Source organism: Excalfactoria chinensis, chromosome 10 (genome assembly GCF_039878825.1).
Source record: "Excalfactoria chinensis isolate bCotChi1 chromosome 10, bCotChi1.hap2, whole genome shotgun sequence".
In the NCBI taxonomy this organism is placed as follows: Eukaryota; Metazoa; Chordata; class Aves; order Galliformes; family Phasianidae; genus Excalfactoria; species Excalfactoria chinensis.
Genome location: NC_092834.1, coordinates 6,679,301 through 6,963,285, shown reverse-complemented (window position 1 = coordinate 6,963,285; position 283,985 = coordinate 6,679,301). Strand labels below are relative to the sequence as shown.

The 283,985-nt window shown below is 48.0% G+C and overlaps 5 protein-coding genes and 1 long non-coding RNA gene across 16 annotated transcripts; 4 read left to right on the top strand and 2 right to left on the bottom strand.

The window, feature by feature from the left end:
- Positions 1-12,705: 12,705 nt before the first annotated feature.
- AEN (apoptosis enhancing nuclease) lies at positions 12,706-15,255 on the bottom strand. Its single transcript, XM_072345659.1, has 4 exons — positions 15,193-15,255; positions 14,298-14,905; positions 13,714-13,914; positions 12,706-13,413 (listed from the first exon to the last, which is right to left on the bottom strand). Exons 2-4 carry the CDS (start codon positions 14,901-14,903, stop codon positions 13,213-13,215), a joined length of 1,008 nt encoding a protein of 335 aa, XP_072201760.1. The 5' UTR covers positions 14,904-14,905; positions 15,193-15,255; the 3' UTR covers positions 12,706-13,212.
- Positions 15,256-30,015: 14,760 nt separating this feature from the next.
- On the top strand, positions 30,016-43,271 carry DET1 (DET1 partner of COP1 E3 ubiquitin ligase). 5 transcript variants are annotated; one of them, XM_072345655.1, is made up of 5 exons: positions 30,016-30,094; positions 30,673-31,825; positions 34,730-34,920; positions 36,556-36,747; positions 40,499-43,271. In XM_072345655.1, the coding sequence occupies exons 2-5, from the start codon at positions 30,743-30,745 to the stop codon at positions 40,686-40,688; spliced, it is 1,656 nt and encodes a 551-aa protein (XP_072201756.1). In that variant the 5' UTR covers positions 30,016-30,094; positions 30,673-30,742; the 3' UTR covers positions 40,689-43,271. The 5 variants fall into 5 exon arrangements, with proteins under 5 accessions (XP_072201756.1, XP_072201755.1, XP_072201758.1 ...); XM_072345654.1 differs by having other exon boundaries at positions 30,031-30,094; positions 30,606-31,825; XM_072345657.1 differs by adding an exon at positions 39,394-39,522 and having other exon boundaries at positions 30,037-31,825; positions 40,499-40,598.
- Positions 43,272-50,619: 7,348 nt separating this feature from the next.
- Positions 50,620-54,151, bottom strand: MRPS11 (mitochondrial ribosomal protein S11). 2 transcript variants are annotated; one of them, XM_072345808.1, is made up of 6 exons: positions 54,026-54,151; positions 53,806-53,910; positions 53,605-53,694; positions 52,932-53,061; positions 51,446-51,511; positions 50,622-50,980 (listed from the first exon to the last, which is right to left on the bottom strand). In XM_072345808.1, the coding sequence occupies exons 1-6, from the start codon at positions 54,076-54,078 to the stop codon at positions 50,873-50,875; spliced, it is 552 nt and encodes a 183-aa protein (XP_072201909.1). In that variant the 5' UTR covers positions 54,079-54,151; the 3' UTR covers positions 50,622-50,872. The 2 variants fall into 2 exon arrangements, with proteins under 2 accessions (XP_072201910.1, XP_072201909.1); XM_072345809.1 differs by lacking the exon at positions 51,446-51,511 and having other exon boundaries at positions 50,620-50,980.
- A 1-nt stretch (position 54,152) lies between these two features.
- On the top strand, positions 54,153-56,656 carry MRPL46 (mitochondrial ribosomal protein L46). Its single transcript, XM_072345807.1, has 4 exons — positions 54,153-54,377; positions 54,629-54,827; positions 55,371-55,544; positions 56,186-56,656. The coding sequence occupies exons 1-4, from the start codon at positions 54,153-54,155 to the stop codon at positions 56,434-56,436; spliced, it is 849 nt and encodes a 282-aa protein (XP_072201908.1). The 3' UTR covers positions 56,437-56,656.
- A 6,254-nt stretch (positions 56,657-62,910) lies between these two features.
- LOC140256919 (uncharacterized) lies at positions 62,911-78,061 on the top strand. The gene is made up of 6 exons (XR_011904880.1): positions 62,911-63,033; positions 64,242-64,405; positions 71,837-71,981; positions 72,170-72,331; positions 72,636-72,827; positions 74,181-78,061. It is a non-coding gene; the product is annotated as an uncharacterized lncRNA (long non-coding RNA).
- Positions 78,062-103,429: 25,368 nt separating this feature from the next.
- On the top strand, positions 103,430-283,173 carry NTRK3 (neurotrophic receptor tyrosine kinase 3). Of its 6 annotated transcripts, none has more exons than XM_072345689.1 (18): positions 103,430-104,270; positions 127,398-127,472; positions 128,353-128,424; positions 144,142-144,210; positions 150,911-151,068; positions 153,087-153,229; positions 153,937-154,078; positions 156,178-156,474; positions 160,193-160,216; positions 160,847-160,917; positions 162,665-162,767; positions 197,473-197,661; positions 244,120-244,250; positions 247,436-247,608; positions 251,901-252,144; positions 262,298-262,372; positions 276,059-276,217; positions 278,903-283,173. In XM_072345689.1, exons 1-18 carry the CDS (start codon positions 104,023-104,025, stop codon positions 279,086-279,088), a joined length of 2,559 nt encoding a protein of 852 aa, XP_072201790.1. In that variant the 5' UTR covers positions 103,430-104,022; the 3' UTR covers positions 279,089-283,173. The 6 variants fall into 6 exon arrangements, 5 of the variants coding, with proteins under 5 accessions (XP_072201790.1, XP_072201791.1, XP_072201794.1 ...); XM_072345692.1 differs by lacking the exon at positions 103,430-104,270 and adding an exon at positions 108,013-108,127; XM_072345691.1 differs by lacking the exon at positions 103,430-104,270 and adding an exon at positions 111,671-111,747.
- The last annotated feature ends 812 nt before the right edge of the window (positions 283,174-283,985 follow it).

The window sequence follows — 283,985 nt, the reverse complement described above, 5'->3', positions numbered from 1 at the left end:
GGTCTTTTAGACAGAAGCAACACCATATCTTGGAGCCATAAACCTCAGTAACCCTTTGGGAGGCTTTCAACTGCCACAGGAGGAGCTCACTGTGGGCAGGGCTGGGGTTGTCACAGCTTAATGCTTCGCCATCTCATCTTGGGGCATTTTGTATTCTAGAGCAGTACTTAGGAGCAAGGGCTGCATAATCTCTTGAATGCCAGGATGCACAAGATGAGAATGGTGTGAATCATCATATGGAAAGCCACATCTGAACAACAGTCAAATTCCTGAGCGTTAATATCTTTGGAGCCTTCAGCAGCACCCGTGCCAGAAGGAGGAAGTGCAGTTCAAAACGATTCGGTTTGAAATCTGTCTTCTAAGGTACTAAGAACCGTTTTACAGCTTCACTCATCCTCACATGCGGCAGTTACTGCCTCGGTAAACAAACCAGTGCTGAAGCATAAACTCCTCCAACGCCAAGGCAATACCCCAAACACTAACAAATGGATGAGCTGCGGTGACTGCTGGCGGAATAAATCCCAGGCTCCTGCGGGCTCTGATGATTCAGGCTTTGCATTCTCATGGTTTATGATTCCACCAGATTTCCTTGATGCAATTATTTTCTTGCGACTCTGCAGTCTACAAATCCTAAATATAACATTGCACATTAAAATAATACCTTCATTCCTGAAACAGTCGCTTGCCCAAAGCCCTGCCAAACAGACGCTTTTTATATTACATTAGTCATGAGCTGTGGCTGACAACAAGTTCCTCTTTGGAGACTCCTCCCAGAAATCTTGTGGAAAAGTCCTTTCTTTTTATATTTCAATCATTCCAGGCTCGCTGAGCATATCAGGCAGGAAAACGTTAACATTTTCCAGAAGTGGCTGATGGCTCATGCACCCTTTAACAGTTGGTCCTTTAAGAGACGTGTGGGAGGGATGTAAGTGACTGAGAGCGAGGAAGTGGTGTCATTGCTCAACACCAATAAAGAAACACAAGGCCAAGCTTTGAAAATAGCTTTTATAATGTAGAAAAGATGTGAGTGAACTGAGAGACCCTCTGTGCTGGATAGTGCTGAATGTGATGTTCGGGCTCCCACCTCCTTGTCCCTTATGACTTCACAGCTTTGGTGAAGGCCATAAATGCTGTCAACATCAAATAGTCCTTCTGAGCTCCTCCAGCAAGGGGTGGATGGAGCCTGCAGTGAGTGGTGGGACAGCGCTGCGTCAGAGCTGGGAATGTCCATGTAGGCTGGGGCCAGAGCTGTGAATATCTATGCAGGTTGGGGCCAGCTTCATCTTCATCCCCTGGCTACTCCTATTCCTGGTCACTGGAGCAAGGTGGGAGCCTGAAATGCAGGTATCACAGAATTGAATCAGAAATTGAATCAGAGAATCACAGGATTGTGGAATAGCTTAGTTTGGAAAGGACCTTAAAGATCACCCAGCTCCAACCCCCTGCCATGGGCTGGTTGCCACCCACCAGACCAGGCTGCCCAGAGCCCCATCCAGCCTGGCCTTGGGCACCCCCAGGGATGGGGAACCCACAGCTGCTCTGGGCAACTTGTATTCCCAAATCAGGCAAAGGAAGCTGCCTTTAGCAGTGTCCTCCCTACAAGCCTTTTCCCCGTCTCCATTCCCAGACAGGGAAAATAGCAATGGCCCTTAGAACAGTGTCCCTTGGTAGTTTACACACCATGAACACCAGGTGCTCTCTGCATGCCTGCTGCTGAGCACAGATGCAATGTCTCCCAACCATCACAGGGTGAAGAAATGGGACTGGACCAATAGGGCATTTGCTGTAAGGCAGGCTGGGATCAATCTTTTTTTCAAGTTCTTTTCAAAGGGGAAGAATGGAGAGGAGGTGCAGGGTGTGGAGCTGCACCGAAGTTTTCCTAGTGGCCAAGCCAGTTGGAGTTCAGGTCTTGCCAGCGTGCAGCTCCTCGTTCCTCTCTGCTGTGAGGCATCAGGCCACTCTGCACAACTGTGCCAGCTCAGGCTAACTGGGTCAGAGTTTTAAAAGAGCCCTCAAAAATAAAGTTTTCTTATGAACCTTGAGCACTTCGCTGACCATACCTGTTTGCCTCCAAGCCATTCATTCCAGCTGTCTCTGCTTCACGAACCCCTTGTTGTTCTTGGGAAGGGTTTCTCAGAACCCACCACCTGAACCAGTGGTTCGTAGCTAAGCTGAGCATTTCCCACACACTCCATCTCCCAGATGAAAATCTTTCAAGAACAGCTTGTTCCTTTTTGGCCTCAATATTAGGATTATTAAATGAAACTTGGATCTAACTCTTGAAGCTTTCTCCCAAGGTGCCATTTAATTAAAGCCGTGGAAAGAAAAGACCAGCCTAAATGTTGTAACATTTTTAATTAGTGAAACCTTTATTTTATTTGCTAAAAAACAAGATTACCTCTAAGTCCATTAAAATGAGTCCTACGCTGAAAAGCTTTGCAATGTATGTGAAAGGGTGATTTAATGGATGTTAATGAGGGCTTAACTATGCCAAAATTATTGAAGAATGATATTTTTGATGGAAGAACTTAAATAAACTCTCAATCCCATCACACTGAGAGTGTGAGTTTCTGTGCTTATGCCTTTGAAATTGAATATATACCTGAACAGGCACACTTGCCTTTATCCAGACCCACTTGTCCATCCACCCCCACTGCCTTGGGGAACCAAAGTCCTTCTGCACTAATTCCTGAATGATGAGATGTCTCTGAAACACTTAATATGTGCTCAGTTCAGCTGCGAGACATCCTATTTACAGTCCCATGAGTCATTTATTGCAATGGAGGACTTTGTTCTATGAACATTACTTAACATTTCCAGAATGGGTTACTCTCACTTTATAGCTCTCGCTCACAGATATGAAGGTATCCAGGTCAATTCCTAAAAGTCAAAGATGGTACAGGAGTTGTTTCTTCTCAGACAGACCACTAAGGGATGATTGCTAACAGGGCTCACCGGTTCTAACTTAGCACATATGCTTCCATCATTGGGAGTCCTCCTTGTGCTTAATTGGTGTCTCTAGGCTCTTCTTCATAACCGTCTGGCAGAGGACCCTATTCAGAAGAGGCAGTATTTGTGTCTCTAGGATCTGTACACCTAGGAGCTACCATAGCTCTACTGTTGTGAACAGACATATAGACATTAACTGGCCACACAAGAGCAGACTACTCAGTTCTTTTGTCCATGATGATCTGATCTATTTTTGTTTTTCCTTTTCCATGTGATCTTATATGGGCTCTTGTTATTGCAAATGGAAGATCCTTGAAGAGACCTATGTGTTGGCCGTACTTTACTGATAAGCTACTTTAATGCCTCAGGCAGCCGGAGCAGCTTTTCATGGTAGAAAGGTCCAATGACCAAATGAAGAGATTGATGTATGAAGTCCTGAAACTTTTGCCACTGTGGAAACATGCCTGTCCTTGATCATAGATGATTTGATTTTAGGATTCTTGACCACACAGCTCTATTCCCCACCTTTTCTCAAAGACCACATCCACAGGCATCTTCCCTTGGAGATTCTTTTAGCTTCAGACCATACTTGAGCCAAAGCATCCTCCTGCTTTCCAAGGCCAGTAGCATAAACAGAACCAAGTCAGGGTTAATCCATCCAACCAAGAGCCTGGGTACAGGGAGTTGCAGCGCACCCTTCCAAAGTCCCTGGTGCACACCTCCACATACTACAGCCCTTTCCCCACAGTCCTCAAGCCAACAGAAAAAACTCTTCCCCCTACCCTTCAAAAGACCTATTCCTTATGACAGTAAAGAGTACTGATTACTATTAAAAACCTAAACCCTGCAGGAAAGCAGGGAGGGGGAGTTTATGGCCATTGACCTTTTAACTCAGGTTGGTTTATAAAGAGCTGTCTTTCTGTTGCACCACTGGGATTGTACAAGTTTCTTGGCCATGAATGGGAGCTTTGTAGGATTCTACTGTGTGGTCATTCACAGGCAATCTGTTGGTCTTTTTTTCTTTTTTTTTTTTTCTTTAATAAAAAAGAAAACCTAACTGAAATACAGGAGGAGGGTGGTGAGCTGAGTATCAGCGAGTGGCCCAATCAATGAGTGAATGTGTTCGGGTCTCCTCCCGGAAGAGAAAGCTTGTTTTAGGAATTTAGCCTGGCACTCGCAGGGCTCTGTTTGTGTAGCTCTTTCATTTAAAAAAAAAATACATGCAGTCAATTAAGAAGGGATGGCTTGGAGCAGGCACGGGGAGAAGAGACAGGGTGGGAGGGAAAAAGGGAACCGGGAGAAAAAGAACAACTGTTAGAACTGAGAAGACCACTAAGATCCTCTAGTCAAACCATCAACCCACCATGCTCACTATCCACATCCCTCGGTGCCACATCTCCATGGTTTTTGAACACCCCCAGGGATGACAGCGGCACAGCAATTTGAAAACAGCACAGACTGAACATCCAGGCCCCACAAAACTCTGCAAACCAGCATGCTTCATTAGGAAGGGCACAATTTGGAACATAGAATCACTGACCAGGATGGACAAGGCCAGGTTGGATGAGGAGTACATCGACTTTGCCATGCTAGCCAGCCTCCAGTAAACCTGCTTCCCAGCAGCTTCACTCGAACACGGCACTTTCCCTTTCAAGTTGTTGCTATGAAACATTAAATCAGCCACCCCCATTCATCCGTGGCGTCATACAGCTTGATAAACCCCGCTGAGTTTCTTGTGTGACGAAGGCAATGCAAGTGCCAGGCACAGCCATTAACTGAGCTCATTTTCTCCCTGTGTTTGTATACATATTTTTATACATGTATAACATGCATATATAAATCCTTACATAATTCATCAAAATGTTGGTCTGTGTAATTTCCACCTTGCAACGCGTGGCTTGTTAAATTCTCTGCAGCCCCCTGTAGTGATCAAAAGGGATCTGAGCTGTTCCCTCCTCTCTACCGATAGCCCTTGCTATCTATAATCTAACATGGCCTTTATTCCAGAAGAAAATTAGGGACTTAATCTGTGAATAGTTACTAAGAACATTTAAGGATAAAATAAGTACGTAGCCTGGGGATAAGAAACGTTCACTGTTCTTCGCTGAGGCTTTCAAAGAGCTTAAAGAAAATACCTCCCACCAGCTGGTCTGCAAAATGTGTGACTTGTACATTTGTAAACTTGAAAAGTCAACAACCATATATGTTGTTAGGATTTGCCAGCCAAAACCCGCAAGTCATATACAGAGACCTTTGCTCTGTCCTTGCTAAGTTGAGGACTGGATTTTAGTGGAGGGAAAAAAAAAATTGCCTAGTGGAGGAAAACTTTCCATTAGCATAAAGCCAGAATCCAACTGGCTGGAGGTGTCTTCACTGCAGGGCACAGCAGGGGCAGGAGGGAGAGGGCACAGGGTGTCCCAAGCCATGTGTCCCTAAATTAGACCTATCCTTGGCCAACGAGCACTGCCATGGAGGACCTGAGCTGGAGATAAGTAGCTACGAGATCTGTGTGCCCACAGCTTGGAGAATGGGATGTCAGCTTCAGGAACATCACTGCTCTATGTCTATTGGGTGGAGGCCATGGAAAGCTAAGCAGGAGCAGGCAGAAGAATTAGAGCAGTCCTGTTATAGATCTTAAGAATGTACCAGAAGAGCGGCGTTGCTCAGTTCCCAGTCCTGTGTGCTGCTCTGTGCAGAGGTCGAGTTGACCTTCGGGATGGAAAGCGTAGGGGGGGCTCACGCTGCATGGAGACACATGGCTGCCTCGGGTATGGACTATGGCTTGTCCCAGGGTGCAGCCAGCCCTCAGTAAGCCAGAAAGAGCCCAGGGATGACAGAAGGAGCTCTCTCTCCCCATCTGACTACGGCTTTTGTGAGTCAGGTCATGTTTGCGTAAACTGGACCTGGTTGCTAGCGGCAGGTTTTCCTGCCCATAACCACCATGCCTTTTAAGGCTTCTCACTGTGCCATAATGAGGATTATTATTGGCAGCTCTGCCTCTGCCTTACTGTGGGCACATCCTGGATGGAGCAGCCAGTATGTGATAACACCAGGGAATAGGATTATTTGGGCAATTTTTCTCCTTTTGACAGCACTTGAACGAGAAGAGATTCCAGTAAGAGAAATTACTGGCAGAATGGACACGGAAAGAGTGATTTTTAAGCAAATATTGGAGAGCGAGAGATTCAGCCAGAAATCTGACTCGTGTCCCATCCGAGAAAACAGTGCTACTCCGACACCACAGACATCCTCCAGTCCCACACCTTGGGAGCAGAGGAGTTCAAGTAAGTCATTTCAAATAAACACACTTCACAGAAGGCTCTGTTTTCTTTTCAACCAGTGGACAGGGAGAAGAGGCAAAAGTCTTCAGCAACCTCTTGGCCGAGAGGTTTCTCCGTGTCCCTACTGAGTGAAGGGAAGATGTCCTCCAACATACCTCATATCCAGATGTGCCAGGCTCAGCTCTGAAGTTCTGCCCCTATTTATTGACTGAATTTACCCCAAGAGCTCACTGAGTTTGGAAAAAGCCCTCTCTGCAGTGCCCATGGCAGACCCTTTGGGTGAGCCCACAGCATGGAGCTTGTGGAAGATGGTTGACCTCATTGGGCTGGTCTTAGCCAAAGCAGCACACTCCAGCTCGAAAGATCAGGGATTACTTCCAATTTTGAAATGCCTATTGCTCTTGTTATGGTGCTCAGATTCACCTTCTTGGGGTAAAGAAGGTGAATGGCCAGAGCCAGGCAGCACAGCTGACATCTCACTGCTTACAGTAGGGAAGTGTGGCTGCCAGGGAATTAGTGCTGGGAAAGGTGGGGCCTTGGAGGAAGGCAGAATGCTGGGCATCTGTCTGCTGGAAAAGCAGCGTCAGAGCAACAAAAGAAAATCCAGATGTTGCACTTGCATGGCAACAGGTCGGCAAACTGGAGGCAGCTCCACCCTAGCAGCTTAGCATTTCCCTTGCTGTTTGCCTGTAAGCCAGTAAGTTCTGCAGCTGGCTGCTCTGGAGGAAGATTCAGCCCCTCTGATATGCAACTACCTGCAGCTGACAAATCACTGCTGCAGAGCTGTGAATGCTGCTGTGCTCTGAGTGCCATAGCAGTGCTGCTTGTGCTGCTGCTGCCTCTGGGGCTGTTGCACCTGGGAAAGCCCCATTGAGCTGCAGCTGATACAAACTTACTCCTACTACTGCACTCCATATATCAGCCCAGCTGGGCTGTGTTGCTTCGGAAAACTCAAGGCAAGGAAGTTTGTGGGACAAATCCACTGTGAGGCAGATTGCAGCATCCCCAGCAGAAGCAAGCCAAATGAATTTCAGCTATTCCTGGAATTTCTGCTATTCTGATGAGCAGCTGTGTCCCGCAGCAGGCACTCAGTGCACAGGGCTGGAGGGAGGCAGGCTGAGAGCCCAGTGTGGAAACAGAGAAGGAACAGCAGGGAGGAGAGACCAAGCCTGGCCCCATCCTACAGCATCTTGCACACCTAACGGTCACCTTGTTGCCCTGTCAGGGCTTAGAATCACAGAACCACATTTGAGATGGAAGGGACCATTATAGGCAACCTATTCCAAGCCCTCTGCAACAGTTAACCGTTGACCAGGTGCTCAGAGCCTGGTGCAGGGCTTCTGCAAGGTCCCTCTAAAACACATAGCAAGAGCACCCCTTCCCACTGCAAAGCTGTACTCTGGGGACTGCTGGAGCTGTCTTGGTGCCGCAGCAGTGTGTGCATGGCAGCAGTGTGTGCGTGGCCACAGGCACGTAAGCTTGGTGGCTCAACAGAAGAGACAGTGCTCTGCAAGGGGTGGAACAGGCAAAGAACCGATCAGTCCCCTTCCAGGTTTGCAGCGGTGTAATAAAAGTCCTTGTGTCCTGCATGCCAGGGAGGTCCAGGGGAGGGGGAAGAGGGCGAAAGTGAATTAAATGGCCCTTTCAGGAGCAGAGAGAGCACTTGGTCCTCTCTCATCCATTTAGTGCAGATGCTGTTGAAGTGTTCCCCATCTTAACAGCCAGCAGAGCTTGGCTCGCATTGTCCTTTGCAGACACCGTGCAGCCCCAGAGGAAAGCTGGCAGAGAGGAGCGGGGCAGGAGGGGAAGGGTTGTGCTGTGGGTTCATAGCAGTTCACAGCAGACACGCAGGATGAATCCCGGAGCACAGCATGTCCTGCACACAGGGACAAGCGAGCACCTCGCCCTGGGATGGCACGCGGTGTTCAGAACAGCACTGTGTGCTTCTGTATGTATTCCAGAACATCTGTGAATAGGGTCAGCTCCCCTGAGCACCCTGCCATGCCCCAGGTGCACCTCTGAGTGCCTACAGCTCTCCATGCCAGCACTGTACCCATACCATCAACACCGCCATAACACAGCTCACAGCCATGCCCAAATATCTCAAGAACGTGAGCATCCCTTAGCAAACACATTCCCAGCTCAAGCTTCCACCTGTCTCCGAGAAGGAAAAATCCCTTTTGTTTAAGGATTTGGGTAATAGGGGAGGGAAGAGAAGTAGTTCTTATTAGGCTGCAGGTATACGAGCGATACCTGTAAAGTCAGGGAAAATCACCCTGAAGTGCTGCAGAGGTGAGGAGTGCTGGAAACACCTTTAAAGAGAAAAAAAAAACACCTCCTCTGATGATGAAGACTTAAAAGAAATCTATTCCTTAAACAGTTGGCAGCAGCAGCCCACGGTCAGCAATGCCTCTACCTGGGGCCACGTGAACTAAGAACGTTAATTGAGCCTCCTGGGTATGTAAGCCTCTTATCTACTTACACACAGCGCTTTTTCTGAGCTGGGAAAAAAAAAATGAGATTATTAGTTATTTTTAATGAACAGCAGCAGGACGTGAGTGCTCACCTGCTCCTCGCTGTGCGGTGCTTCCTCTGTGTCTCTCTTTAAAGCAGTGGGGATAGGAGCCACAATTTGAAAGGGATGTGTTTGTCTGGAAAGGGACAGCTGTTGTTCATCCTGTAGGGGCTGAGGGTGCTTTGAAAGCTGTGGTTCAGAGCCTTAATCCCACAGGTGCTTTCGGTGCCTCAGATCTGCCACCTCAAAGCTGTCATGAAGGGCTCTCCCTGCATCAGATGGGAAGTTGCATGGGCCTCAGCTCCTGGAAGGGACCCATAAAAGCCATCTGGTCCAACTCCCCTGCACTGAACAGGGATACCTACAGGTGATCAGGTGCTCAGTGCTTCCTTCTTGCTGGGAAAGGCTTCTGCCTTGCCTAGAAACACTGGGAGTGTCGGTGAGAGGCAAAGAAAAGCAGCAGTGAGGAGGCTTCCTTCCAAACTTACATATGATTACAGAATCCCCACTGATCCCTTCATATGATCACGTTCCTTTGACTGATGTATTCCTGAATTCATGCCTTGTTAAACATCTCTTGCACTGGGGAAATCTGTCCAAGCACATCAAATCCAGGTGGGTTTTGATATTCTGTAGCCCATCAGTGAGAACTCACCAGCAGAAGCAGGCAGGTAAAGAGGTTTGTTTTTCTGCTCTGAGTTTTCTCTCCTGAGCTCCAGCCCAACACGGAGAGCACATTCATGCCAAAGGCAGCACACGCTGCAAACACAACCCTTTATCATCCTTTACAAGAGGATGCTGTGAGATGACACAAAGATAGATGACAGGACGGTTGGTTCTCCCCGACACTGTGCTTATGGGATAACCAGGCTCTTTTATTTGCTGGGCTGTAGTCAGGGAGTGTTGGTGCCCCTGAGGGTGAGGCAGTGGGAAAGGATGCGTCCTGTACCAGATGTATGACAAGCTCCTGTGCTTCCGAGGCCGGGTATCAATTAACCACGAACAACATCCCCGATGGAGGGACCTGGGCTTTTTAAGGTTGGGAGTTTTGAAGCTCGTGACCTTCCCCAGACCCATCCTCGCGGTGCTGCCCCACGCGTGGACCGGCTGGGACATCGTCAGCCCGAGGGCACCACCTAGTGAACGCCGGCACTGCGCGCACCAGCGACGGGCAGGAGTGGAGAAAAGCCGGGGGTGTCCTCGGGGGGCTCAATTCAGAGCACATTTCTGCTTTCTTTGCTCTCCAATCTGGTTATTTTCCAGCTCACCCCGTGGCGATGAGGCCATGGTTGAACTGGGTGATCTCAGCTGTTTTTTTCTAACCTTAATGATTCTGTTTTTATGATGCCCAGCCCCATCATACACCTATAGGAACCTTTGCTGCGCTCCATCCATCACACAGCACACTGCTGTTAACCCGTGCTCAGAACAGGGTCTTGCTGCCCTCCAAGCACTAACACTTGCTGCTCTGCCCTGTGCTGGATGGCCTTGGAAAGACAACAACATTTTGCTGTTATCTAGTTTGGAGAAAGAAACAAATGTATGGTGGCTCATGTATGAGTTGTTTTGCGAGGGGATCCCAGACAGGAGTGCTCCTGGTGCTCTCTGCACTTCCCATAAGGATGGCCATGACCTCCAGGCAGCTCCAACCCCCACTTTTGACTCAGAGAATTGAGCACTCTAACATCTGCACACAAGGTGAGTGGGGATGGGGAACTGCAGGCTGAAACACCACAAGGATGGTGCAGAGCTTAAAGCTCTCGTCATCTACTACCAACAGAGAAATCACTGCACCTCATTCAGAGCTACCCTTATTGCCAATGGGGCCTCGCTGGGAGCCCACTGCACTACTGGGAAGGTTTCTTCCTAGCACTATGTGTGCTGTACCCACAGCAAACCCACCCCGTGCATCCCACAGCTCCACTGTGTGGGATCAGGGTTGCAGGATCGGGGCGCTGGCTGCCCGTTGAGATGGGGCACAGGGAGCAATGCCGTCTCCTTTCCTCTGCAGCGAGTCGCTGAGCTGAAGTGGCTTGTTTTTCATCAGGGAACAGCTGTTGCTAGGCCACACTTGTCCCTGCATTGGCAGGGAAGGGATTTTGCAGCCAATCGGCACCGGCGCACCCCTCCCGCAGCTCAGTGCTAAGCGACCCGCAGATGTGCCTATTCATTGCTGGATCGCACCTATTTGCCTCTTCCGGCCAGGTAGGTTAATAGGGCTCTGGAGATGTTAATTTAGAACAGGCAGCAAGCTTTCTGCCCTCTAATTCCCACTGTGCGTGGAGAGGAGGGTGATGCTGTTGCTTGGGGTGCAGGCAGAATGGTTCCCCTTTTTTGCAAAGCAGCTTAGTTTCCACTGAATGGCTGCAAATGGGGCAGATCGTCTGTGTGTCCCCACGGCAAAGCAGCCCCAGCACAAACAGCCCTTGGACAGGGGTTGTTCTTTGGTACCTGCATCGCTCCATGCACGACCACACTTGGGGACCATGACCACACACTGGGGACTATGACTTGCTGTATGGACGGTGATAGGAACCCCTGGAGGTCTCCTGCTCATAGTGCTGTTGTGTACCAAACAACCACCCTATGAGCATCCCACAGCCATGCAGAAGGAGTGGAACCCAAGGTCCAGCCTCCAGCATCTCCAGCCACACAGCCAACACAAGGCAGAGGTGCCCCAACTTCGAGGGCTGCAAAGCCCCCAACTGAAACCACCACAACCATGCAAGAAATGGGGCAACCCACCCTAGATTCAGTTTTGGAGGGTCCCTCATGACGAGCACCATTCAGCCGGATGGCGGGGAAGGGAGGGCTCGATAGCAGCTCCAATTGCTGTCTGCTGCTCGGGGAGAAGCTGTTGCTAGACAGAAGAAAAAGCCGTCGCCATCAGCTCCCATTGGCTCAGCCCCACTCCAATGACAAGCTTATCAGTTACCTGCTCCTGCAGCTGCCTGAAAGAACTCATTTGACAATGTTTTTCTTCTGATAAAGAAACCCTGAGTTCCCATTGCTGGATTCGTGGGCTCATGTTAATCATTATTCAGGGTCGTGGAGACAACAGACAGCATTTCTGCCCAGTCTCGACTTGTCACGAAACGTAACATCAACGAGGAGCTGCCTGGAGTTGGCTCCTGCTCTGCTCTGCCTTCCCAAGGAGGCTCAGCACCACCAGCCGTGGCACAGCACACAGCACAGCACAGCACAGCACAGCACCCACCAGCAGCTCCCTGACATCGAGGTGAATATTCACAAACATCTGTGAAAATCCTGATTAAGTCCTGATCGGTTCACTGGGCGGAAAACAAAAAGGGAATATTGCCGTTCATGTTACTCCGAGCAAACCCCATGTCAGCAGCTCCATCCTATCATCCACCCCAGGGTTTGCTTTCTCATCTGGATCTCCCTCCTGGAGCTTTCCCAAAGGACCTGCAGGGATTCCCCCCCCACCACATCACTGCAGTTGTGCCTTGGGTACTCACAGGCTTCCCAGCACAACGTGATGTTTTCAGCCCTTCTAAGCCAATGTAAATCCATCCCAGCCCCCCAGTTTGCGTCCCACGGTCTCTTTGGAATCGCAGCACAAAAGCAATGCTTGCACAGGGGCTGCACTGCTGCATCCAGATATTGGTTGAGACTTTAGAAATGTTCTTCTGATCATGTTTGGGTTTTAATTGCTCCTGTCTCTTCCCTGTGCCTGACTGCCGTGCAGGATGAGTCACAGCTGATAAACACCCAGCCTGCCACCCTGGTGCCACCAGACAGGACCTAGGGACTGCAATGGGATCAACCAGCACACCCAGCTATGTCCTGAGATGTATTGGAGCAGAGGGGAACCATCCCCATGGAACCATGCAGCACCAGGACTTGCTTATCCCAGCCACCATCAGGCCACCAAAGAGCCAGTCAGGTGAGTTGGAAGTGCTGGAACACAGCACTCGATCACACCAACACACACAGAAAGCTTTTGCAATAATCATTTTTAATCCAGAATCGGGCAGATATGACAAAGTGCATCCTAAGCTGTTTGTCCATGGGATGTAGAAACTGATTAGACCTGGTCTTCCTTTACAGGCTTCACTGTGCAAAGAATACAGGGAGAAAAATGGTGGTGTAACATCAGCCCCAGATGCTCTGCAGCAATCGGGCAGCAGCACAACAGCTCTGAACTGCTGCCACAGGGCCACAGTGTGCAGCATGGACCACAGAACCTTCAGAAGAAACACTCGCCTCAGCTCTCCCACCAGCAGCAGCGAGATGACACCAGGGAGGGCATCCCTTTGGAGGGCATCCCTTTGGAGGGCATCCCTTTGGAGGGCATCCCTTTGGAGGGCATCAGAGGTGCCCTAAGAGCCCCACTCCACTGCTGTGCTCCTCCAGGGTGGCACCAGGACCCCACGTGTCCCTCCACACCTCAGAGGTGAAGGCACAGGGATGTCCCCAACACCACGGACAGAGAGCAGTCCCTGGTCACAGGGTGCCCACCATCAGGTCCTGGGGCCAATACTGGTCATCCATGTACTGGTGGCTGTCGGCGATGGGGTCCGTGGGGCTGGGGGGTCGGGGGGGTTGGCTGAGAGCCAGTTCTGCCTCCCATGGCACCTCCACCAGTCTGTACAGCTCCATGGCTGTCTGCGCATCCTCCACTGATGAATGCCCCTTGCAGCCCACCTGAATGAAGGGGAGAAGCACCGTTAGGGAAAGGGGCTGGCAAAAATAACCCATAACATCATCACAGAATATCCCACGTTGGAAGGGATCATAAGGACCATCGAGTCTAACTGTTGGCTTAAGAACAAGAATTGAGGGTTTGGATGCAACACTGAACAGATCTAGCAGGTGAGTGTATCTCTTCACCAAGGGATGCATGCAACTGTCTCTGGCTCCCCACACCAACCCAGGATCAGGCTGGCCCCATAAACTTGTACAAACTGGGATTTCCCACCTCCCTGCAAGGTCTGTGGGGCTCACCTGGATCTTCTTCTGCAGCAGGTGTCTGGCCAAGCTCTTAAGAGAGGCATTGGCCCCAGGGGGCAGCCCGGCCTTCTGGTTGAGTAGTGGGATACGGCTGGTGTCCCGTGTCCTCTCCTTTGGGTGGAAGTACTTCAGGGCCTGGAAGTCGTTATGGATGGCGTGCCCAACCACAATCTTGTCCTTCAGGATCTTCAAGATCTGGAAGCATCAAACAGGTTAGATGAAGCACTTTATAGAATAAACCACTTTTCATTCAGGTTTACTTTTTCAGTTTCCAAGGAGCGAGAAGCAACAAGTGAGCCCCATGACTGAGCCCACGTTCTTCTCAGGAAGAGCAGTGATGCATTGGAACAACTGCCCAGGGAGGTGGTGGAGTCACCATCCCTGGAGGTGTTTGAGACACATGGAGCTGTGGCACTGAGGGATGTGATTAGTGGGCATGGGGGGAGGTGGTTTGGGGTCGGACTGGGTGATCTTAAGGAACGTTTCCAACCTTAATGTAATCACACACCAGACTCACTGTGCAAGGCTGTCACAAACACAAATATCAGCCTTTAACTCTCGCAGAGCCAGGATCTCACCTCCTCCTGGGCAGCACAAAAGGGGATGGCACTCTCCATGTGCCGCTTGGTGATGCCACTCCAGCGGGTGCGAAAGTCCACGATGGGCAGCAGGGGCAGGACGTATTTGTCATAGATGACGTCCCCATCATAGCTGACAATGGAGCAGCGTGCCAGCTCGCTCTGCCTGCCCCGGGGTCCCGTGCCCACCATCTCACAGTCCATGGCCACGTACTTCTTGGGACGTGGGAGGCACGGCTGGACCGCTGTGCTGCTGTTACCCATAGCCGGCCCGGAGCAGCAGCCCACAGTGCTGTCTGGGGAGGCGGATGGTGACACAGAGAGCCCCGGCCTGGAGACCTTCCAGCCACGTGGTGTCACACTGCTGAGCCCACCCGGGGGTCCCTGAGTGCCCATCCGACGGCGGGGTCTCAGCAGCCCCCTCCGCTCCAGCAGTGCCTGCCGCTCCATGAAGCGCTGGTGTTTACGGCTCCTCTTCTTGCTGCCAGGACCCTGCGGTGTCATTTTGGGACCGGGAGGCCCGGCAGGACCGTGGGTGCGCTTTGGGATGGGCACAGAAGCTTTGTGGGGTAACAGTGCGGCCATCTGGCCTTTTCCTGCAGACATACCTGCGGGGAGCACAGAGCAGTGAGTGCCCCGAACCCCCGGCGCGGGGCCTCCTCCCTAAATACACTCTCCGACCGCTTATCCCGTTTCCAGCCACACTGTCCCTCCCACCCCCCTGTCACAGCACACCCCCCAAGGCCTTGTCTGCCTATTGCCGGGCCCCTACCCTCCTCGTTACCCAACCCCAAGCCCCTATCCGCTCCTTTACCCGATCCCAGCCCGCTGTCAGCCCCATTTCCCAACCCCATACCCATATCCCCACCCTATTCCCGGCCCAGACCCCCCTCACCCTCCGCGGCCCGGCACAGCTCCCACGTGTCCGTCCCGGAAGCAGCCGCCTTCACATGCCCGGGCAAGTTCTGACGTGACCACGCCCCCTCTGCTTTCCCATTGGATGTGCATGAGGGATGATTTGCATACGGGCGGCCGGGTTGGTGCGTCACCGCGAAGGGGCGGGGCTAAGGCCTGCCCGCTGACATGGCGGCGCGGTGCGGCGTGGGTGCGTTGGCTGTAGGTTGCCTCGGGTCCCTATAGGGCGCCGCAGCTATAAGGTGCTTTGGTGATGGGGTGCTCTGGCTGTCGTATGTGCCAGCTGTAGGATGATCCGGCTTAAATAGAAGTCCTTCATTCTGAGGGTAACGCGGATGCTGGAGCAGGTTTCTGTGTAGGAGTTGGGGGTGCCCCATTCTGGATGTGCACAGGGCTGTGCTGTATACCCTATATGTTATATGTATACCCTATATGGTGCCATATATGTACCCTGACCTGTAGTGCAGGGAGCTGCTGGTGGGGACGGTATCGGAGCTGTGATGTGGGGCACACATCCCTGGGGGCAGTTCCCAGCGGTGGGGCAGCTCCAGCTGCAGCCGCAGTGGTGTTTCAGACCGACCTCTCGTTGCTTTGCTCTGGGTTTGCACCAAAGCAACGTCCGAGGTGATCAGAAGTAGAGAAGGATCCAGGAGCAGCCCAACCACCGTGTCCTCATCCTCACCGTGGGGCTGGGGAGGCTCTTGCAACGCCGGAGAGACCGCGCGCCCTAAGGCAGACTGTGACTTGTTGTGGTGGGATGAGCCATACAACAACAAAATCACTAGTCTTCCACAGGGCACCGCGGCCATCCTCATCCCTAAAGCACCGTGCAGATGTCGGCCACCGCTGTGGGGATGCAGGGTGAGTGTCCTCACCTTCTGCCCTGCCTCCTTTCTTCTCTCTTCTGCCTGGTTGGAAAGGTAAGATTGTAATCACTGTTTAATTGTATCTTGTACTTTCATGGCTTTCCTTCCAGCTGGTAAACCTCTTCCTCAAACCCATCCCTTCATGTTTTGCCTCCCTTTCTTCTGTCCCATTTGTTCAGCTAATTAATTCCCCCTAATGAGTGCAGCTGGAGTGTCCCAGCACGACTTATTAGGGAGCCCGGGCAAGTGTTTTTGTAGAGCTACTCAGCTCAGTTAGTTTTGGTGGAGGTGCAGTGCAGCCCTTGGGGTTGGCTCCTTGGTGCTTTGGGGCTTTCTCAGCTCTGTGTTCACCCCATAGTACTGTATGCACAAGCTGCAGCCCTGGGGGCTCTGCTGCTGTATCCCTTGTTGAGGCTGCAGCACTGGGATGTCCCAATCCCACTGACTGTGGCTTAGCAGAGAACTGCGCTCACCCCACAGCACAGAGGGAGGAAGAGTAGCAGAGAGGCAAAAAGGACTGTCTGATACAAGGGAGAATATGGAAAGCCAGGTGGGATGGAGATGCCAAGTGGAGCTCCCTTGGAGAAGCGTGGTGTGGGGCACAGTGCTGCTGGCACTGCTCTGGGTGTCGCAGTGCTGCGGTGTGTGCAGAACACGCCGGAGCCCAGGGACGTTTCTGCAGCATTTGTGCTATTGGAAATAATAACAAAATCAGTAAAACTCGGGGCGGATCACGGAGTGAATAACAGGGCGAATGTGCAGGATGAATAATTTACGAGGCTGGCCCTGCTCCAAGCCTGGGCTCAGACTGAGTGCCGGGTAGCTGTGCCCCCTCCTGCCCTTGCAAGAAGAGCCTTTGGGTCATTCTTTGGGCATGGTGTCTGCCCCTGGCTGTCCCTGCCCATACCTGCAGGGCTTTCTACAAAGGTATAGATCCCTCTGGGAGGACTTCAGTGATCTATGTCTAACGTGGGGCTCTGCAGAGAGTGCTCATGGGTGGCTGCGGGCTGACAGATGCGTTTGTCCTCTGTCCTCCCCGGTCCCCAGTCGTGTCCCTGCCCATGTGTGGTGGCTGTAGGCATAGGGATGGGATGTTTGGGATGGGAGCTGAGCGCACGCCAAGTCCCTGCACTGGGAGGCGGCAGCGGTGGCCAATTAATGTGATCATGTTTATGAATGCGGATCAGCAATTCCAGGTGAAGTCCCTGAGCGTCGTGCTGAGATGAACAAAGCTGCTCACCCGGCCAGGACCCTGCCAGCACCAGTACATCCCTGCTGTGACTCCAAAATGTCTCATTTCCCAATCCCAACTGCAACGCATCTCCATTTCTCCTATTAACCACCTGCGTGCTGCTGGCTGTCCCCATTCCCTGCCCTCTCCCTGGGGTTGGGGACATCTTATGACCACGGGGACAGCGGGTGGGGAGCTCGGGGTGATGCTGCTATGGGGCCATGGGGCAGCAGGGAATCAAACCCAACCCACCCCGCTTTGCTGGCTCACCCCCAGGAGAGCAGTAAGCAATTAGGGGCTGCACGGTGGCTTCATTATAGCTCTGTCATGGCCTCGTTTGATGAGACGTTTTATTGCCAAACTTATTAAAAGTGAAACGTGCAGTTTCTGCGCAGCAATTTCCTGTCTGTGGCGATAAGCTGGGCTGTGCCTGCTGTGTAATAAACTGTTATTTTTATGTATGGCCCCGGCTGGGGTGGTGGGGAGGAGAGAAGGCCTGTCTAGTGTTAATTGCGATGGTTAATGAGATCTATTTTGGGACTTAGGCACAAGGTGGTGCTGCCCTCCCCTGCCATCGCTCTGTGGCTGCGGTGCCTCCAGTGACTGTGCTCTGGGTGTGGGGATAGGGTCAGCTTCCCCCTTTCTCACCTTCTCTTCCTCTTCCTCCTTCCTCCCCAAAAATGCTGGGCCTGACCATCTAGGCACAGCCAGCCCCAAACCCTTAACTGGAAGTTAGAGAATAACAGAACGGCTTAGGGCTGCCCAGAGCCCCATCCAACCTGGCATTGACACCCATAGCTCTGATCAAGTCACCCATCTGCTGTGAACCCTCCCCCTATGTTCTCTTGCATTGAGTTGTCCTATGTAGAACCAGGAGTTGGACTCGATGATCCCTGTAGTTCCCTTCCAACCTGGGTTATTCTATGATTCCATCCCATGCTTTTTGCATGGATGAGCAAGGAGATGCTCCTAGAGGGGACATGGCTCAAAATCCCAATGTCCCCTGTACTGCAGCACTGGTCCTACCTGTGCACCCCAGCATCCCCCATCACATCTCCCATCCCTCTCCTGTGGGACTGCCGTTCCTAAAATGCAACACCTGACAAATGTCATCTCGCTGTGTCAGAAACAAAATGTCCTCTCCAGGTGCATCTGTTTAATTACATCTTTTTAATACGTTCAGAATGGGGACTTCTCTTTAAAATGGAACGTATCAAATTAAGCTTACAAAAATCCTGACTATTATTAGTACTTTTTTCATAGCTGGCCAAAGATACCCATTGAATTCAATCTGGGGCCGCTCTACTTCTCCTGATAAACAGTTTGTCAGGAAAAATTCCTCTTGGTTCAGGGAGCCATGCGAGTTACTTGTCAGTGGCCAAAGCCCTGTTGGGTGTTTCCCATCTGACTTCTCTTCTTAGCAGCAGCTTTATTGGTCTGGGAATTAACGATGGAAAATGCGATAGTTGCTATTCATTGCAGCCATCCAAAATGTCACTCATCTCATCAGGCTGCAGAAGCGAAGTAAAGCACTCTCAAGGCTCCCACATCCCTGTGTACAACCACCGTGCAACGGTGTCACCCCAATTTGCTCCCTGAGGTTGGGAGACCACACCAGGTTCCCTGTCCCCATCCCTGTCCCCGATCCCTTCCCAGCCCCTCACTGGGTGAACTCCCTCCATCACCAGCCCCGGCCCTCGTTAATTTGTATTGCAGCGTGTGTTGCGGGTTGACGTGTAATTAGAGCTCCTGAAGCCTGTCTCATGCTGTAATTGCCATGACAGGGGCCACAGCATATCCGCTTGTTAATTAGTAAACCACAATATCCCGGGGGCTCATTGAGAGCTGCCTTAATTGTATTTCAGCTGGAACAGAGGGATAATTACCCTTCGCTAGCACTGCCACTTTTTAATACTTTAGAAATAAATAAATAAATAAATAGGAAGAAAAACCCAAACTGAGTTCTTCTTCCTCACCCTCTGGAGCACCCTGACCTGGTTTTGCTGCATCCTTCAAAGCGACCTGACCTGAGTTTCCTTTACCTGAGTTGGGCTGTACGGTGGGCTGGATGTCACCAACCAACATTGTTTTCAGTGCAGAAACTTGAGGAGGATCCAGGCAGTGGGATTCCTCAAATCATAGAAGCATTCCCTCTGTCTGCGTGTGCCCTGTGCTGCTCAGGGTGCTGCTGTGTGTCTGGATAGCAGGACACTGATGAACCCAGTGTGCTTGGAGCACCATCCTTGCGGAGGACTTCGGTGCATTTGACTGCAGAGCCCCAGTGTTGGGGGATCCTGGAGGTGGATCACCTGCCCCCCTGCCCCTTTGTGGCAAACCTCATCTCTTTGCTCAGCTGATGGCCTTTTGAGACCTGGCTGAAAGCTTCTCCATCCTTCAATGTGAAGGGTATCCCGTAGGGTGCGGAGGTGCTGAGGCTCAGCACTACAATCAGCTCTTGGTTGGTCCAGGGTTTGGGGAAGGTGAATCTGGGGAGCGATGCTACCACGCAGCATCCATCCTTTTCCTTCTGTTTCTCCTCCAGCCAACACAAAGAGCTCGGCACCAGCAGCCTGGCAAATTCATGCTGTTAAAAAAGTCATATAATGGACAACCAACCTCTGGGAGACGGTGTGTGAATTGGTTGAAATAACAGGCCTGGCTCTCTCCTGGGAAAGCTACATGGAGGTCAGCCTTGAAGAAAAGAGCGGTACAGCAGCTCCGAGCATTAGCAAGAAGAAATAACTGAAGCAGAGAGACTTGAACGTAATTACAGGCTAAGAGCTGTGATGGGAACTCGGCGACCTGAGCCCATCTTCTGGACTTCAGTGCAATCAACAGATTGACACCACCAGCTCGTGAAGGCTGGTTTCTGGAAGCCGTGCGATGGTGCTGAATGCCAGAGCAGGTGGAGAAGCAGCACAGGTGGCTGTTCCATAGGCTGGAGCTGGGAAAGGGTCTCAAATGCCACGGAAGAAGCAGATGGAGGCAACCACTGGAACGCTCCGTGCTTAATTGAGGGCACCTTCAAGGGTGAGCACAAGGTGGCTGCCCACCACCAGGATGCTCTGCCGCTGCCATGTGAGTCGCTGTCATTAGAACCAGGAATGGAGTTTATAGCTGAGTAACCACAACAACTTTGCACAAATTAAACAGCATACTGCAGGTTAATTAGATTTCTTACTGCTGCCTCAATTAACTTAGCCCTGTCATCTGCCGTCAGAAGTGGATGGAGACCCTTTGAAATTCATTGGCTCTATCGCTGGGAGATGGGAACGGCCAAACCTCTCCCTGGGCAACCACACCTGTGAGTGGTGTGTGTTTGCATGGATGGGCGATGCCATCTTCTGTGCTTGGAAACCCCTTTGTGTGACAGGGGAGAACAACACGAGATGCACTTGTCCTCCACCAGCATAGTTACCAAGGAGGATTTCCCCTCTGGTGTTGTCAAACTCCCCTTGTCATAAGGCAATCTTTAAAAAGAAAAAGCAACAAAAAAAAAACCCCATATCTGGAGGAGAAGTCTTCCTTCTTTTTTAAAAATCATTCCACACAACGCTGTGTGAATGCAGATAAATAAAAGGGCCCCCTATGAAAACATCTGAGAGCTGCTGGTTTGTATTTTTAAACCAATTTCCTTCGACTGTGTCAGAGGCTGTTTTGTGTTTGCTCGACAATTATGTGGCTAATGAGGACAGCCACAGCTACATTAGGCAGGATTAGGAAGAATAAGGCTACAAATGCTTCAGTGCTTAAGACAACCACTGACTAATGGGGGGTAGGAGGGCATGCCCCTGGGGTGGGCAGCTCCTCACAGGGTTTCTTGTGCTGCTTGGTTGGGCAGGAGGGATGGGGAAGAGCAGGAGTGACAAGGGGGGCTTCTTGTCCCATCTGCTGAGGGGTGGCCATGCCTGTGCGACAGGAGGAAGCTCAATGCCCTCCTCATAGGGAGAGCTTCATTGCATGGCCAGGACAGAGGTGTAAGGCTGGAAGAGACTGTACTGAACGCTCATAAGCCAACCCCAAAAATGAGCAGCTGTGGTTGTACCGAGAGCCCTGCTTCTCTGACAGCATCGTGGGCTGGATGTGTTCATCACAAGAGGAGGTAACTGGAGGCACCTCTCCCTGCTAGCAGTACTGGAGAGCTCAGCTCTGCAGAAGGGTTGAGGCGGCACGGCCCCTGCTCTCCCTCCCTCTATTTCTGTTGCTGTTGTGATGCCTATTGCTGATTCTCCAGCTGCTTCTTTGGTTCCGATGCTTGGTCTCATCGCCATGATCCCGCAGTCTGTAGGGTTGCACTAGTCCTCCAGCTGAGAAGTACCTGCAGCTCATGGAGACCCCACAGAGACCCCAATCCCTGGGCACAGGGCTGTTTTCACCATCTGCAGACCTTGATGCCCTGAGGGCCATGCTTGCCCCTACCTTGTCCCCAATGTGGCCACAGTGCCTGTGCCTGTGAACTGAGATCCTGAAGAAGATGGCACGTGTGCTGAAGAGCCTCCCCTGAGTACAGCAACTGAGTCGCACTCCGGCAGACTAATTTACGCCCTAATTGGTGTGGAAACGAATGCCAGAAAGCACTGGAATATCGAGAAGTGAAGCTCTCCATCTTGGCTTCCTTCAGGGAAATGGTCTTAATTAAGAGCCTGTCTTGCAAAGAGAGATAATTTCCAGCTCTGTGTTGCGATAGGAGCCAGGATGAAGGTTGCTGCTGATATCATCTTCTCCTCTCTGGATCCACTTGGCTGTTGCACAGTGAGGGCAAAGCTGGGTGCAGGTTCCTCAAACAGCTTCATCTTCTGCCCAGCACCCTGTGCATCCCATGGGCTTGGGCTCCTTCCTCACCCACTGCTCTACAGGACATCCCTATGACCCTTATAGCTGCATTAGGGCTCCCAAAGAACCTGTTTGTCCTCTGCATATCAGGTCCCATCACCAGCAGCTCCCATCACAAGAGGCTGCACCGGCTGCACAACACCACTGTAGCAGCCCAAGCCACACCAGCTATGGCGCTGACTTCGTGCCTACAATCTTCACCAATATTTGCACTGAGGTTGTGCAAACTTCATGCCATTCATTGACAGCCCTCGGGCTGCAGCGGGGCTTTTCCTTGGTGTATTTGCTCTAGTTCCCTGCTGTATTTGCTCTGGGTAAGCAGTGGTTTCCCTCTCTCCATGGCGCCTAGCCGCCTTCCAGCCTCAGCACCACTGGTCCCATCACCGCTGCCTGCAGAGCACGGCTGGCACAGAGACACCCCAGCCCCTTCCCCATGGCCCCGCTGTGCACAGCTGTTCCCTTAGAAATAGCTGTTGCCATGGTTTTTCCAAAGAAAACACATCTCCCCCCACACCCCCTCCCCGTTCCCCACCGCCACCGCTCCCCACCGCCTTAACCTTGTGACAGCAGCAATGACGCCGCTCCCGCAGAAAGGCCACTTGGTGTAGCCATGGTAACAATTAGCTTTCTCTTGCTTTTCCCTCGGGTGATGGGTGCAAGGCAGACCCGTGGCTGTTTTCCTGCAGTGGGAGCTGCCCCCAGCCCCACATTGGAGCATCCTAGCTGTGTCCCTCGCTTGGACACATGGACATCCATCCGTCTTGGATGCTATGGGCATGCCCTATGCAAGTTCTAAACGTCTCCATGGGGTTCCACCAACCACTGGAAGAGCTGAATGCTAGGAGATGGGCAAAAACACACCCCGAGCATGGGAGAAGGAAGGAGGGAGAAGGATGGGAGGGGGCTCAAAGGGAAGGAGCATAGCAAGGGAAGGCTGGGAGCTGGCCAGGGTTTTGGTCATCCATTTGGCCCAGGGTAGGATGCATGCTCCAATTCGGTGCCTCCCAGCAGCAGTTGGGTAAACACGGTACAGGGCTGCTCCCCGTGTGTAGCAGAGTCACAGCTGCTGACTGCAGCAACTAAAATAAGCGTTTCCCTGCTTTTTATTCCTCTGAGCCCGGCAGAGCCCACTCAGCCCCAGGAGCAGAGCTGGAGTCTATTCTTAGCCCTGCAGAGCCTCGCAGAGCTGGGAGGGGGAGGGAGTCTCTGCATGGAGCGGGGACCACCGTTTTAATACCATCCTATCCCCAGAGCCTGGCCTGATCCCAGGGAGGCGCTGAGGTCCATAGGATGCTGCTGTTTGGCCAAGGAGGATTTGGGAAGAAAGCAAAAGCGAGGATACCCCAGCACAACTCTCAGCATTGCTGCAGGATTCGGCATCTCCAAGGAGTGGCTGCAGTGCAGGAGGTTTTCAGGGGGTGCTTGTGCAAAGCTGCTTTTCTTCTCACTGAAATGGGCACGGAGGGAATCAGCGGAGCTCAGCTCACAGCTGACTTTGCCCTCAGGAAGGGAGATTTAAGGGGAGTTTTGCACAGCCCTCACTGAGAGTCACCCCTCTGCCCGGGCGCAGCCATGAGATGTTTTTGTCCATCCTGACCCTCCCCAGTGATTTCAATGTGTGCTGCAACCCATGGCACTTGGGGACCACTGCCAGCATCGTGTCATCCCCCAGCATCACACGTACATCACCCCAGGCATCATACTCTGAAATGTGGGGTGATGTGGGATGACTCTGTGCACACAGTGCACACAGCTGGTCAAAGACACTCCAACCATCATCCATGGGTACAACCCTGAGGACTGGAACAAGGATGGAGACAAGGCAGGGATGGGGACAAGGCAGGGATGCAGGCAGTGCTGGAGGAGAAGCAGCCCCAGCTCCATAGCAACAGGTACTCGCCGCGTAATGGAGTCCTTTCCGCTCGGCCTCCGCAGCCGCCAGCCTTATTCGCATGGCCATAAATAATTCAATTTTCTCATTCACACACATGAATGCTGCGGGCCGGGGCTCCGGGTGCACTCAGCCTCCATCTGTCCAGGGGAGAAGGGGGAGGCAGGGCTCGATAATAGACTCCGGCGTTTGTTTAACATGGATGAGTGTGGGCAGATGGCCTGGGGATGGGGAGGAGGTGGGGGATGCTCCATGGCATCCCTAAAGTCCCCAGGTTTAGCCCAGTCCCTTGTAATAGGTGAGGAGGAGAGGAGAGCAGGGACAAGATCTGGTGCATCCAAATCAGCATCTCTATTAGAAATAGGCATGTTTTGGCTGGGAGGGGGCTAGGTGCATTTGGATTGCCTTTGGAGCATCCCACTGGGGAAATGTCCTAAGGGTCTGAAATGAAGGGTCTTACATCAGGGTCAGCCCTATCCCTGGTGGTTTGGGTGCAGGAGCTGCTCACAACATGAGATATTGTGTCTGGAGATGGCGTTGGCCATGCAATGAGAGATGATCTGTGCCACAGAACCTGCTGTTCTGCACCATGTCCTGCTCTTTGAGCGGGCAGCCCCAACCCCTGCCTTGGGTACAGAGTAACAGCCCTAGAGAAGGAGAGTAGCCCAGCAATGAGTGAGCTCCATACCACCCTCTCCCAGGGAGCATGGGGAGGCCTGACGAGAGGAAACAATATAATTAGTGGGGTTAATAGGCTGTGGGGGGCTGAGATGCGAGGGACAGTCATTGCCATCACCATCTGCAGGTTTAGCATCACCTGGCCCAGTGCGTGCCACAAAAACGTGGGTTAAGAGATGAGACCATGCAACGACATCACTATTGGCCACCCACACTCTGGGGTCCCTCTGCAGGAGTGGTGTCTGCAGGAGGAGGTGGTGGGATGGAACTGGCTGACGCGCGGATGTGCCGAGTGCTGCCACGTATTTGGGTACAGCACGTGTGTACGGATGTGTGTTTGGGTGTGCTCACACACAGGCACAGATTCTCTTTGGGTTGCACTTGGAATGGGCTCTTGCAGATATCAGCAATTCTGGCCAGCCTGCCCTCCACCACTTTCCCTGCCTGTTGTGTTTCCCCTACTTGCTCCATGTATCCATCTAGGCAGACCACGGTTCTTTTCAGCTCAACTCTGCACAGTAAAGATTATGTCCACACAGAACATGCCCCATGCATGATCCCAAGTCTCCCTCAGGCATCCCAGCATCATAGGGTGATCAACCAGGCAGGTCAGTGCCCCCTCCGTGCTGCTTGGTACTCTGGGAGGGCAGGCATGGGCTGCTCCATCATGCTACCCCCTTCCTCTTATGCATGGGGGTTCCTCAGGGGTTTCGTTCTTCCCTGCACGGTGCAGCCGTGAGCTCCACTGTGGGATGGCCAGATGTGCAAACACCGTGGTGCCATGCCTTGGGGTTGCCACTCAGTTTCTATCTACCCAACAATTGGTATCGTCTCTTCTGCTCCAAACCCAGGCCCAGCCCAAGCTCTCACCATCTTCTACCATCTCTTCTCTGCATCCCAGAATGCAGGGAGCCGGCTTCTCTCTGTGGGGCTCATCCTTGGATTTGATCCCATTTCTCAAGACTGGACTGCAGAATCACATGGCCCCATTCCTACCCCACATAGTTCCCGTCCCTTCCTGCCTGGATGTCTGCTGAAGGCTGCAGAGGCAGCCTTGTATAGGGCTGCTCACCGAATTTGTCCCATTGGCTCGCTCCCACTATGAGGCTGCTGGCTCTTTGGTGGTGGGGTCCAACACAGCCCCCATGGACTTAGGATATGGGGACCTGCAGAAGCTGTTGATGGGAGCTGCTGAAGAACAAGACAATCTGCATGGTCTCCACTGGCTTATATCCTATGGGAAGGGATGAACCCTTCCTCTCCCTGATAGTAGACATGCCGATCTCCATGCACGCATCTCCATTCTGAGCTGCTCCCAAACCCTTTTCCTACACCATTCTCTGCCTGTACATCCAAATGATGCTGAAATCTGCAGCCAGAATGATGGCACTTACCTGCTGCTCACCCTGTTGGGGCTGGGGGGACCGTAGGACAGACACTGGGGACTGGTCCTTGTCCCTCAGCTGATGGGCAGCCCCTCTCTCCCTGCTCCTTTGCCACTCACCGTGGCTCCTGCAGCACCCACCACCACCCAGCAGCACTCTGTCTGGGTACATGGCGTCAAATGGGATGTACTGGGGATGAGGAGATGCCATGCTGGAGACCCCCAGTTCCCACATGAAGGTGGCATACAAGGAGGATGGTTGCCTAGACGAGGGGGTGGGAGATGAATTCAATGGTGCTCTGGCAAAGCTGGAGTGAAGGTGATGGGATCCTGTTCAGCCCACTGCTGCCCAAAGCAGAAGCATCCCAGTGCTTGATGCCAGCAGGGCTCTGCCCCCACAGAGGGAACCCGTTGTCCCAGGGGTTGCCTCATCTTCTGGAATCATCCCCATGCCCTCCCCAGAGGCAGCAGGAGCATCCTCAGGGCTGGATTGCAGCAGGTGCCCGGCGCTGGGTGTCCCCACCACCTCCCTATGGTGGCACAGAGCGATCCCTTTGTCAGAGCCGGGGCTGCAGGGAGTGGATGCAGCGAGGCAGGAGGGACTGTGGGGCCACGGAGCGCAGCCTTACCTTGGGGGTTCCACTGCGGTGGTGGGAGGTCGGCACTGGTATGGGCACGGAGCGGCTCGGAAAGCCCCGGCACCGCGGGAGCCGTACGGGATATGGGAACAGGTGGGATGTAGAGGGATGGGACGGGTGGATGGATGGGGTGGATGGGATGCGGTAGGATGGGATCGATGGATGGGTGGATGGAGGGATGGGTGGGTGAGACGATGGATGGATAGATGGATGGGTGGATGGGTGGTCGGGGGGCTGCAGGTTCCCCCACTCGCAGGTGTGCAGACAATAGCCAGGGCTCCTGTTGCAGCTGCCGACTGTCTCTTTAAACCCCTCACCAGCCCACAGGTGGCCCTGTCACCACCGTGGTCATCCATGACGTCATCGGGAGGGAGGGATGGAGAGGAGGAGGAAGGGGGGGAGAAGCGCGATCCCCCTCCACAGCAAAAGTCCCCGAGCGCCCATGGCAACAGATTGCAAATGTCACTGCGCATCAGCGGGAGGGGCCGTCACCCACGGGTGGCACAGCGGGGACGGGGCTGTCACCCACGGGTGGCACAGGGCGCTCCTCTCCCGGGGTCCTGCATGGGCTCTGCGCTGTGTAAAGGTCGGGAGAGTTTGGGAAGGTGATGGGGGTGATGATCGGGCGCTGGCAGCAGGTTGGGGGGACTGATGGGAGCTGATGCCAGGTGGTGGTCCCAGCAGAGTCCTGCTAGCCTGGCCCTGTGTGGATCTGGAATGGGTCGAAACAGGAGCCGAGGAGCTCTGATGGGGACCTTTCTGAACCATTATATTAAAACGGGTGCCTGAATGCCCATGTGAATCTGTAAACATGAATGAATTCTCTCCCCAGGCCCCGGGGCAGAAATAAATATTGAGTTAGATCTTATTTTTTTTTTTCCTTGGAAAAATGAGAGAAATTGCAGACAGGGTTTATATCTCAGGGCTGTCCCCTTGGCTGCATCCTCACCCCAACCGTATCCCCACCTGAAGCTTGCTGCTCCTTGGGGTACATGGGATGCTTTGCCCAAGGGAAAGCCCCACAGAAGCTGCTCCTTTCTGAGGGCAAGAAAAATACCACTGGAGATTTCACCTGGAAACCCCCCCCCCCCCATATCAAATAGACAGAGAAACACCTCCAGAAGGGATTTCCCTGTGGTTCCCAAAGCACCCAGCACCTCTTCTACCGCACGTGGGTGCCTGCAGCCGTGCACGTTTGGAAAGAGCACTGTATGAGAGGGCACAGCCTCAAGCAGAGCTACCTGCACCAACTTTGTTCTCTGCAAAGCCTAGGGAAGGTTTGTTTTTCTCTCCTCCATCAGCACAGCGTGGATGGGGCCATGACGGGGGGGGCATGAGAGGGGAAAGCGATGTGCAGATCTGGAAAGGGTCTTCGTTCCCTGAGAGCATCCAGGTGAGGAGATGGCTGGGGCTGCATGAGGCAGGGTGTGAGCAGTGCATCCCTCCTTTCCTTCTTCAGTCTCAGCCCCGCTCATCCCGCAGCACTTGGTACGCAGCAACAGAAAGGTCCTTGCTTCAGTAAGCCACTCAAAACATCCCAAATGAGCTCTGCTTATTGTTTTTTTAAGCCCCCATGCTAGCTATGGGGATGGATGGGAAATATCTGTGCAGCACTGGGGCTCATCCCAAGGGATCTGTGACGGGAACAGAGACACATCTGAGGTTTTGGGGTGGAACAGGATGGTTTGTATAGGGGAGCTGATGCTGTCAGCCATCAGAAAGGACAGATGATGTGCAGCTGGGAGCAGAACTTCAGTTTGTGCCTGAGATCCATTGGGCTGTGCTGGGAATGGCACTATCACCTTTCCCAGCAGCAAATGGGATGGCTCAGAGCAAAGCTTCGTGCAGGCTTCTGTCTGCAGCACTCATCTGCTTTCTCTGGGTGCTTTCCACCAAAATCTCCCCTCAGTTCACCTTGGAGCCACCTGCAGCTGTAGGATGGACAAAACTCTCCCTAAAAGCAGAGCAACCAGCCCAGTTCCAGCCAATTGCATCCCATCCGAACCCACTGAGCATCCCACCGAGCTCCCTACTCCCAGCCCTCCAGCCTCGCTGAGTTTTCTTGAATCCTATCAGCAAACCTCCGCAGACAAATGAAAACAAAACTGTTCCCACAAAGGTCTGCTGCCCTGAGCCACAACGCGGGCTGGCCACGGCAATGGAGTTATTAGCTCAGGAGCGCTGATTGCTGCTGTGTTAATGGCTCTTTTGTCCGTTGAACTGCCTGTCTGTGTGTGTGCTGGGCGGTTATTTTCCTGCCAGCTGCCATGTGGTTGGATGCTCTTTGGTATTTAGTTTTATCCTATTAAGGTGGATCCCAATTAATTACACAGGGGGGGAGGGAAACAAAGAGAAGCGCCGAAGCCATTCATTTTCAGCTTGTCATCGTGTCTCCCGCTGTGGAAAACCACAGGGAAATGGGCACGGACCCCCAGGCCCATAGAGTGTGTCCTTTCCTCATAATCCCATAGGGGATGCTGCTCCTCTGCTTCGCAGGGTGCCTCCTTCCCACACACATGTATGGGGGCACGAGGTGAGTGCTGGGGTTGTATAGGGGTCCCCGGGGCTATAAAGGTCCCCACTGACCTGGCACCTAACTGCCACCCCCCATTGGGGTGATGCCCCCAGAGCTTTGTGGGGATAACCGTGTCACTCAGTGCTTTATGGGACTGAGGCCCTTCACCCAGGGCTGGCTGCAGCACAGTGACCAGTGTGGGTGAGCATGTCCCCAGCTCCGTGGCACTAATGCCACCGCCTGGCCACTGCTGTCCCCATCCCTGGGCTGTCAGAGGGACTTATGGAGGGGCAGGAATGATCCTGTGTGTCCCACAAAGCCGGGCAGTATCTGAGACAGATACAGGGTCATAGAGATGCGTGTTTATGGGGTGAAGAGCTATAGCATTTGTGCAGGTTTTTAAGGGTGAGGGGCTACAGGGCTATAGGAGTGCAGGGTTATGGGGCGCAGGATGGATGCACATTTATGGGGGGTGAGGGTTTATAGAAATGCATGCTTTGCGAGCTGCAAGATTATAAGGATTTAGGATGGGTGAGGGGCTATAGGGGTGCGGATTTATATGTGTGAAGGGCTATAGGGGTGCGGATTTACATGGGTTCAGGGTTTTGCCGTTGCAGGGCTATAGGGGCGCAGGGCACGTTTCAGGCGGTTCCCGCTGTGCGCGGACGCGCCCCGCAGCGCTCCTCCTTCCGCCAGGGGGCGCTCGCTCGCTCTGCGGACACTCTGGTACGCTCCGCCTCGCTGCTCCGCCGACCGGAAGCGGAAGCGGGCATTAAAGGTGACGCCTTCTCGCCGCCGTCGCGGTGCGTCGTTGTGTGGTGGCGGAAAGATGGCAGCGGCCATAGAGTAAGCGGCGGCGGCGGGTCCAGCGCCGGGCTCCGGTGGTGAGCGCGGCCTGCGCCCTTCGTGGGTTCCGCCACAACGTGGCCTCCACGCCCGGAGGGCTCCGAGCTCCTCTGTGCCCCGAGGGCACGGACCTGAGCCCCAGTGTCCTGCGGGGCGGAGAGAGAGCGGCCCCCGGCCCCCAGCCCTCAGTCAGGCTTCTCCTTGAGCCCGCTGTCCTCCCGGTGGCCCACAGGCTGCCCCGGTTCCCCCCCCGGGCTCCCTCTGTCCCGGCCGTCCCCGGCTGTTCTCACCCCCTTCCCGGTGCTTGACAGCTCGCTCTTCACGTCCCTTCATTCCGGTGACCCCCTCGTTTGTGTGCTGCCTTCCTCGGCTCGATCCTTCCCTGTGCCCTGATCTGCAGCAGGCCGCTCTGCTGATCCCATCGCCCTGCTGGGTTCCCTCTGGGTACCTCCCGCTGTCCCTGTTGTGTCCCATTGAACCCTCTCTCCCAGTCTCTCTCCTTCTCCCAAAGGCTTTTTCAGCTGCCCCCCACCCTCAGGGGGTTGTGAGTTTGCTTACAACTCCATCTCCGTTATCAGCCTTGGTGAGGTCCCACAGTGAGTGTGTGCGCCATCTGCAGCGGGGCGAAGATGAAGTAGTGCTCTGACCATGGACCATGATGCCCCCACAATCAAGCCCCGCCGCATCCAGAACCAGAATGTCATCCACCGCCTGGAGCGTCGTCGGATCAGCTCTGGCAAGGCTGGCACCCACTGGCACCAGGTCCGTGTCTTCCACCAGAACGTCTTCCCCAACTTCACCGTGGTCAATGTGGAGAAGCCACCCTGCTTCCTGCGCAAGTTCTCCCCTGATGGGCGCTACTTCATCGCCTTCTCCTCCGACCAGACCTCCCTGGAGATCTATGAGTATCAGGGCTGCCAGGCGGCAGAGGACCTCCTGCAAGGCTATGAGGGGGAGATCCTGGCTAACGGCAATGACCAAAGATCTGTCAACATCCGAGGGCGGCTCTTTGAGCGCTTCTTCGTCCTGCTCCATATCACCAATGTGGCCTCTAACGGGGAGCACCTGAACCGCGAGTGCAGCTTGTTCACTGACGACTGTCGGTACGTCATCGTTGGCTCTGCTGCTTACCTGCCTGAGGAGCCTCACCCTCCTTTCTTTGAGGTTTATCGCAACAGTGAGTCGGTGACCCCCAACCCTCGCTCCCCTCTGGAAGATTATTCCTTGCATATCATTGACCTCCACACGGGCAGACTCTGTGACACGAGGACTTTCAAGTGCGACAAAGTCATCCTGTCTCATAACCAGGGGCTGTACCTGTATAAGAACATCTTGGCCATTCTCTCCGTGCAGCAGCAGACTATTCACGTCTTTCAGGTGACACCCGAGGGGACTTTCATCGATGTGCGGACAATCGGCCGCTTCTGCTATGAGGATGATCTCCTGACACTGTCTGCGGTGTATCCCGAGGTGCAGCGGGACACTCAGACAGGGATGGCAAACCCCTACAAAGAGCCCTTCATAAACTCTTTGAAGCACAGGTTGCTGGTGTACCTGTGGAGAAGGGCAGAGCAGGACGGCAGCGCAATAGCAAAGAGGAGGTTCTTCCAGTACTTCGATCAACTGAGGCAGCTCCGCATGTGGAAGATGCAGCTTTTGGATGAGAACCATCTGTTTATCAAATACACTAGTGAAGATGTAGTCACGCTGCGGGTAACAGATCCTTCCCAGGTACTTCCTGCCACCTTGGGCTCCCTGTTGCTTGGGGGCAAATGCTCTCAAGCAGGTTCAGTGCTGTGAGCAGCATTTCCTAGCTGAGCCTGTGAATGTTCACTGGATGTGCTGTTTAGGATCCCATTACTTCATTCTTGCGCGAACATTTGACACCCTCGGTATTGAATAACTTCAGTGTCTTTTGCTCTCACAATTTCACCACATTCTTCACAACTGAAAATGAGACAGAGAAGATCTTAGGTGTTATCGAGTCCCCTTTCTCCAGGGATCGTTCCCTGTGCTCAGAAGTGCTTCACGGTGCCCTTTCCCTCCTAAATCCCCAGCTGATTTTTTTAGCTGCTATTTCATGTAATACACTCGCATTGTAGAGTTAGTCTCTCCCTTTTCTTCTGCATCTTCAAGCATGTTTTTCAAATATAATATCTCCATTTTTCACCAGTAGAATTACCTTTTCTATGCTGCCTACGTACTTACTCTTTCAAGCTTCTGTCAGAGCTAGTATTTATGATCTCTCCAAATTGAAGTAGCAGCTCTTAAATCTAGCTAATGTGCCAATTGCTTTTCCTTTCTGTTTAGTACTAAAGAAGTCAAATTAGAGTAAATGTAGCTCAGATGGTGCTGGGTCCCTCCAGGCTTTTCACCATCCCACGTGTTGATCATCTCTTTTCACCACTGTTACTGTTACTTGGTCTTTGAGCTGTGTGAAGCTGAGCAAGGTATTTTTCACATTAACCTACTTTAGTCCTTTGCTCTGTGCCGTTTGGTTGTTTGTTTTGGAAGTATTTGGCAAAAGCAATTAATAAATCTCTACTGCTGAAGTTTGTCAGGTTGTTCCCTAGGTGCTTGTTTATCCTTCCCATCCCATCCTTCCCATCTTACTGGTTCCAGTACTTAGACCCTAAAGGAAATAGACAGTAATTCTTGGTGACCGTGATTTCCCTTTTATGTTTGTTTTGGGGTAACTATTTTAGGAAGGAATAGATGAGGCTAAAACTGTTTTACCCACTGGTGTAAAATGGAGTGGCTGTCTCAGGAGCATGAAAGCTTTGCAGTGTGTTGCTTGTATCCAGAGTGGTGTTCCTGAGCCAAGCCTCAGGCTACCCCAGTGTGAATGTTTGTGGGAGTGTCAGCTCTGCTCCCTGCTGGGGTTACCAAGGTTTTGTGCCTGCTTTGCTCCAACCTCTTCTTGATTTGCTTCACCTGAAGATTACTTTTAGATTCAAACTGTGGCTTGTTTGCGCCGTTCCTCAGGTGATGTATTTTCTGCTGGTGGGAAGCATCTTATTTCTTCTTTCTTTCAGAGGATAATTCCAGATGTGGAGCAGCCTGACCTGCCCGAGTTTAGTCTTGGCGTTAGGGCTTCGTGAAGAACACTTTGGTCACAGAATACCTAAAGCTCCCATTTTGTTCTTTTATCTGTCAGGGCAGGACATGAGTCTGATTTCAGGATCCTCTGTTCCTTTAGGCTGCTCTGCTAAGGAGGCTGAGGAAGTTGCTGTTTACACTTGCAGGTTGCCTGTATGTTGCTGTGTATATGTAGCGTAGGGGTTGTTGTTCCTGGCTTGTGTTTCAGCTTAGCCAGCTTTGCTGTGTGCTTTTTGTAACTGCTGTCTGTACCGTGCTTGTGCTTTGCCTGTGTCACAGGTGCTGCTAAAACACAGGGAGAAACATTTCTCTGGTTGAGGGCATCTCTGTGTTGAGGGCAAAGGACCTTCTTTATTTAGGGCTGGAGGAGATTCCCTGCAGTTTTATAAGATGTAAATAGTTTCTACTTCTGCTGTCGCCTCTTATTTTCTCTCTGCTCCAAAGCTGTATTTCAGAAGGGCTTTCCTTTCCTCAGGCAGTTGTTCAGTGAGTAACCTCATCCAGCGTGCTTCATTTTAACATGTGGGGGTCGGGTTGTACCATCACAGTTTATTTTGGGTCTGTAAAACAAGTAAACCTTGTGATATTTACAGATGGATGAGGTGGGCAGAGTGCCTGCCGTCATTGCTGAGCATTGATTGGGAGCGGGATGCGAAGCATTCAGAAATAGTGTTTATGAGCAGAAGACTTACCGAGATATGTGTATATGCCCAGTGAATTAGTTACATTTGAAGGAGGGACAGGCTTTGTGTACTGGAAGTCCAGCCCTGTCCTGTTTAATAAAAGCTACCTTTGGTGACCAAGAATTAAATATACCCCTCCCTGGTAAGATGGGAATGTCCTTTCCCTTTGTTGTAGCTGTGCTGGTACACACACAGTGTTTTTCTCCACCTCTGGCTTGTTGATGCTGTGAAGCACTGACATTGCCGATGTTTGGTACAGCGCCTGGGCTTTCTTGCACGAGAATGATGACATTAAAAGAAGTTGTTAATGTCTTTCAGATTTTCATTTCTACGTCAGCAGGGTATCAGAAGGGCGCAGATTTTTGTAGGCACTGGTGTAGTGCACAACGCTCTGGAAAGGCTCATCCCTGTGTGGTGGAAATAGTAAGAAGGGAGAGCAAATAATTTCTCTGCATAAAGGAGAGGCTGATTTGTTGCCAGCTAGCACTGGGTTTAAAATCATTTTGTCAGCAGGAATGAAAATTAAATTTGGCACTTGAGATTTGGTGGAGGGCAGAGAAGGAAACAGAAATATTGACATCCAGTTTGAGAAGAAAAATTGGAAGCCCATTCAGTTGTGGGGTTTTTCCCCCCCCCCCCCCCCCCCATAAATAATGACATCACGGTAAACAGGTGGATAATTTGGTGCCTGTTGGGGCATTTGTGTAGCAGAATGGATTAGCGTGAAGATGTGGGATTCTCCTGCACTGCAAAGACATGCGGGTAGGGTGTGAGGTCTTGCGTGGGGAGGAGGAAGGGCCACCTTCCCTGTGTGTGCTCTCTGGCTAACCCTCTCCTCTGCCTCTCTCCCCAGCCTTCATTCTTCGTCGTGTACAACATGGTGAGCACGGAGGTTATCGCTGTGTTTGAGAATACGTCTGATGAGCTGCTGGAGCTGTTTGAGAACTTCTGTGACCTCTTCAGGAACGCCACTTTGCACAGCGAGGCGGTCCAGTTCCCCTGCTCGGCTTCCAGCAACAACTTTGCCAGGCAGATCCAGCGCCGGTGAGCCATTGGGAGCATGCTTTGTACCATATAGACACGCTCACCCCCGTCAGCTGAAGGCTAGTATCAGATAACCGCCCTGAGAAAAACAGCTCCTGTAGTCTCTGAGTGATGCGAGGGTCTGACTGGGACCTGCTTCATCTTGCAGCCTCGTTCACCTGGTCTTGTATTCCACATTATCTGTCTTTGTGCGGGAAGGAAGAAGGCAATTGTGCCATTCGGTGCTTAGCAGGGAAAGGAAATTTAAGGGCAAGATGTTGCTGGCTCTCTTTGAGCAGTACCTCCTCTGGAGATCATTAAAACAGTACTGCCTAGTAGCTTTGGGCCCCGTAGATAAGATTTATCAAGATGCTACATCATCTAATTGGATGTATTTTGCCAAGTGGCCTTCTTTAAATTTAGTGTGCGACAAGCTGTGTTCTGTAACAGCAGTAAACAGCTTGTGGTTCTCATTGAACTCTGCTTGGGGAAAGGAAATGGATCTGCCTAGACTTGTTGTGAAAACTGAGCAAAATATCAAAATAACCAGGGTTTCCAGAATGTTCTTTAACAGTCAAACGTGGATTTAATGAGGCAGAGTGTGTTATTTCTCTTGGAATGTATTTTATTGTGACTCAGGGTGTTTTGTTCTTCTAGTGACTTGTTTGACATCATCCAAAGTACTTGGCAGTCGCTTATGGGAGTGAAGCTTTGGCTGATTTTAGTTGCACATCCCATAAGTAAGAGGAAGTTGACTGTAGCATCTTGGAGTTCCCTGTCACAAAATCCCTCTCGCTTAGGGGGAAGACAGAAAGAGGGAGCTCACGGCTGGCACCTAAAGAACAGTTTCTGCCTTGTGCTGAAACGTGGAGGAGAATCTGTTCATCCACTCGACTGTGAGAACCTGTAACAGGAATCTTTAACTTAAGTAGCGAAGTGTAATAATGCTGTACACACAGCAAGCTTGCTTTTGGCTGTGTTTCTGTTCAAAGGGAAACAGTTTACTGTCTGTGGTGTATGACGTTCATGCGGCCGATCTGTCCTTGCTTGAGGAAAGCTCAGATTTTATTTGGAAAGAGAAATCCAACCTGCATTAGTCTCTTCACCTGGAAGAGCTTTGAGCTCACTGTGGTTTTAAAGAGCGTTCTGCTTCTCTTCAAGGTTCTTCCACGTCTCAGGTTTCTCCCTCTGCGTGTTTAAAACACGATGGCTAGAGAGGGGGGGATTCTAGAGTCAACCTTAAGGGCTCAACCGTTGCTGTGAAACACACTGGCTTTTGCTTATGCTGTTTACAGGCTTTGTGGCAAAACTTGGATTGACTGATAAGCTGCTAATCCACCTCTCCCTGTTTCTGATCCTGTTCATTTCCTGTACTGTGGAGCAGCTGAGGCCAGACCTTGTGGATAGGCAGCCTTGTCCTTCTATCAGTTTGGACTTTCAGAGCAGAAACAGTAATGATGAGGAGGATAAAAAGGTCACCAGAGCTGGTTGATGGTTGAATCACTATGATACATCTTTGGAAGTGAGCTGTTCTACTTCTTACACTGCTGCTGTTTTTCTTTCTCTATCAGTTTTCCTCCATTTTTTTTTCTTCTTAAAGCTGTACCATTCCCCTGTGGCCTTTGTGAGTAAAACCTGCTTCTTGGTTTGCTTCAGGTTCAAAGACACTATTGTGAATGCCAAGTACGGAGGACACACAGAGGCTGTGCGGAGGCTGCTGGGCCAGCTCCCAATCAGCGCCCAGTCGTACAGTGGCAGCCCGTACCTCGACCTCTCCCTTTTCAGCTATGATGACAAGTGGGTGTCTGTCATGGAGCGGCCCAAGACCTGCGGTGATCACCCTATAAGGTATGAAACAGGCTGAGAAGCTGTATGTGAGGAGAGAGCATGAGGGTAATTAAATCACCTCTGCCACGTGGTGTGAAATTTGCAGAAAGAACAGACATTGGTGCCTTTCTCTCTCGACATCCTTTGGCCAGAGGGTTTATGTCAGTAGTTGCACAAAGCTTGGCTGATCTCCTGGTGATAAATCTCACCATATATGTATGGGAGAGCCCTTCAGGTTTTGTCACTGAGCGTCCTTATGGCAGATTTGGGTTGCAAAGAGCGAACCATTTCCATATGAATGCTCTCATTCCCCCTTCTAGTACAGTTCAGCCTTCCTGTGTGGGCAGCAGATATGTTTCTGGGTGCTTGCTTTCCTGTGCTGGAAGGATTCTTTCTGAACACGTAGGGTTAGCTGGTGAGGATCACCTGGTTTGTCCTGTGAATAAAATGTTGTCTGGATTAGGTGTTATTCATAAAGCTACTGGCATTGATTTTGCTATTTTCAGACTTCCCTTTTTTCCCCCTGTTTACGTTTCTCACCCTGGGAGCTGTACTCCTCTTCGTGTCCCTCTTCTACCTATGATCTATAGGAAATTTGTTTCTGTAGTAGAAGTTTAGCCAGGTGTAAAAGCCGTTCTGTGCCTCTTATGTCTGAATCTTCAATGCTGGCAGGAGGAAGAGCTCCAAGCCTGAGAATAAGGAGGTTTGCAGTGCTTCTTTCAGAAACACTGTGACTATTTATTTCTTTTTGTTGGCTGCAGCTATGGCGGCGAGCAGTAGTGGTTAAAAATTCAGCATCTCCTGCCTGAAAGGCTCAAATCAAAGGGGCTGAGTTCTCCTGGCAGAATAGTCTTTCCACTTATAGTTTCGCGAAAGGGAAATGAACCTATGCTTGAAAAACAAAGAGAGCCTTCAATGTCTAAGTGCTTTGTTTAGCAACTGGATGCATGTTGGGGGCTCTGACAGCCCCAGGGGTCTATTCTGGATGGTTTCCCAAATTTATTTTCATCAGTGCATTCTCAAAACCTGATTTCGTGTCTCCCCTGGCCCTGACTCAGGTGCCGGGGATCTTCTGATTATTCCTGTGCACTCAATTCCCAAATTATGTATATTTAATTGTTGGGTTGGTGGTTTTTTTTATTCCCCCTGCCCGTATGATTCGGTTTAATCTCCAGCTCCCATGCTATCTGCGGAGAAAAGCCTGCCCTTTCCCCCTTGTCATGCTTGACGTTGGGAAAACTTGCAGGGCAGCGGTTGTCTGCCAGCGCCAACCTGCTCAGGGCTCCTGCAGACAAAAGGGAGCAAAACCTCAGTCATTTGCTGTGGTTACCGTCTTTGTAGTAAACAAAGCCAAGTGCCACCTTTCCTCCCTCCCTTGAGCAAAGCGGCATTTCAGAGCCAGAGCTTTTAAAGCTCAAAGCTGTGCAGTCAATTAGAGCTTGAATAGGGCCTGGGAGCAGTGGGGCTCCTGGTTTTTGGGAAGTAAGCAGAAGACCAGGCGCTAACCTTAACCATTCAGTAGCTGAAGTAGCACCGCTGTGTTTCTCACGTGCGAAACAAAGGGATTAATAAAATGAAACCGCTGCCCGTTGTGGTTGGAGAGCTTGGAAACGGGGGGCGACAGGGTTTGTAATTTAAGTCCTCTGACTGGCTGAAGTGCAGAGACCTTCAGCGGCTACGGGTGTTACGGACTGCACTTCCTGACATGACATCTGTGAGATGAAGGCCTCTGTCTGTTTGACTCACCAGTTTCAGCACTTCTGTGCCTGGTGCTCTTTTGACCCGTACTGCCTTTCTGTGTTCTGTAGGTTCAGCCCTCGTTTCTGGCTACTTGAGAGGCCAGTGGTGGTTTGCTGTCAGGCAGGAAGGACTTCAGGTTCCCCATCACTGCCATTTTCCAATATCTTTTCAGGAGGCTTGAAGAGAAATTCAGTGGGTGAAATGATGGGACTTGTGAGGAAGAGGCTCTAACACAGCTTTACCTATAGCAGGGGGTCTCTAAAATCCATCTAGATGGCTAATAAGGAGCCATTTAACCAAAAAATTGGTCTGCAGATATATCTTCCATTTTCATATGGTTTGAAAAGGCTGGTCTTGCTGTTTCTGTTGACATACAATTTTATATTGCAGTGCCTAATTTATCCCCAGAGTGAGAGCCCATGGAAATGGCCTCTGATTGCAGAGCACTTTTAAAAATAGATTTAAAAATACCAAACCGAACACATCTTTGAGATTACAGGGAGCTTCATCTTGAGTAGTAAATTATTGTGAATTGGGGAGAGAGAGGAGCAGACCAGGGACTATGCTTTATTTAAAGAATGACCCTCCACATACCCAGCCTTGTGTAGGAGGGAGAGGGCTTTTAAAAAGCCAAATACCAAGATTGTGACTCTCTTGCTGAGTTCTTGTGTGCAATTTTCAGGCAGAGCTGGCTGGCACTTTGATTCAGAGGAAGAGAGAGGAGAGTGGCCCTCCAGGAAGAACATGAGGATCTCAATAGGCTGTGCTGTTAAAATGTGGAGTATGTCTGCTCCTGAAACAGCATTGCCTGTATCTGTCATCACCTGTTCTTTCCAGGCTGAGAGCTGAGTGCATTGTATTGCTTGCCAGGAGAAGTGGGGGGAAATGTGCTCTAGTATTAAAAGCATTTCTCTGTGTTAAAACCAGAGGAAAAATGCAAAATGTCCACATCCGCAAAGCGATGGTGGGAAAGGAAACAGCTGGAAGACAAAATGGCAATTCTGTTCCTGGAACTGAAATGGCAGAGAAAATGCTCTGAGGAGATCAGTTCTTCAGGTGAGAACTTGAGTCCTGTCAGCTAGAGCTCCTCTGCCTTGTGAAGGTACCAAATCCCCACTGTATTTTTGGGAAGAGTGGGGTCATCGCAGAGAGTCCCCTGTTCCCACAGCAGCACAGAATAATGTGTAAGGTGGGCTTATGTCTGCTACAGAAAGCCAGCCTGTCCTTTAGTATGCAGAGAAGGTTCAAGAAACAAATGGCTTTCTAGACCTTGGCTTTTCAGTGCATTGCCTCATCCTCTTGGCAGCGCTCACTTCTTGCTGAAGCTGTGCTCCAGAGCTCACCTATTTGGAGGCGCAAATGTGCTTCCTCAGACCGACAGCCAGATTTATGGGCAACAGCAGAAAAACACATCCATTTGCCTTTACCTCTGCCCTTGCTGTGACTGTCTGTTGAATGCTGTCCACCAGGCACTTCCTGCTCAAGCTGTCTTCTTGGTGATATTTGTTGTTGTGTTTGGAAATCTAACAGGATCCAGCTGTCCACCTTCCTCTGCTGAACGGGGATTTAACTAAGCACAAACACGGCAGCATACCTCCACGGCAGGAGGAGAGGGAAAGGTTGGCCTTATAGCCGGAATGAAGGCCATTGCTAAGGGATGCAAGCTCCATTCTGTACAGTATATCTGCGGTAGGCATCAAGGGGAGCAGCTTGCATTAAGAGAGTATAGAGAGTCAGCACGTGTGGGGTCTGAACCGAACTTACTCTGCTATTGTAACGTCAGCTAAATCCACCAAAATGAAGACAGAGTTTTCTGACTGATAGGAAAAGAAGTCTTTTTCTAGACAGTGACAAACTAGCTGCCCCAGGTGGGACTCTCCTGTGTCGCCGAGAGCCAGACACCCAGCTGAGGATCTCCTGCCACTGAGGGAGTACCAGAAACTGAACAAGGCACTTGTCTCTGTTTTCAAAGAGTCCAGATGGCAAAGTCAATAGTCAGGAACAGCCATAATTGACTTTCTCTTCCTTTCAGATTTTACGCTCGTGATTCTGGCCTCCTGAAGTTTGAAATCCAGGCGGGACTCCTGGGGCGACCCATCAATCACACAGTGCGACGCCTGGTTGCGTTCACCTTCCACCCCTTTGAGCCCTTTGCCATCTCAGTGCAGCGTACGAACGCGGAGTATGTGGTGAACTTCCACATGAGGCACAGCTGCACGTAAGGCAACGCATGGGCAGGGCAGCTCTTCTCCTCGGGTCTGGGCCTCTGCCATAGACAGACCAAAGCCAGGCACTCGTGCCTTCTAGGAAACCAAACCATCGCTCGTGTCAAGAGATCTGACCTGGGAGCTCCCACCTGCCGGCGCCTCTCAGTGCCCTTAGCTGTGAAAAGGTGATCTGTTGAAATCAGACCTGCAAATATTTCTTCTCACTCTTTTCGTGCCGCAGCGGTTCTCACTGCATTAAGCGTTGCTGTTGTTCCCTATTCCTGTTGATGAACAAAGTGTAGCTGAGATTTGTTTCTCCATTTCCCAGAGGCACGTCTGTTTTCTCTCCTGTTGTGTGTCTTAGGATGGCAACCATGGAGCTTTGCAACACATTTGTGGAGTGCTCCCTTCTGCACTGATGCTTTCCTACTTTGTCAAGACAAACAGCCTGTCCTAGAGGGAATGGATAGAAGCCACAGGGAGGGCTTAGGAATACAGCTACCTGTATTTGTATTGCCAGTATTACTAGGGAAATGAAATCCTGTTCTCATCCGCACCATCTACTCACACGGTTTTAATATGCAAGAGGTTAGGAAAAATCTGTGAGAAATCACTGGAACTGAGAGAGGTGAGGTGTTATTCCTGACTCATATGCAAGTAATTTAATCTTTGTGCCTTAGTATCCATAAAGCCCCTAAGTGGAAGGTGGTAAGTACCAGAAAGCCTGTGCAGCTGATTGTGTCTCTGGGGTATGAAAAAGTGGGTAAGAAGGAAGGTGGGTAGCTGGGAGGGATGTGGGGAACAACAGCAGCTCCTTGCTCCTGTTGAAGGATTTCTTTCTGCAGTGTGGATGAATCCTTATGTCCGTCTGCTGTGCAGAAGGGAGTCTCCACAGCTGGCACCCTCCTGTGTGCTGGAGAATGACCGTGGAGAGCTAATAGCATTTGGGTTTCCCCAGGAATGAGAGAGGAGACCTGAATTACTGTGCATCACTGCAGGTTCGCAGCTAAGAGATGAGTTTGTTGACTTGAGTTGCTTACCTATCCCTGTTTGATACGCTGTTCTCTGTGAGAACCCTTTTGGGTATTCCCAGGCTTCAAAGCACAACTGGCTGGTGTGTCGTGTTCAACTTGGTGCTGACCGGACCACTGCAGTGTCTATGCTGTCTAGAAATTAAGCTCCTAGGGGTAATACTGCTTGTCCTGTTAGCTGGTGTGGCCTGCCCTCCTCTATTTAATGAATGGAATTTTTGGTTGTAGAGCAACGTTTGTGTTTTGCTGCACACAGAATTATGACTGTGTGCGATCAAGCATTGCAGACGTCCCGTGTTGGGTACAGAGGGGACATCAGAAAACTGGTGCTTGTACATGGGAGACACCTACTTTAAATGACCCCTTTGGTGTCATCTTTGGACCAAAATGGGCTGTGGGTGCTGTGTTGTGGCCACGTGGCTGTGAAGAACAATACTGAAGTCATACATTCATTTTGCATAGTAAAGCATAAGAAAAGAACTTGGTGTGTTGGTGGTGCCTGCATACAGCGTGAATGTGGGACTTTATAAGGGAAGGTGGCTGAGGGTCCTCAAGTCAGCCTTTACTCTCTGTTCTATGGTCTTTACTTTCCTGGCCTTGCTAAACTTAATTCTAGGATAAGACACTGTATTTCACTGCTCTTTTTCTGCTTTATGCACTGTGGGTTTCTCAGGTCTGTCAGGAATGACTTCAGGTTGGAAGACTGCTAATAGAGGGAGCATCAAGCCATGTGTGCTTTAGGTCTGGGTTCCTCTCCATCTAATAACACTATTTGTCAAGGTTTTAGGTTTTTATCCTGTGATCTGTTCCTCAAATATTCAATTAAAGCTCCAAGCGGAGAATCATTTGCACACTGTAGATCATGGAATTACCTTCATCCTGCGCCACTCTCACATTTATTCTCACTTTCAGTATGAGACTATTTTTTGTGTTCTTTTCTCCAAAGCTCTCAACAGCTCCATCCAAGACTGGCTTTATGCCTTGATGTCAGCCTGGGAGGTCAGTGCTTATTAAAATAGCTGCCAGATCTCCATTTAAATGTTGTTTGGGGGTTTCTTTTTTGGGTGGCAAAAATATGAACCATTTTAGCATTTCTGCAGTAGGGGCTTTTGCCAGATTCAGGCTGTCCTTGTGAAAGCAGAGAGCACGGCGTGGGTTATTGGACTCGGGGCTGAGAGACCAGAGGTCTGCTCTTATTCTGCTATTAAATTGTTTTGTCACTAAGGGCAAATCTATTCCTGTTCCATCCGGTGTTTTCTTCTCTGTAAATGAGGCCAAAAACATATTTTCAGCTTTTGTAAAACACTTTGAGATTCATGGATAAAAAGTGCTGGGTAAGTGCTAAGTATTTTCTTATTATGTTTGCAGACTAACTGATTGATTCATTCTGGGTACTAATTGCCTTTGAGTAGCATTGCAGATCCTCTGGTCGTGGCTGCTGCATTTTATATCTACAACAGAGTTAATTTTATTACAGAGATGTATTGGAAGAAGAAAAAAGTCTCTCGTGCTTGAAATTTTGATGCTTTATTTAAAAAGAATTAAAGAAAAAACAAACAAACAAAAAGTCTTGTTGTGGGGAGGGTGGGAGGAAAGGGCAACTATTTTCTACCTGATATTTTTCCTAGGCTGGGATGAAGGTTTGTTAACAGCGCAAGAGAAAAATAAATGGAATAAACAGAATTTGCTTTTAAGAGCCCGATTTGTTGCTTTGTGTTCTCTCCAAACCTTAGCGGTGCAGCCAGGAGTCCCTTGGTTAGGAAGAGATGGAAGGGGTGTGAGTTGGGCTATGCAGGCGTATTACGTGCTAGTTTGTTGCCTCTTCCTGACATCTGGAGTAGCAGCGTGCTTCCTACCAGGGGCATTTCTGTAGCTGCTGCAGGTTTCTCATTCTTCTCTCCAGAAGAATGCTGGGGAGCAATACTTGGCCTTCAGTTATGTTTTCCTCTTTTAATTTTATTGCTAGTCCGTCTCGTACTCAGACTCTTCCTTTAGTCTGTTTTATAGCACTTGCCTAACCTTGTGGCCATTTTCTGCTCATGCTCCGTGATCAAGAGATAAAGGTTGAGCAGTACAGCTTGCTTGGCAGAAGTCATCACCTACCTATTGCTTTTTAGGGCACTTGCATTTTCCAGCTGTGTGCTGCTTCGGACATGAAATACCTTTTGCACAACGTTGTGGCTGAAAATTTGCAAAGAGTTCTGGGCTGGGACCCCCTTGTAACCCACTGCCGCATTGTGACCACCCTGCATTGCACCTGTATGAGTCGGTTCCTGTATGCATCTGCAATCTTGGCCCTGAGAGCTTCTTTGGACCTTCCTCTATTTTGGTGTGTACAGTTCTCTGTTGCTTTCCTTCGGAGACCTTGAGCATGTCAGAAAGCTCTTGAGCCTGCAGCTCTTCAGAAAAGGTACTAAGTAACAAGGAGATGCTGAGATGCTTGACTTCAATACCATGTTTGTTAGGTAGTGGAATCCCATCTTTATTACTTCTGTGCTGCCTTTGCTTTCAAAAAAAAAGCCTATGTAGTGTTTCTTATATAAACTGCATTAGTCAGCAGGCCACAGAAATCCCAATAGAATCAAATCTATGTATCCATTAATGGCATGTTCCTACTCAAACACTCGGTTAACCCTCCAGCCCTGGGCGGCTGTCCCTGATGCAGCTCCCTGATTGTTCCTCTGTGTACTTACCTTTTGCTCATGTGCTGATGTCTGTTGTGCTTCCTTTGTTCTCTTTTGACCCAGCTAGAAAGAGAACCAGATTTCTGAAGCTTTATTTCAGATTTCTGTTACATTTGTGTGTTTTCTATTGTTTCTCACATTTCTGTCCTCTGATTGCTTTTCTACCAGCTCTTCCTGCAGGATCTCTCAGGACTTTGGACATGGAGATGATGTCTGGAAGGTAATGGGACGTGTGGCCCTTCCAACAACTTTCCTCCTAATGCAGACCTTTATTAGAAAAGTCAGTCCTGTGGGCAAGCAATGGGACAGGATTTTGTGGGTTTGCTTTTGTGTTGCTTTCATAGTTGTTAATGTGCCTGAATGCTTGTACTTTCCTGTCTTGTTAGTGTGGTTGTAAAAGCTTTTCTGGCCAAATACTTCCTTACGAGGAGGGAATGGTGAAAGGGCTTTTATATACTTTCCTTTTTTTTTTTCATAGCCCCTGGGCTGCGGGGGCTGAGCTGTGCAGTCAGTCATTGTAGCAGTAACAGCCTGGCACTGCCTGCCAACTAGGCTGACTGCTCATCAGGCAGCAGCAGCCCCTGCTAGAGCTGTGTTCTGGCTAAGGTCTGATTAGCCTGTGTTTCTTTCAGGGTAGCAACCAGGGAAGAGCTGTACTTATTGTGTAAGGAAATGAATTCTTAGAAAAATACTGATGTGGAAAAACCCTGAATTGCACATTCTTTTCCTGATGTTATGACATAAAAATACCGCATCGGCTTGAGGCTAGCGTTCTGGAAATGAGTAACTTGTGGGTGTCTACTGCGTTCCTATGGGAGAGAACTGAAAAGGGGCACAGTGTCCCTGGTCCCATTTAGGGCTGGGTTGCAGCATCATCTGGGTAGTGTTTTGAGAAGATACCATGTGCACTTGTGTGTTTGGGGGCAGTTTGAGAGGAGATGGGATTGCTTTAGAGCAGAATGGCAGGGAGATGCTTGCTAGATTCCTCCATGAGGAATGAGCCCTTTCTCATCTGTTGTGGCCTCCATCCATCCCAGCATGTTGCAGCTTGAGGAGGGATGCAGAGCACTATGAGGACACTTTGGATGCCCCAGGAAGGACCCTGCCTCCATTGTTTCTTGTATATGGGTCTGGTGAGGATGCACTGGTGCTACGGCTGTGTCAGCGACTATGGGGCGTGAAGGGAGAGCACTCCATGGGAAGCCACATCGGAGGCACTGTGATGTGACTGAGGGTGTTAAGAAGAGCAGCGGGCCCATGTGTCCACCCAGCACCTTCCTGCTGGCCATTTGATAGCTCCTCATAGGCTCAGAATGGCGTGGGGCCGGATTAGATGTACCCTCCACCTGCACTGGGAGATATGGCGCTCGCCCTCCGCCTCCGGCCCTCTGGCACCAGCGCCGTCGTCATGGCAACAGGGAGAAGCAGCCATCCGCATGGAAACGGCCTTGCTGCACCATGCAGCGAGTCGGGGGGAAAATGGTTCAAGTGGGAAGTTTGGAGGGGAGAGGGGCCCTGCTGTGTGATCCCAGCCCAAATCGCAGTGCTGTGCGGCAATGGAGATCTCTCCTTAAGCTCTGGAACTGCCCTTGCCGTAAAGATGACTTTTGTTGCTTCTGCCCTATTTTATTTTATTTCTCCCCTAGTCCTGAGGTCAGGGTGAGGCCCAGATGAGCTGTGCTGATAACCACGGGCCATGTAGTTAAGTCACTGTTTCAGCCCTGGCTGAGAGTCCTTAATGCCAGCAAAATCCCTCTCTGTAAGCAGAGGGGGAAGCTGGCAGCCAAACAAGGTCTCCTGTAACATAGGGCAGTGCAATGCCACAGCCCGGCTGGCTCTGGGCAGCAAGGTCAGAGCTAATCTCTCCCTTCCTCCCTCTCACCCCTTATCCCCCAACAGTGGCCCTGCCCACGCCAGCTCCATCCCAGGAGAGCTCTGATAAGGGCTGGGAGAGCAGCTCTGCTGCGGGGCTGTTTGCACCCACCTGGCTTCGTCCCAGTTTCACACCGGCTCCTGGCTGCGAGCCCACCCTCTTGCAGGGATTTCCACCAAAGGAGCAGCTTTGTCCAACATGTCCGTCTATGGGCAGATTGTCTCACAGCATCTCCTGGTGCTGAAGCAGGCTGCTTTCCTGCTGTGTTCTTCACAAGGAGCCCAGGGGGCTGCCCGGCTCTCCCTGTTTTCTTGTGGTGTTTGGTAGTGGTTGGTTCTGACAGCTCAGGAAATTGGAAAATGTACTTGTGCCGTGGATGCGGCAGGAGCAAAATGAAAGGCAGCAGCCAGGTATCTGCAAGGGGCAGCGTGGGGGCCATTGCTGGCTATTAGGAGCGCGAGTTGTTTGCCTGTGGGCTGCTGGATGGAGAGATGAGAGCCATATTTCACCACTTCAGCTTGGGGGCTGCTGCTGAGAGACTGGGGGTGAACGTAAGTCTTTCTCCTGCCTGACCCTGCGTTTTGTTACCTATGTGTAGTGGGAAGCCCGGTCTGCTCCTGCACACAGAAGCAAGCAGAGGGAACGGGCTGAATGCTGGAACAGGTAGCGATGTAGTTATGAGGCACAGTGGATGTTAGCTTGACTTTTTGCAAAATGAGCCACGAAGTGGTGTGGCACAGGGGATAGATTTTGCAGTGCCCGTCTTCTTATCTTCCTCCAAGCTCCTCATCTTTGCTGCTTCCTGAGCTGGGAGATCTTGGGGAAGTTTTTCATGTTTTATTTTCTCTTTCTGCATTTTTGTCTCCCCGTTCCTTCTTTCCTTCCCCACCTTTTCACTGCCCACAGACCCTTGTTTAGCTCTCAACCCCTTGCACCCAACGCTTTTTCCTCCTTTCAGTTTCTCTAGCAAACTATGAACTGCTCCCCAAGCAGTGGCTTTTGGGGCTCCCCTCCAGGTCCCAGACCCGTGCACATTCCTGCTCCTAGCTGTGGGGCGTAGCTGTGAGCTCCAAGGGAACAAAAGGACCCTGCAAAGTGGCAGTTGCAGAAGGGGAGAGCAAGGCAGAGAAGGCGTGAGTGGTTTCAAGAAAAGGAAATACAGTGAGGCTGCATCTTCCAAAGAGGACCCTGCAGCCCTGCTCCATCGTGAGCCCAGGGACTTGGATGCTATTAGGCAGTTCATTAGTAAAACCTCTGAGCCGTTCCGGCTGCTGTTGAGTACCTATTAATGCCTCTTGAGGGGAGAGGAGAACAACGCGAAAGCAGAAAAACAATCTGAGGGCCCTTGATCTCTTTTTGGGCTGAGAGGTCGGGGCTGGGACTGAGGGGCAGCTGTGGGGAGGAGAGGCTGTGCAGGGACACAGGTTGGGAAGGCAGCAGCTTTGCACATCCCTGATTATCTTGAAAGTCTGAGTGCAAAACATAACCCGACTTGAACTGCAACTTCTCAAAGGCTCCTGAGGGGCACGTTGGGGTTATAAACACCTAGTCAGAGCCCTGCTTCGTGCTGAGTTCGAGCCAGGTATTCCTGCACCATAGGGAAAGCAGGCAAAACCTGCACAGATGTCCCTGACAGCTGCAGCTGGGCTGCAGTAAGCCACCCCTGCTGCGACAGTTTATTAGCACCGCGGGGTCTGTCCCCTTCTCCTTGCTTGTGTATACAGTCAGCTGTTAAAGGACACTGACATCACTTAATTAATGGTTTAATTGAATCTCACAAAGGGATCGAAATTGGCTGCCTGACTCCTGCCACTGAGATGCTCGCATAGGAAATAGTAAATCACCAATTCAGCAAATAAAGCTGCACTCTAGGTAGAAAGTCCCCGTTGTAGGGGCGAGGGAAATAATTCCTCTTTGCACAGTAATATGCTATTAGAGATAAGTCTGGGGCTATTTTTTTCAAGCCACCAGGTGTCAGCCCTGGCCAAGGGAAGAGTAACTGGGTTAGGCTGTCTCCCCAAGGCACTCATTAATGGGGAAACAGACCTGAGGTAGTGTTCTAAGTCAGAAGACTGTTTTGTGTTTCACCCCCTGTGTGATGGAGGAAGGTACACGTGGTATTTTAAAATGGAGGGCAATACCCAGGAAAGGCCGCGATAGCTTTTTCTGAGAGTAGGGAATCAAAGATGAGCAGGAAGAGGAGGGAGTAGAGAGAAAAAAGTGTCCCAAGGCAACGGGAAAGCCCAAAGGGGAAGGATGTGACCCTAATGATGGTGCTAATGCTGTGGTCATACTACTCAAGTAATTGCTGCTCAGGAGGAATGCGATCCAGTAGAAAATGGTATTCTACCCAGGCACCAAGAAAAGCAATTAAGACTGGTAAATACCAGTGGTTGACTAAAACTAGGCCTTCAATTAATAGTTTCATCTGAAGGGTAAGGAAATCATTAAGTGCTATTGGTGTCTATTAATTCCCTGCTAGAGGAACCACAATAGAGGGCTTTAAGAGTTCTTTCACAGTACAGTGTGTGCGACTGAGCCCTTGCACGAGGAGGGAGGGCTTGCTTTGTGTAGTTGTGCTCTCCCATATCACTGACAGCTGCCTGGGATTTGCTGTGAAATAAACAGCTCAGCCCAAGCATTTAGTAGGGCACAGCTTAGGGGGTGCTCCGTGAGATTTACTGTAGTTGCTATTTGACTCTCAAGTCATCCGCCTGCTCTTCCTTGCGTTTCAGAAAGACCACGGATCTTTCTGTAATTTCGCTTTTCAACCCATTTGTATTTATCTAACGTGGGCATTTCTGCTGCATTGATGCAACAAGCAGCCGGTGGTACAGAATGGTAGCGTTTGGTTTTCTCCGTGTGTGCTATGCAGTGTATCACTGACAAGCCTGCCAGCACTGACTGGTGCTCCTCCTTTGTCAGGGCTAGTCACGGTGCTCTGCAGAAAGCAGTGCTGCAAGGCACACCACTGCTCATGGCTGCCTTTGCCAGCTAGCTGCCCAGGGTTCATCTTTGTGGTTCATTGTATCTTCTCCTTAAAAAGAGTAATATGGAGTCACTAGAAGCTCAGCCATGTTTCTGGAGCAATGGGGAAGCTCTTCTAGTCTGTCAGACATCTGTGAAGAACCTCTCTTCCTTGCTGTCAAATCTGAGACAGCTCAAGGAACTTCCCTTCGAGATAACTTCTCCTCTATTCAAATTCAGACAGTTGGAGTAAGGGAAGGGATTCATCTGGATCTTATTTTATTCTCTTCTGTCAAATGCAACTCAACAGGCTCTTCTGAGCAGACTGATTTCTTTCAAAACCTGCTGTATGCCATTCAGCCCCATGAAGGAGGTTCGCTGCCTTGTTGCCATGGTACCCTTTCTCCAAAGAGGAAGAGAATAGTTAATTATGCAATTTAAGAAACGAAGGAGGAACGACAAAGAGAAATAATAGAAAGGAAGATTCTGGGTTTGTGATAAGACTGCTGGCTGCACCAAAATACACTGTTTACAAGTGAAATGTTTGCCCAGCCTATGCTGTATATAGCAAAGGAACGATTCTCTGGCAGTATGGATTTCAAGGAGCTGCCCTATGCTAAGCAATGTGTTTTTGCCATCCAGGAGATCAAGCCTATAGTCAGTTACTGCTGTTACTTTCCTCGGTTAACGTTCCAAAGAGTCTCAGACGTATTTGTTTGGCTGCAATTCTCTCTGGATGGAGGTAGGGCAGCAATAATACATCACAAATCCATGACAAGCCCGTGCTGCCTGTGGATATACAGAAGCACAGTTCAAGATGTAAATGCTTTAAATCTTCTTGGCAGCATTCTGTTGTTCTCAGGCCTACTAACCCCCTGCTCGCCTACCCCAGGAGCTCCAGCAAATCCAGTTTGTGGTACACGAGGCAGAACCAAAGGGACTGCAAGCAGCAAAACTGGCACCATCCCAGCTCCTTCGAAGGACTGGCATTTTCCATTTGCCAGCAGCGCTGACAGGCTGGCTACAGCGTGAGTGCAGCAAAGCACCACAGCAGACCTTTGACAGTAATGGAATCTGACTGTGGTGCTCCATGCTGTGCGAACGGTGAGAGTCGCTTCACGCACACCACAATAAGCTCTGCAAGCCAGGTGGAAAAGTGTTACCCCATGTCTAGTTTCCAAATGTGTGCAGTGAGAGAAAGACAGGAGGAAGATGAAGTGACCCCATGCAGTTGTTTACTACAGAAGACTGGAAGATCTGATTCAGTACATACCTAATGCTCCCCCTTCTACCTAACAAGAACAGTAATAGCACTGAGGGCTAGACAAGAGCCACATACTGTGGAAAGAGGAAGAGAGCAGCTGAGAGGCAATAATAACCCAAAATACTTCTAGAAACACAGCAGGAATGACTGTCAAAAAGACCAACATTTTAATCAACAAACTTTACACACAAGAGGCTTCCCAATAAGGGATTACATGTATTCCTGCTTTTACCACCAGTTTCTTCTACTGCTGGGGCTTCTAAGGCCCAGGATGGTCTTCTTAAACCTTCTCTCCTCAAAACATTCCAGGGAGGATGTGACACAACCCGGTCCCTGTTATATGAGCTAATATTGAATGCAGCGTCTCTTCCATTCCCTTCTCACATCCTCCTGGCTTTCCGTGGGCGGCAACCGTTGTGTGGAACCGGGGTGTTGTCGGTGATGGAGATGACCTCCAAACCTCCCATAGTCAGCCCCTTGATGGCAGCCTGGAACAGAGCAAGACAGCAGATGATATACTGTTATCAATACATTGCAGAGCAGAAAAGGGAGAAAGCTGAGGGGTGAACAGATTGGTCCCCTGTCTGAAGATCAACGTAGTTCAATCGTTCTGCTTTGGAATTATCTTGAAGTATTAATATCAGAAGGACCATTTTAAACCTCTCTCTCCATTCCTTTCATCAGAATTCCCATCAGCTTTGGTGCTTAAACGGCAAGAAAACAAATACAGCTTTTGTTCTGTCTCCAAAGGGAATTATTCTGAAATTTGTATTATTCTACGTTTTCTTTGCTCGCCATTTCAGTGATGAATTTCTTCGTATCACCTTCAGAAACATAAATCAAGTTAATCCGTACCGTCATGAGACCAGCCTCAATTTAAAAGAACACCAGCACCACAATGTAGATTATGTCTGAGAAAGGAAAAAAAAACATGAATGGAAATGGACACCTACTTTGCGTCCTGGCCCCAGTCCTTTCACCATGACTCGTACGTGCAGCACACCCTTCCCACGTGCTTTCTGAGAAAGGAAGAACTGGTTAATATTCTCTTTGACCAATCTGCTGCTGTTCTGCCTCCCCTTCAATCCCTCCTGACCTTCTTTCATAGTATTCTTTAAGGAAAAATAAAAAGTAGGTGGTAATGGATACGGAGGAGAAAGCTGGTGATTAGTGCACAGAACCAAGTGGCAGCAGAAAAGGAGCCCTGGATAAACAGTGGCAGTTTGAAGGAAACTTGTGCTAAGCTGTCAACTCTGCATACAGAGAAAGTGTTTGAGATCAAACTATCCATGACCTAAAGACAGGACAGAAAACGACGTATCCGTGGATACCTGACTAACAAGGAGTAACTCAAAGCTGTTTTTGACTTTTATCTTGTGATCAGTGGATCCCTTCTAGAGGGTAAATGAGAAGAGCAGTCAAGCTTTATATTCACTGTGCAGGAGTCCTCAGCGACAGTGTAAAAATTCTAGGGGGTGCAAATTGAAGATGGAAAACACCTGCTGTAAAGTAGAGCAGTGCTGCCACCAAGTGGAGCTCTCAGTTTCTCAACTGGGTCTCAGTTTCTGTGTTGGGGTGTGATTCATCTACTACAAACTTTAACAGGAATAGGAATCTGGCCAATCACAGTTATGCAGCTTTTTATGAGGCTTCAATGAGCAAAGATTAATAGTGAAAGCGTTCTTATATTCCCCCAAATCAACCATAATAAGCTGCTGGCCATCAGTAGCACAGAACACCTCTGACATGAAAAGTTCCACATAGTTTAGGATGAGGATTTTCAGTTTAACCTTGCCTTATTTTGCTGTGATGAGAACCGTAACACAGTCAGCCTCATTTTTTCCTGTCACCTGGACATCTACATAGGCTTTTTTTACATTAAACTGCATGCATCTGGAAATTACATCTGCATGAACATCACCTTCTCTGACTGAAACTGCTGGCAGCAGCTCATTTCTCCTCTGGCAGAGAACAGATATAAAACATTCAGCCAGTAATTGTGGTCACTTCTCAGTCCCTTACAGCACAAAATTAAACTGTTGCTGATTCAGGGGCTTATATTTCCACAATGGCTGAGGTATGTTCCCTTTCAGTGAAAGAGCTATGAAACTGGAGCTAGGAAATGATTGATAGGCTACAAGTCACAGTCACAGCTTGCACAGAGAATCTCACTTTCTGAGCATTTTTAACTGATGTTTCAAACACACTTTGCCAGTGTGAAGATGCTTGCTGTCAGCAAATGGTAGCGTGCTGCTTGAGTGTTAATGAGCAGAGGTCTGCAGTGCTGCTCATGAACAAGGGACAGCAACACGAACAAGAAGCAAAATGTCTTTGCTCTGCTCTATTCTCCTGAAGATCAATGAAGCTTCTGCACTTGTCCCCAATGGACCCAGGTAGCAAGGGGGGATGAAGGAGTGACAGTAGCCAGTGTAGACTCACCACTGCTGCCGCTATGCCAGCTGTCTGTGCCGCAATGGCAGTTCCCTTCTTGGCATTCTGGAAGCCTTCAGTGCCACAGGATGTGCGGGCAAACGGCCTGTTGTCAAAGCTGACCACTTGGATGTGGGTACTACAGCAAGAGAGGGGCAAAAGAAAGAAGCTTGAAGAGGATTTTCCTCTCATAATGCATGGCTCTGCCACATAACTTCTCAAAGCCTCTTTCAGGGCACGTCAGTTCGACTCACATGGACCACCCAGCAGTGAACTTTGGGGATATGGTGGGAGTATCCGAGATGGTAGAGCTTTTAGGGACAACCCGTTCCTACTCGCTGTCCCAAAGATACCAGCTAACCCTTTCACACACCTTCTCACTGTGGGCATTTTAACCACTCCTATTCACAGAATCACAGAATCACAGAATGGTTTGGGTTGGAAAGGATCTAAAAGCCCACCCAGCCCCATTCCTCTGCTGTGGCTGGGTGCCTCCATCAGCTCAGGCTACCCAGGGCCCATCCAACCTGGTCCTGAGCCCCTCCAAGGATGGGGCACCCACAGCTCTGTGGGCAGCTCAGGTTTACAATCTGTGTCACGAACTTCCCAAGGGTTTTTCATTTGAAATGCAAAGCTTATAGTGCACTGTGAGCCCGCAGAATGGGAGAAGCTGTCTGCTCACTTGTTGTATGTGGCTTTGATGTGAGCTATCGGGATCTCTTCATAGGTCTTTCCATCCCACCTCATGGAGTTCCTCTGCAGGATTAAGGGGCTGAGAAGCAAGACAACAGTTATCAGACACCGCTTCTTTCCATCTGGGTTAGGAAAGAAGGGACCCGACGATGCCAGGAGCCCCGTCTGAGGCCGAGGCCGGCCCGCTCACCTCAAGTCGGTGCCGCTCAAGCTCTCCGCCCCCTTCTCGGCCCCTTTCTCCGCCAACTCCTGCAGCCTCCACACGCCTGCGTGCAGGCCGCGGCCTAGGCCAGCGCTGCGGGAAGAACGGGAAGCGTGGGGAAGTGAAGGCGTGAGCAGCGCTCGGAGCGCACCCCGAGCCCACCGGGCACCGCGGAGCCCCGGATACCGACATTCTCCCCTCCGCTCACCCGCAGGCCGCGCCGCGCAGCCGTTGCCAAGCGACCGTAAGCACGGCCTGCATGGCGGCCCCGTCCCGCGACCGGCGTCCCGCGGAGCCGCTCTCCGCGCAAGGCACGACGGGATCTCGGAGGAAAGATGGCGGCGCCCAGCTCGGGGCTCTGTATCTTCGGCCGGAGCGCGATGGCGGCGCGCCTGTGGTGGGTTGTGGGGTGCGGACGGAGGCTGAGCACCGCTCCTCCTGCTCCTGCTGCTGCTCCACGGCCGTGGAAGCTCTTCGGGGCCCTGTGCCTGCTGAGGCTGCCCCGCATCACGCAGCCCCTCCGGAAGGAGGAAGAGGAGATGGCGGCCCTCATGGAGCAGGTAACGGGGTGCTGCCCGGGGGAAAATGGCCGCCTCGGAGCTGGGGGTTGTGGGGGGATCCGTTGGAGGCACCTCGAGTCTTGCGTTCAATTTGGGGTCTCTCGTTGCAAGCAGACACCAGCTCTGGGGGCGTTCAATGACATCAATGAGATGCGGCACTGTGGTCTGGGTGATCTTCAGGTCTTTAACAACCGTCATGACTTTCTGATGGCGCCGGTGCCTGAGTGGTCTTTATGATGATGCCCTTACAGATAGAGCTGGAGAAAAGCCACTACTCCGACCACGAGATCCGCAAGCTGGAGGAGGAGGAGCGGCTCAGAAGGAGGAAGGAAAGCTTGCACGATGATGATGATGACGAAGGGCTGGGCAGAACGGTCGTTATGGCTCAGGACTTGGAGGAGAAGTGGGAACAGAAACTGCTGCAGTTCAGCCCGGCCCCGCGGGTTACAGGTACCTATAGAAGCGTTGTTCACTCTTCACCCTGATGGGGAAACACTGCAGTCCTGTGCCAGGCACAGTTGAGGGCTGTTTGATGGAGGAAGGCGTTTCTTGAGTAGTTGCTGTTGTTTATTGTTTAATCTTGATGCTGTGGCAGCGTGGTCAGCTCATGAGAAATGAGTCGTCTGACAGTGTTGTGAAGATAGGTGTGTTCACACAACTTTATGAGAGCAAAGTGGGTAAAATGGTGAATGTTTCCACATAAGAGAAACCTTGGTTCCCATGCTTGCCTATTGCTCTTACTGATTTCCTTCAAGCTGGAGATCCAAGCTTCTTGCCACAAATTCCCTTGAAAATGGACTAGGTAGAGTGTGCTCAGGCTGTAGTATTTTTCTGAATCCTTTATTGGCATTCAGGGTGTCTGAGAGCAATTCTGGCTAGATTCTTGAATATCAGATATCTGTGTTGTTGGAAGGATGAAAGATAAGTGATGAGCTGTAGTGATTCCACTGTGGCTTAGAGACTTTATTTCCAGTGTGTGTTGTTTTTTGGCAGATGCTGATAAAAAAAACGATCGAACATCATTGAATAGAAAGCTGGACAGTAACCTGATGTTGCTGGTGAAACAGAAAATTGGTAACCAGGAGCTGTGGCTCCTGCCTCAAGCGGAATGGCAGCCTGGAGAGACTCTGAGAAGCACAGTTGAGCGAGTCATGGCTACGTTTTTAGGTATGTAGTCTGCTGTGTGCTGTCTCTTGCTCCTCTTTGTCCTAGTTGTCTTTTTTTATCCCTTGCCCTACCTGAGGGATATTCACCATCTGTAGCAAAATCGCCTCCCATCTGTTGGGAAGATGTGTTTCACGGCATAGAGATATACTTAGTGTGATGGGGTTTCTGGCAAGAGCTGTGATCCTGTGCTCAGCTGCACTGCAGTGTGAGGGGCTGACGAGGCCAGCAGGTTGGGGGCTGGGATTTTTGGCTGCCAGCAGCTGCAGTGCCAAGCTCTTACAGTCTGATGTTTGAGTATCACTGGATGTTCCCTGAATGGTTGCTCCAAGTGTACAGCTTCTCTTTTGCTCTTGTTGCCCTGTATCAGCTCTTGTGGCAGATGGGTGTTAGCAAACCTGCATTTCCTTGCTTTTTGGTGCGTGTTGGCAGAGTGTGATGCTCTCTCCCTTGTTTTGCAAGGACTTGCTGAGTTTCAGACAATGAGAGAAGACTTAAAATTGGCAGTATTTCTGCTAAGAAAACAGAACAGTCTGAACCAGATATAAAGTCATATGTTGTGTGTCTGTTACTATGAAAGTGCAGTTACTATTGCTCTGTGTTCTTATGTTTTGCTTTCTGTTTTCTTTGCTGGGGTCTTGCAGGCGATCACATTCAAGCCAAAATCCTGGGGAATGCACCATATGGGATTTACAAGTATAAATTCCCCAGGGCCATCAGGACTGAGGATAACGTGGGAGCCAAAGTGTTCTTCTACAAAGCCTTCCTCCAAAGCAGTGATTTGTCTCAGGCAGAGCTGAAGAAAGATTATCTGTGGGTTACAAAGGATGAGCTGGGAGATTACTTGAAGTCGGAATACCTGAAAAAAGTCAATCGATTCCTTCTGGACTTATAAGTGATAGGCTGTGCTCAGGCAGATGGGGAAGATGTGGAATGTGACTCTGGGGAGGAGCACAGCTGCTGCTTTGCATGGTCTGTGTGAATGGGATGTTAAGCAGGACTCTGGAGGATAAACTGCCTTATTTCCCAGTTCCCTTCACCAGGCCTGTATTAAATAAATATTAAACCTTTGTACTCCCAAGTGAAGCTCTCCTCAGGGAGTTCTTTGCTCTTGTTGAATCCTTCTCCACCTTTTCTGGAAACGTGTGTTAATGATCAGTTCCTCTCCCAAGCATGTGGTTCCATTGGGGCTGTGGTATCCAGGCTCATGTCATGGTCTGGAGCTCAAATGGTTTCTCCTAAGCAATGACTAATGCTTGTCTCTGACAACCACTCATTACTAAGAGCAGTGCTGGATAGTTATATTTGTTTCCAGCTGGAAGATGATGTTCTTAGGTGTAAGAGGGGGATTAGCCAGCTAGATAATGGGAGATCTGACAGGGGAGTGATTTTCTTTGGCATCATTCCAGCCTCTGAAACTGTAGTTTTCCTTAGGGTTGTCACGTTGTTCTCTGCAGCAGAGCAGCAGTCAGTTGCTTATCCAAGGATTAGCTTTGCAGGCTTGAGGTAGCTCCACCAGTGTTTCCAGCAACACTTTGATCTTTCTGGACACGGTGGCCAGGCTGCTTGTGAGATGCTGTGGAACTCTTTAACTTCTCCAGAGGTAAGCAGTTCATTGTCCCTGCTTGCAAAGATTTCCTTACAGTGTCACCCATGGGTGTAAGTTCCCATAAAGGGAAGGCAGCTCTACTGTTCCTACTTCCTGTGAGCAGCCTCAAAGGTAGCTTTGATTCCTAGCATACTAGGCCAGCACTGCTAACCTAGCCCAGCTGAGTCTGTCTCAGGTAGCCTGAACCTATTCCTTCAATTTCTTTATTAGAAGGACTATCCTGTGCTTATATGGCTCAGTCTCATCTCTCTGGGGCTGGTTCTGTTTCTTGAAGTGTTTTTTTCTGGTTGTGCTACTGTTAATGTAGCAGAAATGCTTACTCACAGCTTGAAACAGTGATTGAGCACGTGGTGGGAAGGGGCAACCCAGGGAAGTTCAGGTGCATGCAATGCAATGCAACACAAAACATCTGAGTAACCAGAAGGGGTGGAGCCAGGATCTACCCCTTCCCAGACCTCATTTAAGGGTTGGTAGTGGAAGCAAAGGTATCTTGCTGGAGATCCCTGTGTACCTGAGGCCTTCCAAAGGTGAGCAGATTGTTTTTTCCCTTTGTTCTTGCATTTATGGCTGCTGTGTTTGAGGGTATGGCATGCTACAGAGCTAGCAATAGCTTGAAATGGGGTCAGCAGAACCCAAGGCTACCTGCATCCATTGCCCCAGGGGTGCAGCCTGAAGGGGAGGACTCACCTCACCCCTCCACAGGGGCTTTAAGTCTCAGAGAAGGTAGAAGTCTCTCCTTTGACAGTGCTGACCTCCAGCCAGTGGCCAAAAAGTCTGCAGTTTTGCAGGCGTGTTTTCTGCTTCTCATTTACCTTCTCTTTGTAAATGCTCTCCACTGCAAACAGCCTCCTTTGTCAGTTCTGTAAGGCTGTTTCAAGAAACCAAGTTATTTTTATAGCTTATGACAAGTCTGCAGCTCTCAGCTGCCCAGCATTAGTGAACAAGGCTACTGAGCTACTCCCAGCTCCAATGGCTTGTGGGGTGATTAAGAACAGCTTTAATTTGAGGTCTGCAGCTCCTAAAGGATTGATGAAATATATATATAACAATTGCCAGCTCCACCTCTGGAAGCCAAACATTTTCCAGATGATTAATGATACCCATTTCCTTCCTCTCCCTGCCACCAAAGAAGGCAGATTCCCTGTGAAGTCTAACCAGTGCCAGGCTCACATTATAACTAAGTGTAATGCTGTAACATGAAGGGAAATACAGCAATGGTAGTGGAATAGCAAAGTTCTAGGCTGCAGGAAGTAAGTTCTCTCTACTCCCGAAGGTCCTGTATCAGATCACAGCAGCAGTTACTTTCAGAGATCCATGGCTACAAGTTATCATAGAATCACAAGGTTGGAAAGGACTTAAAAGATCATTTAGTCCAACCGTTCTCCTGTTGCCATTGCTGGAGTTAGCTTTTCACTCTGTCCAAACTTACACTCGTACTCCTTGTGGAGCTACAGAAGTTTGGTCAGGTAGCTGATTTATTTTAACTGTTATTGAAAGGCCAGTTATGAGCAAAAAACCATGAAGCTCACCCTGCAAACATGGCAGAGAACTGTGCAAGTATTTGCCTGTTAGTTTGGACCCAGAGCCTCAAAGGTTTTTCTCACTTTGGCTTTGCCTACTCACCAGCTCTCTCCATCAGAATGTGAAGCAGCAGCAGTGGATGGCAGGAAAGGCGCCAGGCTTGCTGTAACTCTCTAGTGCAAGGCACTGTCAGATCAATTGAGGAGCTCTCCTGTGAAGTGTGTCAGAGAGCCGTGTATCGGAAAGGGCCTCCTGTGACTCCTCACTTTGAGAGCAGCAGCGTGGAGCTCAGCTGAGAAGTCCGGTGTGAGATTGGTACTGCAGCAGCCAAGGCCGTTGTTTGAGTGTTATCTTTCCTACCTTGCACAACCCGGGGGAGAAAGCTGCAGAGTGCTGACGGACTGCAGAGACTTTCTGCTCTTCAAAGCTATTTTCTGCACAGGGCACTGCTGTTTGCGAGGGCAGTACCTGAAAGTCACATCGTTCTGCCCTCAAAGAAGAAAGATGCATATCTATCTGGAGGACCTTTCCCTGGTGCAGTGCAGCGTAGCGGCCATTGCAAAAACCTCCAGAAGCAGAAATAAATGTAAGTATCAATTGCAGCCTAAAATTCCCACGTCAAACTTATTGCTTCAGTCGCCGTGTTAGAAGAGAGAGGCGAAGGTTTTCTTTGTGACAAATTGGATGCTGGCTGTCCCCTCCAGCAATGGAGAGATAACAAGTCCTAATAAAACCACTTCTCGACTTCACAGGAACAAATTTCTGCCGCTTCCCCTACAAAAGACTTTCCTTAGCTGATATCCTGCCCTGTCAGCAAGAGTTTTGGGAATTGGTGGCCTCTAAGCAGAACCACCTTTGCATGTCTTGTGATACAGTAACACCAAACTGTTCAGAACTGCATGCTTTCTCGTGTAATAGGAAACTCACTTTTTTTTTCTCCTCCTGTCTGGCTCCAAGCAACCAAAATACTTCAATATTTGGAAGATAAATGCATTCAGAGCCAGCAGAGGCCACTGGAGCCACAGGCTATACTGCTTCCTGCTCTCTGAAGACGTGAATGAGGAGAGATGCTATTGCTCCCAAATACAACGTAGAGCTTGTTAGAACAGGGAAAGCTGCTCTGTGTGGCCCTTCCTGCAGGGACAAGGGGTAATAAAAGCAAACCTGGGCATCTGTGAGGTAAGCACAAAATGCTGACAGCAGGAAGCCCCTCAGGTTGTTCTGGATGCAGCTTCGCTGTTGAGGCTACATTTCCATAACAGATTGTGGGGGTTATGCAGTCAGTCCCTTTTTAGGACTTCATAGGCAATGCTTGGAGACACAAGGGCATTTCTTGATCGAAATATGAAGGGACTTTCAGCAACATCAACATGAAGCTTCTTCAAAACCCAGGCAAGGCAATAAAGCCTTTTTGCAATGGATACTGGGATCATGGCCTCATCAAAGCCCCCTCCAGAAGCAAGAAGTGTGTTAGAAAGAGCTGGCCACTTATACGGCTTCTGTGGCCATTCCATCTCATAATTAAATGAGACAAAGCTTGCAAGATTTCAACAGGTAAAAGTTTGCAGCCAGGGTCAAGCTGCTGCCTCCTCATGCTGCATGCCATCTCTCTGCTCTCTCTCATCTATCAAAGTAATTATGCCCATTGCATTTTTCCTTTCAGGTTTTACCCTCCCAAATGTTATTCCTCTGTATTAAACCTGTGGGGGAAGTGAATTATTGGGGGAAGTAACCAGGTTTAATCCAGGTTTAATAGGCATACAGAAAAAGCATGCTGGGCTGAGAGGGTGGTCCAGTCAGCATCCTGCTTCTGCAGGCAAATAGAAATCTGTCTTGATGTGTGTATATATCCAGCTTTGTGATCGGTGAGCTCTTAATAATTGGTTTGGTGACCTGCCACCAGTGTTCTCTCTCTGTAGAGCTTTCTCCAGTCCCTGGTTAATACAACGGGTCACAAATCCCATTTGCTTTTGAATTCTGAGTAATCCTTTCGTTAATGCTGCCTAGTGCTTTTTTGGAAGCATTGAAGGAAATTGGAGCCCTGTGCTAATCAGTAACTCTGGCTCTGTATGTTTGCGAGCTGCTGCCCAGGCTGGCTTTTCCAAATGACCGCTGCAGCCTGTTTATGTCAAACACCAATGTGTGCCTCTACAAAGCAGCAATTGCCTCTGAGCCGTGGTATTACCCAGGGCACAGGCTGGGAATGTTGGCTGAGCTTTAGGAGAGCAGTGAGGTGTAATGGGGGTGATTGCTGGTGCCATGTTCCTGCTGTTGTGGGTTGTCTGTGGATTGAACCGGTTGGGGAACTTTAATGGTGTCTTCAGCAGCTTCAGCATCTGAGTAATGGTTGGTGCCTCTTGGCTCTGCTTTAAATTTTTGTTTCCTGTTGTTTTTTTTTTCCCTGTAGTTTGTCAATCTCCACGTTGCTGACAAGCGTCACTGCTCTCTTCCCTCGCCCTCTTCCCTCACACTCCCTGTTCCTGGCCTGTCTGTGGCATTCCTCACACAATGCATGCGTGCCCCATTCTGTTTGGAGCTGCTGACAACAGCTTTATGACCTTGAGGATAGCAGCACATTGCAAAGCAGCATGTTTTGCATTTAGTTAACTTGCTGTAGCTGGGCACTGTGCTTACAAGCTGCTACTGAGGCCCCCTGTGCCCCAGGCTTGTCCTCAGTGCTGGGTGCTCTAGGGCAGCACTGTGCTGTCACTGCCCCTTGATTTGGGCCTTTTTCCTTATAAAGCCCTCCAGGATTTGGGCTGTTTGATTTCCAAACCCTTTCCTTGGTGCAGAGGGAGAAGCAGGGTGAGGATCTCCTTGCACTGGGAGCACGGTGTGCAAATCGTGGCTCCAGTGTAAGAGGCGTTCCTCCAAGGTTGGGGTTGCATTCTGCTTGCTGTCTGTGGAACATCTCCGTGCTGGGCACTAGATGGCAGACAGTGACCGGGAAATCCCATTGTAGAGCTTCCCATCCCTACCCCCTTTAAATCACCTGCTTCAGAATAGGGAACCTAAACCTCGAGTAACAAATCCCTAGTTCTTAACCTGGTGGCTTGAACTCCAAAGGGTCTCAGTGACCAGCAGAGGGTCGTGCTTTTGTTCTACGGAGGCTCAGCGGAATCTCTAGGATAGGGAAATGAGGCAAGGATCAGGCAGCTGGGTTTGATGATGGAGGATGCTTTGGGCTGCTGGGCTCCCACGTGTCACAAGGGGGCAGGAATGGCAAAAATCCCTCCTCGCCCTTCCTTATCGCCTGGGGTTTTGGCTTTGCCAACTGCTGCCCCTACGGAGCTAAGGGTGAGACAGTCCCTGCAGTGCCATGCAGCTGCTTGTCCCCCCGGCCATGGAGCTGTGCAGCCACAGCCCCGCGCTGGGTGTTGTAGGTTCCCCTAAGCACCTTCCAACAAAAAGGGGATTATCTATAGCTTGTTAGAGTCCTTGCAGGGAGGGAAAATAAGGCTCTTTGCTCTGAAATGTTCTCTTCCCTGGGATTACAAGATAATGCATGTGAAATGACATTAGCTCAGCCAGGTTTATGGATTATTTGAAAATCAAATTCTTTTAATCTCATCCACCATCTGGCACCAGCGGAGCAGCCAGCTTGCTGCCACTTCCACCCTGCCTGTGTCAGAGCAAGGGGACGTGGCATCCATGCACCCTTTGCACCGGTGCCAGCCTTGTCCTCATTTTTCTGACACCATAGAGGTGACAAGTCCGACGAGCTGTGTATAGGGAGGGGGTGAGGCTGGGTGACAGCTCTGCCTTCTCACAGGGCACAGTCAGCTCCTGCTGCTGTTTGGTTGTTTCTTGGTTGGTTTTCTTTTCTTTTTGTGGAGGGGACGTGAAGCCAGGCACACTGCAGCACTGCTCAGCTCTCGTATTGGTGTCATGAGTTGCTTTGCCCTCTTTGCTGAGCTTCAGTAGGACCATCCATCTTCCCTGTCTGCTCCAGAACACTGCTGCACCTACTACCAAGGAGCGTTATAATCTCAGTGCCCATTTAACATGAATAAAAAGCCTTCTGGGACAATAGGTCACGGTTATACAATTTAGCTCAAATAGAGAAAAGGCCTTTATAGCTATGAATATATGAATACTTAAAATATATACGTAACATTGGTTAACACTGGGACTTATAAGCATAATATATATACAGCGCTGGGCTAACAGTTTGCTCCTTGGCTCCCTTTTCAGAAGGCTGTGGCTGTTCTGCCTGTCAGCTCCATCCCAGCAGCAATTCGTGGCTGGAGTCACAACTCTGTGCTGGTACAGGGAGTGTTCATCGTGGGCAGAGGGATGCTGAGCAACTCAATGCTGCAGATTGGGATGCAAGCAGTGTGGATGCAACGCCTCTGCCTGCAGGTAAGGGATGGCATGTGGAGCCAGCAGCTTGCATGCAGCAAATTGCCGCTGTGGTTTATGCGCCCTGAGGATGGTCACATGCAATAAAAAGGGGAAAAACAAACAGCAAGAAGAAAAACCAGTGGTTTCAGAGACAGAGAAGCATCGTTTCTGTAGGTGATTGCTAATTACACACTTACAGCGTTGTCTGTATCATTAGGATTATTTGTATTTTTAGTACGTTGTTGTTTTAATTAAACAAATCCTTAGATTGTTTTTACCTTCCTTTGTAATGGAAATCCTCTTCTTTTTTTTTTATTAGTGCCAAAGAATAAATTAATTGTGTAATTAGTGACTATTACTTTGTCACTTCTGGAAGGGTTCTTTCCAGGTTGTACGCATGTGGTGGCTACAAAAGGGTTGTAAACGGCTGTTTGGTACTGGGACTCCTTGGAAATAGCTGTCTGTGGCTGGGCTTCCTGCTGGAGGTGCGGATTTGGCAGCACAGCCAGTGAGAGGAATGTGGAAAACCCCTGTCAGGGCTGGCAGGAGGAGGCTGTCAAACCTTGATGGTGTCCCCTTGCTTAATGCCTGCAAATAAATGTGTTTGATGCGGAAATGCCCTCCAAGGTATCCTCGGGCTCTCCATAAACAAGAGCTGGTGAACCTGTGACTGCATCCACACCTTCCTGTTGGTGGTGCAAGTGAAGCTGTAGGGTAAGATTTCAGCATTCACCATTCATTGCTACTGCTGGGGCTGAGGGCTGCTGGTGGCACGTTACTCCATGCCCTGCCATGCATAGGATACATAGCATATTCCAGGCAAGAAAAAAAAGAATTTAGCATGCAAGGATTGATAGGGTCTTAATGGATCTGCACTTATTATTTGGAGGAAAAAAAAAGGAATCAGGATTACAGGCTTATGAGGGATTAGCAAGCATGAATGCCTATTTCTGCTTATACTGCTCCTTTGTAAATCCATTGTGCCACTACACTGATATAGAGTTATACTATTATAAGCATGTTATCAGTGTATCTGATAGCCTTCATTAGGAGATCCAGCAGCTGATCTAAGAAAAACAGCCCTGCAGGGCTTTCCCACTGGTGTACTGATTTTTATCCTGCTTAGGGCCATAAAAATGAGGGATGGAACACCTCCCCTCCAAGGACAACCATTGCTGTACAGGTCAGTGTCCCAGGAGTGACCCCAGCACTGTCCCTCTCCACAGAGTCTTATCAGCACTGCTGCTCTCGTGACTCCAGCAAGGAAACATCCACCAGACTTGAGTGCTTTGGGATTCTATTTATCCTGTGTGTTGTGCCAGGCTCCTGCCACTTCCAGTGCTTAGATCAGTGTTGAATGTAAGATTCCAACATCACTTAGAGTGCCTGGGTAAGTGGTGTCCTATTTTCCTCCCCCTAGGACTGTATGTCTGTGGGCTGGTTTGTTCTTTGTTTTTTTTTCCTTAACCATGCTTAAAATTTCTTTTGGCCATAGTCTCTCTTTGTGATGTAAGTGTTCTGACAAATCTGACCCTATGTTGCACAGCAGTTCTGCATGAATGAACCAGGTAGGTCAAGCAATCTTCCTCTCTGCTTCCTTCCCTGAAGTTGAAAAAAAAAAACCCAACACAAAATAATGACCCCACAACAACAAACCCGGTGTGCAGGACCCAGTGCGTGCTGGGGACCCTACAATAATAAACCTGTGTGCACAGCCCAATGCTGATGAGCACTGACATAGCTTCAAACGTAGCGATGTTCCCGCTGATGTGTCCCTTCTGAGGACATCAGCATCAGCAATCCTTTTAGCTGTGAAGCAGGCAGGATGACTCATGAACCGTCCCGATGCAAACAGTGTCAGTACCTTGATGGTCCGTCGGGTTTCCAACCTGCGTCAGCAAAACCGGAGGTGAAGAGGGAAACGAGAGCGACAACACATCCTGAGTTTGAGGGGAGGAAGGCAAGTGCTATGGAAAACAAAATTCCTACTGAATCTTTTTCCCCATCTCCTCACCAGCCCCATCCTGCAGGGAGAGCCAGCTCTCAGACCTTCAGGCACAGAATGTTCCTGTCATTTGTAGACATTACGAATGTTGACTCTTGACATATTCTCCAATGGGCTCCAAATTCTTTCTCTGCCAACAGCCTGAAAGCATCTTTCCTGTCTCTCGGCAGAGGTTTTCCAGGGCTGGTTCTCTGGGCACCGTGGGACGTGTGTCCTCCTGAGTTGGACTGGGGGTTTCCTGGTGACCATGGGCCAGCTGGCTCTGCAAATCCCTCTCTAGAATCCCATTCAGCCTCCAGCGCTGGCTCTTTTTCCCTGTGGTTCCTCCTTAGAGACGTGTTACGATGATCGTGCCCTGGCTGGTGTGGTAAGGTTCTTTTTGGCAAGAGCACAGGTGCCTGGAGATCGGTTTGCAGCGAATCATGGGCTGCTGGTGCAAGAAACCCTCCTTTCATCAAGGCCACAAGCAGACCAGAAGTGGTAAATGTTAGAAAGCTGTTAAGAGCAAACTTCAGATGATGTGAATGCACTTGCAATAATTAATGGCTCTATTTATCTGAAGGTACTTAAAAACTGCCATAATTTGGAACCATGCGAGTGAGATCTTTGGGATAAAAAAGTGTTTCTTCTTTTAATGATGTTTCAACCAATGCAAGCATTTAATGTATCCCTGTGCATCTCTCCCTGCTTGAAACCCTTAAGAGAAGATAAACTGGTGGGAGAGAGAGCTTGGTTTGGATCCAGAGGCACCTGGGCTGGAGCATGACCTGTGATTCAGATGTCACCTTTGCTGAGTGCAGAATAGGGTGAGGATCCCCCTGTTCTTGCTGCAGGGAGCTTTCTACACCTGCATCCTTCCATCCTTCGTTATTGCCCCAGTCTTGTGGGTTACCCTTCCCCCAGGTGCTACACCAGAAGCAAACGTGATGGAGCTATAGGCAGGACAGGTGAGTATCGAACTGAAGCTGGGCTTCAGTTAAATCTGGCTTTCGATGCCCCAGTTGGATCTTAAAAAGGGTTTCACTGTTCCTGAAGCAGAAATGTAAACAGATGCAGAGCATTCTCTTACAATGTAGAAGGGTCAAAAATGGCTCTTTCCCCCCCCAGGGTCCCTGCAGCTTCTCTAGCAGAATTAAAAGGCACACGCAGAGCTGTAGCAGCAGGGTGAGGAGGAGAGCAGAGCAGAGGGAACAGAGGCACCAAGCCTTCGTTTCATCCCACCTGCGCTGCGGTGCTGACTTGCCCCGAAGAGTCGCAGGAAAATCCTGTGTAAATGGAACATAAATGTTTTATGAATTCAGCCCTGGTGGAGTAAATTAAAGGGTCATTAATGGCCTCATTAAAGAGCTTTGCACTTTGTTCTGAATTATGAAAGCTATCATGCAATGTTAAACCAAATGGAGTTTTCGTTGAGATTTCGAAACTCTTTGACTAGTTCTCTCTTTCCCCCCCTCCCCACCCTCTTTATTTCTTTTCTTCCCCTTCTTCTTTTTTGTTGTTGATGAGAAATGTCTTTTGAGGGAGCCGCCTGTAGTGCTACAAACTAGATTTCAATTATAAATCTTCTTATGCTCCACTAATTGCCCAGAATTTTTCTCGAGAGCTGCCTGAGGTTAATGCTGATGAAGAAAGAGCTCTTTTGTCTTTTCTTGAACTGGGGCCTCCCTCACCGCCTCTGGCGAGACGTCAAGCTGGGAATTACCTCCAGTGACACCCAGATGGGACGTGGAAGGAACAACAGATGAGTTGGTCACGGCTTCTTCTTGGCTCGCTGTGGGTTGGGGGAAAGCCTTCACAATCTCCAGGGCTGCCAGCTGACCCTGACACAGGGAAATGTTGGAGTCCATCTCCTCCATTTTGCTCTTCCACTCTGAAAGCGCGGTGCTGCAGTGGCACAGCTGCACAGGGAGGTGGTGGAGTCACCATCCCCAGAGGTGTTCAAGAACCGTGGGGATGTGGCACTGAGAGACGTGGTCAGTGGGCATGGCAGGGGTGGGTCAACAGTTGGACTAGATGATCTTGGAGATCTCTTCCAACAAGCCCTCCCTGCCCCACTCATGCTCATTTCTTTGACTTGTTGACTTGCCCTCTGTAAATTCTTTGCACAGCGACGTGACAAATTAAACCCCTTATTAACTAATTAAGCTATTTCTCCAACCAGGCAGGAAGGCAAGAGGAGGTTGTTATTCTTCCTATTTTTAAATACCTGCGAGAGGCACACGTGTCTGAGATGCACGGTGGATGGCTCCAGCTGAGCTGTACCATTGCAGCCCGACACCTTTATAACAAAACCCACTGGGGCAGGAACTTGCTTGTTTTTCTGTTTGGTTTGCAAATCTGGGGGCAGTTTTGGCATCCAGAAGGGCCTCCCATCCCTCCAGGTGTTCAAGAACCGTGGCGATGTGGCACTGAGGAACATGTGGTTAGTAGGCATGGTGGGGATGGGTCAGCTGTTGGGCTGGATGACCTTAGAGGTCTTTTTCAACCCTTAATGATTGCTTGATTCTGTGATTCTTTAATGGGCTTTATAGCTCGGGGCAGGCACAGAGCACAGTGCTGCAGCCTGCAAGGCCCATGTTTGCTTTGAAGTTGGTGATATTTGTTGGCATTTCAGCAAAATCAGAGCTGAGCAGCGTGTCCTACACCAGCGATGTCCTCTTCTGGTCTCCTTGCAGCCCCATCATCCGTCTTGCTTCTAAGCATGGCCCCCTGCACAGACCCAAATGCAGGCAGGTGTTGCCCTCCCTGGGTGTGTGGGCTGGAGGGGGCTTGGGGCGGTGATGGTCTGCACTTGCAGAGGGTTTGGGTTGAGTGCTGTGGTGGGAGTGCCTGCAGAGTGTGCTGTGGCTTCAGGGATGCTGTGAGGCCAGGAGCTGGGATGGAGGGGTTTGTGGTTTCTTCCTAGCTGTATGGTGAAAGGGTTCTTGGGAGAGCACAGCACAGCTGATGCGGCCCTGGGTGTAGAGAGTGTCATGCATTGATCCTGGTCTGCATAGATAGGAGATGAGCACGCAAAGCGAGCCTGAAAGCTCCTTGGGCAGAGAGGTGGCTACAGGCACACCTGGAGAACCTCAGAAATGTATTTGCTGTGCTGTTTCCAGTGAAGTGACTGATGGGGATTGAGGGAGGAGGATGGATATGGGTGGGGAGCGGATTTAGGAAATGATTTCATCATTGATTAAATTTTCTACGCTCTGAGACTTTGCGGAGGTTGGGGAAAGAGGAGTGAGGGTGTCACCAAATGATCCCATTGCCAGCTGTGGCTGAAGGGAGAAGGAATGGAGCTTGTGAGGTCCTTGGCTGTGCAAAGCCATACAGGGAGATGGGACAGCAAATCCCACCTCGCCCGTGCCTGAAAGTCTTTCCCCTGTCTAATGCATTACTGCATGCTTATTCCTATAACAAATAACTGAGTCAGCGGGAGAAAACCAAATTCAATTTATGTCTCAATCCAAGCAAATAACAAAGGCTGCCAAATCCGACAATAAAAAAACCCACAGTGATCTCAGATGTTTCTCCCCTCTATATTCAGAGGGAGCAGCACAGCGTTTGGCCGAGGTGCTGATGTGGGGGGATGGACCCAAGCACGCAGGGGACAGCCTTGTGCAGCACACAGTGCAGGGTGTGCTGATGGATAGAGGTCTGGGAAAGAACACCTCAGCTCTGTGCTGCCCCCAGCCCAGCTGCAGGTCCACAATGGCACCAAAAGGCGTTTTGCTGTGCAGTGGCATGGAGGTGATGACCCCACTATGTGCCTGTCCTGACTTAGTGATGCTGAACCTCTCTGGGTTTCCAGCAGTGGCAGTAGATGGGATGGCTGAGAGGAATTAAAGGAAAGGTACACAGGCACTTTGATTAACTGCTGTCCTAGAAGAAGGCATTTAGCGAGCATAACTGAGCTATAAATACCCCGTAATGTTGCTCTAATACATGAAACAAAATAGTTGACGTTGAGCTGGAATGAAGTTTTATTGTTTTCTCTGTTCATCACTGAGCTGTGAAGTTCCCACTTCGTGGGGTGCGCATTTGGTGCGTGCTGGGTCTATGTAGAAAGCAGGGGGATAAGTGCCCAGCTCTCCTTTAGATGTGTGCTTTGTTCTCTTGTTTGCTTTTTGCCCACACAAACCACAGAATGGCAAAAGGGAGAGGAAGAAAACATTATTCCTGGTCTGTGCTAGGAACAATTTTGTCTCATTATAAACTGTTTTCACCTGTTACTAATTTTCCTCTGGTTGCGAGGGCTCGGAGTTGTTTGTTTGTTTGGTGAATGAAGAGGGAAGAAGAGCTGTTGGATGTTACTCGGTGTGAGGCAATGATGGTGAGGGCACTCCAAGTGACATGAGTGGTGCTGGAGATGGGAGGAAACTCTGACCCCACACAATGCCCCATGGGGTCCAGAATGGGGCAGAGTGCATCCCCATTGCCTCCCATCTCTGCAGCATGATTGGGGCCCCTTACTCCTTTATGGAGCTGGGGGGGGGGGGGAATGGGAAAGCACAGGTATATGGGGAATTCCCAACATGATGCCAATTCCCCACCCTACAGATCAGTTTGCATTCCCCCATTGCCATCCTTCTTAGTCTAGTCCTGTTGCTGTGACAAACAGGGTGATTTGAGCTGCTGAAAAGAAATGACTTTATTAGGCGAAAGCAGCCTGTGAACCTCCTGGAACAAACAGACTGTTTAAGTGACTCCAGATTGCAGAGGAAAGCGGCTGCTCCCCTAAATCCCACAGCATGCCTCAGCTGGGCTGCAGCATTGCATGGCACAGAGCATCGCCCTCCATGGCACAGCTACTGCCTGGGGATGGAGCGAGTGTGAATAAATCCTCAGCGCCAGAGCTGCTTTAGCATGCCTCTAATTGGAGCCATAAAGTTAAACCTGGCCACTTAGGGTTCTGCTGGGAGCTGGGGCTTCCATTTGCAGGCTCCCCCATGCAGCTAAAGGGCACCACGCTTGCTAATAGGTGTTAAATTGGAGCATCACTTTTTAATAAGCCTCCTAATGGCATGATGCAGCTCCTTGGCAGCTCTGGGCTGCCTCCATTACGGTACCCACATGCTGGGGTGAGTGATGGAAGGCGGAGGTGGTGCCAGGTACCAGAAGATTGGAGATATGAAAGTGATGCACAGAGCCAAAGGATGCACCCAGCTCTCGCGTTCTCCATCTTCTCCCTTGTCAGGACTGTCCCTACCATCAGGCCATCCTAACCTCATCATCAGGACATCTTCTTTGTGATGGTGCTGCTGAGGTGTCACATCAAGGACGATGTGTGAATCACCATCTCTGCTCTGGGGCTGTCAGAGCAATTCCAGATTTTGCCTTTCTCCTGCTTGAGACTGAGCAGGATTTGAAGTGATGCCCAGCTGAGCTCAACCCTGTCCCTGGCTGCGGGATGGGGATGCCTTAGGGATGATTCTTCTGAGCCCCATGGGACAGGCAATGGGTCCAAGTGCCCGCCTGGCTGCTGCTATTTCTGCGCAGTATTTCTGCTTTACTGTGCATGATAAGCAGCATCTGGGATGGCTCAGTCTGGGGAAGATGAGGCTCAGGGGAGACCTTATCTATCTATATCTTATCTATAACTCCCTGAAAGGAGGTTGTGGCGAGGTTGGGGTCCTATTCTCCCAGGTAGTGGCGATAGGATGAAAAGGAATGGCCTCAAGTTGCACCAGGAGAGGTTCAGATTTGATATTAGGAAGAAATTCTTCTCAGAATGAGCAGTGAGGCATTGCAACAGGCTGCTCAGGGAGGTGGTGGTTGCTGTTCCTGGAGCTGTTGGAGGAAAGGGGAGCTGTAATGCTTAGGGATGTGGTTTAGTGGGCAGTGTTGGTGGTAGGTGGGCGTCTGGTTTAGATAACCTTAGAGATCATTTCCAACCTTAATGATTATATGATTAGCAAAATGTGAAGCATATCTGTCCCCCCAGTTCCAAAGGGGCTCCTCTGATCCTGGTTGCTAACCCACCAGTGACAGTGAGGATGGGACAGAACCATCCTGGCAAACACAGCTGGCTGGATCCAGGAGGGAAGCTTCCGTGCTGCTTTTTGCTTGGGTAATGCTCACAGAAAGGGCTGGGCTCTCAAGGAACAGGCTTTATTTTTATATCATCCCTCCGCTTTGGGGAGTTGGAGGGGGTTTGCTGTTAGTAATTGAGAGGAGGGTGGTTAGAAGCTCTGTGCTGGCCTAGAGATGAGCGTGCCCTCAGATTTAACAAGAAACACCCACAAAGCAGAGAGCGTTTGTTCAAACTCTGTTCCCATTCGTGGGGATGGGGCAGGGCAGGACTCAGGAGGATGGGATTTGTCACGTCCAGACCAGCAAATCAGAGGCCAAAGCAGTGGAAGGGAATAGATGCAGTTTTTGTCAGCTCCATCCGCGCCGGCGAATGCAGATCATGAATTACACACCCGCCAGATGACAGGCTGACATTTTAGCTCCAAACATTCTTCTATAATTAGAGAATCTAATGCAATACAGGGAATGGCTCCATTTTACACACACATTATCGTAATGCCTTTAAATAAGATAATTGATTATGCCTCTGCATAAGAAAGTAAAATATTCGGTGTAATTAAAACCGACATTCAGATTTTGGCATGCTGACAGGTGAGGCCATGTGTCATTTTATAAAGCCTTAAAGTGATATTCACACCCACGTTCTGAGTTCCTAAAGTTTTTGGAGAAGAAGGAAAGAAACCCTCAGTGCCGAGTTGTTTGTTGTGTCCTTTTTAATCCCGCGTTCAAACGTGTTTTGAAGAGAGGGATTTCTTTCTTTTTTTCTTTACCTTTTGCTCTCATTTGTCTTCATTTCAGCCTCGTATCATCAGCTGACAAAGCCCTGCAGTCATGCTGCTGTGAGCAGGGATGCCCGGATCCTCTGAGGAGATGCAGGCTTTGGTACCACAACCTCTGCCTGATCCTGACAGACTCTCGCAGAGCACAGACCTTCATGTTGGAGGTGGGAGAGCACCTTGTGGTGCAGTAGCTGCCAAAAGCCCTGACATCCCAATGAGGGATGAATGGGAAACCCCCCCATCCTCATGTGATGGGTGAAGTTGTGGGACAGCTGAGGGTGAGGTGACATGGGAACAGGGCCCTGGGGACTGCTGCCACTTGGGTTAACATGCTCCTGTTCCTCCTTTATAGAGCTTTTATGCCAAAGAGTGAGGATTTGTTGCTTCTCCCATCTGTTTCTGTGGCTGAAGGTGCCTCTTGAACTATATTTCTGAGACAACCAGGTGCTCAGAACTGCTCAGGACCGCCTATGAAACCTGCTGCTGGGACTCCATCCTGCTGCTACTGGAGAAGGTTTGTAAGACATCTCCCCATTGCAGTGGGGTCGTGCCTCCTGCAGTCACTGGGTTGGTGGTAGGGCTGGAGGTTGGGATTCTCAGTTGTGAGAAATCCTCTAAGTCAAGGTTGAGCCAACCTGCTGCTTTGATATTTGCCAACTGCTGTATCTTGAAACTTTGCAAACAGAGCCTTGAATGCTTTCAGCATATTTAAATCTACCTTTATTATCCCATAGTATGTTTCTGGTGAGATTTGGGCAAGATCTGGGCAAAGAATCTTTGCCTTCTCTGCTTTGCATCCATCCCTGTCCTTTTTGAAGGTGACACACTGCTGATAAAAGGGAGTACCAATGCTGTGAACGTTCAAACTGACAGCTCCCAGACTCAGAGATGGCTGTAGGAACCAAATCCTGCTTCTTCCATACCACTGCATCCTGGCTTGGCTGGATGGGGCAAGAGCAGGGATTGCCCATAAGCACCACATTGGAGAACCCTCCCTGGAAGGATGTAAGGTGAGAGGAGGGGCTTCCTCATCTCTATCCTCATTCATATTACCATTCCCATCCTCTCCTATCTCCATCACCATCCATAGCCCCATCCCCTTCCCCATCCATAACTTTACCTCCCTCCCCATTCTCAGCTTTATTCCCATCTGTAACTCCATCTCCTTCCTCATCCCCAATCCTATCCCCTGTTGTATTTTTACCTATATCCCCGCTCATATCCCCATCTCTGCTCTCGTTCCCATCCTTATCCATAACCCCATCTTATTCCCATTCCTTTCAGTCCCCTTTGTGCAGGACTCTGATGAAGTCAGGAGGAGGAGAGGCCGAGGTAGCGGGCAGCTGCTTGCTCCACTGCCATTAGCGATGCGCTCTGCTTTCTCCCCCCATTTAGGCCATTACTTCAGGCTCATAGGGTTGTGGTTGGCAGTGCGGGCGCCGGGCCCCACAGGGATGCCGGCCCTGCACATCTTCCTCTGTTCTTAAGTGGGCTGGTAAAGGAAACCACCCCCTTGTGCCTGGAGAGCTGAGCCGTGTTTAGCCGGCTTGTTTAAAAGCACTGCAGCTTTCCTTTGGCACTGTGACAAGTGGGGACGTTGGCAAAAAGTCTCTTTTCTCGCTGCCCCATCGCTTCTTATTGTGTGAGGCCAATAGGGGCAGCGCATCAGTGCAGCCCTCCCCATGCACCCAGCTCTTCCAGGTCAATCATATGCGCAAGACCCTGGTGATGACATCCTGCTATCGAGTGCCACCTCTCCATGTCCCCAGCTCAGCTGCTTTCCCCTGGTGCTGTCTCACGTTTGGCACCTGTGCTCCCCACTTCCTCCGCCCGCGCCCGCTCCTCACCCTCGCACACCCCCGCGGGATGATGCACTGCGCGGAGGAGCGGCATTAGTCACCATTCCGTAGGCTGCGAGCAGAGGAGGAGGAGCACAGCCACAGTGCGGAGCCAACGACCATCCCTCTGCATGTGGTAGGGGCTGAAATAGTGGCACTGGACTCAGGCAGTGTCTTAGTGCTGGGCAGGACAGAGAATCCAGCTAGGAGGACCCAGAGAAGGGGGGGAAGCAGTATGGGAGCACAGGAAGCAGAGCTGCTGAAATGTTTCCCCTGGGATGGAGCTGTGGACTTTCTGAGCATCCTTTCTTCGGTAGATGGAGCCCAGTGGGGAGTGTGAGGCTGGAGGAGATGGGCTGCCCACAGGGCAGTGAGATGCCTCGGGGGGCTGTGGAGATGTGTCCCCTGGGGATGTTCCCAAAGCCATTCTCAGCCTGGTCCAGTGCCACTGCACGTTCCTGGTTGAGAAACACAAAGCTCTGCCCTGTGATGAGTGCTGCTTAACAGCCACTTTCCTATTTGCAGCTCCGAAGTCCTGCAGAGCGTGTGGGCAGCAGACTGGAGGAGAGACAATCAACCTCAGAACTCCATCTCCTTCCTTGCAAAATAAGCCTCAGTCCAGCCAGCAACAAAGCAGCAGCTGCCCTATTTCCAGGGCTGGTGGGAGTGCAAAGCCCTCTCATCCCCATATTCATCATTGTCAGCTGCAGGTTCTTCTGTACCCTCCAACTGCATGGAAGTCAGGACTGTGCCATGCCCATGGGACCCAGGGATCATCCTTGCATCATGAGCTACTGCCAGGACTTGCTCCGTGTTCTCATGTCACATACGTCCGTGCATCTGAGCCTGTTCTTGACTTGCCCAGTACACAGAGGGACACTGTGTGTGCTCTATGCTTATATGTATGTTACCTTTTCATTGTATCCAGACCCTCTTCCATTGCACGCATCATCAGGTTGCTGATTGCTTTCCCCATGATGGGCTGGACTGTGAAGACCACTGGGCTGCCAATGTACCTGTGGACCCTGGGACACCAATGCACTGGTAGAGAGCTAATGAATCACAACATCACTTATGTGTTAACTGCTTTGAAATGCAAAGCATTCCCTTGATATTTCAGCATTTTCCACCTGGTCCAAAGCAAAACCCCATAGGTAGAGAACAATGGGGAGCTGAGCAAGGTAACACTTCCACCTTGTGTCTGGTACAACGATTGCATCAGCATTCATTACAATGGGACTTGCTGCCCTTTAAAGCAGTTCGGCACATGCTGTATCCTCAGCTTTCTTGCTTCTGACTGGCTCTGCACTGAACTGCTTCCTCGCATGCATTCAAAACAGTTTGTAATTAACAATTACATTGTTTTCCTTTGAACATCAACGGAGATACAGAAAACAGAGATTGAGAGCCGAGATGTTGGTGCAACTGGGTATTATTTTGCTTTCATGAGATGACTTTTCCTATTTTGCTGCAAATTTTGGTGCTGATGAAAAGCTGGGGCAGTGTGCAGGCAGCCAGGAGGCTTCGATCACCCAGTTCATGGACAAAATTCTCGCCTATCACTATGGGGAAGCAGGAAATTTGGGCTTGGACACCCTGCCCATGCAGAACACATTCTGGACACCGTTTCTGCATTCACAAAATAGCTCTCAGCAGAAAAACCTGCAGGGAAGGATGAGGAAAACCAAGACTATGCAGGATCCTGAGCTACCCAGCGTGTTGAAGCAGAGGGGGCTGTGTTTGAAGCCTTGGCTCTGTGAACAAGAAGCAGATTACAAACTTCTTCAGTTCTGGTGCAGAGCTTGGATGGGAGGATTGCTCCCTCCATCTGTTCCTCGCATAGGCAATCTGCCTTCGAAAGCCATCACTGCTTAAGTATGGAGGAAGCGTAAATGCAGGAGCACCTGAGTATTGTTTAACAGATGGGGACACACATTTTTTTTTTCAGGCAGAGATTTCCTTTCCATAGCCCCGCTTATTTTAGAGGTGTTTTTCAGGACCATCCTTCCAATGCCTGGGAATAGGATCCCAGCCTGCTGTTTGTGGTGACGGCACTTAATTTCCAGCAACTAACTTTGCTGTTGTGACACTTGTGAAATTTGCTTTCATCTCTTTCCAACTAAGCTCATGTTTTTCATCCAAGCCTTCCAGGAGGATCAGACTCCGTGCCACACGCTCCACCCTGGGACCAAAGTGGCCGGAGTTCATCCCTACCATTCTGAAACACTCAGACAAACCTGATGAAGCACACAGCCAGGCTGCAGCCCGTGGATGCCTCTGCCCACGTGCACATCTTGCCTCCCTGCAGGAGCTGCCCTTGTGTTGATGATGCTCACTTGTCCTCGCCCCTTTTGCATTAATACATACAGCACAGTGGCTTTCGGCTTCATCAACCCAAGGACCGCTACAAATCTTCCAATGGGAACGCTGGTGTAGACTGCTGAGTGGCAGAAAGGAAATTGCTTTTCTTTGCAACTTTATGACAATTCCATGCAAACAGATGGTGGACCCCGTGCCTCAGGGACTGCACGTTGAAGCCACCACCTCGCTGAGTTGGTGAAACCAACAGCAATGTGTCATACGGACCCCCACAAAGCCCATCTACGGGGAGAAGTCACAGCTGGAGTAGAAGGGGAAGAAAGAAGTGAAAATATAGGCACAGAGGATGGACCTCGAATTTCTCAGTTTTCATCTCACTTCCCCTTCCCGTTCTTTAGTCACCGTATTCTTTCCAGGAGCAAGTGGCTGTTGGAAAACAGAGAGAGAAGACGACAAACACTGCTGTGGAATTATTTAACGAGCCAGAATGAATTGCATTCGAAATCATTTAAATGGGATCTGGGAGTATTTAACTGCAGCACAGGAACTTAACAAGAGTGGGAAAGGATTTTGTGTTAATTGCTGGCAATGATATACCTACAGAGAGAGAACATGCAGCAATTAGTAAGTAAGGTTGTAATTTCAGCCTAAGGTCCCCGCCTGCCCTGGAATATGGCATGGTTTATCTGCTGCAAGGTAGATGGGGACTTGGTCTGCAGGTGGCCAAAGGGCAGCAGATGAGGTTCTCATTAAGGAGTTATTAGCCAAGATTGTCACACAGGAGATGGGTCTGCTCAGACCCCACTGCACCTTTCCCAACCTGATTTAGCTCAAATTGACAAAACTGAGGGAAACCCAAAGCCCTATCCCAATGCGTGCTGTGCTGCTTTATCCCTTCCTACCTGCAGGGACTGATCCCACCACCAGCACCTGCTCCGAGCTGTGAGTCTACATGGAGCACAGTGGGCTGAGGACCAACTTGGCCATTGCTTGCTGGGCAAGGAAGCCAGGCCATCCTTGGTACTTCTGGGTTTGGGAAATAGGGTGAGCAGGAAGCTGAGCTGGAGAACAAGGACCTGTCCCTCCTATAGAAATACCCATACAGTCGGAACATATGATGCCACTGTTCTGAACCTGCAAACCTCAGGTACAACTGATACCCACCAACATGTCCACAAGCCCAGCTCCCAAAGAACCATCCAACAGCATCAGGTGAGACCGGGTGTTCTCACTATGGGCTAAGGCAGAAAGCCACCCTGCCCGGCTAAGCCTCTGCCACCTGACTGTGGCACGAAGCCTCTGCTCATTGTTTTCTATCTCTGTTCTCTCCCCATGATGCCTCTGTCATTGGTTTTTGTCTTTCAATCAGTTTTCATCTCAGTAATTCCCATTCAATGGTTAGTCTCTGATCTTTCTAATTGAGATCAGAGCTTCATGTAATAGGGAGGGGGGAGGGAGACTATTTTTAATTTGCTACGTTCCCATTAATAACAAGTTCTAATTAAAAAACCTCCATCTTCCATCCTCCCAAGTTCAGAGGAAAACTGCGACTTCTGTTGGAATCTTCTCCTGATAAATTGGTACCACAGCCTCCTAGAACAGCTGGTCCTCTTTAGCAGGCATCGTAATTAATGGGAATAATAAATGCATTCAAAGCAGGTTCGTAACCTTCCTTTCTGTGCACTCAGACTTCTCTTTGCATTGTGGGAGACACACATCAGCATCTCCACTTCACAAACAGGCACAGCAGAGCTGCCTAATTTGAAGAAGCCTGGGTGCCAGTGGTAGCCAGTGGGTCATCACAGCCCTTGTGATACCCTTTGTGCAGGGCTCCATTTACACCAGCTGCTGGTTAGGGCTGCCTTGGGGTGCAGATCAGCTGTGCTAGTGATGGACAGACTCCTTCTCTCCCTCTTTGCTTTTGTTCATCGCTACTGAGTTAATGGATTTGTCTCAGGAGCGGCCAAACCGGGAGCCATCAGCACAGATATCCCCAAGATGAGCAATCTGTCCTGAGCAGTGATTTCAATTAAAGGGTCATTAGCGTGAAATCTTATCCCACCCAGCTCCCATTTGCCAGCAGGAGGTCTTTCTCCCCGTCCCAAGCCTGCTCTGCGGTTAGAGCACGCTGCTCCTGCTGGAGCCCTCCCGTTTTGCTAAAACACAGCAGCTGCTGCTAATAAACAAACATATTGATCATAAAGATATGGGCTGTCAGGGACTTAATTCATGAATGAAACGTGCTGGGGAGTGCCCAGTAGGAGAAGGCTGTGCTTGGAGAGCTCGAGGCCAAGATGGTGCCTGGAGGTGGGAGTGGAGGCTGCTTAGCACTGGAGCTGGTGTTAAGGGTCTGAGGGCTGAATTTGTTCATGGGACAGAAAGGAGCAGAGCAGATTTCTCCTCTGTCATTATGGGCCATCAATGACAGGGAGGGACATGTTTTGGGGAAGGGCTCCAGTTCCTCCCTACTGAAGCGCTTGGGTCAACCCAACCATTTGGGGCTAATTTAAGAAGGCTATCAAATATTCTCCAAAAGCCAACCATAAAGTCCTACAAGGATCTGAGGCTTGCAGAGAAACAGGAGCTGCCTCATGCTGAAATCTGCGATGCTGGGACAGCAGAGCATCGCTTCAGGAACTCCATCAGTGCAGAGGAGAGGAGCAGGGCTGCAAGTTTCCAGTTTTCCTACTCTCCTGACCGCACTTTTCCTGCTTTGGGTCAAAATTTCTCTCCACCTATAAGCAGTAAAAAGCTCCTTTTGTGTGAGATCAGGACTGCGTGTATCACTGAGATACTAATGGCTGCCATTGTTTCTAAATCGTTGTCATTGTCTAGCATCTTATCAAAACAAGGTACAATCAACTCACAGGTGGATCCCACACAGCCAGGGGCTGTAATTACAACAGGCGTGTATTTGAATAGAGCCTTTACAGGTGCAATAAATTACACTGAAACAGCCAAGGATGGAGGTTGAACTGTAACAGGCTGCCATACTTTTGGTATTAGCCACGCCAAAAGCTGTCATTAAAATAGGCCTCGGTATTTATGGTCCTGGGTAGTGGAGGCCTTGCTAAGATTCTGATGAATGAACTTCCAAGGACAGGAATAGCTGTCAGTCTGAAATATTTATCAGTCTGAACTCTCTCTGCAATTCATGCCATGGTTTTGCTACCTCCATTTTTCTTCCCATCTGGTCGCTTTGAAGCTCAGGTTCCCTGGGCACCAGGTATTCAGCACTGCTGAGTCCTGTGCTACCTCCTGCCCCTGGGGCCACGTTTTGGGACTCACCAAAGGAATTCCTGCTCCCTGCGCTGCAGGAGATGGAGGCCATGTCTGGATGACTTCATGCCTCCCCCAGCATGTGTCCGGATGCTGCTGCTGCAATGCCTTTGCTGTGGGATTCCCACATCCCTTTGGCTAAGGAGAGGTCAAAGGAGCAAATATGATGGGCACTGCAGCCTTGGTAGTAGGTCCATGCATGAAGGAAGGTGGGTTTGCTGAACAGGCTTCAGAAAAACCTGAGAACCAGGATTTCTGCGCAAAGGCACAGCCTGATCTCACCAAATGGGAGTTTCCATGCTCCTCGGGTCTCCAAGGCACCTGGAGCTTGCAAGTTAATAAAAGTCTAAACATTATCTTCTGAAAGAGGGGATGAAAACTCCCAGTGAATCACCTGCAGCAAATGCCAGCAAAGCATGTTTCCTTGAGGCTTCCTGAAGCTACCTCTGAAAGGTCAGATCTCTCAGTGAGACAAAAAGCCTCTCTTCTCTCTTCTAGCTGTTCCATCAATACTTGTTTTTTTTCTTTACTCTCCATTTATTTTTACCTTCCTGTTCAGGAAAACATACACAAAGAAGAAAAAAGAAATGCTGCTTCCCATGACAGCAGTAAAGCCCAAAGCTCAGTCTTAGACTAAGAGCTCAGTCCAAAGACCCCAATAGACATTGGGAGCAACAGAGGAGGTGAGGAGACCACAGTGATGACTAGAGCAATGCAAAGTCAGCTGTGAGGTTGGGTGCAGAGGGGACAGATGATATTCTCCAGTCAGAAGCAAAGCACAGAGCTTGTCCAAGCATGTTCCCATCACCCATGGGATGGGGTTGGATGGGGTTGGATGGGTTGGATGGGGTTGGATGGGGTTCTGAGCACCCGATCAGCTGTGGGTGTCCCTGTTCGTTGCAGGGCAGCTGGACTAGGTGACTGTCCAACATCCCTTCCAACTCAAACCATTCTGTGATTCTATGACTCATCTGGACATGTGCCACCATGGTCACCTTTCTGGACCTGATGGCTTCTTCCAACAGCCGGCTCACAGGGTCTGGGTGTGGGCAAGAGGGAAGGAGGGCCCACCTCTTGGTGAGAGAGGATGAGACTCTTCTCTCTTATTCATGCACTTTAATGACTCTCCACTGAGTTAATCATGCTATTTGGGGGTAATATTCCTAACCACACTGCTGAGCCCTGAGCGATACCTCCACCTGCTACACCATCCCTCCCTTTTCCCCATCTCTGCCTCATCTCTCTCTCAGTGGTTATGGCCTTTGTCCAACAAAGCACTTAAACAGGTGTTCCCCTGCGCAAGTAACCCAGCCTCCTCCATGCAGTGAATCCGGAAGCCCATGCAGGAGGCATGTGGCCACCTCTGCCCTCTGCACACCTGGGGTTTTTTGGTGCAGAAAAGCAATGAGGCCACGGGCAGAGCAGATGGGAAACCCTTGGCTGATCTTCTCACTGTGCTCTGCAGTCCTGACATCTGCTCGTGTGTGACAACGGGAATAAATCACCGAGGATTTCCTGCCTGGACTTGGGGAACACAAACAGTGCTGAGGGCTGAGGTCCTTTGGTTTGCTCAGCCCAGAGAAGAGGAGGCTGAGGAGAGGCTTCATGGCAGCCTATGGTCCCCTCATCGCCTACAGCTTCCTCATGGCAGCATACAGCCCCCTCACGGCCTGCAGTCCCCTCATGGCAGCCTACAGCTTTCCCACAGGGCAAGAGAGGGGCAGGCAATGATCTCAGCCATATGGTCTGATTTTTGGGACTTGATGATCCTTATGGGTCCCTTCCAACTTAGAATATTCTATGATTCAGTGCTTCTATGAAGTGTTGGTGCCCTCCACGCACAACATGATTCTCGCTGCCAAAATGTCTCCTGTGTGTCCAGAACCAAAACCTCTGCATTTCACCCCAAAAGCACCAAACTCAAGGTTAGCTCCATGCACCAGCGCAGTGTCTCTGCTGCTCAGCTCGGTAACAAGCCGCAGATAAGACAGTGGGGCTTACATTTCAGGACTTAAATATTCAATTAATCAATGGAATATTCCATTAGTGTAATAATCACTTGGCATTGGCTGATCTATAGGTACATCTCAGCTGGGCCTCGCAAATTGATTTCTGATGAAGCTGTAATTGACTGCACAGGCAGAAGAGGACCTGTCTGAGCATATTGAAGCGGGGTCTGCGGAGGCTCTGGCAGTGCCACCTCCCCACAAGGAAGGGGAAGGAGAAGGGGAAGGTGTGATTTATGCCCCATTTATCACAGCAACCTCTACCCTATCCTGTTTTATTGGTCCCAAGTGAAGCATGAGAGCTTACAGCTTTAATGTGGAAATTTGCAGGCAGCTGGAGACCCCTGTGAGCTGCTGACAGCTGCTTGTCACTTGTGCACTGGGTGTCGGGGGGACTTTAAATCCTGAACCTCTCAACATGGGATGCAGCCGTGGACCAGGTCTCATTTGAAGCGCTGAGGCTTCCTCCAGAACTCCCCACTCTCCATAGAGCCATACCAGCAAAACCATGGGAGTTTTTTCCCTGCTGATGTGATTCAGATGGGGGCTGGAGTGCATGGAGGGGACAGCAAGTCCTCCTTGGCTATCCTGGAGCCCTGAACCCTGCATGCTGCCCTCCCTGGGCCTGCTGATAGCATGTTGCCTTTGCAAAGGTATGGGCTTTGTTGTGCAAACTTGTGGGCACCTTGTGTTGTGACTCCAAAATGCTTCCAAGGGCTTTGCCATAAGGACTTATGCAAACTCTGTCCCTGCAGCTTTGCTGTGCTGTGTAAAGGAGAGGTATATGTTACACCTGTAGGTACAGGCACACAGAATATCATCGAATATCCCAAGTTGGAAGGGACCATAAGAATCATCGAGTCCAACATGGAGACCCCAATTCCCACCCAGGTAGGACAAGACTGCTTGGAGATGTGTGTTGCACCAGAGTATGGTTCTCCAGTGGAGGTCCATGCAGCCTGGCTGACAGCCCCGTTTTGCTGCTGAGAACATCACTTGTGAACCTGCTGGCTCCTTCTGAGCTGTCCTGGTGGCAAGAGGCCACTGTGATACGTTTCTGAAGCACACCTGACTCTGCTTCTCCTGCAGCATGCATAGGGACCTGATGGTTGAGCTGGGTGTGAGGAAGGTGATGGATAAACTGAAAACAACAGCAGCCTCAAAACCAATCAGCACATGTGTGGCTGGCTGCTGAATTCTAAGAGAAACAGCTGCGTTTTTCAAACACACAGAAGTGACTGTAACTCCCTCTCCATCCTCTACCTACATTAACTTAAGAGACAGCCAGGCGCTTAAAGGTTACTTGGTAGGCAATGACTGTTCTGTAAAGGGCTACTCATCTCTAACAGAGAGAGCTTTTCTTTTATTGAACATCATCCAGAGTGGTTGAAACCTGATAAAAAAATCCAGAGTGATGGCTTTATATATATATATATATATATTATTATTTCCTTCCTATTTCCAGTGAGGAATAATAACCAGCAAAATAAAAAGGCGATTGTCTCGCTGTGTGCACTCCTCTAAGCAAAGGCTTTGTGTGGCAGGGATTGCAGCTTAGGTAAATGCCCAATTAGAAAGATTTTGAAGGAAGACCTTTGATTCTGAATGTGTCCCCCCCACACACACCATTTCCATTCCCAGTATTTCTAGCCTCGTCTATTTGTGATACGGCAAGGAGATTTAAGAGGATGAAGCTACATGTATAGGGCTTAGGTGACAGAATTATCCCTGGGAAAATCAGATTCGGGTGGAAAGTGGCAGTATTTAGGGAAATGGCTTAGTGGGCAACATTGCTGGTAGGCGGACACTTAGACTTGATGAATTCAGAGGTCTTTTCCAATCGTAATTATTCTACGATTCAATGGTTTTATGATTCGATAAATACGGTTTTGTGTGGCGATCTCTGGGACGTGGAGATGTGTGAGACACTTTAGGTTGATTCTGCTTCCTTGCAGCAAGATAAAAAAAGTGCATCTACATGGGGATGATGATTCCTCTTCACCTCGAACCTAGGGTGACAAGCTGGGAATCAAAGCCTTTCTGTGGTTGTAGCTGCGGGTTGCTTCAGAGCAGTCTTGACTGATGAGGTTTGACTGATTCCTAGTTTGTTTGTTTTTGTTGTTTTCCAAATGAGTGTTTTTAATTACTCGCTGAGCAGAGCCAGAAATACAACCAGCAATGGAAATGCATCTGAGCGGGACTGCAAATGGGGTAGACAAAGCCCACACTTATGGCACGTGGGGACCTTTCTGCACACCACCTTCACCTGCACAGCAGACTCATTTCTCACCACCCCTCAGGCACCACGAATCATAAAGATGGGATGCTCACTGAGGAGTCCTCTCCAATCCTTAACAAATCCACCAGGATAGGATTTGGCCATACTTGCGAGCATCTGGTACATATATCTGCTACACAAAGAGTAGACCCTGATCTTCAAAGCTGTCAGCCCTATTTTTACCCACAACATGAAGTTCAATTAAAAATTACATTATATCTCTCCCATATATATGTTTCTCTCGCTTGTCTCGCTCCTTTCTTTGCAAGCTGTGCGACATATGGGGCAACCACGCCGCGTGTGCTCAGAAAGCATGTCCAGTCCTCAGCATGTCATAGATTCCCACACAAATATGGAGGCTATTAAGTAGAAGTTATTAAGTGTCGTTGCTAATAGACTGGAATGTGACAAGGAAGGGTTTATTTTTATGCTGGTGCCTCGGCCATCAGAGCAGTGGTGGGTGCGAGGTTTTTCTCCACTGCTGGAGCTCATCAGAGTGGCTTCATTGACCTCTACCTCCCATTTGGTCCCTGCTTGGGATGTTCTTGGGCTGGATCTAATGATGTGGCGTGGTTTAAACTTGGAAAAAGTGATGTTGAACCTTTGAGAACGTCAAAACCTGTATGGAGAAGCAGATGTGGCCCAAATACTCATCTTGAATTGAAAGAAGCCCCAGGGCCCAGCTGAGTTACGGAACAAGGCATGGGACCACTTCTGATGAACTCCTCAACTTCCATTTCAGGGATGGGCATTGGAAACCACTGGTTTGTGTAAGCACTACAGGTTGTTTAATCCTTCCATCCCCAGCACACCACTGGCTGAAGACCATGCCTGGAGTCAGCTTTTCTTGCCAGAAGCTGAATTTCATTCTCTCTAATAAAACCACTCCTCTTCTCCATGTTCTGCACTGTTTTCTGGGTGATGAAATGCAGTTCCTCTCCTAAATGAAGCTACAGGCAGTTTATTAGCCTGCCTAATTAACCCATAATCAGCGTTTCGTTCTCCTTTAATCACTGGCTGCTCAAACCCTTGGTTCACAGAGTGCAACCATGCTACAGCACATGTATTTATAAAGGGAAAAAAAAAACATGAAGAGTGCCACATGCCGTGACCTCTATTTACAGGGATAATGTCAGTGCATTCAGGCACGTGTTATGGCTGGGGATAGAGTGCTGGGGTGGCTGCAAGGCCGACTAGGTGCATCCGGGTGATGGATTGTCATTGATAGTGCTGGTTTGGGATGTAGGCAGCTGGGGGTGGAGCAGTACCTCCTATCTCCATCCCTGCACTTTCTAGCAGTGATCCTTCCACAAATCTACACCACATCTGCTGGAAACAACCTATTCCTGAGACAACACCCATGGCTTTTCGTGTGTTAATTCTTCCTCTCCTTGTGCACCCAGTGCCACCTCCCTCAGCATTGCCTCCTGCCCTTCCAGATCCTCATGGGTGGATGCTCAGTCAAACTAGGCTCAGCTTTCCTAACATTTCCTTGTAAATCGGGTTTCTGATTATTGCTGCTGCCCCCTGAACTCCCTCCAATTTGTCACTCTATTCCCGATGCTGCGGTGCGCCGACCATGAAGAGACAATGTTTGAAAACATCCTCAACCCGGGCGGCGATCTAAGGAGACAGCGTATAAAAATATCGTTGCATGGTGAGCTGAAGGCATTGTGCAGCCCTGTAATCATTTTCAAGATGGTAAAATCATTCTGCAAGGACAGCCTGTCTCCACTCTGATAAAATCAGGGCCAGAAAAGCAGTCCGGCTTGGAGGAACAAATTGCAAACTTGTTTTTATTTATTTATTTATTTGTTTATTCCTGGCGAGGATTTATTTTTAAACAAGGGAGCTGTCGTAAAGTGGGACAGCTGTTGAGAAGATCGGGTATGAATAAAACCATTCCTTCCAGCCTGCTCGCCCTCTCCATATCCACAAGATCTATTTTGTACAGAAGGAAATGAAGAAAATGCAGCATGCCAAGAAGGTGGCCAGAAGATGGGTGATAAGTTGACATTTGAGCCTGGGGTATTGCCAGAGATCATGGAACCATAGAATCATTTGAGTTGGAAGGGACTCTTCAAAGCCATCTGATCCAACTGCCCTGCACTGAACAGGGACACCTACAGCTGATCATGTGCTCAGAGCCCCATCCAGCCTGACCTGGAGTGTCTGCAGGGATGGAGCACCCACCACGTCTCTGGGCAACCTGTGCCAGTGCCTCACCGCTCTGACTGTAAAAAGCTCTTCCTTACATCCAAAATAAATCTCCCCTCTTTTACTTTGAAACTATTTCCCCTTGTCTCACTGAGATGAGTCCAGCTCGACGTCCTTCACTTTGCCCATGTCTGGGGCACCCAGATGTTAAAGGCTTCACAAAACAGCCCTGGCATCCTCCCACCCTGCATCCTCCTGCATTCTCCCAACTCACAAACACTGTGTGCTTTGCATCTCTCCCTCCCTCTTATTTTCCTTCCTTTCATCATTCCTGCCTCATATGCCGGGAAAAGGTGAATTTAATTCTAGGCTAATGAAATGCGTAATGTATTTCTTGAAGGATTGCAGTCTGAGTTAAGAGGGCAATGCTGCCTTTTGCTAAACCTCTTGTGGTGGTTTGGTTTTGTTGTTTTTTGTTGTAAATTATTTCTTTATTTTTCTCTCTCTGTTTCTCCCTTTGTCTTCGTTAGCTCATATTGTGTAAGCGCTCTGTGTGTTTACAGAATGCTCAGAACGTTGCCCTCAGTGGCCATTGTTTGGGTTACTTTGTACTGTGTTGGGCATCACCGCTGGAGTAGAACCAAAGTCCTGGAGATGTAAATCTTCTTGATGTTTCTTCCTTAAAAAAAGAGAAAAAAGAGAGAGAGAGAGAAAAAAAGAGAGAGAGAGAGAGAAGAAATATAAAAGAAAATAGAAAAAAAAACAACATGTAGTGAATCCCAAAGAGAGAAGATTTCAGGACAGTTCGCACCCTGTATGGGAGATTGGTAATCACAGCCTGAACCTCTGATTAATCAGCTGAGGCAAGTATGGGGTCAGCTGTGGGAGCACAGGTGAGAGTGATGTAGCTGTGCTCCCGGAAGGGGTGGAGCTCGACTCCATCCCCTCTGAGACCTCATTTAAGGGCTGACTCCCACTGAGGCAGCATCTCTTGGAGATTGCTCACCAGTGAGGACTGCCCCAGCTTCTTCAGCCAAGGCGCCACCACTGGTGAGTTTCCCTTTGCTTATTCCTTCTGTACGTTTGCTGCCATCTGTATATTAACAACCAATACACACCCATTGCTCGCTCCTGGCAAGGAAGGTTGGGATGATTTGGGGTTGGTTAGCACGGACCTTTCATCTGTTTGCAGAGAGAAGGAAAATTAAATCTCATGGCCTGTTTGTGAGAGGAAATTGCCCAGAATAGCTCTGACAGAATAAGCTATTCCACAATAGCTCCCCATGCGGACACTCGAGCCACTTTGTTCCAGGCTAATTAGTGTGCTTCCAAGCGGAGTAATTACTTTGGAAGGGAAATCTCTCTTCTCCCACAAAGAGTGTCTACACAGAGGTAGTAGCTATTTGGGAATGGCATGTATGAGCCATTGCTGCTCTGTTGACCAGCATTGCCTTGTTGACACATCCTGGGCTTGGAGAGGTCCCACCTGATGGTGAGATACTCTGGGGGGTGTTTGGAGTAGGGCTGGGGGAAGGAGATAGCACTGTGTGTACCTGCCTGATTGCCAAGATGAGGTGGGCTCATGTGGAGTCCTCCAGTGCTTTCTTATGCATCCCAGAAGAGATTATTCAGAAATTAGAAAAAAAAATAACACCGATCCTGTTGTTTCATGTTCTTTTTTCCCCCCCCCCTTTCATTCCACAGCTTTATGGCTGTGTTATTAAATGTCTGCTCTAAGGGCTTATTTTTTCTCTCAGAACGTCTCACTTTTTTTTTTCTAAAAGCATTTTTTTTTCCCCTCACCTACTTTACTACTGACTCACTGGAGAGACTGGATTTAGTCTAAATGTTTCTCAAGAGACTGCCTGCTGTCTCACATGGCTCGTTCCTCATAATTCATAGGGAAGTTCTGTTTATGAAAGATGAGGAGGAAGATGTGGCCACGTTGCCAGCTTTGCTGTTGAAGCCCTTGACAAGTTTTGGTTTCTTGGAGGTGGATGCTGACCTTCTTGCTGCTTCCACCAGGTTTGGTGGAGGCTGACTCAGCTTATGCCAGGGGTCCCAAGAACAAGTCTTGCCCACCATTTCTCCTGGTGCAGGTATATATTTGCACTTGCCTTGTTGTTATTCAGTTGGGCCTGGCAAAATATTGGTGTTAAGGAGAATGGAGAAATAACAGGACATCTGATCTATGGATGTGGTTTAATAGGCATGGTGCTGTTGGACTACATGTTCTCAGCAGTCTTTACCAATCTTAATGACCCCACGATTCTATGATCTTAGAGTCCATCTCCAGACACTCCAGGACTCAGCTTACCTTCAATACTTGATATCTATTACCCAGGCCAAAGCAAACTCTCAGTTACACTGCTCTCTTACCAGGAGCTGTCAAGAGTCTCAGCCCCAAACTCTTGCCCCTTGCACATTAGTTTAGAGGGTGGCAAAGTCCTACTGGAGCCCATGGCCCCTTATTATTTGGTTATCTCCTTCCCCCAGGGCTTAGCAAAGAGAAAATAGTGCTCTGGGATTTGAAAGGGGTGGAAAGAGACTCCAGGAGGGCTGGGTGATCCATGCTACATCCCTCCCCCCTGGAAAAAGTTCAAAACAACTTCATAAGCATTTTAGTGTCAGTTGGAGAGATTTTCCATGGCCATAAAGCCTGGCACGGTCTATAATTACACATGATCTGCCCACTCTGGAAAATTGATACTTACATGGTCCACTGGGCCCTGTGTCCGCGAATTGCTGTCAAAATGCAGATCAGCTATTCCCAAGGGAACGCTGAACCTTCCTTCCAAAGAAGCACTAAAAGAAAATGGCCAGGAACTTTTTTTTTTCCCCTTTAATGAGAACATCTCCTTAAGCTCAGAGTCCAAGAGAGACTCAGTGATGGGATATAAAGTGGGTTCCCCATGTACTTGTCTGAGAGAAGTTCCCTGCCATTAGGAAGCCTTTGAGGTGGGATCGTGAGACACGAAGTTGCTCACATGTGAATGTGAATCCTGTGCTGTGAATTCTAAGGGTGAGCAGGGCTGGGGCAAGGGGTGGAGGGAAGGAGGTGTGTTGAGTGATAGAGCTGACCATGAGCCTGGTGTGGAGCAGAGGATCCTGCTGCAGCCTTGCTGGAGCCTCCAACCCTCCTCCATGAAGCTGCTGGTGCCAGCAGAGATGTCTGCCTGGAAGCTAAGCTGAATATTACACAGCAGACTGTAATGAAAACTAATTTTCACCAAACCTCTCCATTTTATCTTCATGGCAGAAACACAAACCAGACAGTAAAGAAAAGAAAGCCATACCAGAACATGCTTGGCTTGGTTCCCAACAGCAGTTTGCTTCCCTTCATCAACAGCCAACCAGGAGAGGAGTATCTGCATCTCTCAGCAGGGCTTACCAGCATCCTGGGCATCCCGGTGTGTGTTTGAACACCTGGAGGTATTCAAAGAAAGGACAGATGTGGCATTGAGGGGCCTGGTTAGTGGGCATGGTGGGATGGGTTGATGGTTGGAATAGATAACTGTAGCAGTTTTTCTAGCCTTAATGATTCTATGATTCTGTTCTATTTCTGCTCTTGGAGAAATCAGACCTTGCCAATCCAGGAGTCCTCTTCATTGCTGCTGGGCAGGGATCGGAGAGGCATGGGACATACTCGGTGCACAGACAGTAACAGCCTTGTCCATGCTTCTTCTTTCTTTCCGCTGACAGCTTGACAACCTAACAGGAAAAATGAAGTCAGTGAAGGGAGAAATGCTATCAGGAGCCCCGTGCTAAGAGGGCAGACAGGCCAGATTGGAGGAAAATGAGAAGCTGTCCGGACTAATGCAATCATTTATCACATAATCTTGCTCAGCAGTTGGGCGGGGAGCCTGGCAGTGCCTGGCACTCAAAGAAGGCTCACTTGGCCCCAGGTACCCAGCTCCAGTTGGTGAGGGATGCTCCTCCTAGATTCTCCAAGGCTTGAAGTTCCCCTTTTGCATCCTGTTGTACTTGCTGGGCCCTCCTCCTTTTGCTTCCTGTTGTCCATTGCAACATTTTCCTCCTCCCCAGAGCCAGACTTTGCCTATCCCTACTATGGGCTTGGTTTTTTCAGAAAAGATGACATCTCATCAGGTCATTTCTTGTGCTGAGACATTTCATCACCAGGCAATTTTGGCTCCGCTCTGTGTTAGCACAAGCCTGGAACTGGGATTTACTGCTTCCTCATATCCAGCCATAAAGAGAGGCACTGCTGAAACACCATTGCAAAAAGGGGTCAGCACTAAAGTGTTACCAAAAGGAAGCAGCAAGGGAATTTCACTCCCTGATCATGTTGCATCTTCAAGTTCGCTCTGTGTTTGGGCCATATGTGATCTGTGCCCCAGGGGAATGGGCAGATATCAAAGGGTGATTTCTGGCGAGGATGAGCTCATTCTCCCCTGCTCAACCCTTGCTGCAAAGCAGGGGATGGGAGCTTCGTGTCCACGTGGCTTCAATGTCCGGACCATGGCTGGTGGGGTACAGGCAGGGAGTCCCACAGACACTGCACTGCATTGCTGGAGCTGGCCATGGGACAAGAAATCTGACTTCATCACTGCTCCAGCCTTTGGTGCTTGTTTGCTCTTTCTGCCAAGACCCAGCAATTCCAGGAGGAGCACAGCACTCCTGCGACAAAGGACAGGGGTGGGTCATGATGGAGTCTCTCTGGGCTTTCCAGCCCTGGCTGTCTGCTGAAGCAATATTGGTTCACATCCAAGGCAAGGGGGGGATTTTGCACCCCATGCTGAGGTCCCACCAGGCATATAACAACAGCCACCTGTTTCCAGGCTTTGCAGCAGAGAAGTAGAATTTCTCAGCCTGTTCCCTCCTCCAGGAATAGGGAATGTTAATTATTATTAATGGCTCCCTGTGTCTTTTACTGCTACCAATACTAATTAATTGGATTATTACTATCTCTTGGAGATGTTTGGGGGTGGCACGTGGAGATAACAGACATTGCTTTCAGTTTGGAAAAGGAGCAGGAGGGAACTCAATGCTATTTGAATAGCACAAAGCAGCAGGGATGGGCAGAGATCTGGGAAACGTGTTTGGGAGGGGACAGAGATCAGCAGTGCCAGTCCCAAATACTTCTTGCTTTGATTTAATGCTTCTTTTGGTATTTTCCAGCAATAAATGTAGTCCTCAGTCCTTGGTCCTGAGACACCTTTTCTGAACCAGTGATGAATGCTTCCATATAGAATCATAGAATATCCCAAGTTGAAAGGGACCCGTAATGATCACCAAGTCCAACTCTATTGCCCATGCAGGACCACCTGAAAATCAGACTGTTTTGCGGAGAGCATTGATCAGATGCTCCTTGAACTCTGTCAGCTCAGTGCTGTGACCACTGCGCTGGGGAGCCTGTTCCATGCCCACTACCCTCTGGCAAAGAATCTTTTCCTGATATCCAACCTGAACCTCCCTTGCTGACCAGGAAGCTCCTCAGAGACAAAGGCAAAGACTGACACCATGGCATGAGTGTACCTTTGTCCCCAGATCTTGGTCTCATTGCACTCTATCACTGTCCCATGAAGAAGCCCATCACAGCGGCTTTCCCATGCTCTGGACTCAGAAAGAGCCAGCCTGCTTATTGGTGAGACCTACCATTAAACGTATGGCACAGCACCGATTTAACAAAAAATACTTCTGAAGAATGAAAAAGAGGAGAGGTGTGTGTGCAGTCATGCGTGCCCCTCTATGTGTCCACAAACCCATTTGCTGTTTAGGTGTCAGAAATAAATTTTACCACTGGAGTCTGCAGCATCTGATTAGTGAATTATTCAGTTTGGAGATTGCCTTCGCTGTGACCTCATTAGTAACCCTGAGGTGAGCGGGACGCATTAGACTAACCACCAGGCTGTCACTGAGGAGCAGAACTGGGGCATTAAAATGGATTAAAGTGCTTTACCAAGAAGTGCGGCACAACTCGTAATAAAAAAAAAAAAAAAAAAGAAGAAGAAAAAAAAGACAAAAGAGAAAGCAATAAAAATGGGAAGAAGAAAAAGACCAATAAAATAAGTAAACCAAGCTGTTAAAAAGGAAAACAAGCGTAGGGGCACAAAGTCCCAGACTGCTGGCAAAGGATGAATCTTTGCACTAAGGCTGGGGCAAGGCTTTGGTTGGGAAGAGATATCTTCGTGGTGCAACCAGCCCTTAGGATACCAGCCAAATTGCTCTGGATGCCCAGGAGAAGCTCTTCCATGTTACCCCTACCCTGCTGATACCCAGCCTTGGAGCTCCTCCACACTGGGGTAGGTTCTGTGGGGCTGCAGGAGGGTTTGCAGAGTGTCACGGTGAGGTGTAGGGCTGCAGATGGGGGCACTGCTGCTCAGGTGTGAGTAGGGGTGGGGAAAGACTCCCACCAGGCAGGGAACAGTAGGCACTGGTTTCTGAGTCCTTGTTCCAGGTGGATGTGGCTTCTGTCACCATGTGCGACAATGGGATATGAACAGAGTGTCCTGGGCATGCACCCAGTTGGTACATCCAAAAGAAACAGGCTGGGAGGGGAACAGCCCATCTGCTTCATGTGGCTCTTGGGTGAATATTTTTCAGTATACGGCATAGTTCAGCCTTTTACAATTTTGTGGGAAGGGGTTGTCCCTTTTCATCTCATTCTTTGGGACTGATTTCCAATGCTTTCACATGGATCTGGTCTTTTAAGCTCATAGTGGGAGCTTCAGTTCTTCCACATGGGCTGTTCCTAGCATGATGGGGGATGTCACATCTCTCAAACCCACCTTGTGAGTGGGAGTCACTCTGCTGACATGAGAAAGAAGATGTGGTCTGTGGTGACACCCTGAAGGAGACAAGACAGCAGGAGGGAGTTTTGTCCCTTCTTAACAAACCTGCAGAAGGGAAAGGGGGATGGGTTCATATCATTCTCAATCTGGGTCAGTTATTCTTCTTACCTAGGGGGGAGGCATGGCTGATATGAACTGCTCTCATCAGGGGTTGGACCCAGTGACTGATGTGGTCTCATTTGTTTGCTCGGCAGCAGTTGCAAATAATGGATGCTAAAAGGCTTTGTGGTTCATTGATGGCCATGCTCATAACCACACGCTCTTCATGCAGTGCTGGGGAAGAACTGCAGAACACTCCTTCCAGCATCCCAGATCCTAAGCCCTGCCTTAAAAGCATGGTGTGTAGCCTGGGTGCCTTCACTGTGTGCATAAGAGACACTGTTTGACAGAGATGATCCCAGGTGGAGTTTGGGAGATGGTCACTCAATGGTGTATTCCTTCCTCCCATCAATGCAGCTGCTGGAAGTGTGGACATGGCGCAGCACCCGGACTTTTATGGGGTCTTTGTATGACAGTCCCTGGCATTGCTTTGCTGCCAGCTCTCACCAGGGCCAGTCTTTAGGAAGAGAACACTGTGGAATTGCTGTATGTTATTTGGTGCTTTCCATCTAACTTCAATTTTTCAGCTGGAATCTGTCCTTAACCAGGGAGATTCTATTTAATACTCTCTGCATGTTTCCTATTACTGGTCCTCCAGCTCTCCCAACCCACCCAACTTTGGGCATCTTTGCATCTGGCCTGATCGCTGGATCACTGCAGGAATGGCAGCTTGTTGTCTGGTTCTTATCCATTGTAGGTTTCAGATGTCTGGGACTATTCAGATTAGAAAGTATTGGCTGATTCCTCACACCAAATCCTTCAGGCATGCCCTGGCCTCTCATGATCTTGTGTAAGGAACAAGAGGGAACAAGGAGGGTCAAACACGGCTACTTGAGTTTTACTAGGTCTAATTGTCCCTATTTTATTATACCTGAATGCACCAGGAATCTTAATTGAATCAGTTTCAAACAGTAAGGGCAAATAAGCCACTCAATAGAGACTGAGAAGGGAGCAATTCAGGCTGTCAGTTCCCTGGGTCTTTCCTGAATCCTCCAGCCCTCACCCACCAGGCTAGTACGGGAAACTCATTCATTTATTGCTGTTTAATAATATATACTTCTGCACCGTCTATCTCAAGCTCTTTGCATTGTCAAGTCATGTGCATTGATGTGGAAGCTTTGCTTTCCCTTGTGTTGCTGCTGGTGTCATCTTTGAGCCTTTGCCTAATGATGACTTGACGAAGTGAAGGGGAAGATGTAGCCGAAATGAAAAATGTCTGGGTGAGCCAGAGCAGGGATCCATGTCACTATTCCAGGAACTGCTGCACTGCGTTAACTGAGCATCTAGCAGGGACACATATAGTAGTACACCTTTGCCCTCCACCTAGATAGAAGGATCACCATTTAAATTAGTGAGATTGGCTTTGTTTTGACACTGAGGACCTTGCCCAGGGCTATTGTTGGTTTCACACCTGCCCATGGATCCTGGTGTCGCTTGACATCTTGTAGAGTTTGGAGACAAGGCTTGTAGGGTGGGTTGGAAGGACAGATGACAATGAAGGAAGCCTTCTCTCCCTTCTGTTAGGCATGAGTTTCTTTCTTCAATCATGTTTTCCCTGTGGGAGCTGTTTGCAACCCACATCTTCAGTGATGAACAGATCTGCACGTCACTTCTCATCACAAGGTTTCTCCCAGATCCTGTTGCTTAATTATTTGGAGGAGTCCTTCCACTGCTGCAGGTTGGACAGCTGTAGAACACAGCCTGCCCATCATCACTTCCAGCTGTGTGCCTGCTTGTGGGACTATGCTCATCCTCACAGCTGGGCAAATGCAGATGTGAGAGCATCCCTTGTGTTGGCCAGATGCACTCTCTCCCCTCTGCTTGTCACTAGATTAGTGGTAATGAACGTTAGTCATCAGCACAGATGGATTATCCAACTGAGCTCAGGCCAGAGCTCCATCAACCACTCATTAGAGATGAAAACGTAGCAGAGGACCAGCCCTAAAATCAGGGTGACACAAGTGTGCTCATACAGATACATGCATCCCAGCATCCTCCCTGCAGTGGGAGCCCCTCGGTCAGCAATTGGTACCCAGCCCATGGATCCCCTGCTCTCTCCACAGCAGCCAGGAGAAAGTGGCAGAAATCCCTGCCTGTTTTGTAAAGCAAAGCTGGGGTTTTCTGTTGGCCATTTGCTGAACAGCTGGAATGCTCCCTGTATCCAAGGAAACCTGCCTTAACCTGCTGCTGATGGGGAGCCTTCAATTTGGCAAGTTGCTTGGCAGTTCTCTGTACACCCAACAGGAAGATGGCCCCTCCTGGGCTACCCAAGCTCTGCTGCCATCCGCCTGAGTTTTCTTTTCTCTTGTGCTGCTCTGCAAGGCAAAGCCTGGGAGCTATTTTTCAGCTTCTATTTTTTCTCCCCTTTCTTTTTCCCTGCTCCTAACATCTCCAGTGGGCGAAGCACAGTGTAACCGCCCACCCTGGAGATGCTCCGTGCTGCATCTCTAGCTGAGGTCGTGTGCAGGAGCTGTGCAGCAGCAGGAGATGAGAGCTCAAAGGAGTAGAGAAGGATTTGAACCCAGGAATGCTGGTGAGGCTGGGAGATCCCTGTGGGTTGGACAGTGGTTGTGGCTGCAGCACAGTCCTTATAGCTCTCCTCAAAAGCAGAAAAGCATCCATCCATTGCATACATCCCATCCCATCCATCTATAGATCACATCCACCCCATCGTATCTCAACCCATCCAAACATTTATCCTGTCCATCCCATCTCATCCCATCCCATTCCATTCCATCACAACCCATAACATCCCACCCCATCCCATCCAGCACAGCCAGTATCTCCCTTCACAGAATCATAGAACCATAGAATCATGAAGGTTTGTAGAAGCCCTCTAAGATTACTTAGTCCAACCATCAAACCTATCGTCACCATGCCCACTAAACCATGTCTGTCAGTGCCTCATCCTTGCATCCTTGCTGTCTCAGTATTCTTGCCAAGCACCACAGATCCCATTTTACCTTCCAAGAATATAATTTTCCAAAAAAAAAGACCCAACCTCTTTTCCTTCCCCATTTCCACTGCTGCTGGAAACTGGAAACAGGCAGGAGTTTGATAGAGCTCAATGGGGCAGACCCAAGAAGCTGTGTTGGGGCTACAGGATGGGATGTAGGTGAGAAAGGGTTGAGAAAGCCCAGGGAATGAGCCTGGGGACAGCAGTCTGAGCAGAGAGAGGCTGGAGAACATGCCAGGTGTCCCCAACGATGAGCAAGGAGAAAAGTGCATCTGTCCATTCCTTGTGTCCATCCAGTTTGGTCTACCCTGCCCCAGCCCACAGCTGGCATTTCCCCATTGTCCCACAGCCAGTCGCCCTGGCTGCACCACCAGTTTGGACCCAGCACCACTTCTTTCCCTGCCAAGCCTGCCAGAGCATCCTGCAGCATCTCCAGGAGGATCAGTGGTGCAGTGGGAGTGGGAGGCTGCCTCTTTGCTCCAGCAAACCCATAACATGTGATAGTGGTGGCTGCACTAAAAGCTTCTGCCTGCCTGTGCTGGAGCGTGGCTGGGAGCTTTCCCAGAGCTGGGTTAATGCAGCAGCATCTGCAGAGTGCAGCCGTAAGTGGGGTTAACACACTCGCCCTACCAAGCATCCCTTGCTGCCTGGAGGTTAAACTCCTGCCTCAGCCTTGCAGGAACTGGTTTTTAACACCAAATGCTTTGTGAGAGCAACCAGCACACTTGCTCTTGAGCTTAGCATTTCTTTTGCTATCCCTAAGGTGGCAGTACGAATCCCCTTGCAGCAGCATCCTCTTGCAGTCAGGTTTTAAGCTCCACCATGTCCCTTAATCTCCTAAAAAACTGGTGTTCATTTTGGGACTCGCCCCCCATCCGTGCCATCCTGCAGCCCTCAGCAGCTTTTCAGCTTCAGGGGGAACAGGGGTGCTTCAGTGATATGTATCATGGGATGCGAAGGGGACACACTGGATCTGGCAGAAGGAAATGCTTGGGGAACAGTTGGGGCTGGAAGCTCAGAGTCTGGTCAATAGGGCAGGAGATGATCGAGAGGCAGAACGATCTGTGAAGAATCCCAGTTCTCTGCCGATGAGGAGAGAAATGAAAATGTTATTGCTTTGTATTGGTGTGGGAAGCTTTGAAGGGTGATAAGAGGGTGCCAGAAAGCCTTGAAGGCAACAATAGGACACCTTGCAAGCCAGCCTAATATTTTCTCTTCCTGTTTCAGGTTTGTTGGATCTGTCCCTGGCATCACCTGTACAGTGCAGTGTGGCTCAGCTGGGAATAGTGTTTTGCAAGGGGTAAAAGCTGCCCATGGCAGCACCCTGTGCCCAGGGGTTTGGAGTGTTCCCATGGGGACTCCTCCACCCATCCTCTCCAGAAAGATCCATCCTCTCCCACAAGCAGTGGACTGCCTTTGGAGTGGGCATCTCTCTTGGTGATCCTTCAGGCTTCGGGGCACTGTGACCAAAGGAGGTTAAAAATGATCTGGTTGGCAAAAATACCCTGTAATTTCCTCTCTCTCTGATCACAAAGTGCCCCCCTAGGAGTGCCAGACAGCCCTGGGCAGCAGGCGCAGATTTGGATTTACTTCTGTTGTTCCGACCAAACAGCTGCTAAGGGCGTCAGTTATAGAGACATGATGATGTTGTCACTTTATGTATCATTTTTATTTCATTGCTCTCCAACGTTTGTAATACCCCGGAGCTCAGAAGCTTAAATAACAGCTCTCTCCATATTGATTTTATCCTTCACCATTTGGCACTTGTTCATTCCTTTCCCTTGGAGTTCCTAATATCCAGGATTCTCACCAAGCCTCATCCCCTTGTGTCTCTGTACCCATTCATTCCCCAGCCCACTAAACCATGTTACCAAAAGCCACATCCCCACAGCTCTTGAACACCTCCAGGGACTCCACCACCTCCTTGAGCAGCCTATGCCAGTGCCTCACCACTCCTCTGGGGAGCCTCATATCCAATCTGAACCTCCCCTGGCACAACTTAAAGCCATCATCTCTCGTCCTATCACTGTTACCTGATGCTATTTTATTCCCATTTCAGCTCTAGGGACCGTCTCCAGATTCCAGCTGGGTGCAGTCTTCTGTGTATTTGCAAAAAGAAAGAGATCCTTTAATAATTAATTGGAGTCATTAGTTAGTTTTATTTATTTTACTCAGGCAAACTGCATCACAAGTGTTCCACTGACACCTCATCATAAAGGAAACTCTTTGCTGGAGGAAAATTCGGCTGTTTGAGCTCTTGGACTGAGTGGAGCTCAAGAAGTGCCGCAGTGGATGGCAGAGGGCTGTCTCCATCCTTCCCCAGGGCTTCCCAGATCTTCCCAGCTCTGAGGGAAGAGCAGGGCTGGCAGCACTCTGCTGTTGCTGATGGGTTTGGCTGTCGCAGCCCGCAGCCTCGCCTGGCAGTGGGAGAGGGTGCTGAGCCAGTGGAGGGGAGAATGGGAAGATGGGCTCCTGGGATTGCCCCAGCTGAGAGGTGGGTTGTGTTTCACATTAGCTGATGCTCCTGTATGGCTTCCAACACTAGCCCCAGCGCAGAGGTGTGCGGCAAACCGGCTCGGATATGAAGTGGGCATAAATCAGGACAGCCAGATCTTTTTCGGTAAGGATGGGAAGAGCCTCCCAGATGATGGGAAGTGCTCAGTGCTGGGAACTGCTCAGCAATGGGCTAAAAGATGTGGGGGATTTAGTCCTTTCTGTAAAACAAAGACTAATTTGCTTTTGGAGATCTTGGGCTTTGTCTTTTCCATGTAGGTATTACAATGGTGGGGCAGGGATGAGCCAGGCAACACCATGGGGAGCAAAAGGCATCTTCAAGGCTTGCTGTTGTCTTCTGCCTTCCAACTGTGGGAGTGTGTCCCACAGCCCTGCAGTGTCACCCTTCAGGTGGGCACCAGATCTGGGAGCTCTGGTATGTGCCACTGCAACAAAAATGACCTGACATTGTTCTCTAAGGCTGTAGGGATGGAACTGAACTGGGGGTGGGAATGTTGTTTTGGTATCGTGAGCTTTGGATGGGCAAGCATGATGCTAGTGGGGTTGTTTTTAGGAGGGCAATGATCTTTAATAAGGGACACAACAGGAGAAGGAGCAAGGAAGCAAGTGAGAGAGCAAGGCTATCATATGGCCATGGAGAAGAGAATCTCCCCATTGATTTCTGTGCAGGCAACAAGAGCCTTTGCCCCCCTCTAACAGCAGACCTGTGGATCACCAAAGGCCGTGATGCACCATCACAGAGGACAGAGCACACCACCTCACTTTGGTTATACTGCACTGGTGGTGTTGGGACTGGGGATGAGATGAATGCTTCTCCTACCCCACTACATTCTCCTGCAGTCCCAGACCCCTTGCAGCCCCTCACACGCTTTCCAAAAGGTTTAGATTGAACTCTACCTGGAGTGTGTTCAAGGGATAATGTATATCCTTCCTTAATTATTGATTTGTTGACTGCAGACACTTTGGCAGGACAAGGGCCACAGCTCGCATGCCAGGCTCCAGCCTTTCATTCCCCAACAGCTCAAGGGGACCAAGAACTGAATCATCATCACCATCTGTCCAGCCTTGTAGGCAACACCTCTCTATCTTAACCAACCCACCTGTGCATCCTGGGGGCTTACAGGTTGATCCCATTAGCCCAGCACAGTGGGAATGACCAAGATGCTACAGAACCCTGACACATCCCAAATCCCACCCTGCACCTGTGGGTGATGGTTTCAAGGAGCCAGACCCCCTCCTGCAAGTTGCCATCAGCTCCCAGCATGTGCAGAGGAAGTCTAGCATGAGGGATCAAAACACAATTAATGCCATTGAGCCTCAGCTGTTGTCATCCCCGTGTGGGGAAAGATTAGATGCTACATATTAGCGTGATTGTTAATGTCTCTGGAAAACTGATGTTGAGAAACAAGTGTGGCAGCACCTGGAGAGGACAACCCAGCTATTAGCCTGTCACCTCATGCTCCAAGAGCTCCGACTTTCGTGTAACATTGGAAAGCGTCAACACAAGAAAACACCAACCCCAGCAGCCACTGTGGGAGAGCATTCACTTGATTTTCTCTGTGAAAGTGTTTAGGAGTGCTTCCTGCTAAACCCATGTATTTTGGGTGAGCCAGGGTGATGACCCCTTTGGGTCTGGCATGGTCAGTTCTCCCTCCATGAGACTGTGATGGGTGGAGAGAGGCTGTCTCACCTGCACCCATCACAGAATGAGGAGATGCAGCCTACCCAGAGCTGTGGGTGCACCCTCCCTGGAGGGCCCTCAGCAGCCTGAGTGGGTGGGGGCAAGCAGCCCACAGCAGGGGGGTGGAGCTGGGTGGGCTTAAAGACCTCCTCCAACCAAAGCCGTGCTTCAATTCTGTGCCTTAGGTAAATTCTCCCGGTGAACCAGGAAACCGTTTCAAGCAGCCAGTGGCTCAACCCATGCTTGTGGTAAGAGAGGTAACAGAGATTTCTGAAACGATGCTCTTTGGGGGCTGCAGCCCTTTCCCCTGCAGATTTGCAGGCCACCACCCACCTGCGAAGCACACTGGAGGCATGGGGTGCTCGGATGGGGCTTTACATCCTTTCAACACCAAAGTCTGCCCTGGCTCTGAGTAGAAAGGCACTCAGGAGACACTCTGATGGCAGGCCATTAGCGGAACAATGCCGGGCCGTAATTCTCTTTATCTGCTCGCAGCACACCCGCAGCTCCTGTCCGCCCTGAGACTCCTCTGGCGGGCAGCACGAGGCTGCGGTGGGGAGCTTTGGTGGCGCTGGAAAGATGCCGTGGTGATGGTTTGTCCTTCTTATTCCCTGGGCTTTCTAAGACCTTTATTCCTGTCTTCTTTTTCCTCCTTGATCGCTGCAGCCATTCTTCCACCATTTTGCATCCGTGACTACACTTTTCCCCTGGCCATTAATTCACGACCTGCCCAGGTGGGAAACTGGTTCAGGTTATAGCCATGAATGCAAGCACAGCAATATCCGTTATCTTTGTGACAGCAGTTTCTTTTGTCCTCACCTGCAAATGTTTTCTCCTGAAATGTCTGAATATTCTGCTCAAATAAACTTTGCTAGGTACTTTTAGGTCTTGGTTAGGCACTAAGGCCAGGTTGGATGGGGCCCTGAGCAGCCCAATCTAGTGGTTGGCAGCCCTGTCCATGGCAGAGGGCTGGAACTAGATGGTCTTTAATGTCCCCTCCAAGCTAAGCCTTTCTCTGACTGTTCTTATGCTATCCTTCAGGCTGTCCCATGGAAGTGGTGGTTCTCCAATACTCCAGCCATCTGTGTAACCAAGACGGGCATAACAGTCCTGCTGCACACAGCCTTATGCATCACCCTGGGTAAGAGGGGGCCAGAAAAACATCAGCTCATCATTTCTAGTGAGCTTTATGCTGGAAAGAGGCAGCAGGGTGGTGCGGGACTGAACGGATCAATACAGAGATCAGGCAGCAGAGCTGGAGATGACTGAGCAGGCGGGGTAATAGGGTCTGTATGGTCCTGCCCTGAAGGATCTTTTGCTCCAGGAGCTGAGGGGCACATTGTGGCTGTGACAAGGGGTGGTGGCATTTATCTGCGTGGATCCTTGGCAGGTTGTCCCCAAGGAAAAGGCAGCCTGGAAGCATGGTGCTAAAGGAAACTGGGAAGCACAGAAATGCAGGTAAAGGAGCTGGTTTGGAGAGCAGAGTGGTCTCCTGGAGGCCCCCAAGCCCAGGGGGAAGGCGCTGCAGCCTGGCCCCACTGGAGAGAGCGCTCGCAGGAGGAGCTGATTTCATCCTTCATGGAGATGCTTCTTGAAAGAGCAATTTGCCAGCATCCCTCAGAGCAATAACGGCGAGGCCTCCGCTCGAGATACCATCTCTGTGCGCTGACAGCCCCATCATTCACGCCCCGCTCCAGCCTCCCTCTTCCAACAGGAGCAGGAGTGAAGGATGGAGGCAGGGATGGCACAGTCCCACTGCCAATGATCCCATCTCCTTTGGGACCTGAAGCAGCGGTGGCCTCAATGAGCATCTCCTTCCAGCTGGGGGAGGACGCAGATGCTCAGCCTGGCAGATAAAGTGAACCCTAAACAGGTTTCACACGTGTGCAGGTGTGATGCCAAGTGCCATAAGGCTGGGACCTCCAGGATAAAGGCAGCTCTGCTCCCAACCAAGTGCTGGTTCTGCAGGTTGTGGGGTGTCCCAGCTTCCTGTGCTGTGCAGCACCTGGATGGGATGTTGGGTTTTGGTTATAATGAGGAAGGAGGGTAGAGGGGACAGAGAGGATCCATATACTGGGAGATGTACGAGGGAATGGAAAGGCAGTGCTTCTCTGTAGTGATCCGTGATGTGACACTGAATGGCATCTCTGCCATGGGAAATTGAGGCAGGGAGTAAAGAAAAACAACCAGGCAATTCCGCCTATGGTACTGTTAACCCCCACTAACCCCCCCCCACCCCATGCTGCTCTGGTTTACAACCTGTAATCTGGGGCTCACCAGAGATCCAGGTGTTCTCCTTCAGAAATGGGGCTGGAGGAGGAGCCCAGCCTCCAATCTGGGTATTTATTCACTGTGTGCTTTGATTCCCAGGGGTTAATGTACAGTTGTATTCCACCACCAGAAGCATCCACGGATGTAAGACTGAACCCTTAAGATTGACCCCCCTGTGCCACATTCTGGCATCTCCAGACCTGTGACGTGGGTGCATAGAGGCAGGTGAGGAGTTACAAGCACATGAGCCCTGCTGGGACCGGCTTCCATGAGCAGGGCTACAGGTGGGCACATTGTGCTTGCAAATCCCTGGAGGTGTCTGCTCAGCCCCTGCAGAGATTTGTCTGCCTTTTCCCTCAATGTAAAGCCTGGTGGAAGCAGACCCTTGAAATATTCAGAGCCCTACACCTGTAATTCCCCCCCTTCTCCCATGCATCGTCCCCTTAGCGCTGATGCCTCCGTGCAGAGGAGATGTGAAACTACAGGGGATAGGAAGAAAAAAAAAGAAAGAAAGAAAAAAAAGGCATGCAGAAAAGCACTGTAGAAAAGCCGAGCAAATTAAGCAGCGCTGTGATCTGCTTGGGTTTGTGCTTGCCAAAAATGCACCATGCATCTTAATTCGCTCTGCTGTTCAGCTCGCGCTCACTGCTCTCCTGATGCCATTTCGGCGCTCTGAGCTCAGCCTTTTCAACACTTCAGCCTTCCTCTTTTAGGGACGGGTTGTGGTGTGGGGTTGGTTGTTTTTAACCCCCTTTGCATGTCTGATTGCTGAATCTGCTGCAGGAGAGAGGGAAGGAAGCGTGGAGGGAAGGGGGGGGGGGGGGATGGAAGGACGGAGCGCTGACCCCGCACCTCCCGCAGCCCATCGTGTCCCCACTGTGCCTGGCAGGGGTGTATATGTGTGTATATATATATGTGTGTGTGTGTGTGTGTGTGTGTGTGCATCTGTGTCTTTTCTAGAAAGTCCTTCCTGGGTGCTCTCCAGGCGCAAAAAAAAGAAAAAAAAGCCGTCTGATCTAAAGAAAATAGAATGTGTGTGTGTATATATATATATATATATATATATATATGTATGTATGTATAAATCGCTGTAATCCGCACAGCCTTTCGTTCTCTTTCAGTCCCATCCGATCTTTCTTTCCTTTCCACCCTTCTGTCCGGATTGCAGTAGTGGGGCGCTGGGCGGAGGGGGGAAGGGGGGGAGGTGGGAAACACCCAAGCAAAAAGCAGCATCGTCCTCCTCCAAAGAGCCGGAGAAAGCCGGAGCTGTCTCCCCCGGCACAAATTTAACCCCCGCTGCAACTTTTCCTCCGCCGACTCCAGCGTTGCTGGGGTGGGTTTTTCCCCCTTCCCCCCCTCCCCTCCTTCTTTCCCTCGGATTGATTTTGGCGGAGAGGGAGGGGGTGGGGAATCCTTTTTATTGCGGAGAGCAGAGAGCACAGAGCCCGACTCGCTCTGCCGAGCCTTCCTCCTCCTCTTCCTCCTCCTCCTTTTTGTGCCCTGCAGCAGGGCTGCCCAGCCCGGGGGAGGGAAAGCGATGGGAAGGGGGAGCTCACCCCCCCCTCCTCCTCCTCCTCTCCCCGTTTCCCTCGCTGTGTTTTTTTTGCAGGTGTGTCAATTTTAATTCTGCCCAGTAGGTGGGACTTGGTGACTTTCGCACCGGTTTTCCTTATTTATTTATTTCCCCGTCGCGATCCTCCGGAGCGGCTGCGGGGAGCGGCGGGCGGCCGGGCCAGCATGCATCCCCGCCCGCTGCCGCTACCCTAGCGGGATTACCGAGCCAGCTGCCAGCATGATTTCATCTGCTGGAGGATTTTTGCATCTGATCGCTTGAAGGTTTTTGTTTTGTGTGTGTTCTTTTTTTTTTCTTCCCCTCTTTTTTTTTTTTTTTTTTTCCTCCCTCTGTCTTTGTTTCCTTCCCCCCTTTTCCCCCCCTTCCCCTCCCTCCGTCCCCCCTTTCCTCCTCCTCCTCTTTTTTAGAAGCAGCAATCGGAGATGGATGTCTCTCTTTGCCCTACCAAGTGCACTTTCTGGAGGGTATTTTTGCTCTGGAGCATTTGGGGAGACTATCTGCTTTCGGTGCTGGCTTGCCCTGCTAATTGTCTTTGCAGCAAGACAGACATCAATTGCAAGAAGCCGGATGATGGGAACCTCTTCCCTCTCTTGGAAGGGCAGGATTCAGGCAGCAGCAATGGCAACACGAGCATCAATATCACGGACATCTCAAGGAACATCACTTCCATGTAAGTGGGCTGCTCTCCCGTGTGCCGGGCTCCGCTGCCCTCTGCGCTGTGCCATCGCTCGCCCCGTGCCAGCCCCGCTCTCCCTGCGGAGGACAACGATCGGGTTTTTCCCTTATCCCAACCTGGGGGTGGGGGGAACCAAACACCAACCCCCCCCCCCACCCCCAAGCCCAGCAACAGTTTGGCCAAGGCTTAAAAGGAATGAAGTAAATGGGATTTGATTCCTTAGCGGGAGAGAACAGCAGGCGAAGATGCTAAAGCTGCTGCTTCCTTTAACTGTTTGCTTCTGCGGAGGGAGGGGGGAGAGCGGCACGGCAGAGCCATACACCGCCACACATACCCAAATCGGGCAAGGAAAGCGCGTTCGGAGCCGTTTGCTCTTTGCCCCCCCCCAACCCCCCCCAAAAGACTTTGGATCTAATTAGCGTGTCATTTCTTCACCCACCGCAGCAACGCTGCCTCTCGTGCTCAGGCTGCGCGTGGCTGTGGGATCTGTGCTTTCGCCTTATTAAGGCTTGGGGTTGGATGGAGGGGAAAGAAAAGCAGAACGGTGCTCAGCATCCCTGGGTACCGCACCGCATCCCTGGGTACCGCACCGAAGTCCCGCCGCTATCGCCCTGCAGCTGCGGCGCTGCGAGGGGCTTCGTGGTGATGGGGGTTGGGGGGGGGAGCAGAGCGCTGGGAGCGGCGCTGGGGCACTTCACGTTTGTTTGCACGCTTGTTTATCTGGAAAATCAACTCCAAGTAGCAAAGCCCACGTTATTCCCGTCTGAAAGGAGCAGATCTCCTCCCGAATCCATCACGCCGTGCCTCTCTGCGTGCGTGGAGAGGAAAAAAAAACAACCCATCCCCGTCGCTTCCAATCTGGGCTCCCTATTTTGCAGTACATTGTTTTTTTTACTGAGCGAGATGAACTCCGAGCCGTTTCATTATTCTTATGCTAATTGAAATGTGAGCATTTAGGGAAACGCAGCCCCCAGAGCAAGTTGCCAGTGGGAGTTGAGCGGAGAAGAGGTGGAATCCTTTATGCTGGCAGTTAAATGCAGCAAGGTTTGGCATGAGTAATGGAGGCTTATTTATTTATTCTTTTGCGTGGAGGGAGGGTGCTTTGCCGGGTCTGTTGCATTTGGTCACAGTGCGATTGCAGCAGAGCCACGGAGTAATTGCGGTGCTTCTTTCGCTTGTCACCTTTGCTGGGTAAAAGATGATCGGAGCAGCTTTCCTGGCCAAGCAGATTTTCAGCCCTGTTTTCCCATGCCACTGCCTTCCCAGCAAGGCAGCAATGAGGCAAAACTAATGCAGAGCTCCCTTCCCAGTGCCCCATAGCCATCCTGCGCCGTGGGGTTGGGGTGTTTTGCTTTGAGTGGGGAAGTCAGAGGAACTCATGTTTTTCCCTGTGCTCTCTGTTTGTTGTGGTTTGGTTTTAACCCGTTGTTGGGCTGATGGTGCTGGGAAGGTGTCAGTGTGGGTTGTCAAAGGCAGGCAGACATCTGAACTGCTGCGAGAGGTGTTACTGCGTGGGTCCTTTGTGCCCAGAAAATGCCTTTGCTGCTTTGAAATCGGAAAAACGCTGATAAGCAGCCTGCAAAAAAAGGAGGAGGAAAGAAGACTCAGCTCCGCAACTAGAGATGCTGGGTGTTTTCTTTTTGGAGAGGAGCTTCTCTGTGTTGGGGGTGAGGAGAAGGTGCAAGGTTCGGGTGGATGCATCCCTGTGCTGCTGTCAGCCCCACAGCCTCCTCCCTGGGTTGAGACCAGGTGGGTGCAGGACTGGTGTGATCCCCCAAAATGCCACCATTGGCTGAAACAGAACATGAGTGCAGACCTTACTGAGGAGGTCTGTGCTTCCAGGGGAGATGGTCTGAGGTAAAGATGATAAAGGAGGAGCCCCTTAGAGCAGGGTTGAACCAAGGTCCATGCGCTTGTATGGGTGACATCAGGTCCAGCACCCTCTATGCTCAGGGGTGGTGGTCTCTGCTCCATCCTCTTCTGGCCAGCAGGAAGATGGAACACAGGGTGGTTAAACCACACTGGGCCAAGTGAGGCCTTAGTGATGTGCAGATGATAGGCTCAGCTTGGTAAAGGGCTGCTGGGAGAGTGTGGACAGGGAAAGCCTCAAGGGAAAACACCGTGAGCTGCCTTGGCGTGTGCCTCCATATCCACATCAGCGGAGGGCAGAGACCACTGTGTGCTGCCCCATTCCTCCCAGGCAGATCCTGGGGAGCTTTGGATTACTTTGCATGTCTGTGGTGGATTACAGGAAGGTGCCACCAAAACTAAGAGGATGGAGGCACCCAGCCCATGGATACCCGTAGCAAGGTACCTCACACTTAGTGCTGTATTGCCTTTGCTTTGCTGCTGCTTCTGTTTTCCCATCTATCCTCCCTTTGGGGAGAGCACAGCAATCCTGGGGCTGGGCGGTTTGGTTTTGGGTAGCAATGTAGGTGCCTCCCCCCATGTCTAGCAGACATCTCATGGCTTTGGGATCCGTAGGGCCATGGAGCAGAGCAGGTGGTGCACAGCCTTCAAGCAGATCCAGGCAGGGACAGGTTAACAGCGAAGCACAAGATGAAGATGGAGGAGGCTGGTTGGCTGCCGTCCCCTGCCCTTTCCCAGCGAGCCCAGGAATGTCTGATTTTTGGATTGCATCCCTAGCGATGTGGCTCTGGACGCAGAGGGTCCCACCCAGCCGAGAGCTTGACATACAGCCCAGCTGCAGACCTCCCGTCCGGCCTCACGCTGCTCCTTCCAGACCCAGACAGAGCATGACCCACAGGGCTGTGCTCATGCCACACGGTGTGCAGCTGGGATGCTTCCCCAACCCAATTTGCTCCCCACCCAGCAGGATATGGGGGTGCTGGGCTCACTTGTGCCGCCGCGTGCCGGGAGTTACCCCGCTGGCAGTGTGGGCAGCTCCTGCACGCTCCGGCACAGCGCGCAAGGAAGGGCGGATGGAGGAGTTTGCCATCTGGGCCTCCCTACTCCTCAGCTGTTGCTATGGCACTGCGGAGATGCTGCCAGGAAGGTGGCGGTGGTGGCCTGTGTTTGTCACCCCTGGCTCTTTTTTAGGCAGGGAGATGTCCCCAGGTCTGGCTGCCTCGCTCCCTGATGCAACCTTTCTGGGGAGGATGGGGTTTCTTAGGGTGAAATACACCCTACAGACCGACCCATTTGGGATATCTGCATCGGAGAGGAGATGGGTCATCACAGGGCACCAACGGATGTGGGATTTGGGGGTCCATCTCCTCACACACCCAAAAGCGAGCATCTCATTTGGAGCTCTCCCTCTGGGGACGAGAAGAGCAGCCCATGGCAGCATCTGCTGCATCCCTTGGGCAAGGCTAGGAGTGGGAGAACTGCTTCAGATCTGGGTGTGGGGTGAGAGCTGGGAGCCAGCATCAGTGGTACCCACGTACTCACACGTACCCCTGGGAGCAACAGAACTCTCTTTGGTGACCCAAACAGCCACGAGCAAGGCTCAAGTTGGGGATTGCTCTGCTTCAGTCCCAATGTGCTCCATGTGATGCTGCTCTCTGGAGACAAAAAGCTCTGTGTCCCCAAAGCATCCCGTCCCATTGTTCTTCCCACCTCCTGGTCCCTGAGGTTTTGGCTGCTGCAGGATCTATTCAAAAGGGCCCTAATTCAACACAGCTTTGTTTTGCACAGCCCTTGTTTATACAGAGTGGCTGTCCCAAAGTGAGGTCCCCGAGGGGGAGGGAGGCAAAGCACCAGGCTGGAAGGATGGAAGAAGATTTGAAGATGCTTGGAATGAGGAGAGGAGGGCTGGGATGGTCCTGATGTCTTGGAGGTGCATTAAGCTGGGAGCACTCATCCAGACTGCCACGGTGCTGTGGGATCAGGTCTGTTGCCCTATTTTATTTTTGGAGCATTTAAACTTGCATTGGTGCTTAGGCTTGTTGGGTTCCATGCCCTGTTTTGATGTTCTTTCTGCTGTAGTGGTCTTGGATGGATATATTTCCCTGGCACAGACAATGTCTGGGACCTACTGTACTTTTGCAGCCCATCAGGCTCTGTGCAAGGGCTGAGCTGTAGGATTTGGGACAGATGTGGTGTTGGGAGAAGTTGGCCATCAAGGCCAGTGCTCAGCTTGCCTTTCTTAGCTATGGCCCAACCAAGTCAGAGCAGAGGACATCAGGCACTGACAGTTTACACCCCTGGTCTGTCTGGGATTCCTGCTGGGCTCAGTTTCTGCCAGAGTCTGTAGGTCTCTGCCCTGCACACCCCACCTGAGAGTTCCTCCAGGGTAGAGGCAGCTTTGTGTTGCTTGGACACCCCAGGACGTTCTTGCTGAGCTCAGCCTGGGGCCTGGTTCCAAGGTGACACAGCTAGGTTTCAGGGTGCATGAGACATCTTCCCATCCCTTACCTCCTGTGGGGTTTGGGGAGCTCTGTGCCAGCTCTGGATACTGGCTCCTCTCCCTGCACAGGGTGGATGCTCCAGGGCTAGGACAGGCATTTCAGTGGGAGAGAAGCAGAGACTGGGGGACAGAGGCTGAGGGCCGACCTGTTTGCTGTTCTTTGGGGCTCAGAGATGTTTTAAATCTGGCTTTTTCTGTGACCCCTCCCCAGCAGGCCATTACTGGGGTGTCCTTTGGGATCCTTGCAGGTTGCACTCAGCGATGCTCACAGTGCTCCCTGCACTCTGCCTTCTGCACTTGCTGTTGGGGGGGGGGAGGGGGGGTGCCCACCAATTTATTCTGCTTGGATTTGGTGCATCCCATCAAGTTGGGTGTGCACCAACTCCTGATCCCACCAGGCTTTCAACAGTGAGCGTTAATAATGCTTGCAGCTCACCTGTTCAGCATGTTATTTATGGGGCATGGTGAAATAGCAGTAATTTTGAGCTTTGGGCTTCCTGCAGTGGGGGCTTCAGCAGGTTGCACAGATGCTTTTGAAGCAGCTGTTTGACAGCAGCTTTCCCAAATGCTCTCCTGCATCAAAAAGTGCACAACGAAATCCTTTGCGTGCCCGAGGAGGGCAGAGGCAGACCTTGATGTGGGTCGTGCACGACGGCAGCTTGTTGCAACCTGAGTTTCTGCCCCGTGCTCCTTCTCTCTGCTCCTATCAGCCTTTCCCCTCCCACTTTCCGAGGGCGGCTGAGCCGCTAGAGGGCAAGCGGCTGCGTGAGACGGCTCGGGTGAAGCTGCAGCATCCCCGCATCCCTCCACTCCTGCGTACCTCCGGGCAGGTCCCAGCTCTGCAGTCTGCTGTGCCGTGGTCCCTCTTGGTCTGACCGTGAGTGCAGTGAGGGGATGCAGCAGAGCATCCTCCCATGGAGCTGTGGCAGCAGTAGAGCTGGGAATGGAGGCGATTCGCAGCATTTTGGAAGGTGTTGACCCGCATGGAGATGATCTGTTTGAAATGCTGGGTGAGAAATGCCTGACAGGGGCAGCGTGCAGCTGTTGTCACAGCTTCTGTCTGGGAATGAGCCACGAAATGTTTGTTCACATCTCTGTCTGTTTTACTGATGGGGAAACTGAGGCACGGAGCAGTGCTCCAAGCAGCACACTGCTGACACGTGCTGGTCCCTGGATATGGCATAGAAAGAATAAAGCTACCAGTCCTGTGACATCAAACAGCCGTGAGAGGTGTCCTCAGGGAAAGCCTGCATGCAGAAGGAAGAGGGCACAGCTGAGAGCTCTCTCTGGCAGCCCGCAGGCTGAGTGCAATGCTCTTTGCTCTTTCATTTAACTCTTTGCTGAAGGAGTCAGGTGGAAGCTGGAAGCTTGGAGAGGCTGTGCCCCCCCCTTCCCTCCCCCAGTCATGGACATATGCTGTGGATATCCTGGTGTGAGATGGAGGAAGAGTGAGCAGAGATGGGAGCCAAAGATGAGCCTGGTGCTTCTCTGCTGGTAATGGGCACGTCCTGCCAGCATGGTGGAAAGGCTGTGACACCCAGTGGTCCCAAAATGCAACAGCAAACAGGTCCCCAGCATCAGAATAAGGATGATGATTTTTGGGTCTGGAAGGATGCTGTGATAGGAAACGGGTGGTGGGCACTGCTTAGAGCTGTGGTTTTACTCAGAGCTTCACTTCACTTCATGGAAGGGGGATTAAATTCCACTCGGAAGATCTGCACAGCAATCATTGCTCTGCTTATGTGCAGATATTGAGCAACCAGCTTGTGTCAATATGGGGCTGGGGAGAAAGGGAGGCCAGGGGTAGTGCAGGTTGTATTTATGTGCTTGTGCTTCTCTGTTCTCACCACACTACCCTATTCCCTGTCCCACTCCTGTGAAGCTGGGGACCTTGTCCTGTCCCCTCTGTGTGACACCCACCAGCAGCTCTGGACCTTGATTGCATGGAAGAGCAGCACAAGGAAAATACACTGCATTTTTAGCTTGTTTCCATGTGATGTAGCCTTTGGGAATCCAAAGCGGAGGCCAGCACTATAAATGCAGCAGGTTTTCTTCCAGCTGCTGCACAGTGCTCTGCTGTAGCAGCCGAGGGAGCATTAGGGATCATTCCTGCTATCTCTTCCACTCTCCTCCCAGTTTCAGGCTGCCTACGTGGTGAGGAAAACAGCTTGCTTAACCAAAGCTTTGGATTTGGCACACCCTGTCCAAGTCCCCCCTAGCTGCCATTCCCAGTCCTATCCCAGCTGCTTACGCCCTTTGCCATTCTGCCTCACCCCCCTGCCTTCCATCAGAGGACACACCCGAGCCTATTGTGCTTCATTGCTACATAGAAATACATTCCCAGCCGCCTCAACCTCTGTGAGGGCACTGTCTGTCCCTGGGGGGCTGAGAAGATCATGGCAGGGGACAGGAGCCTTGTCCTGGGCTGTTCCTTAAGTGGCCCTCCTGGAGCTCTACCCACGTGGATCCTGCTAGGAAATGTTAACATGGGAATGCTCAAGCAGATGCAGAACCATATGTACAAAAGATCAGGTTTCAGCAAGATATGGGGTCAGGGATGCTGTGTGTTCCTGGCTCCCCAGCATCCCTCCCCTGGGACTTTCTCTCTACCAGCACAGTGTGGCTCAGTGTCACTGGAGATGTGTTCCCAGCTTGAGCCTCACATGAGCTGTGGACACTTCTGTATCTCCAATGGCTGTCCCAGGATGGGCTCTGCAATGGGGAGGGTGGAGCAGCACAGAGCCAGCTCCGTGTGAGCGCAGCAGCCTGATGCTGTCTTGGGAAGGACCCTGCAGCTTTGAGTTAGGGTAGGTGATAGTGGGTGTCCTTGGGAGCAAATCGTGAGCTTGGGAAGCTTGTGCAGGGGCTTTAACAGGATGCAGGTGTGCTGGTTGGGCAGGGAGAGACCTGTGCAAGAGAGTTCTCCATGGGGCTGGCACATGTGGGGTTAATGGCTCTGTGCAATACACAGCTGGGGCTGATTTGGAGGGGGCAGAGCCTAAGGAGGCTACAAAGGGATGGGCTGGGGCAGGTGCTGGTGGTAGCAGTGCTTCTGGGAAGAGGCTGTGGAGTGGTTTGTGGGAGAGTTGCTGGAGCTTTCAGGTATGAAGTTACGTGGTTGTCTGGTCTCTGGGTTGGGCAGTAGTTGTGCAGGGAGCTTCATGCTCAATGGAGGTTTTGTGTTTGTTATTGTCTTTGTCTTTTCCTGTTACTGTGTTCTGTGGGCTCAGTGACTCCCTGAAGCTCCTGCACTGCAGCTGAGCTTTACTGCTTTGGAAACCCTGGTCCTTGTGCTCCCCTCTAGGTATGAGTGAGTTGTGCTCCCTGGTGTTCCCACCCTGAGCTGAGCTTAGTGCTGCTGCTTCAGGCTGTATATGGGCCCAATAACCCACATGGAGCCCTTGGGTGGGCTGTGCTTGGCCCGCTGTGCTTTGTGCTGCCCTGGTCCCATGGGAAGGCTCCCTGGCTCCAAGAGGCAGTGGGAGCAGAGATTTATTTATTCAGAGACTTAATTAGCATCTTTAAATATTAAATAGTAAACAAGCTGTGTCTAGCGGGATCAACATTTACAAACAGGGATTTTATTTTCATTATTTTTTTTTCCCCCTATCCCTCTCTGGGACGTGCAGTTGTGTATTAAGGAGGAGCAGCTGTGTTATGAGCTATGGCCGGGGAGGGATGAGCCTAAGGCACTACTTGGGGGTGGGAGGGAGGGAGAGCAGCCAGGAGGGCTGGGGAAAAGGAGGCAGGGATGCAAACGTGCAGGGTTGTGTGCTTGGAGTATTGGGGCGTTGCAGTGCAGGGTTTGGAAGTTCTCTGCAGGATGTGCAATGCAGGGGGTGTGCTAGGAGGTGGGAGCTCCTTGCAAGCAGCAAGTTGCAACCAAAAGGTGGTGGTCCCTGCAAGGGGAGGTGTTTTGCAGCTGATCTGCATGCTGTTATCTCTGCAAATGGAGGCCTGCCTGTAGCAGATTACACTAGGGGTTATTTATTGGCAAAGCGCTGTACAGTTTTAATTTTTCCTTTTTGCTTATTCAGGCTTTAGCTCCAGAGGAAAATAGCCTGGGGTGGCTATGAAATGGATTCTCTCTGCCCCATTAACTTATTCAGTGAGTTTAATGGGCCTTTTTTCTCTGAGCCTTGAAGCCATCATTAAAAGGCAGAGATTTATAAAAGCAAAGATACTCCTGAGCGTTAGTCAAACTTTGGGGCAGAGGGGTGGGGGCAGCAGTTGGTGTGGGATGTTGTTTGCCTGCTGGGGACGCAGATGTGGCATCGTTTGGGCAAGGCTCAATGCTCACCTGTGTCCTGAGCTCTCCTCCCTCTGCTAGAGGAGCCAGCCCTACTGCAACCCCTGTGCTGAGCAAGTCAGTGCTGAAACAGAAGTGAGCTCTGTGAAAGTTTGCAGAGGCTTCCTTCAGTGTGTATGACTGATGGGGAGAGGAGCAGAGCAGGATGGCTTGGATTGCTCCTCAATTTTAAGTCAAATATATGTAGGAAATCTGTTCTTGGAGGCTCCTGGTCTCCTGCATGTCCTCAGGTGTCCCAGCATTGTGTGCTGATGGGAGGATGTTACAATGGGGTGGAGCAGAGCAAACTTTCCCCATATCTTTCTGTGTGTTTTTAATGCTACGAGCATGCCTTGATGTGAACCCCTTCTCAGGTGTAATCCATGCATTTCTGCACCCATCCGGCTTGCAGCAATGGGGATGGGGGGAGCAGCATCACTGCATTGGGACTGAGCTCTGAGCCCCTCAGTACCCCCTGAGGGTGATGTGACCAAGCTGTGATGCTCTTGAAGGGGAGGATCCCTGGTGCTGGCCTGTCTGTAACCTCCAGAGCAAGGGGAGATTCGTGGCAGGTCCAGCTGCTCCCATGTGCCTCTTTAGGTTGTGGTAATTAGCGAAGGAGGTGCTCATTTCCCAATAAACACCAATAAAAAGGACTTCTCCCTTGTGCCTGTAAATCCTTGCCTCCTCGGTGCTGTTACCTGCTGTGTAAATTGCTGCTGACCCCGTAAATCAGCCGTGCTTTGCTCCAAGTCCTCTTCAAGTGCCCCATCCCTGTAAATCCTCTGTCCCCATCAGCTGTAAATCCTGGGCTCCTGTACAGCTCTCTGACCTCGGGGGGGGGGGGGGGGGGAGAGGGAGGAGTGTTGCAGGGATGGGCTCCTGGAGAGTGCTGCTCCTCCAGGACTGCTTTAGTTTTTGAGATGTAAAAATAGCCAGAGTGAAAAGAAAAATCTCTGTTATCCCTCAAGTGCTCAGGGTCATCTCCTGACCCAGCTTTGCCATGCCCATGTTGTTTTCTTTTTTTTCCAGTGAGCACTAAAGGAGTTGCAAGCAGCAGAGTTCCCTTAAGGGAACAGCCATCTGCTGGGGTGCTGCTGCTGCCCCATTGCTGAGCTCTGGCTCCCAACAAGCTGCAAGGCTGGCTGTGCTGTGGTGTTTTTTTTCTTCCCTTTGTGAAGACCTGAGGCAAGAGATGAGGTGTAGACCTGACCCTGGGGGTGGGCATGAATCCGGTGTGATGACAGCAGTTCAGAGTGTGAACTGTGTTATCCATGTCTTTGCAAAAGGCTGCGGTTGTAGCTATGGCAGAGAGAGATCTCTTTGGGATGGACAGGAGCTGTGCTGGGTGCACACAGCTAATACAGAGCTGTGGGGTCAGGCTGCTGGCTGCTGTTTGGTTTGCAAAATGCTGAGCCTTGCTGTGTGCAAGGACTTGGAGAGCAGGAGCTGGGTGCATGCAAACAGAGCTGCTTTAGTCCTAATGAGCAGGAACAGCAATTACCGTGTGGTCAGAGGCACCTGAGCTCTTTTCCAGCTGCTCGAGGCTGGTGCTGCAGCAGGATAAGGCCACTGGGGGCATCTGGGAATGGTGCTTTTGGCAAAGCACTGCCTCCATGCAGGGTTTGGAGGCTTCCTCTTGGTTCCCCACTGAGCCAAGTGGTGTGGGAGAACTGATTACCCTCCGTTTTCCTTATTTGTCCTTCTGGGGATGTATCCGCAGGGGTCGTTTGTGGCTCAGTTCAGTCTGACTTGCAGTAAAAGGCAAAGCCATGGAGTAAAGTAGGAGGTTGTTCCTTTGGGCACTAATACATTGCTCAGCCCTTTGGCCACGCTCTGCACTGAACCTGGGTTTGACCCAGCTCACTACATCCTTCAGCCCTTTCTCTTGCTGCCAATTGTGCTTTTTTCCCCCCCCTATTATTTTTCCCCTCCCAGCATCTTATGACCAAGTCTGGTTGTTGTATGTTAACACTGGCACGTGGTACCTTGTGAAAGGCTGGAGCAGGTACATGACAGCAGCACAGGGATGCTGATAGAGGTGGGGAAGGCAGGGGGCAGCGGAGGAGAGCAGAGGCAGATTGTAGAAATCCATAGAAATAGCAAGAAATGAATTTCCAGCAAACACTTCCAGTCCCGCAGTATTAAGAAAGTGAAGCACTAGAGGATAAGGAAAGCATGAGCAATAACAGCAGGGATTTAGGAAGAATAAATCTTGCCAGACAAACCTGATTGCTTTTTCTTTTTTGATGGAATCGCAAAATTAGTGGCTGAGCAGAACGTGGAAATCCTAATATATTTGGATTTAGTAAAGCATTTGATATAGTGTCTTGCCAAATCTGACTCTTAAAATTAGTTTGGTTTGCCTGGGATAGGATGCTGCCAAAAGGAGGGAAAATGGGCCGTAGGTTCCTGAGCAAATAGTGGTGGAAAGAGAAGGGAAATGAGGAGAAAAAAGACAGTAGGGTCCGGGGGGGGGGGCGGATCAGGTCACTGTGGGAGGAGGTTGGGGTGAGTATTTGTTGGGGATGAGCAGGTGGTGGCTGGGGGTATCAGGCAGAGAAAGCCTTGTGGGGATTGGGGCCATCTGATGGGGGGACATCCTGCCTGGAGTTGTGATATAGACTGTAAGACATCAAGGCACTGCCTCTTCAGTAGCTGTCTGCAAATGTAGAGATACTGTAGGGATGCTGCATGCTGGGACGTGGCTTAGAGGGCATGGAGGTGATGGGTCAACGGTTGGTCTAAGATCATCATCTTGGAGGTCTTAATGATTCTATGTTTGCAGCTTGCTGGAGGGATGTTGTGTTACACAGGGAGTTGTGGAGCTGGGAACAGCTTCTGGAAGATGATGGGACTTTGATTCAGTGCTCCAGCTTCCTTTGGGGTAATACGGGGTTTGTTCACCTCTTACATTGGTCCCCACCACCCAAAGCTTAAGACCGCTTGTAGGATGTGGCTGTTTTAAAGCCAGGCAAGGTTCAGGAGGTATTTTTAGCTGTTCTAATTGTGGCAAATAAATGCCATTTTTACTTGTTGGGATTGAGCTACGGATAAATCACAACTAGTTCTAATGATGATAATTACCGGATTTCAATATTTATAGAAACGGGCGCTTCCTTCGTATCGGCGGCTGCTGCTGTGCTCTCACCTTCACAGATCGAAGCCTTGGCTCATTATTGCTGCAGCTATTTATTTACTTGCACATTTTTAACCCCTGGATGGCAAAGCAGGGGGGGGGATGTGGAATGATAAGGGCTTACTGGGGTCGTTGTATCTTTTGGGCTGAAGATGAGTTGGAAGCATCTCCTGAGGGGTTGCTGGCTGCATTCTTGCTTTGTGGGCACCCTTGAAAGGATGGTCTAGGTTGTGTGAGCTCAACTGTGCCTGGCAGGGCTGTAACCCCCAAAGGGTGGAGTTAGCTTTGCATATTTTTGCATATGGTAATTCTGAGAGCTGAAAATATACAGGTAAATAAACACATGTGTGGCATCCCATCATCATGCCTGAGATGGGAGAGCCACGCAGCTGCCCCAAGCTGTTCCCATCCCATGCATCCTCATGGGCATCTGGACCCTTGCACCCAGTAGGTCAGGAGCTCCCTCTCCCCACAAGGTGTGGAAAAGATTCACTTAGTCAATTTGCTATCTCTCCAGCGCCACATAAGCTGTATTGATAAATTAATCTTATATTGTTGTGACTAAACAGCCCTGCAATTTTTTACACTGTGCAGTCTAATCTGCCTTGACAGCTGTATCATTAGTTTATATTTGTTGTAATCTTATTTGTCGTATCGGCTGGGGGGAGTCTGGTGTTGAGGCAGCACTGTGCTGTGTGCGGGTCCTGAGTGCTGCTGGTGTGTTGAGGTGCAGCTGGGATGGGCACAGTAGGGACTCTTGTCTGCCCAAGAAACCAACCCTGATATATTGCTCTTCCAGTGGATAGATAATGAGCTTTGGGGCTGACCCAGCCTTGTCAGTGGAGATGCTGTTGAGGTTTTTGTTGGGACAGGATAAGGGTACTGAAAGAGTGAGTGTTGGGAGTGTGGCATGTGAAGATGGGCTGTTGGATGGTGGGTAAGTTGTTTGCTCTGTGTGTGCTTCAGCTCTTTTGAGTGACGGGATGGTGTATGCTCCACCTCAGAGGTGAGGACTGTTGGGATGGCGTGGTGGGAAAGGGTCTATGGGAGCAAGGTCAGTGTGGTCACCTGCCCCTTTAGGAATATGGGGCTGTGCACTGGGATGAGGACAGTGATGAGGTGTAGCATCATGAGATCACCGTAGCAGTGATGTGATGCAAATAAGAGGATTGCAGCTCCCCACATTTGCTGTTCCTGATCCACACGTGGCCGGGCTTCAGGTTGGATATCGGGTGAAATCTCAGATGTAGCAGTGATGCATTGGCACAGGGAGGTGGTGGGGTTGTTGTTCCTGGAGGTGTTCAAGAACCATGGGAATGTGGCACTGAGGGATGTGGGCATGGGGGGGGTGTTATCTTAGTGGTCTTTTCCAACCTTAATGATTTGCAGATGTCGTCTTTGCTTTGCAAGCAAGTTTGCATGGCACTTCTTGCCAAAACTGTGGAGCAAAATGTTCTGGACTGGTGCAATGACATTTCTGGGAGCAGGGAGCAAAGAGGTTGTGGCGTGCACTAAGATGATCAGGATGGGAAGCACTTTGTCTGCTGCTTTGTGCTTTAGGTCTTGAATCTATTAAATCTAGGCCAGAAATGACAGCGTATGTCACTGGAGCATTGGCTCCTGTTGGCAGCATCTCTGACCAAGGGTGAGAGGCTCAGTAACAGCTCAGCCCTTCCTTCTCTCCTGTGTGCAGTGTGTTCTTCTGGGAGAGCACACAGGGTCTGGTAAGGTTGAAGATGCACACAGCTCTCGATGTTGATGTGCTCCTTGAAGTCTGATGATGTAAATTGTTTAATTAGGACTTTAATTGGGACTTATGCCCAAAGGACAAGCAGGATCTGGCAGCTCTGTGCTGAACTCAGCCCGGCACACATCACCCCATGGATGTGCCATAGGGCATCTCAGTGCCATGATGGCACTGACCGTGTGCTGAAGGACTGAAGCAAGGGGGGGACGTGCTGTGTGAAAGGCTCTGAGGCTCCTTGTAGGGCTGATGCAAGAGGATGGAGATGTGAGATGGGCGCAGCATCAAGGTGAATGTAGGCAAAACCCCTGCTCCAGGAGATGGATGCTTGGGGAAACACCCAGCTCAACATCTGCAGCCTGCTCATAGCCAAGTGAATAGAGATGCTGTGAAACAAACTTCATGCGTGGTTTTTGAGGTAGGGTTGTGGCAGTACAAGGCGAGCAGCAGAAACCTCCCTGGAGGGATGCACAGCATCCCGAGCCTGAGACAAAACTTGCCTCTTCTCCTGTTGCCCTGTCTGTGCTTTTCTTCCTGCCTACAGCGAGGTGCTGTTGGGGAGGCTGCACCTTGTTGCTGTTTATAACCCTTAGCAAGTGTGAGAGTGTCTTGATTTATTATTATTTTTTTAATCCTGGCTTATCCCTGGGTGATTTGCAGGTCCCTACCCTGATTCCCAGATGAGTCTCAATCAGCCATCAGTACCAGTCGTGACTTTAAGGTCAGGGCATTCTCTGTGCAGCTTGGGATAACTTCCAGCACAACCAGTTCCTGGGCACTGGTGTCAACTGGGAACCACAGGGAGTTCTGGCTGGCACTGCTACATTCCACCCATGCTGATGAGACCATTTCCATAGCAACTACAGGATTTTTCAAAGGGGAGATAGGGAAAAGATGTTAAAAAACAAAAAGCTACCCAGTTTCAAGCTGCCTTGGGCAGAAGCTGTTGGTCAGCAGGTGTGGGAGTTCAGGAGACTGTGGGCTGCCCCTCACTTGGGGTGGCTTCCTTGGCTTGGTTTTGGGTCAGTGTGGTCAGGAAACCATGATGCCCTTGTAGCCCAGAATATGGGAACCAGGAGTGATGATTGTATTGGATTGCGGGGCAGGGCAGTGGTGTGCTCTTGGGGGGGGGGATGCTGGGAGAGGTCCTGCCCTCACCTCCCACTGCCCTGCTGAGCCAGTTCATGGGAGCTCCAGTTCCTGGTTGAACTCAGATGTGTTTCTCTGCAGGAAACTTGTGGAGTGAATTACTGCGGTGTAGCACAGCTGCTTTCTTCTACTGGGCAACCTTATATAGTGCCTGATCTAGTGGGTTGCAACCCTGCCTGCAGCATGGGAGCTGAAACTAGATGATCTTTGAGATGATCTTTTTCAACCCAGGCCATTCTGTGATGATTCCTCTCTGCAGTTGGGCATAGCTGTGTCTGGATGGTGGCCTGGAGTTGGTGGCCAGCAGTGGGGCTTTGGGTAGGTGTGCTGACCACCAGGCAACTAAAATGTGCTGCTGGGGGGTGGCCCTGATGGCATCATGCTCCATGAAACCCACCCTGATTCCTCCTCCTGCAGAGCAGAGTGAAACACATCAGCCTCTCTCCATCCCATTGCGGTACCCATAGAGGGAGGGGTGGTGCAGGAGGGCTGTCCCACACCAGCTGCTGTCCCCAGTGAGCCCCAGCCTGGCACACACAGCACAGGCTCTCGGGCCCCAGCTGCTGCAGGCTGTGAGTGAGCCAGCAGCACACAATGTGGGTATTCTTTGTGTGGAGCAATCTTCTCTTTGCTGCTGACTCTCTGGGCTCGTGTGTTTTGCTCCAAGGTTGGGCTGGGACCTCCAGGTCCTGCTGAGGAGCAGAAATGAAGTTTGAGTGGTTGTCTGCAAGCAAAAAAAAAGGAAAGTTAAAATGTACTTGAGGTCGTGGTTCAAGGATGTGGGGGGGAAGTTGCTCTTTGACCCTTAGCAGCACCAAGAAGAAATGCGTCCCACTAAATAAATCATCAGCATCAGTGGTGAAAGGTCATGTTTGGGTAGCAGGAACCCATGTGCTTCCCTCTGGGGAAGTTATGCCTATATCTGTGCCTTTAACTGGAGATCTGAGATGGAAATGATTCTCATATTCTGTGTTTCCCTGGCTGGGTCAGCTGAAACACAGCAGCCCTGTTAGCAGCATCTGTGGCTGTCAGTGCCTTCTCACTTAATATGTTTGCAAAGCCCTTTTTATTTTTTCACGTTTCTGTGAACAAAGTGGAGTGCTGGGAGAAGAGCTTTTAAAGTGTCTGTTCCTGCCCTGCCTCCTCCTGCCTGTGTCATGTTTACAGTCACGTTGGCTCACGTCTCCTTCGAAGAGCCAGTTGTCTTCCCCATTACGTACCTGCTATTTCCATGACCTTCCACCCCATTGTAATGTGTGCATCCCCCTCCTCCCAAGTGATGCTTCTTTTCTTCCACCTCTGCGATAAGCAAAAATGCAAGAAGAGGAGAGATGGGGGGGGGGGGGGGGGGGAAGAAATAGAAAGGGATACTTTATTTTCTCTGCCTGGGCCGATTGTCCACTGCAGGAATCCAATGTTATCCTGATGCAAGTCTGCTGCCAGCCTGTGGGGTTGGAGGCTCAGCTTCCAGAAGAGTTTGGGAGCTGCTGTGCCTGTCCTGAGTGGAGCGGCTGGGAGCCTGGCCCCCATCCAGCCCAGCTGGGCATTGCTTTGTAAACATCAGGGCAGCCAAACTGCTGGGGGAAAGGAGTTCAGGCTCTTTGGGAAAGTGAGTGCTTCGTGGGAGCAGGATGTGAGCCCAGGACAGATTGGCTCTGCCCTTGCTGCATGGGGTTGGCAGGTTTCCTGGTGCTGGGACTGGTGGGAAAGCCCTGATAAATGAGGCTGGGGTGTTATAGAGGAGGATGAGATAGGATGGAGGGTTCTGGGTGCAACTACAGCTGTGGCAGAAGCACAGCGACCTTTGGTTCACAGCTTTGAGCTTTGCACTTTGGGATGCAAGCAGAGGAGAAGTGTCTGCTGCTTGGCCAGGGTGCTGCTTCCTCTATAAAATGCTGCTTGATCTTTAAAGACCACAAAATGCTCCATGCTGCCAGCTCTTGCTGCATGTGAGATCCCATGGTTTGAAGCATCCTTTTCTTTGACCTGGAGGATGCAAAGGGAACCAGCTGCTGTCCAGAGGGGAGCCTCCTTGGTCTCCTGCACCCCATAAAGCAAAAGGTGCTCTCTCATCTCAAGATTTGTGCTTAATGTAAGATAACTGGAGGAATGGTCTCTCTCCCCTTGGCTTGCCCTCTTGTCCCTGATGGCTGTGGTGCAATTGGGCATGCTTGTTTGTGATCGCAGTCATTAACAGGAGGTTAATGAGGTTCTTCAGCATCGTGGGGTTCTGGGACAACTCAGTTCTTGTGCACTAGCTGAGATGTAACAGTGATGAGAGATTAAGGCGGATGTTTGTTGATGGTAATTGCTCTGCTGCCCCACTTGCGCCTATTTCTTCCTTTCTAAAAGCAGGAGACTGGGCATAACTCATCCTGCCCTGGAAAGCCTTGGATGTAGAGTGGGGTAATGTGAACATACTACTTCCCAAGTTATGTGGCATCCTGTCCATGCTGGGTTTGGACAGCCCACTGTCCTTCAGTAGTGCTGAACTGTTATCCCTGCGAGGGGTTCTGTCTGCTCCTTAAGTCACCAGCAGGGGTGTGGAGGCTCCCCTGGGATCACAGAATATCCTGAGTTGGAAGGGACCCATAGGAATTGTTGAGTCTAACTTGGGGTGGGATTTGAGGGCTTTTTCTTTTGCCCAGTCCTCCTGGAAGAGCCCAGTTTGGTTTGTTGGGTTGGATGCCTAAGCTGACGGTGGTTGGACCCACAGGAGGGTGACTGAGAGCATCCTCCCCAGCACCGCTTACTCTATGCGGCCCTGACAAGAGAAGCAGATCAGCTAGCACGCAGGGAGCTGTGTCACAGTGGTGTGTTTTACGATCATTACCTTGACAAATTGCAATTACACTGTGGGGTTACGCTAATAATTAATTCTACAAAGCTGGATTTGCTTGCGTCCCCACCCTTTCTCTCACTGACCTCAAATTATCCTTAATGATGTAAAGTTATCTGCTGTTGGGTGACTTTTCCCATGTGCACTTGGAAAGGGGAAGCCCACGCTTCAAATAGGGAAAATATTGCCCTCATAAGTCTTCATTCAGCTGCACTTGCCTTTAATGCTCAGTTACCAATTCAATTTTATAACTTCCATATTGAGGGAATCAAGTCCTTCATGCCTCTGGTTATTAAATGTATGTGATAAGTGCCTTATAATACTGTGAAAAATGGCTGATTTCTTTATGGCTTTCCCCAGCCCTGTGGTTAAAAGGGGCCATCAGCCCCAGCTTGGCTGTGCTATGCCCCAGAGAGCAGGGTTTGCCCCAGTGGGGTGACATTGGTGACAGTGCTTTCCCAGCCTCCAGTGCTTGCTGTCTGCTCCTGCACCTCTACCTGGAGGAGGCAGGGCGTCAGTAGATGACTTCTCTCTGTTCTTCCTACCGTCACATTCATATCTTCATGGTCTAGCGCTGGTGCGCCAAGTGGTTTGTTTATAATGCTAAACATATCGGGTAATTGAAAGCTAATGCTTCTATCTGCATTGCGAGGTGTAATGTGCCTGGATGACAAATCAATTTTCCCGTTGCCCTGTGAGAGAAAGGAGTCCGATACTCTGCTTGCTTTTCCAGTGTGTGCATGTTCTGAATTGGGAAGGGCCCACGGTGACTGCTGAGCCCAACGACAGGCTCCACACAGGACCACTAACAATTTAAACCATATTTCTAAGTGTGTTGTCCAAACCTTTTCTTCTTCCATGGCCATATCCCTGGGAGCCTGATGTGGCATTTGTGCAGCGTGGCCCTGAAGATGATGTGCCATCTGCTCCGTCAGATTGGAGCTGATGGCACCCTGATGGAAAGTCATCTTCCTTCAGTCTGGGCTGGATGTAGATTGGGTACCACACGTGTACACATGCTACGTAATACTTGGTGCTCATCAAGTGCCTTTTTATTTTTAAAGCTATTTACCACAGCACTTGAAAAGCTGAGAGAGATTAGATAAATATTATCCTTGTCATATAAGGAGGGTGAAGGAAGGTCAGAGACATTAAGTAGCCTCAAGCTAATCACTCAGTAAATTGGCATAAGCTGCTGCTTCTCACCCCTGCCTCATTCACGTCGGATGAAATGAGCCTGGTTGTGTTTAAATATTTGTGGATGTTTTCCTCTCCTTTGCTGCGTTGGCCCAGGGTTGGAAAAGGAGAGCATAGGGCTGTGCAGGCTTGCTGCAGGATCTCGAGGTGACACCAGCCTGCATCGTCAGATATGTTTGGCAGAGTGATGGGAATTCCCATGGGATGGTGGCAACTGCTCTGCTTCCAGCAAGTGGGGCTGGCTGTAGGCATGTCTGGAGACCAGCCAAAAGTTAAAGCCTGCCATTGGGTGACCATATGGCCAACGAGATCTCTCATCTGTCAGCAAAGTAGGGAAAAAGCCACTGGCTTCACGTAGTGCTTGGGAGCTGTGGGGCTGGCAAAGAGGGCTTTGTGCTGTTGTAAGTAGAGGCTGAGATATGATGCAGGACTGACCTCCTAAAGATAGCTTTTGTCTGGATAACTCTACAATTGGTAACTAATTTCCTGAGCAGAGAGAGACTGCTTCATGGTGGGAGGTTAATATGATGGTGTTACATTGGGAATAGCGCAGTGTTGGAGGTGAAGAGCTGGCTAAAGGAGAAACGGTGGTGAAATATGTTGGTAGAGGTTGCTTGCAGGTGAAGTTGGCTCCTGCCTTCATTAAGGCACTGGCTCAAAAGGCAGGAGCTGCCCTGTGTGTGTTGCTGCTGACTCAGTGCAGGGGCTGTGGGGGCACAGAGGGCTTAGCATGGATGAGGGGAAGGGCAGAAGCAAATCCAAGGAAGTCTGTAGTGCATGTAAGGGAGTCACGTGGGCTTTTGCTGTCAGCTTGGAAATCACGTCAGTTGGGAATGGTCTAGTGGGTAGAAGATTTCAGATGAGGACAAGCCAATGGGGCTGTGATAAGGATGCTATGATTTTGAGCTGAAAGCCAAGGCATTGTGTGTACCAGTGGGGAGCTGCCTCTGTAAACTGAGTCCTTCTGGAGATTGCTCCGTGTTTCTGGTCACCCTTATTGAAGATAAGAAGGACTTAAATAGGTCGATGAAGAAAATGGAGCCATTTTCTATTACAGTGCCTATCACGGTGGTACTCATTGTGAAGGTCACCAAAGCATATGATCCAGTTGTGTGTTGGGTCTGAAGCCAAAAGTGAAACGACCTCACCACCAAGGCTCTGTCTGAGCAATGTATCTGCATTACTTCTGTGTCTTGAGGTAATATCTCTCAAGGCATTTGGTTCACTTTGCCTTGCACTTCACTGCTCGGTACAGGCATGCTGCCCTAGGAGAACTGACCTTGTGCAATTTATAAATGATTGCTGGGTGGGTCTGACTTCCTCGTAAAGGAAGGAGGATGTAAATAGCAGGAAAGGAAAAAAGCTGCTTAAGCAAGGATAATTTTGATGCAAGTCAAAATAAATACGAAACGCTTGTGTTGTGTGTGTTGTAAGAAATGAGAAGAGCATTTCAGTACAAATTTGGAAGGAACAGCCCAGCTTACTCCTGAACAGAACAGTTTGGTTTGTAAATGGCAGCTTTGCAGTGCAGGCAGACCTGGACTTGGCCACAATCTGCATAATAGATGTTGTCTTTTGAGGACAAGCAAAGCCATGGAAAGGAAGAGGAACTAAGTTGGGAGGCTGAAGGATGTGGAGAGGGACTGAGGTTTTAGGGATGAAGTTTCTTTGGTTGGTTTGCTTTCCTGTGCAACTGCTGCCAATTCTGCAATCACAGCTTGACTCCTTGAACTTTCAGAGTAAGATGCATTTCTGTTTATTTTGTGCTGGCTGGATTTGCCTGAATCCCCTTCTTAAAGGTTACGCTACTCTTTCAAAAGCTACCGGGAACAAAAGAAAAATGGATTTCTGGGTGTAACTTTGGGGTGGCTGTCAATGAAGTCTGATTTGCCACTTTAAGGAGATAGGGAGTGACTCCTGCTAAGCTGAAATACGTGTGTGTGTGTGCGTGTGTGTGTGTGTACATATATATGAAAATGACTTTCTGGGGCCCCTTGTGAAGGGAAGCGTCTGTGTAACTACAAGGACTCAAAGTTGCTTGCTGAACTGTGCACCTAATTCAAGATGATGCTATCACCCTCTGTTGCACTCTATCTAAAACAGCTGCTGTGTCATGAGATTATATGTGTGTGTATTTATTTCCACCTCCCTTGTCACTCCCTATATGAGTGTTTTGTGTGTGTATGTTAAATAACAAACTGAAGCGTATCTGGCTCAGGAAAATCCTGGGCTGCCTTTGGGATGCTGGAGCATGGATTCTGGAGGTTTCTTGACAGCTTGGTGCAGTGTCCCTTCTGGAGGGGTTGGGCTGCTCGGAGGGCAGTAGCCATTCTTTCCATTGGAGGTCTGTACTGGCATAATGGCTCTCTTCTTCCACTTCCATAGTTTATAGTGCAGCATTTTGTAGACTGAATGAGAGATTTCTTCATTTTGAGTCCAGAGCAGGCCAAGGCATTTGTGGTTCTGCCAGATTTACAGCTCTCACCAAGACCCCCAGTCACCAGCAAGACTTGTGTGTCATTGGGAACAAGCCCAGGTCTCTTCCTACCTCTCATATGCTGCATGCGGCTTTGAGTGTCAGGTCAAAAATAACCTCGACTGTTTTATTTTAGCAACCACAATCAATGAAACAAGAGCCAATCTGGCTGCCACCTCCCTCCCAGCTGTGGTTGCTCCATAGCTCCTGGCTCAGGGCTGCTCCATCTCTGCCCTTTATCAGCTCTCAGATGCTGTATCTCCAGCCCTAGTGGTAAACCCAAGTCATCCCCTTCCTGCCTCTTCTTTTCTTGGAGGAGCTTCCCCTTTGGGTTGTAGGAGTTGTGTTTGTAGTCCTGCAAAAGACAAGTACCCAGAAATACAGTCCTACAGTCTTGTGCCATAGGATGTGAAATTTCAGTGCTGCCCTTTCATAGACTAGAATAGAATGGTTTGAGCTGAAAGGGACCTTCAAGATAAATGAATTCCAACCCCCTGCCATGGTACAGTTGTTCCCCACCAGCTCAGGCTGCCCGGGGCCCCATCCAGCCTGGCCTTGACCACCTCTAGGGATGGAGCATCCATAGAGAAGACTTTTCTGGGTCTCTGCTCTTCTTGGATGTGGATGGTGATAGCACAGAAACGTGTTCAGGGATTAGGTTTAATCCAGAATTTGGATTTTTACATTCCTTTTTCTTTATCTGGCTGGTATTTGGGATATAGCTTGAGTCCTGATTCTGTTGTGCTTGTTCATCTGTTCTTGTGCAAACGTTTCTCCAGCACTCACTATGTCTTGAGAAGGAATATATGACCTCTGTGACTGCTCCAGGAGTGGCTAAAGGTCCCCATTTCCCTTATTCACTCTCTGTTCCACCATGTGAGGTCCTGTACCCAGAGGTGGTTCTTAGCACTGGCACATCACACCAAACCCTCCATCACATGGAAAATGTTTCTCTTCCCAGAGCTGAGCACGAAGTCAATAATGGCAACAGGGCAAATGTGAGTTTGGGTGTGTGCATTATGAAATTTGGAGGCTGCACTTCTATTATGCCTTGTTTAAGGGAACTTGAGTTTGGTCTGGGAGAAAGATAGTCTGTGGTGAGTCTGGCTGGTGAAAACCAAGCTTCTTCCCAACTGTACGGAACTACAGCTTGTTAGGGGCCTGTGGCCGTGCTGCTGCCAGCCTCACACCTATGCTACTGATAATAGGGGACCCCGTCCTCTGGGGCTGTTGATCTGTCACCTTCCCCCAGCTCTAATATTTACTGAGTAACGATCCCCTGGCGACAGATCTATTTCTGTTCTCGTTCTCCATAACATACCTGCTAGAATGCCCCAGGCGACAGAGGAATTTATAATAAAGGCATGGTTTCCAAACTGAGTTTGGCACTCTGCTGCCAGCAGCACTTGCAGCTAGCAAGGACCAGCACCCTGTTTGTCCACCCTAGTAACAGAATGGATAAATATATGACCATTCCTCCCCCTCCCTCCCCCTTTCAGATCTCATATTTTTTGCAGAGAGTTTTTATTTACTGTCACTCCTTCTGAGTGGCATTGTTTCACTGATGTGCACGGGGAGAAGCAATGACTTTACCAATAGTGTACAAGGGATCGATTGCATTTCCTACACTGGAAATTCTGAGTCAAACTGTGGTGGTGGAAGTTTTCTTTTTTTCCCCCTGGAGTGATGGGAACACAGAATAAAAAGCAGCATGGGAAGCTGCTTATTTTGGCAGCGTGATGCATACCACATGTATCTGGGGGATATGTGTGCTAAAGCCAGAGTACATCCAATCCCCAGACCTAAGGCACATTGAAGGTTTGGGCTATAGCAAAGGTGAACAGGATGCTGTGTGCTGCCATCTGAATGGGCAGAGCCATCTGGGTGTGCCATGGCTGAACCTTTCCTTCTCTTTCACAGACACATAGAGAACTGGAAGAACTTGCAGACGTTGAATGCTGTAGACATGGAGCTGTATACGGGACTCCAGAGGCTGTGAGTATGTCTTGCATGTCGGGCAAGAGAAGTGCACTGGGCAGTCCCTTCCTTCCTAAGCAAATGGTTCCCTTTGTCTCAGTGCAGTGGCATTTGGAGCCTGTTTAAGCTGCTGGCTCTGCAGTGTTTTGTTATGAGACTTCACAAAATGGAGATGAAGTGCTTTCTGGTCTTTGCTGGATCTGGGAGAAGGAAGATTGCTAGCTCCTGACAGTTCTGTCAACACACATCAGCCCTGACCTCTCCTCTCCCCCGCTGTTCTAGTGCTGGGCTTGTGCATTGTTCTGACTCATTTCAGTCCCACAATGTGGATTTCCAGCTGTCTCTGCCAATCCTTCAATGCTGGGCTGTTGGTTCTCATTTAGTTTGGTGGTTGTTGTGGTAGTGCTGCACAATAAGGAAAAGGCATCTCCCTGTGCAGCCCTGCTGGTTTCAGAAGAGAATGACCTTGTGCATCACAGAGCACTTTAGGCCCAAGGGTCTCAATTTGTTTGCTTGATGCTTGGGAAGGCTGGGTACCACCCAGGTATCTGAACCCCAACAAACTGCATGCTAAACACACATCTTGCATGCGGACCGATGCAGTTCTCATCTTGTCAAAGCAAACAGTAAAGAGGTGTACTGTTGTTTGCAGCCCAGCAGCTGCTCTGTGCTGAGCCTGTGCTTCTATATATTAACTGAAGCTGAAAAGCCCAATTTCCTCTGCACTTGAGGAGGCTGTCTGGGGTGAGATGTCCCTTCTTAGGGACTAGAGGGCTGCCAGCATACTTACTTTGGCACTGCCACTCCCAGTACTGGGCTCTGTCTCAGCTACTTAGCACAGGGCTTTAGAGCCGTCGTCAACATTGACTTCATTGCTGCCCTTTCATTCTCTTTCCAGGACAATCAGGAACTCAGGACTACGAAATATCCAGCCACGCGCCTTTGCGAAGAACCCTCATCTACGCTACATGTGAGTACAGCCAGCTGCTGTCTGTGTCCCCTCTGCTCCCTCAGCAAGGCTTTGGTCGTAGAGCATGGCACAAGGGAGGGGGAGATGCTGAAGGGGGAAGGGATTGAGGGATGGCCATCTTGTTATGCAAATCGTGAGGCACGTGGTTTTCTCCTAATGAGTGGCTTTGGGAGCTGGCCTATTGGTGGGCATCAGGTAGGGCTGGAGTAGTGGTGGTGTTGGGTACTGTGGGAGTGTCCAGCTCCCTGGGTATCATTAGCCATTAGATATGATATCCCAAGGAGTTTCCCTATGCTTGAGGCCAAGGTTTCTTTATTGGACATCTATTCACCTTTCCAAGGCATTGAACAAAAGCTGGAATACCATGCAAGTTATGGGAGGTGTTCACAGGCTTGAGATGTGTTGTCAAAGCAGCTGTGTCCAAGGTAAACCTTTCTTGGCTCTGGCACAGATTAAAAGAACAAAAGTAGAAGTTGGTGAGAAGTGCAGGGCTTTGGGTGTGAGCTGACAAGCTGGATGGAGAGCATCCCTGCGTTTTAGAAACCAACGTCAGTAGCTTTTGCCATGGAAAAATGGTTGCAGAGCACAACTATTTGACTCTGTGGGTGCATGCGGTCATTAATATGGGATATTACTGGTGGAGGGAGATAGATACAACCTGCCGAGCCATATATATTTGTCTTTTGATGTGCGCTCAGAGATTATTTGAACTGAAAACCCCAGAAGCTTCCTTTTTGGAAAACCAGTTACAGTTGCTAAGTGATGGTAAAGTACTTGCTAAATAGGAGATGTGCAGTACCAAAGGGCATGAATAGTTAAGGGCGTTATGAACAAACATGAGGCCTTCCTGAGTTGTTAGAAGTGCATACCTTGTTATAATATAACCTCCTTAACGCTGGCCACAGGGATTTCCCTAATTTTCGTGCTTTATTATTTTGATTTGTAGCATTTGTTCCGTGTTTTGTGTGGTTGGTTGTTAATGGGAAATGCTCTTTCTGAAATACCTCTCCCAACTGATAGTTTGTTAATGTAGTTTGTCAATTGTGCAATTGCAGCTTATTAATTTTTATCTGTTACATGCATAGCGTTAGATACCCGATGAAATTAGTTCAGTTGTCAGAGGAGTGTGGAAGGAGATACGCTCCTTTTGAATCTGAATGTGCCATTAATGTGTACACATACATTTGTTACTGCTTTCTTAGAAAATATTTGGGTTTTTTTTGGTCTTTTGTGATTACTTTTGAGATGGAGGGGGAGAAAAAACCCCAACATATACATCTTGTGTCAGAAGCTGAGGTTGGTATGTTGTGATGAAATATGTGTTTGTTTACTGCTCGGGCCGTGTAAGATTGATCATGTTCTTAACGTCTTTCTTTCCTTGCTGTTTCAAGCTCGAGGCAAGGAAGTGCATTATTTGGTTGATGTTTGCTGGTGGGATTTGATGCTGTTGAGCACAGTCCCTGGTGTGTGAATGTTTGTGAGGTGGCCACTCCTGGTGGCGGATTCTCATCCCCAGGGATGCAGAACTGGGTCTTGCAGGGACATCTACTCCCTTGAACTCTTACATCATGGTGCTGGCTTCTTTCTCCTGGGACTATCTAACTCTGGCATAAGAGAGCATGAATGCTGCCTGGGCTTACAGGCACCCAGTGCCAATTGGGTTCTGCTATGTGCCCATAGGGCCATGCCAGCACCTCAGAGTGTCTTCTTGGCTGCTGCTTCTTGGAGAGCTCAGCTTGCTGAGAGCCTGACATTTTCTGGACCCACTACATGTAGGTGCCAGGGGTAAAAGGATTAATGGAAATATCGCTCTGCTGTGAGTCTTGGACTGTTTTTAGTGGGTATAGTAGCTGATGAGAGCAAGGGATACCATCCCAATCCCCTCATGGCAGAGCTGGCATCAGCTGAATGTGTTGCAGGACAGTGTGGCTTTGCTGCTCCTTTGCTGTGCGTTTGGCTGATTGCAGGTGGTGCTGAGATGTAGACTGCACATGTCTAACAGCATAGACTTCACAGCCTGAGTAAGAGTGATCCTTGGACCTCATGGGGTGCTGTAAGCTGGATCTGAAAAGCAGCAGGCATTTTTCCCACGTAAAACTTGTATACAAATGACAGGGACTCAATTGCTTTTTTTTCCCCCTCCATCCCTCCCTATTCTAAATTGAATCCCAGCCTCCCTCTGAAGTGACTTTTTCCCGGTGTCCTTCATCAAGGCTTCCTCATCTTGGATGGACCAGATAGCTCTGCCTTCTCCCAGCAGCTTCTATTTCTGTCTGCTCCTTACTGCATGCGCTTGTCTTCAGACCCCAGCTGTGCAATCATAAGCAGATAGCTTAGCTCTAATTGCAGGAGCTCAGGTTTGTAGGGGCTTAAAATAATGGTTCTGAATGAGGTTTGGTGTGTTCATTTAAATTCCACCCCCTTCCCCGTTGTAGATCTTGGGCCATTGATTTCTTCTAAAAGTAGTACTGACTGTGTGTTGAAGTGGATGGACGCAAGCCTGATCTAAACTGAATGTCATCCAGAGCCTTTCTGGAAGCCTTTTCTATTTCTGTGCAGAGTTGTACTGGTGGGTTCCTACTCCCATTTCTGTGCAGCTTTTGCTGTCTCTTGGCTAACAGGGAAGTGGTTGTGGTGAGCACCGTGCATGGAATATGGGGAGCTGCAGACATAGGTTGTGGAAAAGCTTTGTTCTGACTGCTCAGATGGGGGTAAATTGGGGTAGCAGACTGAAAATGTTTAGCGATAACACAAAGCCTCAGTCGTTGGCTCAACGTACCCAAGAAGGCTTTAGGATGATATGGTGCCTAAATTTAAGATGGATAAACCATCTGAATACGTGTTTCCTATGTCACTGTGTGTAGAAAAGCTTATTGAGGGGGAAAAAGTCTTGCGTGTTCTTACCCTGTCTGTTCTTCTCTTAGTAATATTGGAATGCTCTGGCCAATTTAATTCAACTTGATAGGAAATTACAAGTCACGGGGATCTTTTTCAGGTAACTGTCATGAAAATAGGCAGAGAAACAGCACAGAGAGGTGGTTGTAGTGCCCTGTAGGAAGGAATGCAACGTGATCACAATCCTTATTTACGCACTGGGAAGTCACCAGGAAAACCCAGCACCGGGAATCAGTGCACAAGAGAGGACAAGACCTGATTGCTTCCAGGCAGTGTGTCCAGCCTGCTGCTCACAGCTGGGGTGGTGAAGTTATGCATGTGGGAGAGGAGAGTTCCTGCAGATTGTGCCTAGGGCTAGACAAATTGACTTTTGTGGTGTCTGAGTCTCCCTGTACTGGGAAACAGGTACTTAAGAGACTGTAATTCCCTCTAAATGTTTTCCTGAGCAGCTGCATACTGGGCCAGCCAGTCAGGAGGCACCGTGTTTGCAGAGGGTAATTGTGCGCACCTTATTTATTGTGGAGGAAAGAAAACAAATTAAGGCTGTGTAATTATAGAGACAGGCACGCTTTTAAATAAGGCTTAAGTAGTCAGATTTCTATTTAGAAAATTAATAATTGCCATTTCTGCCTGCGTTTAGAGGCTCTTCTTAAAGTGTCTTCTGGATCTTTATACATGCTCTAAATGGGTTTGTGGGCTGGCCAAGACACAGCTTCTGTCAGAGAACTCTCAGCACTGCCTGCCAGAGCAGGGATGGGATTGAGGATAAAGCTTTTTCCTCTATTTTTTTACCTGAGCATCTTAAGGATGTTCTTTGGGAAAAGCCAGGATGGGCTTCAAGAGTACTTTGTGCTGACTGCAACTGGTTTTGGAGTATCATATGGGCAGGCCGCTTTCTATTCTATAGGATTTTTATGTCTCTGATCCTACCAGTGTTTTTGCTATAAGATTGAGGCTTGAGGATAAACTGGGAGGTGCTGGCAGGAATGTGCATGGACCTCTTCTGACTGATAAAGCGTGAGCTGGCTGATGAATGGGTCTGTTCCCATAGGGAATTCAGTGTGGTTAACCTGGAGTGTCCTAGGACCTGTGCTGTTGGTTATGTAGCTCAGAGAGTGGAGTTGGGTTGGGTGTCCTGTTGGGCACCTGGCAGCTGTGGCATCACTGTTGATTGCAGGGGAGTTGGACTGTGTGGCCTTCAAAAATGTCCCTTCTCACTCCAGTGATGCATGGTGTCATGTGAACTGCTACCCTGGTGTTGGAAGCAGTCTGCAGCTTTGACATGGGAGTTCCCAGAGGCATGCAGTGGCTTTAGTCTTTGATAAGGAAGAAACTGGGGTGTATCCCCTGAAAACTGAGGTAGCCAAGCAGGGTAGAGTGGGTGAGTTTGTGTGCTCTTCAGTGCTGTTTTGGGACAGCATTTGAAGCCCTCCAGCAGCTGAGGCTCGCGTGATTACAAGGGCCGCAGGTAACAGATTTGCAAGGCTGGCAAGGTTTGCACTCTTTGCTCTGTGCATACGGGAGATTGATCAAGATCTTATAATAAAGAAGGAAAGGAACAAAATATCAGACTTTGAATTACTGCAAGTATAGCATCGGTCTCTCAGTCATGGCTTGAGGGTCGTTTTCCTGTCCTTTGTGTTTAATGATCTATTGCCTTGCTCTAAAAAAGCCACTTGTGTATCTAAGGCAGAGTTAAATGTTCCCTTTTGCTCTCCTCCTGTAAACAACTCCATGCCCAGTGAGTGCCTGCAGTCCCTTGCTTGATCCTTGATGTGCTATTACCCTTTCTCTCTCTTCCCGATGATTTCTCTACATTTTGTGCTTTCATCACTACGCTGCTCTCATATCCATCTTGGCAGCCTCCTCCTAATCCAAACTGTCATGTGTTAATTGCTTATGTTTTCCTTTCTGTACTCTTGAGCTAGTGCAGTCTGACAAGTCCTGTGCATAAGCTGGGGCACAGTAGATGAGAGCTCTTAGCTCGCTGAGAGTATGAAGTAATGTGCTTAACTAAACCTTCTCCTTGATAGTTTAATGCCTTTTATTTTGCATTTCCAAAGGACTAAATGAGAGTTGAATTTTTGCATGACTATAGGAAAAAAAAGAGGAAAATTAAATGGTCTTTCACTTCCATTAGGTGAATGTTCCTTCATCATTCCTAATCAGGCAGGCAGTTTGGGTACGATTTGATTCACCCTTTAGAGTAAAAGAAGTTCCCACCCCACCACCTTCTAACAGTGAGCCTCTGTGCTGTGATTTACTTAGGAGGCATTTTCCCCCGTGTCTCTCTAGTTGTTCTGTAAAATGATGGGCAGCTTATAGCTCAGTCACCAATACAAACAACAGCAATGTCTCCTCCTCCATAAACTTTCCCGCTCTGACTTTCTATCTGCTCTGTTCCCTGGATGCCAGCACAGAGCAGGTCCTTGCAGATATGCTAACTGACAGCAGTGGTTTGGTGGGATGTTTGTTCCTAGTCCTTACCACAGGTGACAGACAAGCGGCTAACTGCAGCTGTTTGTCCTCCTGAAGCAGCAAAGTTAGGTTCTGTGTTTTACCAGCCGTTGTGAGCTAGGATGAAGGAGATTTGGTTTCCTGCAGGACTGTGGTTTTCCTTTAGGCTGGGTCGAAATCATTTGACTTCTATGTGGAGGGCTGGGTGTAGGATTCCTGACTGCAGGCTGTTCCAGTCAGCTCAGGAGGTGTTTTGTGTTGTAATAGGAGGTGGAGCAGTGATTTTTATGAATTGCGTACTCCAATGGGACTTGAGACAGAAACTTTCTAACTCGAGCACTTTGCACCTTGGAGCAAGACCTGTTCTGCCTTGATCCCCCACCTGAAAACCTGGGACAACAATGCTTGTTTTCTCTCCTTTTATGTGATTTATTTGCAGTATAACTCCTGGTATGGTTTCTAGTGATATCTGGCATTGAATTGTGGGATGTGGTTGCAATGTAAGACGAGCTGTAATAATACTATCACAAGTATTTGTTGCCTGCTCAGATTCTTATGTCATGCCTATTGCTCTAGTACCTGGGCTCTCAGGATTTTAGCATGGCTTTCTCTCTCCTTCCTTCCTTTGAAATGCTGAGATGTTTCCAGCTGCACTGTGTGACTATAGGGACTTGTTTTGCTCTCTGAAGATTGCATTGTTTTTTGGAGTATTTTTTGGAAGAGACAACTGCTATTCTTTTAGAGAGCAACGGTTGCCTTTTGAGTTCTGTTTTTTCCCTTATCTTAAATAGCAAAAACTGCTTGGGGGTGCTTGTCCTCTGTAATATGTAGCCCTTGTGCAACAAGGACCTGATAGATGTCTTCTTGTGAGATGCCATTCCAAGACTGGCCAAACATCACATACAGTCCTGAAGGAGATGTGTTGTTAGTGAGGTTTAACTATATCTTACAGCCTCTCAGAAGAGAACACCAGCAGTGCATGATGAGCTGATTCCAGCAGTTAGGGGACTGACTATGACCAGATTTCGTTTCTAGGCTCTTGGGATCACTTCACCATGGAGATAATCCAGAAACATCCTATGGCTATTCCTTTTAGGTGTTCAACAAAACTTGTGGCACAGTTGTTGAGTTATAGTATAAGGTGTGTCTTATCTACCTTTGCCAGTGTAAGAGCTACTGCACAGGGAGCAGTAACTTCCCAGATAAGACCTGAGAGCGTGGAAGCCTCATGGAAAGCTGCTGGTTACACACAAATTATCTCACCTGAGACTTTTCTTTTTCTTGATACTGGTTTACTAACAGTACAATTCCAGGGATGATGTTCCCTTTTTTTGATGTACAGGCAGTAAGCACCAGGGCTGAAAAATAGAAACATTCAAATCATACATTAGTTGAGTAATAAGATACGTCAGGGCATGAATGATGAGATATTAATCCACGATAGCGTGTGACTAGGCAATAATTTAAATGTCATGAGTTAAGCAGTTGTGTGTTTTATTGGAATTATAAAATTTTATTAGAAAGATGTAGGGGAGGAGGGGAAAGTTTCTCACCAAACCTCTCCCTTCATTTGTATTAGGGATGAATTTTGAATTATCAAATGCAAGACACTGAGATGTTTATAAGGCTGCGAGTAGGAGTGTGAGGTCTTTCTTTCCCAGGTGCTGTGGGTGATGGGAGGGGACAGGTCCCATCATCGGGCTGGATCACGAGTGTGCCTGGTGTCCCCACCTCCCTGCTGCGCAGTGAATGGCGCACCGCCGTTCAGCACCACGGACAGTGCCCCCACCCGGCCCTCCTGCACGTGGTTCAGCTTCTCCTTCCCACCCTTCAGCCCAGGTCCAGCCTTTGTCCCCCTGACCAGGCTTATCAGTCTCCCAGCCTCCAGCTTTTCAGGCCTCCCTGCCTCCAACCCTCCTGTTCTCTCTGCCTACAGCTGTGCTTTCCAGCTTCCAAGCAGCTCCAGCCACCCTGACTGTAGTACAGGCATTTTCTGCCTGCAGCCAAGCCTCCCTGCTTGTGCTGAAGCCTCATATTATCCCTGCCTCTTGCTCACACCTGGCTGCAGGTGCATGCTGTGTCTAGCTATAAGGTTTGAGTTCACCTGAGGAATGACCTGTCTGGTTTCACTGCCAGCAGCGCTTTCAATCTTCCATCTTTCCCTCTGTATGAAGCAAGTCTTCTGAGATGTCTGTTTGACAGATGCAATATAAACTTTCTGAACTGCAGTGGCTCCTGGCACTGGCTTTGTTCTGCAGCAGGAATGGAGTCATCCTGCAGCACTACTACCCGGCAGCTGTCTGTGGTTTTCTCACTTGGGAAGTTTACTAGGAGAACTGACATCTGACCTCACTGTAACCACAGCTCATGGAGCTTGGTTAAATGTTTGTTGAATCCAGTTGTGCTTGTTGATAATTGTGAGTAATTTGCTATCTTGGAATAATGAAGGAATGCCTGCTGCAGTTTGAAGCACTCTGAGCTTTCATGGTGATTATGCTTTTCATTTGAATATAGTCCTCACAGTGACCAACGTTTGTAGATAAAGGGTAGAGGAAATAAACTTATCTTTCTTTTATGTGCAACATGTTTTCAGAACAGGAAATGTACAGCCCCTTTTTTCAGATGTTCCTGTGAATTTTTTTGACAGAACTAATTGCTAAGGACAAAACATGTTTCTGCTTTTAGCTTAGTTATGAGTGAGGATTGCAGTAAGCAGGATTTGCTGGACCCTGGATGCCTTTAGTAGCTGTAGGCAACTCACTGCTCAGAACAGTACTCCCCTGCGTGTGCTCAACTGCTGCAAACAGGAACATTTCTGCTCCAAACCCCGTGCTCAGGTGTGCCCCTAGGTGCTGCTGCCTCCCTGTTCCTCCTCCCCATGGGTCCCTGGGGAGAGCTGTGAGCCAGTTCTCTGCTTGATGTTGTCTGTCTCCCAGGTTGAGTGTTTATCTTGCCATTTGATGAGGCATTGCTGGAGCATATCAGCATCACCTCCTGCTGAGGCCAGGAGCCTCTGTGATGCACAGGAGGTGGCAGCTGCCAGCTCTACTGGCTGACAGTGTGGTCCCACTGGAGTTGCATGATCCCAGCTCTGCTTTCTCTTCCCCACATGTGCCCCACAGATCTGGTCCCTCGGGGTGGGTGTCATAGAATCATAAAATAGCTTGGGTTGGAAGGAACCTTAAAGGTCATCTGTGTGTCCAGCTGCTTGATCCTAAGCTCTGCTGCGCTCAGCAGGGATGCAGGCTGGGTGCTGTGGGCTAATGGCAGACTTTCTTTTCATTAGCTGGTGTAAACACAGCTCTTTGGCAGCAGCCTCCTTTTCTGAGCCTGGGAAGACTGTATTTCCTTTTATCTATAATTTAGTGAAGTGTCAAGCCACAGAAGTTGCAACAGTAATAAGCTGCAGAGGAAACTTATTTATTTGCTGAAAAGGTGGGTTTCATTCCAAGGCTGTGGCTTTTTTTCCACACTTGTACAAGGGATGATGGCTGCTCTCATAGTCGCCCTTGCAGTGTATTCATGCAGTCCTTCTTGGGGAAGCTCACAGGCTTTCCAGCCCTTTTCCCATAAGTTTCCATGTGGAACTGGGGGTGAGCTGTGGAAAATGTCATAGGGAAAATGGATCTGGAGAGAAGAAGGAGGGTTGATTGGGGCTGGGAGGAAGCGTGTGTGCAAGTTCTATGGAAAGCAAGTGTAAAGGGAGAATGGGTTTGCTAGAAAATACTTGGGAATGGTGCTTCTATAATAACCAGAACCTTCCTCTCCTCCTTCGACATGGCTTTGGAGGCAATATTAGAGTCTTCCTAATTATTTTTCTTGGACGAGTTTTGCGATCCTGATGATATTAATTATTCTTAAAGGTCAACAGCACTCACTTGAATCCCCTTCTGTTCTATCATGTAATCAGTTAATTAATTGGAAACCATTTAGCAGTGTCTGCTGAGAGCTTAGCCTGCCTAATGCCCTGTTGTTTTGCTGTTGCTGGGAGATATAGGGGTATGTGTGCATATATATATATATATATATACATGCATACATCTTTGTACCCTTCCTTTCTTCAGAGCCTCTGCTTGCAGATTCCTCATCACTGTCCCAGACTCTCTCTGCCTTTGGCAGCTCCCCAAGGCAGACAAATCAGTGCTCAGGCATAGCTGTTACTGTTCCCTTTACTAACCCCTGCAAGAGCAGTGTGTGAGATTATTCAGGGCTCATTGATTTCTGGGCACTCAATTAAGTGCATGTGTGGGAGAACTATTTTTAATACAAATTTGATGCAGGAGCCCTGCAACAGCTGAGAGTACAGCCCTTCCTGGGGAGGGGATGACAAGACCCCATCCCAGGGCTGTATGCTCAATGTGATGAAACTGGGGCTCTCGTGTGCACCTTGCCTGGATCCCACATCCATGGGGTGCCCTTCTGCCTGGAGCGGTGCACCCATCTGTAATGTTTCAGCATACCCGTGAGAGATGTAGTGGGAAACACATGGGATTCTGTGGGGGTGGGTGTCTGCAGTCTGGTGTCCCTGTGCGTATGGAGATGCTAGGAAATGTCCCTTAAGGTACTTCCCATCCTGTGCTGTGTCTCGGTACAGCAGGGGTGATTTTTGTTACGCAGCTGTCTGGTTTGCTTGGGCCTGCTGGAAACCTGCGAGTGGGAGGCATTCCCCAGCTGTTTTTTGTTCCTATCTGGAAGAAACATGCAATTTGAAGCAAACAGGCAGGATAAAGCCAGCCCCTTGCTGGAGCTGTCAGCTGGCAACTCTTGTTTTCAATCAGTGCAACTCTCCAATATCATTGCTGGGTATTGAAACAAGAGGAAAGCCCAGTGTATGGTTATTCTAGATGTAATGGACCTAAAATGACTCTAGGTTTGGGGAGAAGAGAAAGGATTGATGCAAAGCATCTCTGAGGATATCTCAGCTGTAAGAGGACAGCCATAGGGGAAGGGCTCTTGCCTGTTGCAGATTAATTTTCTTTTCCTTGAGTGGGAGATTGGCATGCTTTGTGGATGCTGCTGGACTCTGCCCTGCGGGGAAGCTGGCAGGCAAAGGGAAAGCAACTGCAGGGCTGACCTCGCTTTTAACCTTTCCTCGAGTCCTTTGGGAGCCCAGATGTCTTTGGAGAAGAGCAGTGTAAACAGCATGAGACAACGGGAGGGCCAGATCCCCGCCTTTGATCCATCTTGAAGCATAGGGGATGATATTACCCACATCTGCTGCCCACTTCCCATCTGTACCATGAGCCAAACCGAAACTGTGAGCAACAGTGAGCTCTGAGGGACGATATGTCTCCGAAAAAAGCTTAGTGCAGCTGGGAGGTGCCTCGGATGAGATGAGCTGGAGGGTGTGAAGGCATCGCGGAGATGGCCTTTGAGGGCTGGGCTGCAGGCTGTTGGCAGAGGTGGTGGGAGGAGAGGTGCAAAGCAGATGTGCTGAGAGCTGCCGGAGCTGTGGTGCCTTCCGCCCCTGCCCTACTATGCTCTGAAGCTTCTGCGTTACTATGCTGTTATTTAAAGAACAGTGTGGAGGAGTCAACCCTCTCCACCTCCTTCCATCCTGTTTCAATGGCATTTGAGATTTACAAATTATGGTATTAAAACTTGGAGGTATGAAGGGATGCTGGGCCGCTCCCCTCTGATGTCACATCTTTTGGGCATAGCTCCCACTGTTGATATGCTCTCCTTCAATGCAGGAGGCCTCGAGTTTGAGAGATTATTACAAGTTTTTGGCTATGAGAACAAGAAATAATTTGGGGGGAATGATGTGATGATGGGATGTGATATGCGAGTTCAGATGCCTTGTAGAGCATAGTACAATATTGTGGATACATTTGGGAACAAAGAGAGAGTTATGGTGTCCAAACTTACAAAGGGAGTTTGAACCTTGATGGCTGTTTTATTCTGCTCTGTCTGGGATCAGCAAAGACCTGGACACTACTGACTTACCTAACTGTATTTTCCATCTGTGAGGCTTATGTGTGCTGGGCACTCTCTGAAGCTTTGCAGGCTCTGGTTCATGTGTGTCCTGCTGAGGCTTTGTGCTGAGCTATGGGGGATTTCAACTGAGCCCAACACTTGCAGTGACTGCTTTGTGGTGAGGTCAGTATTTATTTCCACAGTTCCTGGGACTAGCTGGGGATAAATCTATCACATTAAGGAAAGACATTGAGTTTTGGAGAGGCTTGATGGTGTGCCTCATCTCTGATTTGTGCCTGGCCATTGCTTGAGTTCCTCCAACCCTGGCTGCTCTGTTTCCATGAGCAGGACTTCCAGAGTGGCACCATGTTATTAAAGTGTGTGGAAAACTTCCCCCATGCGGCATTGAATGCCTCATCGTGTAAATGAGAGTGAGTGGAGGAGGGATAGGCAAGCAGAGTCCCTCCCCAGCAGAGCTTCTGACATCATATTGGACTGAACCACATAATATAGCTTACAGTTTAATTACAGGGGACTCTAGCTTGTTGCTGTCATTAATGAGGCATCCAGCTTAATTTAGCTGAATAAAAATGGCTTTAATAGTGGGAGCTCTTTTGGTAGCAGGGTAATCGAGGGAAGAGAAGAACACGCTGTTTCCTCCTCTTTCATGAAAGACCCCTTGCTATGGGCTGCCTGGATCTGAGCTCTTTTCCTGATCAGGGAGGTGAGACACAGGTTGCACAGAGAGGTGGTGGGTGCCCCATCCCTACAGACACTGCAGGTCAGGCTGGACAGGGCTCTGAGCTGTAGGTGTCCCTGCTCAGTGTGGGGCAGTTGGACCAGATGGCCTTGAAGGATCCCTTCCAACTCAAACAATTCTGTGTCTCTAAACAGCAGTGAGGGTCCTGTGCAGAAGTGATGCTTTCCTAGTCCCTATGTGTTCCTCATGTACAGGGACCAAAAGGAGTGGTTTGCTTTTCTCTCCCCTTATTCCTCAGCCAGATTGTCACAGCTATGTCCTGAGACAGGCTTCTGTTTGCCAGTGTGAAATACACAAAGAAGGTGTTTTGCTTCTCTCCCAGGTATCTCCTCGACATGTGATGTGCCGTATTTTATTACTGGTGGAGCTGATGCGCAGGCTATTATAAAGGTTGTCTGGCACGCTCTGCTACAGGATTGTTTCCACTTTCCTATAACTCTGCCAAATTTTAATTGCTCAGGCTGAAGTTTTCTGTGTTGGGTGTCTGTTCCTGGCTCAATCCATTTTATTTTCCTGATGATTTCTGTCTGGTTTCAAACAAAACCTGCTATGGATGGCTGAGGCAGTGGGTAGATGGAAAATGGGCTGTTGGGCTTAAGCCAGAAACCAATTGGTGTGATGCTTCCATCCCAGGGTACCCACACCCTCCTTTTGTGGAGGGAGGAAATCTGCTCGTCAAAGAGCAGGTTGTGTAGAAAAGGCTTATTTTTGCTTTCTCCATACGAGTGTGCCAATATTCAAATGAATTTAATAAGATCTCCTACTATTGCTAGGTGACTTCTGTGTTGCTCCCAGTTAAATGATCTGTGGGTGTTTCAGGAGTTATATGAGCTTTCCGGTCTTGTAGCACCCAGTTTTTTCTCCAGCACTTTAAGGAGGCAGAACAAATCTTGATCCAGTTGGAGGGAGTTTTGCAGAGGATATCTGGGAGCAGATGGAGGAGATGAGCAGCTCTTGTTGGAGGACACTGAGAATGCAAGGATGCAAGAACTCGGAGGATAGGATGTATATCCACATAGGATATGGATAAAGAGATCATAGAATCATTAAGGTTGGAAAGACTACTAAGATCATCTAGTCCAACCATCAACCTATGAGGAGTGTTTGGGAGTGGTATGAAGAGTGATATGTGGAAGGTGAGGTTCCAGTGACAGAAGCAATGAGGAATCTGGAAGTGAAAAAGAACTTTTGGCCTGGGAAACTCACCGTGTATGGTGACAGAACAGAGGAAACTTTACAAGCCCTGAATTGGTTATAAAGTGCCATTGCTCCATTCACCCGTGGAGCCATAATTTAATCTCCTCATGTGCATGTACTGTGATACTATCTCTAATTACATAATCACATGCTATTTTCCCTAGGAAGCCTGCCCCATCCAGCACAGGGGATGGATCTCTTCTGGGGAGAGAGATAGGAGTTGTGCAGAGAGATTTTCCTGTAGCAGCTCTGCCACAGCAGTTGGCAGATGGGCTCAATGCGTGCATAAAAGAGTAGGATTGGATTTCAGGTGTTTGGCTTTGTGACCTAAATGATATGTTTTTCTGTTCCATTTGTGGATGCAGCCCTGTTGCGTCTCCATGCTGATATCAAGACCTTGTACAAGGACCTTACTGACACGGTAGATGTCTGACATGACTGGGGCAAGGTCAGATGTGTGCAAGCGAGGGCTCATCTTCCCCAGTGCTCAGTGTGGGTTGTGGCTTTCTGGGGTGGGATGTGGGTGGTAAGAGTTGGTTTTCAAGGACCAAGGGAGAAAAGCTGAGCACATCTGCATGGCAAAGATTCTTGCGTTAGTGAGGATGTTTCCTTCCTCCATCTCCCTGTGCCCTAAATTGTAATAACATGATCATGCTATTTTTGATTCCCTTATTTGCGTGGAAAGCCTGTTGTTTTTTCTCTTTCAGAATCCAATTTTCTCTTGACATTTCTGCCTAATGTAGCAAAACATGACCTTTGAGAAAGGACATTCTAGCAAGACTCACTTCCCTCCTCTGCATCTCTGCCTCTCTCCCACATTTTGCTGTCTCTCATGCATCCCCTGTTATGCTTCTCTCTGTGTAGGGGGAGGGATTGTACTGTCTCACTTCTCTCTAGCAGTGATCTGCTCCTTCCCCTCCTACTTTTCATCTGTCTTTGCAAACTTCCCAGGTGCCGAGTGCTCTGGGGTGGATAAAGAAGAGAGTTTGGCAATTATTTTCTTTAACTTTTCCCCTGCTTAACATCGTCTGCTGTTTTTGCCACCTCCCTAAACTTTGTTGGAGGCTGGAAGCAGTTTGTTTGCACCCTTAAGAATTGGGGGGGAAATCTTAGTCATGCAAAATGAGGTGCCTGTGGTTTACACAGCGTGGCAGTCTGAGGGGCACAACCAGGGTTTAATGATGCAGCACTGAGCTGTTGGGATGTTTAGGACTGCATGCCTGCCACACTCACGGAGAGCCATTGGAATGCTGGTTTGGTGTCAGAGCTGCAGTGATCTCCCCATTCCTAACCATAGAATTTTGGAGCAGGTCTTTGTGGGGGGGGAGCCCAGTAGTGTGTGGGATGGATCCAGAGCTCCCAACAGGATGGGAGCTGATGGCAGTGGAAACACACTCAGTAACAGATATAAGGAGTCATCTCCTGTGTTTCCCAGAGCTCTGGATGCTAGCACAGATACAGGCAGATCTGGGATTCTGCCAACACCCCTCTGCTCACCCCAGGCATTCCCAGGAATGCTACAGACAGCATTTTCCTTATCATATTGAGCTGCTGGAAATCTGAGGCTCTTCTCCTTGTGTGGCTGCCTCCCCCCTGCCTCGCCTGCCTCCAGAACATCGTTTTCTCTTGTAGTAATTCTTAGTTTGATTTTGCACTCTTTTATCCCCCCTTGGCTTCCAGCTGGAGAGGCGATATCTGCTGTGTTGCAAGGCTCTCCCAGGTAGATGAGATTTATGTTTCTGCAAGTTTGGGCAGATGGAGAGAGGGACAGGGAGCTGTTAGCTGCCGTGGCAGCGATACCCCTGGGTGCAAGCAGCAAACAGCCATAACGGGATACTTCTAATGCATGGCTACTAGGTACCATATGATAATACCTTGGGTAATCATTGTTCTGTTGTTACAGCTCGGGTGTTAATACTTTTAACGTGACAGTTTTACTTAATTTTTGTTCAGCGTACAAAATTAGACTTGTTCTTTCTGCTTATGGTTGGTTGAGCTCCAGATTCACAGGCAAGAATCAGGCAAATCTTACTGTTTGAATTATTACTATTATTTCTTTTAGCGTTGCAGCAGGATATAAACCACTTTCCCCTGTGGGAGGGTAGAGTAAAATCTCATAGAATGGCCTGGGTTGAAAAGGACCACAATGATCATCCAGTTTCAACCCTCCTGCTATGTGCAGGGTTGTCAACCACCAGACCAGGCTGCCCAGAGCCACATCCAGCCTGGGATGGGGCATCCCCCAGGGATGGGGCATCCACAGGCTCCTTGAGCAACCCGTTCCAGTGAGTTGCCACCTTCTGAGTGAGAAATAAAACGAGGGATTTCCTTTCAGGTTCATGTTCATTAAAATCTCTCATGAGGACCCAATTTTAGCTTTCCTAAACTGCTTGACAGCACCGTAGCGGATGATGGGCCCTGTGGTGGCAGTAGGGCTGCATGCAGGAAGAATTATTTACCGTGACTCCTTTTTTTTTCTTGTTAATTTTCAGAGACCTCTCTGATAACCGGCTCACCACCCTGTCATGGCAACTCTTCCAGACGCTGCGGCTCTTTGACCTGTAAGTTCCATCTTGGAGGTTCTTCCTGGAAGCAAAGGGGAGGCTGAGAGGGCTACTCTTTAAATAGAGCTATTTTGAAACCTGGAAATAATTACCTAAAACTCTGTTGGGCAGCACCTTCCCTGGGAGGGTTTCCTGGCTATGGGAGCACCAGAGCAGAACTGCTTCTCTTTTAGCATTGCAGCGGCTGGCTAATTAATGTCAGGATGATGAACAAGTCATTCTTGGGGTAGTAAATGGTTGACTAATGCTGGGAACACACAAGACATACTCACTAGACTTGGAGTGGATCTTCTCAAAGACTTGGTCCTCACGGTTGACCTTACCCTCCAACTGATGGTTTTTTTTAGCTCCTGGCCAGGCTTTAGAAAAAGACTTGATTTTTGGGTGAACGACTCCCTTAATCTCTAGCAATTGAGGTACCTGCCAGCTCCCGTGTGCGTGATGAGATAGTGTCCCTCCTGGGGCACCAGTGGCCTTCAGCCTGTTGAATTATTGATGGAGTGTTCAGTGCTGTGCTTGAAGAATAAATGGACATGAAATCATTGGAGTGTTGCCCTGATGACCTGTTTTGTTGGATTTTAGAAATAGTTGTTTGGTAGGTATAAAAATATATATATATGTAGGATTTCTCCCAGAGGATCCTGGGAAGCTCCATTCATCCTCACCGATGATCAATAGAGCTGTAAGCTGGAAGTGACTTATGAAAGAATAAAGACAGTCTTTCAAGTGGGAGTAAGTGTGTTATCACCGGTGTTGCTGCAGTGTATTTTATTTCTGTCAAATTGCTAAATGAAAAATACTAATAGTGATATTAGAAATAGAGGAACGCCCTTCTGATGGGGAATCGGGCTTGCAAACATAAAATGCTGAACTTGGAGTTTGTCCCCCTTGCTGATTGCTCTAAATATTTTTTTTTTAAAGCCTGGCTCAGGTTTCAAGTTTAATAGCATGAGTCATTTGTATTCTTAGACCTTTACTTATTATCGTTGCACTGTTGGGCAAAATTCAGATTGATGGTTGCTGCCTCCGAAAGATCCAAGTGTGGAGGTGCAAAAGGGGCTGCAGTCCTGGGCGAGAGGCATCAGCAGAGCCTGGGATCACAGCGATCCTGCAGATGAATGGCGATGCGTCCAACGTGGCTCATTTCTGTTGTTTTATTTCACTTGTTCATATATATATTTCTTTGGGTGTGCCCCAGGTGTGCTAAAACAAATTGGGCTCAAAAGACCAGTGCCAGACAAAGAAGGAATTGAGATGCTGCTATTTGGGCACTGAAGGGTGCGTATCACACCAGATGCTGAATAGATCCGTAGTGAACAGCGGATGCTGGCAAGGAAACTGGTATGCTGGAGGTGGCTGCGGTTTGTGTCAGCAGAGTCACTCGGGGCCAGGACTCTGCAGCCTGGCAGAGGGAAATGAAGTGAATGGTTTGGCTCCTGTTGGAAATGTGCTTAGAGCTGCGCTCAGAGATAACGAGCCCTGATTGATGAAGGAAGTAATGTGGGTAGGCACATGGGAAATCACTGGGCTGGGTAATAGGAAGGAGATGGGAGATGGGACAGCCATTCTGTCCTGAATTGTGTTGTCAGCGTTTTCATTGGAGATTCTTGGCAGTGCCCAACTTGGCCGGTCATCTCTGCCACTGTGCTCTGAAAGGCTTCTTGGCATCACCCTGGTGGCGTGGGCTCAAGTGATCAGTGAGAACCCTGTCTGGGAGCTAGAATGAGAGGCTGGTCAAGTTTATTTTCTTCTGGAGAAGTGCTTTGTCACTGGTATTTCTTGTCATGTGTCCCCTCTGGGTTCCTCATCACTATGGAACCGCTTCCACATCAGCACAGGTAGGTTGTACCAGATTAACATGATGCTACTGCTCCCTAAAGCATAAAAGAAGAGGAATGTTTCAGCTGATACCCACTGGGAAGCCAGTGTTGATATGCTTGTAGCGTCCTTCCCATGGCCAGGAAACTGCTGAACTTTGGATGTGTTTGAGAGAAAAGATCATGTGGGAATGTAGCCTAAGCTATGGGCTCTGAATAATCATTCAAATAAAGAAGCTGGAAACTAAGGTAAAGAAATATTTCTCTCATGGAATGATCATGGTCCTGAGCACCTTTGAAAGAAAAGTAAGCCTCTGGGCTGCAGAGAAATTAGGAAAGGATGCGCAAAAGTGGAATTTTTATTTGTAATTTTTTTTAGAAATGCAGAGGATGGGTGAGTAGAAGACAGTTTTTTGGCGAGCTGTGCACCAAGTAGGCACCCAGGATTTGGAAGGGAGATGGAATATGTGGCCCACATAAAGAGAGTGTGAAGCACTGGTGAAAACTAGAAAGGGTGAAGGATTTCCATGGAGCCAAAACCCTTCTGGAGAGGAATGAGGTGGCATTGAGCTGGGGCCTGTGTGGAAGCAGAAGCCCAAGGCTGGAGTGGATGGGAGGATTGTCTCTGTCGAAGTGTTGGGATGGGAGGAATTGCAACTATGCATGATGGAGATCTCCAGATGGGAACATACAACCTGACAGAGCCATGGTGAATGCTGAGGAGTTGAGCAGAATGCTAATGTGAAGATCATGCCATGCTATGAGAGCAGGCAGGTGAATGGGAACGTGGGGCTTGAAAGAGCTGCCAGCCTGTATTCAGGGTGTCTCAAGCTAGGAATATTAGCAGAAGCATTGAACAGAATGGAGCTTTTCCACTGATGACTCACTGAAGAAAGGATGGCAAAAATGAGGCATGCTTCCAAAGAAAATTATCTCTTTCTCCTGGCCAGAACAAGACTTGGAATGGTTTCCAGTAACTCCAGCCCTAATTCCCACGGCAGAGGCTGACCTTGACCACCAGGGCTGGAGCTAATGTGTGCACAGCTCTCCAAAGCCTGAAGCAAGCTGAGCGTGCACAAGGAAGCGTCTGACACTTGCAACAGCTCATAAACATTGGACTTAGAGCCTTTCTTATCCAGAAGTTACAGCTGGTTTCCTCTGTCATGTCCTTGGCTTCCTTTGTCACGTCCTCAGAGAGCTTAGGGTTGACATTTCAAGAAATTCCTTCCCGGAAAGGTCTAAAACTCTGGATCCAATTACCTCCTTGGTTGGATAAAATGCTGTAGTCCTGAACATCTTGCTTCTCTGCCTGGACTATCAGCATTTCTAATACAGGCAGTCCCTGCCAGTTCAGTCTGCAGTACGTTTCTACAATGCTACAGCAAGAGGCTTTGGGAATGGTGCATGGCAACATCTCTGGTGTGATGAGTCTAGCTTAATATATATGGCTCCAACTTAAGAACTTAACTGCCACCAACAGTTGCACTAATACAGCTGTTGATGTACAGGTGATGGTACTTGCCTGCTCCATGCAGTAGCTAATTTGGATGCTGGACACCACGTGTTGCTCCCTATCAGAGTTTCTTCCCTTTGTTTCCCACACCTTTCTGGAATGGGGTGAGAACAACACCAGTGACCCCCAAAAGAAGCACTGGTGATGGGAAACTAATAGAAATGGAAAATGAAAACAGGACTCATTCTTCGCCTACTGGGTACGTTTTTGTTCTCGAGCTTAGGGAAATGGGCTGTGTCCTGAGGTATGAGAGTGTTTTAATTGTAAGCATGACCAAAGCTCAACAGCAGCTTTATATGAATGGAAAAAGACAGCAGAAGTGTGGCAACAATCTGAGCTGCTGCCCTTTGAGAGGCCGTGTAGCTGCAGACAGCTTTGTTTTAGCCGATGAGACCTGGGACAGGGTGTGTGCCTTAGTTAGCTGTGTTGCTCAAAAAAATCACTCTGCATTGGGTGTGAAGTCCTTCTACTTTTAGCACTGGTGCTGGGCATGATTGTCCCCATTTCCTTCTGTCCCAAACTTGAGCACGGCAGTGGTGCCCTCCATGCCTAGATCTTGCCCTGATTCTTTGTCTGATGACTGATGGATGATGATGGCACGTGTTATGGGTTTTGTCCCTTTATGGCTAGTTCCTCTGGTGCAGAAAGCAGCTCTGCTCCTGCATGGAGACCAGTGTGCCTGCAGCCGTGATGCTTGCTGCTTCTCGCAGGCATTTTCTGTGTTAACGAGACCATCAGGAAAATGTGGGGGTGTGCAAAGCTCCTGAGCGCCTGTAACCAAGAGATGCTTTGGCAGCATTTCCAGGCTAAGGCTACGTGAGAGAAATACCCTTATCCTCTCAGTAATGGGCTGTGCTGAATGCACATGGAAAGGAGGCCCTTGCTTAGGAAGTCTGAGATGCTGATACACCCAGTAAGCACATAGAATCACTGAATATCCCTTGTTGGAAGGAACCCATAAGGATCATTGAGTCCAATTCCTTGTTCCCCACAAGATCACTCAAAAATCAGACCATGCAGTAGAGGAAGTCTCTGCTGTAAGGTGTGGTGTAGCTGCCATGTAACTCCAGCACAGGGGGCTGTGTTGTGACTAGCCAGTGGGGTTTTGCTCCTTGAGGTGCTTTTAGTGCCTAGTGATTCATGCTAGCCACAAAGCTAGGACAGTAATGAGATCTGAGACAAGGGATGGGGGTCTGGATTTTTGGGCAGGTGTAGAGCAAAACAGGCATTGAAATCTCTGCAAACCTCAGTGGAGAGCTTGCCATTATAGCATGGAAGGCTCCAAGCAAAGAGAAGATGCATCTCCCATGTGCCAGGTGTGCTTTTATAGTCGTGTAAGAGGAAAATTGATGCACACATCCAGAAACCCACAGTGCATTCGCATCACAGTGCCATGCCAGCTGCCAGTGGCACTCGGTGTGTCTGGCCAGTGATAGGAGTTAATTTGTGCAAAAGCCCCTGTGGGGGTCTCGATTAGAGTGAGTTACATCATTGATGTTGGGGCAAGTCGTGGGTAAATTCTGCCCTGACACCCGCTGCTTCTGTTTTATTCATGACCCATCATGAATTAGCAATAGGCTGGGAAGGCTGCCTTCTATTACTTAAGAGCTGCCCGTAAGTGCTGTGACAGCGGCTCTGCCCAGCAGCTTTGTTTCATGAGAAAATTTGCAATAGAGCAGAATTTCCCTTCCTTGCACTGCCTCTGAGCTCACACTGCTCCTAAGGTGCAGCTCTAGTATTGTGTCCTGCACCCAGACCTGCTGGTGGCACTGATGTTGGGTCTCCAGGAGAACTTGGGTTCTGGATCTATGGCCACAGTGAAGAGACTGTGATGTCTATGCAGAGAATGCCTTATCATTGAATCCCACCAAATCACTGAGCTAATCTGTTCTGGCCTGTTAAATTCAATGTTTTGGCCTTCAGGTCTCTTGTCAGAGCCTTGTAGCTGTCTTAACAAAGGTTTGGGTGCTTGTGAAAGGGGAGGAACACAATAATGCAAAGCCTCTGAGCGGAGCTTAACTCTATGTTTGCTCTGCTAAAAGAGAAGTCAGACGTCAGTCAGTTTGTATCTCCCCATAGAACAAGATGCCATCATTAGGGTTTAGGTTTAACTACCCCTAGTAAGAGCTGCCTTCTCCTTTTGCATTCACAGTGCTGCTATGGACAAATGGCAGCTGCATGACTGGAACTTGTTTCCAAATCCTGTTAGTCAGTGGAATTAATTTTGTAGAAGGAAGCATGAATTTTGCAGTGATGCGTGGAAAGGAGCAGAGAAACAACTTCCTTCTGTCTGAGATGGGGATGTGGATGCTGCAAAGAAGCAGCAGATTGACCTTTGGAGATGCCCTTCTGCTTTTGGGTGACCGAGCTCACCTTTTGCTGTACTGACTGCTCTGCTCCCTGCTTTTTTTCTCCTGCTTCACTATTTCACAAGGGCTGGTTTTGTCTGTTCAAACTCTGTTTTGCTCAAGTTATCGGTCCAGCACATGTTAGTAGTAACTCTGTGCTGAGCTCTGGGGTCTCCTCCCTGCTGAGATCTGTCCTCCTTCTGTGGATAGCTGTAGGGCTTTAAAAATGTAAATGAAATGGTTAATAGGTTGGAAAATCAATAATAATAAACATCCATTGTATATAAAATGTGTAACAGTGTCTTAAATGAAGTACATTAAAGGAAGTGCTTCTTTCCATTTCTCCTGGCCAGGTCAGCGGGGTCTCAGCACGGTGCTGTTTGATTTGATTAAAATGCATGATATCCTGCACATTAGCTCATGTCCTGGAGCACCAGGAAGCTGTGTTTGTACAAGGTACTCAGCAGAATCACTGCTAGCTTCACTGAGCACTGCTGGAATTGGAGGTGTGCTTTCACCAGCAGGCTCTTAGACTCCCCTAGGTGTGGGATGCTAGGAGTGAGTTGGTGTGTTAGGGTAGCGTGAAGCTGCTTGCTGCCTTTCTAAGGGGTAAATGTTTGAGCTGTTAGGATGGCAACACTGTGGGACTGAACTGTAGATGTTCCCCATCCTGGGAAGTGATCCAGGCCAGGTTGGATGGGACCCTGGGCAGCCTGAGCCAGTCTGGGCCAACCAGCCCATGTTGGGGAGGTGAAACTGGGCAGGTTTGAGATCTCTTCCAACCTAAGCGTTCCTATGGTGCGGCCCTTATGGTGAAAGTTGTTCTGTGTGTGTGTGCTGACCTGGAAGATGCAAAACCTTATTCACACACACGCCTTCACAAACACATGGATGTGCAAAATCCTCCTCTCTGGAGTAGGAAAAGATGTGAGCCGTGTGTTCAAGATGATCCTGCAGATGAGTTTCTCCCCAGTTATCTTTCCCCAACCCCACTGTCGTTTCTTTCTCTCTGCCCATAGGAGATTAGAGAGGAACCCTTTTAACTGCAGCTGTGACATCCGCTGGATCCAGCTCTGGCAGGAGAAGGGTGAGGCCAACCTGCAGTCCCAGAAGCTGTACTGCATGAACTTGGACACAGCCGTCATCCTTTTGCGGGACATGAACATCACCCAGTGCGGTAAGGTGCAGCCCATTCAGGGGTCCTGGCAGGGTGCTGGCAGGATGCCTGTCTTTCCCTCTGGCACATCTAGTCAGCCCGTTTGGTAGGGAACCTAGTGCTACAACCTCGCCATGTGGTCAAAGATAATGTGATTGAACATAAATGGGGTGTCTTGTGTTTGGGTAAATGTAGGGCTGCTGTTTTGATGTGCCCAAAGGCATGTTGTGAGATTTGGGAGGCTTTCTTTGCTGTAGTACTATTGCTTGAATCATAAATCACGCAATCATTAAGGTTGGAAAAGACCCTTAAGATCACTTAATCAGTCAGCCCATGCCCAACATGCCCACTGACCACATCCCTCAGTGCTGCATCTCTTGAACGCCCCCAGGTATGGTGACTCCCAATGGGCAGCCTGTGCCAATACATTACTCTTTCTGAGAAGAAATTCTTCCTGATATCAGACCTGAACCTCACCTTGTGCAGCTTAAGGCTATTACCTCTTGTCCTAAATCTGTGAGCAATCCATGTGATAGCCTTCATATAGCTCTTCCTCTGTCTATCAAATTCTAGAAGTGGTATATTGATAAGAGAGAATACTCTGAGGAAATACACGTCTCTATCTGTTTCCTTTGCTTTAATTTTTCAATTGCAAGCTTGCCTCTGTAGGCGAGAGGCTGGAGCGACTGTATCTCTCTTTGCTTTATGCTCATGTTTAACAGAGTCCAGTGGCCCCAGGAGCAAGATGAGGCACGTTCAATAGTTACCCTTTTTCTTTCACTTTGTGCACGTCAGCTGCCTGCCCGGTATCAGTTTTTGCTCTGTTGTTGCCATTACTGGAAAGCGTTTCTTGTAGTATAAGGGGAAGGACGTGTACCTTCAACAGAACAATTAAACTGTCTGTACACGAGCAGCTGTCAAACTCTGAGGATGAAAAAAGGAAGAAAAACAGAGGTTTTCTTTCTTTGATAATCGACCTCTGTTCTAGGAATTCGAGTTCACTTCTTCAAATGGTGGAACACAGACAGCCTGCATTTTCATTAGCGTGAATTTTTTTTGATTCCAAGTTCATGATGTCCCTTTATTAATCCCTGGAAATTGGCCAGAGCGTGTCCGCATGTGGATGAACTGAAATGATTTGAAAGAGCACTGTAATTTCCTCCCCAAACGGGGGAAGAATAATCTGTAAGGATTAGAGTGGAAAAAGATTTGTAGGGAATTGGAGGTGGGTGGAGAGATGACTCAGTCAATGGTGGTATTAGATATGAGGGGGCACCAGGGTGATGATTTGGGAGCACAGATGTCCTGGCTTTGGATGCTTTTGGATGCTGAAACTCATGTCCTGGCATGATGGATGCTGCCCTTCTGTGATGGGAGGGGACCGCTGTTCTCCCCTACCCAGAGGAGCCCAGAAGGCTCTTTGCCCTTTTAATTGCAGCCAGACTGTCTTGTTTCGTGTTGCAAGGATTTTTGGTGCCCATGGCGCCAAGAAAAGAAGGGATGTGAATCAGAACCACTGTGAGTCAGTGGATCTCTGTGCTACCACCAAAGCAGAACAAGGGCACCTTTTGTTCGGAGAGTGGCTGTTGATATGAAGATGCATTCTTGGTCATCTGCTATTGATTGGTATAAATTAGAAGGACCATATCCCTATAGGTGTGGGCAGTTTGGACCCTCACTCAGTGCATCAACTTTCCTGTCATTGTTGCCCTCAAAAAACAGCATCTGTGGGGCTAAAAGAGATTAGGAGGATGTTGTGTGAATAGAAGAGCAGCCAGAACCAAACACGACTTTTGGATTAGAAACTGGGAGGATTTTGTCAGCTGGCATATCTCTAGTATCCACATTATTGGACGTGGTATGTGTCTCCATGCTCCCTCCTTTCCTTGGTGGGACAGTACTGTGCCATTGCCTCTTGCTATGTATTGTGGAGCGTTGGAGGCTAATTTGGCAAACAGCTTGGTGGTATTTATGTCTACATATACATCCAGTAGCAAATGCTGCCCCACAACTAAGCGCCTCTGTGTTTGCCCTCCCAGACCTCCCTGAGATCAGTGTAAGCCATGTGAACCTGACAGTGCGGGAAGGGGAGAATGCTGTCATCACCTGCAATGGCTCAGGATCACCACTGCCCGATGTTGACTGGACGGTGGCAGATCTGCATTCTATCAACACACACCAGGTATGACCCAGGGGGTGCACTGCTGCTGGGTGCTGTCATGAATGAGACCTTGGGTTCCCCACATCTGTGAAGGTGTGGGTGGGTCTGTAGGTGTTGTGGAGTGCAGTGAGGAATGTGAAATGACTGTAAGGAAAATAGAGGTTGTATCTTATCCGTATGAGAACCCTGAAGGACATTGCAGGCAGCAAAACCTCCCCTCTGTGTGACAGGAAAGCGAAGATGAGATAGCTTCATATCTCAGTGCTTCCTAATTGAATCTTAACTCATGTCTTCTCTAATGAAACTACCTGTTTACAGAGGTGTCTGCAGTAGCTGTAGCCGAAACAGGCAGCTAAGCAAGCTTGTCTAGAGACGAGCTATGTTTACCAATGCCACAAAACTTGAAGCTCTCCACCTCCCAATAGCTCCTCATAGAATCATAGATTCATTTGAGTTGGAAGGGGCTCTTAAAGGTCATCTGGTCCAGCTGCCCTGCACTGAACAGGGACACCTACAGCTGATCAGGTGCTCAGAGCCCTGTCCAGCCTGACCTTGAATGTCTCCAATGATGGGACATACAATACCCTCCCCTGGTCCTACTTGTCCTTGAATTTTAAAGCCTTTCTTGCCTCTTACACAGAAACTGTGATACTCTTCTGGGGGCAGTAGCAGGAAGGAGAGAAGCAAGTGGATGCTGATTTCTGTCTGTATTTCTCTGTGATGTACAGACCAACCTCAACTGGACCAATGTTCATGCCATCAACCTGACCTTGGTGAACGTCACCAGCGAGGACAATGGGTTCCTGCTTACCTGTATTGCTGAGAACGTGGTGGGGATGAGCAATGCCAGCGTTCTGCTCACTGTCTACTGTAAGTAGCAGTGGGGAGACTTTGGTGGTGCAGAGACCGGAGGGAGGGCAGTGATTTGTGTGAGTTCCCAGCAGATTGCTGCCTGTGATGCACTGATATATTTTCTTTCGGATGGGAATTAGGAGCTGAGCACAGCAGTGGGTCCTTGTTCAGCTCTCTTAAGGTCAGTACTGAGCAGGATTTCTTGCAGAAACGAGCTCTAGAGTAGACGAGCCTCAGGAACACACTAGTGGTGGATGTCTCTCTGCTCATCTCCTTGAAGGTACAACAGAGTGAGGAAGAGTTTGTAAAGAGAGTTTAGTACCTCTGTGACAAGGAGTTGCTCCCCCTGATATTGTGAAAGATGTTAAATGTCTCCCATGCTAAAAAGCCAGTGTAAACTTTGCCTCTGATTTCAGGGTTCTTCCTCCTAGATTTACTCCTACAAAGTTAAACAGCTCACACTATGTGAGCACACGCGTGTTGCGTTTCAGCCATTCACTTTTAACTTCTCGGAGCTTAACTTTTTGTGTGCTTTCTAATATATCTTAACACAAACCTGACCTTAAGGAGAAGTTTACATAGCTTTGCACTCGCAAGCAGCTGAGATTTACTATACGTTGCTGTGTCTGTAGCGTTTGCAATTTGTAGTTTGGAAATCTGACCTCTCTCCACCCCAGCACCTTTCCAAGCAGTGGGGGGGGACCATGTGTGATTTTGGCTAGTCTAGGTGAACTCACATGTGCTGCTGCAAGCATAGCATAGGAGCCATGGGATCCTATAAAGACAAGGCAGTCACAGGGGATTGGAAAGAGGAGAGCAGATGCTTTCTTCTTTCATCTTCCTCCCAGTAAGTACTATTGATGGACTGAAGAATGGAGGTATTTAAAGTTCACATCAGCTCAGAGGTGATCAGTCAGCAGGTGGGTGTTATTTTTTTTTGCACTGCATTTTAGCATGCTTTTCCTCCACACCTTAAAAAGCACTGTGCCAATGCCTGTTTTCACCCGTGTAATCCTCTAAGCTGCTGACAGATTCTGCTCCCCCTGCTCTCATTGCTCAGTCCCATCACTCAGACTGCAGTTTCACACCAAAAAAGAGTAAAAATCTGGGTCTCTCTGTGTAGGTGGCTGCCTGATTTGAAGCACCCTTGCCAAGAAGATGTGAATAAGCCACATGTAGATCTAGACGTGCAAGTGAAACGAGGTGGCTGGGACACAGCTATGTGGTGCAGGGTGGCTGGGTGCCATATTTTTTCTAAAAGATGGATTGAAATCAGTGGTGTTTTAAAATATTGTTATTATTTTTTCCTCGTGGATTGTCTTTGCAGCTGGATGCTGTCAGAAAAATGAGAACCTCAGAAGACCTGTGTCTTTTTGTGTCCTTTATATTTGCACAGAATTGTTCTTGTCCACACCTTGCCAGCCTTAGGGTTTAAGACTTCGTATGCAGATGTTGTATTTGGGGTTTCAGAAGTGGTGACAGCAGAACATCTAAATTGTTGGGGTTTCCCACAGGGATGAAGATATATATGCAAGAAATTGCAGGTCGTGTCCCTGCTTTTCTTCTCTCTGTCCTACTCTATTCCCTGCTCAATGAGTAGGAACTCCTTTGGGATATTTGAGCAGTCAGAATTCCCAAGGACATGCAGCCATGGGAGGATACTTGCTCCCACAACTTAGGAAGTCTGAAACTGCTGCTTGTGACTGGAGATCCCCCACGGACACCTCACACGTGGGTATTGTGACAGTGCTGTGTCCTGGTGTCCTCTGTGGGGACAGACTGCCTCCCTGTGATCTCTGGAGGGGAGGATCACAGCCATCTTGTGCGGGCTGGGAAACTCCCGTCTTAATAATTTCTTGGCTGGTGAAGGAACCAACCTTGGGGTTAATATATAACCCCGTTAACAAGCCCAGCATTATGGTTCAGATCCTCCTCCTGGGGAGTGTGAAGTGGTTCTCATGACTTTAGTGCTTCTTTTTTTTGCAGGCATCCATGGGAACAATAAAAGGAACAAGGGATTTTGGAGGCTGTGCTTTCAATAGTCTTAATTTCCCTAGTGCACAAGGCATGATGCAGCTATTGGGTTGCTGTGAGCCTGCTGTGTTTCTCTCTGCTAGATCCCCCTCGCATCCTTACTCTGGAGGAGCCGGTGCTGCACCTGGAGCACTGCATTGCCTTTGCAGTGCATGGGAATCCAGCTCCAACCCTTCACTGGCTGCACAATGGTCAGGTCCTCCGGGAGACAGAGATTATCCACATGGAGTTCTACCAACAAGGGGAAGTATCTGAGGGTTGCCTTCTCTTCAACAAACCCACTCACTATAACAACGGCAACTACACAATTGTGGCCACCAACCAGCTGGGGTCAGCCAACCAGACCATCAAAGGACACTTCCTTGAGAAGCCCTTTCCAGGTAGGATGTTCAGTTTATCTCATTAGGGTTGTCTGCAATCTAAAGATTTTAATGTGGTAGCACCAGTAATCCTGGCACCTAGAGAAGGTGCTGACTACCCATACTAAGTTGGCCTTTGAGAAAAGGGTTGGAAAAGGGGACATCAAAGCACACCTGAGATCACAACTGTTTAATCCAGTGATCAATATAGCACAGAAATTACGAAAGGTAGTGAAGAAGAATCAGACCCCATTAAACTTAGATGATCTTTGAGGTCCTTCCCAACCCAAGCTGTTCTATGATTTATGAAATCTCTGAGATGTAATTATCTTTGGTGGGTATCTGACTGGAACATGAGGACTTAGAGCAACAAGAGAGGCACCATGGTAAATCTAGCAATGTGAAGTTTTAAGCAGCATTGCAAGGTTGTGACCCCGAGTACATGGTTCACCTGTTAACGTGATATTGTGTTGGGACTGCTGGTTCTCATCGGCTGCATATCAGTGATGCCTGATGTGAATCAGTGTAAAAAGGAAACGCACAAAGCAGTTTAACAGCAGGAAATCTCTCTTTTCTTCTCCATATCAAGTGGAAGAATTTGATCTTGAACTTTGGTGGAAGCCAGTCTAAATTGCGCTGGGAGGAGAGAGACTAAATGCTTTAGATGTTTGTTTGTAATATATCCTGCAGTACACAGATAGTATTATTCTATGTGGTTGTTACTTATAAGCTAAATAAAGGAAATCCTCTTGAAGTGAGGCAGCTCTGCCTTTTGTTCTATTTTTTACTTCCAACTTGCAGTTGAGAGATGATTGCAACTGGATGAAGCCGTGTCAGGATTGTTTTCTTTCTAAATATGACATGTGCAATTCCAGGATGACAGGTCTACAAAAAAAAAAGGCGACAGCTCAATTAGTTGCTTTGCATCAGTTTGCTAGAATTTCTTCTCTGGTTGTTTGGAATTCCCTGGTGTACTCCCTAGTGATTTATGGCTTAACTGCAAATTCTCTCCCCTCCTCCTCCCCCAAAGAAAACAACTCATGGAGACATGAAGATCCAACTCTGGGGAGTACAGCAGAGACCTTTGGTGGTGATCTTTTTACTCTATAGCAATGTCGAGGGCTTTGGTCTTCTCTTTGGTACTGCAGCATCACACTGATCATCATGGAGATAAGGCTTGTTCATGCTGCTGCCTTCAGGAATGATGCCATGAGAAAGTGGCAGCTCTAAATTAACCCCTGCAGCCCACAAAGATACAGCAAAGTAGGGCATTGGCTAAATACAGAAGAATATCAATGGTACTCTCATTTATTATTTATATCACGCCATGTATGTACACAGAGTTCTCCCACAGGTCACATATCATAAATACAAACCCAAATCTCTACCTTGAAGATCTGACAATTGAACAAATGAGCTGGTGTGGGTGGGAATGGAAAATTTATATTCAGGCCTCAAGGATGATGCTCTGTTTGGCTATCCTACCTATTTATGCTTCCTGCTGTCGGGGGTGAAGAGCAGCTTATGAAATGTAGGTGGGTGAGGTGAGGCACAGGTTTTCAGCATCAGCTCTGTCAGGTCCCACCTTTGTGATCCCATTTCCCCATATGTGAAATGAGGACACCTCAAAGTAGGTGCTGGAGCTCCAGAAAACCGGGCTGGTCTTCTCTTCTGGAGAGCTGATTTTGGAAATGTATCTAAGCCGTGCTGTGATGTGGGAAGGTACATCGATGTTTGAAGCACCTCTTCTGTCAGAGGCTCTGGGAGAACCTGTTTGTGTGAAATATATGTAGAATATTGCCCTTGTTTGTGCATCTTCACCAATGCCTTGTGTGTGTTGTTGGTATGGACTGCTTACATACCCTGGACCAACTTCCAACAAGAAATGACCCATTTCTCTTATTTCTTTTGATCTAAAGTCCCAGGCTGTTCCTAACCCTTGCAGACCCTGTCAGCACAATCCAAGCTGTAATTTATTTTCCCTCAAGTTTGTTGCTCTGACTGCTGCCAAAGCTGACATTAACACTCAATGCAGCTGATGCCTATAATTTCCCATTTGAAGGTAGATTCCTTCAGGAAAACACAACAAATTGTAGCTTCCCCATTGTGGTTCATTTAGGAAGCTTATTGCCTATAGCTATTCACTTGTGCACAGGTATTGCTATAACCACCTACAGTGGGATTATTAGTCTTATTAAAATTCTTGGCCTGGAAGAATTTCTTTCAGCATGGTAAAGGACCCTGTGACTTTTAGGAGCCTTTGGTGTTTAACCACTCAGATTGTGTTGTCCAGCCAGGAGGAGAAATGTGCTGCTAGAAGTTGAGTGGGAGCTGGGAGATGCATGCCATGCCATAACTTCTTTTTGCCATGTCCTGGCCCTATGAATCAGGAGGGTTGCTCCCAGAACAAATTATTCTCATCTCCCAGTAAGGATCTCGTTGCATGCTGTCATTGGCGCCTCTGCTGTAGGCTACTATTTCTTTAACTAATCTTCTAAGTTGAGCTATCAAATTTCCCTCTGCATGAGCATTAGTTCTTTGGGAACTTTTCACAGATATCAAGTTGGCTAAAATTTCTTGGTTATGTTTTACCCTTCAAAAAATAGGAACATTTTAGTAGGAAGAACTTCTTGATGGGTTTCTGTTTACTCCAGGAAAGAAAAATGGAAAGAGGAAAATGAAGAAGCAGAGAACATTTTATGACTAGAGCCTGTGTTAATAGATAAGGAAGTAGAACTCGCGCAGAAAATATTTCTTCCTCTTTATTTTTATTTTTCCCTCTTGCTTGAAAAAGCCAAGGGAAGTTGGTTCTGCCTTAACTTGAATGTTTTTTTTCAGTCTTTTTCCCTTGGTCTGGAAGGCTGTGTATGTCCTTTGGGGATTGTTTTACACTTCCCTTCCGAACCTCACCTGTACTTCAGTGTGAGCATTTGTGTCCTTCCATGAGCCCTCTGCCAACAAAGCTGTGTAAACTCCAGTTAATATCGAGCTCGGTTTCTTACATGGGCAAGTGAATTGAAAGCTGATGCTGTTCTTGTGCTATGTAAACTGAGTGTCATGGAGAGCTTTAAACCTCATTGTTAGAGCCCTTGGAAGCCTTCAGAGCTGAAAGAGCCTTGCTGAATAGACTGGAGCAGTCAAGTGGCTGCCATGTGGCTCTCTTGGGGAGGAGGCAGCTCTAGGTCAGCCATGGCCTCATGTCCAGTGCTGACACTATTAGCTTTCACGAGTGGACTTAGTAGGCTTTTGAGGGAGCCCAGAAAAGGCCTCCTCTGACCCCTTAGCCCATGCTGGCCTGTTCTCCTGTTGATCTGGTCCCAGTCCCTGTAGGCCATTGTTGCTGGGTGTAGGCTACCAACCAAGGCAAAGTCTCTACCTCCGTCCTGCTGAACACCTATGTCTGCTGAGCTTTGCTCATTTGCTAAAAGCAATCATTTAACAGCTAGTCAAAAGGCCCATAATTTCCATCTCAATTTTGCAGTTGCATCCTTCCAGTTTCACTGCAGGTCAAGGTCCCTGTGCACACAGTCCTGACCTCCAGAGTGTCCTGCTGGCCACATGTATCCAGGATGTGTGTGTTGTAGTCTCCAGTTACAGATGCCCAAAAGGATAAAATATTAAGTGTTTTTGTTTCTTGGGCTCTTGAGGTGGTAGAGTGTGCTTGAGGTGGTCTGGGAATTAGAATACCATCCCTTCACTGCTGCTAATTGTGTTGCTTCTCTCTTTGTCCTTTCCACAGAGAGTACGGACAACTTTGTCTCAAGTAAGTGTCTCCTTTGCATACTGTGGGAGTTGTCTCTGGCTTCCCTATGCATGACCAAGATGGATGGGGAGGTGTTCATCAGCTCTGGGGTTTCTCCAGAGCTCTGGAGATACCTCTCTTAAGTGAGATCCTGAGAAAGGGTCTGGTGTGCAATGATCCATGTACAACATACTTTCTATTATGTAGTGGGATGAGAATTAGACTGAATTTTCATGGTGTTTCCTCAACAGACCATACTTTATTTCCTCATTCTCCAAAACCTATTTAAGTAACTGCTGCTTTGGATAAATTATGCTGAAATTAATCTCCTATTTTATCCCTACAGTAGATGTCTGAAATTTGTAGTGAATGGCTGAGGGGTAGGGCTCACCCACTCTGGCAGAGTAGGGACTTGAGTGTTTCTCAGTTGTGAAGGTGAAGAGGTGAAGCGACATTAGTGTTGTCTTGGTCTGTGTTTTCTCTATAGTTGTGCATATCACTTTTGATTTTGGTGCCATCTGAAATAAAACTGTACAGCTTTGGTAAGGGGTGAACTGGATCTCCTCGGGTCAGATGTGCACTGGGGGCATGCTGGTGCTTTGGGAGCTTCATCAGAGCCACACTGACTCTTCTTTATTGTTTTGGTTTCAGTTGGTGACTATGAAGTGAGTCCTACCCCACCAATCACTGTGACCCACAAACCAGAGGAGGACACATTTGGGGTGAGTCCTGTCCTTTTCTCAACAGAACTGTTCTGCATGTATTTCTTCTTATTAATGGATCAATGTTTACAGTCCAGTGCTGTTTTGAGATAACTTGCAAGGCAAAATCTCTTCCTTTGTGGTTCAAGCCAGCTAAGAATAAGAAGAATTTTATGGCTTGTGTTGGGGAAGCAAAGTACTGATATGAACTGTGTGAGCCTCTTGGGTCTGCAGCGTGGAACCAGGGAGCTCTTTGAAAATAAGACATCCTGTGAAGTTGTTGCTGGCAGGTCAGGAATTCTCACTCTGAAAAAGCAGCTCCCAGAGAACAAGCAAACAGTCGATTGCATGTTTCTTACTGTTATTGAACTGTTAAGTTCAGCCCTGTTAGAGACTCAGATTTAGCTTGGTTCAATTTTGTCAATGCCAGTTTGCCCTCTCTCCTACCCTTCAGGGCATGCCAAAAATAAGGAATGAAAGAAAGCCTATGGCTTATCAGAGCTCACCATTGTCTTTATTTTGCAGAATTCAGGAAGGGGGGAATAAAAGAAAAGTAAAAATATGTGCAAGTATTGGGAAAAACTGGCGTGTTATACAAGTGCTCTAATTCTCTGAAAAAAATTAAGATCTTGAAACCTGCTAAGTATTAACAGAATGAAGAAAACACAATTCCCTTTGGTTTCAGCTCTCATCCAACTGAAACTCTTCGATAGCTGAAGCGAAAGCTTTGAACAGTGAGGAAAGGGTAATAATGTGCAATGGTTCTTGAATGCAAAGCGTAGAAAGCAAGCTGGGGGATGAAAATAGCGTGTGGTAGAATGAAAAAGAATTGAATATTGTAGCTCATGTGTCGAGGGCGGGGGAAATGTTGCGAAAGAAAATAATTGTTTTTGGTTAATGATATTTTCTATTTATACCATACAGTTTTGTAAGAATCAAGTGAAGTTTAAATGCAACATGACCCGCTACAGGAGAACAATTGGGCAAATGCCAAAGAAATTGCTGTTTGCATCAATGTAATAAAAGTATCTCGAGTAAAGACCTGAAGTAGTAAATATTCATAAACGTTAAAATAAAGCTGGGATGGTGTAAAGCCTTTAGGACAGGGAGGTTTTCTTTCCTCTGCTTGTGCACTGACTCATCGGCACCACAGTTCCAGTGAAGGACTTTGGATGCTTCTCTGGTATAAATACTACTAAAAATTAGAATGGGTAGGGAACTGTTGGAGGCATTGTGGAAACATAATGTTTTGGGGAAAAGGGATTCTACCTGGTTTCATCTGCCTTCTTTCTGCACTTATGTTCATCTCCCCATTCTTTGTCCTGAGAGATGGCTGAATGGAGCGCTGCCTTTTCTAAAGAATATTCTGCTGCTCCTGCATATTCCCAGCTCAGATTAGTAGAGCTTTAGGCTTGTGACATCGAGGCATGGTAGTGATATTACAAATGGAGCCTCATGATGTATGCACTGCAGCAGAGGTCCTCCTTGCCAGCTGATGCGTGGTTTGAGAGCCTTGGGAATGCTGGTGCCAAGCCACACTGCTGACAGGGAGATTCCAAACCTCCAGCGCTGGGAACAACCCATGATACTTCCAGTCTGTACTGGATCTTTCAGTTTTTGCTAGTATTTTCCTTCATAGCTGATATCCATAGGTCTGCAGCAGGGAGGTATGAACCTAGAGAAAGGTAACTTGGCAAGGGGATGCCTTTATTTTTCTATCTAGACTCTCAAATTCCACTGCCTTGACTAAGTTTTTTTTCCCTTTCAGGTTTCCATAGCGGTTGGGCTAGCAGCTTTTGCTTGTGTCCTCTTGGTGGTCCTCTTTATTATGATCAACAAGTATGGCCGACGGTCCAAGTTTGGGATGAAAGGTAGGTGCAGCCTTCTTCCTCTGGCAGGAGGCACCTTCCAGGATTGCCAGGTCCTTGTAGTGCAAGTGGAAAGGTGTTGTGGATTTGTTCGTATGTTGTCAGTACTGATGCAAAGCTTTCTGAAGAGAACATAATCCATCCCCCTGCTGGGATGTGAAATAGTTTTGGATTCTGTTGGAAAAGCAGGTGCATCAGTTCTCTGCCTGTTTATGAGTTGGGACCATGATGTGCTGTAAGGTTGTGAGTCATGTGCCAGGGAAGCAAATGCTGACCTGCCTTTTGGTAACGTGAAAGTCTTTCTGTTGCTTCTGTTGGAACATTTCCTCCCCTGCTTAGTGAATAGCAATTTGAAAGTTTTTTTGGTGTGATTGAATAGTGAGAAGGCTTCCAGTGTTTGCTGTGCAGAACTGGTCTCTATCCTGCCAGTACCAGTGTTGGCTTGCTGTGATGTTGATGGAGCTAATGGCAGCAGAAAACAGATGACAGCGTATCATCTGATTATTGTGACTCTGCTGTTGTCTCCAGCTGGGGAGTGTTGGTGGTGCCTGGTGGGGGCTTCGTGCCTTCACGTGACAGTAATTCCCAGCCCAGTTGGTGGTTGGTTCATTCATCTATTTGTTCTGAAGCCAGGCTTTGGCAAACAGGGCTTGGGCCAAGACTCCTGAGTCACAGCCTTCTCCTGACCATGCTGGTGTCTGCCTTGCAGGGCAGGTTGATAGGTTTGGGAATGTTTCTTCTGCTCGTCTAGAGCTTTGTTTGCTTTACAGAGATGTTTCCTGAGTGGGTCCGGATGGGATTCTGGCTGGAGTTTCCCCTATGCATCCTATGGAGATGGAAGACAGGACTTTTAATTAAATAGAAAATCTTCTACACCAACTTAGCAATATTTAGTCCATATGTCCAATGATAGGAACCATCTGGTAGGGTGTACTGACTGGTGGGTGGAGTAGAGGAATGGAAGACATGGTTCTTGGGATCAATTCCCAGCTCTTCTACTGACTCAATGTCCGTAGTCAATTAGCTGCCTTAACCTCTGCCTCTGCTTTAATTCCCCATCTGTAAAATTGGGATGATGTTATGTGCCTTCTGGTGGGATTTGTCAGAACACTGTTGAAGTGTTTGGGCATTTGCCACTGATGAGGCTTAGAGATATAAATATAAAAAGGAAAAGTGACTTCTGACCCTAATGGAAGAATCAAAGTGGAGTGAACATTATGTGAGTAACCACTTTTGGAACAGATGTGTGCATGTGTTCAGAGGTGCTTGGACAAGCGTGTTAGTGGATATCCTGCATTCACAGAAACAAGAGGTGTGCAGTGATGGGCTCGCATGTGTGCAGTTTTGGGGGAGAAAAATATGTAACCAGGAGAGCCTGCTTTACTCCTCATTAGGCCATAATTTGTCAATTTTCTATAGATATTATTGATTCTATTACTTTGGGAGACAGAGATGATAGAAATTAAATGCCTTTTAAACCATGTAGATATCTCTGCAGTGAGTTGCAGGTGTGATAGGTGTCTTCCGACACAACAAAAGCAACTCTTCCAATTGCTTGCGTTGGCTGAGATGCTCGGCAGTGTTCTGGCTGTGCCCTGGCAGCTGATTGACTTCTTTACCTTCAAGAAATGCCATGGTCCCCTCTGCTCCTCCTAAGATGCATTTTCTAATCTCTCCTTTTCATCTGCTCAGTAGGTCCACGAGCCTAGGTTGTTTAGGTTGTTTTAGGGTTTCAACCAAGCTGCTGTTGGATGGTCCGAATCTGGCAATGATACTTTCAAGCCTCTGTTTGTCCTGTGTTTGTTGGGTGTCTCCTTCTCTGGTGTCCCCTTTATGGGCTCTTTTTCTCTGGGAGCTGAGTTCATGGCGTGCTGCTCTTGTCCAGACTGTTGGAACACTTTACTTAATGGTACAGAGCTCTTCTCCTAAAAGCCCATGTACAGGTCCTTCCCTGTTCCAATGCCTTGTGCTGGACATAGCGCAGCCTGCAACCATCTCCCTGTCTCCTTTAGCTGGGTCACTCATTATCCATTCATTCCTAGGCAGGAACCATGATGTATGGTAACTGACATGTTATCATTTATTAAGGAAAAAAAAAACAACAGCCAAAACAACCCCATAATACAAAGCCTGAGTCTTTTTGGGAAAGTGCATCACTCCCTGAATCAGGGAGCTGTTTGCAGCCAGCTGATGTGTTGCCACTTGTTGAAATCCCAGCTTGGCAAGCCTGTAAGAGCAGGTTTTTCCTGTTGTTTTCGTCACGGACACAGAACATTGTGTACTCATATTGGACACGTTACCCAAAGTACCTCCTGAGTCTGAGCACATCTTTTTCCTAGAGTTAAACAGACGGTTTGTCTCTTGATGAAAGAGGGATGTACATGAAATGATGGAGATCACAGTGGGCTGCCAAGTGCTGCCTGCTAAGGGGGCCCAACAGACTTCAGGGGCAGAGCAAGAAGTCTGTGCTCTGTGCTATCTGTCCCTTGCTCCAGCTCTGGGATCTGTGTCTCAATCTTCCCCAAGTGCCCACTGGAGGGAGGAAGGTTTTACACCTCACCATTTGGGGTCAGTCTCCTAACCGGGAGCCTCGTAAAGCTGCGTCTTCCCATCAAAATATAATCCCAGCAGATGACAGGAAATGAAATTTCATAATATAATAAAAAACAACAACAACAAAAAAAAAGCCACATGCAAGTCGTGGGACTAACAAAAATGAAATTTCATAAAACAAGAATAAGGACGCAGAGAAGTCCTGGGGACCAACAAAATGCTTGGATGGCATCAGTGATGGGGGCTATATAAATGCTTAGTTTGATGGACTAAATATATGCTCCTCTTGCCTATTTTCTTTTACGTTTGCAAGTGCCTGGGGATGAAGTGTGTGTGCTCATGCATATTTGTGTGATGTATTCCTTGTGCTGCACAACTTTAAAGTAAAACAAAAAGAGAGATGGAGAGAAAGATGTTAGAGAAAGCCCAGAGACAAGAGCACTTGTCGTTTTGCTGAGGCGAACTGTTTTCCAGGCTGTGAGATTAAAAACTACTTACATTTTCCAAATGAGGTTTTTCTTCCTTGGGTGGAGGCAGTGCCAGCTAATGGTTCAGAGTTGGTTGCAGCTAGCAGAAAATCCACTGCGCTTTAATCTGATTTCCTGAAGAAATAGGGCGTGTGATAGTGCTGTGTCTGTGTGCACAAGCGCGTGTGTGCCCAGCTCTCTTGCATGGTGTTTCCTATCTGTCCGTTGACCCAGAGGAAAGGGTGGAAGGACTTAAAGATGTGTCGTTTTCACAGCATCCCCTTGTTCTTACAGGCCCTGGGGAAATAGGATGAATAAGGCATAACCACTTGGGTGATACCCTACTGGTGGAAGTGTCTTGGGCATCAGGGTGTTGACATGGATGTTCAGCTTAGGACTAGAAAACTGAACTCACGGGAAAAGGCTTTTATGGGCGGTGCATGCATTTGTTCAAATGCATACCAGTGCCTCCCCTCTGATTAGGCAGAAGAAATAAAAGGGAGGTGGGAGAGAGAAGAACGACCAGTAAGTAAATGCTGCCCACATTTCCTGTGATGTTTTGGGAATGGCGTTGCCATCAGTTCATTGGGTATTTGTTCTAATAGCCCTGATCAAAGTGCTGGCGCTGCTGATGTGCATGTGGATGTCAGAAGCACTTGCAGAGCTGTTCCATTGTAATTTAGCATTAGTTAATAGGTACTTAAAGTAAAGTGGTTGCCTATTTGATTATGATTGGGGGTTATTAACATTTTTTTCCATAAACAGATGATAACTGTCTGCTGAGTCGATTGCAGAACAATTCCAGGGTTCTGATTCAAGAGGACCAGCTCCTGCAAAGATAAACTGGATGCCTGGCTTTTTGATTTTGTTGGATTTTTTTTAATTGTTTCTATTTATTTCCCTCCCCCCTCCCCCCCCCCCTTTTTCCTCTTTCATCATACAATTATCGCTGCAGCTTTGAGGCATGGGGAAGGGAAAACACCAATACGTGACCTACCTTTCAGATGAGGCTTAATTCTGACCTGCGTTGCCTTGGTCGAGTCTGGTCGTAATCATGCACTGGTTGTTTTTCCCTGATTATTTGTTTGCAACTGTATAGGAATGAAAAGGTGGCTCTGTGTCTTGGAGGGGCTTGACTTTGATGGTTAGATGCTCGGAAACATGCAGGCAGAGCAACCACGTGGCCTTTTTTGAGGTCGGGGTCTTTCCTTGTTGGTATCTTTCCTATTTATTTTAAAAGCTCCTTGATGTACTTCTTGTGTTCAATATTACTCGGTTTTATTTGCCTGGGAAGTAGATTGAAAGGGCATGTGGTTTCACTGGGGTTTCTTTCTGTAAATGCCTGCTTGTTTTCTGCTGTAGTGCAAGCTGTGCAATTTATTTGTCTGGTGGCTTCAAGGTGGTACAGCACGAAGCTCCTGCAGCTGGTAGGTGCCTTGCCCTCTGCTCAGCCTGCTAACCATAACAAGTTTGGCATTCAGCTCTGTGGCCTTGTGCTTCTTGACAAGCCTCGGCTCAATGCCACCCTACCCAGGGGTTGTGAGAAAGCCATCCCCTCCTGTGTCTCCTCTCCTTCAAGGCTCTTACAACAGTAGTTAATGCTCATGTTCCAGTTTCCAGGTTGTGCTATTCTGGTAGATGCTTTGGGAGATGTGAATGTCACCCTGGGAAGGGTAGATGCGGCACTGAGTTAATGTGGTTAGTAGGTGTTGTGGTGATGGTTTGATCAGACTAAGATGATCTTAATGGTCTTTTCCAACCTTAATGATTATAAGATGGCCTAGTGCAAGAGCAGGGAGCTAGCATTGGGAAAATGCACCAAAAAGCTGCAGGAGAAATTAGCAGATCAGCACTGATTTAAATATAGAAATAAAACATTTTCTCTTTCCCAGAAGCATTAATAACCTATTTATAAATGAAATGAAAAGTGCACTGACCGGCTATCAGCTAGCACCTATTTCAATTGCTTTTACAAAACCAAAATGGCTATTTTAGGCAGCTGCTAAAAGCAGTTCGGGGAAAAAAATGTCAGCTTGGTAGTTTTCCTGTGACCTGGGAAGCCTTGAACCTCCTTCACGCTGCTTTCCTCCAGGCTTTTTCCCCAGTGACCCCTTGCTTGCGGGCACTCTTGTTTGCTGCTTCATCCACTCTCTGTATATGAGCAGCTGAGTCTTGCCAACTTTTCTTCTGGCCACTTACACCCATCTCATCCACAGTGCAGAGCTAAGGCTCAGTCCCCAGAGCAGCCTCCTCCAAGGACCATGTGGAAGATGCTGACCCTCAGTGTCTGTCTTAATGTAACTTTTCTGTAATGAAAGATACTGGACTGACAGCAAAGAGCCTGAAGAACTCTTTCTTAAGAATTCTTAAGAATAGACCACTTTTCTCTGCCTCCTCTTCTAGATGTCTTGAGCACCTCCAGGGATGGGGCATCCAAGGGCAGGTTGGATGGGGACTTGGGCAGCCTGATATGGGAGGGGGCAGCCAGTCCACATCTAGTGATCTTTGAGGTCCCTTCTAACCTAAACCATCCCATGATTTGTAATTTGTTTATTTTTGAACCAACATGACCAATCTGATGAAAAGAGAGGATGCAAGGCCTGTGAAGACGCTGTGTACTCCGCAGTGCCTCTCTGAAGGCAGCCAGAATGCAGACAACTTAGTGTCGCGTTTGATGCGGCTTTAATAAGTTGGAAGGTGATGTCGGAAGAGGCAAAGGACTTCAATTAATAGTTCAATTCTAATTTGTTTATACTGCAGTTGTTGGATTATCTTTTGAAAAAGATTTGCGTACTGCTAATGCTGATAAATAGTCCTTTGGGAGGATGCCCCAGATGAGTTCATTCCCACTTCCTTCTTGTGACTGCTTGTAAAATCCTCTTGGTCATTCATGCCTTGTTTAGCATAACTAAAAGTTCTGTTCTTAAACCCTGGAAAAGGAGAGCTTAACTCTAGTCAAGGGGCAGATAACTGGGATGGGAATGGTAGGACTGGCAAGAGAAACATTTGGGAGCTATGATGAAGGAAAGAATTATATAGAATCATTTGGGTTGAAAGGAGCCTTTAAAGGTCACCTAGTCTAACTCTTCTGCAGTGAACAGGGACATCTGTGGTTAGGTCAGGATGCTTAAAACCATGTCCAGCCTTGAACACCTCCAGGGATGGGACATCGGTCATAGGGTCATATAATATCATGAGTTGGAAGGGACCCATAAGGATCATTGAGTCCAGATTATAAGAGGGCAGAAAATGGTGCTGCTTGGTTTTGAACTCGGGCTGAGCACGCTTTAAGGACTGCCTAGAGATTTGGAGGCAGTGGAATAACCTCCCGAGGGAATGGATAGAAGCTGTTATTTGGGATGGCTGAGCTTTGGTGGCTGAAAGCACTGAAGAAGTAAATTGTAGAGGGCACTGAAGCATCCAGTGATCTAATGGGGTTGTTCCATCTCCAATTTCAATTTTTCTTTGTGAAGCAGTAGTAAGCCTGCCTGTGTCCTGGACCATCCCAAGAAACTCCATCAGCAGCACCTTTGTTTAGTGGCTGTTGGTGACAGTGGAAATGCTGCAGAACCCTATGTGATACTCGAGCATCTCATTGCTATCTATGCTACAACTACGCTATTAAAAATCAATGGACCAGAAGATAATACCTGTACACAAAGCTGCTTTGGTAGTATTGTGTGCAGAGGAGGAATAAATCGTATTTGAGTTCGAGTATTTTGCTGGGGATGGAGGGGCAAGCTTATTTCCGTTTGGGAGAGTGGAAATCTGTTGATGTCATGGCCCTGGATGGAGGATGGCATGTTGTGCATTTCCTATAAGCCTGGATTTTGACTCAGGAAAGGAGCTGATTGATCAGGGCTGCCACGCTGCAGCCCAGCATCTGATGTGTGCTGGGTGGATTTGTGGCTCTGCTCTATGATTGTCCTGAACGACCCCACCTTGAGACCAGGGAGAGGTTTCCCTATGGAAAATCTGCTTTTGACCAGAGTGCTGCAGGGAGGAGCAGCCCTTGGCAAGACAGTTTTGCCACATCTGCCTTTTAAGCCACCTGAGCCAAAGCAGTGCAGCAGCTTCCAAAACCACAGAGGGTGAAAAAAGACTGTATAATTATGGCACAGATAGTGGATAGATCTACATGGATTTTGGATTTAAAGCCCTTTGGCTTGATTCTCATTTAACCTGAACCACCCACAAGAGGAGCTGGAGCCAGAAACCTCCGTGTCCATCTTGTCTGTTCAAGAGTGTGATTCATCCCCAGCAAACTGGTGAGACACTGGCACAGGCTGCCCAGGGAGGTGGTGAAGTCACTGTCCCTGGAGGTATTGAAGAAAAAAGGTGGATATGGCACTAAGAGACATGGTCATAGGGCATGGTGGGGTGGGGGGGTTGATGGCTGGACTTGGATGTTCTTAGTGGTCTTTCCAATCTTATTGATTCCATGGTTCTGTGAAATTGCAAGTTTTTCTCCTGGCTGAGGCAAGGAAAAGAGGCTTTGTGTTAATGCAAGGGGGACAATATTGATTTCCTTCACCCCGTTTTCCCTTTGCCATGAGGTTTATGGGGTGGGCAGCTCAGTGGGATCGGTGTCCTTCTGTAGCACCAGCAAAAGCCTGCAGCGCTGAGGCAGCTGCCGGGATCAGGGCAAGGGAACCGGCCCTTTTTGCTGCTGACAAGACGATTTCATCTTGATGCTCTAAAAGCTCTTGTGACATCCGCAATTTTCCAGATGGATAACGAAAACCTGTAAGCAGGGACGTCTCGGCAGCTTTCTAAGCGCTCGCCTGTGGAGCTGCATCCATTGGTTTCATATCTGCTGACAGAGCTTAATAATCATTACACTAAGTGGAGCCGGCACTTGGGAAGCAGGTAAAGCTGTTGCTGTCCTTGGGCTGAGATGCGCTGTGGAGATCTGTCCCTACGGGCTGATTTCTGCCCTCTTTCCTTGCAACTGCACTCCTGTTTGGCAGCCCCTTGGCACCCACTCCTTGCTTTTGGATGGATGCTTCTGGATCTGGCCCAGGGGTTGCAGTCCTGATTTGGGAGGAGGAAAGCAGAGAAGGAATTTCCTGCAATCATCAGTTGCGCGCTGTGTGCCAATAAGGAAGGCATTTCTTCTTCCCCAGTGTTCCTAATAGCGATGTGGTCTTTCTGATTGATGAGGGGTGTAATAATTAGTGTGTCTCTTACCTCTATTAAGCTATGACTTTTTTCATAAAGGAGAAATGTCGGATAGTACAAAAACAGAAAGTAAACCCCCATCGTTTCGAGGCAACAATAGCTTAGGATCAATATTTAGTTTCCTTAATCGATTTCTCTGGCTTTTTTTCATTTGGAGTTTTAGTAGTTTCTTTCCTTGTGTGAGCAGGAGGCTGCAGCAGGGCAGGGTAATGGGGGCTCCAAGGAGGGGATGCAGGTGCTGCTGTATGGGCTTGTGTCACTCTGCACCCCTCACCAAGGATGCTATGGATGAGACCCAGGAGGGGTGGCTTGGTGTGAGCATCACTGTTATGCAGGTGAGATGCCCTTGTGATAGTGGTGCTGATGCACACAGAAGCCCTCAGAGTTGGGTCCTCAGAACCAAAGCAGGGATCACAGAGAACTTAAGTTGGAAGGGGTCTTAAAGCCCATCCAGTTCCAAACCTCTGCCAACAGACAGGACATCTGCCCATGTGATGTTTGTGCCCTTGGTCCTGCTTTGGCTGGTGAGCAAGCAGCAGAGCAGGTGAGAAGGAATCCTCATTCTGTAATGTGCTGTCTCCACCAATAGTTCCATTGAGGAATAAATATATCTTCTGGCCTGCCCCCTAAAATGACACGTATGAACTGCTTAGCTGTTTCATGGGATTGTTCGGGTTGGAAAAGACCAATAAGGTCATGCAGTTCAATCCCAGCCCACCTCCACCATGCCCACTGACAGCATCCCTCAGTGCCACATCCACACAGTTCTTGAGCACCTCCAAGGATGGTGACCCCACCATCTCCCTGAGCCTCCCATGACACAACTTGAGGTCATTCCCTCTCATCCTATTGCTGTTACGTGGGAGCAGAGGCTGACTTCTACCTCACTACAACCTCAATTCGGGTAGTTGTAGGGTACAATATGGTCTCCCCTGAGTGTCTCCCTTTCAAGGAGTTCGTTTCTGGTTAAGTACTGCTGTTGTTATCTAAAACCTGAAGTAACACCAGTCCTGGTGGTGAATATCCCCAGCCTGAGTTTTGCTGCATCCACGCCCTGTCTTTGCAACCCCTCACTCTGTGCTCACCTATGCGTACCCATCCTACTCTGCATGGGAAGGATTTAGAAGCCCCCAGACTGGCACCAGCAGAGAAAGCCACATAAATAAAACCTACCATTAATGTTAACACCAGTGTATGCAGAGCTCATAACCAAGCCAATTTAAATTAATTTTTCAGGTAAGTTTTTTTTTATTCTGAGACACTATCAAATATTTTACAAAGCCTGGATATATTGCAGCCTTCATTGACTAATTCTGTAGTTCAATCAGGAGAAAATAAGGCATCGCACGTAGTTCAGCATGATTTGTTTTTATGGACCAACTGCTTCATCCTCTCAATCCTGCTATCGTTTGGGCTCTTAAATTTTCTTCCTAATATTTCCTCGGATGTTTTACTATAAATTTCGAAGTTGGGCTTATTAATTTCTTCCTCACAGCAGCCATGAGAAGCAACGCGAGTTGTGTGCATATGCATGTATGGAGAGGGAAACATCCTTACCTGATTTACAGTATGCTTGCCTTCTCCGTGAGTCTGTCTGCTCAGAATTAAATTGGTAGCGACATCTGGTAATAATGCTTTATGCCTTTTGGGCTGCTGAGTGCTTTAGCTGAGTATCCTGCTACAAGCCCTGCAGGTTTGTCCCCCTGGCTGTGGGACCGGGGAAAGGAAGCATTGCTGACTATTCCAGCAGGACTTTGCTTTGACCGCGATTTCATTTTCCCTTGCAGTGTTCTCAAAGCTTTAATTCTTCTATCTCCTGTTTGTTCTCAGCCTCCCTTCATCTGAAGTGTCACGATAGAAATTGAAATTAGACGTGGATGTCTGCAGAAATCCTTTTCTCCCTGCTGCAGGACAGCTGGATTTTAGATTTCCACCCCCCCCTTTTATATGCTGTCATTTAGTTTTAAATAGAAAAAACATATGGTCTTCGCTATGTTTTCCTTTTTCTAACCGAGTTTATTATGCTACTGGTGTGTTTAGAAGTGATTTGGGTTTATTCTCTCTGTTTAAAGATTTCAAGTAACGCTTCTTGGCTGCTGCTGTCTGTTAACGTGATATTGGAGTTAATGGGATGTCAGCATGTGCCAGAACCCCTCATCAGCAGAGCAAGTGTATTCCACCCTGGCATATTAAACTGATGTTGGAAGGGTGAAGGAGGGCATCTTCCTTCTTCTCGATACGTATCGGGAAAGGCATCGATGTAACTTCTGCTGAAGTCACTATGATCAAATCACGCCTTAATACTAATTTCCTCTTCAGTGCATCCCAAAAGGGAGCCTCAAGCCTGCATTTGGTGTAGGGATGCTGCAGAAAAGGACCTGTTTTTCACAGTTGAGTTTGTCACTTGAGTGTCTACCGACACGTGCCATTGGGTCTATGAATTTATGCTTTTCTTCATTATTTTGCAGTACTTGGGTGAGACTAGAACTGATGCTTATGTACCTTCTCCCACGTGGTCTGTGGAAAGCTGGGTGAGCTCTCTGTTTTGCAGGAGGTTCCTGTAGTTTAAAGTCCTCCTTTCTCTGCTGACCTGCAGAGCTGCAGCTGTTTTAATGCCGGGCTTTGATCCCTGGCTACAGGCAGGCAGAGGCCATGTGCTGCCTGACACTGTGCCTCGAGGACAAATCCTGCTTGCCAGCCAGTCACAGGATCTATATGTTTCCCCTGCACCGAGGTCTACCCTGAGATTTTAACCCATTTCTCAGAGACATTTTGTTCCAATTTGTAATAACTTATAGCTCTATTAACATTTGCAGTGGCAATGTCTTTAGTTGTGGCTGAGTACCTGGGGCCATTACTCAGGAGCCATTTTCAAGTGTTTTTTTGAAGACATAAATGCATTGTAACTCTTTGTGCTCGGGGAACAACAGCAGGATGAAGCTGGTGTAACTGTGAGCAGACAGTGGTGTGCACCCATGCTGAACTAGGGATGACCGGAGTGAGATTTGCCATAGGGAAGGCTCCTTAAGGATAAAGGTTGGAATTTTCACTAACTGTTGCCAAAACATGTTGGCATTTCCTGAATATTGGAGAAAGAGAGTGGCCAGCACTGGGTCTGTGAGTCTGTAAGATCAGATGGAAGAGGAGTAGAGATGTTCTTCCATTTTGGTTGGTGCTGTGGGAGATGGAGAGCTGGCATTTTAACCTTAATTTCTTCTGTTTGTCTCATGAGGACAGCAGCTGTGACCCATAGATGTGGCTCTACCAACACATGTTGCAGTCCTTAAGGCTCTCAAGCTTAGCAGGTCAAAATGCTTGGTTCTGAAGGATGCTGCCTAGACAAAGATTGGTTGACATGGAGTCCAGCTCAGCTCTGTCAGCTTAAATTATTGACAAGCTACAACCAACTCGATCAGGTAGCAGAGAAACCAAAGCAAAACACACAAACCTCTCAGCAGCCAAAGGTCACCCTATGGTCATACTGCTGTAGCAGGGGAACCGTGTGGCAGGTTTGAGTTATTAACCTCCTGTGTCTGGTGGGCTCGGAGCAGGTTCAGCAGAGAGGTATCCTGAAGCACTGCAGGACTGAAGTTTGGAACAGAGAAATGCAGCTTTCTGTTGTTCTGTGTGAGCAGCAGCACTGCGGGCTGTTGTCTGTGCCTGCTGCTGCAGCTGTCAAGGCGCAGGGGGTCAGCACGGCGTGGTGCCAAAGAAAGTCTTCAGGATATTAAGGTGTAATCTCCTGGAAGCTGTGGGCTGGGGGAAATGTTGCTAGTAAATATTGGCTCCTAGAGGATAACAAAGTGAGCATTCCTCATCTGGCTGAGGTAGCTTATCCCTGTTTCTGGGGCATATCATGGATGCACAGATGATGCTTTTGCTGTGGTTGTGCTGCTTCTTGTGCCATGGATGTGGGAAACGTGAGGTGGGTGGATGCCATATAAGAGCTGCTGGAGGAGTAAGGCTTCAGTGATGCCACTCATCAGTGTGGAACAGCAGCTCCCAACAGCTCAGAGGAATGCATGTGGGGCTCCTCTTGCCCCATGGGCTGAGCTTAGCTGTGTTAGCAGCTGGTGGATCATTTTATTCGTGGTTACCTGTTGAGAAGGACATCAGAGCTTTAAACTTCCATGCCTAGAAAAAAAAGTATCAAGGGGAATCGACAAATCCTACTGAAATTCCTGTAACATCCTTTGGCAATCCCGGGTTTAATGTCTGGTGTATACACAGTGGGAGTAAGGGAGGATACTAACTAAGTATTAATGACAGTAAAAGGACTCTGTTCACATTAAGTCAGGGTGAGCAACTTTGTAGGATCTCTATGCAAAGAAAAAAGGATGGAGGAAAAAAATGTGGAGATTCCTGCCAGTACTTGAAAGGAACTTATAAATGGGGGTGGGGAGGAATGGCTTTTTACAGTGTCTAATAGTGATAGAAAAAGGGGGAATGGCTTTAAATTAAAAGGGGGAGATTTAGGTTAGATGTTAAGAAAAAATTCTTTAGTCTGAGGGTGGTGAAGATCTGATGTGGGCTGCCCAGAGTTGTGGGTGCCCCATCCCTAGAGGTGCTCAAGGCCAGGTTGAATGGGGCACTGGCCAGCCTGGGCTGGTGGGGGTACTCAGCCCATGGGACTGGATGGGCTTTATTTAAGGTTTCTTCCAACCTAAGCCATTCTGTCATTGAGAACAGACAAAGCCTCCCTGGTGGGGCCATCATCCAAGTCATGCAGATGATGGGTCAGGGTCCATTCAGTCTTACTGACAACTTATGGGCTGTTAAAATCACAAGGCCGTATTTTTAGATGTGAAAGCTCCTTATGCAGGGTGTAGCGTACAGTGTAAAATCATCCTGAAATGCTTTCCCAGGAGCCTTCCTCAGGATAGCAGTGCATGCTGGTTGTCCTCGAGCTGTTCGTTCAGCTCTGGCTTGCCAAGAATCAGCAGACACAGATTTTGGGAGACATTTAAGTGTATGCTGAGCATCTTTCGAGGTATATGTTTCTGGCAGATCTCTCTGGTATCTGCTGATGAGAGGTGCTTCCCATGTTCCGTCGCTGTGCTCTTTGTTGGAGCTTGTTAATATTAAACTTTTTATTATCATGTCAGCTAGAAAAGATGAGCTGCGAAGGAGGGTACATTATCACAGCCTTCTGCAGGCAGCGCAAGGAAGATTAGAGATGTTTGCAGCAGCTGAACAGACAAGAGTAATGGCCTGAACTTCAGGCAGATTTTGAGTTGTTAGAGTTTTTGGAGAGAGGAGGGGGATGATGTTGGACATGGCAGTGGTTCTGCTTGGACCAGAGAAGGAGAGCCACAGTTCCAAGAAGTCCTTATGCTGTGACTTCAGGGGCAGTTCTGCAAAGTCTCCTCTGCCCCAACACATGGAGAGGGCTGCAGTGGTACGGTCCTCACCCTTCTTCTATTTCAAGGTTCCTTGGGCTCTTTGCCCTCCCATTGCCTAAGCACTCAGTGCTGAGCTCACAGCCCAGCGTTCCTCTCCATGACCCCATCACACTCCTAGGGAATTAAACACCTTTAGCACAAACTCTGAGCTACCTCCAGCACAGCAAAGCGTGCTGTTCACAGCTCTCCCTGTTCCATGCCACTGGGATATTTCAGTCCTGACATGTGCACCGTGCACGGATTTTCCACTCCCAGCCCTGTGTGCTCTGCTCGTTCCCCAAACCCGAGTTAGTTCCAGCAGCTTCCAGTGCTCAGCGTTGATCATCATGCGGCTGAGCTGCTGTATTCCATGCGGGAAAAGCTTTTTCTCTTTGCTGGAGAATGAGTGAATTAAGTTACGTGTTTACTGCCACTTGAGCAAAGCGGTCCCAGGCTGGGCCACGAGATACATGGCTGGCGTTGAAAATTAAGAGAGCAAGCATCAACAGAGATACTAAGAGAGAGAGAGAAGGGAGCCTGGGTAATGGGATTGCATTTCTTCCACACTAATATGACCTTGAAGATGAGCTGCTGCTCCTCAGGGATTTGGGGACTAATGCATTTGATAGCGTCAGCTGAGAGGTGTGCATTTGTTTGTGGATATTTATGTCCCAAGCCCTCATCTATGTGCATGGTGTTTGTTCTTTCAGCTTATCTTGGTGTGTCTTATCAGGGACATGGGGCAGCCTGGCAGGTGATGCCGTGGGACCCTCCTGCAGCACGCAGGGTAGCAGTGCAAGAGGTTCAGATCTTCTCCTTTGAACTGCTACTTGAATAAGAAGCACAGCACCCCATAAGGCAGAGCAGAGTGACAAGCCCTTCAGGGACCAAATTCACCATCCTTAAACTCTGTTGGAGGCAGATTTCAAAGCAAGGAGCTCCTGCCTGCTGACTTGCCCTCTTTGTGGCATTACTAGCACGGAGAAGAGTAGCATCTCTTTTATGTTGGCTGTTGGGTACCGTGCTGAGATGCATCAGTTGCTGAGGCATCCCAGGGCTGGATGAGAGCTTTCCAGATCAGAACCAGTTTTTGGTGTCTATTGGTGTTGAGACTGCAGTGGTGCCGGTCTAATTATTCACATCCTTCTTTTACAACGGTCACAAAAGTCAGGTACAGTGAAATGGATCCAGCAGTTTACTGTCAAGTAGGAAATGGGTGGTGGGAGAAGAGCAGGGAGGGATAGGGAGGGATGCTTCTCTGGGTCAGGATATCCAGATAAGTGTGTTGTTCTGTGTTTCTTCTTGGCTCTGCGGAGTTTAGCTCTGTTTCATCAAAGAGCAGTAGTTATATAGTTATATTTTCATTTTTTTGGTGTGTGTTTTTAGGTTACTGTTTCTTCTAGAGAATGTGTGAAAATAGCCTTTCTGTACCAAGAGGAAAAAGGCAGAAGTTCATAGCCTTGGGCTTTGGTGGAGCTTTCTATGTGAGCATGATGTATGCTCAGGGAGAGAAGGGTGCCCTTCCTGCCTCCCTTGGAATTAATACTGGTGATAGGGGAATGGTGTGACAATGGATGCAACATCTTGCGTGGCTGTTGTAGCTGAAAGAGTGAACTAGGTGTTGGAGTGGGTATGGTTACCTTTCAGGCTGCTCTGGATGCTTTATGGGGCCTTCAGCTGATGGAGAGCATTGCTTGTGAGCTACTGCTTGTTCCCACACAGGTGACAGGCAGCCTGTTCCAATACCTCACCACTCTTTCTGAGTAGAAATTCCTCCTAATATCCAACCTGAACCTCCCCTGGCACAATTTAAGGCTTGCAGTTGGGGAAAAGAAAAACAAGCGCACAATAGAAGCTGCTCTCGGCATCCAAGCAATTAAAATGTCTGCTCTGCGCATAAAAAGAGTCTGATAATAATAATAATGGCGAAGTTAATGAGATTTTTGGATGTCTTCACAAACTGGCCTAGGTTTCTGTAGTTCAAAGATGCATTGTGTGAATAAAGTTGCAGCCTCTGTGAATTGTGGAGCCCCTTTTTCCCCCCCCTCTCATCCATTTGAGGCTGTAATGAGATTTGGGCATCTTAGATCGAGCAGCCTGTGTGGAGTATGTCTCATCCCAGGGGAAATATGCATTAGTCAAAACGCAGCCCAGGAGGGGCAAGAGCAGATCTGCACAACATTCTACCTGCTGCCTCTTGGAAGGAATCCAGAGAGGAGCAACTCAAATGATTACAGTTCTGTTGGGAATGAACTGTGAGGAAAGATTAAGAAAAAGCTAAATAGGTAAAACACACCTGGACAAGAGTGAAGGGGAATTGATCCCAATTGGGGCGTATTTAAGACTCAGATAATGGGGAAGCAAGAAGATTACATAGGATGATGGAAGGGCAACGTGGGGTGAGTGGGATCAAGCAACCAGACACTTGTGGGCTGCATATCGACATCCTTCTTCTAAAGGTAAGAGCTAAGAGGAGCAGGGAGAGGGCTCTGAACTGAGTGCTTGGGAGCCTGGGAAGTTTTGGGCTGTGCTGTGGTTGGGGTTGAGCACCCTGAGGTGGTGAATGGAGATGTCCTCATTGAGGTTCCTGTTAGATGGGATGGAACGGAATCTCATTAATTCACTGTGCAGCTGCTCTCTCCTTTGTAAAGGGGTGTCTGTGTTTTCCCCCTACCCCTGCTGTCGTGCCCATGCATGCAATAGCAACCTGGAAGGCCTGGTAGGGACTGGCTGCAGTCTCTCCGCCTTGGCTGATTAATTAACTCTTCAGATTAATTTCCTTTCTGATTACTGCCTGATTAATTCCTCCTAACTCCGTCAGACCTCCTCACCACTTAATCCTCTTTATAAGCCTACAGAGTGCAATGCTTGAAGTAAACATCAGGAAAGGGGAAAAAAAAAAGAAAAGCAAACATGGTGAAACGCAAGCACATCATCACCGCACCAGGAGCAGCACTCATGGGGCTGTACTGCAGCACCCTGCATGCGGGGATACCCCATCCCCTTTGCTCCTTGTGCCCAGGCATCCTCCCTCTGCTGCTTTTCTAGTGTGTCTGTAGCAAATGGCATGAAGTCACTTGTTGAGCCTGATAATTAGCAACGATATCCCAGCGCTTTGCAGAGCGGGCAGGAGGAGGGAGCTGTGTTTAGTTGCGTTTCAGTAGCATTAGAGGAGTCTTTTCTTTTCACGACTTCATTAAAGCAACCATCTGAGCTCATAAAACAGCTTTTGATGTGTGCAAGAGCCCATTGCTGGCTGGTAGCACTGCGGGTTGGGCCAGGCATGAGGACACGCAGTGTCTGGTGCTATGGGACAGGTCCCAGTGGTGTGGGGGCAGCCAGCAGCAGTGCTGATCCCAGTGGGGTCTTTAATTTCCTTTTGTTTTTCTTAAATTCCTGAGCATCTGTTCCCAAAGGCCGCTGGGTGCTTTTATAAAAGAGTAAGTGAAAAAACATACAGTAAGGAGGGAAGTGCAGCCAAATGAATTGCTGTGCAGGAGTGAGGGGCTTTCCCCTATCTTTCCTGTATGCTATAGAGCAACGTGTACCCCTGGGAAACTGAGCAGCGGCAAATTTTGGCCATTGTTTTTGTGGATGGATATAAGGCTGTAGCCTTGTAGTTAAGTCCTAGTGAGCTGCCAACCTAGCAGTTGGTTTGGAACTGGATGATCTTTGAGATCCCTTCCAACTCAAGTCATTCCATTTATGTTCCTTGTGAGCTCAGCTGAAATGGATAGGGAGAGCGTTTTACACCCAGGAGCGAAAGTCGATGTGCCTTATGGGTTTATTTTTGTTTAGTGGCTGAGCAGTGTCTCATCTGTAAACGTGACCTAAACTAATGGATTCGGCTGAAGTGCCAAGGAAATTTAAGAAACAGAGATGGTATGCAGGTACAGGTATGGGCAATGCTTTATTGCTGTGTTGACTGACAGCACAAGCAGAGCTTTTGGATCACGCATCATTCCCAGCCTGCAGGCTTTGCTGCAATAGCCTTGTGCAGCTCTACCCCTCTGCCCTGCCTACGGTCATGATACCCAAATCAGCCCTTAGATCTGCTGCTTTGCATTGTCCCTGCTGGAAACACGCTGCTCTGGCTGATAAAGGAGATTGAACTGTACACAGAGAATATGTTATTCTTGTATACATGGCATTCAGCACAACCCTGATGGATTACTGAGGTATAACACACACTGGCTTGGGCAGGCTGCAGCTGGTAAGCTCTGGCTGTGAAGTCGCTTGGGCCAGTGTTTGTTTTTTCTCTGATGTCACTGCCTCTAAAAAATATTCCCTTTTGGCTGTGTGAGCTTTTTTAGGTGGTGTGCGACAAATCAGAGCTGTGCTCTGCTGCTTTGGCTTGGGCATGAATAATTCTGACAGAATAGCTTGGAGTTCTCCTTGGCCCAATAGCCCAGCTCCTGAATTGCAGGAAAGGATTAATGGTCTGTTTTGGGTGTTTCTGAAATCATGAGGTGATTGCAGGGTCAGGTGAGGAAGGGATGGGATCCTCCTGGGACTGAAGCACCATCCCTCTGACATTCCCACAGGGTAACAGAGGGTCTTGTTTCTTCACCTCGTCCTGTGGCTCACTCCAGCCCCGGGAGCTTAGAATCATTAGAACACCACTAAGATCTCCTAGTCCAAACCCTACCCATCCCCACTATGCTCACGTATCCCTCAGTGCCACATCCCTATGATTCTTGAGCACCTCTAGGGATGGTGACTCCGCCACCTCCCTGGGCGGCTGTGCTACTGCAGCACTGCTCTTTCTGAGAATAATTTTCTCATAATATCCAATCTGAGCCTCCCTTGGTCCAACTTAAGGCCATTCCACCTTGTCCTGTTAGCTGAGCTTCAGGATGTTTTGGAGGGAGCATGTCCTAAATCACAGCAAGCTGGAAGCGTGCAGGAGGACACCTAATAGGGGGAGTTCCCCAGTGATTTGACTGGATGGTGTCATTTGGATCAGGTGACTTTTGCAAAGGGGAAAAAGGAAAAATTTGGGTATTCTGACTGTGTCCTGAAAATCTCAGCAGAAGCTGTTGGAATACAGCTTGGTGGAGCAGCGCTGGCACGCTTCTTTTTGTTTCCTACGCAGCCTGGAAATAGGAGCAAGAGGGAGATGAAAGGCAGATTTGCAAGGAAGGTGGTAATTCTGGGGGAGAGGGGGAAATAACAGTCAGAAAAGGATAGATGGATTTCCAGCCCTCCTGCACACGATCCAGATATGCACACCAATTATGCTGGATGAAGCTGTAGTTTTAAAGAGGCATTGCTGCCAAACCCCTAGAAAAGATGCTTTAGTGCCCAAGGAAATTTCTCATTTTCTAAGGTGACCAGGGGGTGAACACGTGGTCCTTTATGTACCATATTACATTGGAGCAACCAGCACCCCTCCCTGTTGGGCCGCTTCAGCTCTGTAAAGATGACTTAGAGCATGAAGGAGGTGGAAGCAATATCATTGGCGACACGTAAGCCACCAACCCCTTTCCTGTCTTTCTTTGTTTCTAAAGAACATATATGTATTTGCTGTATGGTCAAAAACCAGACCGCTCTAGAAAAGTCAGGAGGAGAAGTCAGCCAGGTTTAGAGAGTGTGGAAAATGTTCTTTTCTTCAAGATTAAACCCAAGCAAACAAAAACCTCAGGCGACTTGAAATCTGATGCTGAGACAGGCGCATGCACGAGCTTCATTGCTGCAAACTGAATAATGCCCTCCTTCATCCCGAGCCCAGCTACTGGCCTCAGATGTCTGCTTAGCACAGTGGGCTCTTGTTGCCAGAGATGACAAAATAGGAAAGATGGGAAAAAGTGCTTGTATCTAAAATAGTAATAATAAAACTGCGGTACCCTCAGACGTTGGTGAGATACTTGAGAGAGGCTTGCGAAGGGGGACGGTTTATGAGCAGAATGTGCACCAGGGACCTCGAGCTCCTTTAGGGCTCCTTTATTTATGCTTTTTTATATGTAAAGACTTTGGTACGTTTGGGCTGCCTCTTCTTCATCCCTTCTAAATCATTGCTTTCAAATGAGACGATGTTTGCTCAGGTAAAGATCTTTGTAGCTATATTGTCGTACTGATTCCATAACAGAAACTGAAAGCTGCATGTGTGACAATTAAGCATTGTAGGGCATCATCTGTAGACTCACACTGCTGAGCAGTGAAATGTGCAGCCTGCTAAGACACAGTGGTGTGATGTTTTAACTAATTTTTTGGAGAAAGGCTGTCATTTCCAGCATAGACTCTGAAAGTTTGCATCATGGCACCCTCTGATGCCTGCAGAGATGCTAATGCTTGGCAGAACTTATTTTCTTAGGAGTTCATGGGTAGACAATAGCTCAAAACTGCCAGCTTGTAGGCAGTGAATGGAAGGGCTGCAGCTGTATGAACCACGCACGTCAGCAAGTTGTAGTGGCAGACTGATGTTCATCTACCTGCTGCTAACAGCATGGCTTACCTTGTGATGCAACTTGTCAGGGGAACTGTAGTCTCTTATGTATGAACTTGCTGTAGTGTAAGCTCCCAGGCTGGGGCTCAGCTTTGGGTCCACCCCTCCGTGTGTTTCTGAAGGGCAAAAAGATGAGTCTGGGCAGCTTAGAGCTCTGCCTGCAGAGAGCTGTCTCAGCAGCATCATCTAAAACACTAAATTCTTCTTCTCTGTTGTGCGATTGTTTTATGTGCTTTTCTCAGGGAAAAAAAAAAAAAGAAATCAATCAGGAAGGATTGATAATTTATAAGTTGTTTGCATTTTTCATTCTCCAGGGGAGAAAACTCAAGGATAAAGCAGGAGGCAGATGCCAGAAGTGAAGGAGTATGTGGGACATGGAGCTGAGAACTACCTTTCTTGTCTATGGGGTCTGAGGGTGCTCAGAACCCATATTAGTGAGGGGATTGGTTTCCTGCTGACCTTGCAGCTGGATAAGGGAGCAAGGGTACAAGCTGTGGATGTGCCTGTAGGAGGAATCAGGGGTGCAACCTGGAGGTACTGGGGGACATCAACCCCAGCAAAGTTATTAACGTGTGGGAGGGAGCGGAGCAGTTCTGGGTCTGTGCACTTCTGCATGCATAGAGAGCTGTGGAAGGAGAGAGATGTGACCAGGCAGGTAGAAGGAGAAAGCTGGGTCAGCTGCCATCCTGGTTTACACCAGAAAAGAAACACCCTCTGGCAGCATATTCTACTCTTCTAAGCCTGCACCCTCCCTGTGTGTCTGCTGTCACTGATGTCCTCATGAGCACAGGGACATATCCTCCTGCCCACCCTTGCCAGCTGCTGCTGACCTTTGGGCATACATTGCATCTCCATCCCACCTCATCACCTCCACCAGATCCTTCCTGAATTACAGCAAAGGTGTGAAAGGAAGGACCCATCTGCCCTGGGAACTGCTCCAATTTGGAACTGGGGGAAAATAAGAAGAACCTTTGCTTTAAAGTGAAGGAAAAAAATGGCATCTTTGTAAAGATAAGTGGAACAAGAAGACATGCTGCTTAGGTAAATAAGTGCCATAGATAAGTACTTAGATACTGATACCTGTGTTGGTTGGCAGGTGAAATCTGGTACAGAGGAGTGGGTGGCATCAGTTGCTCTTGGAGAATACATACAGTCATTATATTGCTCCATTCCCTCTCTAAACTCTTTGTCCCTTCACAGTGCCTCTGCCAGAGCACTCATTTGCATGGGGAGTTGCTATTTTTCCTTGAGAAGGCTGATTTCTGGTCCCCATTCTTTGCAGCTTTCCAAGCATCACATTGCCAATTTGGAAGAGAAAACTCAGTAAAGCCATGCACGCCCATTTATTAAAAAACCCAAACAGTGTTGGAGCTCTCTCCAGCTCTGCTCCTGTGCATTTCTTGTCCAGCAGGATCAGGGAAGCTGGGACTGCCTACACCCTCCATTCCTTGTGTCCCCATTGGAAAGTGCAGCATCCTCTGTGCCACCGCCTCTGCCTAGCAGGGTTTTGTGCTTTAGCAGATGGTGTAGAAATGCAAAACAAAGTCTCAGAGTGGACTGTTGACACCCTCCCTTTTAGGGTGTTCAGAAGTTGATTCAAATAGTCTAAAATCATCCTGAATGTTTCAAAATATGCTTTGGAGAATTTGGCAGGGATAGTCTGGAAAACTGGCTGGGCTCCCAAAGCTTTCCTGTTACAGATACTCCTGCCTGAGTTTTCAGCTCTTATGCTTCTATTCATGACCTGAAACAGATTCGCAGTAGTTATCTAAACTACGGAGAGGCTGAGGGTTGTGGGATTTTTGTCAATTCCTAGAAAGACTCGGGCGTTCAGCTTGGTTTTAGAAACAGCAAAGGCTGGTGTGGGCGATGCTTCTTCAGAAGTTCTATCTTCTCCTTTCTGACAGATGACTTCTACTTTATGTGCCTTGGCTTTGTCATACAGGCAACGCTGGCCTGTCCCACTTGACTCAGTGTTACAGGAAATAGTTGTTACTGGATGGGTGTATCGTAGAATCACTAGTCCAACTGCTGAGCCACCCTCACCAAGTCCACTGACCATGTCCCTCAGTGCCACTTATCTACAGTTATTAGGCACTTCCAGGGCAGTGGAACCCCCATTTTTTTCCTTCCCAGGCTACTGGTGAATGTGCATTGATTTGTAGGACTACCAGAGACTGCACTGAGAGCTCTGTTTAAATATAGCAGAGCTGTGCAACACCCCCGCGTGCTGGACGCTCCGACTGTTCCCAATGTGCCCAATGAGGAACATGGTGAAGCAGTTTGTTCTGGCTGCTGCTAGGCGGCAGATGCTCTCTTTATGCAGCACCCTTGTGAGAAGTGCATGGGGCTGGACAGCACTCATGTGTCTTCTGGTGAAGATCTGACTCCGCCATAGATGAAAATACCATGCTGATTATTTAGGGTGCTATTACGAGATGGGATTTTGTATATAGTGCCCTGAGAGTGGCACTCGCTAGCAGAAATCCTTCTGAATCCATGTCTTGATTTATGCTGTCTGGTTGGCCATCCTCATTAGAAAGTATGCTTTTGGCTTGGGGGTCTTCTAGTCCACCTTGCTACGAGTGATCATAGAATCACAGAGTTATTTGAGTTGGAAGTGATCTTTAGATTACCACCCTGCAAGGCTGCTCAAAGCCTGGGCCAGCCCGGCCCCACATCCCACCCTTTTCCCACCTCTTGTTCTACCATGGCTGCAAGTGAAAGGAACTTCTCTCTGCACTCTGCTGCTAACAGGGCAGCAGATTGATGGCTTCTGGTTGCAAAAACACTTGTTATGGGCTTGACAGGCTGCTCAAGGTTGCCTGATGTTGCAGGGCAGAAACGGAGGGAGTCGGTGAGACGAGTGCTCACACTTTATGGCCCTCCTGGTGGGACCGGTAGGCGGCCTGGCATAGCAACCGCTCAGGGCATTTACTAAGAGATTTATGAGTTTGTAATTTTCAGAGGCCCTGGAGCAAAAGTATCTTTAATTAAATTTTGATTCTCTCCCCTCTTTCTCCCTCCCCTGCCTTCGCCCTCCCCATCCCATCCCTGCCTGTGGTTTGTTTACTGAGACCCAGCAAAGCTCTCGGAAAGCAGGTAGGAGTCTCTGAGCAAAGCCAGGAAGAGCAGGGGATGGAAAAGCAAGCAAACAGATGGCAGATATGACACAGCAGCCCCCAGCCGGCTGTGCCAAGCTTGGAGAGGGCTCTGTGATGCAGTTCAAGGACCCCACAGTAGGAGCTTCCTGCATCCCTATACTCCGGCCATGGATTTGGCAAGTTGGCTGGGGAAGTGATGGCCAAGCTGTGTTCCTGTGCTCTCATTTGCCCAGTGTGTGTGTCTTGGCATTGTTTAGGGCTACCTGGAGGGTGTGGGTGTTGAGGACGAGACAGCCTTATGCTGCTCTGCAATGCTTTGCTGCTGCCTGCATGCTTTTTCAACCATCCATCCATGTGGGGAGCGCGAAATTAAAGGAAAACAGAGTGTTCCTGTTCATAATTATTTTGTTTTTCTTTAAATGGAAGTTGTAGGCGTGCTGTCAAGGGGTCTCCCAGAAAATGCTGCATAGGCATTGCCTGTGGTTTCCCCCTAAGCCAGTCTTCCTCTGTGATATCCTTCCCAGCCACTGAGTCAGTGGCAGTGTCCCTATCCAGCCACGTGCTGTCAGCCCTGTGAATAGATTTCTATCAGCCCACTCAGCCCTAAAGAGCTGTAGCTAAAAGGCTCTGGAGACATAATTTTGTCTGCATAGCAGCAGCGACGATTTCTTTGAGAGGTAGGATGAAAAGTGGCTCTGTTCCACTAATTTTGCGCAGACTTGATCATTACTTCTAGAAGGCCACTTGGTTGGGGTCCGGGTGCTTCCACCACCTCCCTTCCCTGCTGTCCTCGTCTCATGCTGCCCTTCAGTTGCATGCTTGCACTGTCTGCACTCTCCATCCATGCTCTGCAGGGTGCTGCCAGCTCAGTGGTGCTCTCTGGGTGACTGAACATGGATTTGGCAGGGTCTGCTCTGGAATGCTCTGGCAGGCTGAGGTGGGCTGTGTGCTAGCTGTGCCTGGCCTGGAGCTCAGTTGACGTGGAGTCATAAAATCATAGAATGGCTTGGGTTGGAAGAGCCCTTAATGGTCATTGAGCTCCAACACCCTGCCATGGGCTAGTTGCTCCCACCAGGCTCCCCAGGGCCCCATCCAGCCGAGCTTTGAGCCAGGAATCCCTCCGGGAATGGGGCACCCACAGCTTCTCTGGACAATGAGCTGATGTCAATGGAACATGGGCTGATCCCTGCTAGAAAGCTACCATTATTGTTCAAACTCTTATTTTATTTTATTTTATTTTATTTTATTTTATTTTATTTTATTTTATTTTATTTTATTTTATTTTATTTTATTTTATTTTATTTTATTTTATTTTATTTTATTTTATTTTTTTCCCTGCTCACAACACAGTGGGCGAGAATGCTGTTTATCCAACTTGCTCCTTCCTACACCCTCAACGGTGCAGATGGAGGAGCTGCATGAGCTTCACTCATCTCCAGGTCTGGCTTCCTAGCCTGGATGCTTTGTCATTTTTCTCGTTCAGAGCTACAGAGCCCTCAAGCAAGGGGTGTGTTTTGGGGCACGAGGTGTGGGGCAGGGGAACAGCACTTAGCTGTGTTGGTAAATGCCATGCTCTGCCCTCATGGATTGCAGACTAACACAAGGCAGCTTCCCTCCCGCCTCCCTGCAGGATGCTGGGGTAGGATGTGAATTATGTTCAGGATTTGGCTGGTGATGGCTCTCCTCTTACACTTTAAACGCTGGCAACTGAGATTGTAAAAATCAGCAGAGTTAAAACCACAGCTCTGGAAAGCCTGCTTTAATATCCTTCCATATTGTCAAGCTATTGCCGGTGCCAGCCTCGTGCTGGGTGACTGTTTTGATGCCCAATCTCTTGCATCCTTTCCTGAGTCCTTTTCAGTAGAGTCTTCCTCTTCCTCATGCCTCTCTTCTGGCTGTTTGTTTATATTCTGCAGCCTCCGGGGCTGGCAGCATGTCTGGGTGCCTCTGGTCTCACGTGGAGCTATGTATGACTTGTCCCTGTTCTCTCACTGCCCGCGGCAGCGTGTCCATCTGGTTAACTCCCACCTTCGTTCCTTTTCTGAAGCTGCTCCATCTGCATGGCTTCTTCCCTAGTATCTTCTAGCCAGAGGCCTCCTCCGAGTGTTTCTCTCACTGTGCCCCAAGCCATGGCCACTGCTGGCATGTGGAGCTGTGTTCTGGTGGCAGCTTTGGGGCCCTTCTCCCTTTAAAACTCCCTTTCTTTGGTGGATGCTGCTGGTACCTGTAAAATCTAGGCTGGTGTATCGCAGCATCTCTCGTGCCAGTGCCTTGGTTTGATGCTATAGAGGTCAGAGTTGGAACAGGGGTGATTCTAGTGTGGGAGGTACACCCAACTTCCTTGGACACTGACTGGAAATGTTCCATTTCCGCAGAGCGGGCTGCTTGTTTGAGTTGATGTTTTACATTCTTACTACATTAAAAGAGGCAGAGTGTTTCTGGTTGGGCACTGGAGAGTTGGCAGAGCAGGAAGGTGCTGGGAGGTGCAGTGTCTGGGGCAGAGCACCTAGCAATGCTCTGACAGGTGCTGCATTTGCTAGTGCTGGCATTGAGATGCAAGCGATGCTCCTTTCTGACCTCTGATGGTAGCCACGTCTGTGACTGTGGCTTAGCATTGAGAAGGGGAGCGTGCAACGCTGTTTATAAAGGGAAATTTCCCCAGGCCTTGGAGGAATTAATCATTTTATATGCTGGACTCTTGCCTTCTGACCGATCTATCTGAATTACAGATTAACTGGCAGCCTTGGGATGGAGGAAGCCATTTCAATGAATAGTTCCCTGATTTATTAAAGGGATTGTTTGGGCTGGTGGATAAATACTATGGCAAATTGTTGAGGTGGGGAGCTGCCTTGTGCCCCTCTCCCTGTCTCCCAGCCTTTTATCCCCTGCCTATTTGGTGGGACTAGATGATCTTAGCGTTGTTTTCCAACCTTAATGATTCTGTGGCTATGGTTTCCACTCCCTGCCTATAGGAGCCGTTTCAAACCTGATGTTGGTCCCAGAAGGGCAGGCAGAGACCTTGAGCTGGCAATACTCTGCAAATGTGCTGCCAGCTCTCAGAACACTGTCATTTCAGAGCCTGTCTCTAGGGGCCACCTCTGTGACTTTCAAGCAAGCCACCAGCTTTATGACCAAGGAATGTAAATTTTGGGGTGGTATCTGGCAGGAAGGCACCAGTTCATGGATGCTGTGATTGGTTTTAGGCAAGCCAGAGCTTGAACCCTACCACATAAGTCTATAGTAAGCTCTGGATAACCTGCAAAACCTATATATTTTTCATTTTTTAATGCGATTTTCTCCTTTGCAAATGCTGTTCCCTGGGCTTACAGGGTAGCTCGGCACCACCAGTGTTGCTGCTGGGCCTGGGGAGCACCAGGGCTTCCCAAACTGCAGCCCCATGTCCATTCCCACTGCTCAGTAGGAGGGAAAAGGATTTGTATGTTTGTTTGTGGATATTTCTGATATGGATTTTATATTCCAAAAGAGTCTCATAATATTACGGGAGCAGATTCAGGATATAAACTGCTATACAAGTTAAATACGTTTTGCTTCTATAAGGAACACGCTATTTGTCTTAGGATAGAATAAATCTGAGAGACTGATATCACTGCTGGGGATCAACGTGAGGCTGGGAAAGAAAGGAAAAGTGAACTGATGAGCTTTGAAAGAAGAAGGATTGTTAAATGTTCATTGTTCTCACACATGAACTAAGGTAAAGCGTGGTCGCAGGGGTTGGCTTTTATTATTATTATTGGCTATGTAAGGATTCCTGTGTGGGCCTGAAAGTAAATATCATGGGCCTGACTTTACATTTGGGTCTAGAGAATTGCTCTTTGAGTTGCTCACTTGCTGGCAGGGAGTAGCCATCAGTGTGTCCATGGGAAGTGAACCCATTCCATTGCCATGTGCAGCCTCAACTGCTTAACGATGGAATCATAGAACGGCTTGGATTGGAGGGGACCTCAAAGATCATCCGGTCCCAACCTCCCTGCCGCAGGCATGGCTGCCAACAGCTGGATCAAACACTGGATGTTTTCATAATAATTTCATTTAAAAACAAAAAAGGTCAAAAGTTGACCAAAAGCCAACAACCAAAACCTTTTTTTTCTTTTCTTTCTTCTTCTGAAAAATTAAGAACACTTTTAATTGCTGCATGAGAACCAGATGGCGGTACTGACCAGTTTCATGGTCAGACAGGATAAGAAAAACAATAACACGAAGCAAAGACAAAGCATGCATTGTGCCAGGTACTTTGCATTTTGAGCACTCCCTCCATTTGCAACCTCTGAGCAATGCAGAGCGGGGCTTTTATTTATTTTTTAATGTGTGATTTTTTATCTTGACAGAATATTAAACCCAAAATAAGGGAGGGCTGGAAATTAATGTCCTGTAATGACAGCACAATCCCTCGGTGTCTCGGGAATCTCATAAATTGGATATTTGGAGAGGGGATGTGCAGCTCCCTGGGCTAGCAGGGGCTCTGGTTACTGCTGGAGAAAATCAACCTCTGCAGGGCTCCAGGGATAAGGCCCTGGTGTCAGCATGAAGCGATGTGGCTCTGAGATAGCTTTGTCAGGGTAATTGATCCTGAGCCTTTGCCTTTCCTGTCAGGGCCGCCTGTCTCCTTACCCATAATCCCCGCCACTTTGATGGCCAGTCAGGAATATGGGACTTGGCCCAGTTTTGTGTCCATCCAATAACATTATGAAATTGAGAGCGACACTTCCATTGGCACTAATCTCAGTAAGAGATCAGAGCCAGAGGACAAGTGGTTTGCTTTCATGGCGGTTAAGCTTTCCAAGTAGATCAAGACAGTCCAAGACTGATCTGGCAACAGAAAGGGGAGCAGTGGGAGGGGGACCCAAGCAAGGAGGTTGATGAGGAGCATGCCCACATGCTTCTTGATAGGGCCTTCTCTCCTTGCATAGTATTTATTAACTAGAGCCGGTCTTGGCAATGGTCAGGAAAACCCTTTGGGTAGGATCAGCTTCAGCTGTTGCCTTTGAGGCCTTCAGTAGCTCTTGATATTTTAGTGTTTCCCAGCACACATAGTGCACGTGGTCAGTGGTCAAGAGGTGTGGTGGAGCTGGTGGTAAGCCCATCCCCATGGCAATGCTGATGGCCCCTTGTGCTAAGGAAGGAGCTGGATCCATGTAGAGCTGTTAGGTAGCACTTCCCAAAGGCTTACACCCAACGTTGGCCATAGTGTTGAAGGTAACACAGTTGCCGCAGTCTTACACACACCTTGTGCACATTCTTTGCTTGGTACAATTGCAGAACAAGTTTGAGGAGCAGCTCAAACCACCTCTGCTTTCTGCTCCATCTTGCAGTTTTCAGCCAAGATTGAGATGGGAGGGAGAGAGCATCAGTGCCGAGTCCTGAAACTCTGTTGAACTGGAGTTTACAGAAGATGACCCCTTGATGCCTTGCCGGGAGCCCTTTCTCCAACCTCACGCTGCATTTGCACATTCACCCAAGCAAGGGCTTGGGGAAAATGTTTATCAGTTTGTCACAGTCTCTCTCTGCAGTGGCTGGGGGCCAGGAGGAAGGATAAAAGCCTTGGGCTGATAATAAATTGGAAATGCAGAAAGAAAATGTGTGTGCTGAGCGCTGAGCAGGCAGCTCTGGGTGCTTATGTGGGTTCGCTCCTCTGCTGGGTGCCTGTGAGAAGGAGGAATGCTATGGGGCTATAAACACAGCCATGGGGTGCTAAGAGTACAGGGATAGCATATGCTGCTGTTTCCTCACCTGTGTCCTCATATTAGTGTCCCTGTGGTGTGTCTGAGTGCTCCTGGATGCCCATCAAACCCAAGCAAACAGTGAGGGATGCCAGAGAGTGAACATTTCCCTTTCAGCCAGGGGGGTAAGGATTTGGGGTGGGAAAGGGCTCAGCCCTCCTGTAGACAAGCTGTAGGAAACGCTGCAGTATATAAAGTGCATCTTGCAAACAGAAGAGATTAGAGAGCTGATATGATGTTATTCCGATTGATTTTGCTGTTGTATTTATACCTGGAGGTAAAGAACAGACATACTGGAAATCAATTGGCCCTGTGCTCTTCCCCACTCCCTTTGCAGTGGTGTTTGAATGAAATGCTTATATCATTTTTACGGTGTGTCTGTGATAGGGATGAGTGAGCCAAGAGATTAATGGGTGCTGCTGTGGCCTCTACCCAGTGGCTGCCCAGCTTCCTCCTTATAAAGCCCATGCTGGAGTTCAAGGTGCCCCTGAAGTGGAAGTTGGGAGGTTTGGTAGGAAAACCCCAAGAGGCAAAGTCAGGAGGAAAAGCTGAGGGGGAAATGTGAATGTGATAAGCTGAGAATCCGGGACAAGGCTGTAGGTGGGCTCCTTATAATGTCTCACAGTAGGTTTGCTACCCAACAGCCACTCAGCCATCATCCGGGTACATCCAGGATCCTCCACTGGCCAATGTGTGCTGCTCTTTTTACTGAGATGCCAGTTCAGAGGGGTTTCTTTGCACCCATTCCTGAGTGTGAGTGTTATAGGATTTGTGTCTACGTTCCATTAATAAATCCAGGAAAGAAGGGGGAGGGGGTTCATAAAAGAAAAAGGCATGTGAAAACGGTGAAAGGCTTGGGATCTCCACCACCAGTGGAGCTGGGTATGATGCTCCATGCTGGTAGTTGGTATGGGCAAGGAGAGGCTGTGCCTTTCCCAGGTTAGATATCTCAGAGGAAGAGGAATGAATCCCCAAGATGGAAAACTCAATGATTGGGATGGACATCCCAAGGGATGAGAAGAAGCAGCTTCTTCCCCTCACAAGAGGTCAGGGGATGGCTGGAGCCCATGGCAGCCTGGCTCCAAGCAGGTCCCTGCAAGCACTGCCTTGGCCCCATGCCTGCATCTGCCAATAAAAATTAAGAAATTGATTTCCTTTTGTTTGCCTTGACAGGACAAGGCTCATTTTATGAGACAGTAAATGCGATCTCGCTCTGAGCATGGCCAGAGTTTTAATTGTATTTGTTGTGCTTTCACTTATTGTTTTATGAGTTTCAGTTCTCTTCCTTGCTGGTTACAGAGAGCAGCCCTGGGGGACTGTTTGATTTCAGCTCCAGCAAAAGGTTGGAATTCTTTAAACATTTTGTTTGTTTGCTTCTGAGGAGCTGAAGTTTGGGGTTAGTCTTGTGTCTGTGTTACAAATAAACGTGTGCATGTGGATGTAGAGGTCTGAATCATAAAGCTCAGCTGAGATCCTGCTTTGGGATTATGTGTTGGCCAGGTGGTGATATGGCCCTTTGAAGAAGGGCATTTAAGATGAAGATCAGGGAAACATGGAAGGGCGAAGAGAGGCTTGAAGTCAGAGGAGAAGGGGATTTTATATATAATATATATTGGAGTTTAATGAGGTCTGCTTCAATGCTGCTATACAATGCATGGTGACCCACTTTACTAGGAGAGCTTTCTTTTTTTTTCCCAGTTATGGGTCATATACAGTTCCTAATTAAGCAAGTTAATTATATGGCTCCTTTATATTACACGGGCAAATGCGGATGGCACAATTATCTCTCGCAGTGATCATTTCTGATCAGAAATGATGTTCTGACTGATAGCTCCTGGATGCATGGCTGGAGGGAGGGGGATTGCTGTGCAGCCATGAGCTCTTCCCTGCTCGCTTCTGTTTAAGCAAACTCTGGTCCTGTGCTGAGTGCATGACCGGGTGTATGATGGAGTTGTCCTTTGTGGAACCACATGGAGGGCGCATGGTCCTGGTCCTGTGCTGCCCCATCCTTCCCTTCCTGGTCTGGCAGAACCCCTGCAGCAGCCCAGGGTTATCTGTCGCAGTGCTCAGCCGTGCATGCTGCTAGGCATTAGGGAAGGCATTCAAACCCGAATCTCCCTCAGTGCAATTTAAACCTATTATTTCTTGTTTTATCCCCAGTGGACGTGAAGAACAGCTATCATGCTTCTCTTTGCTGCAACCTTTTACATATTTGAAGGCTGTTATCACGTGTCCCTGCAGCCTTCTTCTCTCAACACAAAGCGCGATTCTTTCAGTTTTCCCCTGGAGGTCATGTTTTCTACACCTTCCATCATTTTTGCTGCTTTGGAGAGGTTACTGTGATAGCAAGCTGGAGTTTTTGTTGTTCTTCACCTGTCTGCCTTGAAGCATTCATTACGTTACGGATCTGTATGAAGTGACCATTATCTTCTCTAATCTGTGGTTATTTATAAAATCTGCTATATTCCCGAGCCTGTATTTTATCTGAAAGTATAGCTCTTAGCCTTGATAAATAATTTACCATTATGATATGATCATGCAAACAAGGGCTCCTTAAGCTATTTATTATTACGTGCTTTATTTTTCTTAAGTAACAAGTTGTCCGTATAACACCGTAAACGAGCCTGAAGATTCATAGGCATGGACTAAAACATATAACCTATTTCATAGAGCTTCCAGACAGATAGGAACAAAACCACCACGCCAAACTCCAGTTTAGCCACAGGGAAGAGTGGTGAGTAGAAAATAAGAGACGTGATGCATTTGATGTCCAGAAGCTGTTTAAAACACTAGCAAATAGATTCTGAATATCTGCAGTATGTTTGGAGCGCAGACTGATTTATCCGCGCAGAAATCTGTTGCATTGCTCTTTAGATGTTAAGTTTCAGAGCAGCTGCAGAAATATTTCATGTAATGCGTTTAGACTGCAGGGCTGTACAAAAGGACTTGCCCCAGACTACCTTTGACTATTATTCTGCATTTTTTACAGTACAAAACTGGCTTGATTCCTATGTCCTCCACCCATTCTTCTGCCAAGTGGACATAAACCTAAATCTTAACAACTGTACTCTTTTCCTACTTGATTCTTTTTTTTCCCCCTTTAACCTTACTTGGAAAATCCTCTGCTGAAACCAGTGAGAATTCTTCCAGATAAAGCCATTCATCAGCATTCCGCATCAAAAACTCAACCTCTTCACCTACTTAGCAGCAAAAAAATATGTGATATTGCCAGGAGAGATTAAAAAACAACAACATTGAAGTGCGGGTAGCTGCCTTATGGTTACAGGTAGAAGTTATGGCTAATGGTGTATGTTTGAGTGTCAGAACAGTAGTCAGACCTATAGAAGTGATCAGTGACTGCTTGGTATCAGTGATGTTTTTGAAGTCTGCCTCAGGTTTGTGCAGCAAACCTGGTGCTTGTCTGAGATGTGGAGGGGAAGGAGGACGGTCTGTGCTTGGGGGGAGCTGGGTCTCATCTGTGACTGCTAAGCATTGTTGGAAATGTAACGTGAGGAGTCATGACTGTGCTGTGTGAGTTAATGCTGCCCAGATTTTTACTCACATGCCCTTCACAGCACCAGCATCATTAAAAATGGGGTAAGTTTGCAGATGCCCTCAGCTCTAAGTTGTGTCTTTAATCCAGTTATACCCTGTTGAGGATACTGGGGAGGAGCTTGCTAAATGGTGCGTGTGAGCTCCATGCCACCTGTGGGTGGAAGTACTTAATGGAGTCTTGAAAGCTAAGGCACTGCAACTGACATGGTTTGATTCTTAGGACTCTGATGGTTTTTTCTTTTTTCTCAATACCTCCGTTGCAAGAACAGAATACATAGAATCTATGGAATGTTAGACTTGTGGTGTCCTGACTGCAATTGCTTGGATTTTCCCATTTTGCAGAAATAGGAAGAGGCAGAGATGGTCATAGAGCATCAGTTTGGCTTTTAGTTGTTGTAGATCTTGCAAATGCCTTCCACCTTTGATTGCAGCTGGAAGACTGAAAGCGAGTCAAATCACGGTACCCATTATCTGCTGGGGAGTAGGAGTGCAAATGTGGATCAACTGAGACGTGGTTGCCTTTGCCTTATAGATCTTGGACAGGTTTGAGCTGTGCAACTAGACATGTAGAAGCTCAGCTGCAGGAAAAGAAAACAACTGGAAAATGTAAATCTCAGACTTGGATCCTGCTTACTGGCATGGAAATTGCCATTTGAACAGCAGGTAGTTGCTGGTGGTGCTCAGTTTCACGAGTACCCAGCCACCTTGGTCATGCCCTACTCCTTCAAATAGAGCCATGTTCTTCTAATTAAATGCTCCTCAAAGTGCAGAGGTGGCTCCTTCCCACCACAGCCCAGTTAGCAGAGAAGATGTGCAGCACACAAAACCCAGTCAGTCCTTTGGGTTTGCATGCAAACAGTTGCCAACACGAGTGAACAGAAGTCCTTCAAAACACTATTGTCTGTTTACTTATTGTGTTTGGACAAACATGTTGTGTGTAGTCCCAACAGAGGCATCTTGTGGCAAGAGTTGAGTTTTGCCTTTGCTTCTCAGAAGCTGTAAGTCATGTGGGTCCCAGGATTAACTTAAATAAAAACAAGAACCTACCAGAAAGAATTCACAATAAAGAGAGAGATCTTTTCCTTCTGATTAAGACACCTACCATGGCTGCCAGGACTCTGCTTATTACACAATAGCTTTATTATATCCCACTTGGAAGAGCAAACAATACTTGATGCCTCAAAAATGGGCAGCCTTTAGATTAGGTTAATGCAGGCAGAGTTATTGTGTGCAGCCTGTATTCACCCTGTCCTCCCAGAGACTCCAAAGAGCAAAATGGCCTGAAGACTCCCCTCTTTGTTGCTAGTGGTACATAATAAAGTAATTGTGTAATTAGAAGTAGATTGCTGATGGGAAAGAGGTATTTCCAGTGTGATGTAGGTAAAAGACAGGCCTCTCTGAATAGATTTGAAGCCTTAATGCAGCACCTCTGCTTATCATTGCTTGACCTGCTGGAGGTCCCTGGCAGCTTCCAGGCAGGAGATAAGGAGCATCTTTAGCTGAGTGTGTTTTTAACCCCTTGCTAAAGTGTAAGGCAGGTTGCATTGTGGTGTCCTTATCACTCAGCTCCTCAGCAACCTACATTTATGCAGCACTGAAGGCTGCAGTGGGGATTTAAGGGTTTTACCTTGTGATGGAGATGTTTGTGGAGAGCCTCTGTGGGGGCTGGCAGTGGGTGCTGTGAGGCAGGTGGACCGGCCTGGGAGAGCAGCTGGTGGGTGATGCTGGGTGCAGCTCTGGTGCTGTCTTCTCTGTATCCTGTGTGTGTGCATGGCATGAGCTGAGCAGGATCTGCTGCAGTACATCATGGGTCCCTGTAGGTATCATCCTGATCAGAGGGCTCTGTATGCAGGGCAGGGTGGGACTGGAAGAATGGAGACAAGGTTGGTGACGTGCTGAGCAACAAATATATGGGTGTGGGTTTGGAGCAGAACAGATCATTTTGGGAGTAATGTTTCTCTTGTCTAAGCTTGGTATTCTGCCAAGCTCGTAACAGCAGAGTGTACAGGCACCAGAGTGACTGCTCTGCCACATGACAGCACAGAGATGACTTTGTGCAGGATTCACCTCTGCTGTGTTGCCACCTTAGTAGTTACCTTAACCCCTGTGGATTTGTCAGTCTGGTACCATGGTACTAACAGAGAAAATGTGAGATGTGTTTTCTGCATGGTCATGGGTGTGGGGTGGGACAGAAGGATGGGTGACCCACAGCAATTCATGATCAACGGGGCTTTTGTGTCACCATCCCCATGTCATGTCTGATGGATGTGCCTGGTGTTCGCAGGTCCCGTGGCAGTGATCAGCGGAGAGGAGGATTCTGCCAGCCCACTCCATCACATCAACCATGGCATCACAACACCTTCGTCCCTGGATGCTGGCCCGGACACAGTGGTGATCGGCATGACTCGCATCCCCGTCATCGAGAACCCCCAGTACTTCCGACAAGGTCACAACTGCCACAAGCCAGACACGTGTGAGTGCCCGAGCTGGCTGGAGCCCCGCGAGCACCAGGGGATGGGCTGGGGGATGGGGGAAGGAGGGTGAGGAGGAAGAGGCTAAGATGATGAGGAAGGAGTGAAGTTTTTTTATTGAGGAGAATGGGTCTTGGTATGGCTCAGAAACCAAAGTGAATCTCAGGTCTCAGAAATCACAACATACATGTAGGCGCTTCCAAAGGAGACTTTCCACCCTCACCTTCACCTCCCTTCACCCTCTCTCCACCACCCACCAGTCACCTTCCCCCCTTGCCTGAAAGTGCCATTCAAAGCTGGGCTCTGCCTCGCTGTGTCCAAGGCATGAGCAGGAGCTGTGGGGTTGGACATGACCCCATCCTGGCCAGGGGAAGGACCTGCCTCCCCTTTCTCCTCCAGCAGTTTCCCAGCTGTGGGGCTGCCTCCTTGGGACAAGGACAAGCTCAGGACACGTGTCCATAGATGGGGCAGATGCGTGCTGATGAAGAACGGTAGGCTTAGAAGCTGAAGGACTTGTTTTCATGGGCTTCTGTAAAGCTTTTCTGTTTCTCTGTATAAATCTGGGTTGTGAGCTCGGCTCATTAGGATAGCAGGTGGTGGTAAAGTGGTCCTCTGTTTTGTGCTCCTAAACTCTGAGTGTGAAAGTGCTTGGTGAAAGGATGCTTTTCTGGGAGTCTCTCATTGTGGGCTGGGTGCAGCCCCCTCGACATGCAGCTCATAGTCAGTAGTTCACTTTATCTGTGCTTTTTAGCAGCTCTGAGATTGCAATGCAGGAGGTCCAAATAACATTCCTCCCCTGTTATTGCTCATCCGTTTGGTGCTTCTCAGTTCCAGGCAGAACCAGATCTAATAACAAAAAGAAGAGAAAATAAAAATACCTCAAAAAACTCACATCTCTCGTGGTCCAGCTGTGAGCAAGGAGTGCCACACTGAAGTCGCCTCCTGCTCTCCTCTTTGCTGACTCATGAGTGCAGGAAACATAACTCAGCCCCTGGAAGCAGAGCTCTGGGAGGACGCCAACCTCCCACCTGCATTAAACCTTCTGCTGAAGGAAAAGGATCTTCTGCTCCATCGGGGGGGGGGGGGGGTCCCTGGGGCAGCCCCCCAGGTGCTGTAAGTTGGCCCCAGCTCCTGAGTTGTTATCACAGCTCGTCAAGTGCTGGAGCGATGGGGTGTATCCAATTAACACACCCGGCTTTCCCTTTGATTTTCATTTTAATGCACTAAATTTGGTCTGTTTGCAGAGGAAGGGGTGGAGTGCAGTGATTAGGCAGGAGCAGAGAAGCTGAGTGCAGCATGGTTTTGCTGTGCCGTTAATTACATATTTTACATTGCTTATAGCACCTCATCTCAAAAATGATTTACAAACTCTGATGGCTTTTTTTGGGGGGGGTTTGGGGGAGGAGGAATGTATATTTTTTTTCTTCTCTTTCTGTGCTCTCTTGAATCATTTTACGCGCCGACCATTTTGGCATGTGGGTAATCTTGCAAGGGGTGCAGCAGCCAAGCTCAAAACACAAAAGGCTGAATTTTGCACAGGGCAATTGCCTCATGGGTCTTGTTGTAAGGGGCTGCAGGGGAAGATGGCCTTGGAGTTTCACAAGGCTGCTTGATGAAGAGCTCAATGTGCCGTGGGGGACACCTGGAGCTGGAAGGAACCACAGTGGGAAATGAAGTGCTAGCAATGACTGTGCACACCCTGGAAATTCACAACCAATTGCTCACTTCTGTGCTCTGGGTGTCCTGGGCCTCTGAGGGTGATGAAACCAGATCCCAAAGTGAGGTGTTACATTTGGGTGCTATCAAGAGTCGGATCACATCTGGATGCTGACAGGCTGAAAAGTTGTGGGGTTTTTTTGGATCTCTTGCCATTTACAGGACAAAAACAGCAATCAGGGTTTGGAGACCTCGGGCACGGTTGGATTTGGAGTGTGTTGTATTTTAGTCCCTGAGACTTGGACAAAGCTTCTGATTTCACTGGTGGCTTTGCTTGAGGCTGGAAAGTTTCATAATTCACCTTTTAAATTAAGCGTGCTTTGGGGAGCTTTTGCTGTAAGAGCTTTGTTTGATCTGATGTGCTCTGCTCAACTTAAACCTGAGCTGGAGAATATTTGTTGCTCCTGTTCTCCCTATGGTTTTCTCATTGAAGGGTTTTTCCTTCCCCCTGTGCAAAACCTGGACACAAACATTTCTTCATTGCCTGCCATTTGGAGACGGAAGAACTTCTCTGGTCCAAAAATACTTCAGCTGAGTCTAGATTGATGCAAGGTGTCCCCTCCCGGAGTCCTGCCCGTGTGCAAGGTTGTAGCACTCTCAAACAAAGGCTTTTCATGGCATCCTGGGTTTCTCCTTTGTATATAGGTGTTGCTAAAGCAACATCCTCGGCAAATAATTTCTCCTTCCAATACTCAGCTTTTCTTCTTCCTTCCTCCTGCAATTGTCCCTGTGCTCTTAAGACATCGTCTGGGTTGAGGACATGCCGATACCCATTACTGCACTGCAATGAGGAGAGCAAACTCTATATGCTTAATGCAGTATTAATAGTACATTGATGTGATATAGATTTCTGTCACCCTCTATACTAGCAAACATCGCTTATCACGCAGGGATGACGGATGTTTATTCCCAGCCACTTAGCTCTGCATAATGGAATTGCAGCTGAAATATGGAGAGCAGCTCCCTGCCCGTGATGCTGTGCCCAATGCTGTCCTGTGGACACTTCTCTAGCTAACATGTCTTCCTATATGGGGATTTGGTGTCCTCCTGTCAATGGGATGAAGGGTGCAGGATTCAGCTCCCAGATGGCACAGGCTGCCCAGGGAGGTGGTGGAGTCACTGTCCCTGGAGGCGTTCAAGAGCTGTTGAGATGTGGCACTGAAAGACATGGTCAGTGAGCATATTGGTGGTAGGTGGACAGTTAGACTAGATAATCTTAGAAGTCTTTTCCAACTTTAATGATTCTAGGATTCCGTTACCCTCTTGCTGCTACTGTCTCATTTAGAGGAGTAGCAGGAATGAGCTGGGCTCAGGATCCTTCCCTCTTCCTATTCAAAGGCTTTTTCAAGAGCCATAGAAGAAACTGAACTGTCCTGCTTTCTCATGACAAAATGTTGAGTCTTGGGGAATATACTCTCCCCATCCTCACACCATAACTCCACGGCAGTGCTATGGTTTGCATCCAGTCCTCATTTCAGCTATCCTCAGCACCACCTGGAAGGTTAAGGAAGAGGGCTAACAACAAGGACAGAACAACCACAAAGTAATGTCAGAAGCATAACCTAAAATAGACCTTTCCTCCTGTTCTTTGGCACGTGGAAGAACAACCAAGTGGCATATCTTCCTGGCAGATGTCAGCAGGAGAAGCGACAGGTTGTGAGAGGTTTGCACCTCTCTATATTTGGAAATAAACAGAGGAGAGAAGAACAGGGCTTGTTGTAGAGCAAGCACTGTGGACAGAACATTTGAGGATAGAGCCATGCCTTTCTACATGCTATCCCAAGGTCAAGGGGGTTGATAATGCAGATAAAGACCCAACTTACCCATGTCTGTGCTGAGAAAATGGCCATTGGTCCTTGTGGGCAGGCAGTGTCAGTTCATTGCAGCAAATAGTGTCTGGTTGGTGGAAAAAAGAGAAAGGAGCACTGACCTCAGCTAAGTCCATGAGGCGATCTTCATGCTGTTGGTAGGACAGCATCACCATGGAAGTTTTCTTGGCAGTTTAGCTCCATCTTCAGTGTTCAGAACTTGGATTTGCAAAGTGGGTAATTATGAGTTGCTGGAGATTGCTTTTGGAGAAAGACTGGTAATCTTTCTGAAGAAATGCTTGGGAGTTTTGCTTTACTTCGATAGTGAGCGTTAATTATCAACACAGTGCATGGCATGCACGTTTGCTCTTGGTTTGGAGTTCTGAGGTTTACCCAAACACCACAACCCAGTTTTGCAGTTGTCCTGTTCCCTGGTATGTCTTGTCAGATAAACAAAGTCTCCTTGAGATGGACACGGATCTGTGAAAACAATCCAGATTTCACTGGAGTAAACAAAGCTGGGTGGCAGATCCTTTCCAGATCCTTTTCTGCCTCCAAGGGATGATGCTCAGCTCCCACCAGCGTTGTGGAACGCAGCTGTTGGGGTCAAGGGGCTGGTATTGGGTTTTTTGGGTTGTTTTTTTGTTGCCAGATGAACAGCATTGCCTGTGCTTTCCTCTTCCAGGACTGGCTCAGCTTGGGGCCGCCATGCGTTCCCCGCGCGGGCGGAGCAGCCGTCCTTCCATCGAGTCCTAATGAGGTTTCTTTTTTTTTCAACCTCATTTATTACAGGCTGCCCTGACATAATTACATATTTGAAGTTAGTAATTACATGTATTCATGCTAATTAAGTAATTAGATATAATTACACTAACTGTAAATACATGGTAATCGGCTAAAAAGAAGTACTTCAGAAAAAAAACAAGGCAAATCACACAATAAAAGTGCCATCAGCACTCTTTCACTCAGTACCCTGTCTTTATCTTGTATTTTCAATGCAGTTTAAAGGGAACATTGTGGTCATTTCAAAAGTCATATTTTTCAAACAAATTGATTTCCTTACCTCTGCTTCTAATAGACTTGAACGCAAAATGGGAAGGACACTTACAACCCCAGTTTATCTTGGCATGGTCAATTCTTTCTCTTCATTTAGTGTGTTTTATTCATTCTGGGCATGAGAAAGCTGAAAAGTCTGCAGCATTTCTATTTTTGGTCAGTTCGTGTTCCTGTTTCCATCAAAAACAACAATAAAACCAAGTCATAAATGTTTTCTGCATGCTTTTTTTTTTATTCTCCCCTGAAAACAATAACAAAATCAGCTACTGGTAGTGGAAATGAGTGGGGTTTTTGTTGTGTTTCTCCCCCCAAGTAATAAGAGGAATTGTCAAATATTATATTTGTGAAATATAAATGTGGAGCCCAGTGTGAAGTGACAGCAGCGCTCCGCTGCCCAATGCCCAGCCTGGAGCTGTGTTGTACAGACCTCAATCCCTCCTTACACGTCTTTGCTCTATCTCTGAACTTCTCTTTTCTATCCGTGCTTTTCTCCACCTAGTTGCACTCGTAGTACTTGTGACCCCATGGTGCTCTTAAACCTGAAAGAGGTATCCAGGCCAGAGGAAGGAGAGCAGTGTCCACCAGCCACTGCTTCTCACACCTGGGGTTTTGTCCCAGCAAGATGTGAGCTAAAAGCATGGTACATGGTATGTGACCTGAGATATTGCAGTGCTGGTGCCAGTGGTAATGAAGGAGGTTTCAAGAGTATTCTCCTAATGGCTCGTTGATTGTGTGAATTATGCTGTGGGTTGCATTAAAATAGCTTGCGCGTGTGGGTAGAGTTGTGGTGCTGATTTTTTATTTATCTATTTATTTTTAATCTTGCTTTTAATAAAGTTACTGCAGCTTATAATGTTGGCTGTTGGGAAAGTATCTGGGTGCTGGGGCACCTCTGTGCTTTTGGGGCCTGAAGGATGGGGACTCTGAGGTGTGTTGGGATTCATCGTGGTCAGATGTGAGCTGTCTTCTGGTTAGAAGACTGAAGGATTTCATTCTCTGTTCATTGTCCAGCTAAATTGCAATTCCTGATTACAAAGAGCTGCTGTAGTTTAGAAGTCAGGATAGGTTTGCAGAACAGCAGGAATGTTACTGGTTGGTGTTACCCTGTGGGACAAGAAGCACAACCCAGGATCCAGCGGTGTAGCTGTGTGTCAGGAGAGGGTAGGAAATAACTAATTTAAGTGCTGATTTTTGGCTAAACTGACCAAAATGTCCTGTTTGGTTCTGAAAGGTGGGGAAAGACCCACAAAACAAGATGTTCTTCAGTCTCGTTTGAACCCATCTCCACGTGGAGCTAAGACAAAGTTTGTGTGTGAGTGTCTTGAGGTGAAAAGTACATTGACTTCATGGTATGTACGGATTGCTCCAGATGCCTGGGCTTGTCTCCCATTAGGGGGCTGGTTATTGCATAATCCACTTTCAGATTCCTACACGCTTGTTCCTAACCAGACGGCAAGTTACCTAACACTGAGCCCAGTTTAAATCTGCTTTTCAGGCCCTCTCTCCCTGTCTCTACATGAATAGATCTGTGTTAGTGACAGGAATAAACCAAGACTCAATGAGAGCATGAAAATATGTACCAGTGTAGTCAATATGCCATGCAGTACTGCAACTGGGGATGACCTGCAGCGTGGTGTGGGCTCAGCTTTGCCTGTTGTTGGTTCCAAGTTCATATTTGTGCTGATGCTGGTTCTCTGAAGCAACTGTGGGTCTGTAGAAATGTCACACCTTTCTTTCAGCCCTACTAACCTATTTTTCTCAGTGATTTGGAGCACTGAGTATGAAGGCTAACATACCTACATAAATATATATATATATATATACATATATAAATACATGCATTTGTATGTAAATATATATGTGTATTTAAAGATACATCTATATTGGATCTATTTCAAATGTACAGTTTTATATCAATTGGGCACCTGCTCTTATCTTTCTAATATATTTTAGCAAGTTTTACATCATCCTGCCCTGCCATCTCCTTTTTCCCCACTGTGAGATAGGGCTTTTTTTCCTCCCTAAAAACATCTCTTACATTCAGGATGAGCAGTCTCTCTGGCTCCTGTAAGAGTGACTGGGAGAGAAGGCATCTGAGTCTGCTAAGCACCTATGGCAAATTTGCAATTAGAAGAAAACACTGGAATGAAATGACTTCAGCCCTTGTCTCCCTCCCTTCCCCCAGCCCTCTACCCCCCCCTCTTGCAGGATTAAGCTGAGCTAATCCTCAGATGAGCAAGATCTTTGGGAAAGCAAAGCAGCAAAGTAAAACCAAGGGAGGGGAATGAAAAATTCTTCACACTCAACACTAATAAGGAAATTACTGGTGTCCTACATTATGAATTGGATGAATTTTTAATGGTTAGAAATGCAGTTGATTTATAATGCATCCATCCTGGACTGCAGGGCCAGTTGCCAGCTAATAAATAAATGGCAGGCCCTTTGTATTAAAAGTATCAGTCATTTTACATCTCTGCACTGTAATTGATGTGGAGCATTGAGCAAGGGGAGATGATGGGCACCATGTGTGTGCCAAAGCAAAGGACCTCATGTTTTAAGATATATGTGAGGTCTCAGCCCACTCTCCAAGCCTTCTTAAAGACTTAAAGAGCTTGGTGGAGATCTCCCTGACTTTGAAATGGTCACTCAAAGCCTTGCTCAGGGCTGTGTTTAGTTTATCTTATGGATGGGGTGTGACATAAACTCACCTAATGCTTGAACTACATGTTGGCAACACTGCGTATGGCAGGGGGTTGAAACTAGATGGTTTTTGAGGTCCCTTCTAACCCAAGCCAGTCAATGATTATGATTGTATGTATTAGGGTAAATTTACCCCTGGGGAGCCAGAGAAGTTCCAGCTGAGGTGGCTGCCCAAGGCTCTTTTTGTACATATAGGAGGATGGGATGCTTTGGTCTGCCATGGGTGAGGGATTTTGCTCAGGATGAGGGAGGTATCTCAGTGGTACTGGATACCAGCACAGCTCAGAGGCAGAGATCACTGTGAGATCATACGAATCCCACCACAAATGTTCACAGTAAGAGCTGTGTTAAAAATAAATCCTGGCCAGATTCCAGAGATGGGGTGAGACTGTTCTCATGCCAGATCCCAGCAGAGCCCAAATGTCAGAGGAACCAGAGTGAGAGCACAGCAGGCAGCTGAGTATTTCAGGGATGGGGTTTATTTTCCCCCTATTATTAAAGGAGAAAATGTACCTGGCATCTTGCTCCTTCACTATTTCCCAGAAAGATGTGTTTATGCTTCCAGCCCAACAAGATGCTGCCAAGCATCTTCACCTCCATTTTATGGTTGAGGAGAGGGAAGACACTGATTTGCTCGAGGTCACACCAGGTTGCTGACTGCAAGCAGTCTGGCCCATGTTTAGCTTGCTGGACCGTGTTGCATGGATGAGCTGCCACTTGAAGTTCTTTCACAGCCAGTCTTGTGCAAAGGGAAGTCAGGAGGTTGGATGGTCAATCTAGTTCTTGGAGCTGTCATCTATACGTAGTAATCTAACATTCTGGTGAGATTCTTTCTTTTCACTTTCATGGGGCCTGTGCTACCGTCTAACATCATTTTGTTTTGCTCTGTTAACTAATTCTTTAGTTAATCAATTAAGAGACCTTTATTTCTCTAGGATATTTGCTGGCCTTACTGTACCTAGGCATTGCCTGCTCCCCTGCTTTGCTGGAGTGATGCAGGGCTGGGAGGGAAAGCAGTTATTTCTTTTACCTTGGCTTTATTTCCTTGCTGATGGAGTTGAGTGGGGAGCCTGGGATAGGAGCTCTGCTGCCCAAGGAAAGCACTGCTTTCCAAGATACAGACTTTCATCTTGACCTGGAGGAAGGAAGCGCTTATTGGCTTGCTTATTATATTTCCCCATGGTAGCATAAATACTATATCCATGATAGATATGGATCTTATGAATAATATAGAGATTTGGACTAAGTAATAGCTGTGCTCTTTTTAATAGAAAAGATCCTCGGCATCAAGTAGTATTAATGATCTGCTTTGACATGGTCTCTGCAGAGGACAATTGCAAGCCCCATTTCCATGAGAATCTGAGAAACTGGGGGGAGAAATCTTAATGTGTTCATCCCCTCTATTTCCTTTGGGACGCTCCAGAAAGAGTATCCTGTCTGCTGGTTGTTTTTCTTTTCCCAGTCTTCCCTAGACCCTCCAAGGATATGAAGGCTGTGTGAGCTCTGGGAAAGCAAATCCCTTCTGTGGGCAGGCAGTGCTGGGCTATCAGATGAGACACAACTTCGGGAGGGATTGTAGTACAAAGATCCTAGCAGCTCCCTGTGGTCACTAACAGTTCTCTGGACATTTCTGGAAGAGAAAAGTGATTAGTTACAGCGATGCGACTGAATGCAGGCAGACATAATGGTATTCTGTGTCTCTACTGATGCGAGGCTGGTTTCTTTTCAGTAGCTTTAATTTGAAGTTCTCCTTTCCACCTGCTGTCCAAAGCCCTTCTGCAGCCTTGCTGCTGTGTGCCATCAAACAGGTGGTTGCATTATTACAAGAAATCCTCTCTAAAAGTCCACTCGTTAGTGCCTGAGAATCTTTTGGGACGAATTTAAGACATTAATAAGCATTAGCACCTAATGTTTTCCAGCTACATCACTGCAGGGGGCAGGGTAGCGTGACAGCCATTGCAGGATGCACTGCAGTTCATTTTGTGCGTGGCTGCTGTTTGCAGGGAGCAGTACCTGGCTGCTCCCTGTGCTCCGAGATGCCTTTCCCTGTAGGTGTGCTGGGTGCCAGCATTACAGCTGCAGAGCTGGAAGGCCTCTAAATTAATGGAGCTGTCGGAGAGGGTTATGAATGCTGTTTCAATTTATTTTTTTTCCTCCCAAACGCAGCATCTCGAGCCTTGAATCAGGCTGTTAACCTTTTTCATCCTTCTCTTTCTAGCCACATTCATCTTTGAAGTTGTTTAGTTTCCTTCTTGCACCATCACCCTTTTAACAGGGATGCAGGCAAGGGAGATATGAGGACTCTCTACCCACCCCGTGGCTGTGTTCTTGCATGGAGGTTAAGGGCAGGAATGTCTTGCTGTCCTCTCTGGGCTGTGTTGAACAGGGAACGTGGGCTCAGGTGTTTCTTTGCAAAAGGAATGGTAGCTCATTAACACTCTGTGCCCTGCAGATAACTTCTATTGATCATCAGCTGCTTAATCACAAACTCTATCACAGTTCGCTTCGATTACTCTTTTCCATTTCGTCATCTCTGGAGAATCAACCTGACTGAAGTTAATGTACTCGTTACGCAGTTGGGGGAACCACTGCTGCAGATTGATATGTAAAAGTCAGGATTTAGGAAGGGCTGCGTCCTCTCTCCTTCACATAACAGCATGACTGTATTGAGTGTGTATTCCTCTGCTTGTTGGGGTGGAACAGGCAATGGGAGAAAGTTGTGCTGAGCTAGGCTTCGACCTGCCTAGATGGCAGTGCTTGCCTCTCACATCATGTGGAGCTCGGGCTCCACATCATAGGATGAGAGGTAACAACCTACAAGTTGCACCAGGGGAGGTTCAGGTTGAGGATTAGGAAAAATTTCTTCTCCCAGAGTGGTGATGCATTGGCACAGGCTGCACAGGGAGGTGGTGGAGTCATCGTCCCTGGAGATGTTTAAGAACTGAGGGGATGTGGCACTGAGGACATGGTGGGGGTGGGCCAGCAGTTGGGTAATCTTAATAGTCTTTTCCAACCCTAATGATCCTACTATTCTATGACCTAGATCTTCCCAGTTCCAGCATGGTAAACACTAACAGCCAGAGATCCCATCTCTTAGGTGGGTGTTCGGATTGAAGCAGCTTTATGGATTTGCCTCTGCTGATGTTTGTTTAGGAAGTGGGTGATGAAGACTTTCCTATGGGAGAGTGAGTGCACAGGCAGGGTGGTTTGAGAGATGTGAGCTGAATGATGGAGATTAGAGGGGAGCTGGGTGCCAAGCCACGATGGCCAAGTCTGCACAGCTGCACCACACATTCCTTTTTTATTTTCTGATGACATGAGCAATATATGTATATAAACACAGAACCGGAGACTTAAAGCCAATGTAGGATGCTAAGTCCCCTATCAAAACAGATCTTAGCACTCCTGAAATCAGCACCTTGAGTACGCTGCTGCTGGCTATTTTGCTGACACAGTGGGGTCACAGCTGGAAAGCTGCTGTGTGAATAGAGGCTTTGCTCTTGGAAACTGCTTCTGCCTCTCCAAACTTATCTTGCTTTCTGCTTTTGCTCTGTGTTCTGCTATAACTCATTTTCCTTTTGTCTTTTAATACTTGCTGTATAAAAACATTTTCCTTGAACCTATACACAATCAGGGCTAAATATTCTGCACTGGTTATGGTGTTTCAATGACCTAATTTGATTGTGGAGGGTCGTGTCCTGTATAATGTTGTCTCATTTTCTCAGTAGTCGATACAAACTCAATTTTGTTTTCTTTGAAAAGAAAGGAAGTGGGGGCAGGAGCTGAGCATCCCTGACCAAGCTTGTACCTGCAGCTCTTACCTTGTTGCCTGGCTGTAAGACGGCGATGGCACATGTAGTTCAGCCTGAATGGGACCTGCAGGCTCCTTTTTTTCTTCCTGCCAGTACTGAAGGGGAGGAAGGATGGAAACTACAGCAGAGAAAGGCCCTCATTTGTAGCTGCTGGCACCTCTGATTTGCCTCAAGGAGTCATTGCAGCAAGCTGGAGCCCTCTTGGTGGAGCTTATCTCCGGAGGGGAGGGTTAGCTGTGTCTCCCCATGGGACCTGGGTGAGTGTTTAGCTTTCTCATTTTGTCTCCAATTAGATGTTTGGTCCTTTGTATCTCCTTGTTTCACCTGCATGCACCGCGCCTGCCTCAAAACCCCTTAACCTTATTTATGAATAGCTGAGAAGGGAAAAGGAGGGTCTGGTCTCAATTTGTGAGGCTCGTTTGCATGGGAAAGAAACGTGCACTTTCAGAAGGGGGTGATCGCCTGGCCCCACTGGGCTCCTCGGGGTGGCCGTGACAGCTCTATGGAGGCTGAGGTTTGGTGAGCAGTGGTAGGGCTTGCTCATAGACTGAATGTGCTGTGGTGTTTTAGCAGAGCTCTTTCAGAAGAAACTGGTTTTGCAGCAGCTTATAAAGGATGTGTTCAGCCCAGTGTTGGGTCTGTAGGAAAAAGAAAAAGAACCTGCTTTTGCAAAATGAAGAGTGCAGTTGTGTACTTAGCTGTGGGCTCGTGGGCCATCTGCAGCAGCTGGGGTTGCTGGTGTGGCAAATTACTCAACTGGTCATTTCATTGCTGTTTTTCCCATCGGTCCTGGCTTTCTTCCTTGGTTCTCAGGGTATTCTTTTTTACACAGCCCTGCCTCCTCCTGTCCAGTTGAGCATTAAATTAAATAGATTCATTGTGGTGAAAGAGCAGGAGTCGGAGAGGCATTGGCAAGCAAAATGAACTATGATTTTCAGCTTAAGATGCAGGTAGGAGTTAAGTAGATGAGTCAATAGTCCTGTGCTCCCGCTGCGGCCACCAACCAGGCTCCCTTGGCTTGGGCCAAGGACTTAGTGGTGGTGAGAAGAGGTCAAGTAGCAGTGTGGTTGAAGCATAACAGTGATATGTGTGGCCAGAGTAGGACCAAAAGGGCATAATCATGAACCTAAGGAGCGGGAAGAAGGGAGTGAGTTGAGCGCTGGCCACTTGTGGGATCCTTGTTGGCAGGGTTACCAGGTTTCCATAGACCAGTGTCTGGCACAGGCGAGTCAATGTCCCTGATTTGATCTCCATTTTGGAATGTTTAATCAGCGAATCCAGCACAAAGTCTCTTTAAGAAGAGACTGGCACAGAGCAGCTGGATGAGAATTGCAATCAATGTATCTGCTGTGGGATGCTTCCTGCAGAAATATTACATCCTCTCTCATTTACTTGATGATCTTTAGGGTGAATCAATCAAAAGATGCTGCACGCAAATAGTTCAGCCTGTGGTCCTGTGGGTGTCCATTAGAGCAGCATTTGCTCTGTGTTAATGGACCTGTTGATTAACAAACAAACCATTGCTTTTGAAATTGAACACTGTTACTTGATAGCAAAGGTTAACATTGGATATTCCACTGCCCCACCTCTCCTACCCTTAATTTACGCTGTGCCAACACTGGGAACTGCTGCAACAAGGCCCAGATCTGAACTACTGGAAATAGAAGCATTCACATCTCACAGGAACAGTTACTGGAGGTGAAATTTTCCAAGGAATCTGGAAAAGCTTGATACTTTTCTCGGACTCAGCGTGTGATTTTATCACCGTGTCATGTTCTCTGCACACATCTTCCTTTAAATGTGGTGCCCTCCTGGCCTCTAGCAGTGTCTGAGGAAGACCTCCCCGTCATTCCCAGCAGCTCCTTGAGGGACCAGGCTTAGTTTTTCATCATATCAAAGGCGTGAGAGTTTATATTTGTTTCTGTAAAGCCTCTGGTCTACTGGAGCAATTGTATGTTCATTTCTTCTCCCTGTGACGTGGATATTTTGCTAGTCTCCGCTTCTTCTGGGTGAAAATTTTCCTGTGTCGTGGCATTAGTTCTTGCGTTTTTGACATTAGCATGGTGTGAACCTCAGCACATGGGTGGACAATTTAAGCACCTGCAGATAAGGATGATATCCACCACTTAGAAGACGTCCTTATCCATTGGAAAGCCGCAGCCATTGCAGATAGGCAGGACACGAAAGGACTAGAGCTGCTACTTTGCCCTGTGTTTAGCCTTGTGCTGGTTGTTGCAAGCAGCTGTTGTGCTCCTGCAAAGTGTGTTTGAAACCTTGGTGCTTGGCCAGAGGCTATGGAGACGTCTCCTCCCCTAGACTGGTGGTACCTTATTTCGTTAGCTCTGTTCCTTAATTGCTGCAAACCAGCTCACCCAGAGCTGTCCTTCCCACAGCTGGTGGGAGTCAGAGCGAGGAGGCAGTTAGCAGATTAGGGAAGCAGAGTGAAAACCATTTGGCGTTTCTATCCTGATTCTTCTGGGTGCCTTTAATTAGCATGATTGCTCAGTACGCGATTTTGCCATGTTCTTTAGCTCCCCTGGTTAGAATAATTATTCCCCCAGCTCCTTTTGTTCCAATTCCTGATCGCTTACAAAGTCTCCTGTTAAAAGCCATTAAACCCATAATGTAAAACGAGAGTAATCGCTCAGCAGTGTGTGTGTGCTCTCAGCCCCACACGTGTGTGCTCACGCGTTTTGTGCCCCGTTGCTCCGCTCCTGCCACGTGCTCCATGCCCACATCCCATGTGGAGCAATTTTTTACTCAGAGAGTGGTGTGGCCCTGGCACTGCTGCCCAGAGAGCTGTGGGTACCCCATACCTGGAGGTTCACAAGGCTATGAATGGGGCTTTGGGCAGCCTGAGCTGGTGGGGGGCAACCAGTCCACTGCAGGAAGGACCTTTGAGGTTCCTTCCAACCTCAGCCATTCTATGATATGATAAAGTATGATTTATTTATTTATTTATTTTGGGGTTAAAGCTGATTCCTTTTGCCTCAAGTGTGAAATTCTTCAGTGGAAGGGGAACGGGGCTTTGGACTATTGCATTTCTGGGAGTTTCCATATTAAAATGTGTCCTTGTCCTGACAGCTCAGACTCTTCTCTGTCCTTCATCTGCACTGACATGTGCCAGTGACACAGGTGGGACAGATGGGTACAAGGGCTCATGAAGAATTATATGGCGTGAAGTGAGGTTGGGCTGAAGTGCTTTCTATGCCTTGTTTGTTTATATGACTTCAGGAGGGTGACTTATCTGTAGCCTCAGAATGAAACCGAGTCAAAGATGAGTCTGGCAGTCATGTAGTTGATTAAGCTTGGAACTGATGGCCAGAGCAAGACTTCAGAACTAGACTGCTAGGAAAACCTGGTAGGAAAGGTCTTCCTTCCTCTGAAGGAAATCTACTTTACAGCAGCTGTGTGTTTGGGGATTTGCCCTTCATTTGTGTGAACCTGCAGTCCTCTGTTTGCTGTCCTCTCTTAATCTGGTGAAATCAGAGTCCTCAGTATATCCTGGGATGTGTTTAGGAGCTTGCCACATGCTAACAGGTACCAAATGTAGTCTTGAAAGAAAGCATAGAATCAGGAGCTCTCTTCTAAAAAGCGTAATGATGCTGCTCTACAATATTTTGGTGCAGCTTGATTTGAGAGCCACCTAATGAGGCAGCTATGAAGAGAAGAAGAGCTGTGGTGGTGGACCTCATTTCCAAAACAGTCATCAGAGCACAAGTGCTGGAGAAACATGGATGAAGGACAACAATGTCAGATGGAGCTGCATCCAAACAGCCTAAAAAATCAGCAAGTCCTCATTCCTCAAAGCTTTGTGCTGCTTTTGATGATTTTTTTTGCCCTCATCTCTTGCGCTTCCCATTTACATCTCCTCTCTAGTGCTCTGTGCTTCCTTGCCTTCTGAGATCCACAGTTCTCCTCAGTTTCCATCCTCAAATTGCAAACTATTAAATTCACGTTTCCCAGTGTAAGCTTCTCCTGAAATTTCTGGCTCTTGAGCTTTTATCACTCCTGGGCTTCCTGGAGGGCAGCTCTGGCCTTTCCAGATGAAGAGAAGTTTTGCTGGAGCAGATGGCAGAGTAAAGAGACCTGAGAGAGCAAGAATTTATTCTGGGCCTTGATCAGCTCCTCTGCCTCCTTTTGTGCTCTGAGGGGCAGGAGAGCATCTTTGGAATTGCTGGGGCAGGGAAGGTCCCAGCTGCAGATCAGCTCTTCCCTATCCACTGTGATGAAGCTCCTTGGGTATCTGTGCTCACATCTGGCTCCCCTGAGCTCTCCTGTCCCCTTCTAGATCTCAGTTCTCTTGGAAAGGATAGGACCTGGAGCTGGGCTGTTCCCTGTTCCAGTGCTCACCCCATAGCATCGATCCTTTGGGGACCTCAGACAAACCTTGTTCCCATTCCACGCCACAGTTTTGCCACCTGCATTACAGATATAACAGCTCCTGCCTCCCAAGGGAGCAAGCGAGGCATAACAAATTAATGCTTATGAAGAGCTTGATGACAGAAGTTTGTAACAAGGCTGTTGCAGTTCTAACTTAGGGCTTCCTTTGCTTGTTGGCTCTTTGATGTGGCGATCAGCGGTACTGGTGGAACAGCTGTACTGTAATTGGAATTAATCAGCTATTATGGAACATGAGCCCAGCTAGATTCTTTCTCAGTGGATATTCATTTCTGAGCAGATTAGTCGGTAGTTTCAGTATCTCCATGTAAAGTGCTTAAGGTAACTATTGCTATCTAAAGTGGCTGAGGAGCAGAGGCGGTGTCAGAAGAATGCAGATACCTGTCAGGCAAAGTGGAAATGAGGAGCTCTTGTAAAGCTGTGCATAGTTCTTAAATTGGCAGCAGTCTGAGGGCTGGCTTTAAAAAAAGAAGAAGTAAAGATGAAGAAAATAAAAAGAAATTGGCAAAAGAATGTATTTGAAAACCAAAGTGATGAAAATGAGGTATTGTTGGGATCTTTGATGCCGTATCCCGTGGGCTTTGTGGAGTGCAGAGACGGAGGGAGTGCATAGTTGTGAGAAATGGGGACTGGCAGTGCTAAGGAGAATTGCTGCTCCTTGAAATGGTGAGAACTGTAGAGGAGAAGGCTTGTGGATGTCTCGGTAGACAGATTGATAGAGGCAGGAGGGTGACCTGACAACACCCAGGATATCGGCTGCCCCCAAACTCTCAGGCATCTGGGAACTTGCCTGCAGCTTGTTCTCCTGGCTGACCTGTAAACCTCAGGTTTTTGCCACTCATATTTGCATGGCTGTGGATATCATGAGGAACAGAACAAGGCATCCTCTCTTTGCTGAGAAACCTTCTATGACCATTTACAATTTAAATGAGGTGAGGCGAAGCTCCGTACGCTATGGGCAAAATTGCTGGGTGCCCAATCCTTCCCCCTTCCCTGGTCCTCTTACAAGTAATTCCACATACTCTGGCTTCAATCTAATGAAAACAAAACTGAGGAGGCTCAACTGATCTGGCTGCTTTCCATCATGCAGTGGGCCTCCAAGTGGCTTTAAATAGCTGCACCTCTGTGCAGTCTGGAAAAAAAAGCATTGGCTGTACCTCTGGACAGGGAAGGAAGTTTGAGTTCAAATCACAGGGCATCTCAGATGGTACAGCAGACATAAAAATAGCCTTTTTTTTTATTTTGCCATTGGTCTTAAGTACATTTTTTAAATATTTTTCCTTTAAATATATATATATATTTATATATATATATATATATGCATATATATATATATAAATATATATATATATATCCTGATAGGCACTTTCCCACTTTGAGCCTTTTCCTATGGGAATTGGTGGGGAATCTTGGAGCTCTGCCTCCTAAGCTATCAGGCTACAACATTTAGTATCTTGGAACTACTCCATCCATGAAGGAGTTCCAGAGAAAACAAACTTGTGATCCCAGCTAATATGGAAATGGCTCACATTAACGGCAGCAACAGAAATGCTACAGACATCAGAATTCCTCCAACCAAGGGTTTAATGAGTCCTTCATAGTCTTACAGAGTTCATTGTATGAAAATACGTGTATACTTTTCCCAAGAAACATCATTCAGCCATTGAATATCGCGCAATATTCTTCTACCCCTTCCTCTGCTTTAGTTAAGCATGAGAGAAACTTGTGTGGGAGTGGGATCTTCTGGATCCATTTGCTTCTGCTCTTTCTCTTGTTCTTAGCCCGTCTCTTCCCTTTCCTGACCTCAAAAACAAATGCAGTGCCTCAATCCTCCTGATTTTGGCTTGTGAAGAAGATAAAGAGCCACAAACTGTAGGTAGAGCTCCATCGAGCACATTCCATGAGGTCTCCAGTGCTATGAGCTCTCATTGACCAAAGTGGGAGACTTTTACATTTGAGGTTGAACCACAGAACATAAGTGATACAAGGTGAGCTGTGGTGGATGGGAACGAGGATCCTGTTTCCATGAAAATGAACAACCGTAAGCATTTCCATAGCTCTCACTTCCTTGTGAATCCTAGGAGAGTTGTTGTCTACTTGATGACCTGCTTGAGGTCTGTGTGTTGCTGTGAAGCTCATCTTTGGGCTACATTTTCTTGCATTTCTCTGCAGTCAGAAGTGCTGGGCTGGTGTAAATGTGAGGAGGGCCAGGCCCTTTGACTTCACCTTGGATTGCAGAGGAGATGATGTGCTTATCTCCAACAGAGGGTACTGGTGAGAACCTCACAGTGAGCCCTTGTGACCTGTTTGTTGTGGCAAGCCTCAGGCTGAGTTGCTTTTTGGCCTGTTATTTATTGGACAGGAGAAAGAAAGAGGATTTTGTATCCTAGCCCTGCAGATGAACCCATCCATGGCAGGGAACCTGGATCGCTGTGTTGCCTTCCCCTTAGGTACAGCTGTATCGGTCCTGGCTTTGGCCAGATGGGTAGTTGTTTCCTTCACTGGGGATGTGGGCCAGACTTGATGGTTATTTCAAGCCTCTTTTGACACTTTTCATACTTCCTATCTGTGCATAGAGAAAGATAAAGTGTGCAGCGGTGTTGGGCTCTCCTATTGCTTTTCCTTTAAATCAGAATTTCTGCTGTTACATAGAAGAGAGATCAAAGCTCTGCCTGGACAGCAGTGTTATGTTTGGCCAGCTTATTGCCCCCGCTTTGCTATTTTTTACTTAACCCATTTTTGCCAGGCATTGTATGACATCCCGTTGCTTTTCTCATCTGTTCCCACAGCGATTTTTGCTGCTGTTTTAGTAACAGTTTACATCCATGGGGTTCGAAACAGGGCTGCACTGCTCCTTCTGCATTGGTGGATGGCACTGCTGTGAATTGTGCATTGTTTCTGCGTCGTTCTCTTGCGTTCCCATGTTGTGATCCCTGGTGTTCTTCACATGTGGCTGGAGCAATCTTGCGTCTCAAAAGCCACAGAAGCATGGTGTATTTGAATGGTGGCTTACTGCTTACTGGAAAGTAAGCAGTGATGGCAAGGTGAAATTGTCTGTCTTGTTTCCTTAGTTTTGCTCGCAGTGAGGGCAGAGTGTTCTTAGCGAGGCACTGTCCACAGGCTGCATTGGGTGTGTACATGGGGCAGAGAGGCTAAGACCCTTTATCAAAGGTTGGGAAACTCAAGACAGCTCTGGAGGACTAAGTGGATGGCCAGGGTTGAAGACAAAAACGGATTGCATGGTTCGGTTGCCTTCAATCTTCTTGTCCTTTCATTGCCACATCTCCCAGCTTGCTTAGAGAAATGCCTCATCTGCCCCTTCCATCTCAAGCTGTTAGAGCTGCACATCAAAACTGAGCTCATTCCTCCTTCCCCATTCTCCAGCACTCTCCATACATTTATTCCACTACCATATCACAGCTATTAGGAAAGACAGAGGGTATCAAGTTTTGATATAAGAGTGTCTCACTAAAACAGGGAGAAGCAAACGAAGTTTAATCTCTCAGACCCTCCCCAGTTTTATAGATCTTTGGAGATACTTTTGCTTTGAATCTACTGTGTTGGTTTTTTGTTTGTTTGTTTAATTTTACCTCCTCGTTATTTTGCTTCCCTCCAAATCTAAACCCAACATTAAAGATACTGTTTTTTTTCTCCCAGTTTTGAACTGGCACTGGCAAATGTGAAACTCACGTGAGAAATAGAAATATTTTCTAAGATTTTTCCAACCTTTCCCCCCTCCCCACTTTGGGGAGATTAAAAAGAAAAGAAAAATATTATTGAAGACATTTTCAAGCTACTGTTTTCATGTACTAATAGCTCTGATGGTAGAAAGATGACATTTGTCATTGCAGAATCTGAACCTGTTGAGTTTCACCCATTCTCACCCTGGACATCTTAGTGAACATCATTCATCTCACATCTGTCAGTGAATACATCAGTGTAGCAAGAGCCTTGTTGGTTTCTGCTCCATACAAGAGAGTGGGTTTGAAGGTAGCGGTACAGCATGGGAGAAAGCAGTGAGAACAAAAATCAGTCAGACTAGAAGCATGTTTTTGTTCAGATACTTTGGGAATTTGAATAGATCAGAAAGAGAAAATACCCAGATGACCGATGCTGCGTTGTTTTCCCGAGTCAGCAGTATGTACATATACATCCCTTTAGCTTCAGAAATGTAGGCTATCCTCCTGACACATCCCTTATTGTCCCTCGCTAGCAACTGCATGTCACTTACGGGATAAACCCCACACCAGTCCCACTCTAAAAGACCTTGCTGTCAATGGAGGTCCCTGCAGCTGGGATTCAGAGCTCAGTGCTGACAAAGAGAAAAGCCCTCGGCTTTCCCAGCCTCAAGTCTTGCTGATCTTTCACATGTCCCTTTGCCGAGGCTGTCTGTCCCCAGTGGGTTTTTAGGTCTTTTGCACATAGTCCAGCAGAAGTGGAATTGCCTTAATTTAGCAGAGCTGAGAAATGCAAAGAAAATAAAGCAGACAGGAGTGCTCCTCTGAGATACTCAGTATTGTTGAGTATAGACTTTCCCAGCTATCCTTTGGTGACCATAAAGTAAATTTATATTATGAAGAAAACAAAACAGGATAAATAGTGAATTTCAGGGATGTCATGTTTATTTGTCTCCCAGTGAGTCTGATAAGAAATGGACTAGTTTACATACACTTTTCCAAGCATCAGCACTTTAAACTCTGCTTTGGCTCTGAGAGTTGAGCCAGGCTCTTTCTCACCACTAGTGATATTTCAGCGCTTGGAATGTGCCTATGAATTTTGTTTATGACACATGAACCGAAGTTGAGCCTTCCTTATTCTCCCCTGGGGATTAGTCCCTCAGGGCCACTGAGGATAACAGATAGTTTCCCCCAAACAAGTTTAAACAGTACCAAATGAAACAAACAGCTCTTGTCTGTCTGCGTCCTCAGGTTCATCACAAGATGGATGTGTCTGATGAGCAGATGGAATAAGACTGTACAGAAAAAGAAGTAATAGAAGAAATAGGGAGAAAAAAAAAGAAGGCTGGTTGATTTAGTTTGGCTTTCTGTGGCTGGCCTAGCAGAAGGCACTATTGAGGTCCATTCACAACACATACAGGCTGCTTCATGCTGCTCTAGTGATGCCAGTCAGTTAACTGACCTGACTTGCTGAATGTCCTGTGACCATATGATGGAACAGGATCAGTTTAGAGACTCCAGAGCAATTATGTAAGCAAGGCATGCTGTTAATTTTCTTGGAAAAGCCCCATGGGACCATAAGAAGTCAGGACAGATTACAGCAGTCCCAAGGCTCCTGCCAATGCATGTCTTGGTCCTGGCAACACAATGGCTCTGCATTGAGGGTGACCTTCAGTGATGTGACATTAATTCCTGCCAAGTGTTATCCCAGTCTCCTGGGATGTTCTCAGCTGTAGAAATACAACCACCAACAGGTGTCTGAGAAAGTAATGTCAAAACTGCTGAGCTGGCACCTGAAGACAAATGTGAGACTTTTCTCCAGGAAACTTCCAGGATTTTGTACAAAAAAAACCCACACAAAAATGTAGTAAGCAGAAGTTCACACCAGGAAGAAGAGCCTAAGAAACTCTATGGGTTATGAGAGTCAGGTCTCCTCAGACACTTTTGTCTCAGGAATGTTAAGCAGCACTAACTAAATAAGAGTAGATCTAGGAAGGCTCCTCCATTTTCCTGAATCCCTGCCCAGCAGAAAGATGGACTAGGTAGGAAACAGGACTTTTCCACCCATGATTAGTGAAAACCTCTGGAAGAGAGTTGTTCCCAGTTCTCCATCCAGACTGCTTGCATGTTCCTTATCCTCAGAGCACTTGTGCCTGCATGCACCAGGAGGAATGAATGCCTGGTCTCGATGAAAAGAGAGAGTGAGATAGCCCTGCCCGGAAAGGGTGTTTTGGCTTTAATTTAACTGCTGCCGTTTGCTGGTTATTCATTTGATTCTTTTTTAATAATTACATGTGTGTCGATATCTCTCTCTTTTTTTCTAGTTTTGCTCTTTTTTATTTTTTCGTTTACTTTATTTTGCTTTTTTCTTTTTTCTGTTTTTTTTCCCCCTTTAGGTTTCAGAGAAATTATGTTGAATCCAATAAGCCTCCCTGGACATTCCAAACCTCTTAACCAAGGCATTTATGTTGAGGATGTCAGTGTTTATTTCAGCAAAGGACGTCATGGCTTTTAAAAACTCCTTAAAAGTCCCTGTTCTGATGTCAAGTTTATAGGCTGTGCCCTCAAAATGGTGGGAAGCAGTAAGCGTGGTCTGTATGGATTGAGGTCTCCTCCTAATAGGACTCTGCAGCCCTGCTTGTACACACGTTAAAGCCAACTGAAACTGTGGTTTTCTGTCACCAGATAACAGGGTTGTTCTTTCCCTCCAATGGTCGCTGTGTTCGTTAAATATTCCTGCAAGGCACAACAGCAGCAATGAGAGCAAATAAAGAAAATTAAACTCAATTGAGAGGAGTCATCCTAATAACACAGTAAATAATTGTACTTTTTGCTTTAAAATAAAACACAAAACAAAACCAACCAAGCCAACCAAACTGACATCTTTAGTCATGTCCTCCCTGCTTGGAGTTTTCCTTGTAAGCTTGTGTCTTCGCACCACCCAGTGAATGCCGCCGTCACCTCTTACTGTGGCACCGCGATGGGAGCTCTCCCAGAGCGATGAGGTGGGAGCCTGGAAGAACCTAAAGCAGAACGAAGACTTTTGGTAAGAGCAAAGGCAGCCCCGCTCCCAGTCCTTGCACAGAAATTAATGTCGGAAGGAATGATAATGGAGAGAAAATCGTTACTTCTCTGGCAGGAAGAGAATGTGGTTATCTTTGAAGTGCACATATTCTAGGAGGCTTTTTTTTGTCTGTCTGTCTGTCTGTGTGTGTTAGAGCAGCGCGTTGGATCTGACTATATCGTTGTCGTGCTCTGGTCTCTCCCTGCTGCTTGAATGATGAGCTTTATCTGAGGAGGTGCCTGGACTTCCCGCGTGGATGGAGAATCCATAGCGCAGGAGGGTCCATGTCCTTGCCAGGACTAGGGCAGTAAGCAAAGTGGAAAAGCATATCAGACGCACGCATTTGCTGGACTTTTTCCAGCCCCATTTAGCTCTATCCTGTATTTCTACCCGTATAGAGATTGATTGTAACCCAGTCACATTCCCAAAGCGATCAGCTTGAGACAGACTGACTCAAGGGGAGGAAAAATAATAAGTATTCTGTTGCTTCTTCTGTGGCATAAACAGGAATATCAATCCTGTTCTCTGGCCAATATTCGTATTCTCTCCCCCTCTCCCTTCCCACTTTTGTCTTACCTCATCCAAAGCCTCTCAGATGGAAAAATAAAACCCTTTGATCCTGTTCTCAAGAGAAGCCAGCTGCCCTTGTGGCAACTTGCAGGGCTTTCCTTCAACTCTCTGGATGTCACGTGTATGGGGAAATACAGATTTGCTTACATGTATCAGTGAAAATCCATAAGCAAAGCAGATTTTCTCTAAAGGAAAAAAATCACCACAGCAACAACAAACCTCCTGAAAGCTTCAGGATTGGCCAGATCTTTTTTCTGAGAGAAGTATTGAACCAGGAGCTTGCTCACCAGCCACTCTGCTTTGCTTGCCTTCTCGATGGCCCAAGATGACCTTATGACCAGAGATGTCTCCATATCACCAGCCCGGTAGGGTTGCTGCCACTGGAAAGAATCACAGTCCTTGTCCACCAGAACTAGGGAGAAGCCTCAGAATGGGATGTTCTGCCTCATCCTGTCTTTGCAGGTGACCTGCATGAACCACCCTGGGGACAGCCAGGAGGTTGGTTTCGTTATCAGCTTTCCCATAGGGATGTCTTTGGGAGCTTTCCATTCTCTTGCTTCTTTTCCTGGTTTGCTGTCGTGAAAAGGTAAAGTGCAATAGAAGAGTACAGGAGAAATGGTGGCAGATTGCTTTAAGTTAACAGACATGCCTTATGGGGGCATCTGCTTTACGACGAGGAGGCCCGGTTCAGGTTGGACCACTCCACAAACCATGACCAAACTCCAGGGATGCTTCCAACCTGCACCAAAGCCGGAAACATAAGAGGTGCACTGAGAGAGGACCTGTGGCCATTTATTTACATCGCGATTCTGCGCACGGAGCGAGGAGGAGCTTCCCAAAGCGTGTGGATCTCTGGGTGCTTCGTCCAAATTGAACTCCCCATCTGCTGGGAGCCATCCATCTGACTGGGGATGCCTCGACCATCTGAGCTGTCTCCTCTCCCTAGCACTGTTCAGGGGACTCCGCTCTCAACTGCGTCTATCAGCCGTAGAGACACATCTGTGGGCCTGAACCAGAAGCCTATATCTGAACACCCTAGCAGAGGAAGGGTTGAATTTTGCAGCTCAGGTCCATCTCTGCTTAGAAGAAATCCTCCGGACCGTACAGCATAATTTAAAGCAGTTCTCCCCACTGTGATCAATGTCTCAATTTGTTTAACACCAGTTACAGTCTCTGGTTCCTCACTGCTGAAAACGGAAGCCAGTCATGGCTGTTTGTGATTGGTGGCTTTAAGTAGCAAGTCTAAGGATGTTGGTTTATTTTTTTGTTTGTTTTTTTTGTTTGTTTTTCTTTTTCTTTATTATTATTATATATTTTTTTTTTTTACATTTTATTTTATTTTTAATTATTGTAAATCATTACCTCATTTTCCGTCAGTGCGACTCCTCCATCTTTGAGCATTCTTATCTTGCCATAACTATCATCCTGTGCTAATGGGAAATGGGACGGTCCCTTTTCACAGAGACTATAGGGGTGTTCAATGTCTAGTTTCTTAATAAACACTTTATTTTCTAACGAAACAGCTGCATCAGGCCTCTTCTTTGAAGACAAAATAAATAAATACTCAGAACGACACGTCCCATAGTCCACTTCTTCATGAGATGTCCCATGCGTGGGGAACCTGGTTTGTTTGCATCTTCAGGGTGGGGATGTGGGGGTGGGATTTGTGGCTCTGATGTGGACATTGCTCTGATGTAGCTCTCGCTCCTGTCTCTCCGCTGCTGATCTCACCTTGACAACACGTTGGTTTTCGTAGCTCAAAACGGTCATATCCTCAGGGTGAAGGTGGTGCTGTTGGGAGATGGTGTTAGGATTTGCCAACGCAAATTTCTGCACTCGGTGGGAAAGGTTTTATTAGGAGCCTTATCTCTTGGGGATCTTGGCACTAAAAGGTCGATCCAGCTGTAATGTGCGTTTCAGGATGTGCTGTTGCTGCTTGGCTATGCTGGTGTCCCTCTTGTTTTGCACTAGGAAGGATGCTTGTGATGTAGCGGCAGGGGGGAACAGATGAGTGGTTCCTCCTTGGAAGTTCACATAGGGATGGCTGGATGCTTCAGGAGAGAAGAGCTGCTCTGCAGCTTGCATGGCTTGGCTCAAGGATATGTCTTAGTGTCTGTGTCTTAGTATTGTCAACAGGATAAGTTGCTTATATGATTTAAAGCTTCTGCGCTAGCCTGCAAGTGGCTGTGGGCACGAGGCTGAGGGTATGTTTGAGCTGACATTGGTGGATGGTGCTGGAACGCCTCTAGAAAAGCTGGTGAGAATTTTGATGAGAAAGTTAAAAACATGTTCCAGCATCTTCTGTTGCTGTAACTTCCTGGCATGAATTTCAGGCAAATGTCTCGAGATGACACTATGAGTAAATTTCTGCTTGCCTTTGCCTTCTAATAAGGATGTCTCTAGAAGTGACCGGGTGGTGTTGTTCACAGGATTGGTGATGGCTGAGATTTTTATCTTTTCAGGGATGTCTGCAATGCCTGGGACAAATGGTTGTCTCCTGACAAGTAACGTGGGCTGGCCAACTGAGCTGCATTGGATACCATCCCTGTTTCCCTCTCCTTTTTGAGCTCTGGGAAGCAAATAGGTGATGAAAGCTCTGTGTTATCCTCCCAACCACTATCAGGTTTCACAGCCCAGCAACACTGTGCACAAAGGCTTGAATAGCTAACTAGTTGGGCTGCTGATGTGGTCAGCCTTAGTCCAACTTGCTTTGTATTTCAGGGCAACCGATTCCTTGTGTATGAGTTCCCATGGGGTTTTTATTGCTACCAGTTCCCAAGGAGCTAGTGTAACTATTCTCCAGGGCTCCACATGTATTATGGAGGGGTTGGGCACTGGTCTCTCCTTTGTGCTTGCTTCTTGGTCATCTCTGTTACCTGGTATACTTGTGTTCTTTGAGGCAGTGGGACCATGAGTTGATATTGTTATTCTGCTCTCCCTTTCTACATGGTCTTCAGGTGGCTTCTGAGCTATTTACAGTGCTTATTACTGAATGAGTTAGGGTGCTGGTTTGGTAGGATGCAGGCAGTGGTGTATATCAGCTCCTCCTGCAAATGACAGCCCTGCTTTCCCAGCCCTTGCACAGTGTGGAAGCTGTGGGTGATCAGGCAGAGAAGTGGTGTGTTGTTTCTTTCTGTTCCTCTAATAATATGGAGTCATGACTTACTTGATACCTGAACTGCGTATGATGGGCACGGGACAATTCTGGCACACTAATGCTCTGCACAAAGGAGGCAGAGCGCTTTGGGCTTGGATTTGCTTCAGATAAGTCTTTGATATGTGTCATAATGAAGGTTTTTATCAAGGTGTTTTAGTCCTGCTGTGTGTTGTGAGCCTCCTTAGCTGCTCATTCCAGCTGCACAGGATGAGTCTTGATGTTCTTTGCTGCTCTTTTGTTTACTTAGATGTGTGTTTATGGAATCAGCTCTTACTTCCCAAGAGTCTGGAGCCCCTTTTGAAGGTGGTCTATTTTACCGCCACCAGGTCTTTAGCCTTCCTAGCTAAATGCCTGTGCTGTGCTGGGTTGTGGAAGGGGAGAACAGCGGGACAGAGGTCCCAGGAGCTATGGACAGTTGGAAGAAAGTGCTTCTGCCATTTCAGGAGTGCATCACCATTTTGCTCCAATCTGCACCTGGAGCAAGCTGCAGATCCTCAGGGTTAAGCCTGGGCATTAGCAGAGGATAAGGAGGCCTAGACACAGTAGTAAAGACAAAAAACACAAGTCTGGATGAGCAGTGGGAAGAGAGAACACAAGAAATCAATAGTGTGTGACTTTATTTTTGTTTAACATTTGGAAGTGCTTCTGGTGGAGTTTAGGCAATAAGCTGAAGAGTCCTTATTAACTGTGTATTTACCAGTGCCTCCAGGCCCTGATCTTTTGGCAGAAAAAGTTAAGAAGCTGTGGGAAAATAAACACCTCCACTTTGAAGGGGAAAGAATGTGATGGAAGACCACGATGCACACAACTGGAAAAGGTGTTTTATCTGGTGCAGCAATGTATCTTCCTCTCCTGTCACGGTGCATTTTTTGTTTGTTTCTCTGATGTCCTCCCACCCTCTCCTTGTGACAGGGCAGGCTCCTTGGTGGTGTCAACCACTGGCCTGATGTGGCCAGGCTCTGCATCAAAGCATTGGCTGCCAGCCTAATGTCTCCAGCAGCCTCAGCTTCTTGCATTGCAGGGATGTATGGGAGGCCATAGGACATCCAGCCCCATGTCCATACAATGGGGAATCACTTGAATTCAACCCATGACCAGCTTGAACTTGACCCCCAGGAAACAACAGAGGAAATCCAGTGGTAAAAAAACAAAAGTTCATTTGTCCAATGTGGATTCTTTTGTTTTTCATAAAGCAGCACCAAGAAGGTGAGTGATGTGTGTTACCCTCTTTGGTGCTCTCTTACTCCTTAGCCCTGTATGCTGACAAATGGGAAAGACACATCTTGGGCACAGGATTGCAAATATACTGCCTCTGCTTCTGCTGGGAGCTCACTTTGCTTGCTTCAGTTCATGATGTCATTCTTCAGTTCTGATTTTCATCTCCTTGGATGGACCACAGCAGTTTTGGGGGTTGTTTGTCCATCTTCCTTGTTGGGATTTGGTAATTGGCTTCCAGAGAATTGGTAAGTGCCTGCTCCTATTGAAATCAGTAAAGAAATGAAAAGCAAATGTTAACTGGGCTTTTTCAAAACAGGGTTTTGAGGTGTGGTAATGTCTTTGAGTTTGTCAAGTTAAGAATTGGGATAAATCCCAAACCAACTCCCCATGCTGGTAAATAGACGTGAGATGATTTCTTAGCTAAGAGAAGATGATGGTCTCCAGCAGTGAATCAAAGTGCAAGTGAACTGTAGTATTAATTTTGAACTTGTGAGCCTCACTGCTGACTAATCAGCAGGAATAAATTTGGGTTGTTTTCTACTAAGCGTAGGGATTTGTTCCAAGCACCGGTTAAATGATTTGCTCTGCTGCTACTGAGTCATTTGTGACCTGTTCCTGATTTCTGCAGATAAGATGGCTTCTTGTAAGGATTTGCCTATGATTTCAGACTATTTGGCCTTGCTCCTCCAAGGTTTCGCTTCAGATATTTGTGTTGTGAGACAGGCTGACTGGTGCCGCTTTTGCTCTCAGGTTGGGTAAGTGAATGTTTGATAGGCAGCCAGGAAGGTAACGTGCAGAGGTGTTCCTCTGTATTTGGGGTTGTTCTTACCTGTGTGTTTCCATTTCGTATCTTGGGATGGGTACCAACCTACCATGTCTGTCTGCTGGAAGAGAAACTATCACTCCCTATGGCAATTGGAATACTTACAAGCTTGCTTTCAGAGCAAGGAGCCTTCATGGCTCCAGCCTGGTTTTTGGGAGCAGCTTTTGATCTGTGCATGGGTCACCATCTACAGATGGCAGAGAGCTGCTGCTAGAGTTCAGCATCTTCCTGAGAAGGCAGAAACAGCCAGACTGGAGTCACATTAGGCTCAGTGAACTGCCAGAAGTCTGAAGGAGCTAATCATGGCCAGGTCATTATCTTAAGTGAGTGAGAGGTGTGTCCAGGCTGTTCATTAAGATAATTGAGGTGGGGGCAGGGATATACATAGTCTGTTTTGAGGAGGCAATTGAGAGTACTGCAACATGTGATTCAACAGAGAAAGTGCTCACGGTTTTTCCAGCTGATTCTCTGCATGTGTCCAGAATCTGGTCTGCAGGGATTCAGGCCCTGGTGCCAATAGCCAGGATTTAAAGTGGCATCAGGCTTTTCATTTTACTGCATCAGTTCCCAGCAATATTTGGGGATCATAAGAGCTGCTGTGCACAGCACAGCTTGGTAGTGCCTGGTTCATTCCCCTTAGTGTGGTGAGAGTGGCTGCAGGTTTGATTTGTGCTTCCTGAGACACATTTGCTCATTGACTGATGCTAGAGGGGGTTGCAGATTTAGGAGTGTTTAAGCTTCAATCCTGTACTCAGCGCTGCTAGAACAACTCCAGAGATACACAGCCCCCAAAACCATCACATCTCACAGTGCACAGATGTTACAGGCGACTGGGAAAGGACTCACTTAAAGACAGGTAAGTGTCAATTTTTCTCCTCCCAGGGAATTATTGTGTGTGATACACTGAATTCAGACCTCTGGAAGGAATTATTTTGATGGATCTGGTCTAAATGCATAAAGGATAACTGCCTGTATGAGATGGTATCAGTGAGAAACTGTCAGTCCCTGCTCAGGGACTGGATGGGGTTCTTCTGGCTAGAAATGCTGCAGATCCAGCACTGGGGGAGAGCTGAAAACCAGAAGAGCAAAGTGCTGTTGGAGGCTGGGGTTAACCTTCAGAAGAAGACAGCAAACTTCCTGCCAGTGTATCTTGGATGAAAATACTGTTCTGTGACTAGAAGGTTCTGCTTAATCCTGTTAATAACAGAGGGGACTCCTTAGAGTTGTGTTCTGTTCTGTGTATGTCCTTAAGCACTCTTATGTGACAGTAGAGCGTGAAGTATCTAATCTTGCTCCAAATGTCCTTTCCCAGACCCAGTGGTGCTGGCCTGAGCCTCAAAAGAACATGGGTAGATTGAGACTTAGTTTTGCAAAGAAAGGAGAATATCTCCCACCAAAAATAGCAGAGAGACCTTTAGGAAGTAAAGAAGACTCCTGATCATATGTTGGGAATCCCCGAATGGGTAAGGAATGACAACGTCCCTTATAAAGAAGGAGTTATCTAAGAATCTAAACAGCAAGAATAAGCAGTACTGGTGAGTTGTAGATGCAACACAAACCTTGCTCCTTGATCCCGAAGGAAGCACTGAAAATATATTTGGGTGATCCCTCTAATGACCTTTTGAGACAGGTCTGTGCATTAGCTTATGACACACTGAAGCTCAGTTTTGCTAGCTGTCAGATCCGTGAGCATTGGAAAGTCTTTGATTGGAAAGGAGGGTACCTTGGCACTACGTCCTTGGAGTTTCCTGAAGTAATGTTCATGTCTGGAGATCTGAGTCAATGTTTGCTGGTTGTGGAGCAGGGATGTGTGTATGTCTGTGTTTGCATGCACATTAGGAATTAAATATTGTTGGCAGATATATGGTGTGGGGCTTCCAAGAGAAGAGGCGCCATTGGTAAATGAGATCATCTGCCCAAGGCAGAGAACTGGCAGTCAGGATGGTGGAGTCCTCAGCGGATTAATGTGTGACATCAAGGTAAGTTTCTGCTGCAGCTTCCCTTCTGTAGTCTCGCATAAATCATTTAAATTCCTTGTAGTGCACTGGTGGTATTTGTACACTTGCTGCTGGGGATGGATAAGATTCTGGCTCTGAGTCAGTATTCAAGTGTGCAGTTCTTGAGACCCTCAGCAGCAAGCACATCCCCGTGTCACAGAGACAGAGCTGAGCTCTCTCACAGTTCAGCTTCAAGCTTGGAACAGCTTCTGAGTCCAGAAGGAAGCAGGGAGCCATGAGGGTCCTTTCCCAAGGGAGATCCCAGCCCAAGTGCAGGCATCTCACACACTGCTCCCTCACAACCCCTGAATAAAGACTTTTCTTCTTAGAGATATGGATTATATACATATTTTAAGGTTCCATGAATCATTCATATCCCAAAGATGAAACCCAGCATCAGAACTGGGGAAAAGCTGAGGTTGTGAGGCGAGGAACCCTCTATTATTTATTGTACTAAATCTTGACCTGCTATCACCTTATCCTCATGATTCTGCTTTTGCTTTGGGAAACCCTCCCTCCTCTTAAAGACAGCGTAATGAAAGTACTTCACTATTTTCAGTAGACAGATCTAATCTGCTGTGCCACTTGTACTGCTTGATGGTTGGTCTTTAAAGAAGTAAAGAGTATGCACTAGTGAGTATATGAGAGCACAGCAGGGCTGCCGGGCACATGGGCTTGGATGGAGAATGAAGCTTTGTGGCTCCTGGCAGTCAAATGGCCAATAGCACAGAAAGCATCTGCTGTTTCTTGGCTGGAGGCTGATGCCAATGACTAAATCCAGAGTGTTGCTGCATAGCTCTGGTTTGTGGAGTCCTGACCCCTTGGCAAAAAGAGGTATTGAAGGTAACCAGTATCATCTCAGAACCAGAACTCAGAGTCATAAAGGTGAAAGCTCGGATGGCAGAGGGACTGGTTGGTTGGTTTGTGTGTTTGTTTTTCTGTTTGAAGGGCTGGAAGTTGAGGTTTCACTTTATAAAACGTGAGTTTTTCCCTATCTCAGTTATATTTCTGTGAAAATCTAGGCCCCGTCTGCCCTGATTAAATGGCTGAACGTTGCATGACAACAACAGGAAACTTGTAATGCTTTGTTACTGCCTATTTAATTACTGCGACCAGTTCATTGGTAAGAATAACATGATTATTGCTAAGGGCTGGAGACACCTTCCTTTTCCATCACCTCATGGCTTCAGGGCTGGTAGGATACAGCTTCGGCAGCAAGGTGAGATAAAGAGAACATTTATTTGCTGCCCTTCATTTGTGCCAGCCCGAGAGCTTACGAGGCCACAGTCTAACCCAGGTCGTTAGTGTGATCCAAGTTAAAAATAACCCCACTTCTACCCCTATATCCTCCCAAGGTTGTTTGTTACCTGGAGGATTTAAGGGCACAGCTTTGCCAAACTGCAGTGACAGCACAAGGCAGGGGAGTGCAGACGCGGGCATCCATGGGGATGGGGTGGTTTCAGCATGAGAGCTGGCAGCTTGCAGCAAGTGCTGAGACAGCCAAGGAGGCTGCTGCAAAAACTGGGCGAGAAGTGGTGGGGAAACTTGTGCTTTTCCTAAAGATTTTATTTTTTAATAGAGAAACCTTTCGGGCTCCTTTCAGTTCATAATAAAGAGGTGTTTGAAAAGGAGAGGGCAAATGAAGACGGTGAGGCTTGCATACTTCCTTTAAAGTTGGAAGGTCACCTTTAAAAATGGATGAATGCAGTGTTTGGAGGGAGCTCGGAGGCAGCAGGCCTGGGGTTCAGCACTAGAACAGGAGGCTGAACAAAGATGAAAAGAAGAATCCAATAGGGATCTAGGAATAGCCACAGAGATGCCGGGGCCTGTGATAGGCTGCATGGAGGGTGGGTTTAAAGGCTGTTCTCTGCCCTCCCTCTCCGAGCTGCTGCTGTGCTTCGGGATGTAGAGGGAAGGACCAAATTCAGCACTGCCCAGAGACAGTGGGGATGTGGAGTGCATGGGTTGGGCCATGTGTAAACTGAAATGTGGAATCAAACAAAGGCATGGCCTGCCTGTTCTGCATTCAGGGATGCTGTGTAACTCAGAGATGCTCTGCTTCCATTTGTGTTGAGTTTTTACCTCTCCTGAGGTTCCTCAGGAAGTGAGAAAAGGGGACTCACAGCAGGAGCCCTGGTAATGCTGGTTGGACATTGAGCTTTTGGTTTTGTATGGAGTTATGTGACTGTATTTCCCTACCTATATCCCACCTCATGCTAGAGGCCGACAAACTGCCAAATACCTGACTGTCCTCAATGAACTGCCTGAGAAAGAATGTTTCTCAGAAAGAATGAGGTACCTTTGTAATCGACAGTCATTAAGTCTTGCTATGGCAGAGGCTATATATAGTATGGTGGCCATTCTCAGAAAGTGAAACAGAGGCACAGGATGTTGCCATCTCCAAGCTCATGCCTGGAGGAACACATGGGAGTGCATGGCCAGGTAGGAACGAGGCCCCAGGGAAGCAAGTGGACTGTGACCAGGGAAGCCTGTGACCCTGGTACTGGTATCTGGTGCATCTGCTCTGGTCAGAAGCTCTCTGTGACAGAGATGGAGTAACATTTCTTATGAGTTCATCTCAGCACTGAACTCATTTCATATTTAAGCACTTCTTGCTTGGCTTTCCCACTGAGCCAAGGTGCAGGGCCATCAGACACATGCTGTCTATTGCTTATTAAGTGCTTTAACAAGCCCAGCTAATTACAATGTACTCAAGGATTTTCTAGCTTGTGAAAGCAGTCCCTGTTTGTTTGTGTCAGCATTGTAATACATTAATATACCAATTAAACCACCATGTGCATGTGTGCTCACACAGTTTAACATATAGGAAAGCATGTAGCTGTCTTTCATGTCAACTGGAGCTCTTCTGGCTGCTCCAGCTCTGTAGGGACGTTTGTGGTTTTACACTCAACCTTGTTTCCTACAGGACATGCATTCCCTACATAGGAACACAGTTCAAAGCCCCAGCAGTGTGCTGTTTTACAAGGCTCTGGCGCACGCAGGCACTCTCTGTCTTTATGGTTTTGCTGTTGCAGGAGAGTTCCTCGGTGCAGATGACACAGGTGATTTGTGCATGGAAGTGTTCCTTCTCTCCCTCCTTTCCTGTGGGTTTAGCAGTGGGAGCAGCTCTGTGTTTGCATTTGTTTCCAAAGGGCCCAGCACATTCAGGAAGCCACATGGGTAATGAGTGATAATCAGTTCATGGGGTACCCGGTGTGAGTCAGTGCAGGGATGGGTCTGGAGCAGGCAGTGAGGGGCAGAGGGAAAAGCCTCCTGCAGCGTACCTCTACTGCAGTGGAAAGAAGGCAGTCGTAGGGGGAGGAGAAGAAGAAAAAGCAGATTAAAAGAAATTGAGCAGCTGTAATAAATACACTTGAAATTGAAGAGCATCTAGGATGCGGTGTTTATATTCCCTGCAGAGCTGAAGTGCTGAAGAGGGTCTGCCGAAAGGGCAGCTGTATGAAACCACTGGCCTTTCAGCGAGCGGGTGCGCAGGGAATGCAAAATGAGTTGAGAAAGCTGACCAAGCTTTAATACGGGTCTTTAAGGTCCAGTTGGGAAGGCTGCTCTAAACATTCAGTCTAGTAAAAAAGAAAGGGAGTAAAAGAAGGGATGAAAAGAATGAGGTTCATGGGCTGGTTATGGAAGAGATAGGGAGATTGTGATGGGGCATTGCTGAAATATCACAGGGACAACAGAAAGGAGGAAGAAGAAAGTGGGGAGGGAACAAAGGGATGGAAAGCAAAAGGCATATGGGATGCTGAGGGCATATTTCAGACAGTTTTTGCATGCCAGTATCCGTGAGAGACAATGAAATTAGTGTCACAGCAAGGATGGACTTGGAGAACATTGAGCTGATACAGAGGGTATGGATGAGAGGAGCGAGTGCTTATCTCAGGACTGATGTATGGAGAACTTAGACCAGCCACCAAGAACAAAAGCCAGCTTATGTCAGTGATAAGATGAAAAAAGGATTGTTAAATGTTTTTCATCTGCTGAAGTTGCAACCAACTTTATAGAGGATGAAGAGGAAGCTCTCCCCATATCAGTGGCCAACTGCTGAAGGACACCAGGCAAGGTGAGCATCCCCTACAGATGGTGAGCACATCCTGTAATATCCACACACGTGAGCATGCACACAACTCACTGAGCTCTTCTTTGGCATTTTAATTTGCCTGTCTAAAATGGACCTGACTGATGAGGGTTGGAAGGTGGTGGGCATTATGGGGACAAGATATGGTCCAATGAGTTTAATATCTGCTCTGGGCAGTTCTTAGAAATCTTAAACCTGAAGGGATGCTTTGAGAGAACAGCTGAGAAAACAACCCTTTGTGAAGGCCAAATCTGTGTGGCTTGAAGTACTGGGAGATCACACTGACCTGATCTGCTGGGGTTCCCCAAGGATCCAACTGCCACTATATATATATATCTATGTGGGAAATTCAGCAGTTATAATTCACTGAGATTTTCAGCAAGTATTTGACAAGGATGGCACCACAGATTAATGACTGAGGGCAGAAACGTTGGTGTGGCATTTAAAATAAGTCTACAAAGAAATCTTGTCTGAAGAGCATAAGACAGAAAGGAGCTATTGTTATTGCCGGAAGCGTTTCCAATTGGAAAGAGGTTGAAAGTGATGTATCCTGGAGGTCAGTCTTGATCATTTGTGTTATTTGTAATGCCTGCTAATGGCCTGCAAGGGAACACTGAAAGCAGGAGACAGTCACCTCTACTGCAACACCATGGATGGGGAGTCCATCAAAGTCCGTCAGCACCAAGCATGGTCAAGGTCCTGCATATGCCCAGTGATCTCCTCTTTGGGATGTGCTTGAGGGGAATCCCAAGAGAGAGCAGTGGACCCTTCTGCAGTGCCATGAGCAGCACAGGGAATACTCCCACAGCAGAGGAGATGGCACGTGGAGAGTCTGCAAGTTAGGCAACAGAGACACCATTTTGCATACAAAGAAAGGATAAATGAAGCAAGCTGGACTGAGCCAGAATCTTTTCATTTCTGGAAGGACTTAAGAGAAGGAGGATGTCATTTTGAACAGCTCGGTAATTCTTTTTACCTTTGCTATTTTAAAATTTCGCCTTCTCTCTCTACAATTCCAATTTCTAGTCTGGGAGACCTTATGACAGAGACTGGACGTGAGCCCTATTTGCAGGCTATGTAGATGCAAGTGAAGTCTTGAACTTTGAGTGCTCATCTGCTCCCAGATACCAGTGTGTGTGGGTTTGCCCATCACTTGAACAATCTCTGCCCTGAGAAAAGGTTAAGGGCTTGATTTAACCTCGATTGATAAAGAAAAGGCATCAGGATGACCTGTAAAATACAAGCTGGATCACTGTCCAAGCTCAGGTTGCAGTAATGAAACAGGATTTGCAGGCAGCCTGGTGGAGTAAATGAATGGAAACGGGCCTCTGAGTTTTCCACATTACCATCCCAGTATCTGCTGGTGGCCTTCCAATTAAGACGATTCAGGAAAGCAACATAAATACTCTTGTTCAAGCCATTTTCCGATTAAACACCTGTCCAAGGCGAGTAAGGAGAAAAAAACCAGATGGATTACAGAGATCACTCCACCATTATTCCCTGCTCTGTGCCCTGCAACAACACCCACACATGTCAACTCACAGATCACTATTACCAGCCTTGGGGGGGGTGCAGCAAAGATCCCTTTCATGGCTTCGTTTCCTCAGCTAACTGCAAAATGTTCTTTCCCTTTCCCTCCTTACACAGCAATCTTGCTTATTTTGCTCCTTTCCATTTGCAGTATGTTGTTGCTATAAAACTTCAATAGAGAGGTTTGAAACTTAAGCTGTTAAGCCATATATGATATATGTATGAATGTATGTGTGTGTGTATGCTTTTGTAGCTGAAGATCCTTGTAGGTTCCTTACCCGTATGTCTTGAATACCAACTTGGCATTCATCCAATCCTCACACATAGTTCAGTTAAAGCTGAACATGCACCTTTTCACCATCTGCAATTAATCATGTCTTCTGAGGCTACCAGAACTGCAGAATATTTTCTTGATTCTCACCACGGTCCATAAGAAGAATTAACAGGTTATTTTTCCCTCTGGTACACACACTGATGTTTTGGCACAGGAGAAAACTCGATGAATTTCTTTTCCCTTTTGCACACAGAGCAACTTTTAATGTTCCTCTGTGAAAATTTACCCCACCTGTCTGGCTCATAATGGCATGAGACATTGCTGAAGAATGGCAGACAGAAAATGGATGAATTTATGGTGTTTTATTACCCTGTTTTCTCCCTGTGTTGGGAACATCAGAGACAATAAACCACATCAGAATCTCTTTTGTAATTATAATAAAGGCAGGACATGGGGAGATACAATAAAATCAGGGAACGAAGAGCATTGTCCCAATAAGAGCACGTGGTTTCTTAAGTAGTCCTGAAGAGGATGGGGGATTTTCTCTTTGCATGAAACATTACAGAAGCACCAGCCCAACATTCAAGTCCTACCTGTGACTAACTCAAAAGCCAGCAATAGGAGGAGAAGCCCAGAACCTCACAGACTTGGATGTCTGAATGAGGACCAGCTGCTGTCCCTATCAGATTAGCTAATTCTTTTGTAGTGTAATTCTGGAGCCCAACAGGCAGAGATGTCTCGCGTTACTCCTCCTTCAGGGATTTCCTTCTGCAGGAGGAGTTGGCAATATGAAAAAAGGGATGGCGTTGTGCAAACAGGACGAGTAGTGAGAGAACCAAGGAAACGTCAGGCAGAAACAAAGACAAAGCAAGGTCTGTTTGAGGTGTTAGGAAAACATGAGTCTGAGGGAACACCTCATCAAGCCGTAGACAGAAGTGCACCTCCTGTGTCAGTCCTAGGAGAAAAGGAGCTGGAGGAGGCAAGAAGGAAAGGAAAGGAAGGAGAGAGATGGAAATTGGGCAAATTGGAGAGAGGCCTTTAATGAAGTCATAACTTGAGCCTGAGCTCTGTCTTTCAGCACTTCATGTTTTCACTCTGTATGGCATCGCTTCTGGAATTTTCTTGTTCCATGACTTTGGCTGCATTAGCCACTCATTAATGACCACCAGAGGACGTCTTCGGTGGGAGAAGGACTGGGCATGGGGCAAGAAAAGATGGAGGGACCCAGAGATCCCAGGAGTGAAAGCAAAAGAGAGAACAAAGTGAGCAGAAAATGCTGGGTTTTATCCAGACTGGTCCTTTTCCTTTGTGATTATGATGAGATTGGAAGGATTTCCAGCCTACCTGCAGCTGCTCTACTTTGAAAACACACAAAACGAGGCCCTTTCCCCAGAATGCATTCAGTATGTCTGAAAACGTTGTGTGAAGGAATTTTTAGCATGTGTGGTGGTAGCAGGTTAAGGTTAGAAGCTGATGATGGAAGATGGTGGCAGCAGAATTAGATGAAGTAGAACCAGTGGCTAGAACCTCAAACCGTGGATTAGTTCGGAAACTGGACAACACTAAAACAGCATTATCCAAACTAATTTCATCCTCAGAATTGCAAGGACAATCTTAACATTGAGCCCTGAACCCAGTGATGCAGTATCTACCCGCATCCACATGCAGACTGCAGTGTGGCTGAATGACTGCTGGGACTGGGATGGCACCAGCAGGATTTGGCTGGTGAAAAGAGCAATGGGTTGAGCTTTGGACATCCAGTGTTCAGAGATTCACCGCTGCAGGGGGATCAGCAGGTCCCACTGCCTGTTTACTAGAGGTGGGGCTCTCCATCACACCAGCTGGGAATTGCTGTCTCATCAAAGCTGTCAATAAGAGGAGGGAGGTTTTGGTGCTGCTCCCAGATCAAGGAGTGGGTGGAATATCCTTTGGGGGAGAAAGGCTCATCTGAGTCCAGCAGCTCTTCTCTGGCTTTGGAACAGTGCAGCATTATTTGTATGCAGCTGTGGAAGGGATGCCTGTGCCAGATTCTGGAGCTTCCCCATTCCTCTGCAGTGGGGATCTGACTTGGGAAATGCAAGCCTTGGTACCAGGCAGTAGTGATCACCCGGTCTTTGCTGGAGCAGCATGGGCAGAGCTGTGGTGGTGAATCTGCATGCTGGGGAAGCCAATAACCAAGAGGCTCAGAGAGCTCGGGGGCAGAAGGTAAGCCTCTGCATTCCTGGTGGGAGACAGTCTTAAGGCTGCTAAGAGCTGGTCCCTTCCAGCTTTATTGTGATTATCCATCTCAGCCATAGGATGCTGCTAAGTGTCTGATTACTGCGTTGTTAAAGCCTTAAGCCTGAAATCTGACTACTGCATGGGCTCTCGAGGGGCAGCCACTCCTCCTCCACCCCTCCACCAGTAATCCCTCCCTTCCCTTGGAAAAATAATCTAAAAAGAAAGGCAAGCGATATCTGTCTGCAGCAGCGCTTTCCAATCAAGTGAAAAGTAGCTGGAAAATCAAATCATCTGGTAAGTTCCTGCAAAACACAACTCTATCTCTTTAAAATCTCCCTTTCTGAAGGGCTGAGCTGAACAGCAATAGCTGCTGATGTAAAACAAACCATTATTCCTCCTATCTCCTCTCCAAGCCCCCTCCCTGCAGACGCATGAGTCTGAGGGAGGCAGATGCTCTCTGAAGACTATTTTCCTCCGTTAAATAAATTCACTTTCAAATAATGTGTAATTAAATGTGTGGTATTGAATTAATGTTTTATTCTGAGTGCTCTGGCAGCAGGGGACCGAGGGGCCTGGCTGGTGGAAAGAAAACACGTTTGCCAGAACTACTCACTTCCCTTCTCTCAACCCCTTTTCCTCCCACCCTGCCAGGAATCCCCATCCCTTCTTTAGAGAGCTGCTGGAATGAGCCACTGAGTCAATGAGACGATGCTTTGTGCAAACTTACGCTTGTGGTTGTCATGGGGCTCCTGGGCATTTACCCAGTGCAAAGACCTCAGCAGCCTACTCTCATCATTCTACCTTTCTTTTGCTCCTCAGAAGAGCCCAGTTGTGTGTTTAACCCTCTTATTCAGAAGGCAGAGCCCAAGCATGCCCTCAGAATGTGGAGTTGATGCTGAATGTCTCAGGAGATGGGCTGGTGAAGCTGGACAGACAGCTTTGCAGCTGCATTATGAGCCAGAAATTACTTGAGAGGAGGCAGGGGATGATGGAAGCATTGCTCTTGTTTTTAAGCCTTTCATCTAGAACATTAATAAGATTTTAGCCCTGGTGTTATGTGCTTCTATGGGAGCTGAGGAAGAACGTGGGTAGGCACAAGGGGTGTCTGTCCTCACCCGAGGGCATCTCAACATGTGCCATCTTCCCAAGTTATTTGTGCATCTACAGGGCTCTGCAAACTGTTGTGTATCCCAGCTGAGATTGCTCTGCATCCAGTAGCTGTGGGACGATGTATCTCATTCTTGTAAAAGTAATCACCAGATGTTTTGTACCCTGACTTATGGGACTGAAATAGATGACAGAAGCTTGAAATGGTTTATTGTTTTCATAGGAGTGTTGGATAGTTGAATCTGTGACGGGTTTTTCCTTTAAAAAGTGTTTGTTTGTATGCATTTGTATGCATTTGTATGCATTTAAGCGTCACTAATGTTTTTCGGGTTCTTTCTTAAATGGAGAAAATGGAAGTTTGCTCTTGCTTGGGTTTACATTTGGTAGGTGTGTCACATCAGCCCACGTTGCCTGCTGCCTAACTAAGGTGATGGTTTTTAATGCAGTATGGGATCTGGTTGATTCTTGCCTTTCTCTCAGCTCACCCCCCCACAAACATCTCTCAGTGTTCACATTTAACTCAGAGCACATTCTCTGGCTGTTGCTGCTGCTGTGTGGCTGATGCCAGAGCTGAGGATGAAGCAGCTCTGGTTACTGCAGCTCAGCAGGTGCTAATCCAGTCACTCTGTGCTGCTAATCAAAGCACTCTGTGCAGCTGGGGGGCTGGTTGGCTGAATAGCAGCTCTCCGGTAAGCGAAGGCTGGCTGGAGTTAGCTGATGAGGGAGAAGCAGCCCTTTGGCTCAGTGCTTCCTCTTCATATGGTATTGCAACAGCAAAGGAGCTGATGATGCCCTGATCGCAAGAGGTACGCTTGGTGGGTGGAAGGTATTTTGAAAGGATCAGAGGTCCAGGCTGCAGGTCCCTTTAGAGCTGTCATCCAGAATTAGATTGAAATGAAGCCTCAGAAGTGCAGAAAACAATCTGAGTAAGGTGGTCTTGCAGGGTCTGCAAAGCAGTGGGAGGGAAGGACCCTGCTGTTCCCAAGTGTGGATGCCCAGGTGGCTCCATGGAGATCCTGGAGATTCAGATTTGGTTTTCATCAAGCCTTACGTCTTTGGGGTCATTTTGAAAGGACTCTCAGTACTGCTTGGTGTTTATAGTCAACACTGTTTTGAATCTGAGGCTTTCAAATGGTGTCTTGACAGAGGAGCTTGGCAAAGAACCAGTGTCTGGGCACAGAGCCGAGCTGCCGTAAGCGTGTACCTGGGCCTTTTCACAAAGGTTGCTCATGTCAGAGCTGGGAGAAAAGCCACCAGAAGTGGAAGGCTACCAGCTCAAAGCCTGTGTGGAGTTAAGAAACGGCCCATTTATTTATCTTTTTTTTTTTTTTATAATGTTCTGGGGCTGATTCTCTCTTTGTTTACATCTACTTCAGAGCAGTCCACAATTGAAATCAATATCCTCCATTGACTTTGATGGATTTGCAGCAGGCCAATAGGGAGACTCAGACTCTGTGCATCTGGCCTATGCATTATCTTCTCTCACTACAAGACAGGTCTGTAAGAGAATGACTTATCAGCCTTGCAGTGCAAAGCTTTTTGATCTGGCCCTACCTGATCTGCACTCTTTGATCTGATCGGGTACATTGGGTAACTCAAGATGCTCGGTTGACATCCAGATCACAATTGACTGCCTGACAAGGAAGGCGCTCTGTTTGGTAGTTACATGCCTTAATGACACAATTTCCAGCACAAACTGTGAGCCGGGTTTATTTGCTTTTAATTGTCATGGAGCTATGCGGGATTTATCCAAAAGAATTATTTTAGCAGTGAGTCAGGGAAGAAGTGAATGAATCACATTGACTAACTGAGAACTTCGCTACCTTTTTTTGTGCACAACTTATGTACAGAGAAAAAGAAGAGACAATTCTTTGGCATAAATTAGTTGTTACAGCAAATGACTCAGCCACTGCTGAAAAAAAAAATGTCATTGTTATCATTTACACCATGTTGTCGATGCAAATGAGGCTTTAGAAGCTTGTGAAATTGAGGCCATTACCACAGAGAGCCATAGATCACTCTCCAATCAGGATACCCTGTAAACACACCTGACAGAAGTCTGTTGTAAGAGAGGGACTGAGCAGGAAGATAGGTAAGAAATAGGAGGCCAGGCCAAGCAAGAAGAAATGGCACGAAGTGACAAAGCCAAGGGAGGGAGGAGCTGATGATGGACAGAAGCAGGAAAAGAGCCCTGTGTAAAGGGGGTGAAACCAACAGAAAATTGAGGTTGGTCATTACTAGGCTAAAAGAGAAAGCTACTGATGACGGAGGGTAGCAAAAATAAAAGGAAAGGTTTCCGTAGGTTTCTTCTCTTTCCCCAGGAAGCTGCATGTTATTTGTGAATTGAGAGTCCAAGGAAAAGAAATCCACTGGAAATACAGCACCTAGCTAGGCTGCTGCTTGGGAGTTGGAAAGGAGGAGGTGTGAAGAATTAATTTCAGATCTAGTTCCAGTTGGAACACATCATCCAACTTAAGTTGTTTTGCATTTTGCTGCAACATAGGTACTGTCACTGTTCATGGCTTACTCTGTTTGGAGTTTGATTTGTCCATTTACCTCCCACTGTAGTCATCTGTGTTGAAACACTGCATCATGCGCAGCCAGGTTTCAGGAGTATTATCAAACTGTGGTTTTAAGGATGCTGGCTGTGATGGGAATCTCAAACACGGAATTTGCAGCATCGTTGAACCCTTCTCTTCCTTTTCTGACCCCCAGGATTGAATGGGAAATGAGACAATAATTGGTATATTAGATTCATGAAATAGGCCCATGCAAGTTGCTGATTTGTTCTTGTGTGATTGAAATGCAGTTGCTATTGGAAAAAAACATTGTTTTTGCTGCACGCTGTCTGTTACTAGCCCTATAAGCTCTACCTGGGATTTCTGAGTTGAAAGGGAGTCTTTCTGCCTTGACTTTGCCACAGGTAAGAGAGAATCTGCAATATGAGTGTAAAAGATCAGTGAAGAGTCACTGAATCAGTCATGTAAGCGAGAAAGTTCTGGCTTTTTCAGGCCCTTTCCCAGGGGCTAGTGCAGAAACAACCTATCAGGATGTGGTTGGTTGATGCATGAGAAATGTGGAATTCATCTTGCTCCCTCTTTCTCTTCCTTTACATCCCTGGTTGCGCTGGGTCTGCAAGGTTAGCAAAGTAGAATATGTTTGTGTCAAGAACAGAAGCAGATGCAAGTAAGGGACACATGGGAACAAATACAGGGAGGAAGAAGTTGCCGTTTTTAGACATCCACTTTTCTGACTGAATGCACTTGAAGCGCAGATCAAGCCATCCATTCTGCAGAAGGTTCAGTGGAGGTTAGGTAAGATCCCATTGCAGATCCAAGGCTACGACCCTTCTGCCTTGAGTCTTCAGGAGAAAAGGAAGGCTTTCTGCTTTGGAAGCAATTTGTAAAAGGAGGTGCAGCCTCTCTGATTTGCCCTCTCGCTAACAGCCTTACCCCCCATGTGACAATACGATTGAACTGATGTTGTGGGGCATTCCCAATCAGCTGCACATCAGCTGTTGTCTGGTGTGCTTCATGAGTTATGCAGAATAACAGAGGAGGCGAGGGTTGAAATGTGGTCTCCATGTGTTTGCCTCGATGGACAAGAAAGAAGGTGTAGGATCTGCCTGGCAACCCTTCTCTGTCGGACAGTGATACAGTAATCCTCAAACAAGGACTGCAATGTGTTTCATTTTAAGCCAGAATTACTTCAGTGTTGTGCGTTCCCATCCTTCCTGTAGATACAGCACAGCCTTGAATGAGTTCCCATCATGTTGTCAAGTCTGGTTATTTTCCTGTCGGGTCTTGCAGGGTTCCTGCATAGATTCTTCTTTTGAACTGTCTGGTTGGCTTGTTTTTATAAGTTAATGGTACAAGGGGAGAGGAAAATAAGAGAGTGGTGCTTACAGGAAGACAGTTTGCCTACACCTTGTCAGCAGGGCTGACCACAAGGCAGCTGAGATGGATTAGCACACCAGTGCCTGCCTAAAACAAATAAACACCAGCTGTTTATCAGACAGGGCTCTGCTTCCTCCAGGAGGAGGTAAACAGATTTATGCAGATGAACCTCCCAGGTGCCCTTGCAGCACAGCATCTTTCATGGCTATTCGGCCTTCCTTATGAGTTACGACCAGGACAGACAAGCAGAGAATAGATGCAAGGTTAGAGCAATAACATCCATTTGTACAGTGCTGGGGCGCTTTGTCGGTGCTTTGTGTTTAAAGCTCACATTTAATAATGATGCCAGATTAATCACGGCGCTGATCTCACTGTGAATGGGAGAATTTGATGTAAACTTCAGTATTTTAAACCTATAGCATGTGAAAAGGCAATTTATTATAACTCGCTTATTATTCCATTTATGCCTGAAATACTATGAAGCAAAATTTATGGCCTTTCAAGGTTGAGAGGAATCGTGATCAGCAAAAGTACTTTTCTGACTGTCCATTAAGATTGTCCAGTTACTGTCTAACTGCTCAATCTCATGAGCCCATTATATGTATGTTTTTCATAGCCCATCCAAGCTTACTTTTAATCCAGCAGTGCTACGTGGATCTGCTATCTCAAAAGATTACTCCTCACTTGGTTCATCTCCTTCTGCCATAATATCTCCTTAAATTCTTCATGTGCCTTTTCCCTGAAGCTTCACAGGTGACCCTAACAACTTGCTGTGAAATCTGGGTTTTGAAGACAGATGGGATATTATTTTAATAACGTAGACATAATTACACAGTCTGGACGCTGGCTCTCAAAAACGTCTCATCATTTATTAAGACGTTGTTGAGAAGCAAAATTGGGAGCTGAAAATTTGGGGCGAGACCTCGGGGAGTTTTGGGAAGTGAGGTCTACTTCAGTTCTCACGATGTTACCAATTATGAGAAGTGTTAATAATTCCAAATACTATCGCTGATTATTCTGAGGTGGTTCTTTAATCTCACGTTAAATAGGTCAGTTGTATTGCAGTGCTACATTTCCGTTGGGGTTCTGAGTTTTTTTAAGGATACGTGGATTCTTCTTAATACAGGATTACGTGACCTTTGTCTCCCGATCAACAACAAATGCAAATACGTGGTTTGTCAGTACAGCAAATCCTGGATACTACTGTGATCAGTGCTGTAGAAATGCTTGCCAAGAGAAAGAAGCAAGACTGCTTTTCCTCTATTAAGTAAACAGTAGCATTTGAACTCTTCTCGGATTAGGACTTTCCTCACCCAAGTGCATTGCGTAACGTTTCAACATGTAATATTTCAGTTTTCTCAAGGTACTCCTTAAACACTCAGCTAAACCAGATGGAGAAGTCCACATGTGATGTGTTCTCACTCGTTGTCATTGCAGACTTAAAGCCAAAGTCATTTTGGATGTGCCTTCCATTCTGTTCCTTGATGTTGCTAATATTATTAATATTGGTTACTAACAGTTTTCAGTCTATTGAACGATTAATGAAAAGGTCAATGAGATTCCTCTATAGAAGCATCGTTCATTACAAGGCCCATTGCTTATGCAATCTTGCTGCATTCATCTTCCCTAACAAGCAAAAGGGCCAGAGATTGCAGCTTCTTAAACCTGCTAGTGAGCTCCTAATGAGAAATCTTAATTGTATGAAAGCCATTACGATGTTACTCTTCCACTCTGCTGGCCTTTGGACGTGTTGAGTTACACCTGGGTTGTTGCGAGGTGTTGGAGTTCATGGCCCAGTATTGGTGTCTACTGAATCAAGGGTGGCAGGAGCTGGTGGTAGGCTGGGATTGCTGTTTGTGATGCTTCCCTGCAGCCAGTCTGAAACCTGCTGTCAGTCACTCTTGCATCCACGTTGCCCAAAGGGAAATGCATCCCAGCTGATGTGTGCAGACTCAAATTGCTCCTGTGGCATGTGGAAGAGATGGAAAAGATTCAAAGTTATGAATGTCCCAGGGTGGGAGAGGGCCCTGTCCCATCTAATGATCCTGCCTGAGCAGACCTCTGATGTGTCAGCTTTGCTCACCAAGTGCTGGGGAAGAGTGTACAGCTCTCACTGCCCTGCTGTGACCATCAAGCTGAAGCTGTGGGTGATCTGTTCTACAGCAGTTTCCAAGGCAGGCAGTTAGCTCCAGTGTAGGGAAATACAGAGGGATAGCCAGCTGCCTCTAGCTGCCTTCATAGTTCATTTCAGGCATAAAAAAAAACAACAACAAAACAAAAAAAACTCTTCATATTGCCAAAGCAGCTGTATGGGCACTGTGATACTAGAAAGATGCTTAGTGCTTTGGCAGGAAGTAGCTGTGCCCTGGCGTCATCCCAAAAATGAGCATGGAGACCCTCAACCTCTCCCTGCAATCAGTGGCATTTAATCAAGACTCTGTGCTTGCGGAGATCTCACTGGTCACTTGTTTAGCCTTGTAGGTGACTAATACCTGGGTATATTTAGCCCTTATGAATGACCCTGTTTAGGTGATGTGTGAACAGCTGGTGCGGACCAATCTGTATGGGCTTCTGTATTTCCATAAAATTAATAGCTGTGGCTCTTCTGAGTGTTTCTGAAGCCTCAGTTGCTATTGTTTGTCAGCCCTTGCCTAAATGTCAGTGGAAAGGATCATTGAAACTAATGGTTTGAGTTCACCTCTTGTATCGGTGATTTGTCCTGGGGTGACCCTGGAGGGAATGGTTGAAGATGGATGTGGGTTAAAGTGTTGCTGCAGGACACTGCTCGGTGCACCCAGCCAGCTCCTGCTAGTGCCCTAAGGTGTGTGGGGTCATTGGTGCTCTTCCTCTTGGGAACTCTTTGACTTGCCAATGTTTAGCCTCAGAAATCTGCCTGAGTTTAGGTTTAAACTGATCCCCACTGAAATGCAAAATTCAACAGCTTCTGGAAACTCAACCTTCTAATCTCAGCCAGCCTGGCATCAGAAGTATGTGACCTTTGCCTTCTCTCACAGGAGATTAATTATTTCCTGGATCTTTCCAGAAAGATTCAGGTCTTCATGGCTGATTTTGCCCCAAAGGTTCTTCTCCCTGAGGTCTCGCCTGCTTCAAGTTGTAGTGAAAAATGTGATAAATCTCAAGTACTTTCCTCACAGATGTTTTGTATAAGCCTAACTCCATCCCAGAGATGGCTGCATTCCGTGGGTGGGTAAAAAGATCCCTGTAGATACTTTTGCAAAGCAATTTCAGCTTGCTAGAAAATTGAATTAATTGTTTTCCATTCCCTGATTTAACCCTGATTCATTCTTCCCTCAACCCTCTCCCTCCCCTCCCTCCAACAGATGTCCAGCATATTAAGAGGAGAGACATCGTTTTGAAGAGGGAGCTGGGAGAAGGTGCCTTTGGGAAGGTGTTCTTGGCCGAGTGTTACAACCTCAGCCCCACCAATGACAAAATGCTGGTGGCAGTGAAGGTAAATCCCAAGGGCGAGTGGCAGAGAGTACAGCAGGGGCTGCGTGGGAAAGGGAGGCAGGGGAGGGCAGGGGGCTATGGGAGGAGATTTATCTGATGCCGGAGATTTGTGGTAAATCCACTTAGTCACACAGAGTTCCAGCGTTTTGCTTCAAGGTCGTCTGCTCTCACCAATGCCAAAGCTTCCCTTCCTGCCGATGTGGCCAGGAGACGTGGAGGAGGAGCAGGGCTGGAAGGGCTCAGATCTGCGCAGCTGTAAGAGTGGTGGAGAGGCTGCCTTCCCTCTGTGAGGGACTGGGACCTTCTCTTAGGGGATTTTCTCTTGCTGAAGATGAAACAAAAAGAGGCCTCAGCAAAAAATAAGCACTTAAAAGCTAAGCACGGCCAACCAGTTTGCTGGGAGCAGTTTGCTGGGACAGCTTTGCTGTGAGATGAAAGAAGTAAGGCAGCAAGAACTGCAAGATTGCACTTTTCACCTCTGGGACTGGTTAAAGTCAAGGTAGCACAGCTACCCACATCATTAATTGCCTAGTTATGTGGCTGGCACCTGCCCATTGGTGTCAGCCATCCCTTATGTGATCCCATCTCTCAGGTCTCTACTGATCTTCATTTGCATGTAGGCAGAAACAGCATCCAAACTTGTTTCCGATAATTGCTACTATGAGCTTACATCTCCAGAGTGCCTTTCATCCCGACAGATCATACGGATCCAGAACTGGAGCGGAGCCTTGAAATCAGGCTTTTTGCCAGCTTGGCGGGGGGGGGAGGGGGGGGCATTCTTCTAATTTGGGCCACGTTTTATGTTGTAGGTTTAAAAAAATATATATGGAAAGGAATAAAGGAAAAGGGGGCTACGCATGTTGAGCTGAGCTTTGGCTGCGTTTCTGGAAGATCTCATGCTCCCAACAGAGGGTGGAAGTCACTCCTGTTGTCACTGCAGCTCTGAGCAGCAGCAGGATGTGCTGCTTAGGATGTGGGATCTGTCCCCTGTCCTCCCAGGGGGCTCTCCCCCAGGGCCAGGAATAGGCAATGAAAGACTGTGGCTAAATGGACTCAGATTTCCAGTGGATCTGAAAACTGCAGCCCTGCAGATCAGCTTTTGATGTGATGGTGTGGATAAGTTTGCTCTTCTATTCAACTTGCTTCTGAAAGCACTCTAAGAAGCACTTAAAAGTACAGTCAGCAAAAAGCGTTGAAGTTTCAAAGTCAAGTGCTGGCAATGCTGGAGGGGCTGCTGTTTGGGGCACGTCCTCTGAGCACAGATTTCTCATTTCTCTATGGGCTTCTCCTTTGTGATGGCCACTCTTGTTTCTGAGAGCTCTCTATGCGTGCTTGTTTTTGTAGCCATCCAGCACTGGTGTTACATGGTCCCCTTTTGGCAGAGGGCAGATAGAATCAGGGAAATTGAGGGGACAGAATCCACCCAGCTGGAGGACAGTGACCAACCTGCCTTTGCAGCCAGATTGTAGATACCAGACCTACAGTGACATTAAACATGGTGCTTGTGGAGACCTGGCACTGTTGCCACATGAACAGGAAATTCCCAGGAAGCATCAGCAGAGCTGGCAGCTTGTGACAATGACTGCAACCTGCAGACAGAGTGAGAGGCTTGATGTCACATAGCAATCCTATGATGGAGACACAAATGCAACCCACCCCAAACCTTCCTAGGAGAAGCATTTCTACTCTAGATTTGGTCTCTTCCTTGAGCCTTCATCTTCTTTTACTGGTGGTAGGTGGACAGTTGGACTGGATGATCTCAGAGGTCTTTTCCTACCTTAGTGATTTGATGATTCTTTCCTGGTTCTACCGCTTCCAGTTCTTGTTTCCTTCACTTCTAAAGGCTGTGCAACCTTAGCAATGTTTTTTTAATCTCCTATTTTGTATGATATTTACAAAGTCACAGTCCTCACACCTTGTGGAAGTGACAGAGTGTGAAGGAGATGAAACCCAACTCACTGCAACCTGAAATATTATGTGCAACTACAGGAAAAAGGAGAGAAAGGAGTCATGGGGGAGGGGAAGTGTTTTCCTGGGGAGAAAAGAAATAATGGGAAGCATCAACGTTATGAAGATATTAAATGCCTGAAAGTAATTGGGTGCCTGAGATAAGGATGGATGCTTTGCCATCTGCACAGCGTAACTATCATCCATCTAAATATCTCTAGTCAAGCTATCCCAGAGGACACAGAATTACAATAATATTATGCCATGTGCCTAGCAGGGTAGGGGTGGAAAAAGGGAATGAGGGAATGTCTTAAGGCTTGGGTAAAACCTTGCCGGAGATCTGCTCAATGAGGAAAAGCAGCTACTGGGGAGCACTCAGTACTTCTGTGTATGTGAACTCAGCAGGGCCATCAGCCCTCACGGCTCTTCCATCTTGTCCAGCATTCTGGACATCCCAGCTTTTTTTTGGTAAGTGCTCGTAGCAGAGTCCTCCCTTGATGTCCTGCGATGACAACCTTCTGTTCTCCTATGAAACAGCCCAATCACTCACGGACAAGCTGGCCTTCAGGCCTGGTAACCCATCTCCATCAGCAGCTGCACCCATAGCAGCATCTTCATTGCAGCCCCCGCAGTGTTGGGCTGCAACCTAACCTGGTGCACTCGCATGTGAAAGACAAGATATTCTCAGTAAGGATTCTGATTTCAGCATCCGTCTGCCAGGGGGGCTGTTATGAACAGTGGGGAATAAAAAACATGACTTTAAAAATGATGAGAAAAGACTTGAGAGTGTCCTTCTTCAGAGGCAGTTTGAAAAATCCACACAGTAACTGCACAGCCTGGCAAATCCATCTTCTGAATAAAGGTAGTACAGTCAGCTATTTCAAAATAAAAGACAGATAGCGAGGACTGGCTGGCTCAGGAATTTAATAATAATGAGATATGAAGCCATTCACCCCTAGGTCACCAGTACAAATCCTGCCCAAGCTGGGAATAATTGGAAGCTATTACCCTCTGAGGCTTGTTTGCTGCTTCCTGGGAAATGAGTTGGAGACCCCACTGGGCTGGTAAACAAAATGTGGTGCCACCAGTATCTGCTGCCAGCTCTCCTGATGCAGCTGGGTGGTGGCAGTGGTTCCTATCCTCTCATATGCTCATCAGCTCTCCCTCTATGCTACCACCCCTTTGGTTTTGGCCTCCTCTGCTTTTGCCCATCCTGTACATACGTGTCTTTCCTTTCAGGCACTGAAAGACCCCACTTTGGCAGCCCGCAAGGACTTCCAGAGGGAGGCAGAGCTGCTCACCAACCTGCAGCATGAGCACATCGTCAAGTTCTATGGTGTATGTGGAGATGGCGACCCACTCATCATGGTCTTTGAGTACATGAAGCATGGGGACCTGAACAAGTTCCTGAGGTATGTGTAAAGGAGGGCATGGCAGATGTAACACAGCTGTACCCATGAGTAGCTTGTCTTAGATCTGTGGTGCTCCAGAGAGCCATAGTTGTGTAGATGGTGGCGGGTTGGGTGATGTGAGCAGAGGAGGAGGATGGTCCTCAGCAGATTAGGTGCTTGAAGTTCTACTCCAGCATTTCCTCTTTGGTAGTCCCAAGGGTTGTCCAGGTGAGCTATGGAAACCAGATATTTGTTTTCCCACCCCTGCAAGTCTGAAGCTGGAGGGTCACCAGCCATGACTCCCCATGCCACCCAGATACTGGCTTGATAGGACCAGAACTAAAATACTCCTGAGAGGATCCTTCTGGAGTCCTTCATCTGATTGCTACCATGGGCATTTACTGATTTGCAGTTCTCATCTCTATATTCAGAAAAGAGAGGAGAAATTCAGGAGGGGCCTCAGGCAGTGTTTGTGCAGTCCATCCTTGGTCCTTGTGCCCTAGATTTCAGCAGACAAAATATCTTAACCAGTGGCTACTCCAGAAGATGGGCGATGCAAGATGAAGTGCCATAATTGCCTTCCAGTCACCATTCATTAGCAAATAATCTGAGTGCCTTGAATCTGCCACTGTTGAGGGGCAGAGAGCAATGGTGGGAGGATGTTTGTGGTGTTGCTCTCCCACGATACAGAAATTATGCTCTGGAACCTGCATGCGAGTGAAGTGGTACTTACCTCTTGAAATAATGAGTAGGTTTATTTCCCAGTATTTACAAAATTGGACCCTTGATATTTTCCTGCTTTGACTGCTAAGTGTGAGCATGATTGCAGTGGGAACAAGAAGCTCAAACACATCACATCTAGGTTTGGGGCTGGGATATATTCTGTGCTTATATCTCCATCATCACAATCTGTTTCTGACCAAGGAAAACAAGGAAACATATCCTTCCCTGAGGTTTTGATTTTGAAGCAATTGCCCACACCAGAAGTGCTGTGGGGAAGGATTCCATGGACAACCCTGCCCATGGATAACAACGAGGTTGGATCTAGATAATCTTTAAGGTCCCTTCCAACCCAAGTCAATCTATGATTCTTTCAAGCAGGACCGAGCTGTCTACAGCTCTCTTGGAGCATCCACAGGGCAGTGGCTGAGCTGGGAACACACCTTCATTGATTTCCCCCCTCATTTTGGCATAGTAGAGGCAGATGGGATATGAACTTACAGGTCATTCTCCGTCTGGATGACATCCTTGGCCAGGTAGGACTCAGGATGGAAGCTGCAAGGGGGTGAAGAGGGTGATAGAGGATTCAGGTTTCTCTTAGTGGATAGCAGGTTTTATTGGGGCTCTGGAGAAATACAGACACAGCACTGTGGGAAGCACAGCATTTCTAGGGCCAGCATTCATGGAGTGGGGGCTTTTGAGCATTCAGATCCCATTCTGAAGACCTGCAACAACCACATTCCCTCTCGCCTCAACAAATATCTCCATCACCTCCTCCCTTTCTTTCAGCACACACATAGGTGATTTTCTTCCTCATATTGACAAAAGCTTCCACCACACCCTAAGAAAGAAGAAAAAGGAAACGAGAAAACAAAGTTTCCTTGACAGAGACCAGCCAATTTTATGATCTTGGTGTAAAGCTGAAGCAAACCCCTTGCTCCAAGCAGGGATGGGCAGCTCCTTTTCGTATTCCCTACATCTTCTTAATGCAACTAAATGCACTAATATCCCCCCAGATAGTTTCAGGAGTAGACTTCTTTCAGGATGATACCCATGTGGGATGGAGAAGGGGAGGGGAGGAAGGAATATGTATCACACAGGACATATAAATCCTGTATAGTAGGATGTGGAGGGACTCAGTGACAAAGAAAGGTATTGGCTGATCATGTTTTAAACATGACCTGTTCCCATCAGATGCAGACGGTTCTTTGGAAGTAATTATTGTATTTGGAAAAGGCTGCAGTAATGAGATGGTATTATGTCCTTCACTTCTCATGTTGGAATAGTTACTCTTGATGACACCAGGTATCATCCACAGTTAAATGTGGTGTAACTGCAAGGCACATCTGGTATAAAATGTCCAGCATGGTTTTAGAAACCACTTCTTGTCCTTCCCATCCCATACTCACTGTAGTATCACCCACTCTCAGCTTCCCAAAACACTCCTGCCTCCTCAGCTCTCATCTCTGAACTGTTTTGGAAGGAGATGGAAGGAGGGGACCCTTGGGGTTGTGTTCCTGGTGGCAGGGCAGCAGGAGATAACTGAATACAGCAGCATTTCAAAAACTATGGGCTGGACCCCAAATGTCTAGATTCCTTGGTTTGCCCTAACCCCAGTAGGGTAATCAGGAAACAAAGGAGAGAAACAGTTTGGGTCTCATGGGTAGTTTGGTCCCATGTCAAGAAGGAGGGAAAGCTGTGTGTGTGTGCATTTCAATTTGCAGGCTCTCTGCAGGGCTGACAGCAGGGTGAAACGCCAGGAACTATTTCAATGAGAATAGTCTGAAAGCTTCAGAGGAGATGCTGTACTGCATCGTAGTCACGAGGAGGGAAGTCACAGCAAAATCTCTTGCTTTTCCCTAAATATGAGGGCTTTTGTTATTCCACCTCCAAAAAGGACACAGCAGGGTGAGCTCCATCGGAGAAAGAGACATCACAGAGGGAGTACAGTAAAGACAGTCCTGGTACACAGCTTGGGAGAGGATTTAAAGGGGGACAGGACAGGAATGACCCTGACCTCAAGTCCTGCCTTTACAATGCACTTTGTTCAGCAAAATGTTGCCTTTTATTGTCCAGGATGTTCTCTCCATCTGCTGACATTCAGTCATTACCCCTGCATCTCTGCTTGGTGTCTTCAGAGTTTACAGCACCTGTGTTACCTCTTGGACAGCTTAGGGTATAAAGGATACTTTCCAGGGATGCTGATGTTCTTCTGAAACCCTGCCTGTGATCTCTGGTTGTATTGGTATATCAAATGAGAGGAGGTTGTTTGGTGCAGATGGAGTAGAAGAGGCTGTGTGGGATTAATAGAGTAAACAACAAGAATATGATGGCTGGAGAAGAAAAGAGGGTGATAGCTCCACATCTAGAAATGTTTCCAAGGTATAAGAATTAACTAGAGCAAACATGTAGATATCCGTGTAATCGGGTTATCTAGATTTATCCGTGATAGAGGCTGCTGCCCCTAGAAGGGGAGAAATGAACAAAAACAACGGCAGCAATCTAAGGAAAGAAATTATTTTACTAAATACGAGACACAATATGATACAATATAACTACAACTACTATATCAAACAAGGCAGAGAAAAAAGAAAGAGAGAAAAAGAGTCCCGGAGAACCGGGGGCCTACTGCAATCTCTAGGCGACAGGCTGGAACGTTGCTGATAGAGCGAGACGGCAGGGATGGAGCGCTCCAAAGCGAAAGACAGGGCGAAAAGAGGGACGTTCCAGCCTGGGAGCGAGATTATATGTGTGTCCTCCTCCTCTGGTGATTCATCTCTGGCCGCGTTGTCCCCTGGGATATGTAGTTTCCTCCAAGGGCTGAGTACTCGGGATGCTGCCATTCCACAGATCTGGAGCATGAACCTTCCACACTTCCGCATACCCTCTGTTACACTTCCACATACCCTCTGTTACACTTCCACATACCCTCTATTACACTTCCACATACCCTCTGTTACACTTCCACATACCCTTTGTTACACTTCCACATACCCTCTGTTACACTTCCACATACCCTCTATTACACTTCCACATACCCTCTGTTACACTTCCACATACCCTTTGTTACACTTCCACATACCCTCTGTTACACTTCCACATACCCTCTGTTACACTTCCACATACCCTCTGTTACACTTCCACATACCCTCTGTTACACTTTCTTATACCACCAAAACAGTTCATACCGCACATGATGTCATGATGTAGAATATTGACAGCACAAAACCATGACAATCCGGAAGCCAATTCATTTTACACAGGTCTTGCCAGAGAGTAGAATGACCACAGTGCATCAAGCCACTGGTCGCTCTGCCCTAGCAGTCTGTCTTCTGCCTATGGCCATAAGATATTTCTTGGAGAAGAGTAAGGATAGAAGGATGTATGGCACCTACTCACCCACCAAATGTCCACTCAACTTCTTGTTCTGTAAGATTTCCTTTTTTCTTTCCTCTGGAGCTGTGTGTGCATCCTCACACTACAGAGCTGGGGGCTCGTCCCCACCCCAGCAGGAGCAGCAACCATGTGGGATTCCTATCTCCTGGTCACTTTTGAGACCCAACTCTATGCTTTTTGCTTTTTCCTCCCTATAGGGCACATGGCCCAGATGCTATGATCCTCGTGGATGGGCAGCCTCGACAAGCCAAAGGGGAGCTAGGGCTATCACAGATGCTCCACATCGCTAGCCAGATCGCCTCTGGAATGGTGTACCTTGCCTCCCAGCACTTTGTCCATAGAGACCTGGCCACCAGGAACTGCTTGGTCGGAGCCAACCTGCTGGTGAAGATTGGAGACTTTGGGATGTCAAGAGATGTCTACAGCACTGATTACTACAGGGTAAGGCAGTTCCAGTGGCCATCCAATGCTCAGAGTGAAGGGAGACTAGGAAATGTGACAGTAAATTAGCTTTTGGAGCTCTTGGGCTCACTCATTTGCTCATTCCCTCAATGAAACATGCACACAGATGTCCATCAGGCACACTTGTGTTTGCCTGATTCCCAGACCACTGTCCTCACTCCTTTTGGTCCTGGACACGCATGTAGATCAGACATTCATGCAGATGCCTACACTCACACAGCTCCCCGTGATACCCCAGCACAGTCACACACTTCGGAATGACTCTGATGTCATTCTGATCTTCCTTCCTTCCTATTTTTCTTCCTCTTTGTTACAAAGACTTTGATAAATTGGAGGAAATCCAAAGAGGGTGACAAAGATGATTAAAAGACTACAGGCTGTGACCTCTTGTGTTAGATTAAAGAAACTTAATACAGGGACCTAGAGAGAAGACAACTGAAAGACTGACTGATAAGTGCATAAAATATGGAAAAGGAAATAATAGGCAATTTAAGCTCAACCTCAAAAACACTTTTTCCAGCAGGGACATCATTTAGACAATGGAATAATTTGCCAGAGGTAGGTTGCTGAGGGCCTGTCATTAAAGAAGTCCAGGAAGCAACTAGATAAAAATGCCTGGGTTTAGTGCAGAGGCTAATCCTGCACTAGTCTCTGGGGACTGACTCGATGAGTCAGAAATGTCTTTCCAGCCTTATCTTCTGTGATTTATGCTTGTTATGTCCCTTTGCCTTTGTGTCCAGCTGCACTGCCCTATCTGCCTGGGATAGCGGCATCCCTGGGAGGAATGCATGTTTCTTACTCTTCCTCAGCTTGAGAAAATGGGATGTACAAAGCATTCAGAGCACAACAGAGTAGGGATTTGTGGTTGGGTCACCCATCAGCAGAGGAGGGCTTTTCAGGAGAAAGAGCAGAGGTTTTTGCCTGGTGCTTGGTGTAGGGCTGGTTTATTTCTGGTTACAGTGCAGATGTTTGGCTCCGTGGTTGATTTCTATTAGTTACCTAAGAAAGGATTGACCTGTGGGCTTGATCTGATGGCAGAGGTTTTCTTTATGTGATAGGAAATTGCAAATTGGAGCTGGGGAGGGAAAAAAAAAAAGATGATAAGGTTTCTGCTGAGGCATGTCATCTCTCCAAGGCTGGGGCATTGCCTTATCACTAAGTTTAATTACCAGTGAAGGAACCAATCTTCCCTGTGCAACACAAAAGCCCACGTTGGGAAAAGGTCTCAGTGGACTGACTGAGCAGTGACGAGGTGGCTACAATCCCAACCCTGCAGAAATATCAGTAGATAGTCAGTAGGGAAGAACCAAACCCAGGGGAAGAAGAGAAGCAGCTTGTGAGATTATCCATGCTCTTGCTTGGGTCCTTCAGCAAATGGAAATTGGATGGGAGGACCCCCAAGAAGTGAGAACTGCAGAGATCTTCATAGGCCAGCTCCCTGTACTGGGATATTTTGTCTTCTCTGTGGTGTCCTGTAGACCTCATCCTGTCTGTGCAAAGCGCTTTGCCGTGGTTGCTCTGTGCTCTCTCATGCCATGTTGTAAGGCTCTGCTGGTGGACTTCTCTCTGTTCACACAAATTGCCATGTTTGACCAAAGCAATAACTGATTTATCCTGCTTACCAGACTTGTGGTGCTTTTAGAGCTCTTAATCATCAACTCAGTCCTCTACATACACAGAGACCTTTGCTCTGTTGCTATCCAAAGAGGGATCCTAGGAAATTACAGTTTTGATTACTCATATTCATTTTGTTATGATGAAGCATTTACTTTCTCCTGCAGCATGGCTAAGATAAGCAGTTTGGTTTCACAAACAGTTGTGCATTTCTGCTCTGTATTCCTCACCATTTTAATTTCCAGCATCTCTGGCAGGAAAGCTGTCTCTCCAAGGCTCCTGAGACAGTCAAGTACACAGACCCATCACAAAACCCAACAAGATAGCCTGAGTGAGGGTTTTTGAATGGAGAGAGAGAACAAATGGCCTCAAACATTAGAACCAGACTGCTCCTGGGCCTCCCTCATGGGAGGTGGAGATGTGGCTGTAAAGTTGAGCTTTGAAACTGCTTTCTGCAGTCCCTGGTCACATCCACAACCAAAGTGTTCAGGTGATATAGCGTGCCCAAGCTGCAGCCTAGGAAAGATTCCACTAAATACCATCTTCTGGGTCCACAGTGGAGGATTAGACCTCAAAGCTGACCTCAGATTACATGTCTGGAGGATCTCACTCTGATGGGTCCTTGCATTTGCTGCTGCCCAGACTCCACGAGCAGGGAAAGGTTGGCATGTGGGTATGTGAGTGTGTTCCAGGCTGATGATTAACTCATAGGCATTTAATCTCTTTCCCATTTTTTATCTTTTAAAACAAAGGATAAACACCATCTGCCTCCTGTGTTTGTGGGATGCAGAAGTGCTTTACAAAGGTGAACTGCTTAATTTCCTGTCACACATTTGGGTACAGAAAACAAACATTTGCGTAACAAAAGCAGCAGAGGGGTTTGTTTCCTCTCCCTCCAAGGTTCTCCGTGCTCTGCCTGAACACAGGTGCATCTTCTTCCTTGTGCATCAGATCCCTGATGGTTGTGGAGGTGTCGGCAGGGCAGAAGTGAAATGGCATCAGGTCGGAAAGCGGAGGAAGGTGGAGGTACAGGGGAAGCTGGGAGAAGTAGCCCACACTTGTGTGACACGTCAGGGATGCTGAAGGAGCATGTCTGGGATGTGTTGTGTAATGTGCCACATGATCTTTCATTTAGGTCTCTATAGGAATGCAGGCTGGAATAGATCTGTAAGGGAGATAAAAGGTTCAGGAGGAGTTTTTCTTACTTCTTCTAGAAAACAAGTGGTCAAGTGACTCTTCAGGGATGTCTCAGCATTGTGACACCAGGTGGTAGGATGCTGCAGGTCAGGAATGTTGTGCCCCAGTCATGCTGAGCACATCTGGTGCCTGCCCATGGAGCAGGACCAAGATCAGTTCCCTTTCTTCCCTCAGAATGAGTAATCCAGCTCCCAAACAAAGTCATTTGGCAGCCACCCAAGGAAAAGGGCAGTACTTCTTTATCTTTAGAAGAGAGAAGCCTTAAATTCTAGTCAGCAGTCCTTAATAACTTCCAAGGTTATGTGCTGCCATGGGTGGGACATCAGCAGCAAAGACATGGGTTGAGTAGAGGAAGGATTTATGCAGGCATTGAATCTCATGAAGACGTCCCTCTGTCCAGTTCTGCTGTGTCCTACCCCTCTGGCATCCTGCCCCAAACCCCAGGCGGGGCTTGAAATCTCTGAGGAATCGAGCACCGTCCTTTTGCAGAGATCTGTCCTGAACGTGTTCCAGGTTGCTGTTCGTCATGGGGAGGACACCTGCTTGTGAGGAAAAAAAACCCAACCCACAAAAAAGGACACATGCTGATTTGGCAAATGGCTCTGAAAAGAAGTTTCAGAGCTAAAAAAACACAATAAAAAATGCACAGAAGACTTGTGCATTTTCAACACTATGGAGTGCTCATTGGATTCGGGAGAGACAAGGTTTACAGGAAGAAGCAATATCTTTTATTGAACATCTGATATTGTTGGAGGGGGAAGAAAAGAACATTTTAGACACACAAGTCATCTCTGAGCTTTTTTTTTTTTTCTGTTTTTGTGGTGATATCAGTTTGATTTAATAAAAGATTAATATCTCTTCCTATGAACCTTGGCTCTCCCATCCTTAGACCATCGGTGCCAAAACAACATTTCTGCTATGACTTTGGCCTTAGGTCAGAGTTCCTTAAGAAGTGTAGCATTCCTCTGGCAGATGCCTCCTCCTCTGAAGTGTGAAGGTTTACTCTGTAAACATTTTATTTCTTCTCTTTTCTTAATATGGTCAGATTTAAAAGAAAAACCACAAAACAACAACATATTTTTGATAATTTTCAGTGCTCATTGTCAGCTTCCCACTCCCATCTAGGCCAACTCTTTCTCTGTTTCTTAAACCCTGGAGATCAAAACTATTTTCCTTCTCCTGGGCTGATGTCAACAATTTTTCCAGTGAAGTTTTCCATGCAAGGTCAGTGAGGTTTAACAGCTGCCTGGTTCGTGTCCGTTTGGAGACTCATTCAGCAAGGTTGATAAGACTAATAGATGGGGCTTACAATGAAAGCAGATTTAGAGACTCAATGCCTCAGTGTCAGTGGGTGAAAGAACAAGATGATCTTTGAGGTCCTTTCCAATCCCTTCTATGATTCTAAGATGGCAAGCTCAGTCCCTGACTGCACAGACAGGGGCGAGGAGACATGTGTAGAAGGTACAATGCATGTACTGCATTCAGCTACCAGCAAAAGCTCAATTTCCAGCAGGTAAATGCTATGCAGATGCTAAGTGGTTAAACATTGGCTTTTATCTCTTCTGTCTCTCAAGTGAAAAATGCTCAAGGAGGCTGTGGATGTCTCATCCCTGAAGGCATTCAGGGCCAGGCTGGATGTGCCTTTGGGCAGCCTGGTCTGGTGGTTGGTGACCCTGCACATAGCAGGGGGTTGGAACTGGATGATCACTGTGGTCCTTTTCAACCCAGGCCATTCTATGATTCTATAAAACACAGCATGCTACTTTATCTCCCTCCTATCTCCCAGAGTGCTGGGAAGGTTTCATATCTGTAAAATATATGTTACACTAAGGAGAGGACTTAGAGGTCAAAGAGCTTTCATTTTCTCCTGTACTAGGTGAGATCATGAAGGGCATGTCCCATTTCTAGATCATACCTAAGTAAGAGCACAGAAATCCTGGAGTGACCTGGAGATCTTCCCTGAAGACCCCTAGTAATGGTTCAGATGGGCCAGTTGGGCAGGGCCATACTCCTACTATGTGCAGGAGCCTGCATACACTGCTGGAAATACTATAGTATCTGTTTACTCATGTGTCCCCTTCCTCCCAATCCCTGATTCATTATTTCTGTCCTCGTGCTCATGGCAGTCATTCCTTCTGTATGTCCCTTGAGGTGTGTGGCTCGCAGCACAGTGGCTCACAGCTGCCCCAGTTAGCATTTTGGGGGCAAAAGAGCCAATTTCCCTTTAAGTAGCGGTGAGACTGGAAAGAGGGGAGGTGAGGGAATTGCTCTGCTGTGAGGGCATGGGATAAGTGTCTTCGTGCTCATCGTCGTGTGCTCTGCCGTGCAGGTAAATCAGTGTGGTATTGAATGTGCTGGTCTCTGGCATCTCCGTGGCTCCTACAGAAACCTCTGCAAATTGAATTCATGGCACAGTTTTTTATCTCCTCGAAGGAAGATGTAACAACATCATCTTGTGTTTCAGACAGACATTTTTGTTCAGCTCTTGCCCGTTCCTACACTCGGGGAAAAACAAATGCTGAAGAGTCTCTGTTCCCCCACCCCTCCCTTCCTCCTGTTTGAAACATGAAGAGCCCTTCACACAAAGCAGCTCAAGTGCAGAGGAATTAATTGGGGAAATTAGGTTGTGTTGTATTTCTGGCATTTGCTCAGAAATGGTAATTGCCCTCATTCTCCACCCTGCCAAGCCCTCTGCCTGCACCTTGTCTCCCCTCCCTTCTCCTCGCTGTCAACCTGTCTTTCTCCTGCTTCGGTGGCTGTTTTCATGCTGTTACCATTTATCTCATTTCAGTAATGAGAGGGATATGGCAGGTAAAGAGCTCTCGGAATCTACTGCCATCTTTGAAGCAAAGACACAAAAGAGCATTTTGTTTTTGGGAAAACTCCCTGCCATAGAACTTGACCTCCATGCTCACCTCTTCTCCTGGCTGGGATGTGTTGCTGCTGCATTGCAAGTCATTTGGCTCAGATATCTCATTTAATATAGTCTCAATGCTCACCCAAATGTTAAACCTCGCCTTTTTTCCCCCAAACCCTCACACACTCACTAAGAGCTAATCAAATGTACGATCTTTCCATCCAAACCCAGTCCAATTTCCAGAGCTTTGAACTGAGGTTTTTGCTTTCTCCCAACCGACGCATTGAACCCTAGATTGCAGGGGCAGTTTAAAGCCTTTCAGTTTAGCTTCTGATAGTCTTTAACTCCTGACCTCCCGTGTGTTGAGGTTACCAGCATAGACAAACAGGGAGGTTCATTGTTCTGTATGTCCTGATTTGTAAGACAGCTGCTGGTGTTCGTGGTGTCAAATAGAGGTGTTATAGTGGGTAGTAAAGTGCTGGAACTCCTTGTCTTAGGACATGGTAGGTACCAGCACTTGAGATGGACTGAAAAAGGGACTGAATGGTTACAGAAGCAAAGCAGTCTATTAAGGGCTATCAAACACAAGTAAGCAGATCTAGAGAGGTGGAGGAAACAACTTGTGAACACAACCGTAGCAGAAATGCTAATTCACAGCTTGAAACAGTGATTGAGCACCTGGTGGGAAGGCAGGGCCAGCCCAGGGGAGCTCAGGTGCATGCAATTAAATGCAGCTGAGTGACTGGAAGGGCTGGAGCTAGGATCTACTCCTTCCTAGCCTTCATGTAAGGGCTGGCAGTGGAGGTGGGGTTATTTGGCTGGAGATCCTTGTTTGCCTGAGGTCTTCTAAAGGTAGGCAGATTTTCTTTGGTTTTGTATCTGTGGTTGCTGTATTTGGGCTTGTTCTCATTTGTTGCGGCCAAAGAATTTGTCACCTTGCTATTATTGCTGTACTTTCCATCACGTTATAGCATTACACTAACCTACCCTTGAGTAGTTTTGTTTGTCTGTTTGTCTTCCTTGAGTAGTAGAATCATAAAATCATTTGAGTTGGAATGGACTTTTAAAGGCTGTCCAGACCAACTGCTCTGCAATGACCAGGAATGCCTACAGATAGATCAGATCCTGGTCCAGTTGACTTATCCAAGAAACCCATCCATATAGTAGCCTATCCAAGAGTAAATACCTATCTATTGCTTGCTTGTAATGTGCTCAATTCTCCTGCTGTTCCTACTCGTGTTCTGAAAATTAGCTGAAAAACTAGGATAAATAAAAAAGAAGCCAGAGCGTCTCACTTGATGGAAATCCAGCTCCCCTGGGGGTACCACCAGAAACAAGGGAAGGCTTTGTATGGGGCGGTCCAGAACTGGTGACTGCTCCTGGGTTTTACCAAGGTGTAAATGAGAGCAAGAGGTGGAGAACCAAGTGCCAGCAAGCTGCATTAGCCTAGCCCCAGGTGCACCAGTAACCATGTGTTTTTGGACATACTAAAAAGAACAGTTTGCACTTTGGAAGAAGCACTGACATCTAAGGGAGATTTATCTTCTTTTGTTTATGTTGTTGGACCCATTTTCCTGTTGCTTCCCAGCTGTTCAGTGGCCTTCTCCTGCCTTCCCACCTGCAGGACCATGGCCCAGCTCTCTTTGCTATGGGGCGGCCATGAGATCACAAATTGGTTGGGAGAGGTGGGGAGCAGCCCCAACCCTCAGTGCAATCAGTGAGGGAACTGGAGGCAGAGAAGTTATAGGCTAGTTTACTGGGAATATGGATTATTATATATTATGTCTTGGCATGCTTTTTATTTATTTATTTTCCTCAACGTGTCGTGTGAAGTAGTGACTTTTCAAGCAAGGAAGACTTAAAGGTTTTCCCCAGTGCGGAGGGCTGCACTTCAAGGCAAACTGAAGATTCCTTAATTAAGTTATTTACATGGACAGAAAACATTTCTCTTTTTTTCACCTCTGATTCCTGCACGGTCAGGACTCCCATGGGCTTCCACCCCTGTTTCCTCCCTGTTTCATAGTCCTACCTCTTTCTCAGCCACAGAGAGCTCCTTCTTGCCAGCTGGATGGAGAAAGCCCCTATTTGCAAGCAGCTGTCTTTAATAAACAGGCTGTTTAGGACTAGGCTGTCAAAGAGAGCATGTTCAATGTACAATCAAGGGGCAACGATGCACAAAATTGCACACACACACAAAGTAGGAATCTTTTCTTGGTGTGTGTTGAGCTTTGAGCTCTTAAGTGATTCAACCTCTCTCTTTCCCATTCAATTATGCTGGCAACACACGATAAGATTGCTAAAGGAATTAGTGAGTGAAATCTTTATATTGCCTAATCAATATTGTTCTGCTCAGTACAAGGCATCTCACCCTCCTCTCGGCCTCAGTTGGGTTTTTCATTTATTTGCCCTCTGAAAACACAAGTTCACCTTCTCTGAGCTCTGGTGACCAAGAGGAAAAGCAGCAGCGTGTCTGTTGGAAATGTTTGCCGTCAGACTTTCTTCCTTGCTTTAAAAAGAGAAAAGATGTAATACAGGAATGATTACAAACCCAGCCAAACCCATGTTTCAGGGTTCTTAAAGAGGCCCGGAAGGCCTTTCCTCTGTTGCAGTTGTATGGCCTTACAGAAACAGCCAGCAACCTTACAAGCAAAGACAACGGATGGTAATTTTTCTGAGCATCACTGAGGCAAGACGCCAGATTTGATGGGCCACTAGACTGATCCAATAGAGCAAATCCTGTGTTCCACTGTGGATTCTGAGACCAAATTATCAATTAATGTGAAGCTTTAAAGAAAAAAAAAAAAAAACCAACTCCAAATCCCTTTTAGTTCCCTGCAGTCATTAGTGACAAGATACAATATCTATAGCTCAAATGCTTTGCCAGCATCCCCTGGCAGCAAGGCAGAAACTCCACTCCTAATTTTTCCAATACATAGAAGAAAAACATATGAGATCAGTGGTTTTTAGAGTCAGATTCGGCTGCCTCTTCATATTTATTTAGATGGAGGAATAAATCAGGTTTGGGTTACTTCTGGGTTAGTTATTTGTTATTGGAATAAATGCATGGTAATAGATCTGACAGGGGAAGATGTTTCTCTTTCAGCTGTGTTTGAGGTAGAATTTGCTTTGTTCTGCACTATATTATATTGATGTTTTTTCCCGCTGATGATGACTTCATCTGCTCTGCTTCCTCCCAGTATCCATGCCTCTGCCACAGCTGGCTTTAGGATGTGGATTTATGCGAGAGATCTTTCCTTCCATCCCCCCCCCCAACTGTAACACCATAATGCAGAGGCAGTTTAAACAACCATCATGAAACAATTTGCTAGGCCTTTCTCCCACCCATTTCCTACCTCAACTTCTTGGGAAGGGGAGCGAATCAGTCAGTCATGGGGCAATTCCCTAAGCAGAAAGAGCTGTCAGCTACATTCAGCAGCTCAATTTTCACCTCTGGAGCAGGGTGGGAAGGCACCAGCGGTGATGACTAGCCAGGCACACCCTAAGCCCATATTTTTGATTTTCCCTGGGCAGCTGTCAGCCTCAGCTCCTAAGGACCGCAGCCAAAGTCTCCCCCCAGACCACTATGCTTTCATCTTAGGATTTTGTTTCCTTTTTGTCCTGGTTGGAGCAAAAAGATCTGACTAAAAAGCCAGCAGACCTTCTGCTAGTCATTCACTTTTAATTTGTGCACTGAGATCCCTAACCCTTCTCCTCCCTCCTGTTCCCCAGATCTTCCTGCACTGATACATAGAAAATGTAGAGCTGCGTTTTCCACTTCCCATATCCTTCCTTAGGGTTCTGCTGGCAGTTTTGTGGGTGCTTGAAAGATGTGGGACGAGGCCCTTTCTTCGTCTCCAACCTCCAACAGTACCAATGGGACAAAGACTTTTGGAGAAGCATAGAATGATGCACCAGGTGCTTCATGGGGATGTTGGGCTAGAGATGCTCTTTGGCTTGGCTATATCAGGCTTGGGATTTTTCTGCAGGCTGAGCTGGACAGGTCCTTGTGCCATGACTGGCAGTGGACTAGGAACCAGGTGTTGGAGCAGTAGATCCACAGGAGCCACTCATGCCTCCTAAAATCTCTCCAGCTCTTCTGGCTGTGGAGAAAGACACTCAGGACCACCAGGGGATGGGGCTTGGCTGACAGAGAGATGTCTGAGGAAGACAGAGCCTCCCTTGGCTCTTGCCCATCATCAGTGCTTCTCCCTCTGCACTGATAGAGGTGACAGTGTGGGATGCAGCTGGCAGCAACCATGGGATCTCACCCATCCCATGCCCTCATAGGGAGGGTTGCTCTGCGTTGGGGTGTTGTAGCCAGTAAAAGACGTATGGTTCAGTTAAAGACATACCCTTTCCCTTCTTGTCCCCTCGCTTCATCACCCACATCCCTCCCTCCCTCTCTCACCCTCCCCTTCTCTTTTTGTTTGTCTCCTTCCCTTGTTTTCACCCATTCACTGTCAGGAAGGGCCGCGTCCGAAGGGCCAGCTCAGCGCAGCGTGGCAGCGACACAGACTGGCACCGCCGGCAGCTGCAACAGTGAGTGGATCCTGACCTGTGGGGGACTGTGCCACTGGGGCATGGAATGACACGTGGGGCTTTGGGACTAGGTTGGGTTCAGTGTTTGGCAGCCCAAGGGCTCTCGTTTGCAAGGGGAGCTGCTCACACTTCTCTACTGCAGCAGCTCTCTGGGGCTTGGCTGTATGGAGAGGGAATGTGGGATGAATGCAGAAGTCTGCAGGGCAACCCTTCTCCATGTATGTTCAGGTTGTGTCTGTACTAGTGAACAGTACGGGATGTCCTCTTGTTTGTCTCCATGCAGCTAAACATCTTTGTTCCACCCAATGGGGAGTTCTTGACTCAAAGAATCAATTAGGTTGGAAAAGACCACTAAGATCATCTAGTCCAACCATCGACCTGTCACCCCTGCCCACATATTCCCTCATCAATAGCTTGGATGCTGTTGAATTGTTGTGACCCAAAACCTGTCCATTTAAACAGCTAGACCATTGCATTCCAGCCTTCATGCCTTTTGTTTGCTAGTCTAGACATAGAAATCTGTATCTGAGCAGCCTAGAGCTGCGACTGAGTGGATTGAAAGCATCCCAGTCCCACCACTCTCCTCCCTCAACTGGTGTACACAGATTGAGTTGGGTTTGGTGCTCTGGCAGAACAAACGAATTCAGGTTGGCCAAGGTGGTGGCTGAGTCTGTTTGGAACTGAGCTAATCCACCCAGAGACACTGTGAGGAGCGTGATGATGTGGTTCCCCCATGTTACTTCTCATCATCTTCCCTGTGCCAGAGCAGGGCAGTGCCAGAATTGTGCCAGGGTGTGAGTTTAGTTATCACTGATCTTACAGGGGATGTGTCAGTGGGTAAGAAGATGTGCCACCAAAAGGTGATTTCTTTGCTTTTTTTTTTTTTTGGTTACATTTATCCCTTTCTAAGGCAAAACTGAATTGCAGGGTGTGGATGGGAATTTAGTTCTAAGCTCTTGATGTAATTTTGTGTCCTCGGCCTGGAAGGCAGTTTTTAAAAAACAATTTCCCTCGGTGCCCTGACACTATTGGGTTGGGTTTTTTTTTTGCCTTTCAATCATGTTCTTATGACAGAACAAATACCAGCGTTGACCTTTGCAACGCGACATAATAACATGTGACTTCTTTATAGCTCTTTTCATCCACGGTGCTCAGCGCGCTGCAAATCTGATCCTGCAACCACTTACCACTGGACTTAGCGCTCATTGTATGAGCGATGCCTGGGGAAACTTGTTGCAAAGACAACACCCAGAAGGGCTGTACCTCCTATTACTTGCAGGATCCGGCCCCAGAGCTATGCAGAACATCTGTCACGTTTTGCAGATTTCTCCTCACTATCAGAGTTGTGTGGCCAGTGTTAATATGGGCCAGTATTAATATGAGCCAGTATTACTACAACAGCCTCCCATTGGCTAAAATGGCACAGCAGGTCACGCTTATGTCATATTTATAGCTATCATCTACAGCTGCATTGCTTTTTATTATTTTTTTCCCCAGCCTTGAATGCATGCTAATTAATAAACTCCCTTAGCTTGTCGTGCACCATTTGATCCTGTAGAAATCACAGCGTTTTAACCTATTAGCAAACAGCAATTAAAAAATTATAACTATTCAAGGGGGAAAAGGAACATAACCACTTGTCTTCAGCATCCCTTCTGAAACAGCCTTGCACTGTGCCCTAGGCACTTCAGGCTCAAGTCCTTTGCCTTGACAGAGGGTGGAAATTTCAGGCTACAGAATACTTCTGTTGAAAAACACTTCCTGCTCTTCTATCCCTGTTTGGAAAGAGAGACCTCAGTTAGGTGCATGGGGAGGAAGAAGTGGTATCTCAGCCTTGGACTGGGCTGCAGGTTGTACTAATGCCATGTAACCATAGGAAATTCAGTGTGTCTGTTTCCTACTCTTAAAAAGTTGATCCCTGCTCATCTTCACCAAGGAGATGCATACAACCTTTGCCACCCCTTTATTTTTTTAGTAAGGGACACTGTTGTTATTGCGTTGGGAGACAGGTAAGTACAGCGGTAATACATAGAGAACCTGTAAGCTGAGATGATCGCTGTGCTGGTTCAAGGCAAGCTAATATTGGGAGTCCTCGGTAGGTAGGATTCTGGCACCCACCTCCTTTTGTTATGTTCAGCATGGTCAGAACCTGGAGAGAGCTCTGTCCCCCATCTTGGTGATGGGAAGTGGTTGCATTTGGGGTTGGAGACCCACTAGCCATTAACAGGCATCTATATACACATTCTGCTGTTTTCTGCCACTGTCCCACCCTTGGAAAATAAATTCATTAGCAGCAGAGAGGACTGGAAGGGATTCCCCATATCATCAAATCCAATCCCCCATTGCATCAATCACTTCAGATTTATCTTTTTCATAATCAAGCGCCACTATTAAATGCGCTCCTCAGGGAAGACGGCCCCAGAATCTCATTGCTTTAACTTGTAGATCCTTCTAATTTCCAGCCTGTGCTTAGTCGTGGCCTGTTCAGTGAACAGCGGGAACCTGGCACAGGAGCAAGAAATTTAACACAGTTTTCTTAAAATAACTGCCCAGGAATACTATCCATAAGAAATGCTGAGGCTGCAAAAGGAAACATGCAAGGTCAGGTAATGACAACAGCAGGGCCTTAGCTCACACTTTTTGTCTGCTGTGTAGTACATACTTTACATCATCACCTGCCATTAATCTTGTATGATCTGGTGAAGGTACAAGGCAGAAAAGCTCATGGAACAAGAGAACTTCTTTCTATTCTTCTCTATAATATTTGCTGTGCAACTCACTGTCTCCTTTATAAAGCATAACTAAACCTGAGCTAAGTGTTTGTCTATTTTCCACCTTCTTGGCAGGCTTCTTCATGCCACTTATTGCTTTATTGTACAAGCCATTACCTGCACAGCACCTCTGAGAAGCCAGTGAGTTGCACTGCCCCGTTTTACAGGGAAGCACAGAACGATCAGCTGTGCTGCCCAAGGGCACACAGAAAGCGTGACAAAAGCCAGAGTAAAATTCCACCCATGGAGCTGCAAAGGCATCTGTCCTCTCAGATGCCCCCGCTTCATTCGGTGCTGTCTTGTTCACTCCAGAGCATCAGCACTCGTTAGCTCTGACCCAGACAACAGAGAGCGATGGCACGTGGAGAGCCATCCAAGCTTGGATGGAGCATAAACTGCTGGAGCTGCTCAGGAGGAGGTCTCACTTGACAAAACCACGTTTGCTTATTTAACTTGGCAGGTATTCAAGCGAAACAGGCATGGGCGGGAGGTGTCAGAGCTGATCTGGGTACCAGCATGGGATTTTGGCAATCTTATTTCACTGCTCTTGTTTGGTAAAGAAATACACTCAGCCTTTTTTTCTTTTTTGGTACTATATTAATATTTAAATGTCATAAGAACCGTACAATGCCCACCTTAACGCTCCTAGCAAATTAGCGTATTTTATTAGCCTATAATCTGGAAATCATTGCTGTGGTTACTATAAAAACCCGAAACTCTTCAGAGGGAAAGATGTCAGCAGGTCTAGAGTGTATGCAAATATATTCCGTTGCCACAAAGATCCCAGGGGTCAGCAGGCAGTTGTCAGCACCCAGCAGCAGCAGCAGCTGAGTGCAGCGTCTTGTGATGGGAAGAAGGAGGACAGAGCTGTGATGGTTCTCCTGGAGCTGTGATGTGTGAATGCTTGGGACTGTGCTTAGCTGCTTCTGATGGATTCAGAGGGAAGCATTGCTACCACTGACAGGGTGACAGCAGGGTAAGGTGGTATTGTGATGGTGGTATTGTGATGGTGGCTCCTGAGCAGGTCCCATGCCCTGTGCAGAGCCCATAACCTCCTGTAGGTTGTTCTTCACCAACTTGGGTGAACCCCTTTGACCAGCTGTGTTTTCATCTTTGCAGAAGGCTGTGGTGAAAAAGATGGAAGTACTAGGATAATTTACTGTGGTGTTACACAGCAGAATGCCATGTTGTACTTATGGGGTCACTAGTTACCATGCAATTAGACCTCTGATGCAGGGCTGTCTGCCATAGGTTTCAAAGCAGGGCTTGGAGGAGCGATCTCTGCAGGAGGTTGGGGATGAATGGTAGCAATGGCTGCTGCTACTTTCCAGGTTTCATTAAGGACAGCTCTGGTGGTGATGGAGGATCTGCTGATGCACCCTGTGTGGGATACCCATGGGTCAGGGCAAGAGGCAGGCATCAAGACCATGTGTTCTGGACTGCAGCCCTCTGTTTTTCTGTGTGCCTAAATCAAACACTTGGAGCATTTCAATTATCAACCCCAAATTCCAGTAGCAACTCATTTTACCTCTTAGGTAACAAACACCAGTCAGCTCTGGTCAGTGCACAGCATATTGCTGTGAGGTGAGATTGTGACCATTCTGGGCTGTATTGCGCTTTGTCTCCATAAATCTTGTCCTTTTCCAACCAAGTGTGGTCTCTTGTGGGATGGCAGCTCCCCAGCACAAGTGGTTTTCAGTGTGACAGATGCTCTTCTGGAGCCATCCACTTAGAGAACCTGTGTCAAAGAGCAGAAGGTACATTTCTGAAGCTTCTATAGCAATTGTTGTTTTAAACACTACACAGCCATAGGCCCATGACTCAGCCCTGCCATAACGTCAACAGCCCCTGGAGAGGTAAAGTAGAAGCAAAGTGGGGGTGAAGGAAATGATTTCTGAGGCAAGATAGAAGGAGCTGTACCTAAAGTGTTTGACTAAGGAATGGTCCGTGTGGGGACCATAGAATCAAAGAACTGATTGAGTTGGAAGGGACCTTCAAGGCCATCTGGTCCAACTCCCCTGCACTGAACAGGGATACCTACAGCTGATCAGGTGCTCAGAGCCCCATCCAGCCTGATGTTGAGTGTCTCTAAGGATGGGATATGCTACCTGATGGCAAATATTTGCAAAGCTGTGAGCCTGAAGATTAGAATATGTTACTGAGAGAAATATATAGGAGTTAGTACAAGGATAATGTGCTGAAAATGAGGCTGTGTGGCAAGGAGGAAATTTCCATCGTGTAAGCAAGATTTGCTTGTGATTTCCTGAGGGAGGCTGTGGGTTGCTACTGGGATATTTGGATTGGTATCCATTGGTACCTTAGCAAATCCTTTAGGTCCCTCACTCACAAAGGAGAGGTGGCAGAATGGAACTTAACAGATTATTTTTTTTCAGCTCTTCTCTTTGGGTCGTAAAGCTGTTCCATACCCAGACTTGAATGTCATTGCCTGTGCGTGCTGCATACACATACCCAACGTTCTTGGGCTCCAGCAGCTTATCCAGAGGCAACGAAACCTGCCAAGGCTTTAAGCCCAGTATTTGTAGTCACGTTTTCCCTTGGAGTAGATGCTCCAGCAATTACATAATTGAGAACTGTCCTGTCTGCTCAGCATATGTCTGCAGGGGTCATTCATCCTACCAGACACTGCAGAACATTAGTGGTTTCTTTAGACTCACATTCTCCCTTCCATCCTTCCTCTTGTGGCTTACGCTAATGGAGAGCTGATGTCTAAGGACTCTGCTAGGAAAACCTGCGTAGACCAGAGAGCTGACCACCAAGGAACAGTCCTATCTCATGGCAAAAACAGCCAGATGTGTCCTACCGGGTTTGTGAAATGAGCCCAGTGGGCCTCAGTGGGGTGGTATGTTAGAGGCAGGAATGGAAGGGGTGCATTCAGAACAACACAAATGAGACTTTAGGTCTCAGAAAGTTTAGCCCTTAGGATCTAATCGCCGTATCTCTGTAGTGGCCAGAATCATGTGTGTAGGGGTGCTGGGCTTTGTCTTTGTGCTGTAACGTGGCGCTCCCTTCAGCACAGCTTACCACAGGCACTGATGAGTTGAATCACTTTGTTAGTAGGTGTGACACTGAAGCCTCCGATAATGAGCTCTTTATTTCAACATGGCTTGCAATGTGTTTGTGTGAGATGCCATCTGTGCTTGCACTGCCTTCATTAGGAGAAAAGCGTAAGCATCTTCTAGATGCTTGTTTGATATTTCTGTCATATTTCCCTGCTGAGAAACCATCATTCAGTGAAAGGATGAGAACTTGTACCCAAAGAAAAGCACCATAACCCCAAGTGTTTTAACAGGCCAAAAAAGCCATTAGAGATTGCATGACTGGAAACCATCCTTGGCTGGCCTATAGCAAATCAGCTAGAAGGAACGATCCAGCTACTTCCTTGCTGAAAGGTTTCTGTCGTGGCAAAGCACCGAGACCTCATCCTCTGATCTAAAGCATCATATGTTTCCAGAAATGGAAGGAGCAGATTTCTATTTTAAAGAGACTTCCAACTTTTGTGTCTGCGTACTGTGATTGTGTGTGAATGTTTTGCCCAATTTTTGGCTATAATGGGTGCTATTAAGATGCATATGAGCAGAACTGAGCATCTGACCCCTCAGCATCTCCATACACCATTATATGTATGCGTATAGGCACCCTGGGAAGTCAACAGATAGCATGCTCACCCAACACTCACGACAGCAGGCTGTCAGATCCCATGCAGAAAAGGGCTGTTTCTGCTGGGAGATCCCATGCCCTGGGTTGTATTAAGTTTGTGTCTCTGTGCTGCCAGGTCTACGCTCACTGAAACTGACACTAACAAGACATAGATTTCCAAACAATCTAGCCTAATGATTTTTGAATATTATTATGATTAATGCCAAGGCAGTTGAACTGATTATCCAACATCCAGAAGTTAAGTAATGGAGCCTTATCTAAATCATGTAGAGTCGTCAGTCAGGAATGGCTCTGGCTACAGAGAAAGACAGAACGTTATTGGTTACCCAGAGGGGAGGCACTGTCAGGGCAGAGAGAGAGGGACGATGGAAGGGGAGATTATGAGATACCAATCTAAAAGTATTTTACTATAGAGTGATAGCACACGCAAGCACTTTATTGGTACTATTTCCTAGGCTGCATTTCTCAAGCCACTTTGAGACTTCGTTTTTCTATCACCGGGTTAGGATTTATTGGTCAAATCTTCTTCCTACTTTCTGGAGCCAGAAACTGAGCTGATTTGCATTCTCTGTGTTGCCAAAAGAGTAGAATCCTGATGGATGTGTTTCTTACATTGTGATGGTTTAACTTAGCCCCTATCTGATTAGTGTTTGAGTTATTAAGTACTTCTTGTAGTATTACCAGCTCACTGCAAAATGATAATGCAGATCAGTCATGGACGATTTCTGTTGCTACTCGCAGTCTTTGCAGAGTATGGATTCCCTTTGAAGTTGGAACTGGCTGATAGCTTTGCTGTTTCATGGCTATTGCACATCCTTGAGCGTGTCTGCCCTAAAAACGTGTGGCGTCTCCTACCTGGTGGAGGCAAATGGGTCAGTCCATTTGGTGCCTGACAAACTGGCTGGATGGTGATGGGAGTTTAAAAGGGTTTAGTGCTGTAAATGTGGTGCCCATATTGGGGCTGTGGAGCAGAAGGCCACTGAGGTCACCATCTGCATGCAGCCCACTGAACCAGCCCAGCACCATTTGCTTTGCAAGCTGCAGTTACTCTGCCCCTGTCCCTTCCCAACTGGTGAGGTATAGCCAGAGGTCCTCACAGTCCATGTCCTATGTTCATGTTGGAGATCTAGCAGTGGGTAGCGATGCTCTTGAGTTATGGGAAAAGAGAGGAGGGATGAGCTATGGTAAGGAATACACCAAACAGATTATTGGCAAACATAATTAAAAATATATGCACGATTACTCCTCTGTTTCCCTTTTCTTAACCATCCTCTGCATTACCTCTGGCGTTTTTAGATGGCAGATAATATAACTGAGAGGGCTCTTGGGTACCGGCAGCTCTTGGAGAAGCAGTGATTTATCTCAGGTAGCAGAATTTACCTCTAGCTACAGCCACCCCTCAAATTCTGCCCTCCCTCCTCCATTTGCATAAGTAACTAGCAGCTTGTTAATGGCTCATTAGGAATGCTGGAAATCGTGGGACTAAAACACACTCGGTGGAGCAGAAATGAGGGGGAAAGGGAGAAAGGCCACTGTCCCTGCTTGCAAATTACACCGCTTGATTCAAGGCGCTTCAGAATTACAGGTCATAAAGCAACGAGATTGCTAAATGAAGGAAGAAAAAACAATGTCAATGGCAGGCTTTATTCTTAGACTAGTGTTTAAACACAGCACATGCGTCTGGGGGGGAAGAAACAGTCCCTTGCCAAACAGTCCTACTGACAGCAGGAAGGTCTCACCCTCGTCTCAGTGTTGCATTAACCCTGTGGAGCTCTCCCTGCTCCTGAACAAGTCCATCTGGTTCTTTTCCATCACCTCACAGCGGGGACGTTTGGTTCCTTTCCCTGCACAAGTGCAACCCTCAGGCAATGGTGACCCACATCTCCTCTGCTTTGGGCTGTGCGGGACACCCAGAGCAGTAGGCATGTAGGACATAGAGCGATAGGCTGCTTTGCACCATGTAAACCTCCCAAAACCTTTCTACATACACACTGTAAAGTGTCTTTTTGCTCACCTGTGAAGCAGACAGCAGGCTGCCAGGGAGAAATGGTTGGGTACAGAGTGATGATGGGATCAAGTCTGTCATTCCAGGACAGCAGAGCAGCATGCAGGGTGATGCATGGTGTGTACAGGGCACATGCACAGCATGGATGAAAGCTGAAATAGTTGTAGGAATCTTTCTGCTGCTTGTTAACTGTTTTTAAGCCCATAGTGAGCACAATGGGGACAGCACAGGCGCAGAACCTGAAGGCAAGAGCTGTGCTGATAGTATTAGCAGGAACATCTTTAGGAATGGCTTTGAAGAGGAGGAGGGAACTGAGGCTTCAGCCCCAGCTCAGCCCAGGGCTGGTACTGCTTAAGGCTTTTCAGAGTCAGGAAAAGAGCTCTGGGAGGAAAATTCTGGAGATGGTGCTGTCAGAGATACAGCTAACGCATTTCTTTCTGATGAAACAGAAAGGAAATTACAGATAAAGTACTGGGGAATCACATTCAGTCACAACGCGCACTTAAATGCAGCTACCTCTAATGTAAACTACTTAGGGACTTAAGAGCTTGGCAAGGTGACAGTTAAGGCCATGAACTGCGGGACAGCTAATGTTCAGAACGCTCAGATCTGTCTGTGTGTCAGAATTAATCCCTCTGCTTTGCAGAAAGTGCCCAGGAATCTATCAGGACTTGCACACATGAACTGCTGGCATATCTGACAGGACGCAGAACTGCCTTAGTTCTGCTGGACCCAGAGCTTATAGAAGGAAGGAGTCAGTGCATATCATTTCTTGGGGATCACACAGCTCCTAGGACATATGTTCGTGTGCAGCCCAGCCTGGGATGGGAGCCAGGTCTTCAATTAAAGAAGAGCCCAGGTTGTCCCTACCTACAGTAGTCAGGGAATGCATGTCCTATTGCCCGGTCTAAAAAGAGGTGATGTGTTGAGTAGATTCTCTTGGAGAGAAATAGCAGCAAGGTCCACATGGTGGATATGGTTTAGGGGCTGCTTTGGGGTGTGATCCTGGAACTAGCAGGCTTCGGGAAGGGGAATGTGGGACTGCCTAACAACACCCACCTTTATTGCTTTGAGATCTGCATTCCAACGTATACAAAGTTCTCCTGAGGGTTTTTCAGCCTTGCTTTGGTTTCCTTGCCTACATTCTCTCTGTGAATGGCCCAAAAAGGATATATTGCACTGCCTTTGCTGAACACTGCTGTTCCGCTACCTGCTGCAGCGCTGTCAGGCTCATCAGGGATGACGTGTCATCTTCCCTTCCTAATCAGCTGGATGTCATTTAGAAAGCTGGGACAAGGAGAACTCCTTCCCTAGACACCAACTTTCCTTCCTAGCAGACAAACCTAGAGCCTTACAATGCTACTTGTACGTAGCACTTCTATAGCTTTACATCTTCAAAGTGCTGTACTAGCAGAAGTAATTATCTCTCTCCCTAACGGCCATTAACGCTGCCCTTTCCCCAACCTCCCCCAGCTCCCCAAGGTTCAGCTGCAACACAGCAATAAGCTGCTCTGAGGGAGCAGCTGCTTATCTCGCAGTCGAACACGTAATGAGGCTTCATAGCACAGCCCTGGTGCCCTGGAGAATCCCAGACATGTGCCATCCCCAACATGTGGTTGTGGCCCAGCTCATGCCCTTGTGAGTATCCATTAGGAAGCGATGGAGATGATACTGCAATTTGGAGATGGAGAAGGATGAAGGCGACTTTGGCAGCTGAGAGGATGCGCACTGCTTGCTCTATTTATTACTAGGATAAGTCCTGCAAAGTGAAAGAGCAAAGCAGTGGGAATAACATGTCAGTGTGGGCATGGGGAGTTCATCTAGGGAGAGAAAGTTAGAGAGCTAAAAATGTCAAGTGAAGCTCGACAGCCACGGCAGTGGGATAAAGAGGCCAGTCTGCAGGTCTATGAAACGTTAAAATAACAAGGAAAAAGGGTGAGCATGACAGCATCAGGATTTAAGAGGGGGAACAGCAGAGGATTTACTTGCTGTATTTACTTGAAAGCAAAACTCTCTTCCAGGCTGTGTAGTGCCTCTGGGGGAGATGTGGCAGTGCTGCTGAGAACACTGCATCTGGAGTGGCCTCTGGAAGCACACCTGAGGAGTGGTATATGGGATGGAGGGAGGTGGGTTCGCTTGCTGTACAGCTTCAGAGCAGGGCCTTTCCCCACCTTCCTGCATCTCTTTTCTCACCTGTGAAATGGGAATTTTAATCCTCATCAGTCTACAAGGGGGTCAGAAAAGGAAAGTCAAAGGAAATGCTGTAAAACATAATGCTCTGCGTGATGGTGCTAAGCTAGGCACTGGAGTGGCTCTATAGGCAGCTCAGTTGATGCTTGTTGTGCTCACAGTAGGCCAGACTTTGCACGTGCTCTCAAAAATGTGACACCCCAATGGAGATGCAAAGGATACTTCTGAGGTTCCCACTGACGAGCACAGCTAAACCACATGTTGTTATCCAAGCGTTGCTTAATTTTCTTGACTATGTATATATTTCCCCCCCCAAATGAATGTATTCATCACTACCGGCTTTATTTTTAGTAAGACATACGTCTCACGTGACACTGAGGGTGAAGATGAATATTTGACAAGTCGCTGGACTCTACCACAGGAGCTTAGCCAAGATTGTGTTGTCACGTCCTTGGGACAGCTATTGACTGTGCATGTCACTTTACTGGCAATTTGTCACCCCGATGTGTCTGGAGGAGATGAAAAACCTCGACTGCATTGTAGTTTATTACAGCTAAGATGGGGTTACTGGCTTCTGTGCTGCTTTCAGGGCCAGACTCTCAAGTGGTGTGACACGGGGCACTCCCATGCGTGCAGTACTGCTTGTGCTGGTTGAGGATCTGGTTCATAGGTTCTGATTGCCACTAGATCGGTTCAAAAGAGTGTGAGATGGGCTCAATACATTGTGTTAGCTGTAATCTCCGATGATTCTCCAAGATTCAGGATATTGCAAATGTAGAGAGCTCAGTAATATGTAATCATTTTGAGACTGCCGGAAAAAATAAAGAGAACTAGGGCTACTTAAAGGGAAAAAAACTAAGCATTAGCTCAAAACAATTTCTGCAGCAATCAAGTTTGATGTATGTCATGTTCTATCAATAACATTTCCTTGGAGCCCTTTGCTAGAAGGGAAAGCAACTTGTAAAAGCTAGGAATGAAGGAAAGAGCTAAAATTGCAACCAGGGTTTCAAAGGAACAAACAAAGAAAAGAGCATTTCCACTTCCATTAAGGGAGTTCAGAGCAGCAAGCATTGACCACGCTAGCTAAGGCAAGTCTGCATGGGAAGTGTAGAGCTGCAAGGAGTTTTATCTCTGTGCACTGCAGTTCTAAGTATCTCTGCACTTAAGAATGAAAGATGCTCCTGCGACTTTTTGAATTGCTTCTCTCTTTTGCAGCAAGAGGCTGTTTTGGAGGTAGGTAGGAGCAGGTCCAAAGACCTCTGAGCACTGTGCTGTGAGCCCAGGTCTGAATGCTGGCAGACCTCAAAGGAATCTGGCTGGCATCCTCCATGCAGAAACCTGCTAAGCATCGGACCCATCTCACATTCTATTCCAGCACTGCTCCCACAGGACTGTCCCTCCTGCTTCTAAGAAATGGGGCTTGCCTCTGTAATGGCCCTTCCTCACACTGGTTCATTTTCAGTCAGGCAAAGAAACCAGGAGCTTGGGAGAGAGCTTTGTTTGTACGAGGAAGATTTTCACTCAAACAAGCGTGCAACAATCTCATTATTTTGAGTAGCCACACGCATGCAGAAATCCTAGAAATCTTCTCCTCAAAATCCTTCATAGGATGGGGGAGATTTCTGCCCGTCTGAATCAGCCGCAGTGCTACCAAGTTATCAGCAATTGCTTTTTTGGTGTCCATTACGAGACAAGCAGACTTCCGAGCAGCACCACGAAGGCCCCATCTCTCATCACCACTAAGCCCTCGGCCTCTTCATCCTCAGCAGAAAGAAGTGTTGGACTGGTGGCTGTGAGGCTCCCTGTGCTGGCTGGGCTTATCAATTAGCTGCTTCCACACAGATGGTGCTTCTTGTGTAGGACAGAAGAGAGTAAAAAAAAAAATTTGCCCTGCTTAGACACACTTGTTTAGAAATCTCTAGTGAATCTGAAGGTATATCCATCTGCTTTCAAGCTGTTTGCATGCATTCACCTGCTATATTCATGTGCCTATTGAATCATAGAATCATCTGAGTTGGAAGGGACCCTTCAAGGCCATCTGGACCAACTGCCCTGCACTGATCAGGGACACCTACAGCTGATCAGGTGCTCAGAGCCCCGTCCTGCCTGACCTGCAGTGTCTGCAGGGATGGAGCACCCAGTGTCTGCAGGTCTGGGCAACCTGTGCCAGCGCCTCACTGCCCTTAATGTATAAAATTTCTTCCTTATACCCAATCTAAATCTCCCCTCTTTTAGTTTGAAACCATTTCCCCTTTTCCTATCACAACAGACTATGCTAAAGTGTCTGCCCCTTTCTTTCTTACATTCCCATTAAATACTAAAAGGCTGCAGACCCTGATAAAGAAAGGACCTTTCCCTTTGAATACCCCAATGGGACTTCACCTTTGGCCTCCTCCATTTCCAAGCTCTCTAAAGAACTGGCTTTCCTACCTCCATTAACCACTGGGCATATCCCTGCATGCACAAGCCTGTTCCTTACAAACAGACTTCATTTTTGCATTGTGGTCCTGCAGTCATTTACATATTCAGAGCACTCTTCAAAAAGGCCTGTAGCACAATTTTACGAGCACAACATCTTTCACACAATTAGGTGATGAGCAGATCCTTGCATTCAGCTTTTAGACAGCTTCACCGAGGAGCAACAAACCCCGCTGTGTATTTCTGGTGGGTGCTGAGGCCCTGCAAAACCCACTGCAGCACCCTGCAGAACACACTGCTCCTTGCCTTACCTCCAGGTTCATCACTATAGTGTTCGAGCACACCCTTGGCATTTTGTTGTTTTATTACTTTACAAGCCCATTTTGGGAGGAGGGGACATCATTTATCTTGATACATTTCACTCCCTATCCATCACACTAACCAGGTGGGGCTGGTGGGTGAGCCCATGGGCGGTCAGGGAGGCTGTATCCAACCCAGGTCTTTTGAGCAGCTCCGTGCTGACGTAGCTCATGGGGAGGCCCCAAGTCTGTCCATATTCCATCAGAGCTGAGTGTTTCATCAGGCTTCTGCTCACTCAGATCTCGTGCCTTTTTCCTCACGCAGGTGGGAGGACACACCATGCTGCCTATCCGCTGGATGCCTCCGGAAAGCATCATGTACAGAAAGTTCACAACAGAGAGTGACGTCTGGAGCTTCGGGGTGATCCTCTGGGAGATCTTCACCTATGGAAAGCAGCCATGGTTTCAGCTCTCAAACACAGAGGTACAGCAGTGCTGAGATACCTCAGCTGGAAATTGTGCTTGCTACCATCTCTCCTTTCCAGACTTCTCATGCACTGATGGCTCCTACCGTGGCACCCATGATAGTTCTTTACTGTGTCGTTTTTCAGACATAGAGATAAAAATCTTCACATGGGAGAAGCTTAATTATCTCCATTAAGAGCTTGAGAAATTGAGGCATGCATGAATCAAAGAGTTCTGCCAAAGCCATGGGTCATCTCTGGTCTCTGCCTTCCAAATTCCTGACATACGTCCATAATAGCCATCTTGGATGCTGACACAAAACACAAATTGTTGCTGGGATGTGTGATGCTTTGCATGTCCTCTGCTCTCTTTCTCCTTATTTTATACCTGAAACTCTTACTTCATTCCTTCATTTTCTGACAAAGAGACCTCTCTGGGTCTGTCTGTCACAGGGATACCTATTCTACGGTTTGCCCCTGTTCACTGAGGATGAGACCCAAGAGGATAGTTTGTCCTTGTTATTTCTCTGAATAACAAAAGCTGCAACCCATCAGTGTAGGGCTGCACATTAAAAAAGCTGAGGGAAGGATGGCTAGCATTAGCGGAGTGTCAGAGCTGTGGTTTGAGGCACATCAGCAGAAATGCTTTGCAAGATTTTTGCTCAGAATAGCAGGGGGTATGATGGAAGAGGAGTAAGATGCATTGACAGAGCAGTGTGTGGGAACCTTGCACATTTTCATCCTACTGTGTATCTAATGGATTTTAGAAATTTCACCTTTTGTAATGAGAAACGTACGTTTTCTGCTTTCTGGATACAGATCCCTTAATTAAGTGAGTTGCAGAGATGGCAAATCCAAGGTGTTGCTTTACATCTCTAATACTTGCCCATTCGTGTGCTCAATGGGGCCTGACTGTATATCCCAAAGTAGCACACGCAAACATTTTAGAGACACAAACAATGGAACAGACAGCGACAGAAGTTATTTGTCACGCTACTTAATGAGCTGCTCTTGCATTTCCCTAGGAAGGTAAATACAAACACAGATGAACACATGTAGCTTGTATCCAGGTGAGAGGCATTCTGGAAGAGAACTCAGCAGCCCCCTATGCTTTTCTGCCTCAGTTTCCTTTGGAAGTAATAGGACTCAGAAATGTGCCCCATGGCACACTTCACCCTTGGGTGAGGCCATTAGCAAGGTGAGCATGATCCCTCTTGCAGGTTCTGCATGGCCTCCCAAACACTGTTTGTAAGCGTGTTCAAGGTTGGCAAAGATCCTTTCTCAGCAGAGGGATGAGGCAGGGAACCACTTCATCTGAAAGCCTCAGACAGGGCATTAGCTTCTGTTCATGCCTTTCTGTTGTCCTGGAGAGGCAGGACCCGCTACTGGGCTCTCGTGCACATTTAGGATGTCTGCCAGAAACCATCAGTTACCTTCGATCCCTCCCATATGTCGACACTGCCAACAGCCTTAGAGCCATGCAGGCACTCCTACATAGTGTATCTTCCTCAGTCCGCTTTAAGCAGGTCCCAATCTCTCCCCTCTGCATTTATTCGCAAGCAGCAAAGCGATAAGTATCTGCTGAGCTGTGCAGCAGGTCCATTACTATTCATAAATGATAAATTCCAAACATACCCTCGCTGGGTGGCTTCCCTCAACACACTGCTTGGGCTCTGCGTTTGTCTGCAGAGCATGGCAGGTCACTCGTGCTCCGTGATGCTGGGACTCATCAGCTCCAAGCAAGGAGGGCAGGAGGTAATAGCAGCTCTCTGACAAATCATACCATGGTTTCCTTTGCATCCGTTCCTCGAGTGAGCAAAACACAAACAGACACTTAGGGGATGCCAGTGGCATCCTTCTGAATAGCATTTCATGCTGTCCGAGAGCTCACATTTCACTCATTAGCAGCACTGACCTGATCCAGAGCGGAGTGTTAGCACTGCAGGTTTCTCTAGCAGAGATGTGATTTGAGATGAAATTTTATTATTTTTTTTTCCAGCTCCTTTTCTATTGCAAAATGAGGCAAAGCTGCCCTTGGAGATGAAGGTAGAAAGAGATGCGCTGAACTCTCTCGTAGAACTCTCCTGGGCTTTGCAATGGAAAGGGCTCTCAATTTTCAGGGAAATAAAACAGCTTTTCAGCTGTGTGAAATATGAAAATATTAATTTAGCTCGTGAATGTAAAGGCTTTTTATTTTCTTTCTTCAATTATCAGGAAAATACTGACAACTTCAATTAAAACGTCACGTAATTTGCTTGTGACCTCCTGTCTGGAGGGTGCATTAAGGTAGATATGTGTCAAAAGAGGCAAAGGTTGCAGAAGGAAGCAAACTTTTCAGTGTTAAGCCATCACTAATGACTCACAAACAGGTGAGCAATGAGGATCTGTAAACCTCTTGGCTCCTCAGCATTTGCATTCCCTAAATGAGGTCCCAGCACAGCTACCCATAGAGCTGTGTATGCCTCATCTCTGGAGATGCTCAAGTCTAGGCTGGATGGGGGCCTGGGCAGCCTGAGCTGGTGGGCTGGGACTGGATGGGATTTAAGGTCCTTTCCGACCTAAGCCATTCTATGATTCAAAATGGTACCACATTAGTCAAGAAGCATCTGGAACAGGACATGATCTGGGACAGGACATGATCCAGGACAGGATATCATCCAAGAACTGCCCAGCTTTTGCTCATTGTTTCCTTTTCTTTCTTTCAGGTCATTGAGTGCATTACCCAAGGCCGAGTTCTGGAAAGACCTCGAGTCTGTCCCAAGGAGGTTTACGACATCATGTTGGGCTGCTGGCAGAGAGAACCTCAGCAACGGCTCAACATCAAGGAGATCTACAAGATCCTCCATGCTCTGGGCAAGGCCACACCAATCTACCTGGACATCCTTGGCTAGCAGTGGCCACTTGTCAGAAGTCCCTGATCCTTCCTTCCGTCCTTACTTCCCTCTCCCCCTTCCAAGTCCTTTGCCCCTCAGCTCCCAAACAAACATCTTCAATATAAACTCAAGTGCCTGCTACACATACAACACTGAAAACAAAACAAAACGAAAAGCAAACCAACACGATTCCCACAAAACAACAACCTGTAAGGCAGTTTGGCTTATATATATTTATAGATATCTCTATTCTATATATAACTTCCACACCAATACAGAAAGAAGCTGCTGTTACAGAAAAATTATAAGACTTCAAAAAAAAAAAGAAAAAAAAAGAAAGAAAAAAAAAAAACAAAAGAAAAAGGAACAAATAAGGGAGAAAAAGTACTTAAATATATATATAATTAAAAAAAGAAAAAGAAAAAGAAAGGAGAAGGTATCTTTCCCCCGAGCAATGAAGCAGTGTGTCGTCATCCTGCTGTGAGTATGGCTCGGGCTGCTGGGCAGGGCTCGAGTCTGGCTACAGCAGCAGTGTTAGCCTGAATAGGTGCTCTGGGAGGAAAGCCCTGCCCCGGTTGTACGATATGCACTGAATGTGTGAAAAGAGTCCTCCCTTCTTGTCCTTGCCTCACTTCCTTCTTCCCAGCCCACAGGTGTTGGGCACAAAGACAGGGCAGTGCCCCTGGACGAATTGTCTTTTACCAAACCTTTCCTTCCCTCTCCATCCTTCCCCGGCCCTCTCTGCCTTTTTCTTCCCTTCGACATTTCAGGACAATTTTTCTAATTTGCTGATTCTTAACTGTATAGACTCAAGGCTTTCAAACACACAGTCAAAGGATTGTGGCACCTACGGGTATAACACAACAGGAACCAGCTGCCCTCCCGCAGCCAGCGCATCGGATGGGCCCAGCCCTCCCTCCTCCCTCTACAGTGGAACTGAAAGAACCCCCCGGCTGAGGGAGGTCCTGAAGACCCATTCCTGATTCATCCCAACCCATTGTGGCTTGCAAGACAGGAATGCCGTTCGTCTCAGTGCCCAACGTTGGGAGGAACCCCTCCATCCCCCATCCCTGCCTTTTCTCCCCAACCTTCATTTTTATTGGGGCCATGGGATTGTTACTAAGCCACAGACAAATTAGTGCGGACCCTCAGCAGATAGGGTTGCATCTCCTGTTCCCTGTTTGAGGGAAGGCTGCAACATGCAGCTGGAAGTGTACCCGCATCACAGCTGGGGATGCCTTTGGGGTCAGCATATCCCAGTGCCCTCCCTCCTCATCTTCTTCCCTTCCCCATCCCTGCCCCATGCCTCAGTCCAAGCCTTAGGTACAAGACAGCATGAGGCCAGGGAAGGGGACAAGGCTAGTGAGATGGCTGAGAACCTCCCAACACCTGCCTGCAGACCCCTTGCCATTCTCCTCACGTCCCCATCCCCTGAAAGGATTGATGCATCTGCCTTTGAGCTGTTGTGAAATGCAGAGGCTGAAGAATAGCTCCACAGGCAGCCCCGGGAGGAGGAGGGGATTGAGGGGAAGGTGCCTCCAGGAGCAGACAGCTCAGCGGATGGCTGCAGCAGCCAGCCTTGCATCTCAATGAGGATAAAGGGCTGACAGGCAGCGACAGAGGGTGCTGGGGACAGCCAGGAAGATGCTGAAGCATCCTCCCTAAAACCCATCTTCCTCATGCAGGAGATTATCCTGACCTGAGGAAAGACTGAGTCAGAAATGAATCCTGCCCATCCAGACAAAACCTTTCCTGGGTTGTTTTTTTTTTTCCCTCCAGATAGCAGAGAGTGAGGGGGAACCTCAGCCTGGCAGATGCTCTCAGGAGGCAGTGAGCAGGCGCCACAGGCACCGTCAAGGCAATTGAGAAGGCGACAATTGCCAGCACAAAAATAACCTGCTCGGACGCGGTTCTTGTCTGGAAGGGAATGCAGACAGGGGAAGAGGCGATGGAGATGGGATCTTGACTCCTTCCCCATGGTCAGAGCAGTGTTCTGTACCAGGATGCAAGAGGAGACGCGTGAGTCTGAGACGTTATTACAGCTGGCCACCGAAAGGGAAGATTTTGCATTCCCTCCTCAACCTCTCTGTCTCTTGCCAATCTCTACCTCTCACCCCTGGCTCTGACATGACCTGGCTTAAGGTTTCAAGTGGGGCAGGGGATGCTCCTACAAGGTTTGTGGTGGCTGTGGGTTTAGGCTGTGCTTGTATAAAGAGCATAACAAGCTCAGAGTGAAAGAGGATGGGTGGCAGTAAAAACGTGCAGCCTTTCCTTTCCTGGTTAGATCACGGACAGAGAGTCAGTCTCATGCAGCAGATGCTGGACAGACTGCCACTGGACAGACACCAGCAGCTCACAGCATGGGCACCAAAGGTGGTATGGTCAGTGTCAGGGTGTAAAACGGCAGTCCACACACACAAACAAGATGCCATGCCACCCCTCCATAGCAAGTACTTGCTCTGCTGGGAGAGGATATCTAGTTTTCCTCATCTAAAACTTAGATTCATCTTTGAAGTGAGAAAGATTGGTTGAAAAGTTGCTAGACCTGCAATGGCTCTGTCTGTGTGTAAGCTGCTTTGGCTAAAGGACTGGAGACTGTATCAGGGAGAATACATGATGGTGGTGCCAGCCCACTGCCTCCAAAAGAAAACTTCTCTGGGGCTGCCTGTCCCGTATCCCAAACGGTCTCTTGCTCTTGTGGCTCTCAGGCACAGTGCCAGACTGTACAAAGCCACTGTTTTGTCCACCCTGCTCTCTTGCTCTTATGCACTCATTTCTCTTTCAGCCAATTTTGCTGGCCTTTACACAGGCAGATTACCTACAGTGTTTCCATAGTCAGTGCTATTCCCCTAAAGCCATTCTGCACAACAGCTATATCCTCCTTTCCCTCCTTCTTTCCTCCTTGTGTCCTCCCCAGCACTGCTAAGTGTCCCTTTGCCAGCTCTTTGTACTGTCCTGACAGCGAGGTGAGCTCAGGAGCCGAGCATCACACCTGGACCTGATGCAACGTGGTTAGGAATAAATGGTCAATGAGAGGCAAGGAGATGGGCCGCCAGAAGATGTGAAGTGGCTGAGCCCAAGGTTCAGGCTGTCTGACTGCTTTACCATTAGCCCCACCAAGTGCAATGACTGCTTTGAGAAAAGGTCCTTTTGTCAAAGCTAATCAGGAACAATTGCTCAGAAGAGCAGGATAAGATGTGCTGCAGTGCTGGCTCCCAGCAGCTGCTGCGTTATGCCCGGTGGCCTGGTGCTGCTGGATGGAAGTATGTTGGTGGGGAAGGAGGGAAGGTTTGTTTTTTGTTTTGGAGACATGACTGAAAACATCCCTTTTTTGGTCTGATAATCTTGGATGGGAAGAGGGAAAGTCTCCGTGCTGCGTTCCTGGTGAACCCTGAGACCTCATTTCAAGAAGAACCTTCCCTGGAGCAAAAGCGGAGCTGCTCATCAGCATGGATGACAGTGCCATCGCTGTGGGAAGAGGGGCTCGTGTGGGGGCTCTGCCACTGCTCCACTGCAAGCAGAGGGAGGAAGAAGAGGAGGTTTGGAGGAAAATCCTCACAGAATGCCACAAATCTAAGTGTGAGAAGTATCTGGAGATGAAATGAGTTCACAGTCTTTCTTCATTTTCAAGAGAGCTATCCTTGCTGCCTGGTAACACCAATAGGTCCCACCCTTGTCCAGGGCAAACCAGACCTTATTGCCATTGACTTTTTAGAGGGGGTTGTTGAAAAGGAGATGGGAGCAGTGCTGGTTTGGGCACTGCTGAGAAAGGACAACACAGCCTTCCCCATCCCAGCAGCATCCTGCTTTCAAGCACCAGCTTCATCACCTATGGGTGCCACTGACACAATGCTTTCGTGGTGGTTAAGGTGCTACTGGTGCACAGTACAGATGGCAATCTCATGCCAGGATTGCAAACTGTGGGCAGTGAATGTGTCCCCAGCCTTAGGGGCTCATCTGTGACCTGTCTCATTACTTCCAGTTTTCCTTCCACCATAGTCTGTCAGGTTGAGAGACAAAAGCTGAAGCACAGTTAAGGGAAGACATGCAATGATCTGCCAGACTAGAAGCCCATCCTGTTTCCCACAGCACTTACCATTCTGTCCTTCTACATGTCCCTTGATGCATACACTCTGGGGGCAGAAAAGAGCCTGTACTGCCTCATCTCAGGCCAGTGCCGGTGTCCATGGGGTGCTGAATTGCAGACAGGTGGCTCTGGGAACATGTGCTGCACAGACAAACACAAAACATGTGGAATGCCTTTAGAGAGGCTGCTTGTTGAGAGACATCATTAGCTTTGAGCTGTCTGCTTGTCCCCAGGAGTGGGTGGAACAAGGTGAGAAAATATGTGGGGAAATAAAAAAGCCAAGGGAAGGGAAGAGCTGGTTGTCAAAGGCGAGTATCTTGGGCTGGGAAATTGAGACTGGTTTCGGGAGTGTGGCAGAGAATTTTAAGTAGCACAGTGGATACAAGGAAGAAAAGCAAAGGGAAACAGCAACCTGCTAGAGCAACAGGAAAAGCTAGCTGTAACACAGGGCAATGCTGGTTAAAAAAGGAGACAGAAACCAATAAAAGCAAGGGACCATTTACCCAGGCGAAAAACAAAACAGCCAAGGTTTATGCTTGTTGGTGATTATTTTCTTTTTCCAATACCTAAATACCACTGTAAAACTGCATTAAAAAGTTATTTTTTGAGGCCATAGATAGGAACATGGTACTACATGAGCTGGTTTCTTTCACATAAAAGGCTCTTCCTAGAAATCAAGTGCGTGAGGTTCCCTGAATTCCAGCTATGGTTCAAAGAATGCAGACCTGGGTCACTGCAAGCCTACAAAGCCATAAGTGGTTCTGAACATGTAATCATCAGACATTCATGTGCAAATCTGCATGGAGACAGTGATCTGTTCAGCAGTCT

Bases quoted from the DNA above. Each gene is read 5' to 3' on its own strand.
- AEN (XM_072345659.1), bottom strand. From the start codon at position 14,903: ATGTCTGCAGGAAAAGGCCAGATGGCCGCACTGTTACCCCACAAAGCT. The intron at 13,915-14,297 runs GTGAGATCCTGG...TGATGCTTCCAG, and splicing joins TTTGTGCTGCCCAGGAGGAG to ATCTTGAAGATCCTGAAGGA. The intron at 13,414-13,713 runs GTGAGCCCCACA...CCCTTCATTCAG, and splicing joins TGCTGCAGAAGAAGATCCAG to GTGGGCTGCAAGGGGCATTC.
- DET1 (XM_072345655.1), top strand. From the start codon at position 30,743: ATGGACCATGATGCCCCCACAATCAAGCCCCGCCGCATCCAGAACCAG. The intron at 31,826-34,729 runs GTACTTCCTGCC...CTCTCTCCCCAG, and splicing joins GGGTAACAGATCCTTCCCAG to CCTTCATTCTTCGTCGTGTA. The intron at 34,921-36,555 runs GTGAGCCATTGG...GGTTTGCTTCAG, and splicing joins GCCAGGCAGATCCAGCGCCG to GTTCAAAGACACTATTGTGA.
- MRPS11 (XM_072345808.1), bottom strand. From the start codon at position 54,078: ATGCAGGCCGTGCTTACGGTCGCTTGGCAACGGCTGCGCGGCGCGGCC. The intron at 53,911-54,025 runs GTGAGCGGAGGG...TTCTTCCCGCAG, and splicing joins CTGCGCGGCGCGGCCTGCGG to CGCTGGCCTAGGCCGCGGCC. The intron at 53,695-53,805 runs GTGAGCGGGCCG...CTTGCTTCTCAG, and splicing joins TTGAGCGGCACCGACTTGAG to CCCCTTAATCCTGCAGAGGA.
- MRPL46 (XM_072345807.1), top strand. From the start codon at position 54,153: ATGGCGGCGCCCAGCTCGGGGCTCTGTATCTTCGGCCGGAGCGCGATG. The intron at 54,828-55,370 runs GTACCTATAGAA...GTTTTTTGGCAG, and splicing joins CCCGGCCCCGCGGGTTACAG to ATGCTGATAAAAAAAACGAT. The intron at 55,545-56,185 runs GTATGTAGTCTG...GGGGTCTTGCAG, and splicing joins AGTCATGGCTACGTTTTTAG to GCGATCACATTCAAGCCAAA.
- NTRK3 (XM_072345689.1), top strand. From the start codon at position 104,023: ATGGATGTCTCTCTTTGCCCTACCAAGTGCACTTTCTGGAGGGTATTT. The intron at 153,230-153,936 runs GTATGACCCAGG...TGTGATGTACAG, and splicing joins ATTCTATCAACACACACCAG to ACCAACCTCAACTGGACCAA. The intron at 162,768-197,472 runs GTAGGTGCAGCC...TGGTGTTCGCAG, and splicing joins GTCCAAGTTTGGGATGAAAG to GTCCCGTGGCAGTGATCAGC.